The 288,358-nt window shown below is 46.0% G+C and overlaps 6 protein-coding genes and 1 long non-coding RNA gene across 15 annotated transcripts; 3 read left to right on the forward strand and 4 right to left on the reverse strand.

Moving 5' to 3' along the window:
• Positions 1-14,847: 14,847 nt before the first annotated feature.
• Positions 14,848-36,930, forward strand: LOC131510826 (zinc finger protein 77-like). Its single transcript, XM_058728408.1, has 4 exons — positions 14,848-16,254; positions 23,269-23,395; positions 31,901-32,081; positions 32,486-36,930. The coding sequence occupies exons 1-4, from the start codon at positions 16,252-16,254 to the stop codon at positions 33,495-33,497; spliced, it is 1,323 nt and encodes a 440-aa protein (XP_058584391.1). The 5' UTR covers positions 14,848-16,251; the 3' UTR covers positions 33,498-36,930.
• Positions 36,931-52,106: 15,176 nt separating this feature from the next.
• Positions 52,107-158,205, forward strand: LOC131510824 (zinc finger protein 555-like). Of its 8 annotated transcripts, none has more exons than XM_058728402.1 (4): positions 52,107-52,414; positions 93,157-93,283; positions 96,475-96,532; positions 96,951-99,265. In XM_058728402.1, the coding sequence occupies exons 1-4, from the start codon at positions 52,412-52,414 to the stop codon at positions 98,524-98,526; spliced, it is 1,764 nt and encodes a 587-aa protein (XP_058584385.1). In that variant the 5' UTR covers positions 52,107-52,411; the 3' UTR covers positions 98,527-99,265. The 8 variants fall into 8 exon arrangements, with proteins under 8 accessions (XP_058584385.1, XP_058584383.1, XP_058584389.1 ...); XM_058728400.1 differs by lacking the exon at positions 93,157-93,283 and adding an exon at positions 57,931-58,057 and having other exon boundaries at positions 52,114-52,414; XM_058728406.1 differs by lacking the exons at positions 93,157-93,283; positions 96,951-99,265 and adding exons at positions 57,931-58,057; positions 158,112-158,205 and having other exon boundaries at positions 52,151-52,414.
• LOC131508343 (programmed cell death protein 2-like) lies at positions 114,421-121,371 on the reverse strand. Its single transcript, XM_058723452.1, is given in 3 exon segments — positions 114,421-114,770; positions 114,773-115,171; positions 120,732-121,371. Coding segments are annotated over 3 exon segments (1,389 nt in total).
• Positions 148,641-180,284, reverse strand: LOC131510828 (uncharacterized). The gene is made up of 4 exons (XR_009261210.1): positions 180,157-180,284; positions 158,081-158,266; positions 154,940-155,071; positions 148,641-149,675 (listed from the first exon to the last, which is right to left on the reverse strand). It is a non-coding gene; the product is annotated as an uncharacterized LOC131510828 (long non-coding RNA).
• On the forward strand, positions 159,121-161,678 carry LOC131510827 (zinc finger protein 57-like). The gene is given in 2 exon segments (XM_058728410.1): positions 159,121-159,527; positions 159,923-161,678. A coding segment is annotated over 1 exon segment (645 nt). The 5' UTR covers positions 159,121-159,527; positions 159,923-160,437; the 3' UTR covers positions 161,083-161,678.
• Positions 180,285-189,356: 9,072 nt separating the features above from the next.
• On the reverse strand, positions 189,357-220,190 carry LOC131510832 (zinc finger protein 709-like). Its single transcript, XM_058728413.1, is given in 2 exon segments — positions 189,357-191,624; positions 219,511-220,190. A coding segment is annotated over 1 exon segment (996 nt). The 5' UTR covers positions 190,970-191,624; positions 219,511-220,190; the 3' UTR covers positions 189,357-189,973.
• A 33,656-nt stretch (positions 220,191-253,846) lies between these two features.
• On the reverse strand, positions 253,847-262,795 carry LOC131510831 (zinc finger protein 791-like). Of its 2 annotated transcripts, XM_058728412.1 has the most exons (4): positions 260,273-262,795; positions 257,030-257,087; positions 256,356-256,611; positions 253,847-256,211 (listed from the first exon to the last, which is right to left on the reverse strand). In XM_058728412.1, exons 1-4 carry the CDS (start codon positions 260,439-260,441, stop codon positions 254,913-254,915), a joined length of 1,782 nt encoding a protein of 593 aa, XP_058584395.1. In that variant the 5' UTR covers positions 260,442-262,795; the 3' UTR covers positions 253,847-254,912. The 2 variants fall into 2 exon arrangements, with proteins under 2 accessions (XP_058584395.1, XP_058584394.1); XM_058728411.1 differs by having other exon boundaries at positions 253,847-256,611.
• Positions 262,796-288,358: the final 25,563 nt, after the last annotated feature.

Consider the following 288,358-nt stretch of genomic DNA (forward strand, 5'->3'; position numbering starts at 1 on the left):
AGAATCTGAAGCAGGCTCCAGGCCCTGAGCTGTCAACACAGAGCCCGACATGGGGCTTGAACTCACAAACCGCGAGATCTTGACCTGAGCCGAAGTTGGATGCTTAACCGACTGAGCCACCCCGGCACTCCACATCTGTTGCACACTTTAAGATTATATGTTTGGGGCGCCTGGGTGGCTCAGTCGGTTAAGTGGCCGACTTTGGCTCAGGTCATGATCTCGCGGTCCGTGAGTTCGAGCCCCGCGTCGGGCTCTGTGCTGACAGTTCAGAGCCTGGAGCCTGTTTCAGATTCTGTGTCTCCCTCTCTCTGACCCTCCCCTGTTCATGCTCTGTCTCTCTCTGTCTCAAAAATAAATAAACGTTAAAAAAAAATTAAAAAAAGATTATATGTTTTATGTTTCACAACTGAGAAATTAGTTTACAATATCCCATTCTAGAAGATTACAATATCCCATTCTAGAAGAAGATTCTTGTGTTAGTTTTTTGAAATATATATTTTGGTTGATAATGCTAAGTACATAAACATTATGACATTTTCCTTCTGGTTTGTATTTGTTTAATTTCTCTACAGCCGTCATGATTTTCTCAGTAAAATGACTTACTCATGGGGTGCCTGGGTGGCTCAGTCAGTTGAACATCCGACTTTGACTCAGGTCATGATCCCACAGTTTTTGGGTTCGAGCCCTGCACCAGGCTCTGTGTTGACAGCTGAAAGCCTGGAACCTGCTTCAGAATCTGTGTCTCACTCTCTCTCTGCCCCTCGGCTCTGTCTCTCTCTCTCAAAAATAAATAAATATTAAAAAAAATTTTTTACAGTGACTTAACTCCTAATGGGTGAAAATCCAAATATTGCTTATGTAGTGGCCTCCTCCCAGAGTCATGGTCTTGCAGCTCAAGAGTGTGGGAGGGGACCCAAACACATTCATCTTCCCTTCTTGTCTGTCAACAACTAGAAAAAACAGCGTTGCTGCTGTTGTGAGTCTTAGTTGCGCTGGGAATCCGTTATTACACGGAGCTCCAGGCAGAACTGCCTTGAGGAAACTAACAGTTTCTGGCAATGCTGCTTCCCAGTGTGTGCTGTCCACATACCTTAGAGGGATAATGGAAAACTGACCCCAGAATGGAAACGTGTCCTTCCTCCCTTACTCCTTGCTGGGAATTGTGCTGAACAGGACACTTCTAACTGTGACGGATGTGTAATTGGTTCGTAATGCTTCACCCAGTGGTGTCTCCTTGTATTATTCCCAGGAGAGGCAGAATAGTCCACTCATGCTTTTGTTGATCTGCCCCGGCTGACACAGAGGTAGCAACTGATCTGGCGTGGTGGGAGTCTGGTTGTATTTCGGGTGGGGCTGGTTGGGCTTCACGTCTGAGATGATGTGTAAGGGGAGCGGTTCCACGGGGACTTGGGGAAGGAAATGGCAGAGGAAATGTACAGGAAGTTGGTAGTATAAATGGAAAATAAAGATATCTGTGTCTTCAGAGAGTAATACTTATGTGTAGTCATTCCAGCCAATGTCGGAATGGGCTTTCCTCTCTGTGTCCTCAGTCCCCCAGTATGACCTTGTCACCGGCCGACAACACACTGACCTAACAACACGGAAGGTGTGGATCACAACAACGTTGCGATTTCAGCACCGACGGTGGGAAATAGTCTGTGTGTGACATTTTCCGTGGGACTCTTGCTTGTTCATAGCATAACCGTGAAATCCCTGATTTCAAACATGGTCTGCAAATACCCAGGTGAGGTTTTCCTTGTGAAGTGGTGTTCCTTTTCTCTCTGGTGCCTTTCTGATTCTGACTCTGCAGTTTTGCAGGGACAACCCCAGAGTTCATGTTTAGAGGCTGTGAATGGGCACCTGTTCTGTGGCCATTAGGGGTTGGCCAGTGTCGTATGGCCACAGGAGGGGCACAGGAAGCCCCAGACAACAGTTTATTACACTCAGGGCTGAGAGGGATGGTCAGTGCATGTAATGAGGGGGTGACCCCGGGGAGCACCACGGGAGTGAGCACGAGCAGGAGGGTGGGCGGCCGTGAGCCCGAGGCCATGCGGGCAAGTGCTTACAGTGCCTGGATCAGCATGGAATGTGATGGTGTGCTTTGAGCCAGGTGTGTGGCACCTGAAGTAGGGTCAGTAATCAGCCCCTGACGCTGAGTATAGAGTCTGGGAAAGAAAGGCTGGATTTGAATCTTGATCCCGAGTTGGTTCCTTTCTTGTGGTTTTTGGAAAATCACCTGCACTTACAGGCCTCAGTTACCTCCTACGAGGAGATAAAAATAGCATGTACCTTGTAGAATTTGCTGAGCAGCAACTTGATTTATATGTGCTGACAGGGTTCCCTTAAGGAGGACGTTTAACACACTGCCGGATATGAGTAAGCAGCACGTCCGTGTTCACACAGTCGGCGAGAATGGCAGTCATAGCCTCAGACACGGAAGCCGGCCCGGCGCTCGGTACTGGGCTGTGACATTCACTGAGCAGAAACCATTTCACCGCCTGTCCTCGGACGAGGCACACCCTTGTCTGTGATGCGTCAAGGCACATGAAGACCACGATACGGTCATGTGTGTAAAGAGGCTAAAAAATAGAGTCCAGTCCGGGGCGCCTGGGTGGCGCAGTCGGTTAAGCGTCCGACTTCAGCCAGGTCACGATCTCGCGGTCCGTGAGTTCGAGCCCCGCATCGGGCTCTGGGCTGATGGCTCGGAGCCTGGAGCCTGTTTCCGATTCTGTGTCTCCCTCTCTCTCTGCCCCTCCCCCGTTCATGCTCTGTCTCTCTCTGTCCCAAAAATAAATAAAAAAAAAAAAAGTTGAAAAAAAAAAATAGAGTCCAGTCCATACAGCTCCCCATATATTCCCTGCTTCTTGCTGATGTGCCTGCTGCCTCTTTTCTTTTTTTAAATTTTTAAAAGATGTTTATTTTATTTTTGAGAGAGAGAGAGCATGAGCAGGGGAGGGGCAGAGAGGGAGGGAAACACAGAATCCGAAGCAGACTCCAGGCTCTGAGCTGTCAGCACAGATCCCGACACAGGGCTCGAACTCACGAACTGGGAGATCATGACCTAGGACGCTTAACCGACTGAGCCACCCAGGCGCCCCGTGCTGCCTCTTTATTCATAGTTTGAGCTGCACCGCATCCCGCCTGCTTTCTAGACAAGAAGTGTGAAGATCTCCAATCACAAACTTACCTGTACCTCCTGACGGCATCTAGTCCAGAATAAGGGAGCCCTTCCCACACGCCCCCATCATCTGTCACACGTCTGCATGCATCATGTCAGAACACGTCCTCACGCGGTACATGTCACAGTGTGTCCCTCACACCGACACCTCCGCCCACCTTCATGAGTTGTGGTCTTCCAATGTCCCGATGCAGTGTGATCCTCTCTGCCGACAGGTGTGGTCCTGGTGGTCTTTGAGTGGAGGGCATTGATGAAGTCATCGCCTTAGTCTTAGTAATGTGTTACAATCACGGTAATGACAAAGATCGTAAGTATATAAGAATTTAAAATATCGACCCAAAAGAAAAAATCCCTAAAATCCTGTGCAGATGGTACCATGACTAAGAATGCATGAAAATATTAACCAAGAATTGTCCTAAATGAGAAATAGCGAGGCTGACTTGACACTACATAAGTGCAAAGGGATATTTTGATAAAATCTCTCTTGTAAACAGAGTTAGATTTGTTAGTATACAAGTGATAGTTAAACACAACTTAGGAGTTCCTGGGAAACAAGTAGAATTATCTGTTTGAGTAAACAAATGTAGATGGGGGGGGGGGCACCTGGGAGGCTCTGTCGGTTGAGCATCCAACTTCGGCTCAGGTCATGATCTCATGGTCTGTGAGTTTGAGCCCCGCATCGGGCTCTGTGCTAATGGCTCAGAGCCTGGAGCCTGCTTCAGATTCTGTGTCTCCCTCTCTCTGCCCCTCCCCTACTCATGCTCTGTCTCTGTCTCTCAAAAAGTAAATAAACATTAGAAAAATTAAATGCACGTTGTTTTAATCTCACGTAAATAGAATAAGTCAGCATTTACCAATGACTTGGATTCAGCTCTGTGTAAATGGAGAACTCGTACATTTACCCTGAGATATGCGGAGGGTGCTAATTTCTCACACGGAAGGATAGAATATGCACTCAACAAAGCAGCAGAGGGTCAAAATTCCATGTGCCTTTTAGCTGTGCTGTTATATCTGTTGTCCTGGCATCGAGATCCCTGATCTCCTAAAATTATTGAGATGACGGATATTTGCTATACAAATGAAACCCCCCCCTTTTTTTCAAGTAACCTCTTCAGCCAATGTGGGGCTTAAACTCATTAACTGGAGATCAAGACTGATCACCGACCAAGCCAGCCTGGCACCCACAAATGCTATGTTATTATACAAATACGGTATGATCTAGAAAAGAGGGGAGTCAAAGCACCAAAGAAAATCAACAAACGTGACAACCTAAATTAGGGGCCTGGGGGACAAGGTGTGACTGGCTGGAAAACCCAAAGCTATGGATTTCTGACCCTAGAATCTGTACCATGATGGGGAAGATCATGAGTGGAACACAGGACTGCTAAGAAAATGGAAGAGTAAAGTTTGGTGTTTGGTTAGGGTTCATGGTTGAATGACAGGCTAGTACTCAGAAAGATGGGCCGTGAGCCCCTATGCATTGATCCATCTGTATGGTGACCCCAACTCTAGACTAGGGCATCTTCACTTGTGTGTACCTTTTTAAAGTTTATTTTGAGGGAAAGTGCGAGTGGGGGAGGGGCAGAGAAAGGGGGACAGAGGATCCCAAAGCAGGCTCTGCATTGAGAGCAGAGAACCCGATGTGGGGCTTGAACTCACAAACTGAGATCATGACCTGAACCAAAGTCGGATGCTTGACTGACTGAGCCACCCAGGTACCCCTTCGTTTGTACTTCCAGTACTCATGCAATTTGACCATTGGTGAATTGTCCCCTAGAATCATAAAGACAGGGATTCTGGGAAATACGCCTGCTGGCCTTACCCACGATTAAATAACACAATTCAGCAGAACCATAGTTATCTACATGTAGATTTCATTGACCTTTCATACTAGTATTGTAGTACAGTGAAGGGATGGAAGGAAGATGTATGTGGAGTTCATATAATGTGTCTCAGCAATACACATGTGTATATAATCTGGAATGTTTATGTATATTTCATAGAGATGTTGTGCATGTGGTTGGAAGGACTAGGAAACCAAAATAGTAAAGTAAGGATTTCAGATAACACTGCAAGTTGATACCGAAATTGATAAGATATACGCAGTGGAGGCATATACATACCCTGGGTCCAGTATTGTACCCCCCAAGTTTCATGTCAAATGGACTTCCGACTACAGCCTTCTCTAGACATAAAGTGTTTGCACATGTAATGAAGATAAAGCCATACTGGGTCAGGGTAGGTCGACCCAGTGATGGGTGTCCTTATAAAACTGGGAAATTGGGACACAGAGGCCTGCACTGAAGACAGGGCTTGACCATGTGAAACAGAAGCAGGGATTGGCATGATGTGTCTACCCACCAAGGAATGCAAAGGGTTGTGGGCAACCCCCAGAAGCTGGGAGGGAGGCCTGGGACAGATTGTCCTTCAGAGCCTCCAGAAGGAACCAGCCTTGCAAGACATCTTGATCTCAGGCTTCCATCAGCCTCAGTTGTGACACCACAGATGTCTGTCTCTGTGTTATGGCTCCACCAGATAATGAAGGCATTCTGCAGGAGGGAGGGAGTCTTGGATGTCCGAAGGACACCAGAGGCCACTGTGCTCCCAGCAGAGTGAGGGGGGAGAGGAATAGCAGACGTGAGAGGAGAGGATAGGGTGGGTCACATGCACTGGCTGACCAAGAAGACGGACTTTGGTGGTGGGTGGTGTGGACCCTCAAGATGAGCTGATCAGGCACCTGCACAGGACCCCTCTGTTACCATGACAACAGGCACTAGGAAGGTGATGTCGGCCAAGGTGGTGGGTCACACTGGGTTGGTAGCAGTGGCTATGATGTGGAGGTTGAAGCCCAGATAGTATTTGAAGTTAGAGCCATCAGAATTTCCTGGCTTGGTTGTGGGTTGAACACAAGAAAGAGTGGGAAATTAGGCTTCAGCAAAATTACACTCTTTTGTACATCAGAAGTCAACATCAAGAGATTGAAATGCCTCCCATGAAATGGAAGATCATGTTTGTAAATCAAATGTATGATGAGATTTTTATCGTCCAGAATACACAAAGAATGCTTATATCTGAATGACAAAAACTCGACCCAGTTAGAAAGCGAGCAAAACCTTGCGTAGACATTTCGTTTAGGATGACACACAAATGTCTAATACACACGTGCAAAAATCCTCAATGTCACTAACTGAAGGGAAACACAAGACAGAACACAAGACAATACCACTTCCCATTCACGAGAACGGCTAGGAGCCAGAATCCAGAAAACAAGCGGCAGTCGGGATGTGGAGAAAGTGGAAACGTGTGCTTGGCTGGTGGGAGTGTCAGGGCAGCTGACGTGGAAGAAAGTTTGGTGGTTCCTCAAGAAGTGAAACACAGAACGGCAGTGTGACCCAAGTGTTCCAGGCCTACGTAAACGGAATCACTCAGATGTGTGCACACGAATGCCAGGTGCAAAACTGTGCAGACCCCGCAAAAGAGGGACACGTCCCAAGTGTCCCCCGGTGTGTGGATGGATGAACCGGGTGCGGCATAGACACAGGGCGCAGGTGATTCAGCCCCAGAAAGGAATGAGGCACGGACACGTGCTGTAAAATGAGTGAATCTTGAAGGGGGAGTTACGATGGCAGAGCAGCCCGGAGACCCCGAGCGAGTCTCGTCCCTGAAATGCAGCTAGATCAGCACCAAAAGACTTTGGACACCTAGGAGGTCGACCAGAGGATTAACACAACAATCTGCAGAACTCGAGCCACAAAACTCGGCAAGTACGTGGTGCCCAGAGGTGAACTGGGGGAGAGGAAAGCTGCGGAAGGTAGGCAGCGGTTTTTGTGGAGAGAGGACAAAGAGAGAAAGAAAGGGGGAGAGTGGGGTGCATTGGCAGTGCAAGAAAAGTACTCCTCTGAAAGTAGCTGGAGTGAAGGAGAGAGAAAGAGTGAAGGAGAGAGAAAGGCAGGGGACTCAACAAGAAACCTGTTCCCCAAAACCACCGATGGGGAGAAAGGAGTGGGTTTCATTACCACCAGGCTTGTATAAACAGTGAAGTGGAGCCTGAAGTTCCTGAGTTCGGTGCCTGACGGTGCTCCGGTGAGGAAGCGGGGTGAATGCCCAGGAGCAGGCAGCGGGGTCTGAGGGGTCCGTGGGCGACACGGGGAGAAGCGGTTCCCCTGCCTGGAGTGCATTTGGTAGAGGCCATACGGCCTCCCCATGGGCAAAGGTCCCAGTGGACCCTGGAGGGCAGACTCGTTTGCTGGTATTGGGAGAAAGATGCCAGAGTGCGGTGAAACACGGGGCCTGGTTTGCCGTAGTCTGAACCTCTGCTGCCGCGCAATCGCACGAACGTTTTCTGGGGCCTTTGCTCAGTGAGACCCTCCCCCAGAGAGTTGGCACGGGTCCAAGCTGCAAGGGCCTCTGAAGCGTGGGGTTTTGAAACAACCCCATCCGAAGATAAAACTCGGGAGGGAGTTGCCGCCTGGCAGGCGGACAGCTTGGACGTGGACAGGTAGAGGTGCGGAGGGGACAGCGGCCTGAGACAAAGGAGGGGTGGTTGATCGCCGGTCCATGAGAGCAGGAAGTTCCTGCCCCAGAGAGGAGGCAGCTGGGTGAAGCCATTTCCGCCTCTCCCGCCCACGCACATGCGTGCCACACTGATCCACCCTAGTGAGCTAAGCAGCGCCACCAACTGGGGAATGGAGCCCTGACACCAAGCCCGGCGCAGCTGTGCCCTCCGTGCTCATCCCCTAGAAGACCAGCACAAGCCCCTCCACCTGCTTAGTGTACGACTATAGAAGGATTCACAGTTCAAGTTCTAGGGAAAACTAGATGTAACTTCATTCTGGTTTCATTCTGTGGGCTGGTTCCTTTATTTGTTCATTTTCTTTACTTCTGTTTTTGCTTAAATTGTTTTTTCCTTCTTTCTTTCTACCTCATTCTTGGATACAGAAAGAAAAATGTATTCTTATTTGTATATTTTGTACTTAAAAACTTTTTTTGTTCTATCTCATTTCATTTTGTTCTATTTTATTATATATATATTTTTTTAATTTTTAAATTTTTCTTACTTTTTTTTTTTTTTTACTTTTCCTTCCATTTTTTCCCCCCTCTATTCTACCAAGCTTCCTTCCACAAGCAGACCAAAACACACCTAGGATCTAGCTTTCTTTGATCTTTTGCTTTTAATTTTTTGATTTTAGTTTTTTATTTCATTAATTTTTCTTCCTCCAAAATCAGAAACAGGAAGAAATTCGCCCCAAAAGAAAAAACAGGAAGAAATGACAGCCTGGGGCTTAATCAACACAGACATAATCAAGATGTCTGAACGGGGTGCCCAGGTGGCTCATTTGGTTAAGCGTCTGGCTTCAGCTCAGGTCATGATCTCACAGTTTGTGAGTTCGAGCCCCATGTCGGGTTCTGTGCTGACAGCTCAGAGCCTGGAGCCTGCTTCAGATTCTGTGTCTCTCTCTCTGCCCCTCCTCCACTTGCACTCCATGTCTCGCTGTCTCTCAAAAATAAACATTAAAAAAAAAAAAGATGTCTGAACTAGAATTTAGAACCATGCTAATAAGAATACTAGCTGGGGTTGAAAAAAGTATAGACTCCCTTTCTGTGGAGATAAAAGAAATAAAATCTAGTCAGGACGAAATTAAAAGTGCTATTACTGAGATGCAATCTTGAATAGATGCCATGACGGTAAGGATGGGCAAAGCAGAGCAGGGTCAATGATTTAGAAGATAAAATTATGGAAAATAATGAAGAAGAAAAAAGAGGGAAACAAAGGGAAAAGATCATGATACAAGACGTAGAGAACTCAGTGACTTATTAAAAAGGAATGACGTCTGAATCATATGAGTCCCAGAAGATGAAGAGAGAGAAAAGGGGGCAGAAGGTTTATGTGAGCAATGTTTATGTAAGAAAATGTTCCTAATCTGGGGAAGGACACAGATATTAAAATCCAAGAAGCACAGAGAACTCATTTGGTTCAACAAAAACCGGCCATCACCAAGGCATATCATAGTCAAAATCACAAAATTACACAGACAAGAAAAGAATTATGAAAGCAGCAAGGGGGAAAAAAGTCCTTAACTTATAAGGGAAGACAGATCAGGTTCACAGTAGTCCTATCCACCGAAACTTGGCAGGCCAGAAAGGAGCGGCAAGATATATTCAACATACTGAATTGGAAAAATAAGCAGCCAAGAATTCTTTTTCCAGCAAGAAGGAGAGATTCAAAATAGAAGGAGAGATAAAGAGTTTTCCAGACAAAAACTAAAGGAGTTCATAACCACCAAACCAGACCTCCAAAAAACAAAACTCATCTATATGCTGCTTACAAGAGACTCATTTTAGACCTAAAGATACCTGCAGATAAAAAGTAAGTGGATGGAGAACCATCTATCATGCTAATGGTCATGAAAAGAAAGCTGGAGTAGCTATGCTTATATCAGACAAACTAGACTTTAAAATGAAGACTGTAACAAAAGATGAAGAAGGGTGTCATATCATAATTAAGGGGTCTACCCACCAAGATGATCTAACAATTGTAAATGTTTATGCCCCCAACGTGAATGAAGCACCCAAATATATAAATCAATTAATCACAAACATAAAGAAACTCATTGATTATAATACCATAATAGTAGGGGACTTCAACACCCCAGTTACAGCAATTGACAGAGTATCGAAGAAGAAAATCAACGGCTTTGAATGACACACTGGATCAGATGGACTTAACAGATATATTCACAACATTTCATCCTAAAGCAGCAGAATTCACATTCTTCTCGAGTGCACATGGAACATTCTCCAGAATAGATCCATACTGGGACACAAATCAGCCCTCAACAAGTACAAAAAGATTGAGATCATACCATGCATGTTTTCAGACCACAGTGCTATGAAACTTAAAATCAACCACGATAAAAAATTTGGAAAGACCATGAATACTTGGAGATAAAAAAAAAAATCATACTGAAGAATGAATGGGTTAATCAAGAAATTAAAGAGGAAACTAAAAAGTACATGGAAGCTAATGAAAATGAAAACACAACAGCCCAAAACCTCTGGGATGTAGCAAAGGCGGTCGTAAGAGGGAAGTATATAGTAACCCAGGCCTTCCTAAACAAGGAAGAAAGGTCTCAAATACACAACCTAACCTTACACCTAAAAGAGCTGGAAAAAGAACAGCAAATAGAGCCCCAAACCAGCAGACAAAGGGAAATAATAGAAAATTAGAGCAGAAGTCAATGATACATATAAAAACACAACCAAACAAAACAGAAAACAGTAGAACAGATCAATGAAACCAGGAGCTGGTTCTTTGAAAGACTTAACAAAATTGAGAAACCCCTAGTCAGATTGATTAAAAAGAAAAGAGAAAGGACCCAAATAAATAAAATCACGAATAAAAGAGGAGAGATCACAACCAACACAGCAGAAATACAAACAATAGTAAGAGAATATGATGAATGATTATATGCCAACAAATTGGGCAATCTGGAAGAAATGGACAGATTCCTAGAAACATATAACCTACCAAAACTGAAACAGGAAGAAATAGAAAATTTGAACAGACCCATAACCAGTAAAGAAATTAAATCAGTAATCAAAAACCCTTTGGGGCGCCTGGGTGGCTCAGTCGGTTAAATGTCCGACTTCGGCTCAGGTCATGATTTCACGGTTCGTGAGTTCGAGCCCCACATCGGGCTCTGTGCTGACCCTGGAGCCTGCTTCAAATTCTGTGTCTCCCTCTCTCCCTGCTCCTCCCCCGCTCATGCTCTGTCTGTCTGTCCTTCAAAAAAAAAAAAAAAAAAACATTAAAAAAATTTTTAAAAAACCCACAAAAAACCCTTCAACAAACAAGAGTGGAGGGCCAGATGGCTTTCCAGGGCAATTCTACCACTCTTAAGGAGAGTTAACACCTGTTCTTTTGAAGATGTTTCAAAAAAAAAAGAAAAAAAAAAAAAGAAAAGAAATGGAAGGAAAAGTTCCAAACTCATTCTACAAGGCCAGCATTACCTTGATTCCAGAACCAGACAAAGACTCCACTAAAAACGAGAACCACAGACCAATTTCTCTGATGAACATGGATGCAAAAATCCTCAACAAGATACTAGCCAACCGGATCCAACAATACATTAAGAAAATTATTCACCATGACCCTGTGGGATTTATACCTGGGTTGCAGGGCTGGTTCAATATCCACAAAACAATCAATGTGATACATCACATTAATAAAAGAAGGGATAAGAACCACATGATACTCTCAATAGATGCTGAAAAAGCATTTGACAAAATACAGCATGCTTTCTTGATAAAATCCCTCAAGAAAGTAGGGATAGAAGGATTATACCTCAAGATCATAAAGGCCGTATATGAAAGACCCACAGCTAATATCATCCTCAATGGGGAAAAACTGAGAGTTTTCCCCCTAAGGTCAGGAACATGACAAGGATGTCCACTCTCACCACTATTATTCAACATAGTGTTGGAAGTCCTAGCCTCAGCAATCAGACAACACAAAGAAATGGAAGGCATCCAAATCAGCAAGGAGGAAGTCAAACTTTCACTGTTTGCAGAAGACCTGATATTCTATGTGGAAAACCCAAAAGACTCCAGCAAAACACTGCTAGAAGTGATACATGAGCTCAGCAAAGTTTCAGGATATAAAATCAATGTGCAGAAATTGTTTGCATTTCTATACACTAATAATGAAGCCACAGAAAGAGAAATCGAGGAATTGATCCCATTCACAATTGCACCAAAACCCATGAAATACCTAGGAATAAACCTAACCAGAGAGGTGAAAAAGCTATACACTGAAAACTCTAGAAAGCTTGTGAAATAGGGGTAGCTGGGTGGCTTAGTAGGTTAAGGGTCGGAGTTTGGCTCAGGTCATGATCTCATGGTTTGTGAGTTCAGTTGCCACATCAGGCTCTCTGCTGTCAGCACAGAGCCTGCTTTGGATCCTCTGTTTCCCTCTTTCTCTGCCCCTCCCATGCTCATCCTCTCTCAAAAATAAGTGAACGTTAAAAATTAAAAGAAGAAAGTTTATGAAAGAAATTGGAAGAAGACACAAAACAACTGAAAAACATTCCATGCTGATGGATTGGAAAAATATTGTTAAAATGTCAGTAACTACCCAAAGCAATCTACATATTCAGTGCAATCCCTATCAAGATAGCACCAGCATTCTTCACAGAGCTAAATCCTAAAATTTGTACGGAAACTGGAAAGACCCCAAATAGCCAAAGCAATCCTGAAAAAGAAAACCAAGGCTGGAGGCATCACAATCCCGCTCTTCAATCTGTATCACAAAGCTGTAATCATCAAGACAGTATGGTACTGGCACAAAAACAGACACGCAGATCAATAGAACAGAATAGAGAACCCAGAAATGGACCCAGAAACATATGGCCAACTGATCTTTGACAAAGCAGGAAAGAATATCCAATGGAAAAAGACAGTCTCTTCAGCAAATGGTGTTGAGAAAACTGGATACCAGCATGTAGAATGAACCTGGGCCACTTTCTTACACCATTCACAAAAATAAACTCAAAATGGATCAAAGACCTAAACATAAGCCAGGAAGCCATCAAATCAAGGAGAAAGCAGGCGAAACCTCTTTGACCTTGGACACAGCAACTTCTTACTCAACACGTCTCTGGAGGCAAGGGAAACAAAAGCAAAATTGAACTACTGGGACCTCATCAAAATAAAAAGCTTCTGCACAGCAAAGGAAACCATCAGCAAAACTAAAAGGCAACTGACAGAATGGGAGAAGTTATTTGCAAATGACATATCAGATAAAGGGTTAGTATCCAAAATCTATAAAGAAATTATCAAACTCGACACCCAAAAAAGAAATAATCCAGGGAAGAAATGGGCAAAAGACATGAGTAGACACTTCCGAAGAAGACATTTAGATGGCCAACCAACACATGAAAAAATGCTCAACATCACTCATCAACAGGGAAATACAAATCAAAACCACAGTGAGATACCACCTCACTGGTATCAGAATGGTGAAAACTAACTTCTCAGGTGACAACAGATACTGGCAAGGATGTGGAGAGAGAGGATCTCTTTTTCACTGCTGGTGGGAATGCAAACTGGTGCGGCGACTCTGGAAAACATATGGAGGTTCCTCAAAAGATTAAAAATAGAACTACCCTATGACCCAGCGATTGCACCTACTACATATTTATCTAAAGGATACAGGAGTGCTGATTCAAAGGAGCACAGGCACCCCGATTTATTATAGCAGCACTATCAACAATAGCCAAAGTATGGAACGATCCCAAATGTCCATCGACTGATGAATGGATAAAGAAGATACACACACACACACACACACACACACACACACACACACACACACACACACAATGGAATATTACTTGGAGATCAAAAATACTGAAATCTTGCCATTTGCAACAATGTGGATGGAACTAGACTGTGTTAGGCTAAGCGAAATAAGTCAGAGAAAAACAAATACATGATTTCACTCATGTATGGAATTTAAGATACAAAACAGATTAACATAAAGGAAGGGAAGCAAAAATAAGATAAAAACAGAGGAGGCAAACCATAAGAGACTCGGAATTACAGAGGAGAAACAGGGTTGTTGGGTTGGGGGAAGGCTAAGGGGTGAGGGGCAGTAATGAGGACACTTGTTGGGATGAGCACTAGGTGTTATACGTAAGTGATTAATCACTAAATTCTATTCCTGTAATTATCATTACACTATATGTTAACTAATTTGGATTTAAATTTAAAAAAGAGAAAATAGCCTATGTGAAAGAGACCAGACTCACATGGACACATACTCATATATAAAATGCAGGGTAGGGGCGCCTGGGTGGCGCAGTCGGTTAAGCGTCCGGCTTCAGCCAGGTCACGATCTCGCGGTCAGTGAGTTCGAGCCCCGCGTCAGGCTCTGGGCTGATGGCTCAGAGCCTGGAGCCTGTTTCCGATTCTGTGTCTCCCTCTCTCTGTCCCTCCCCCGTTCATGCTCTGTCTCTCTCTGTCCCAAAAATAAATAAACGTTGAAAAAAAAAAAAATTAAAAAAAAAAAAAAAATAAATAAAATGCAGGGTAGGGGCGCCTGGGTGGCGCAGTCGGTTAAGCGTCCGACTTCAGCCAGGTCACGATCTCGCGGTCCGTGAGTTCGAGCCCCGCGTCAGGTTCTGGGCCGATGGCTCGGAGCCTGTTTCCGATTCTGTGTCTCCCTCTCTCTCTGCCCCTCCCCCGTTCATGCTCTGTCTCTCTCTGTCCCAAAAATAAATAGAAAACGTTGAAAAAAAAATTTTAAAAAATAAAAAAATAAAAAAAAATAATAAATAAAATTCAGGGTAGACAAATCCATAGAGACATAAACTATGTTGTGACCAGGAGACATGGTTTCATGGCTGTTTTGAACTTTATTTAAAAAAAAAATTTTTTTTTAACGTTTATTTATTTTTGAGACAGGGAGAGACAGAGCATGAACGGGGGAGGGTCAGAGAGAGAGGGAGACACAGAATCTGAAACAGGCTCCAGGCTCTGAGCTGTCAGCACAGAGCCCGACGCGGGGCTCGAACTCACAGAGTGCGAGATCGTGACCTGAGCCGAAGTCGGCGGCTTAACCGACTGAGCCACCCAGGCGCCCCGGCTGCTTTGAACTTTAAATCTGTTTGAAAAAATGGAGCTGTAATTCACATACCATAGCTCACACTTTTTTTAAGATTTATTTTTATTTAGTTTTATTTTATTTATTAAAATTTATTTAAGTGTTTTTCTTTGAGAGAGAGAGTGCTAGGAAGAGGCAGAGAGAGGGAGGGAGAATCCCAAGCAGGCACCATGCCACTGGCAGGGAGCCCAACTGGGAGTACCAGCGGGATTAGGGGTGCAAACCCATGAACCCACAAACGGTGAGATCATGACCTGAGCCCCAACCAAGAGTTAGATGCTTAATGGACTGAGCCACCCATGCTCCTGGGGCTCACACTTTTAAGAGTAAAACTCAGTGCTCTGTTTTTTGTATGGTCACAGAGCTGTGCCACATCAGTGTACTATGTGCAGAAGGGAAATAGAGCCTTTTACATTCCACGTTCACAGGAACTGACTACAAACTGCGGTGATTTTCCTTGCAGAATATAACGCACACCTGAGTACTATAACATGTCACACCTGTGGCTGTGTCCTGCTGGGGCCCAGGGGTCCCATGTCCCACGGAGGCTGAGAGCACGGGCATGTTTGGTTGACCTGGGGGCAGAGAAGTGGGAGCGGGGCCTTGCGGTGTCAAGAGTCAGGTCAAAACGCTGGGAGACCTTATCTTCTGTTCCGTGACATCACTGGTCATTGAACTGTTCTTAAACATGGGACAGGGGCACCGTCACCTCGCCCGCGTGTCCACCGCAGACACAACCGTCACCAGGCCCTTCTGCTCTGTCTCGTTCCGATCCGGCGCGGGACAAGGGAGGCTCCGCGGAGAAACCGGGTCAGATTCCCGGGACAAAGGAAGAGGCAGGCGGGTCAGCCGGCCGGGAGGGCGTTCGGCCGGAGCCGATCTTGGGGCGGGCGGATCAGACACGTGTGTACCGCCGGCCCGTCACTCAGGGCGTAGGAGGCGGGGCCTGGGGGATCTGCCCAATCTGGCGCCACAGGGGCGGTGCCGGGACCACCCTCCAATCAGAACGTGAAGGGCCTCAGGCTGCCCTATCACAGTGCGGCAGTGCGGTGTCTCGGAGAATTGTCCAATCGAGGTGGTGGGGAGTTATCTTCGGAACAGCGTCCAATCAGATCGCATTGCCTGAAGCAACGCCCAATCCGTGCTTGGGGGCGCATAGCGCGGTGCATTTATATTACCGGGTCCGGAAACACTCCAATCAGGCCCTGGTGGGTGGGGGATGGGGTGATGCCATCCCGCTCGGTGAGTGTGAGCTCTGAGTCGTGGCTGCTGGTGTGCGCTTGTCCCGCGCTCACCCAGTTTTCCGGTCCGCTAGCTCCTCGGTTGGAGGAGGGGCACGTGAGGGCCGCGGAGTCGCCGGGTCGCGGGATCAAGAGGAGGACGCCCGGAGAGCTGCGTGTGCGGCCGCGAGATGGTGAGTGGCCGGTCCCTGGCCCGGGACGCGGAGGGGCTGGTTCCAACCGGCCTGAACCGGTTTGTAGCGACCGCGGACCCCTATTTCCCTGTTCCCCGCGAGTTCTCTCCCGAGTTTCCCCTGTGGGCCTTCGGATGGGATCCCGGCGTTCTCTCCCATCCTCGCGTGTGGGTCTCATAGTCTCTACCCGAATCTCCGCCGTGGACCACGGTCCTAACCCTAGATCGGCCATGGGCCTCGGGGTGAGGTTCCTTTGTCCTGTCCCCTCTCCTCGTGGGGTCCCGGGGGTCCCGTCCAGAGATCTGTGGGCCGCGGGGTGGGGTTCCGGCGTCCTATCCCCTCTCCTCGTGTGGGTTCCGCAGGTCCTGACCCAAGTCTCTGTCTTTGGCCATGGGGTGGGGTCCCCGTGTCCCGTCACAATCACGGGTTTCCATGTGACCACCCGAGTCCTGGCTGGTGGAAGGAGGCGGGGACCACCACGTGCGGGGGCAGTAAAACCTGGGAATCGGAGTCCGGGAACTCACGATGGACCTGAGAGATAAATCCAAATTCGAGCTTGTCGAGGACACTTTGTTACAAAGGAGTTCCAACAGGGACGAGGTCCCGTCTCAGAGATCCTCGGATCCTCAGAGATTCAGCCTCTCCAGTGAAACAGAACCGGCGCTTGGCTGTTCTGCAAGAGGGGGATGGGCAAGAAGGCCCAGTGTCAGGATCCCACCCCTACGGTGGAGGAAGGCCTCATTGGCTCAGGTCCCCCGGGCCTCGTTCCTCAGCTCAGTGGATGTTCCGCGTGTGGGCCACCCACAGCCAGGGGCCTGTGGGGAGGACAGTGGCCTGGGTAAAGTTTGGGTAGGAAAGGGGCAGTGGTGGACAGTTGGTCAAACCAGGTTCAAAGGAAAAATCCAAACTGAGTAAGGAGAGACGTGTATTGACAAAAATGATTGCAAAGGTGGGGGAGGGGACTGTTGCACTAGGGGCAGGGGCCCTGCAGGGGGGAAGGACTGTTGCACTAGGGGCAGAGGCTGTGCAGGGGGCTAGGGAGGCTGTTGCACTAAGGTCAGGTCGGTGGTGGGGGCGGGCTGTTGCATTAGGGGCAAGGGCTGTGCAGGAGGGCGGGGGGCTACATTGACAGGGAGGACACTGTGAGCCTAAGACCAGTGAGTATCTCAAGAGTCGTGTAGAAGGGAGGAGAGGAGGAAAGAAACCAGGCATGAGCAGGTGTGGTGCTGACGTTGGGGTTCCCTGCGGCCAGCCTGTCCCCCTGTCCCCAGGAGGGGCTGTGTGTGGCTCAGGCTAAGATCAAGCCCACATTCCGGGGTCTGGAGGAAGGAGAGAAGCCAAAGCAAAGTGGGACCAGCCAGCATTTTGTGCCCCTTGGTCACGGGGACAAGCAGCTGAGCTGCTCACAGATGAGGCACAAAGTGTGGGTGTGGGGGTCTGCGCGTGGCCCTGTCGTGGGTGAACAGGGGGACGTCCTGTGAGTCTTCTGGTCTGGTGGGGGAGGGGCCCTCGTGCAGCCTGCTGTTTTCCAGACCCCAACAGGGTGGGGGAGGGAGTGCCTTTCCCTTCCACTGAGGTTTTCCAGGGAGCACAGGGCTCAAGTAGGCGTCTGCATGTCACCTGTCACCTGTGAGCAGGACCTGTCACCCTGTCCAGCTCAGCACGGGTCCTCTGCCAACCTCTTGTTGAGCAGGTGTAAAATGCCCGAGTTCTTTCTGCCTCTTTTCTTCCCCTTCAGGGGAGAGGGTGGTAAATGTGTCAGGTCGTTTCTGTTCCTGTCCCTGCTGACTCGGGTTACTCTGGCCTTTATCCAGAGAGCGTCCCCTGGGGAAAAGTGTCTGAGGACAGAACTGTCCTTCTCCATTAGGGTTAGGGGGGGATCTGCAGGGGGCTCCACACCTTCATGCCAGGTGGGTGGAGTCATGGATCAGAGGATTCATCCAAATGCTGGTGACAGTTCCATGCAGGTCCAGAGTTGCAAAACTGTGATCCTGACCCACTTCTGGTTAATTGATGGTGGTCTGAGATACACAGAAATTCCTTGAACTGGGTTGTGTTCAGTTGTGACTTATGATTTGCTATCATGAGGCTAAAGTTAACAAGCACCTGTTCTCTGAAATGGATCAACAGTTTCCATTTATTTAAAACCAGAGAGTGCCCTAGAACTTCCTTTCTTTCTTTCATCTCAAGCACACGTAGAAGCAGTGATTCTGCACGTTTTCCTTCACATGCTGGGAGGGGGTCTTGGTGTCATTCGGATGACCCAGGGTGCTCAAAGCTCAAAGCAGAGACCCAGGTCTCAAGTTCCTGCTTGTCTTGTGGCTTCATGTCTCTAAGGGTAAATGCATCGCCATTTTTACATGATGGGGAAAATTGCATATTGTAGATTGAGGGTAAGTTAAAATTTACTAAGTGATGGGGATGCAGCGAGTGAGTCAGCCATCAGTGCAGTGGGAGTTACCCGCTTTATGTTGTCCCGCTCGCGGGCGTGACTCGTATCTCCTGGAAGTCACACATTGGTTTATCTGATTCCCCCGGGGCTGAGCGTTTCTCACATGTGGAGTTCCCTCTTCTGTGGAAACGTTTCCAGCGTGTTGTCACCTGTAACTCACGTGTCTGCTTCCTAATGTTCTGTTTCCTTCACAAATGTGGACATTTGTCTGTTTCATTTCTACGTGTTGTGTTTTGTCCAGGTCAGGGTGTGTCATTTCTCTGTGCTGCCTGCGTGGATGGACCTGTCACATTTCCCTTTTTTTTAAGGTTATTTATTTATTTTGAGAATGAAAGAGCATGAGGGAAGGAGGGGCAGGGAGAGAGGGAATCCCAAGCGGGCCTAGCACAGAGCCCGACGCCGGGCCCGATCTCCTCAACCCTGAGATCATGATCTGAGCTGAAATCTTGAGTCGGACGTTTAACAGGCTGGGCCACCGAGGCACCCCCTGCACATTTTCAGTGGACTTGAACTTCCTCATCTCTTCCTGTGCAGACAGCCTTCTTTTGTTCTGTGAGAAAACTCCTCCTTCACTCAGGTCATAATCACACGTGCTGGACCTTTCTGTGTGTTCCACTTGTTCCCATGACGGTTAAATCCACAGGTCTTGGTTACTGTCCATGAAGTGGACGAGGGAAAGGATTCCTTTTTTTTTTTTTTTTTTAATGTTTGTTTAATTTTTTGAGAGAGAGACAGAGAGTGTGAGAGCAAGGGAGGGGCAGAGAGAGGGAGACGCAGAATCCGAAGCAGGCTCCAGGCTCCGAGCTGTCAGCACAGAGCCCGACGTGGGGCTCGAACCCACGAACTGCTAGATCATGACCTGAGCCCAAATCGGAGGCTTAGCTGACTGAGTCACCCAGGCTCCCTAGGATTCCTTTTACCCCTTAGATAACCAGCCTTCCCTGGTCCCATGTGTCCCCATCTCTGCTGATGCCACTTGCTAAAGTCAGGGGCGCCTGTCTGTGCATTTCTTTGTCGATCAGGGTGTTTATCCGTCTGTCTGTTGCTGCCACGTATTCTGGTTACTGGTAACTGGTAAATTGAAACTGTCAGTTACTTTACCCCCAAAACTGAGGTTGTTCCGGAACAGCAGGGAATTAGTTCTGAACGTGTAAGATACCACAGGACCACAGGCAGTTACTAGAACAGAGGAGAGGGACGCTCTCCTAGAGAGGCCAGGAGGGGCCGGGATGGAAACACGGGATGTGGAAGAACCTAGAGCTGGAAGCAAAGTGGCTCCCCACTGGCAGGGTGGGGGTGGGGAGGTGGCATCCCGTCTGAGGCAGGCTGGGCTTGCAGGGTGCTGGGCTTGCGGCTGGGGCCCCCGGTGAGGACGGGGCAGGACGCGAGGGCGCCCCCTGCCGGCCCCCCACTCCGTCCCTAAGGAGCTTTCCGTGTGCGAATTTCTACATTTCCTCTGTGTGACCTCAGTGTTTCCTGAGAAGCATCTGGGAGTGAGAGGCGGGTTTGCTGTATTTAGTGGATTGGTCCCTCAGCGCCAGGAAGGACGTCTCCCGCTTGGCGTGTCTCGTGTTGGAGGGAACGAGCAGAGCAGCGGAAACCAGTCGAGGCCACAGCTGAGTAACAGGGACGGTTCGGAGGGAGATGCCGTCAGACACTTGTCGTCTAGTCCGTGTTCATCAGCAGTGTCCGCCTTGCAGAGCGTGTATTTGTATGAATCACACGGGTCACCGGCAATAAAATATGGAAGAAAAGTAGCATAACTCTATGGTTTGTTCTAATCCGGGACCCCGGGTCTGAAGGCAGCCCACTGAAATGTTTATTGGCACTTATTCCAACCCCGGGGAGAAAGTTCTCCCTGTGGAGGCTGACCCAGAGTCCTGTTGGCCTCCCAGAAGTATTGTTCTTGGGGTGTCTGGGTGGCTCAGTTGGTTGATGATGGTACTCTTGATTTCAGGGCAGGTCATGTTCTCATGGTTCATGGGTTCAAGCCCCGGGTTGGGCTCTGTGCTGACAGTGCAAAGCCTGCTTGGGATTCTCTCTCTCCCTCTCTCTGCCCCTCCCCTGCTCCTGGTCGCTCTCTTTCTCTCTCTCAAAAAAAAAAAAAAAAAAAACCAAAAGCAAAACAGAAGTCAGTTATTTTTCCAGGAACAAGTAGGTGTATCTGGGTAGAGCAGAGAATTACAATTTGGGACAGGTAAGCCCCAGGAAAACCACAGGCAAGTCTGAAGAAAAAAGGGAGGAACAAAGGGAGGAGCGCTCTTTTCTAGAAGAGAAGGCGTTGGGAGGGGCTGTGCCAAGCTAGAAGTCCATTGGAGCAAACTGGGAGAATCCAGGTGTAGCGGCTTTTCATTGGCTGGACTGTGGTCGTCTCTCATTGGCTGACATGTGACTCTCTCACTGGCTGAGCCCTGGCTCGCTCTCATTGGCTGAGCCATGGTTGTCTCACATTGGCTGGGTTGTGACTGTCTGTCTCTCATTGGCTGGGCTGTTGCCACCGGAGGAAATAATCTTCCTTCCTCCTGCATGAGCAGTGATGCATTATGGGTGTGCGGGTGCGTCTCTCCGTGTTGTGTCTGCCCTTGGCCCTGAGCGGCGGGTTCGGGAGCTTCCCCTGTGGACTCCTGACTCCACTTCAGTCGTGTCGCCTTGACTCAGCCTGGAAGAGGTGCCCGGCTTCTGGGTGGTTTTCATCGCTGGCGATCGGGAGTCGTGCCGCGGAGAGCAGAGCGCGTGCGCACGCGTGTGTGTGATGGCGCTCGTCCTCCCTGGTCTGGGGCAGGTGGATACGAGGAGCGGACCTGCCGTGTTGGGTGGGAACTCCACGTTGCTCATGTTGGGGGTCCACCAGACTCTTCCAAGGCGGCCGCCCCCTCTTACATCCGCAGCAGGATGAATGAAGGAGAATGCGCCCTGCTCACGTCCTCGCCAGCGCTTCCTGGGGCGTCTTTATAGCCAGTGTGGTGGGTGCGAAGGGGCCTCTGCTGGTAGTTCGAGGCGCGTGTCCCTCGTGACGAATGTCTAGCATCTTTTCATCGACCCACTGGCCATTTGCATATGTTCTTGGGAGAAGTGTCTGGGTGCGCAAATGTTAGGTGTGGACTTTTCCCCGCCGCCCCTTTTCCGGGATGAGGAAGTTCCTTTCTGTTCCTAGTTGGCTGAGTATTTTTGTCAAGAGAGGGTGGTGGGTTCAAGGAGATACCTTTTCTGTGTGTAAGTGATCATGGGGTTTTTGTTTCTCTCCTGTTCATAAAGTTTATGACTGCTATTTTGCTTGCTGAACCAACCATTTTATTCCCAGATAAATCCCGCTTGGTCATGTTGTAGAATTCATTTTATATATGACTGGTTTTGGTATCACCATAAACTGGCCTCGTAGAGTAGGTTGGAAGTGTTTGTGCACAATTAAGTTTTGTGGATAGATTCCAGATGATGGTGACATTGAGCATCATTTCATGTGCTTTTTGGCCATTTGTGTATCTTCCTGGGGAAATGTGTACTCGCATTCTTTGTCCATTATTTAGTTGTATTATTTGTCTTTATACTGTCTTTTTTATTGTTGTTACATGAGTTTTTAAAAACCTGTTTAGATCACAAACCTCGTATCAGCTATGTGACTAGCAAACCCACATTGTAGCCCCAGACGAAGGGGTGTTGCCTTTGTCGTTACTGATGTAGCTGGGTTCTGTGTCCTTAGGTTTTGGGGACGTGTCTTTTGTTTTGCAACTTCTGATTATTTTTATCATAGTTGTTTGGTCTTTATTTCAATGATGCAGTGTCCTCTGATTTTGCTCAAAAGATATTATGTGGTTTTTTTTTTTTTTCCCTCTCTGTTAAAGTCACCTCTTGCTCTTTTAGGATCAATCTCTCAGGGAACTTTTCTTTCTGGTGCCCTTTTGCTTGCATTCTGGGTACTGGGTTATATATTTCAGAGGCCCTGCTGACCTCTGAGTTTCTTCAGGAACCAGAACTTGTCTTACACACCAGGTGTGCCAGGCGCCTGGGCCCTGGCCTGTGTCGGTGCCCAGAGCCCAACTGATCCGGGGAAAGGGTCATGTCTGCCTGTCGGAAGAGAGGGGACTCCGCCAGGCTTCTTGCCCTTGTTCCTTCCAGGGCGAGAGCTGCTCCCATCAAGCAGCCCTGGAATCTGAGTGTCCACAGCATCCTGACATTCTGGTCGCAGTTCTTGGAGCTGACGAGGCATAATCGTCTTAGAGCAAGCCAAGCGTGTGTCCTCCGATTTGTGTGCTGTCCGAGTGAATATCTCACTTTTCAGTCTGTACGGAACTGGTCTGCTCAGGTGTGTCTCAGTAGAAATAACCCAGTAAATTGGGTGTGTGCAAGTCTATGGCAGCTCTTGTCATCGCCCTCTGCTTCAAGTCCCAGCCCTTCCCGTCACTGTGCGCAGTGCAGTGGGTCTGCCTGGGTGTTGTCACTTCCTACTCACGTGTGACTCACGGTCCTAGGAATGGAGTGCAGCTCCCCGCCTGTCACCCTTTATCCTCCCGCACACGTAGGTGATGATGGAGCTTTGCTGCAACAGAGTGTGTGGTATGTTTCAGGACTCTGTGGTCTTTGTGGATGTGGCTGTGAACTTCACCCCGGAAGAGTGGGCTTTGCTGGATAGCAGTCAGAGGAACCTCTACAGAGATGTGATGCTGGAGACCTGCAAGAACCTGGCCTCCGTGGGTAAGCATGGCTCCATCCCTTCCCTCGTCTTGGCGCAACAAATGTTTCTTACAACTGTCCTATCCTACCGGGGCCGAGGAATGGGAGTACGTTGGAGGAGAGGTAGACATGGTCCAAGCCTTCATGGAACCTCCGTAGAGTCACAGAGCTTTTCCATGAGAAAAGTCTTATGTGTTAACTTGCTCTATTCATCTGGATTAAGGTCTGAGACTCCCTAATTTAATAAATGTGAATGCGGTCTCTGGTGAGTGCTGTTTTGTGGTTTTTACTCCTGTGGAGGTTACACGGTGGCGAATACACATTGGACACCTTAATATTGCTGCACTTAAATCCTCACTTAACGAGGAGGGAAGGCGGCAGAGTAGGGGATCCTGAGCTCACCGCGTTCCCCGGACGCTCTGAGGCAATAGGAACGTGTACTCCCACTAACTCTGCGATGCCTCGAAAACTGGCGGAACAGGTCTTTCGAAGCTAACATGAAGGCTACATGGAAAAGGGTAGGCAGGGGGGAGATGTGGTTGGAAACCAAAACCCCCGGTGTGCCTGTCCACAAGTGGGCGGGACATCCCAGTTACCGAGAAGCTGGGGAATCAGTCCCCACACCATGCACCCCCGGCCCGGGGGACTACAGTGGAAAGCCCAGGACCCATAACACCTGCCTTTGAAAATCAATGAGCCTTAAGTTTTGGGGGTGAAACCTCACAAGGGCTTCACTCTAGGCTCTATCGTTTGGCAGAAGGTCCAGCATAGGGGCAGCCTTTTGAAAATCACCTTAGTTGTATGTGATAGAGATTTATTGATTAATTTTAGGACACGCACTGGAGGCTCAGGGAACTTCCTCCAGGAACAGACGTGTAGGCAGGTGTCATTTCTCTTGCCCCCCTTCACCCTGGATGGTCAGGTGCTTGTGGGAGCCAGTTCTGACGCTCTGCGTCTATGCTGCCAACACCAGTTGCCACACGACAGCATCCCCCCAGAGGACCCCCACCGGCCCCAGGATACAAAATCAATGTACAGAAATCTGTCGCATTCCTATAGACTAATAATGAAGCAGCAGAAAGTTAAATTAATGAAGAATCCCCTCTTACAATTGCACCAAAACCAATACAATATCTAGGAATAAGCTCAACCAAAGAGGTGAAAGAGCCGTATTCCCAAGACGGTAAAACACCAATGAAGGAATTTCAAGACAACACAAGGAAATGGAAAGACTGTAGTGCCCCAAGCAATGTAGAGATTTAATGCAATCCCTGTCAAAATTCCAACAGCATTTTTCACACAGGTAGCACCGAAATGCTAAAATTTGTATGGAACTACAAAAGACTTCAAAAGCCAAAGCAATCTTGAGAAAGGAACACGAAACTGGGGGTATTCCAATTCCAAATTTTGAGTTCTATTACAAAATGGTAGTAATTAAAACAGGATGTACTGGTACAAAAATAGAAACAGAGATCAGTTGAGCGGAACAGAAAACCTAGAAATAAGCTCACAATTACATGGTCAATTAACCTTTTTTTTTTTTTTTTTTTAAGTTTATTTATCTTGAGAGAGCGTGAGAGTGAGTGCAGGGGAGGGGCAGAGAGAGAGGGAGAGGTAGATCCCAAGCAGGGTCTGCACCGTCAGCAAGGAGCCTGATGCAGGGGTTGAACTCACCAACTATGAGGTCATGACCTGAGCCAAAATCAAGAATCAGATGCTTAACTGACGAAGCCACTCTGGCACCTCGTCAATTAACCTTTGACAAAGGAGGAAAGAACATACAGTGGGAAAAGTATAGTCTCTTCGACAAATGGCACTGGGAAAACCGGACAGCCACATATAGAATGAAACCAGACCACATTCTTCACCACACAAAAATAAACTCAAAGTGGATTAACGACCTAAATTTGAAACCTGAAACCATAAAACTTCCTGAAGGGAGTGTAGGCAGTTCTCTCAGACATTGGCTAGGGCAACATTTTTCTAGATCTGCCTCCTGAGGCCAAGAAAATAAAAGCAAAAATAAACTATTGCAACTGCATCGAAATAGAAAGCTTCTGCACGGTGAAGGCAACAAGCAACAAAAGTAAAAGGCAGTCTCCGGAATGGGAGATCATACATCCTATAATGGGTTAGTATCCAAAATATATAAAGAACTGAAACAATGCAATACCCCACAAGAAGCAATCTAATATAAAATGGTCAGGATGGCTCAGGTTGTTGGGCGTCTGACTCTTGATTTTGGCTCAGGTCATGGTCTCACGGTTCGTGGGATCGATTCCCACCTTGGGCCCTGTGCTGATAGCAAGGAGCCTGTTTGGGATTCTTCTCTCTCTGCTCCTCCCCCATTCATGCTGTCTCATTCTCTGTCTCTCGAAATAAATACATATTTTTAAATACATATATACATATTTTTAAAAATAAGTTTTTTTTAAATTTTTTTTAACGTTTATTTATTTTTGAAACAGAGAGAGACAGAGCATGCATGGGGGAGGGGCAGAGAGAGAGGGAGACACAGAACCGGAAGCAGGCTCCAGGCTCCGAGCCATCAGCCCAGAGCCCGACGCGGGGCTCGAACTCACGGACCATGAGATCGTGACCTGAGCTGAAGTCGGACGCTTAACCGACTGAGCCACCCAGGCGCCCCATAAAAATAAGTTTTTTGATTTAAAAAAATTTTTTTAATAAAATTTTTAATATTTTAATTTTTTAAAACTTACTTAAATTTATTTTTAAAATTTTTATTTTTAAATAAAAATGTTTATTTTTGTGAGAGAGAGACAGCGTGAGCTGGGAGGGGCAGAGAGAAAGGGAGACAGAATCTGAAGCAGGCTCCAGGCTCCACGCTGTCAGTACAGAGCTCAACGTGGGGCTCTAACTCACCGTGAGCTCATGACCTGAGCTGAAGTCGGAAGCTTAACCAACTGAGCAACTCAGGTGCCCCTATTTTTTTTTTTATGTTTATTTATTTTTGAGAGAGAGAGAGAGACCGTGCATGAGTGGCAGATGGGCAAAGAGAGAGGGAATCTGCAAGAGTCTCCAGCCTCCAAGCTGTCAACACAGAGCCCAATACAGGGCTCGAACCCACAGACCATGAGATCATGACCTGAGCCAAAGTGGGAGCTCAACCAACTGAGCCACCCAGGTGCCCCAATAAATAAACAATTTTTAAAAATGGGTAGAAGACACGAAGACACAGTTCTTCAGAGAAGACATCCAGATGACCAACAGGCACGTGAAAGGGACTCGGCATCACTCCTCATCAGGGAAATGCAAATCAAAACTATAAAGACATATCCCCTAACACCTGTCAGCATGTCTGAAAGAGAAAACACGAAAACAAATGTTGGTGAGGATGTGGGGGGAAAGGAACGCTCGTGCAGTGTTGGTGGGAATGCAAACTGGTGCAGCCATTGTGGAAAACTGTGTGGAGATTCCTCAAAGAATTAAAAATAGAGCTGCCCTATGATCCAGGAATCGCGCTTCTGGATATTTCCCCCAAAACACACACACACACACACACACACACACACACAAACACTAATTCAGAGGCATACACGCACCCCTGTGTTTATTGCGGCATTGTCTACAATTGCCAGACTATGGAAGCAGCCCAAGTGTCCATCACTAGATGAATGGACAGAGAAGCAAATGGAGTATTACCCAGCCATAAAAAAAGAATGAAATCTTGCCATTTGCAACAACATGGATGGCGCTAGACAGATTACACTAAATGAAATAAGTCAGAGAAAGACAAATACCAAATGATCTCACTTCTATGTGGAGTCCATGAAACAAAAGCAAACGAGCAAAGGGAAAAAATGAGGGTGAGACAAACCACGAAACAGATTCTTAACTATAGAGAACAAACTGGTGGTTACAAGAGGGGAGGTGGGTGGGGGGCATGGGGTGTGTAGGGGATGGGGATTAAAGAGTACCCTTATGATGGAAAAAAAAAGAAATTGAAGATGATACAAAAAGTTGAAAGATACAGTATTCTCATGGATTGGAAGGATTAATATTGTTAAAGTCCGTACTACAAAAAGCACCCTACAAATTTAGTGTACCTACCAACCTACCAATAAATAGTATTTTTTCAAAGAACTAGAGCAAAATATCCTAACATTTGTATGGAACCTGAAAAGCCCCCAAATAGGCAGAACAGTTTTAGGAAAGTATAACAAAGCTGATGATATGATAATCCCAGATTTGAAAATATACTGCAAAACTGTAGTAATCAAAACAGTATGGTATGGCACAAAAACAGACATAGATGAAGGGAACAGGATAGAGATCCCAAAAAGAAAGCCATGCTTATATCGTCCAAATATCTACAACAAAGCAGGTCAGAATAATACGACGTGGAAAAGACTGTGTTCAGTAAATGGTGTTGGGGAAAACTGGACAGCGACCTCCAAAAGAATGAAACGGTGCGGAGAAAGGGGAACCCCCCTGCACTGTTGGTGGGAATGCAAAGTGGTGCGGCCACTCTGGAAAAAAGTATGGAGGTTGCTCAAAACAGTAAAGATGGAACTACCCTACAACCCAGCGACTGCACTACTAGGTATTTACGCAAAGGATTGAGAAATACAGATCTGAAGGGGTACACGCACCCTGATGTTTATAGCAGCATTTTTTTTTTTTTTTTTTTTTTTTTTAATTTTTTTTTCAACTTTTTTTTATTTATTTATTTTTGGGACAGAGAGACAGAGCATGAACGGGGGAGGGGCAGAGAGAGAGGGAGACACAGAATCGGAAACAGGCTCCAGGCTCCGAGCCATCAGCCCAGAGCCCGACGCGGGGCTCGAACTCACGGACCGCGAGATCGTGACCTGGCTGAAGTCGGACGCTTAACCGACTGCGCCACCCAGGCGCCCCTATAGCAGCATTATTTATCATAACCAAGCTATGGAAGCAGCCCAGATGTCCATCGACCGATGAATGGATAAATAAGATGTGGTTTATATACACATCACCAAAGATGATGAAATCTTGTCATTTGCAACTACATGGATGGAACTAGAGTGTATTAAGCTAAGCGAGATAAGTCAGACAGAGGAAAACAAATACCATATGATATGAGTCATATGTGGAATTTAAGAAACGAAACAGATGAACATAGGGGAAGGGGGAAACAGAGACTCTTTTTTTCAACATTTTTTTTTTTTTTTTTTTTTTTTTGGGACAGAGAGAGACAGAGCATGAACGGGGGAGGGGCAGAGAGAGAGGGAGACACAGAATCGGAAACAGGCTCCAGGCTCCGAGCCATCAGCCCAGAGCCTGACGCGGGGCTCGAACTCACGCACCGCGAGATCGTGACCTGGCTGAAGTCGGACGCTTAACCGACTGCGCCACCCAGGCGCCCCAGAGACTCTTAACGATAGAGAACAAGCCAAGGATTGATGGGGGGAGGTGGGTGGGGGGATGGGCTAGATGGGTGATGGGATAGCACCAGGTGTTGTATGTAAGTGATAAATGATGGCTTCCACTCCTGAAACCAATATAATGCATATTTACTAACAAATTTAAGTGAAAACTTGAAGGGGCGCCTGGGTGGCTCAGGCAGTTCAGCATCCGACTCTTGGTTTCAGTTTGTGATTTCACAGTTCGTGAGTTCAAGCCACGAGCTGGTATTCTCTGTCCCTCTCTTTCTGGCCCGCCCCCACTCATACTCGCTCACTCTCAAAATAAATAAACTAAAACAACAAAACGGGACCACTTTCTTACAGCTTACACAAAAGTAAACGATATGGATCAAATACCTAAACATAAGACTTGAAAGTATATACCTCTTGAAAGAAAACAGAGACAGTAAACTGTAAGGACATTAGCCTTACTGATATTTTTGTGGACTTGTCCCTCAGGGAAGGGTAAAAAAAAAAACAACCCAAAAAAACCCAAAAAAAACCCACACGAAACAGTTGGGACTATATCAAACTGAAAAGCTTTTGCAGTGAGGCATCTATCAACATGATGAAAAGGCAACCCTTTGTTTATGGGAAGGGGAGAAGATATTTGCAAATGATATTTCCAATAAAAGGTCTGTATCTGGGGTGCCTGGGTGGCGCAGTCGGTTAAGCGTCCGACTTCAGCCAGGTCACGATCTCGCGGTCCGTGTGTTCGAGCCCCGTGTCGGGCTCTGAGCTGATGGCTCGGAGCCTGGAGCCTGTTTCCGATTCTGTGTCTCCCTCTCTCTCTGCCCCTCCCCCGTTCATGCTCTGTCTCTCTCTGTCCCAAAAATTAAAAAAAAAAAAAAAAAAAAAGTTGGAAAAAAAAAAAAAAGGTCTGTATCTAAAACATAAATAATTCCTTGGGGCGCCTGGGTGGCGCAGTCGGTTAAGCGTCCGACTTCAGCCAGGTCACGATCTCGCGGTCCGTGAGTTCGAGCCCCGCGTCAGGCTCTGGGCTGATGGCTCGGAGCCTGGAGCCTGTTTCCAATTCTGTGTCTCCCTCTCTCTCTGCCCCTCCCCCGTTCATGCTCTGTCTCTCTCTGTCCCAAAAATAAATAAAAAACGTTGAAACATAAATAATTCCTACAACTCAACACCAAAAAAAAAATTGATTATTAAATGGGCAGAGGAACTCAACAACAGACATTTTCCTGAAGAAGGTGTTGAGATGGCCAATAGACATTCAAAAAGCTGTTCAGTATCACTAATCCTCAGGGAAATGCAAATCAAAACCACAATGCGATATCATCTCAGAGAAGATAGATTGGTTAGTATCAAAAAGACAGGAAATAGCAAGTATTGGTGAGGGTGTGGAGACCAGGAAACCCGTCGTTGTTGGTGTGAAGGTAAACTGGTGCAGCCATGTTGGAAAACCATATGGAGCTTCCACAAAAAACTAAACCACAAGTACCACATGGTCCGTAATTCCACTTCTGGGTAGTTGACCACAGGGGAAAAAAACCAACACGCAAAGATATGTGCGCCCCCACGTTCACTGTGGCACTAGTTATGGTATTTAAGATGTGGAAGCAACCCAGGAGTCCGTCGACAGATGAACTGATGGGGAAGAGGTGGTATCTACATACAAGGGGCATCACTCAGCCGTATAAAGTGGATGAAGTCTTGCCATTTATGACCACATGGATGGACTACAGGGTGTCATTCCAAGTAAATAAGACGGAAAGACAAACACCGTGTTGTAACTTCACACGTGGGATCTAAACAACAAAATGGAGGCACAGACAACAAAAAGTAGAAACAGGTGTAAAAACAGGAGATCAACATGGTGTTTGCGAGGTTGGAAGGGGCTGGAGGGACAGGTGAATGGATGAAGGGGATTGAGAAGTACAGAGTTGAGCTTATTAAATAAAGAAGTCTTGGGAGTGAAGAGTGCCACACAGGGAATACGGGCAGTAATATTGTAGTTTGTATAGAGTGGTGAGCATTTTGTAATGTATAGAACTGTCCTATCACTATGTTGTACCCCTGACACTAATATTATAGGTCAATATGGTTCCTTCTCCACCCCCCAAAAAAGCCCAGGGGCTCCTGGCTGGCTCAGTCAGAAGAGCATGTGATTCTTGATGTCAGGGTCATGAGTTTGAGCCCCACGTGGGGTGTACAGGTTAGTAAACAAAAAAACAACAAAAAAAAAGCCCGCACTTACCCATCATCAATGACCCTGAAGACGAAAGTCAGGCCCATCTTCCAGATTGCTTGTTGTCCTTCAAATCCTCCCTCCTGCTGAGCTCTTCTCAGGGGCAGGACAGCAACCACACACACACCATCTAATTTCCTAGCGGCAGCTGGGGCAGTGCAGGCAGCCTCCTCCGAGGGCCTATGTGCCTTCAGAACAGGCCAACCCTCGGTTGGACCAGGTTCTGGAGAAGGGATTGGCGTTTGGACACATCCATTAGAAACATGACTCGGGGGCGCCTGGGTGGCTCAGTCGGTTAAGCATCTGACTCTCGGTTTTGACCCAGGCCGTGATCTCATGGATTGTGGGATTGAATGCTGTGTCAGGCTCCAGGCTGACAGTGCAGAGCCTGCTCGGGATTCTCTCTGTCCCTCTCTCTCTGCCGCTCACCTGCTCGTGCTCTCCCTCTCTCTAAAAATAACTAAACTTAATAAAAAGAAAGAAACATGACGCAGTCTGTTTGAGAAGGGTGGTGTTTGTCACTTACCTGGCTTCCCTGTTGGACTTTTCATCCATCCTTATGCACATGGTGAGCCTTTCTGTAGTTTTGTTACAGAGGTAGTGTGTCGATGTGTGTATCTTGCCCAGTTCCTTCCTATTTTGCTTTTCTAAAAAATACTGATCTCTGCATTAGTCTCCATCTATATTGAAGTATTTCTGAGTGAACAAGTTGCCATTTGATAGTTTTCCTATCATTCCCAAAGTCCCAGATTACCAAGGTCCTCAGAATTTTTCCTTGGTCACCTGACCTTTCTTCCTGATGAACTTCATTTACATTTGAGATCAGTATATGAATGGAAGTCTACATTCGGTCTGTTTTCTTTCTTTTATCCACTAATTCTTTTCCAGCAAACTAAATTTTGCTACCAAATGTTGCAGATTATTGCATTCGAGTTAATACCAGTGGATCAAGTCCTCAGTGGGATGTTTTGGAGGATGAACCATCTCATGAAGAAAAAATAGTAAGATTTGCAAGAAATGATTCCTGGTCTGTTTTTGGAGAAAACCAGACATTTCGTAGCAGAGGAGACTACCTGCAAACCCAGGAAAGGCGTTTGAGGTGAGTGACACTTGCAGGGAGGAGGGGGGGACGTTTGCAGATTGTGAGACGAACTTGAAATTAAAGAACAGCTGAAAACCTAGCGCAACAATTGTGTAATTGATGGGGAAAATGCATTCTATGTATTGATCGTCTGAAACCCCATTCAGTTGGAAACCACGGTCAGGGGAAACTCTACGTAAGAAGCCCTGAATGTTACGACTCTATTTGAGTCCTCGGCCAGACCAGTAAGCTTGTACCACTTTGTAAGCATGGAGACAGTGCCACAAACGTACCCGTTCATTGACAGTGGCCACTGTGCAGTCCCAACACTGATTAGCAAACATCAATAATAGATCACTAGTGAATAAAGAGACCACTTCTCATCACTAGTCCCTAACCGTGTGCCTTCCCGTTTTGAACAGAAGTCCTTTCGTGGAGAGTGTCTGTGAACGTATCGAAGGAGATCAACGTGGAGGCACCCTGAACCCGATTACAAGTCTTACCGCGCGCCAGGGGTATCCCATCGGAGGCAAACCCTGTCAATGCGCTAAGTGTAGAGAAGCCCTCACAGGTGGTTTTTTCCTAGGGAATCTGCGAAGATTTCACCCAGGACTCAAACCTAGTCCCTGCGAGGAATGTGGGCTGGCCTGTAGCTGTGTCGCGAGCCTCAGCACTCAGGTGGACGCAGGCCTCGTAGAGAAACCCTATGAAGGTCAGGACGCCGGGAGAGCATCGGAGACGTACGCGAAGAGTCTCAGTAGTAAAATATCTCTAGAGTGCAAGAAATGTGGAAAAGCTTTCATTTGCACGTCTTCCTTTCAGGGTCACGTGCGAGGTTCCTGTGGACAGAGTGTCCATGCGTGTGGCATGTGTGGGAATGCCTTTGTGTTTCACTCCCGTCTTACGTGTCACGTGAGAACTCACGCCGGGGAGAGGCCCAGTGATTGCATAGACTATGGGAAGGTTTACAGCTGCCTCTCTTACGCTCAAGGTCACTCCAGTAATCAGCCTGGGGAAAGAGTTTTTCAGTGTGGGCTCTGTGGGAAAGCCTTCACTCGTCGGACCTACCTTCAAAGTCACGTGAGAACGCATACTGGGGGAAAACCCTATAAATGTCAGGAGTGTGGAAAAGCCTTCACTCGTCGGGCCTACCTTCAAAGTCATCTGAAAAAGCACAGTGGAGTGAAGTCTTTCAAGTGCCAGCAGTGTGGAAAAGCCTTCTATTCGTCCTCGTACCTTCAGATACATGCACGGATACATACTGGGGAGAGACCCTGCGTGTGTCAGCATTGTGGGAAAACGTTCAGATACCCCGCAAACCTGCGAGCTCACGTGAGGACACACACCGGGGAGAGGCCCTACGAATGTAAGGAGTGTGGAAAAACCTTCAGTCGTGTCTCCTCCTTTCGAAGGCACGGGAAAACCCACAGTTGAGTCAAACATCTGAGAGTACGGAGTGTCGTTCCTAATCCGTTCTATCGTTCTTCATTCCTTCGACACGGAACAACGCACGCTGGGGAGAGACGCTTGCGAGTAGTGTGGGAAAGCTTTCAGGCAGCTCCAGCATTTGCAAAGTCATTTGAGATACAGTTGCGTGAAACCCTAGGAGAGTAAAGAGTGTGGGAAAGCGTAGCGGGCTTACTCCTTCCTTGGAGGACGCACAGTGGGGAGAGACCCTTGGAAGGTCGGCACTGTGGGAAGACGTTCAGGCGTCACGGCTCCCGTCAAGAACACGCGAGGCTGCACAGTGGACGGTGAGCCGGTGAATCTAAGGACTCTGGCGGGGCCTTCCAGTGCCCCGTAGACCTGTGGGAGCGTGTGACGACTCACACCGGGCACTGTGGGAGAGCCCCCAGTCGTCCCTCCTCCCACCGAGGACACGTGTGAAGGAAAACACGGCGAAGTGTAGCCTGAGAACGTAGGAACCGTGGAAAAGCCTTCGGGCATCCCAGGAACCTGTGAGCACGCACACACTGGGGACGAGCCCTGAGCACAGCACCTGTGGCAAAGCCTGCATTCTCCCCTAATGGTCATATTTAAAACATGAGCAAACACCACGGAGAGAAATCTTCTCAATGGGAAAAGTGTCGGAAAAGCTTGGAAGGATCGTAGGTCACGTATTTTGTCCATGGCAGGTCGGGCCGCCCCGGCATCTTCTAATTGTTGTAAATATGGATTTGTCTTTGCAAATGCCTCTTCCTTACAGGGATCCCAAGTGCGTTAATTCCAGCGCATGCCCAAGAAGCATCCCACTGTGTCCTTCTCACCTGTAGGGCGTTATTTTGTTATCTCAGATCCGAAAACCGCATACAGTTATGGCAAACGTGTCTCCACGACGATGTCTTCTGGACCCGGGGCCGATCAGTGGTCTGTACGTGTAGCTCGTCCTCTGGTGCAGAGACTAGAATTCCCCGACTCCGCCCTGCCCCTCCTTGCGGTCTTTATTATTGAAAGTTGTGTCTCCACGTGTGCTGTTGCTGCCGTGTGCCCACCTGTGTTCCCCATGGACGTTAGTAAACGCGCAAGGATACTGGAGGAGGACAGTCTCCTCTGATCGTGTTCATGGTTTGACCTCCGCTCATCGCCCTTGAGCTCGGTTGTTCATCAGTCATGACCCACTGAGTTACGAAGAGAAACTTTGTTGGGGGTGCCTGGGTGGCTCAGTGGGTTAAGCGCCCCACTCTTGATTTCGGCTCTCAGGTCATGAGCTTGCGGTTCGTGGGATTGAGCCCCGTGTCAGGCTCTGCGCTGACAGCTCTCTCTCTCTCTCTCTCTCAAAGTAAATACATAAACTTAAAAAAAAAAAAAAAAGAAGAAGAGAAACCTTGTGGCTTGAAGTGGAAAGGTAGTGTCCGGCTGGTTCTGCTGGGTTTCGTTGTGAGCCTTGTGAGGCGGGAGGCCGTACGTCCCAGAGTCCTCCTCTGTGTGGCTCTGAGAGGAAGGCCCTGAGAAGAGGAGCTGTGTGGGGCTCGGAGAGCAGCAGTGAGGAACCGTGATTCTCCATCCTTCCGTGCCGCCAGGGGACAGACGCGTGGGGACCCAGGTGGGCCCGAGTCACGGCGTGTTGTCCTGGCTTCTGGTCTGCCGTCTGGAACAGCCCCCGTGTAAGAAAAGTTTGACATTAGTTCTTGTTAGCCTGTTCCAGAGACTTCCACGAGCTGTCCCGTGACAGACCGTCTTGGCTTCCCGGTCCCCACGGATCCTTACGTTGCCCTGTGACTCTTTGTGTCCGTGAGGCCGTCTCTTCAGGCTGTCGTGCTTACCGAGCTCTCTTATCCTGTGATCCCTTCATCTCCATGCTTTTCTTAAAAATGTTAATTTTACTTTTTTTTTTTGAGAGAGAGAGAGAGTGAGCGGTGGAGGGGCAGAGAGAGGGAAACAGAACCCCAAGGGGGCTCCTCACTGTCAGCACAGAGCCCGACTTCACGGCTCGATCTCACGAACCGTGAAGTCATGACCTGAATCGAAATTGAGAGTTGGACGCTTCACCAACTGAGCCACCCAGACGCCCCTCCATGCTTTTCCTCATATGTGATTTCTGTGGTGAGCATCTCAGGGTAGGTCTCTGTCCTGCCTCCCTCAGACCAAAGGCTGTAGCCACAGATGCAGGAGACCTCTGTCCCCGGTTGCATTGTAGAGAGGCTGTGCTGACCCTGCCTTTCTTCTTTCTGGATGTTTCCGTGATTGGAATTAGGACCTGTGAGTGTATTTGGCAGTTTGTGGGAGTTTTCCTCTATAGCTGGCTGCTGTCTTAAGAGAGAAACCCAGTATGCTTACTGACTTTTGTTACACGTGATTTCCCAGTGCTTAATTCTGTTGTTTTTAATACGTGGTTCAAAGCACTGTAGTTTTTGTGAAACAATCCCCCCCATTATTTCTTAGGAAGCATCTTACCTGGGTTTTCCCATCTTTTACATCTTTATAAGTGTTTTCTGATTCGTTACCCGAGATTTTATGTTCAAATATGATCTGCTGGGGAAGTGACTCATGTTTGCAGTGTGTCATTTTTTCCATACATATTCAGAAGCAATAGTACTAAATACTGTTTATCTTAAAAGTAAAACTGACCAGTTCCTTCGCCAGGAAAAATGTTGATCTGTTCTTAGCAGTTCAGTAGAGGAACGCTTCAGCAAGGGTATAGACGTGTCTGGAGAACAAAGGAGAGGAATGCTCTTTTACAGAGGAGAGGGGGGTTTCTAGAAGGGGCTGGTATAACAGCGCATTGTCGTGAAGCGGGAGTTCAAGTGGAGTGTATTTTCATGGACTGAGCTGTGACGGTCTGCCACTGGCGAGGCCATTCATGGCAGAGGAGAAAACCTTTCTTCCTCCTGGTGGGACAGTAAAGCAGTAGCTGAAGGCGTATCGAATCCGAGGGTGTCTTTCCTTCTGAGTGTGTAGTTGACAATCAGCGCTGGGTCATGAGACCTCCCCAAGATCGTTCTTCAAAGGCATTTCTGACCAAGAGACCGGCTTTACGTTGTTAGTGGTTTTGTCCCTCCGTGCTGGGGAGGATGTGTCTTGGTTCTGTGTCTCACGTTAGAGGGGGAAGGTGCACAGCAGTGGAAACCAGTTAGGCCCCCTCGAAGGAAAGCTGGAGAAACTCTCCAGCACTTCCCACCCCGTCTGTATTAAGCTGATAAGCATCGGAGGGGCGGCCGGCTGGCTCGGTCAGTAGAGCACACAGCTCTTGATCTCAGGGTTGTGAGTTCAAGCCCCACGTTGGGTGTAGCGATTACTTAAAAATAAAATCTTAAGAGACAGAGAGAGATGGTAAGTATGGGGAACCATCTAATTATTAGGTACATCATTTTCACAAAAGTTTGACAGGCAACAATATAGAAACCTCAGAATAAATATACAAAACTAAGTAGCTTAGCTTGGCAATTCTACATTATGTGTATAATATTCTTTTTTTTTTTTCAACGTTTTTTTTTTTTTTTTTTTTTTTAATTTATTTTTGGGACAGAGAGAGACAGAGCATGAACGGGGGAGGGGCAGAGAGAGAGGGAGACACAGAATCAGAAACAGGCTCCAGGCTCCGAGCCATCAGCCCAGAGCCCGACGCGGGGCTCGAACTCACGGACCGCGAGATCGTGACCTGGTTGAAGTCGGACGCTTAACCGACTGCGCCACCCAGGCGCCCCTATTCTTTTTTTTAATAATTATTTGTTTCTCTAATTTTTTTTTGAATCTTTATTTTTTATTTTTGAGAGAGAGACAGAGTGCCAGCGGGGGAGGGGCAGAGAGAGAGGAAGACACAGAATCCGAAGCAGCTCCAGGCTCTGAGCCGTCAGCACAGAACCCGACACGTGGCTCGAACCCATGGACTGTGAGATCATGACCTTAGCCAAAGACAGGCTCCCAACCGACTGAGCTACCCAGGAGCCTCAAAACGATTATTTGTTTTTGAGAGAGAGAGAAAGTGTGAGCAGGGGAGGGGCAGAGAGGGAGGGAGAGCGAGAATCCCAAGCAGGCTCTGTCCTGTCAGCACAGAGCCCAATGCTGGCATTGATCCCACAAACCATGAGATCATGCCCTGAGCCGAAACCAAGAGTCGGATGCTTAACTGGCTGAATGAGCCAGGCGCCCCAACAGGTGAATATTCTAAACCGGACCCTAGGTCTGAAAGTACTCAACTGAAGTGTTTATTGTCACTTACTCAGACTTCGGGGAGAAAGGTCTTATTTATAAAAGCAAACCCGGACTCCTGGATGCATCCTGGAAGCCTCTTGGAGAAGCAGCATAGAAGGTAGAACAGTGGAGGGGTGCCGGGCATGTGACTCTTGATCCCAGGGTTGTGAGTTTGGGCCCCATATTGAGCATAGGAATTGCTTACATTATTATTAAAAAGAAAACAGTAGTGGGTCCTGTAGGAGCACAAGAACCAACTCAGGGGACTGGGGCAGATGTAGTGCAAATAATGCAAAGCAGTAGCTTATGAAATCGTTTGCGACAATGGCAAAACTTGAAAGTTTATTATTTATTTAAGTTCTCTCTGTCTCCAACGTGGCTCTCAAACTAATGACTCCAAGATCAAGAGTCCCGTGGGGGTGCCTGGGTGGCTCAGTCAGTTAAGCATCCGACTTCGACTTGGGTCACGATCTCACGGTCCGTGGGTTCGAGCCCCGCGTCGGGCTCTGTGCCGACAGCTCGGAGCCTGGAGCCTGCCTCGGATTCTGTGTCTCCCTCTCTCGCTGCCCCTCCCCTGCTTGCGTTCTCTCTCTCTCAAAAGTAAATAAGCATTAAAATAAAATTCTTACAAAAAAGGAAAAAAAAAAAAAGGGTCCTGTGGCTGCTCCAACCCTGCCGGCCAGGCGCCCCAAAAGACATTTTAAAATGGTATTGTTAGCGGCGCCTGGGAGGCTCAGTCAGTTGAGTGTCCAACTCTTGATTTCGGCTCAGGTCATGGTCTCACGATTTCATGAGTTGAGGCCCCACATCAGGCTCTGCACACCGACTGCACGAAGCCTGCTTGGCATCGTCTCTGTCTCTGTCTCTGTCTCCCCCCCACCCCCCATCCCCTGCTCTCTCTGTCTGTCTGTCTCTCTCTCTCAAAATAAATAAACTTAAAAAAAAAAAAAGTGGTATTGTTATTCCAAAAGAACTGTTTGGAACCAAATGTGTTATCAAATGCAGCGTATAGAGCTGCATTTTTAGAAACTACTGCGTAAGAATCCCGTGTCAGTGAAGAGTTCAGATGAAAGAAAGACTTCTTTAAATTCTGAACGTCTTACCTCTTAGGAGAAAGCCAGTGAAAATGACTGTATCACAGGGCCGCGATGAGGGGGTTTCTGAAAGGCCACAACTCGAAGAAGAGATTCCCCTCTTTTGTAACAGTTTGGGAAAGGTGGACAAGGGCATGTTCTTTCCACGAAGGACAGAGAAGAAGCAACGATGAGAAAAAGGGACCCAGGCGAGGCTGAACGTCTCAGGAGGGCTGCGACCCAGATGTTGCCTGCTGCCTTTTGGGGAAAGCTGTACCAGCTATTGGTCTAAATGTGTGGTTTTACCCTTGGCTGAGGAGAGAGAGAAACAGTGTTGAGTGGGGGAGGGGCAGAGAGAGGGGGAGACACAGCATCCGAAGCAGGTTCCAGGCTCCGAGCTGTCAGCACAGAGCCCGACGTGGGGCTCGAACTCACAGACTGTGAGATCGTGACCTGAGCTGAAGTCAGACGCTTAACCGACAGCCACCCGGGAGCCTCCACTTTGATCCTTTTTAAAACACCAATCAATAAGCTATGAAAAATCTTTATTGTGTAGAGGGGTGGCATGTTCAATGCCATAGGGCGTCCAAAGGATGTGTCAGCATTAACCAGCCATGAGGGGTTTTGTCTGGATCCAAATGTGGTCCAGTTCCAAGATCGAGTGCCCCGAGTATTGATCCTGAGTTTGAGCAGACTGCAGATTTTTGAGACTTTATGTCCCTTTAAACCCCAGAGTTTAACAGGTAGATAATGTCTTCCATTGGAGGGAAGCAGAGAATGGAATTCTCTCCATAGTGTAACAAAGGAGAGAGGCAGAAAACTTTCTATCCTCCAGATCAGCTTTAGGGGCTTAGGAAGTCGGACGCTCTGTGGGTCCCTGGGGCACGACTGTCCGGTGTATTTCTGTGCCTCCAAGTGAGAGCAAAAACTCGCTACGCTTACCAACTGGAATACGAAAATCCACTGCATAGATAAGTCACAGTGAAAAGTTTGCTCTCAGTGGCAGTGGGCGTCTATAGCCAATGGGGGTTGGGAACGACGGTGTGGAGGGAAGATGTTATTTATTGCCGAGACGTCTTGGACAGATGTCCAAGGTCAGCCACTGGATTTTCTGCTAAGTAAGATGGGTGTTACAGGGAGTAGTGCAGGGGGTCATGAGACACTGAGGCTTTCAGTCTGCCATCGGCTTGATGCCCTAAAGGGCTTCCTTATTTATAGGGTATGGACTAATTCTGGGAAGAGGTGTTTTTTTGTTGTTTTATTGGTTTTTTGTTTTGTTTTGTTTTTTTGAGAGAGACTGCAAGTGGGCGAGGGGCAGAGAGAGGGAAACAGAGAGAGAGCGAGGCTTGAGCTCTCCTGATGTGGGACTCGAACTCACGAACAGTGAGATCGTGACCTGAGTCAAAGTCAGATTCTGCGCCAATGACCGAGCCACCCAGGCACCCTTTAAAAATTTTTTGTTTAATAAGACTTTCTTTTAAAATTTATTTACTTTTAAAACTTATTTTGAGGGGTGCCTTGGTGGCTCAGTCGGTTGAGTGTCCAACTTCGGCTCAGGTCATGATCTCGCTGTCTGTGAGTTGAAGCCCTGCGTCAGGCTCTGTGGGCACAGAGCCTGGAGCCCGTTTCAGATTCTGTGTCTCCCTCTCTCTCTGCCCCTTCCCCACTCATGCTCACGCACGCTCTCTTTCTCTCTGCGAAAATAAGTGAACTTAAAGAGTGAAAAATAGGGGCGCCTGGGTGGCGCAGTCGGTTAAGCGTCCGACTTCAGCCAGGTCACGATCTCGCGGTCCGTGAGTTCGAGCCCCGCGTCGGGCTCTGGGCTGACGGCTCGGAGCCTGGAGCCTGTTTCCAATTCTGTGTCTCCCTCTCTCTCTGCCCCTCCCCCGTTCATGCTCTGTCTCTCTCTGTCCCAAAAATAAATAAAAAAGTTGGAAAAAAAATATTAAAAAAAAAAAAAAAAAGAGTGAAAAATAGAATAAAATTTATTTTGAGAGAGAGAGAGAGCATGAGCAGGGAGGGGCAGGGAGAGAATCCCAAGCAGGCTCCCCGCTGTCAGCACGGAGCTGGGTGTGGGGCTCCCTCCCAAGAACTGAGATCATGACCTGAGCTGAAATCAAAAATCAAGAGTCAGACGCTTAAACGGCTGAACCCCGCCCCCCCCCCCCCCCCGGCGCCCCTGGGAAGAGGTTTTGAAGGATCTGGTTGAGTCTTGATGGGAGGTCACTGGATTCTGCCAATGTCAGTTGAGGATTTTGCCCAGAGATAGCATGGTAGCCGATCCAATGGGGACAAATGACCGGTGTTCTTAGACTTTGCTCTAGTGTCTCAGAGACAGAGCATAGAAGAGAGGACCTGGGCTCCCTTATTTCCTCTCATTGGCTATTTTGATTACTACTGCCCAATTCCAGAATTACTTGACCATTTTGAGGAAATGAAATTCTGGGATTTTACCTTTCTTGGAAGACTCGGCCTAAGACGTGAATAGGGGAGGCGAAAGGAAGGAGAAGAGGGTGTTTCTCAAAGCGCCTAGACAAGGAATAGGCTGACAGGCAGGAACCTGCTGAGATATTTTAGAGACGCCCCCCCCCCCCCCCCAGCGGAGCTGTTTTTTAGCCCTTCCAGGCAGGGGCTGCGTTACAGCAGGGGGCTGGGCACCAAGAATGTACTGGTGTCGACAAGGATAGAGATCCCTTCCCAATGTGGAGGTGGTTCTGATGGGGGAGGATGGGGCAAGCTGAGGGCAAGGTACAGGTTGCGGCGTGCACACACACACACACACACACACACACACACACACACACACACACCAGGTGAGATATGTGAGACATTCCTCGGACACTCCTGGCTACCCACGAACAAAGGAAAGGGGTTTAAGTGCTTGCCATGGCAATGTGGGAAACTAAGGCAAACGAAAAATTAAATTCCCTTACTGCCTACAGCTCATTAGCAAGTCCTTGAAACTGGCAGAGTGACCTCCTTCTAGGAGCTCAGCTGCCTCCATGAGGACACTTTGCTGGGAGCAAAAGGGAATCTGGGCTTAACATTATCCTGACCTCATGGACCCTGTCAGTCTACTCCCTTTATCTCACCTCCCCCAAGATACATGCTGGCAATCGTCCGCCAAGCCTGTGGACCCCTGATATACATCTGAAGGGTCTCATGACTGAGGTTTTATTAAACGGTAATAAATGGTGTTTTCCCTAGCAGCAGCCAGCCCCTCAAGGTCCTGGAAACCTTGCTTCCAAAATACCTTAGAGACTTACTCTATCCCTGACCCCCTGCCAACCTGAGGGCGTATAATGAGTCACCCGTCACAACCCCAGTGCGGCTCTTCCTGCCCATGGGTCCTGTTCCCGTGCTTTAATAAAATCATCTTTTGACCCCAGAGATGTGTTCAGGAATTCTTTCTTCGCTGTCGGCTCCGGACCACCCCACCATCACCCCAAAACTTCAGTTCCACAAGCTGATTGAGAGGGAGGACTGAGAACAGCCCCTGTGGGAACCCTGGAGCCCCGTCGCCGGGAATGAGGAGGGTGTGGGAAGGGCTGGCTGGAGGGACACAGGGGGTGGAGTGCTTACATTTGTAACAAATTTTTCCCCAACACCCTGGCTCTTTGCAATAATTGCAGAAAGCAGAGTTTTTTGTTTTCATCATTTTGTGTAGGGGCTTCCGTTTGCCGTAAGTGGAAATTGAGAATGTATTCGTATTCGTCTTTCTTCAAGTGAGGAGCGTGTCCGTGAAATTACCTGAGTCTGGAATGGTCACAGTTTCTCATTCCACGCTGGTTTCTTTTGCCTAAATGAGAAAGAATTCAGTTGTGCTCATGCATAAACAGAGTTATGAGCTACCCAGGTACATTCAGTAACGAAAGTTCAACCAGAATTTTCTTGAAAGGCAATTTGGAGTCCATTGTAATCATCATGAAAAGGTTCATCAGGTTGTGATGTGCAAGTCTGAGTTTTGTTCCCCTCCCCAGGCTTAAGGGAAGATGTTGTAATTGGGTCAGTAGTATTTCCAGCGAATGTTCTAGCATCCTGGCCAACATGTAGGTGTCTGATTCCCCAATACTCTTTAGGGTGTTCCCACTGGGCTAGCTTCATCCAGTGTTTGGCCTGGCCGTCTCCAGCAAGCATGTGATCCAACTGGTATAAATCTGAGAAACCAGGGTGGTGAGTTTGAATAACTGTTAAATTCTTCAGCAAACCACTGGGGATCCTCAGTCGCTTTGGGAAAGTCTAACTCTGGCTCCTAGTTCAGCCTCTGACCATCAGGCTTTATCTTAGGCTTTATTTGGACCCCCACAGGGGCGTGTTTTAACAGGTTCAGGAGAGCAAGGATTGGGGAGAGAATCAGAGGAAAAGGACCTTCACTGAAAGATTAGGAGGAGGGTGGGGGTACACAGGTGGCAGGGAGGGAGCAGAGGGAAGAGAGGAAGGGGGCACTGATGGCCTGGTCTGCACTGGAAGAGGCGCCCACGTGTCTGGAGACAAAGAAGATGGGGAAGGAGAAGGAGACTCGGAAGGTATTTTGACACCTTTCAGTGGTTTGTCTCTGATCATTTAGAAATAGTGTTTTGCAGAGAAGGGAATTTACATTCTGATAGTGTTTGGAAGCTTCCAAATACCCATTGAAGTAGACATCCCATCTTGATGGGGTTTTGGGGTGATGGTGGGGGTCCAGAGCCAATGGCCAAGAAAGAATTCTTGAACATCTTGGGTGCAAAAAGGTGCTATTAGTAAAGCACGGGGACAGGACCTGTGGGCAGAGGCACTGTGTCGTTAGTGTGGGGGGTGACCTGGGACTTGGGGGAGGTAGAGAAGGAAAGTTTCCAAAAGGACTTTCATATGCTAAAGAGGACTCCTAAGATAGCAGGGGCCTTGCTGTGGTCAAGCTAAGGTGGTTTTCTCTCTTGTAAGGCGTTAACATGAAGACAAGACAGTTGAGAGTTAATTGGAGGAATGTTTTACTCTGCCTGTCTCAAATATTTGCCAATGGGCCACAGGTTACAAAGAAATTTAATTAGAAAAAAATTTTTTTAATATTTATTTATTTTTGAGAGAGAGAGAGAGAGAGAGAGAGAGCGAGCAGGGGAGGGATAAAGAGAGAGGGATACACAGAATCTGAAGCAGACTCCAGGCTCTGAGCTGTCAGCACAACAGAGCCCCACGCAGGGCTTGAACCCACAAACCATGAGATCATGACCTGAGCCAAAGTCGGACACTTAACCGACTGAGCCACCCAGGCACCCCAAGAGGTTTAATTTTATTTAAATTTTTATCTGGCGTTTGTTCCCCACATCACCATGGAGTGGGAGGGTGATGTTAGGGCTTCAGGAAATTGAGTCTATGGGTTTCTGGTGGTTAGACGCTATTGATAAGATTGCCTTGTTCCTTGTAATTTACTAGGACATTTGTGAGCTGATGGAGACTCACGTCCTGCACGACTGTGCTCTCCATCAGTTGACCATTGGGTTCCCCCCCCCCCCCCTTTCTTTTGTTCTTGGGCAGCCAGGATTGCCTGAGGAATGTCACACAGATCCCACTCTGGGGCGTGGGGGAGGGAGTTTGCCGGGTCTCAGCTTGCTTTGCGCCCCCTCATCAATCTGGTTTTGGCAATTTTAGAGCCAAAGGTGTCCAATTCAACTTTGTTAAGAATCCATCTGGGGAGATCAGAAGTCTCTAATAATGGCCATTGATGTTCTAAGTTACTTCTAATGAAGTTAGTTAGAAACGTGTGTGAGGATGAAAAAATGCTCAACTTCACTCATCATCAGGAAAATACAAACCAAAACCACCATGAGATACCCCCTCACACCTGTCAGAATGGCCAACAGTAACAACTCAGGCAACAACAGATGTTGGCGAGGATGCGGAGAGAGAGGATCTCTTTTTCACTGCTGGTGGGAATGCAAGCTGGTGCGGCCACTCTGGAAAACAGTGTGGAGGTTCCCCAAATAATCAAAAATGGAACTACCCTACGACCAGCCATTGCACTACGAGGCATTTACCCAAGGGATACAGGTGTGCTGTTTCGAAGGGACACATGCACCCCCGTGTTTATAGCAGCACTATCGACAAAGTATGGAAAGAGCCCGAATGTCCATCAATGGATGAATGGATAAAGAAGATGTGGTACATATATACAATGGGGTATTACTTGGCAATCAAAAAGAATGAAATCTTGCCATTTGCAACTACGTGGGTGGAACTGGAGGGTATTATGCTAAGTGAAATTGGAGAAAGACAAAAATCATATGACCTCACTCATATGAGGACTTTAAGAGAAAGACAGATGAACATAAGGGAAGGGAAACAAAAATCATATAAAAACAGGGAGGGGGACAAAACAGAAGAGACTCATAAATATGGAGAACAAACTGAGGGTTGCTGGAGGGGTTGTGGGAGGGGGATGGGCTAAATGGGGAAGGGGCACTAAGGAGGACCCTTGCTGAGATGAGCACTGGGTATTATGCATAGAGGATGTATCACTAAATTCTCTTCCTGAAATCATTGTTGCACTACGTGTTAACTTGGATTTAAAGTTTAAAAAATAAGTTAAAAAAAAATGTGTGTGAGGAGAGACCATAATTTTTTAAATATAAAACCAGAGGGTGGGGTGCCTGGGTGGCTCAGTCAGTTAAGCATGTGACTTCAGCTCAGGTCATGATCTCACGGTTTGTGGGTTCAAGCCCCGCGTGGGGCTCTGTTGTGCTGACAGCTCAGAGCCTGGAGTCTGCCTCAGATTCTGTGTCTCCCTGTCTCTCTGCCCCTCCCCTGCTCACGCTTTGTCTCTATCTGTCTCTCAAAAATGAATAAATGTTAAAAAAATTTTTTTAAAAACCCAGAAGGTATGACACAATGGGTCTTGAGGGATGCTCTTCAAGTATTTTGATGACTGGGATCCTTAGCTTTTTCTTTAGAACAGAAAGAGAAATTCTTAAATACCACTATTTCAACAGGAACAGGTTGGTTCCAGAAGGTCTTGGTCAAAGACCTCTACCCAGGAACAGTCTGTGCCCACATGATGCAGAGAGGAAAGGCGAAAAGAACTGTAGATACAATTCAACTTCCTTATGGCTTGTAGCCCATTGACAAATACTTCAGGCTGGCGGAGTAGGACTTTCCTCCAGGAATGCCCAACTGTCTTAATCCCTTGCTAGAGATAAATAAATAAATAAATACCAAAACAAAAACACAAACACACAAAAACACACAAAAACAAAACCCCAACAACAACCTTAGTTTGACAATAGCTAGGCCTCCAGGATCCTGTAAGGCTTCTTTAACGTATTAAAATGGGTTTGGATGGGAATGCAAGCTGGTGCAGCCACTCTGGAAAACAGTCTGGAGGTTCCTCAAAAAACTAAAAATAGAACTACCCTACGACCCAACAATTGCACTACTCGGTATTTATCCAAGGGATACGGGTATGCTGTTTTGAAGGGGTACATGCACCCCAATGTTTATAGCAGCGCTATCGACGATAGCCAAAGTATGGAAAGAGTCCAAATGTCCATCGATGGGTGAATGGCTAAAGAAGATGTGGTATACACACACACACACACACACACACACACTGGAGTATTACTCAGCAATCAAAAAGTATGAAGTCTTGCCATTTGCAATTAGGTGGATAGAACTGGGGGGTGTTATGCTAAGTGAAATTAGTCAGAGAAAGACAAAAATCATATGACCTCACTCATATGAGGACCTTAAGATACAAAAGAGATGAACATAAGGGAAGGGAAACAAAAATAATGTAAAAGCAGGGAGGGGGACAAACCATACAGAGACTCTTAAATATGGAGCACAAACAGAGGGTTACTGGAGGGGTTGTGGGAGGGGGGATGGGCCAAACGGGGAAGGGGCACTAAGGAATCTACTCCTGAAATCATTGTTGCGCTGTACGCTAATTTGGATGTAAATTTTAAAAAAATAAATAATAAAATAAATAAAATAAAATGGGTTTGGAAACTTCCTCTGTCTTTCCCTCCCCGAACTGCAAAGGGTAATCAATTGCCCCTCGCAACTGCACTGCAGCTGTATCTGCCCACAGGTCCTGTCCCCACGCTTTACAAACCACTTTTTGTTGCACTAAAAACATCTCCAGAATTCTTTTTTTCTTTCTTTCTTTTTTTTTGAGAGACAGCGAGACAGAGTGTGAGGGGTGAAGGAACAGAGAGAGAGAGGGCGACACAGAATCCGAAGCTCTGGGCTCTTGACCTCTCTCTCACTCCTGAGCCCCACTTCCCATCACATCTTGCTGAGGACTTGGGACAGAAGGCCAGCACACTGCCAACGGGCTCAGTTTCTGACACCGAGTAAGGTTACCTTCAGCATCGCGAATTCCACCCGCAAAAAAGTGGGTTTATTGGCACTAGCAAGAATTGCAAATCAGGACGCGCCAGAATTGGCAAATCCAGGCGCAAGTTCAGAGAGGAAAGGGGAGGATGCTCTTTTACAGGTAAGGGGGAGGCGGGGGGGGGGGGGAGGGGGAGGACGGTGGGGGCGGAGTTGGGAGCGGCTGTTATAAAGAAAAAAATCCTTGGGGGCAAACCGGTGGTTAGACGATGGTGGCTTCTCATTGGCTGCGCTGTGTCCGTCTCTCATTGGCTGGACTGTTGCTGGGCAGAGGAAAGCTTTCTCACGCGGGCGGGGGCAGTAAAGTTGTTGTGCGCCCGCGCCTCTTTCGTGTGGCGTCTACAGCTGCCCGGGGATTGGATGGGGAGCGCCCCCTGCTGGCCTCCTGCCTTCATTGTGGAGGGTTCGCTTTTGTATTCATTTTCTTTCTGGTGTGATTTTTCCTTAATTCTTTTGCGGCTCCCACCTTTTGGTTCTAGAAACGCCTTAGTCATTCCTAATGATGCTTATGTAATGGCCTTGGACAAAGAACACCGGGAGCCGCCCTCTTGCAGGTTGAGATTGGGGAAGGGGGAGGGGCGCCTGGGTGGCTCCCTCCTTTAAGCATCTGACTTCAGCTCAGGTCATGATCTCATGATTTGTGAGTTCGAGCCCCGCGAGGGGCTCTGTGCTGACAGCTCAGAGCCTGGAGCCTGCTTCGGATTCTGTGTCTCCCTCTCTCTCTGCGCCCCGCCCCCCCCCCCCCATGCTGTCTCTCTCTGCCTCTCAATAATAAATAAATGTTAAAAAAATTTTTTTTTTTAACATTGGGGAATGGGGAGACAGACACGCACCTTCCCTGCTTGCCTGCGAACAACCAGAACAGTGTTGTTGGTGAGGTGAGTCTTAGAGGTGGTGGGAATGAGTTCTTACACGGAGCTCCAGGCATAACTGCCTTGAGGAAACTGCTAATTTCTGGAAATGCTGCTTCCCACTGTGTGTTTTCCAAATAGCTCTTAAATGTTTACATGAAAATTGATACCAGAATTGGAAACCTGTCCTTCCCCCCTTACTTATTCTTGCTAGGACTAGTGCTGACTATGCCGAACAGGACGTTTCTTCCCGTGATGGGTGGGTAATTGATTGGTAATGCTCCACCCAGTGGTGTCTCCTTGTGTGATGCCAGTGGAGGAAAAATGGGCCATGCCTTTCTCTTTTATTCAGATCACTCATGGTTCTGTTGATGTGCCCCCAAGTTGACACAGATGAGTTCCTTTTTTTTTTAATTTTTAAAAAATGTTTATTTATTTTTGAGAGAGACAGAGACAGAATGTGAGTGGGTTAGGGGCAGAGAGAGAGGGAGGCACAGAATCTGAAGCAGGCTCCAGGCTCCGAGCTGTCAGCACAGAGTCTGACGTGGGGCTCGAACTCACAAGCTGCGAGATCATGACCTGAGCCGAAGTCGGACGCTCAACCGACTGAGCCACCCAGGGGCCCCAAAGAGGTATTTTGATATAACTGTCTGCCAGTTGAAGGTGAGGAGAGTGTCATTTGTTAATATACAGGTCATATTTAAACACAGTTCAGAAGACTATTCTGGGAAACATGCATAGCATCTTCTATCTGGGTAAACTTATATCAGAGATACAGGTACAGGAGGTTGGTGGGAATAGGAAAGTGAAAGAGTAAAATAGTGATTTCACGTAACACTGGAAGGTGATACCTAAATTCATGACAAGGTATATGCCGTACAAACACACACATACTCTGGGTTCAGTATTGTACCCCCACATTTCCTGTCTACATGGAACCTCAAAATACAGCCTTATCTAGAAATAAGGTGTTTGCACATTTAAGGAAGATGAGGCCACACTGGATTAGGGTAGGTCTTGACCCAGTGATGGGTGTCCTTATAAAACGGGGAAATTGGGACACACAGGCCTGCGCTGAAGACAGGGCTTGACCATGTGAGACAGAAGCAGGGATTGGCATGATGTGTCTACCGGCCAAGGAATGCAAAGCGTTGTGGGCAACCCCCAGAAGCTGGGAGGGAGGCCTGGGGCAGATCGTCCTTCAGACCCTCCAGTAGGAACCAACCTTGCAGACAACTTGATCTTAGGCTTCCAGGTGCCTCATTTGTGACACCACAAACGTTTGTCTGGCACTGTGTTACGGCAGCCCCATATAATGAATGCATTCTGGAGGAGGGAGGGGACCTTGGATTCAAAGGATACCAGAAGCCAGTGTCGCTGCAGAGGAGTGAGGGGGCGGGGGGAGGAGGAACAACAGACATGAGAGGAGTGGATGGGGTGGTTTCCATGCCCTGGTTGACCAAGAAGTCTCGCTTTGATGGTGGGTGGTGTGGATGCCCAACATGAGCTGATCGGGCAGCCTCACAGGATCCCTCTGTTACCATGACAACGGGCACTAGGCTGGTGATGTCCGCCACGATGGTGGATCATGCTGGGCTGTAGCAGTGGCAATGACGTGGAGGTTGGAGTGCAGATAGAATTTGAGTTGGAGGGGCGCCTGGGTGGCGCCGTCGGTGGAGCGGCCGACTTCGGCTCAGGTCACGATCTCGCGGTCCGTGGGTTCGAGCCCCGCGTCAGGCTCTGGGCCGACGGCTCGGAGCCTGGAGCCCGTTTCCGCTTCTGTGTCTCCCTCTCTCTCTGCCCCTCCCCCGTTCATGCTCTGTCTCTCTCTGTCCCAAAAATAAATAAAAAACGTTGAAAAAAAAATTAAAAAAAAAAAAAAGAATTTGAGTTGGAGCCATGAGAATTTCCCAGTTTGCAGGTGGGCTGAGAAAGAGATTCAAGGAAATGTTCCAATGTGTCAATACTTAACAAATAGTTGGATCGCGTCAGTAGAACTCCATCAATACTATAACCAAGTTTTTCTTGGAACGTCACAGATCCCACTTCAGAATTTTATACATAAGAACAAGTGTTCGATCATGGACATGCTTTTCTATATAATGAGGCAGAGGGAATTACCCCAAATTGAGCAGTCATCAAGAATTTGTGTGTTGGAAGCATAATGGTGAAGGTACGGATGTATAGAAGTATATTTGCATAAGAATCAAAGATCATCACTTAAACCAGAAACTCCTTCATGGCCTATCGCGTTAAACAACTGTCTAGGGACATGTGTGATACCAGAGCATCTCAGTTCCAGGCCTTGGAAACATCTCTGCCGAGAATCCCCAGCCCTGAGGGGCCTGTCCTGGGGACCTGAGAGTGAAAGAAATCCAGGGAGAAATCCTCATGAACTTGTATTCGGTAAGATTTCTTAACTGTGACCTGATAATCACAGGGAACACAAGAAAAAGTAGGTAAACGAAGCTTCCGCAAGATGAAAATCTTTTGCACATCAAAGGTCCCTAACAAGAGATTATAAGGACACCCATAAAATGGGAGAACATCCTTGTAAATCGCATGTATGATAAGACTTTATCCATTAAGATGACGCACAAATGTCTAATAGACACATGAACCGATCCTCCCATCAGGACGATGCGAGTCAGAACCACGATGAGATGCCACTTCCCACTCACGAGGACGGCTAGGAGCCAGAATCCAGAAAAGAAGCGGCGGCCACGATGTGGAGAAAGCGGAACCCTGTGCTTGGCTGGTGGGAGTGTCAGGGCAGCTGACGTGGAAAAAAGATTGGTGGTTCCTCAAGAAGTGAAACACAGAACGGCAGTGTGACCCAAGTGTTCCAGTCCTACGTAAACGGAAACACTCAGATGTGTGCACACGGATGCCAGGTGCAAAACTGTGCAGACCCCGCAAAAGAGGGACACGTCCCAAGTGTCCCCCGGTGTGTGGATGGATGAACAGGGTGCGGCGTATCCACAGGACGGACGGTGATTCAGCCCCGGAGAGGAATGAAGGACAGACACAGCATGCACGTGAACGTATGGTGACAATGTTATACCACGTGGAAGACACCAGCCACACCAGGCCACATGGTGTGAGTCACTTACCTTAAATAGGCAGAGTGGGCAAATCCGTAGAGACACGAAGTATTTCAACAGTGCCCAGGAGGCATGATTTCCTGGCTATTGTGGCCTTTAAATTTGTTTCGGAAAATGGAGATATAATTCACATCCCATAGGGCTCACACTTGTCAGAGTAAAACTCAGTGTTCTTTTTTTTTTTTTTTTTTTGTATGTTCTCAGAGCTGTCCCACATCGATGCACCGCCTGAGGAAGGAAATGGAACCTTTACATTTCTCATTTACAGGGTCTGATTACAAACTGGATGGGCTGTGACTTTCCTTGCAGAATATAACGCAAACCTGAGGGTTGTAACGTGTCACACCTGTGGCTATGGGCCGCTGGGGCCGCGGGGTCCCACGTCCCTTGGTGGCTGAGGCCCCAGGGCACTTTTTATTGACCTGAGGCCGGAGAAGCAGAGGTCGGTTCAGAGGGCGGGGCCTCACGCTTTCAAAGGGCCAGGTCAACACCCAAGGAGGTCTATTTCCCCTTAGGTGAGCTCACAGTGAGCTGTTCTGTCTCCCTCTCTCTCTCTCTTTTTTTTTTTTTTTTTAATTTTTAATGTTCATTTATTTTTGGAAGACAGAGAGCACAAGCGGGGGAGGGACAGAGAAAGAGGGAGACACGGAATCTGAAGCAGGCTGCAGGCTCTGAGCCACCCAGGCACCCCGTCGGTGAGCTGTTCTTAAACACAGGGGACAAGTGCACCGTCACCCTGTAGGGGCCATGGACTGAAGGCTCATCGGGTCCTTCTGTTCTGTCGCGTCCCGATGCGACGCTGGACAAGGGAGGCTAGTCGGAAACTGAACCAGATTCCTGACACAGAAGAAGGAGGCAGGCGGCTCAGCCGGCCGGAGCGCATTCTGCGGACAGCCGACCCTGGCAGGCGGATCGGACACGTGTCTACCGCCAGCCTGTCACTCAGGGGGCAGGAGGCGGGACTGCGGGGGTGTGGGGGATCTGCCCAATTTGCGGCCACAATGGGCGGTGCCAGGATTACCCTCCAATCACAACGTGAAGGGCCGAAGGCTGTCCTATCACGGCGCGGAAGCGAAGCGGCTCGGTAATGTCCAATCAGGATCGGGGGAGTTATCTTCGGAACACCATCCAATCAGATCGCAGGGACTGAAGGATCGCCCAATCAGGACCCGGGACCTGTACACCACCCAATCAGGCCCGAGCGAGAGCCCGGTGGGTGTGGCTCTCCGCCGGGGCGGCTGGCGCAGTCGGATCCTGCGCTGCCACGGTTTCGGGTGTGCGCGGCGTAGGAGGACGTCCCGAGGGCGCGGAGCGGGGCCCCCGAGATGGTGAGTGCGCGGGCCGGAGGGGCGGATGGGACCAGCCGGACCTAGGTGGAAGCGGCCGCGGCGGAGTGTCCCCGTCCCTAGGGTTGGCACCTGGGTCCTGGACGGATGGAACTGGGAAGGAAGGCTGGGGGAGGGGGGAGGCCTGGGATTCGGGGAGCGTGTGCGACGACCTGACTAAGCAGGTGTTTGCTCCTCGGTGGGGGACAGGTAGAGACTGTCCGGGTGAGTTGTCTCGTAAAGGAAACTATTTGCAGCCATAAGGAGGCCGCAGGGAATAGCTTCCGAATCCGCGACTCCCCGGGGGGGGGGGGGTCTTTTATGGAGGGTGACGATGAATATTCAGAAAGGGGAGCTTTGTCGGGGGCAGTCTAGGCGGGCGTGAGGTTGCTCGGACCGAGCTGCAAGACGTGCCCAGAAAGCACGCGTGCAGTGTGACGGTCACGGAGCCAGAGCTGCTCCCGGGGGCTGAGACTTGGACGTTAGAATCCAGCGGAGGTAAGTGTGGGACGTGGGGCCGGGGCTGAGCGCGCGCTGAGGGAGCAGGTGCGCGCGCACGGGGTCCTGGGCTGCGATCTCGGGTAAGAAATGCAGGGTTTTCTCACTTTGGAAACCGCGCGGAGCGTTTCACGGGTTTGGCTGTTTCCTGGCCTGGTGCGGACTGTCAGTCTTTGCTTCCACGCTGTTCCTTCAAGTCTTAAATGGCTGAGATTGCTTTTTTGTTTTTCCATTTCTTTGTGATTCTGACCCGGACCAGGAAGCTCTGCAAGGGGTGTACTGGGCAGATAGAGCTGGTGAGGCGTAGATCACGGAATGGAGCGGGGGTCCTAAAAAGATTGCTTTTCTGGGCACCCCTTAACCCGCTGAGCTTACAGGGGGACCCACGGTGGACCTGTCACCCAACCAACCTGAGTTCTCTGCTTGGTGAGTCAGAAACTGCTCCACACTGAGCAGTCCCAGGAAGAAAACTTTATTAGCAGCAGATACAGAGATCAGTAGATCACAGGGAATAACTTCCAAAGCCCTGACCCCCCGGAGGGAGGGTGGATGGGCTCTTCTGGTTTAGGGCTGGATGGATATTTCCATGGGGAAGCCTCCTCGTCCTGTGTGGGGTGGAAGGAGGGGTGCTGGAGGTGGGCCTTAGGACAGCAGGCCTGTCCCCAGGAAGTAAGTCATGTACAGGAGGCTGTGCTCCTCCCCCAGTGGAGACTTCAGTGTGATAATGAGGTAAAGGTAATTGGTGGTCATTCCAGAGGTCCCTCCAGGTCCCTCTGCACAGACAGGAATCCCTGGGCTTCTCAAACTGGTTGGGGAGGTTGGGGCTCTGGAGGTCTGGTGAGGGCAGGTCAGTCTGCTCCAGGGGCGGGTTCCTGTCATTTGCCTGAGTTAAAAGGACAGCTGGAAAGGACAGCTTAGGGAAACGTGGGGCAAAGTTCTGTGAGTACAAGCTCATCAGCTTGAGGTCTAGCTGGTGACACACTTGGGAGATGACCTCAAATCTGCACCTGGCTGAGGACAGTTTATTACAATCAGTTCCAACAGGGACCAGCTCCCATCTCAGGGACCCTCCAGTGAAAGAGAACGAGGCTTGGCTGTTCTGCAGGAGGGGGATGGGCAGGAAGGCCCAGTGTCAGGATCCCACCCTTGTGGTGGAGGAAGGCCTCATTGGCTCAGGTCCCCAGGGCCTTGTTTCTCAGCTCAGTGGATGTTCAGAGGGTGGGCCACCTGCAGTTCAGGGATCTGTGGGGAGGAGAGCAGCGTGGGTATAAAGTTTGGGTAGGAAAGGGGTGGTTGTAGACAGTTGGTCAAACCAGGTTCAAAGGAAAAATACGAATTGAGTAAGGAGAGACATGTATTGACAACAATGATTGCAAAGGTGGGGGAGGGGATTGTTGCACTAGGGGCAGGGACCTTGCAGGGGACAGGGGCTGCTGCTGCCGGCAGTGTGGCCTTGTCTCCAGGGTAAATGCCTTGTAAGTCCTTCTGCGCTGGGGGACATTGCATATTGTAGCTCGTGAATAAGTTACACGTCAGCAGGAAATGAGGAGCGGAGTGTGAACCATATGTCGGTTCTGGGTCCCGTCACTTGTGACTTCATGGTGTCCAGCTCGAGTGTGTCACATGGGGTCCCCTGGACGTCACACGTTGGTTTATCTGATTCCCTCAGGGCTGAACATTTCTCATGTGTGGGATTCCCTCTTCTGTGGAAGCATTTCCAGCGTGTTGTGACCTGTAACTCACATGTCTTTTTCCTGATCTTCTGTTTCCTTCACGTCCTGGGGACATTCAGGCTGTTTCATTTCAGCGTGTTGTGTTTTCCCCACGTCAGGGTGTATCCTTTCTCTGGGTTGTCTGCATGGATGGACCCTTCACGTTGTTAGTAGACTTGAACTTCCCCGTCTCTTCCTGTGTAGATGACCATCTTTTGTTCCGTGAGAAAACTACATCACGCAGGTCATAATCACACATGCTGGAACTCTCTCTCCATGTGTTCCTCTTGTTTCCGCGACAGATAAATCCACAACACTCAGTTATTGTCTGTGAAGCTGATGATTCCTTTTCCTCCACAGATGTCTAGTCTTTCCTGGCCCTGTGTGTCCTAGTGTCTCCATCTCGGCCACTGGCCTTGGGCACCTGCCTGGTAGACATCCACTTGCTGAAACTAGGGGTGCATGATGTCTCCCCTTAACGATATATTATGGGAATCGATAGCAAATGGGAGATACTTGTTGTGGGAGATAAGGGCATCCCCACATGTGTCATCCAGTCCAAGATCAGGAATGTGATCCCATCTATTATTTCCACAAGTCCATAGTTAATCCCATGGAGTGGGGTATACTCTGGGTTTTAAGGAGCGATTTTCTTTACACATTCATGCAGAATTGGTCAAGGTGATAGTTGAGTCATGCATTTGGGGAGTCCTTCCCATTTTCCAGCTGTTGAAATAATCCTGTGTCCCTGGGGTCTTATTATTTTCCCGACAGAGTAACAAGCATGGAGATTCTCTATCATGAGCTGTTGTGGAAATTTCTCTAAATTTCACCTCAAGTTGTCTAGCATTGGTATTCAGAATTTTAAGAAAAACAGTTTTAATTTTTAATGACTTTAGGTCATGACAAAGGAAGATTCAAAACCTTAGTTTGGAGATCTATAGCCAGGTATTTGAGGAACCAGAAAAATCCAGGATCTAATCTGGTTTATAAGAAATAGTATCAAATTCCAATATCTCCAAAGAGGTGGTTTTGAATCATAATTATTTTCTCTCTGAATTCACTCCTATTTCCAAAGATAGCCAAATCAAGACTGATGGTTTGTAAAACAAGTTCAGTTTTAACAATCATCGCCTAGTTACTTACAAAAGCTCAGGAAGAACAGTGATTGGCCAAATAGGTTTTTCAGGAAGATTGCTTTGCTCAAAATTGTTATCAGGAATCTCTGGATTGAACTTTTTTATAGCCCCTTGAGGCCAGAAGACAAGCCAAATATTTGTCACCAGACTTGTCTGCAAGACCTGTGGATTTATGTGATTTCTTCTTCTCAAGGTCCCCAAACTATCCTGAGGTTTCTGGCATCTGCCAGGAGTTGACTTGACTCACCTGGTAAGGCTGCTGGGAACTCTGTCAGCAAGGCATCAGGCCAATATTTCCAGGGGGGTTGATGGGCTCCACAAAGTCCACCTTAATTCCTTCAAGCTGTCTGGTTATTTCTGGGTCTATGCAGGTCTGTCCCACATCCGACATTCCTGTCAAATCTTTGGTGAAATAACCAATGTGTCCAATGGTGTCCTGTTACAAGGAGAACAGATTCTCATTGTACTTAAGCAAAAAGGAGGGGAGGACTCAGCACTCAGATGTGTAGGAATGTGTTTGCTTGTAGGTCAAGATGGCAGCTGCATGCATGGGAACTAAGGAATTAAGGGGGGAATCTGACAGAAGCAAGGCTGCCGAGACTCAGCCAGCGTCAGGAAAGGGTCCCAGCTGAGTCCTTCACATGTGCGGATTCACCACGGCCGAGCTGCCGTTGCCATATTTGCCACTCGTTGGGAATAGACCTTGGGAACAGAGTGGAGAGGAGAGGAAAGGGGTCATTCGCCCATACAGGCCCGAGTGGTCTGACCTTGTTCACCCTCAGACCCATAGACCATACCAGGGACCCCTTGGATAGAGAACTTTGGCTGCCTGGTGAGGACTGTGGTTACACCTGCCAAAGGGCAAAAAGAAAGGAGAAGGAGTCAAGGATTCCCCCCTGAAGGGCAAGAGGGGAAATCCCTCATCCTGTTGGGCAAGGGGTGCCCCATAGATGCCCCCTGGGACTTGGGATCCTCACCAAGGAGGAACCTCTCAGGTGGAGGTTGTCAGGTGCCCAGAGAACACTAGAGTCAGTCCATCAAGGGAAACTCCCAAGAAATTCCTAGGAAATCCCAGGAGAGGCCGAGTACAGCAGAGGGTCCCTGTGAAGGGCAACAAATGTGGGGTGACCCAATCAGGGGGAGGCCCGCAGCTCAGGGGGTAAGAGAATTCCCCCCAAGGCAGAACAGAGGAGATAGAAGTTTACTGAATACCCTGCAAGGGAGCAGCGGGCAGGACGGCAAAGAAGAGACCATCTGCCGGGAGGTGGTGCTGGGGGCTACAGTTATGGGGTCACAAGGGAGCATGAGAACCTTTGGAATGCTCCCTGTGTGGGACCTGTGCCCGGTTGTAAGTACGCAGGGGTTAGTTAGGGCCTGTGGCTGTTTCGAGGCAGGTCACTCAGGAGCCCGTGTGCATTCAGCTGTGTGCTCACTGTGCCCTTTGCTGCGTATCTTTCCATCACTCAGGCCTGTTGCCTAAAAACGGTCCATACGCTGTGATTCTTCCTCCTGTGTTAACGTGAGCGGTGGCTGTGTCCCCATCAATCCCTCAGGGACTCTTCCTTCTGGTGCCCTTTTCCTTGAATTCTGGGCCCTGGGTTAAATGTTGGAGCGGCCCTGCTGACTTCCAAGTTTCTTAAGGCCCCGGACTCGTCTTACACACTAGGTGTGCCAGGCGCCCAGGCCCTGGCCTGTGTCGGTGCCCAGAGCCCACCTAATCTGGGGAAAGGGTCGTGTCTGCCTCTGTCGGAAGAGAGGGGACTCCAGCAGGCTTCTTGCCCTTGTTCCTTCCAGGGCGAGAGCTGCTCACATCAAGCAGCCCTGGAATCTGAGTGTCCACAGCATCCTGACATTCTGGTCGCAGTTCTTGGAGCTGACGAGGCATAATTGTCTTAGAGCAAGCCAAGCGTGTGTCCTCCGGTCTGTGTGTTGTCCGAGTGAATATTTCAGTTTTCAGTCTGCACAGTACTGGTCTGCTCAGATCTGTCTCAGTGTAAATATCCCAGTAAATTGGGTGTGTGTAAGTCCATGTCAGCTGTTGTCTTCACCCTCTGTTGTGACTCAGGGGTCCTAGGAATGGAGTGCAGCTCCCTGCCTGTCACCTTTCATCCTCCCACACACATGGGTGATGATGGAGCTTTGCTGCAATAGAGTGTGTGGTATGTTTCAGGCCTCTGTGGTCTTTGAGGATGTGGCTGTGAAGTTCACCCCAGAAGAGTGGGCTTTGCTGGATCGTGGTCAGAGGAAGCTCTACAGAGATGTGATGCTGGAGACCTGCAGAAACCTGTCCTCCGTGGGTAAGGATGGCTCCATACCTTCACTGGTCTTTTCAGGAGGAGGAAGAAAAGCTCAATATTTGCAAATCACATGAGACTGTCCATAGAATATCCTTAGGACTTTACCAAGTACTACTAGAACTAATACATGGATTTAGTAACGTTGCAGAACACAAATTAATATTCCAAAATCTGTTCCATTTCTATATTTACTACCAGAACAGCAGAGAAATTAAGAAAACAAACCCATATTCAGTTACTTCAAAAACTACAGGCTACTGTCTTAAAAGTAACCAAGGAAGTTGAAAGATTTGTACTCTGGCAGGTATAAAATATTTAATGAAAGACATTGAAGATGACACAATAAAGGGAATGCCACACCTTTGTCATGGATAGTATGGACCAATTGTTTTGCAAATGCCTATACCATGAAAAGCGCTCTACATATTCAGTGCAATCCCTATCAATATATTGATAGTAGTTTTCAAAGAACTATAGCAAGAAATTCTAAATTCTGTGTGGAACAGAAAAGATTCCAAATAACCAAAGCAGTTTTGAGAAGGCATACCAAAGCTGAATAAAACAGTCCCAGATTTCAAACTATACTCAACAAAACAGGATAGTACTGGCACAAATCCAGACACCAACATCAAGGCAACAGAATAGAGAGTCCAGAAATGAACCCGTGTTTATACGGTTAAAGAGTCTCTAAAGAAGGAGCAGAGAATATACAATGGGGAAAAGACTGTCTCTTCAATAAATGGTGTTGGGAAAATGAGGCAGCTACTTGTAAGGAGGTGAAACTGGGCCAGCTTCATACCCCTTACGTGAAAGGAAACTCAATATGGATTAAACACCTCGGTGTAGGACTTGAACCCATACACAGCTTAAGACAAAACAGAGGTGCTAAACTCATGGACATCAGCCTTAGCAGTATTTTTGTGGACTCATCCCTTCAGGTAAGGGAAACAAAAGGAAAAATAAAAAATTGAAAGGGGAACATAGCAAACATAACAGACATTTTCCCACAGAAAATAACAGAGGTGGCCACTTGGCACATGAAAAGCTGCTCAGTATCACTAATCCTCAGGGAAGTGCACATCAAAACCACAATGAGCTGTCCCCTCACAGCAGCCGGAATGGCTAGTGTCAAAAAGACAGGAAATACGAGTGTTGGTGAGGATGTGGAGAAAAGGAAACTCCTCGTCTGTGGGGTTTAAATGGGCGCAACCAGCTTGGCAAACAGTTTGGAATTTCCACAATAAAATGAAACCTAACATATAGCCCATAATTCCACTTCTGGGTAGTTCACCAAAGAAAAAAAGCCAGCACGATAAGACATGTGCACCCTCTGGTTCACCGGACTGTTACTCGCTGTACTCAACATAGGGAAGCAATGCAGGTGTCCTTCAACAGATGAATGGATAATGAAGATGTTGTATCTTCATACAAGGGACTATCCCTCAGTAATACAAAAGGGACGAATTCGTGACGTTTGTGACAACATGGATGGACCTAGAGAGTATTATACCAAGTAAATAAGTCCGACAGAGAGACCAACAAAACACGTTACTTACATGTGGAATATGTGGAATCTAAATGACAAAATGAACAGACAACAGAAAATAGGAACAGACTTAAAACCGTAGACAACAAATTGGTGTTTGTGAGATTGGAATGGGATTGAGAGACAGGTGAAATCATGGAGGGGATTGAGAAGGACAGATTTGCACTTAATTGAATAAGTCATGGGAAGGAAAAGTAGAGCACAGGGAATATGGTCAATAATTTTGTAGTTTTGTATAGTGACAGCAATTACACTTCTTATGGTGAGCATTTTGTAATGTATGGAATCGTTGAATCCCCATGTTGCACACCTGACACGAATATATAGGTCAGTATGCTTCTACCAAAAAATGAGTGAGTGAATGAATGAATGAATGAATGAATAATAAAAAGTCCCACAATTACCAGTCATCATGACTGTGAAGACGAAAGTTAGGCCCATCTTCCAGATTGCTTGTTGCCCTTCAGATCCTCCCTTCTGCTGAGCTCTTTTCAGGGTCAGGGCAGCAGCCACACACACACCATCTAATCTCCTAATGGCAGCTGGGGCAGTGCAGGCAGCCTCCGCTGAGGGCCCATGTGCCTTCAGAACAGGCCAACCGTCAGGTGGACCAGGTTCTGGAGAAGGGATTGGCATTTGGACACATCCATTAGAAACGTGACTCAGTCTTTGTTTGAGCAGGGTGATGTCTGCCAGTCACCTGTCCTCCCTGTTGGACTTTTCATCCACCGTAGCCCACGTGGCCAGTCTTTCTGTCTTCCTGTAGAGGCAGGGTGTGGATGTGTGTATTTTGCCCAGTTCCTTCCTAACTGCCTCTTCTAATAAGTCTTATCTCCACATTAGTCTGCATCTTGTTTGAAGTATTTCTGAATGAATGGGCTGTCAGTTCAGACACTTTCTCTATTATTGCCAAAGTCCCATGTCCCAAAGGTCCTCAGAAGTTTTTAGTCCCGTGACCGTTCTTCGTGATGAAGTTCATTTACATTTAGGGATTAGTATGAATAGAAGTAGACATATGGTCTGTTTTTTAACCCTATGCATCAGGTCATTTCCACGAAATTCAACTAGGCTCCCAATTCTTTTTTTTTTATTTTTAAAATGTTTTTATTTATTTTTGAGACAGAGAGACAGAGCATGAGCAGGGGAGAGGCAGAGAGAGAGGGAGACACAGAATCTGAAGCAGGCTCCAGGCTCCAAGCTGTCAGCACAGAGCCCGACATGGGGCTCAAACTCATAGACTGTGAGACCATGACCTGAGCTGGTCAGACGCCTAACCGACCGAGTCACCCAGGTGCCCTCTAGGCTCCCAATTCTTATAGTTTCTCCCAGTCAAGGTAAAATGAATGGATCAAAGACTTAGCAGAATTCTTTGGAGAATAAGCCTCTGAGTGAAGAGAAAATACTAATGTTTACAAAAAATGATTCCTGTTCTGTGTTTGTAGAGAAGCAGAAATTTCACAGCAATGGAGATCTGACCCGAAAGCAAGAAGGGCTTTTGAGGTGAGTGACACTTGCAAGGGAGTAAGGGAGGATGTTGGCGATTGTGAGACTGACCTGAAATTAGAGAGCAGCTGTAAACCTAGCACAACGATCGTGTCGTCAAAATTTTCACAAGAAGTTTTTATAAATTTATTCTAGGTATTGATCATGTGAAAAAACATTGCATTGGAATAAATGGTCAGAGAAAACTATATGTATGAATCCCAAAATGTTATGACTCTGTTTGAGCCAGAGATTATGGCATAAGCATGATGGGTTTTAGGCTTTTACCATTTTGTAACCATGCAGACAGTGCCACAAACATCACTATTCATTGACAGTGGCCATTATATAGTGCAATAATGATTAACAAACATCAATAGATCATTAATTAATAAAGAGATAGTTTCTAATCATCATTTCCTAACCATGTACCTTCCTATTTTGAACAGAAGTCCTTTGGTGGAGAGTGTCTGTGAACGTATTGAAGGAGATCAATGTGGAGAAACCCTGAACCCAATTACAAGTCTTACTGTGCATGAGGGGTGTCCTACTGGAGGCAAATCCTGTGAATGCACTAAGTGTAGAGAAGCCTTTGCAGATGGTTCCTTCCTAGAGAAGCCGCGAAGACCTCACCCACGACTCAAACCTAGTCCTGGTGAGGAGTGTGGGCAGGCTTGCAGCTCTGTTACGAGCCTCAACACTCATGTGGACACAGACCTTGTAGAGAAACCCTGTGAAGGTCAGGTCACCGGGAGAGCATCGGAGACATATGCGAAGAGTCTCCGTAGTAAAAAGTCTATAGAGTGCAAGAAATGTGGGAAAACTTTCACTTGCACAGCTTCCTTTAAACGTCATGTGCAAGGTCACTGTGGACAGAGGGTCCATGTGTGTGACACGTGTGGGAAAACCTTCGTGTATCACTGCTACCTTACACGTCATGTGAGAATTCACACTGGGGTGAGACCCTATGAATGTCAGGAGTGTGGGAGAGCCTTCGGGTATAAGTCAAGCCTGCAAAACCATGTCAGGACCCACGCTCGGGAGAAACCCTATAAATATCAGCCGGGTGGGAAAGCCTTCCCTGGTCAGCATTCCTTTCGAATACCTGAGAGAAAACACACAGGATATGCACCCTTTGAATGTAAGGAGTGTGGCAAAACTTTCAAGAAACGTCTACATTTTGAATGTCACATGACCACACACAATGTAGTGAAACCCTATGAATGTTTGGAGTGTGGCAGAGCCTTTAGGCATCACTCAGACCTGCGAGTTCATATGAGGACACACACTGGGGAAAGACCCTATGAATGTAAGGGATGTGGGAAATCCTTCCGGAAGTATCATCATATTAAACGTCACATGGTTATTCACAGTATAGTGAAACCCTATGAATGTAAGGAATGTGACAGGGGCTTTGGGGATCAAACACACCTGAGAATACATATGAGGACACACACTGGGGAAAGACCGTATGAATGTAAGCAGTGTGGGAAAGCCTTCAGATATCAGTGGAATCTGCGAGGACATGTGACAACACACACCAGGGAGAGACCCTATGAATGTCCGGAGTGTGGGAAAGCCTTCAGGTATAAGTCATGCCTACAAGAACATGTGACAACACACACGGGGGAGAAACCCTATGAATGTCAGGAGTGTGGGAAAGCCTTCAGGTATAAGTCGTGCCTGCGAGAACATATGAGGAGACACACTGGGGAGAGACCCAATAAATGTCAGCACTGTGGGAAAGCCTTCCTTCGTCACTACACCCTCGTACTACATATTATGAGAAGACACTCAGGGGATGGACACTTGGAATGTAAGGAGTGTGGGGAAACTTTCAGGAAGCATCGACCTTTTGAACGTCACATGACCACACACAATGTAGTGAAACCCTATGAATGCGAGGAGTGTGGCAAAACCTTCAGGTATCACAGAGACCTAAGGATACATGTGCGGACCCACACTGAGGAAAAACCCTTTAAATGTCAGCACTGTGGGAAAGCCTTCCCATCTCCTTCAAACCTGGGAGTACATATGAGGACACACTCTGGAGGGAGATCTTACGAATGTCAGCGGTGTGGGAATGCCTTTACCTCTCCTGCTAGCCTGCGAGCCCATATGAGGACACACGCTGCGGAGAGACCTTTTGAGTGTATCGAGTGTGGGAAAGCTTTCAATCAGCTGCAAATTTTTCAAAGTCATTTGAAAACACACAGCACCATTAAATCCTATGAATGTAAGAAGTGTGGGAAGGTGTACAAGTTCTCCTCGTCTCTTCGAGCGCATATGAAGAAACACCCTGGGGAGAGACCTTGACAGATCACTGCTTCCTTCAAGAACATGTGAGGCTGCACAGTGGACAGTAAGCCTCTGTATGCAAGGACTCTGCTAAGACCTTCCAGTGTCCCAAAGTCCTGGGCAGAACCTTATGAATGACTGCTGTGTGGGAAAGCCTTCAGTCGTCCCTCTTCCCTTCGAGGACCCATGTGAACTAAAGCACCATGGAAAAGCCTTTGGGTATCCCAGGAGTCTGTGAGCACAGACACACTGTGGCATAGCATCTATTCTCCCTTAAATTCTTACTGAAAATGCGAGCCAGTACAATGGAGATGATCCTGAATGGACACAATTTTGGGAAAAATTCAGGTATAGAACTTCATGTATTTTGTTCATGAAAATTCAGGCGGGAGAGAAATATTTTCATTGTTGTGAATATGGTTTTGAGTTTCCAGGTGCCTCTTCCTTGATTGGGATCCCAAGTGTATGAATTCCTAGTTTGTGCCACTGATGTTAACACTGATGGTTTTAAGTGGCCTTCTTTGTCCTCTACAGCTGTGTGACCTAGATGTTGTTACCTCAGACTTGAAGTAATCACACGGTTATGTACATGTCTCTTTCCCATTACAATGTCTTTTGGACCCATAGGTGATAAAAATGTGTCTGTTGCTGGTGTGTACATATAACTTTATATACTTTTACAAAGAAAATTTATTGAGTTATACATTCCAAAATGTTCTTGTTACATTATCATGATATGAGACTTGTATTTTCGAAAGTTCTTTTCTGTCCTCTGTTGTGAAACTGGAATATTCTCATTTTGTGTCTACTCTACTTTTCTGTCCTTATTATTGGGTGTTATATTTTCATATCAATTCTGTCTTTTTATTCAGTTTTTTGAAAAATTTAAGAAATGTTTATTTTTGAGAGCAAGAGAGTACACACATGGGGGAGGGGCAGAGAGAGAGAGGGAGATATACAAGCAGGCGCCAGGTTCTGAGCTGTAAATGCAGAGCCCAGTGTGGGGCCCGAACCCATGAACTGTGAGATTGTGACCTGAGCTGAAGTCATATGCTGAACCGACTGAGTCAACCAGGTGCCCATTGTTCTTCAATTTTTTTAAATTTTTTTTTAACATTTATTTATTTTTGAGACAGAGAGAGACAGAGCATGAATGGGGGAGGGGCAGAGAGAGAGAGAGACACAGACTCGGAAGCAGGCTCCATGCTCTGAGCCATCAGCCTAGAGCCCGATGCAGGGCTCGAACTCACAGACTGCGAGATCGTGACCTGAGCCGAAGTCAGACGCCCAACCGACTGAGCCACCCAGGCACCCCTCTTCTTCAATTTTTAAAGTTGATACTGGTTTTGTGTTTCTGGGAGTCATTATTAGTGTCTTCGGTTGGTTTTCTTCTAAATTATGACTTAGAAGAACATCCCTTTGAACCATAACTCAGGTTTGCTTTTTTTTTTTTTTTTTTTCCATGAGCAGTCATTGTGGTGGAAATACCACTGGGGTGCTTTCCTCTGGCCCCGAGGAGGTAAAGTGTGGAATGACCAGTACCCTTAATATCAGCCACATCAGCCAGCCAAAGTATGCCATCTGATAAATTCTGGACATAGGAGCCTCTTCATTTTTATCCTTATTAGAGATAAAAACACTTCATTGTTTCCATAACATTCTGCAGTTCTGAGGTGCCCCAAAGACATTCCAGCTATGGGACGAAATGTTTTTGGTGGTACCCTTGGTATTTGGTCATGCAATGGTGCATAACATCCTGTTGGGCTGGACGTCGAAGGGAAACGTATTGCTGCTTCGGTGCCTTTAAAAGGATTTGCAGGGTATGTGATTGACTAGGTCAATAGAGCACGGTATTCTTGGTCTTGGATTGTGGGTTTGAGCCCCATATTGTGTGTGGGGTGAGGTAAGCAAATAATAAAATGGAATCTTAATGGGCAACTGGGTGGCTCAGTCGTTTTAAGCGTCTGATTTCAGCTTAGGTCATGATCTCACAGCTCGTGAGTTTGTGCCCCGCATTGCGCTCTGTGCTGACAGCTCAGAGCCTGGAGCCTGCTTTGGGTTGTGTCTCCCTCTCTCTTTGTTTCTGTCCCACTAGCACTCTGTCTCTGTCTCTCAAAAATAAAACGTGAAAAAATGAAAAGAAAATAATAAAATGGAATCTTAATTGGAAAAAAAAAAAAAAGGATTTGCAAAAGTATGGCCAAGGTAATATGATCCTCTCTGGCTATAGGTTTGGTCCTGGTGTTCTTTGGAGGTCTTTCACAAAGTCATTATCCTAGAGTTATTAATGTACTACAGTCATGTTAACGACAGTCTTGCGTATGCAAGGATTTTAAAAATTGACCTGAAGGGAAACAACCATACAATCATAATGTACCTGGTATTATGACCAAAAATGCATGAGACTTTCAACTAAGAATTGTCTCATGAGAACTAGCCAGACAGATTTAACACCCCATAGGTGGAAACACATATTTTGATAAAATCTCTCAGCCAATGAAAAGTAAAGAGAATTACATTCATTAGTATACATGTGGTTTAAAAATGATTAACGAGTTTTCTTCTGGGCAACATGCATACAAACTTGTGTTTGACTAAACAAATGCACACCGTTTTTAATCACAATATAAAAAGTGAACACTTAATGAATTCTTGGCTTGAAGTAAGAGAAATCTCCCACATCCCGCCTGAGATATGAGGAAGGTGCTCATTTCTCACACGGAAGGATACAACAGTGCAGACACTCAACAGGGCAGTAGAGGGTCAGAGTCCCATGTGGTTTTTAGCTGTGCCATTATATCTGTTGTCCTGGAATCAAGATGTCTGGCCTTCCACAATCACTGAGAGAATGGGTGCTTGCTATACAAATGATATGTTACACATACTCAAGACTCATTAAGGAAGGGGGAGTCAAAGCACCAGAGAAATTCAAGAAGCATGACAGTTTAAATCAGTGGCTCGGGGGAAACAGTGGGACTGGGTGGAAAACTCAAAGCTGTGGCTTTCTGACCATGGCATCTGATCCATATTCGGGGCGGGGGAGGGTCGTAGAGACATGAGTGGAAGGCAAGACTGCTAAGAAAATAGGAGGGGAAAAGGTTAGTGTTTGGTTTGGTACCTGCTTTGATTGACAGGCTGCTAGTTAGAAATTTGGGCTGCAGGCTGTTGGCAAATAAACCCCTATGCATTTGTCCATCTGTATGGTGACCCCAACACTAGACTAGGGCATCTTCACCTCTACTTTCAATACTCAGGCCACCAGTGAGTTGTCACCTAGAACCACGAATATGGGGATTCTGGGAAAAGTGGCTGTTAGCCTTATCCACAATGAAATAATTCAGCAGAACCATAATTATCTACGTAATTTTATTGACCTTTCACAGTCGCATGGAAAAATATAGTACAGTGAAGGGACAAAAGGAAAAGGTATATGGAGATTATGTATTTCTTACAAATACATATAGTCTGAAACGGGTATATTTTAGAGAGATAGCTGTATATATGGTCAAAAGATCTAGGAAACCAAAGCAGTAAAATAATGATTTCAGGTAACACTGGAAGTCAATACCTAAATTCATGACAAGGTATATGCAGTACAAACATACACATACTCGGTTCAGTATTGTACCCCCCACATTTCATATCCACGTGGAACCTCAGAATACAGCCTTATCTAGAAATAAACTGTTTGCACATGTAAGGAAGATGAAGCCACACTGGATTAGGGTAGGTCTTCCCCCCAGTGATGGATGTCCTTATAAAACCTGGAAATTTGGACACAGAGGCCTGCACTGAAGACAGAGCTTGACCATGTGAGACAGAAGCAGGGATTGGCATGATGTGTCTACCGGCCAAGGAATGCATAGGGTTGTTGGCAACCATCAGAAGTGGGTCAGATTGTCCCTTAGAGCCTCCAGAAGGAACCAATCTTGCAGACAACTTGATCTCAAGCTTCCAGCCACCTCAGTTGTGACACCACAAATGTCTGTCCTCTCAGCCGCCCAGTGTGTGGCGCTGTTACAGCAGCCCCAGGAGAGGAATGCATTCTGAAGCAGGGAGGGGACCTTGGGTATCCGAGGGACAGCTGGAAGCCACTGTGCCCACAGCAGAGTGAGGGGGCAGGATAGGGTGGGTCGCATGCACTGGCTGACCAGGAATACTGACTTTGGTGGTGGATGGTGTGGACCTTCATGAAGAGCTGTTGGGCCACCCTCACAGGACCCCACCGTTACCATGACAACAGAGCAGGATGGTGACGTCGCAAAAGCTGGTGGGTCACACTGGGCTGGCAGCAGTGGCAATGATGTGGAGGTTCGTGCGCAAAGAGAATTTGAAGTTGGAGCCATCAGAGTTGCCTGGTTTAGAGGTGGGCTGAGAGAGAGTCCAAGGAGACTCCATTGTTTTGTTCAGGAACAACTGGTATGATGGTGATGCATCCACTGAGATGTGGGTCCTCACGTGGACAAGGTCTTGGTGGAGCAGGAGGCGATCACTCTGGGGCCGTCGAGATGGAGTTGAAATAGTGCAAATGAAAGGAGAGGACAGGTGTGTGGGGGCTCCGTGGGTTGGGTGTCCGACTTCAGCTCAGGTCACGATCTCGTGGTTTGTGGGTTCGAGCCCCCCCACGTCGGGCTCTGTGCTGACAGCTCGGAGCCTGGAGCCTGCTTTGGATGCTGTGTCTCCCTCTCTCTCTGCCCCTCCCCGACTCATGCTCTGTTTGTCTCTGTCTCTCATAAATGAATAAAGGTTAAATTTTTTTTTTGTAAATGGAGAGGATAATGTCTTCAAAATGTTAATGGATTAAAAAAATAAAACATTGAAAAAATGTTAAATCATTTTTCTGTAATTCAAAACAAATTTGCATAGGAAGTTATTGGGATCTTTGGTTTCATGTGGATAAACTGGGGACCACTGAAACAGCTGCAAGTCGTTGAATCAAGTCAGGAAAATTGCTGAGCCTACAAGGGCAACACAGTTTAATACGAATGAGTGAAGTGTAAAGTGCAGAAGTCCAAGCATTTTGGGGTGCCTGTGTCAGTCAGTTCCCATCAAGTCCAACTCTTGATTTTGATTCCAGTGGTGATCTCACGAGATCGAGCTCGGCATTGGGCTCTGCATTGACAGCATGGAGCCTGCTTGGGATTCTCTCCCTCCCTCTCATTTTGACCCACTCCTGTTGCTGCTGTCTCTCTGTCTCTCAAAATAAATAAACATTAAAAAGAAAGAAGTCCAAACATTGAAACAAAGGAGATTTGATTTAAAATGGTACAAGCCTTTTGATTCTGCTTACATGCAATATGAAACTGGAGAAATTGTGCACACAGGTGATGAAAGTAAGGAAGCAAAAGGAAATGAAGTGTTCAATGCTGAGTTGTTGGAGCCCACAGGGAGGCAGGGTGCGTTTTTGGTCAGAATACCAATTCAAGTAGGATGTGGGATGCGGTGGCCACCTTTCTTGTTCATGTTGTGATGTCATTAATGCTCGTTGTTTAAATTTTATGTTAGGTGCATGTTTTGTGCATTTTTGTTCATGTATAATTTCCAGTAGAATGCTCAAAATCAATGACCGCTACTCACCCCAGTGCCACATTAAAAAAAAAAAAAACTGTGTAAAACTATCTAAGTAGGCAGAGAAAAAGCATTTTATAGTATTCAATATTCATGCATGACAAATATTCTTAGTCATTTAGGAATACATAAGAACTTTCAAGTCATTCTGAAGGACATCTCCAAATACGGTTTATGAAGGAATACATATGTATGTGTTATGAGTCACTTGTTGAGTAGAATTGTATATACCTCACGAATTCCCAGCACTGCAGTCCCCTTGAACAGCATCGTAGATCTCCCAGCCAGTGCCAGGACAGGCGGGTGTAAGGATTACAGTAAAAAAGAAGGAACGTGTCTTGTTTCCTACCCAAAGGAATGTGTATATAGAACATCACCAACATATCAAGGTAACCAGAGAAAAAATAATTAGAAGGTATTCAGGATGACCTTACATTTCTGCTTCTATTCACTATGAAAAAGCAAGTTTGAAAAATGACAACCAGTACAAATGAGAAATGAAGTTACTATTCACAAATCAAAACAACTCTCATGAAGAGGAGAGAACCTTTTGTAAAAAGTGTACAAGTATTAGTCTTTGAGGTCAAGACACCAAAACAAATGCAAATGTGTAGCATGTTCTAAGGAATGAGAAGCAGTGTTGCCACCATATCAATACGGAAAGAGGAGCTGAGTCATGACAATTCCATCAGTACTATAACCAAGCTTTTCTTCGCACTTCACAAATGATACTTTTAAGTTTTATAAATAGGAACAAATGTTCAATAATAGCCATCCCTTTCTATACAATGCGCTGCAAGGACTTAGCCTAGAATGATCAATCATCAAGAACTTGTGTGTTGGAAAATAATGATGAAGGTATGGATATATAGAAGTACATTCACATGGGAATCAAAGGTCATCACTTAAATCAGAAACTCCATTACCTTAAACTCCATGGCCTTGCACATTAAACTGTCTAGGGACATGTGTGTCATCAGAGCATCTCAGTTCCACGCCTTGGAAACATCTCTGCTGAGAATCCCCAGCCCTGGGGGCCTCTCCTGGGTAACCCAAGAGTGATAGAAACACAGGAAGAAATCTTCATCAACTTGCATTCAGTAAGGTTTCTTAACTGTGACAGGATAACCACAGGGATCACAAGAAAGAGTAGGTAAATGAGGCTTCAGCAGGATGAAAGTCTTTTGTGCATCAAAGGTCATTATCGAGAGATTGAAAGGACACCCATAAAATGGGAGAACATCCTTGTAAGTGGCATGTATAAGATTTTATCCTGCAGAATACACAGAGAACCCCTATATCTGAATAACAAAAACTTGACCCAATTAGAGAATGAGGAAAACCTTCAATAGACATTTCTTAAGATGATGCACAAATGTCTAATAGACACATGAAATGATCCTCCCATCAGGACGATGCGAGTCAGAACCACGATGAGATGCCACTTCCCACTCACGAGGACGGCTAGGAGCCAGAATCCAGAAAAGAAGCGGCGGCCACGATGTGGAGAAAGCGGAACCCTGTGCTTGGTTGGTGGGAGTGTCAGGGCAGCTGACGTGGAAAACGTTTGGTGGTTCCTCAAGAAGTGAAACACAGAACTGCAGTGTGACCCAAGTGTCCAGTCCTACATAAACTGAAACGGACACTCAGATGTGTGCACACGGATGCCAGGTGCAAAACTGTGCAGACCCCGCAAAAGAAGGAAACGTCCCAAGTGTCCCCCAGTGTGTGGATGGATGAACAGGGTGCGGCGTATCCACAGGACGGATGGTGATTCACCCCCAGAAAGGAATGAAGGACAGACACGTCCTGCAATATGAGTGAATCTTGAAACAATTATGCTGCATGAAAGACACCAGACACACCAGGCCCCATAGTGTGAGTCTATTCATATAAAATATGCTGAATAGGCAAATCTGTAGAGACATAAAGTATTTCAGTGGCGGCTGGGAGCATGGTTTCATGGTTATTTTGGCCTTTAAATTTGTTTTGAAAAATGAACGCACACTTTTAATTAAAATGTTTTTTTGAAACTTTTACATTAAACATTTTTTAAAATGTTTTATTTACTTTTGAGGGAGAGTGCCCAAGTCGGGGAGGGACAGAGAGGCAGGTGAATAGAAGATCTGAAGCAGGTTCTGTGCTGACAGCAGCAAGCCAGATGGGGGTTTCAAACTCACAAACTGAGATCATGGTCTGAGCTGATGTGGGAAGCTCAACCAACCGAGCTGCCCCGGTGCTCTTGTGCTCACACTTTTAAAAGTAAAATTCAGGTGTTCTTTTATTTTGTATGTTCACAGAGCTGTCCCACATGAATACACCATCTGAGGAAGGAAATAGAGCCTGGTTGGTTCCACATTCACAGGGACTGACTACAAACTCCCATCTGCCGGGTCTTTCCTTGCAGAATATAACGCACACCTGGTGTCACACCTGTGGCTGTTCCTGCTGGGACCACAGGGTTCCACATCCCATGGAGGGGGGCACGTCAAAGGGTCAGGTCAAAACCCAGGGAGACCTTGCCTTCCAGGTGGTGACGTCACCATTCACTGAATTGTTCTTTTTTTAAAATTTTTTTTTTTTTTTAGCATTTATTTATTTTTGAGACAGAGCGAGACAGAGCATGAACAGGGGAGGGGCAGAGAGAGAGGGAGACACAGAATCGGAAGCAGGCTCCAGGCTCTGAGCCATCAGCCCAGAGCCCCATGCGGGGCTTGAACTCACGGACCGCGAGATCGTGACCTGAGCTGAAGTCGGACGCTTAACCGACTGAGCCACCCAGGCGCCCCCTGAATTGTTCTTAAACACAGGGGACAAAGGGCACCATCACCCTCCCCCCTGCACCTCGAACACAAGCATCAACCAGCCCTTCTGTTTAGTCACGTGCCCATCCCGCACTGGACAAGGGAGACTTTGCGGAGAAACTGAGTCAGACTCCCGGGACAGGAGGATGCAGGCGGGTGAGCAGGCCAGGAGCGCATTCTGCAACCTAGGGGCACAGGGATCAGACCGTGTGTATTGCCAGCCTGCCACTCAGGGAGCAGGAGGCAGGACTGGGGATGGGGATTGGGCATCTGCTCAATGTGGGGCCCCAGGGCCCCGGAATTACCGTCCAATCAGAACACAAAGGCCCGTTTGGAACACCATCCAATGAGGTTGCAGGACCTGAAGTATTGCCCAATCCGGGCAGGAGGGCCCGGGAACCATCCAATCAGGCCCGGGGGCGGGCGCAATCCCACCTCATGGACGTGAATCCGCGTTCCCCGCGGGCTCAGGCTCCCCTTTGCGGAGCTCGCACACGCCCGGGGCCGCAGTGCCGAGTGGAGGACGCCTGGAGACCCCGGAGCAGAGCCTCGAGATGATGAGTCCGGCCCAAGTGAGACCCGGAGGGGCTCGTTCCCACCAGCTGGAACCCCTGGAAGGGGCCGCGGGCCTGGGTCTCCCAGACCCTGTGGCTCCCATTCCGAGTCTCCACTTCTGGTCGTGCAGTGGTGTTCCAGCGTCTGTCTCGTCTCCTTGAGTGTCCCAGGTTCCTGACCCGAGTCTCCTCTCTAGGCCGTGGGGTGCGGTTCCCTAGTCCTGTCCCTTTCCTGGTGCATGTCCTGCGGATCCCCAACCGATTCTCTGCCATGGGCCGCGGGATGCCGTCCTAGCCCGTGTCCCCTCTCCTCCTTGATGTCTGACAGGATGTGTCCAGATGTTCTGCAGTGGACCACTGGGTGCAGTCCTGGCATCCTGGCCTCTCCCCTTGAGTAGACCCCCAGGGTCTTGTCCCAACTCTTTGCCTTGGGCCAGGGATGGTGTGGGTGTTCGGTGTCTCATCACATGCCCACATGTGTTCCCGGGATTTTCCATCCTGAGTCTCTGCTCTAGATTGTGGGTGGGTTTCTGGTGTCCTGTCCCTTCTCCACCTGTGGGTCCCAGGGTCCCATCTCAAGACTCTGCTGTGGGTGGGGGGCGGGTGTCCATAGTCCCGTCAAATCCCTATCTGACAGCTTCCCTGTGATCAGCTGAGTCCTACCTGGTGAAAGGAGTCAGGACCACCACCTCCAGGGGTAGTAAAGCTTGGAATGAGGATCAGGGGACTCACAGTGGTCCCGGGAGAGAAACTCAGATCGAACTAGGCTGAGGACACTTTAGTGCAAAGTGCTAACAAGAACCAAGTGCAGTCTCTGGGATCCTCCAGCATCTTCAGTGAAATGGGACCAGGTTTTGCTTTTCTGTGTGGCAGAGATGAGCAAGAAAGCCCATTGTCAGGATCGGGCCCCTGTGGTGAAGGAAGGCTTTGTTGGCTCAGAGTGTGGGCCACCCACAGTTCAGGGGCCTGTGGGGAGGACAGTGGCCTGGGTAAAGTTTGGGTAGGAAAGGGGTGTTGTTGGACAGAGTCAAATGAAGAATCTGAATTGAGTAAGGAGAGTCCTGTATTGACAGGAAGGATTGCATAGGCTGGGTGGGGGGGATAGGCACTGTTGCACTGGGGGCAGGGGCCCCCAGTAGTGGGAGTGGGACCAGAGTTGCTGTTGTGTTAGGGGCAGTGGCTGCATCAATGGGGAGAACATGGTGAGCATAAGACCTGCAAGTGTCTGAAGGGAGGAGAGGAGGAAGGAAAGGAGGCATGAGCAGGTGTGATGCTGACGTGATGGTTCCTTGAGGCCAGCCTGCTCCCCTGTCCCCAGGAGGGGCTGTGTGTGGCTCAGCCTGAGAGCAAGTCCACGTTCAGGGGTCTGGAGGAAGGAGAAAGCCAAAAAAAGTGGGACCAGCAAGCATTTTGTGCCCTTTGGTCAGGGGGACAAGCAGCTGAGCTAATCATGGGTGAGACACAAAGTATGGATTTGAGGGAGGGTCTGCATGTGACCCTGTCGTGCATGAAAAAGGGGGACTTCTCTGTGAGTCTTCTCCTGGTCTGATGGGGAAGAGGGGCCCTCTCTGCAGCTTGCTGTTTTCCAGACTCCAACAGGATGGGGAGAGCGTGCGTTTCCCCTTCCACTGAGGTTTTCCCAGGAGCAAAGAGCTCAGGTTGATGTCCGCAGGTCACCTGTCACCTGTGAGCAGTGCTGTACTTAGGTAGCTCAGCACTGATTGTTTTCTTTTATGCCAGCCTCACGTTTAGCATGTGTAAAGTTACTGAATTTTTTCTGCCCCTTTCTTCCCATTAGGTCAGTGGGTAGTAAGTGTGTTAGGTCATTCCTGTTCCTACTGACTTGTGTTTCTCTGACATATGCAGAGAATGTTCACTTAGGGAAAAGTGTCTCAGAACAGAAAATGTCTTTTTCTATTAGGGTGGGGTAAAATGCATGGATTCTCACACCTTCATGCCAGGTGGGTGTAGTCATGTATTAAAAGGATTCAACCAAAGGCTAGTGACTGTTCCATGCAGGGTACAGTTAAAAACCTGTGATCCTTCTGGTTAATTCCTGGTGGTCAGAGATACATGCAAATTCTGCAAACTGGGATGTAGTCAATTCTGACTTTCAAATTGTTATCACGTGGGTAAATTTAAGAGGTACCTGTTTTCTGAAAAGCATGGTTTCCTTTTTTTTTAAACCATAAAGTGCCTGATAGTTTCCCTTCTTTCTTTTATCTTGAGCACAGTGTAGAAGCTGTGATTCTGCAGATTTTTCTTCATATGCTGAGATGGGGTCTTTGTGTCATTGAAATGACACAAGGTGCTCAAAGCAGATCTCAAGTTCATCTTCTGCTTTTGTCGGCAGTCCTGCTCAGTGGTTTCATGTCTCCAAATGTAAGTGCATGTAATTTTTACACATTGGGGAAAATGGCATATTGCAGATTGAGATTAAGTTAAAATAAAGCAAGAAATGTGGATGCAGTATGCAAATCACTCATCAGTGCTGATTCCTTTCACTTGTGGCACTGGATGTTAAATGGCTTCATTTTTTCAAGCTCAGGTGTGTGACATGGGGTCTCCTTGAGAGCACACATTGATTTTTCTTATTCCCCTAGGGCTGAGCATTTCTCACGTGTGGGGTTCCCTCTTCTGTGGAAGCATTTCCAGCATATTGTCACCTGTAACTCAAATGTGTGCTTCTTGTGTCTTCGGTCTTCTTCACATTCTATGGATATTCATGCTGTTTCATTTCTATGTGTTGTAAGTATTTTCTCCAGGTCAGGGTGTATGATTTCTCTCTATTGTCCATGTGGAATGGCCCTTCACTCTGTTAGTAGACTTGACCTGTGTAGATTACCTTCTTTTAAAAAATATTTATTTATTTTAGAGGGAGAGAGAGAATGTGTGCATGCCTTTGTGCATGCCAACACCAGAGATGGACACAGAGGGGGCGAAGACAGAGGATCCAAAGAAGTCTCTGTGCTGACAGTAGAGAGTCTGATGCGGGGCTCAAACTCATGAACCCTGAGACAATTACCTGAGGCTATGTTGGACACTTAATTGACAGAGCTACCCACGCACCCCTAGATTACCTTTTTTTTGGTTGTTGTTCTGTGAGAAAACTCTTCCATCGCTCAGGTCATAATCACACATGTGATAAGTTCCTCTCTGTGTTCTATTTGATTCCATGACAGTTAAATCCACATTACTTTGTTAGTGTCCATGAAGTTGATGAGGGAAATGATTCATTTTTTTCTCTTAGTTAACCAGTCTTCTCTGGACCGTGTGTCCACGTGTCCCCATCTCTGCTGCTGCCCCATGGCACCTGTTGGGTGGACATCCACTTCCGAAAATCAGGGGAGCCTCTGCATGCATTCCCTTTTATCCATCAGGGTTTTTGACTGTCTGTGTGTTAATGCCAGTTGTTCCAGTTAGACCAAAATATAGCGAGGATCTATCTTTTTTTTTTTTTTTTTTTTTTGACCTCCAAAATGACAAGACAGAGGAATTCAACTCAAAAGAAAGAACAGGAAGAAGTCATGGCCAGGGATTTATTCAGTATAGGTACAAGTAAGATGTCTGAGCTAGAATTTAAAACAAAAATTATAAGGATATTAGCTGGGCTTTAAAAAAGCATGGAAGACACTAGAGAATCCCTTACGCCAGAGAAGAAAGAACTAAAAACAAGTCAGGCTGAAATTAAAGTTGCTGTATCTGAGATGCAAACTGAATGGAAGCCATGACAATGAGGATGGATGAAGCAGAGGAATGAATCAGTGATATAGAAGACAAAATTATGGAAAGTAATGAAGCTGAAAGGAAGAGGGTAAGAAAGGCATTGAATCAAAAATGAAGACTTAGGGAACTAAGCAAGTCTTTAAAGCATATTAATATTCGTATCATAGGAGTCCCAGAAGATAAAGTGACAGAAGTGCTTTCTCTCTCTGTCTCTCTGTCTCTCTCTCTCTGTCAAAAAAAAAGATGTGCTGTACACAACGGGATATTTCTCAGCCATCAAAAAGAATAAAATCTTGCCATTTGCAGTGACATGGATGGAACTAGATGTATTATGCTAAGCAAAATAGTCAGAGGAAGACAAATACCATCTGATTTCACTCATGTGGTTTTTAAGGAACAACACAGATGAATATGTGGCATGAGGGGGAAAGAGAGAGGGAAACAAACCATAAGAAATGCTGAACTCTAGAGAACAAACCGAAGGTTGATGGAGGGAGGTGGTGGGGAATGGGCTACATGGATGATGGTTCTTATGGAGGACACTTGTGAGGAGCACTGGATGTTGTATGTAAGTGAGGAATCACTGAATTCTACTCCTGAAACTAATATTGTACTGTATGTTAACTAATTAGAATTTAAATAAAAATATTTTTTTAATGAAAGTGTTTGTAAAGAGGCACACATAGTTTCTTGAAAATATTTGGAAGTCTATACAGGTACCCATTAAAATGCGTACCAAATTCAGTGTTTCAGAATTATGACTTCCTAATTTAAGTATCAATAAAACAGGTTTGGGGAGATTGGAAGTTCCCCATAAAGGCCACTGTAGTTTTAAATTACATTTGGCTCTGTTGGTTCATTTTGTTAGAAATGCACACTACGAGAGACCTTGGTTCCCAAACCTAAAACTGTCCAGGGTTCCAGTTGGGGGTTCCTGCACAGTGCTTTGATGACTGGAATCCATTTCTTGGTTGTTTTCTCTAGAAAAATAAAAGTTTCTAAACACTGGTTTCTACAGGAGTAGCCTCTTTGCAGAAGAAATCAGACTGAAGTCGAGTGCATTTCCAACAAGCACAGTTCCAAGGTGAATAGTCCGGTTCTGAAAGGTAGTCAGAATAAAAGCCAAATGGGTTCTTTCAGAAAGGACAAACCCATAAAACAGATCTGAAATAACCCTGGACAGCATAGTCACAGAGTGTGGCTGTGATCCGAGGGCAAAACTTACATTCCATTTCGGGTTGTGAGAAACCATGAGCTCAGTGGGCTCTGTGAGACCTGCACCTGTTTGCTCACGAGCTCGAAGTGGTTTGGGTCTTCCCTGGGTCCACTCGTGATCACCAAGTAACGTTAGCCTTAAAAAGAAAACTGTCTTTGTGACCATCCTAGTGAGTGTAAATGGGTCTCTGCTTGTAGTTTGATGAGCATTTCCTGATGACTGTCTAGCATCTTTTAATGAATCTATTGACCATGTGCATATCTTGTTTGTAGAAGTGTCTGCTGAAATGTTAGGTGTGGACTTTTCCTAGCTGCCCCTTACCTGGGTGAGGAAGTTCCCTTCTGTTCTTGATTGGCTAAGTATTTTTGCCAGAAAGGGTGGTGGGTTTAGTCAGATGTCTTTTCTGTATCTGTTGACGTGATCATGGGGTTCTGTTTCTCTTCTGTTCATAAGGTTGATAACTGCTGTTTTCTTGCTGAACCAACCAATTTATTGGCAGATAAATCCCACTTGGTCAAGTCGTAGAATCCATTTTACATATGACTAGACGTGGTATCAGATGAATTGGCTCATAGAGTAGGTTGGAAGTGTCTGTACACAGTTGAATTTTGCATATGGATCCCTGATGATTGGTGACATTGAGCATTGTGTCATGTGCTTTTGGCCATTTGTATATATTCCTGGGGAAAATACACTTACATTATTTGTCCATTATTTAGTTGTATTATTTGCCTTTATGTCTTTTTTATTGTTGTTATATGAGTTTTAAAAAACCTGTTTAGGGGCGCCTGGGTGGCACAGTCGGTTAAGCGTCCGACTTCAGCCAGGTCACGATCTCGCGGTCCGTGAGTTCGAGCCCCGCGTCAGGCTCTGTCTGGGCTGATGGCTCGGAGCCTGGAGCCTGTTTCCGATTCTGTGTCTCCCTCTCTCTCTGCCCCTCCCCCGTTCATGCTCTGTCTCTCTCTGTCCCAAAAATAAATAAAAAACGTTGAAAAAAAAAAAAAAACCTATTTAGATCACAAACCCCATATCAGCTGTGTGACTAGCAAACCCACGCTGCAGCCCCAGAGGAAGGGGTGTTTCCTTCATTGTGACTGATGTAGCTGGGGTTCTGCATCCTTAGATTTTTTTTTTTAATTTTTTTTTCAACGTTTTTTATTTATTTTTGGACAGAGAGAGACAGAGCATGAACGGGGGAGGGGCAGAGAGAGAGGGAGACACAGAATCGGAAACAGGCTCCAGGCTCCGAGCCATCAGCCCAGAGCCTGACGCGGGGCTCGAACTCACGGACCGCGAGATCATGACCTGGCTGAAGTCGGACGCTTAACCGACTGCGCCACCCAGGCGCCCCAACTGCATCCTTAGATTTTGAGAACATGTCTTTGTTAAGCAACTGCTGATAATTTTATCATAATTGTTTGCTCTTTATTTCAATGATGTGGTGTCCTGTCATATTGCTTCAAAGATATTCTGTGTGTGGGTTCTGATTCTTATTCAGTTCAGTTTTATGAGCTTGATGATATCAAATACCTGTATTTTTGAAAACAACAACAAAAGACTTCTTTTCATGAATCTTGTTTAAGACCAAACTCATATTGCAAGAGTATCACAAAAATCACTGTAAGTTACAAAATAAAACAAAGAAATGGTGGGGCGCCTGGGTGGCTCGGCCTGTTAAGCATCCGACTTCAGCTCAGGTTATGATCTTGTGGTTTGTGAGTTCGAGCCCTGCATCGGGCTCTGTGCCGACAGCTTGGATACTGGAGCCTGCTTTGGATTCTGTGTCTCCCTCTCTTTCTGCCCCTCCCCATTCTCACGCTCTGTCTCTCTCTCAAAAATAAATAAACATTAAAATTTTTGGGGCGCCTGGGTGGCGCAGTCGGTTAAGCGTCCGACTTCAGCCAGGTCACGATCTCGCGGTCTGTGAGTTCGAGCCCCGCGTCGGGCTCTGTGCTGACAGCTCGGAGCCTGGAGCCTGTTTCCGATTCTGTGTCTCCCTCTCTCTCTGCCCCTCCCCCGTTCATGCTCTGTCTCTCTCTGTCCCAAAAGTAAATTAAAAAAAAAGTTGAAAAAAAAAAAATTAAAAAAAAAAAAAAAATTTTTAAAAAGCCCCCTCAGAAATGGCCATGGCTAAAGATTTGATATGAGACGTCAATATAATGTAGCTGACAAGGAAATGTGGTTAATTCTGTGACACCTGGCATTTTAATAATTAGAATGTCAAGCGATGACATTATACCATGACATATTAATACTTTATGGATTATATGTAATTTCTAAAACAGTTATGGCATTTACCAGTGTGGGAAAGCTTTCAGCCAGCTGCAGAGTTTTCAAAGTCATTTGAAAACACACAGCGCAACCAAACCCTGTGAATGTAAGAAGTGTGAGAAGGTGTACAAGTTCTCATCTGTTCGAGTTCATATGAAGAAACACCCTGGGGAGAGAACTTGACAAATCACCGCTTCCTTCAAGAACACGTGAGGCTGGGGGCACAAGGGTGACTCAGTCAGTCTCACTCTGTCTCTCCCTCTCAAAAATAAACATTAAAAAAGATTTTTTAAAATCCCAAATGATAATAAAATAAAAACTTTAAAGAAAATAAGGATTTGCAATAGTACACGCAAGTTAATATTTACCACTTTGATCTTTTTTTAAAAGACCCATCAGTAAACTATGCAAAATCTTTACTGTTTAGAGGAGTGGCATGTAAATTGCCATGGGGAGTCAAAAGGGGACATATCAGCATTAAGCAGTCATGAGGGGTTTTCTTTGGATCCAAATGAGGTCTGGTTCCACGATCAAGTGCCCTAAGTATTGGTCCTGAGTCTGAGCAAACTGCAGATTTTTGAGGCTTTATGTCCCTTTAAAGCCAAAAGTTGCAACAGGTACATGATGTCTTCCACTGGGGGGAAGCAGACAATGAAACTACCTGCGTACCGTAACAAAGTAGAGATGTGGAAGACTCTCTCTCCTCCAGATCAGCTTTAGTGGTTTGTGAAACGACAGGAAGACCGTCAGTCCCTGGGGCACGACTGTCCAGTGTATTTCTGTGCCTCCAAGAGAGAGCAAAACCTCGCTACACTTACCAACTGGAATAGGAAAATCCTCTGCATAGATAAGTCCCAGTGAAGAATTTGTTCTCAGGGGCAGTGGGTGTCTGTAGCCAGTGGGGGTTGGAAACAACGGTGTGGAGGGAAGATGTCACTGACTTCTGATGGGTCCAGGACGGACATCCACCGTCAGCCACTGGATGTCCTCACAATTAAAACAGAGGTGTTTCAAGGAATACCGCAGGGCATCAACACCACCTGAGCCTTCTAATCTTCCATCATGGGCTTGATGCCCTGAACAGCCTCCATAGTTAGGGAGTATTTATCACATTGTGCCAAGAGGGCTTGGAAATTATAATGTTATCTTCATGGGAGATGCATTGTAGATTCTGCCAATATCAGTGGAGGATTTTGCCCATAAAGAGCATGGAAGCCGATCCAGTGGGAACAAATGACCTATGTTCCCACCCCCTGCTGTAGTGCCTCAAAGACAGAGCATAGAAGAGAGGACCCGGGGTCACATATTTCCTTGGTTGGAATTTTGATTACTACCTCCAAATTCTAGAATTATTTGCCCATGTTGAGGGAATCAAAATCTGGCAAGACACTTTTATAAGAAATATCAGCCCCATAAATGAATAGAGAAGTAGAATAGAGGAGGACAGGGTGAGTATCTCTCAAAGGGCCTAGACAAAAGGCTCAGAGGCAGGAACCTGTTGTGATATTTTAGAGTCCCCCCACTCCCCCACTATTGAAACACTTTTAGTCCTTCCAGTCAGGAGCTGTGTTACAGCCGGCGGTTGGGCACCAAGAGTGTAAGACAGAGACTCATTCCCAGTGTGGAGGTGGTTCCACAAGCTGAGTCAGAGGGAGGACTGGGAAGAACCCCTATGATTCCCTGGAGCCCTGTCACTGGGGATGAGGAGGACACTGGAAAGGCCGGTTGGAGGGATACAGATGGGCCAAGTGCTTATGTGTGTAAACAAGCTTTTCTCCAACATCCCGGCTCTTTGTAATGATAGCAGAAACTACGTGTTTTCAAAATTTTGTTTAGAGAGCTTTCATATGCTGTCAGTAAAAATTGAGAATTTTCTTGAAACGCACTTTGGAGTCCGTTGTCATCATCCTGGAAACGCTCATCAGGTTCTGATGTGCAAGTCTGAGTTTTGTTCCCCTCCCCAGGCTTAAGGGAAGATGTTGTAATTGGGTCAGTAGTATTTCCAGCGAATGTTCTAGCATCCTGGCCAACATGTAGGTGTCTGATTCCCCAATACTCTTTAGGGTGTTCCCACTGGGCTAGCTTCATCCAGTGTTTGGCCTGGCCGTCTCCAGCAAGCATGTGATCCAACTGGTATAAATCTGAGAAACCAGGGTGGTGAGTTTGAATAACTGTTAAATTCTTCAGCAAACCACTGGGGATCCTCAGTCGCTTTGGGAAAGTCTAACTCTGGCTCCTAGTTCAGCCTCTGACCATCAGGCTTTACCTTAGGCTTTATTTGGATCCCCACAGGGGAGTGTTTTAACAGGTTCAGGAGAGCAAGGACTGGGGAGAGAGTCAGAGGAAAAGGACCTTCACTGAAAGGATTAGGAGGAGGGTGGGGGTACACAGGTGGCAGGGAGGGAGCAGAGGGAAGAGAGGAAGGGGGCACTGATGGCCTGGTCTGCACTGGAAGAGGCACCCACGTGTCTGGAGACAAAGAAGATGGGGAAGGAGACGGAGACTCGGAAGCCATTTTGACACCTTTCAGTGGTTTGTCTCTGATTATTTAGAAATAGTGTTTTGCAGAGAAGGGAATTTACATTCTGATAGTGTTTGGAAGCTTCCAAATACCCATTAAAGTAGGCATCCCCTCTGTTTTTGACAATTATAGGGTCATGACTATCCAATTCAATTTTGGTAAGAGTCATCTAGGGGAGATAATTCCTGCTGAAGTGAGTTAGAACTTTAGTTAGAAATTCACGTGGGGAGAGACCACAGTTTTTAAGCACAAAACCTGAGGGGACCACTGAATGGGGGCTGAAGGACTCACAAATTTTGATGACTGGGGTCCAATTCCACAGCTTTTTCTTTAGAACGAAAAGAGCACATCCTAAGAAACCCTGCTTCTACAGGAAAAGACTGGTTCCAAAAAGACATGGTCCCAAGGCCCACACGGTTCCAGGTAGGAACAGTCTGAGTCCACACAGGAGTAGGTCTGAAGGCCAGCAGACTTCTCATGGGCACAGCTTTTGATGCCAAGTAGGTCAACCTTAATTGTCTGGCATTTTACAAGCAAAACCGGATTTATTGGGAATAGCAAGGATTGCAAATCAGGACACACAAGAAATGGCGAAACTGTGGGCAAGTTCAGAGGAGAAAGGAGAGGATGCTCTTTTACAGGGAACAGGAGAACTGGGGTGGGTTGTTGTAAAGAAAAGGCCCTTTGGGACAAAAGGGGTGGGGTGGGGGTTTTGAAGATGGTGCCTCCTCATCGGCTGGTCTGTGACTGACTCTCATTGGCCGAGCTGTGCCCGCCTCTCATCAGCTGGGCCGTGATCCCCTCTCAGCTGGTCTGTGTCTATCTCTCAATGGCTGGTGTGCCTCTGTCTCATTGGCTGGAGTGTTGCTGGTCGGAGGAAAGTTTCGTCCCCTGCCACTGCTGTTTTCATCTGCAGGGTCCACAACTGACCAGGGTTGGATGGGAAAGGGGTTTCTGCTGGCCTCATGCCTTCATTTGAGGAAGGGTTCCCTTTTGTATTTTCACAAGACTTCTAAACTTTGACTTTTTATTTCTGTTGTGGTTTTCTCTAATTCCTGTACAACTATCCTTCATCTCTAATTCCTTACAACTATCACCTTTTGTTTGTAAAAATGGCATTGTCACTCCTAATGTTGAAACCCTAATTGGTGCTTATGTAATGACCTTGGACAAAGAACACCAGGAGTCACGATCTTGCAGCTCAAGAGTGTGGGAAGGGGAGCCAGACACACGCGTATTTCTTGCTTGTCGGTAAACAACGAGAAGAAATAGTGTTCACAAAGCCAATGAGAATGACAAACACAGCCTCAGGCAGCGGAATCTGGCCTGGTGCTCAGTACTGGGCTGTGGCTTTCTCTCCTTGAGCAGAAACCATGTCACCTCGCCCTCAGACAAGGCACTTTCATTTCCGCCACCTGTCCTCCCATGAGGCACTTCCTTGTCTGTGATGAGTCAAGGCACTTGAAAACCTTGTTATGGTCGTGTGTGTAAACAGGGTAGAAAATAGAGTCTGGGGTGGGTGGGGGGCATCTGGGTGGCTCAGTTGGTTGAGCGTCCAGCTCTTGATTTCTGCTCACATCATAATCCCAAGGTCATGGGATCGAGGCCCATTTCAGATTCATCACGGAGTGTGCAGCCTGTTAAGATTCTGTCTATCTCTCCCTCTGCTCCTTTCCCCTCTTCACAGTTTCTCTCCCTCTAATATAAGAGCCAAAATTAAAAACATTTCAAAGAGCTTGCTATGTTGGAAGCATAATGATGACAGTGTTGAGTATCAAATTATACTCAGATTGGAATCAAAAGTCATCACTTAAGATAGAAAATGAGTTACCATAAACTTCATGTTTTTTCACATTAAACAACTGTCTAGGGACATGTGCGTTATCAGAGCATCTCAGTTCCAGGCCACGGAAACAGTTCTGTTGAGAATCCCCAGCCCTGAAGGGGCCTGTCCTGGATAATCTGAGAGTGAGAGAAACTCAGGGAGAAATCTTGATGAACTTGCATTCGGTAAGGTTTCTTAACTGACAGGATAATCACAGGGAACACAAGAAAAAGTAGGTAAATGAGGCTTCAGCAAGATCAAAGTCTTTGGTGTCATTATCGAGATTGAATGGACACCCATAAATGGGAGAACGTCCTTGTAAATCGCATGTATGATAAGATTTTATCCTGCAGAATACACAAAGAACTCCTATCTGAATAACAAAAACTCATCCCCGTCAGAAAGGGAGCAAAACCTTGATCAGCCATTTCTCTTAAGATGACGCACAAATGTCTAATAGACACATGAAACGATCCTCCCATCAGGACGATGCGAGTCAGAACCACGATGAGATGTCACTTCCCACTCACGAGGACGGCTAGGAGCCAGAATCCAGAAAAGAAGCGGCGGCCACGATGTGGAGAAAGCGGAACCCTGTGCTTGGCTGGTGGGAGTGTCAGGGCAGCTGACGTGGAAAAAAGATTGGTGGTTCCTCAAAAAGTGAAACACAGAACCGCAGTGTGACCCAAGTGTTCCAGTCCTACATAAGCTTAAACAGACACTCAGATGTGTGCACACGGATGCCAGGTGCAAAACTGTGCAGACCCCGCAAAAGAGGGACACGTCCCAAGTGTCCCCCGGTGTGTGGATGGATGAACAGGGTGCGGCGTATCCACAGGACGGACGGTGATTCAGCCCCGGAGAGGAATGAAGGACAGACACAGCATGCACGTGAACGTATGGTGACAATGTTATACCACGTGGAAGACACCAGCCACACCAGGCCACATGGTGTGAGTCACTTACCTTAAATAGGCAGAGTGGGCAAATCCGTAGAAACACGAAGTATTTCAACAGTGCCCAGGAGGCATGATTTCCTGGCTATTGTGGCCTTTAAATTTGTTTCGGAAAATGGAGATATAATTCACATCCCATAGGGCTCACACTTGTCAGAGTAAAACTCAGTGTTCTTTTTTCTTTCTTTTTTTGTATGTTCTCATAACTGTCCCACATCAATACACCGCCTGAAGAAGGAAACGGAGCGTTTACATTTCTCATTTACAGGGTCTGATTACAAACTGCATCTGCCGTGACTTTCCTTGCAGAATATAACGCACACCTGAGGGTTGTAACGTGTAAGGCCCACCTGTGGCTGTGGGCCGCTGGGACCACGGGGTCCCATGTCCCTTGCTGGCTGAGGCCCCAGGGCAGGTTTGATTGCCCTGAGGCCTGAGAAGTGGATGTTGATTCAGAGGGCGGGGCCTCACGCTTTCAAAGGGCCAGGTCAAAACCCAGGGAGACCTATCTCCCCCTAGGTGAGGTCACAGATCAGTGAGCTTTCTTCTGTCTCTTTTATTTTAATTTTTTAAATATTCTTTTATTTTTGAGAGACAGAGGCAGAGCACAAGCGGGGGAGGGGCAGTGAGAGAGAGACACACACAATCCCAGGCAGGCTGCAGGCTCTGAGCCACCCAGGCGCCGTGTCACTGAGCTGTTCTTAAAGACAGAGGACAGGAGGGGCTCCTGGGTGGCGCAGTCGGTTAAGCGTCCGACTTCAGCCAGGTCACGATCTCAGCCAGGTCACGATCTCAGCCAGGTCACGATCTCGCCGTCCGTGAGTTCGAGCCCCGCGTCAGGCTCTGGGCTGACGGCTCGGAGCCTGGAGCCTGCTTCCGGTTCTGTGTCTCCCTCTCTCTCTGCCCCTCCCCCGTTCATGCTCTGTCTCTCTCTGTCCCAAAAATAAATAAAAAACGTTGAAAAAAATTAAAAAAAAAAAAAGTTGAAAAAAAAGACAGCGGACAGGTGCACCATCATCGGATGTGGACCAGAAACACAAGCGTCACCAGGCTCTTTTGTTTGTCGCGTTCCATCCGCCGCTGGACTAGGGAGGCTCCGCAGAGGAAGTGAGTCGGATTCTCGGGACAGTATAGGAGGCAGGAGGGTCAGGCCACCTGGAGCGCATTCTGCTGAGTGAGACCTCCTCAAAGAGGGATCAGACACGTGTGTACCGCCAGCCTGTCACTCAGGGGCTAGGAGGCGGGGCCTGGGGGGGATCTGCCCAATTTGTGGTCACAGGGGCGGTGCCAGGACTACCCTCCAATCAGAACGGGAAGGGCCAAAGGCTGTCCTATCACGGTGAGGAAGCGAGGTGGCTTGGTAACGTCCAATTGGGTTCTGGGGGATTATCTTCGGAACCCATCCAATCAGGTCGCAGGGACTGAAGGATCGCCCAATCAGGGCCCGGGACCTGTACACCACCCAATCAGGCCCGAGCGAGAGCCCGGTGGGTGTGGCTTTCAGCCGGGGCGGCTGTTGCAGTGGGATCCAGCGCTGCCGAGGTTGCGGGTGTGCGCGCCGTGGGAGGACGCCCGGAGGGCGCGGAGCGGGGGCCCCGAGATGGTGAGTGCGCGGGCCGGCGGGGCGGAGGGGACCAGCCGGACCTAGGTGGGAGCGGCCGCGGCGGGGTGTCCCCGTCCCCCGGGGTCCGCACCTGGGTCCTGGGCGGTTGGAACTGAGAAGGGAGGCTGGGGGAGGGCAGGGGGGAGGCCTGGGATTCGGGGAGCGTGTGCGACGAGCTGACTAAGCAGGAGTTTGCTCCTCGGTGGAGGGCAGGTAGAGACTGTCCGGGTGAGTTGTCACATAAAGGAAACTATTTGTAGCCATAAGGAGGCCTCAGGAAATAGCTTCTGAATCCGCGACTCCCTAGCGGCGACGGGGCGGTGGGGGGGGAGCTTTGTCGGGGGCAGTCTAGGCGGGCGTGAGGTTGCTCGGACCGAGCTGCAAGACGTGCCCGGAAAGCACGCGTGCAGTGTGACGGTCACGGAGCCAGAGCTGCTCCCGGGGGCTGAGACTTGGACGTTAGAATCCAGCGGAGGTAAGTGTGGGACGTGGGGCCGGGGCTGAGCGCGCGCTGAGGGAGCAGGTGCGCGCGCACGGGGTCCTGGGCTGCGATCTCGGGTAAGAAATGCAGGGTTTTCTCACTTTGGAAACCGCGCGGAGCGTTTCACGGGTTTGGCTGTTTCCTGGCCTGGTGCGGACTGTCAGTCTTTGCTTCCACGCTGTTCCCTTCAAGTCGTAAATGGCTGAGATTGCTTTTTTTGTTTTTCCATTTCTTTGTGATTCTGACCCGGACCAGGAAGCTCTGCAAGGGGTGTACTGGGCAGATAGAGCCGGTGAGGCGTAGATCACGGAATGGAGCGGGGGTCCTAAAACGATTGCTTTTCTGGGCACCCCTTAACCCGCTGAGCTTACAGGGGGACCCACGGTGGACCTGTCACCCAACCAACCTGAGTCCTGTGCTCCGATGTGGGGAAACAAAGGAGGCTGTGGGCACAGTACAAGCAGACAGCCCACCCCCCCACTCCCAGCAGGTGGGGTATGTGTGACATTCCTCAGGCACCTTTAGCCGCCCAAGAATGAAGGAAAGAGAAAAACAAATGGTTAACTGATTGAGATCACAGTCTCCAGGATGTGAGTTGCCACCAGCTTACAAAAGTCTCAGGAAATTACAAGGAAAAAGAGAAATCTCCAGGAACCTACATCGACAGGGGGGACACTGAGCATAAGATCCTGGAGTGTCTCAAGAGTCGTATAAAAGGAAAGAAACCAGGCGTGAGCAGGTGTGGTGCTGACGTGGAGGTTCCCTGAGGCCAGCCTGTCCCCCTGTCCCCAGGAGGGGCTGTGTGTGGCTCAGGCTGAGAGCAAGCCCACGTTCAGGGGTCTGGAGGAAGGAGAGAAGCCAAAGCAAAGCGGGACCAGCCAGCATTTTGTGCCCCTTGGTCTTGGGGACAAGCAGCTGAGCTGATCACAGATGAGGCACGAAGTGTGGGTGTGGGGATCTGTGCCTGGCCCTGTCGTGGGTGAGCCAGGGGGACTTCCTGTGAGTCTTCTCCTGGTCTGACGGGGGAGGGGCCCTCGTGCAGCCTGCTGTTTTCCAGACCCCAACAGGGTGGGGGAGGGAGTGCCTTTCCCTTCCACTGAGGTTTTCCCAGGAGCACAGGGCTCAGGTAGGCGTCTGCATGTCACCTGTGAGCAGGACCTGTCACCCTGTCCAGCTCAGCACGGATGGCTCTGTCCTCCGCCAGCCTTGCGTTGAGCAGGTGTAAAATGCCCGAGTTCTTTCTGCCTCCTTTCTTCCCCTTCAGGGCAGAGGGTGGTAAGTGTGTCAGGTCGTTCCTGTCCCTGCTGACTCGGGTTACTGGGGGCTTTATCCAGAGAGCGTCCCCTGGGGAAAAGTGTCTCAGGACAGAACTGTCCTTCTCCATGAGGGTTGGGGGGGGGGGTTCTGCAGGGGGCTCCACACCTGCATGCAGGTGGGTGGAGTCATGGATCAGAAGATTCATCCAAATGCTGGTGACAGTTCCACGCAGGGTCCAGAGCTGGAAAACCGTCTTCCTGATCTGTCCCCTGGGAATTGCCGGTGTCAGAGACGCACACAAATTCTGTGAACTGAGACGGGTTCAATTCTAACGGTACCAGGTCCCTGTTCTCTGAAAGGGATAAATAGCTTCCATTCATGGGAAACCACGCAGGGGCCCTAGAGCCGCCCCTCCGACTGTGGCCTTGACCTCAGGGTGGAAGCCGTGATTCTGCACCTGGTTGTTCACACAGCAGCTTGGGGTCCCCGTGTCATTCGGATGACCCAAGTTGCTGGAAGCTGGGGCCTCCTCTGGGCTGGGGACCGGCCACCCCCAAAGCTGGGCCTGGTGGGAGGCGAGGGAAGGTGCGGTGGGGCCTCGCTCACCTGCAGGTGGCCTCCAGCCCCCGGGATCAGTGGGGACCAGTGGGGAAGGGGCTGGGGCCGCCCTGGGGTGTCTTCCGAGGACCGGTGTTGGCATCGTCCAAGGGGTTGTGGAGTTGAATGGGATCTGTGGAAACAGGAAGTGTGTGCAGGTCAGACTGAGGGAAGGCTCCTCGGGGTCAAGTGCCATTGGAAGGGTCATGAACACAGAGCGTGTAGGGGTCAGATCCTAAACTGGGAGGGTTTCCTCTCTGGTGAGAATTGTGGCCCCAGAGGAGGGGGTGCAGGGCGTGTGGAGCTCAGAGTCCAGTCCCCAGGGGTCTCTGGTCCCCTCCTTCCATCCCAGAGGACCGGTGTCAGCAGGGAGAGCTTGGCGCTCATGGGGGGACTGGGTGTCACCCTGTGCACTGGGGTGTCATGTGTGGTGTGGGCGCCGTGGGTGACCAGTCTGAGCGGCTCCTGCTCTGGTGCTCGGCCCGTTGTTCCTGGAGAGGCTCTCGCTGCCCTGGGAATCCAGTGTGGGTGACACTTAGGACTTTTGTCCCTTGGCCATACCTCTTTGTGCTGGCAGCTTTCCGTGTCGTCACCCCCGAGCAGGCGTCACTCGACCTGATCTCTGTTGCGGGGCGAGAGGGGAATGTCAGCAGTGCCACCGGTGATGTGTGGCTGCCCAGGGCTCGTCTGTGTCTCTCGGGCGGGTGCTTGCGGCTCAGTGTGTCTGGTGAAGCCCTCCGTCCCGGGATGGTGGGGCGTGGGTCTCCAGTTCATGTTTTCCTTTGTGGGCTTTGCTGCTGCTGGCAGTGTGGTCTTGTCGCCAGGGTAAGTGCCTCGTAAGTCCTTCTGCGCTGGGGGGACATTGGATGTTGTAGCTCGTAAGTTACACGTTAGCGGGAAACGGGGTGTGGAGTGTGAACCACATGTCGGTTTTGGGTCCTGTCACTTGCGACTTCATGGCGTCCAGCTCGAGTGTGTGACGTGGGGTCTCCTGGATGTCACACGTTAGTTTATCTGATTCCTCCAGGGCTGAGCATTTGTCACGTGTGGGTTTCCTCTTCTGTGGAAGCGTTTCCAGTGTGTTGTCTCCTGTATCTCACGTGTCTGCTTCCCGATGTTCTGTTTCCTTCACGTCCTGGGGACATTCAGTCTGTTTCATTTCAGCGTGTTGTGTTTTCTCCACGTCAGGGTGTATCCTTTCTCTGGGTTGTGTGCGTGGATGCACCCTTCACGTTGTTAGTAGACTTGTCCTTCCCCGTCTCTTCCTGTGTAGACGACCGTCTTTTGTTCTGTAGGAAAACTCCTCCATCGCTCAGGTCTGATCACACGTGCTGGAACTTTCTGTCCGTGTGTTCCTCTTGTTTCCAGTTAAATCCACCAGACTCGGTTATTGCCCGTGAATCTGATGATCCCTTTTACCCTTTAGAAAACCAGTCTTCCCTGGCCCCCTGTGCCCTGGTGTCCCTGTCTCTGCCACCGCCCTGCGGCACTTGCCGTGTGGACATCCACTTGCCTAAATCAGGGGCGACTGATGTCTCCCCTTAACTATATCCTCATTACGGGAATCGATGGCAAGTGGGAGATACTTGTCCTGGGAGATAAGAGCATCCCCAAGTGCATCCTCCAGTCCAAGATAAGGAATGTGATCCCACCCGGTATTTCCACAAGTCCGTAGTTAAGCCTATGGAGTGGGGTACGCTGTGGTTTAAGGAGCGATTTTGAGATCCCAGTCACACAGGATTGGTTCAGGGTGATAGTTGAGTCATGCAGTTGTTGGGGAGTCCTTCCCATTTTCCCGTTGATCACATAATCCTGTGTCCATGGGGTCCTGTCATTATCCCTCTAGAGACACAAGCATGGAGATTGTGTCTACATGAGCTGTATGGTGGTTCCTCTGAAGCTGACCTCAAGTTGTTCAGGATTGGTTTTCAGGACTTGAGGAAAAAGGGCAGATTGGTTTTTAATGACTTTAACTCAAGAGAATGGACGATGGGACCCCCAGTTTGGAGAACGGTAGCCAGAAATTTGAGGAAACCAGACGAATTCAGGACCTAGTCTGGTTTATAAGAAATAGTATCAAAGTCTAATACCTACAAAAATGTGTTCCTGAAACATAATTTTTTTCTCTCTGCATTCACTCTTATTTCCAGAGATAGCCAAATCAAGAACAATTCATTTGTAAAACAAGTCCAGTTTGAACAAAATGGCCTACTTACTTACAAAAGCTCAGCAAACGCAGTGATTGACCATATAAGTTTTCCAAAAACTTGCTTTGCTCAAAATTTTCATAAGGAATCTCTAGATTGAACTTCATTAGCCCCTTGAGGCCAGAAGGTAAGTGAAATATCTATCATCAGACTTGTCTGCAAGACCTATAAATTTTCGTGACTTCCTCCTCTTGAGGCCCCCAAACTATCCTGAGGTTTTCTGCGCCTGCCAGGAGTTGACTTGACTCACCTGGTAAGGCTGCTGGGAACTCTGTCAGCAAGACATCAGGCCAATATTTCCAGGGGGGTTGATTGGCTCCACAAAGTCCACCTTAATTCCTTCATGCTGTCTGCTTATTCTGAGTCTATGCAGGTCTCTGTCAAATCTAACATTCCAGTCAGAGCCTTAGTAAAACAACCATTGTGTCCAATGGTGTCCTATTACAAGGAGAATACGTTCTCATTGAACTTATGCAAAAGGAGGGGAGGACTCAGCACTCAGATGTGTAGGAATGTGTTTGCTTGTAGGTCAAGATGGCAGCTGCATACATGGGAACTAAGGAGTTAAGGGGGGAATCTGACAGAAGCAAGGCTGCCGAGACTCAGCCAGCGTCAGGAAAGGGTCCCAGCTGAGTCCTTCACATGTGCGGATTCACCACGGCCGAGCTGCCGTTGCCATATTTGCCACTCGTTGGGAATAGACCTTGGGAACAGAGTGGAGAGGAGAGGAAAGGGGTCATTTGCCCATACAGGCCCGAATGGTCTGACCTTGTTCACCCTCAGACCCATAGACCATACCAGGGACCCCTTGGATAGAGAACTTTGGCTGCCTGGTGAGGACTGTGGTTACACCTGCCAAAGGGCAAAAAGAAAGGAGAGGGAGTCATGGATCCCCCTGAAGGGCAAGAGGGGAAATCCCTCATCCTGTTGGGCAAGGGGTGCCCCATAGACGCCCCCTGGGACTTGGGATCCTCACCAAGGAGGAACCTCAGGTGGAGGTTGTCAGCTGCCCAGAAAACACTAGAGTCAGTCTACCAAGGGAAACTCCCAGGAAATTCCTAGGAAATCCCAGGAGAGGCCCAGTACAGCAGAGGGTCCCTGTGAAGGCCATCAAATGTGGGGTGACCCGATCAGAGGGAGGCCCGCAGCTCAGGGGGTGAGAGTTCCCCCAAGGCAGAACAGAGGAGATGGGAGTTTACTGAATACCCTGCAAGGGAGCAGCGGGCAGGACAGCAAAGGAGAGACCGTCTGCCGGGAGGCAGTGTTGAGGGGCTACAGTTATGGGGTCACGAGGGAGCATGGGAACCTTTGGAATGCTCCCTGTGTGGGACCTGTGCCCGGTTGTAAGTACGCAGGGGTTAGTTAGGGCCTGTGGCCATTTCGAGGCAGGTCACTCAGGAGCCCGTGTGCATTCAGCTGTGTGCTCGCTGTGCCCTTTGCTGTGTATCTTTCCATCACTCAGGCCTGTTGCCTAAAAACGGCCCATACACTGTGATTCTTCCTCCTGTGTTAACGTGAGCGGTGGCTGTGTCCCCATCAATCCCTCAGGGACTCTTCCTTCTGGTGCCCTTTTCCTTGAATTCTGGGCCCTGGGTTAAAAGTTTGAGCGGCCCTGCTGACTTCCACGTTTCTTGAGGCCCCGGACTCGTCTTACACATCAGGTGTGCCAGGTGCTCGGGCCCTGGCCTGTGTCGGTGCCCAGAGCCCACCTAATCCGGGGAAAGGGTCGTGTCTGCCTCTGTTGGAAGAGAGGGGACTCCACCAGTCTTCTTGCCCTTGTTCCTTCCAGGGCGAGAGCTGCTCCCATCAAGCAGCCCTGGAATCTGAGTGTCCACAGCATCCTGACATTCTGGTTCCAGTTCTTGGAGCTGACGAGGCACAATCGTCTTAGAGCAAGCCAAGCGTGTGTCCTCCAATTCCTGTGTTATCTGAGTGAATATTTCATGTTTCAATCTGTACAGTATTGATCTGTTCAGATCTCAGTGTAAATAACCTAGTAAATTGGGTGTGTGTAAGTCCATGTCACCTGTTGTCCTCACCCTCTGTTGTGACTCAGGGGTCCTAGGAATGGAGTCAGCTCCCTGCCTGTCACCCACACCCTTCATTCTCTAACCCACACCCTTCATTCTCCCACACACGTGGGTGATGATGGAGCTTTGCTGCAATAGAATGTGTGGTATGTTTCAGGCCTCTGTGGTCTTTGAGGATGTGGCTGTGAACTTCACCCCAGAAGAGTGGGCTTTGCTGGATCATGGTCAGAGGAACCTCTTTAAAGATGTGATTCTGGAGACCTGCAGGAACCTGTCCTCCGTGGGTAAGGATGGCTCCATACCTTCCCTGGTCTTTTCAGGAAGAGGAAGAAAAGGTCAATATTTGCAAATTATATGAAACTGTACATAGAATATCATTAAGGCTTCACTAATTAGTATTAGAAGTAAGAAATTTATAAAAGTTGCAGAACACAAATATTGTAGAATCTGTGCATTTCTCTGTTTACTACCAAGATAGCTGAGAAATTAAGAAATCAAACCCATGTTCAAGTAGTTCAAAAACAATAAAGTATTATGTTAAAAAGTAACCAAGGAAGTTGAAAGATCCATACTCTTGTAGGTATAAAACATTTAATAAATACACTGAACATGACACAGTAAAGGGAAAGCTATACCATTATCATGGATTGTATGGACTAATTTTTTTGAAAATGCCTATACTATGAAAAGCACTGTATATATTCAGTGCAATCCCTATCAATCATTTCATGAATAGCATTTTTGAGAGGAGTAGAGCAAGAAATTCTAAAATTTGTATGAAAACAGAAAAGATTCCAAATAAAGCTATTTTCAGAAGGCATACCAAAGCTGAAGATATAACAGTCCCAGATTTCAAACTACACTCAACAAAATAGTATAGTACTGGCACAAATCCAGACACTAACATCAAGGCAACAGAATAGAGAGTCCAGAAAGAAACCCAGGTTAAAAAAAATTTTTTTAACGTTTATTTATTTTTGAGACAGAGAGAGACAGAGCATGAATGGGGGAGGGTCAGAGAGACAGGGAGACACAGAATCCGAAACAGGCTCCAGGCTCTGAGCTGTCAGCACAGAGCCCGACGCGGGCTCGAACTCACAGACTGTGAGATCATGACCTGAGCCGAAGCTGTCCGCTCAACCGACTGAGCCACCCAGCCGCCCCAAGAAACCCAAGTTTATATGGTAAAATAATCTACAAGGAAGGATCTGAGACTGTACAATGGGGAAAAGACTGTCTCTTCAATAAGTGGTGTTGGGAGAATGAGACAGCTACCTGCAAGGAGGTGAAACTGGGCAGCTTTGTACCCCTTACCTGAAAGGAAACTCAGTATGGATTAAACACCTCGGTGTAGGACTTGAACCCATACACGTCTTAAGACTAAACGGAGGCACTGAACTCATGGACATCAGCCATAGCATTATATTTGTGGATTCATCCCTTCAGGTAAGGGAAACAAAAGGAAAAATAAAAAATTGAAAGAGGAATATAATACACATTTTCCCACAGAAAATATACAGATGGCCTCTTGGCACATGAAAAGCTGCTCAGTATCACTAATCCTGAAGGAAATGCAAATTAAAACCAGGTGAGCTAATGGCTAGTATGAAAGGAACAGGAAGTACAAGTGTTGGTGAGGATGTGGAGAAAGGGAAACGCCTCATTGGTGGGATTTCAATGGGTGCAGCCAGCTTGTCAAACAGTATGGAGTTTCCACAACAAAAGGAAACACAACAATACCGTATGGTCCATAATTTCACTTGTGGGTAGTTCACCAAAGGTAAAAAACAGGACAGTCAGATATGTGCACCCCCACGTTCACTGTGCTCAAGATACCTTAGCAACACAGGAGTCCTTCAACAGATGAATGGATAATGAAGATGTGGTATCTACATACAAGGGACTGTCCCTCAGTAATATAAAAGGGACGAATTCTTGATGTTTGTGACACCATGGATGGAGCTAGAGAGTATTACACCAAATAAATAAGTCAGACAGAGAGACAAACAAAACAGGTTACTTATATGTGGAATCTAAATGACAAAATGAACAAACAGCAGAAAATAGGAAGACTTAAAACTCTAGGGAACAAATTGGTGTTTGTGAGATTGGAAGGGCATTGAGAGGTGAAATCATGGAGGGGATAGAGAAGAACAGATTTGCACTTATTGAATAAATAAGTCATGGGAAGGAAAAGTAGAGGACAGGGAATATGGTCAATAATTTTGTAGTTTTGTATAGTGACAGCAATTACACTTTTTATGGTGAGCATTTTGTAATGTATGCACTTGTTGAATCCCCATGTTGCACACCTGACATGAATATATAGGTCAGTATGCTTCTACCAAAAATGAGTGAATGAATGAATGAATGAATGAATAATAAAAAGTCCCACAATTATCAGTCATCATGACTGTGAAGATGAAAATTAGGCCCATCTTCCAGATTGCTTGTTGTCCTTCAAACCCTCCCTCCTGCTGAGCTCTTCTCAGGGGCAGGGCAGCAAGCACACACACCATCTAATCTCCTAATGGCAGCTGAGCAGCTCAGGCAGGCTCCACCGAAGGCCTCTGTGCCCTCAGACTGGCCGACCCTCGGTTGGACCAGGTTCTGGAGAAGGGATTGGCGTTTGGATGCATCCATTAGAAATATGGCTCAGGCTTTGTATGAGCAGGGTGATGTTTGCCATTCACCTGTCCTCCCTGTTGGACTTTTTATCCATCGTAGCCCACGTGGCCAGTCTTTCTGTCTTCCTGTAGAGGTAGGGTGTGGATGTGTGTGTCTTGCCCAGTTCCTTCCTACTTGGCTCTTCTGAGAATTCTTATCTCCACATTAGTCTGCATCTAGTTTGAAGTATTTCTGGATGAACGTGCTGCCATTTCAGACACTTTATTATCGTCAAAGTCCCAAGTCACAAGGGTCCTCAGAAATTTGGTCCATGACCATTCTTCCTCATGAAGTTCATTTCCATTTCGGGATCAGTATATGAATAGAAGCAGACATATGGCCTGTTTTTTATTTTTTTTTTATTTTTTTATTTTTTATTTTTATTTATTTATTTTTTTTAATTTTTTTTCAACGTTTTTTATTTATTTTTGGGACAGAGAGAGAGAGCATGAACGGGGGAGGGGCAGAGAGAGAGGGAGACACAGAATCGGAAACAGGCTCCAGGCTCCGAGCCATCAGCCCAGAGCCTGACGCGGGGCTCGAACTCACGGACCGCGAGATCGTGACCTGGCTGAAGCCGGACGCTTAACCGACTGCGCCACCCAGGCGCCCCATATGGCCTGTTTTTTAACCTTACGCATCAGGTCATTTCCACGAAATTCAACTAGGCTCCCAATTCTTGTAGTTTCTCCCAGTCAAGGTAAAATGAGTGGATCAAAGACTCAGTGGAATTCTTTGCAGAATGAGCCTCTGAGTGAAGAGAAAATACTAATGTTTACAAAAAATGATTCCCGTTCTGTGTTTGTAGAGAAGCAGAAATTTCACAGCAGTGGAGATCTGACCCAAATGCAGGAAGGGCTTTTGAGGTGAGTGACACTTGTAAGGGAGGAATGGGGAATGTTGGCAATGGTGAGACTAGCCTGAAAGTAGAGAACAGGTGTAAACCTAGCACAACAATCGTGTAGTCAAAACTTTCACAAAACGAAGTTTTTATAAATGCATTCTAGGTATTGATCATCTGAAAAACCGTTGCGTTGTTAAAAATGGTCAGGGAAAACTATAGGTAAGAAACCCTGTATGTTATGACTCTATTTGAGTCCTCAGGAGAACAGTAAGCTTGAACCATTTTGCAATCATGCAGACAGTGCCACAACCATACTCAGTCATTGAAAATGTCCATTATGTAGTCCAATAATAATTAATAAGCATCAATAGATCATTAATTATTAAAGAGATCACTTCTAATCACTATTCCCTTACCATGTATCTTCCTATTTTGAACAGCAGTCCTTTGTTGGAGAGTGTCTGTGAACGTTTTGAAGGAGATCAATGTGGAGAAACCCTGAACTCGATTACAAGTCTTACTGTGCATGAGGGGTGTCCTACTGGAGGCAAATCCTGTGAATGTGCTAAGTGTAGGGAAACCTTCACAGATGGTTTTTTCCTAGGGAATCTGCAAAGATCTCACCCAGGACTCAAACCTAGTCCCTGTGAGGAATGTTGCCCAGCCTGCAGCTCCATCACGAGCCTCAGCACTCATGTGGATGCAGACCTTGTAGAGAAATCCTATGAAGGTCAGGACACCGGGAGAGCATCGGAGACATACGCAAAGAGTCTGAGTAGTAAAAAATCTCTAGAGTGCAAGAAATGTGGAAAAGCTTTCACTTGCATTTCTTCTTTTCAGGGTCATGTGCAAAATGACCGTGTACAGAGGGTCCATGCATGTGACATGTGTGGGAAAACCTTCTTATATCACTCCTTCCTTACACGTCATATGAGAACTCACACTGGGGCTAGAACCTCTCAATGTCAGGAGTGTGGGAGAGCCTTTGGGTATAAGTCAAGCCTGCAAAAACATGTGAGGACCCACGCTCAGGAGAAACCCTATAAATATCAGCCATGTGGGAAAGCCTTCCCTGGTCAGCACACCTTTCTTGTACCTGGGAGAAGACCTACAGGGGATGGATCCTGGGAATGTAAAGAATGTGGGACAACTTTCAAGATACGTCTACATTTTGAATGTCACATGACCACACACAATGTAGTGAAACCCTATGAATGTGGGGAGTGTGGCAAAGCTTTCAGGCATCACCCAAACCTGCGAGTACATATGAGGACACACACTGGGGAAAGACCCTATGAATGTAAGGAATGTGGGAAATCTTTCCAGAGGTATGGTCATATTAAACGTCACATGACCACTCACAGTACATTGAAAACCTATGAATGTAAGGAGTGTGGCAGATCCTTTCGGGATCAATCATACCTGCGAGTACATATGAGGACGCACACTGGGGAAAGGCCCTTTGAATGTCAGCAGTGTGGAAGAGCCTTCCGGAATCACACAGACCTGCGAGTGCATATGAGGAGACACACTGGAGAAAGACCGTATGGATGTCAGCAATGTGGGAAGACCTTCAGATATCATTGGAATCTGCGAAGTCATGTGAAGATACACACGGAGGAGAGACCCTATGAATGTCAGGAGTGTGGGAAAACGTTCAGGTATAAGTCATGCCTGCGAGAACATATGAGGACGCACACTGGGGAAAGACCGTATGAATGTCAGGTGTGTAGGAAAACCTTCAGATATCATTGGAATCTGCGAGAACATGTGACAATACACACAGGGGAGAGACCCTATGAATGTCAGGTGTGTGGGAAAACCTTCAGGTATAACTCATGCCTACGAGACCATGTGAGGACACACACTGGCGAGCAACGCTATAAATGTGTGCATTGTGGAAAAGCCTTCAGTCGTAAGTGCACCCTTGTACTACATACTGTGAGAAATCACGCAGGGGTGGAAACCTGGAATGTAAGGAGTGAGGGGAAGCTTTCAGGAAACATCGACCTCTGAACATTACAGGACCACACACAAGGTAGTGAAACCCTATTAATGTCTGGAATGTATCAGAGCCTTCATGTATCACACTGATCTATGGATACATACGCAGACACACACTGGGGAAAAACCCTGTAAATGTCAACACTGTGGGAAAGCCTTCACATCTCCTTGAAACTTGGGAGCACATATGAGGACACATGCTTGGGAGAGATCCTATGAGTGTCAGCAGTGTGGGAATACCTTCAGGTGTCTGTCACTGTGGAAGTACACATACGGACACATGTTGGGGAGAGACCTTTTGAGTATATAGAGTATGGGAAAGTTGTCAGCTGCAAAATGTTCAAGGTCAGTTGAAAACACACAGCGCAACTAAACCCTATGAATGCAAGAGGTGTGGGAAGGCATACAGGTTCTTCTCATCTCTTCGAGTGCATGTGAAGAAACACCCTGGGGACAGATCTTGACAAATCACCGATCCCTTCAAGAACACACCAGGCTGCACAGTGGACAGTAAGCCTTTGTATGTAAGGACTCTGGTAAGACCTTCGAGTGTCCCAGAGACCTGCATGTACATGTGATGACCCTGAGTGGGCAGAACCTTACGAATGACTGCTCTGTGGGAAAGCCTTCAGTTGTCTCTCTTCCCTTCGAGGACACACATAAACTTAAGCACCATGGAAAAGCCTTCAGGTATCCCAGGAATCTGTGAGCACAGACACACTGTGGCATAGCATTTATCCTCCTTTAAATTCTTTTTTTTTTAATTTATTTTTGAGACAGAGAGAGACAGATCATGAACAGGGGAGGGGCAGGGAGAGAGGGAGATGCAGAATCTGAAGCAGGCTTCAGGCTCTGAGCTGTCAGCACAGAGCCTGACGCGGAGCTCGAACTCACAGACTGTGAGATCATGACCTGAGCTGAAGTCGGATGCTTAACCCACTGAGCCACCCAGGCGCCCCTATCCTCCTTTAAATTCTTATTGAAAATGCGAGCCAGTACAATGGAGATGATCCTGAACGGACACAATTTTGGGAAAACTTCAGGTATAGAACTTCATGTATTTTGTTCATGAAAATTCAGGCGGGAGAGAAATATTTTCATTGTTGTGATTGTGCTTTTGAGTTTCCAGGTGCCTCTTCCTTGATTGGGACCCTAAGTGTATGAATTCCTAGTTCGTGTCACTGATATGAACACTGATGGTTTTAGGTGGCCTTCTTTGTCCTCTACATCTGTGTGACCTAGATGTTGTTACCTCAGACTTGAAGTAATCACATGGTTATGTACCACATGTCTCTTTCCCATTACAATGTCTTTTGGACTGGATGTGATAAAAAGGTGTCTGTTGCTGGTGTGTACATACAACTTTAAATACTTCTACAAAAAGTCTTGAATTATACATTCCAAAAAGTTCCTGTTAAATTATCATGACATGAGACCCCTCATTGTTGAAAGTTATTTTCTGTCCTCTGTTGTGATACCGGAATAATCTGGTTTTGTGTCTGCTCTTCTTTTCAGTCTTTATTAATGAAAGATACATTTTCACATCACTTCTCTTTTTCTTCAGCTTAAAAATATTTTTTTAAATGTTTATTTTTTTTTTTTTAAATTTTTTTTTTTTTCAACGTTTTTTTATTTATTTTTGGGACAGAGACAGAGCATGAACGGGGGAGGGGCAGAGAGAGAGGGAGACACAGAATCAGAAACAGGCTCCAGGCTCCGAGCCATCAGCCCAGAGCCTGACGCGGGGCTCGAACTCACGGACCGCGAGATCGTGACCTGGCTGAAGTCGGACGCTCAACCGACTGCGCCACCCAGGCGCCCCTTAAATGTTTATTTTAAAGAGAGAGAGTGAACAAGTGGGGGAGAGGCAGAAAGAGTGGGAGACCCAGAATCCAAAGCAGGCTCCAGGCTCTAAGCTGACAGCACAGAATCCAATGCAGGACTCAAATCTATGAACTGTGAGATCTTGATCTGACCCAAGTCAGACACTTAACCATCTGAGCCACCCAGGTACCCATTTTTCATGAAGTTTAAAATTATGATATTGGTTTAGCTTTACTGGGACTAATTATTGGTGTCTTTGGTTGATTTTGTTGCAAATTATGACTTTGAAGGACATCCCTTTGCACCATGACTCAGTTTTGCCTTTTTGTTTCCATGAGCAGTGACTGGAGTGGAAATACAAGTGGGGTTCTTTCCTCTTTCCCCCAGGAGGTAAAGTCTGTTGTGGGTTGGGGACGGGTGTCCATCCTCCTGTCAAATCCCTGTCTCCGGGTTTCCCTGTGATCAGCTGAATCCTACCTGGTGAAAGGAGGGAGGACCACCACATCCAGGGGTAGTAAATCTTGGAATGGAGATCAGGGGGCTCCCCGTGGTCCTGGTAGGTAAACTCAAATCGAACTAGGCTGAGGACACTTTAGTGCAAAGAACCAGGTGCAGTCTCAGAGATCCTCCAGCATCTTCAGTGAAATGGAACCAGGCTTTGCTTTTTTGTGTGACAGAGATGGAGCAAGAAAGCCCACTGTCCGGATCCAGCCCCTGTGGTGAAGGACAGATTTGTTGGCTCAGTTCCCCATGGCCTTGTTCCTTAACTCATGGATGCTCAGAGTGTGGGCCACCCATAGTTCAGGGGCCTGTGGAGAGGACAGTGGCCTGGATAAAGTTTGGGTAGGAAAGGGGTGTTGTTGGACAGTGTCAAATGAAGAATTCGAATTGAGTAAGGAGAGCCCTGTATTGAGCAGAATGATTGCATAGCCTGGGTGGGGGGATAGGCACTGTTGCACTGGGGGCAGGGGCTGTGTAGTGGGAGCAGAGTTGCTGTTGTATTAGGGGCAGTGACTACATCAGTGGGAGAACACGATGAGCATAAGACCTGCAGGTGTCTGAAGGCAGGAAAGGAGTAAACAAACCAGGCATGAGCAGGTGTGGTGCTGACATGGTGGTTCCCTGAGGCCAGCCTGTCCTCCTGTCCCCCAGGAGGGGCTGTGTGTGGCTCAGCCTGAGAGCAAGCCCATGTTAAGGGTCTGGAGGAAGGAGAAAAGCCAAACCAAAGTGGGACTAGCCAGCTTTTGTGCCCCTGTTCAGTGGGACAAACAGCTGAGCTAATCATGGATGAGCCACAATGTGTGGACTTGGGAGGTCTACACCTGGTCCTATCATGGGTGAACAGGGGGACTTTCTGTGAGCCTTCTCCTGGTCTGATGGGGGAGGGGCCCTCGTACATCCTGCTGTTTTCCAGACCCAAACAGGGTGGGGGAGGGAGTGCCTTTCCCTTCCACTGAGGTTTTCCAGGGAGAACAGGGCTCAGGTAGGTGTCTGCATGTCACCTGTCACCTGTGAGTAGCACAGTCCCTGTCTAAGCACTGATGGCTTTCTTTTATGCCAGCCTCATGTTTAGCAGGCGTAAAGTTACTGAATTCTTTCTGCCTCCTTTCTTCCCCTTCAGGGCAGAGGGTAGTAAATGTGTCAGGTCTTTCCTGTTCTTGCTGACTCAGGTTACTCTGAGACTTATCCAGAGAATGTTCACTGGGGAAAAGTGTCTCAGAACAAAAAATGCATGGATTTCCACACCTTCATGCCAGGTGGGTGTAGTCATGGATTAAAAGGATTGAACCAAATGCTAGTGACTGTTCCATGCAGAGTAGAGTTAAAAAACTGTGATCATAACCCACTTCCTGTTCATTGCTGGTGGTTGGAGATACGTGCAAATTCTGTGAAGTGGGATGTATTCAGTCTGTCTTCCAAATTGCTATCATGTGGATAAAATTAAAAAGTAAGTTCTGAAAAGCATGGTTTCCTTTTTTTTTTTTTAACCATAACATGCCTGAGAATTTACCTTCTTTCTTTTATCTTGAACACAGGGAGAAGCAGTGATGCTGCATGTTTTTCTTCATATGCTGGGATGAGGTCTTTATGTCCTTGAAATGACCCAGGGTGCTCAATTGCTCAATACAGGTCTCAAGTTTATCTTTTGCTTTTGTTGGCAGTCCTGCTTAGTGGTTTCGTGTCTCCAAAAGTAAATGCATGTAATTTTTACACATTGTGGTGATGGCATATTGTAGATTGAGGGAAAGTTAAAATTTATGAAGAAATGTGAATGCAGTGTGTGAATCACACATCAGTGCTGATTCCTTTCACTTGTGGCAATGGGTATTAACTGGCTTTATTTTCTCCAGCTGAAGTATGTGACATGGGGTCTCCTTGAAAGCACACATTTATTTTTCTAATTCCCCTGTGGCTCAGCATTTCTCATGTGTGGGGTTCCCTCTTCTGTGGAAGCATTTACAGTGTGTTGTCACCTGTAACTCACGTGTCTGCTTCCTGATGTCTTCTGTTTCCTTCACGTCCTGTGGACACTGATGCTGTTTCATTTCTATGTGTTGAAAATGTTTTCTCCAGGTCAGGGTGTATGATTTCTCTCTGTTGTCTGTGTGGATGGGCCTTTCACATTGTTAGTAGACTTGGAATTCCCCAACTATTCCTGTGTAGAGTACCTCCTTTTTAAAATATTTATTTATTTTAGAGGGAGAGAGAGAACATGTGCATGCCCTTGTATACACGCCAACACCAGAGATGGACGGGGGGTGGGGGGGACAGAGAATCCAAAGTAGGCTCTGTGCTGACAGTAGAAAGTGATGTGGGGCTCAAACTCACGAACCCTGAGATCATGACCTTAGCCTATGTTGGACACTTAATTGACAGAGCTACTCATGTACCTCTAGATTACCTTCTGTTGTTCTGTGAGAAAACTCCTCCATCACTCAGATCATAATTACACATGCTAGAAGTTCCTTTCTGTGTGTTCTGTTTGTTTCCATGACAGTTAAATCCACATGACTTGGTTAATGTCCATGAAGTTGATGAGAGAAATGAGTCCTTTCTTCCCTTAGGTAACCAGTTTACCCTGGACCATGTGTCAAAATGTCCCCATCTCTGCTGCTGCCCTGTGATGACTGCTGGGTGTACATCCACTTGTGAACCAGGGGTGCCTGTCTCTGTAGTCCCTTTTGTCCATCAGGGTTTTGTCTGTGTGTTAATGCCAGTTGTTCTAGTTAGACCAAGATACATCTAGGATTTAGCTTCCTTTTTTTTTTTTTTTTTTTTTTGACCTCCAAAATGACAAGACAGGAATTCAACTCAAAAGAAAGAACAGGAAGAAGTCATCACAAGGGATTTATTCAGCACAAATACAAGTAAGATGTCTGAACTAGAATTTAAAACAACAATTATAAGGATATTAACTGGGCATGATAAAAGTCTAGAAGACACTAGAGAATCCCTCATTGCAGAAATGAAAGAACTAAAAACAAGTCAGACTGAAATAAAAAAATGCTCTATTAGAGATGGAAACTAGTTGAGATCCATGACAGTAAGGATGGATGAAGCAGAGGGATGAATCAGTGATATAGAAGACAAAATTATGGTAAGTAATGAAGCTGAAAGGAAGAGAGTAAGATAGGTATTGAATCACAAATGGACACTTAGGGAACTAAGCAAGTCCTTAAAGCATAATAATATTCCTATCAGGGGAGTCCCAGAAGATGAAGTGACAGAAGAAGGGGCAGAACAGTTATTTGAGCAAATTACAGCTAAAAAGTTTGCCTAATCTGGTGAAGAAAAAACAGACCTCAAAATGAAAGAAACGCAGAGAACACCCATTAAATTCAACAAAAGGAAGCCATCACCAAGACATATCATAGTCAAATTCACAAAATACACAGACAAGGAAAAAATCCTGAAAGCAGCAAGGGGGGAAAAAGTCCTTAACGTACAAGGGGAAACAGATCAGGTTCAAAGCAGGTCTGTCCACAGAAACTTGGCAGCCCACCAGGGAGTGGCTTGATATATTAAACATCCTGAATGGGAAAAAATGCAGCCAAGGATACTTTATCCAGCAATGCTATCATTCAGAGTAGAAGGAGAGATAAAGATGTCTCCAGACAACCAAAAACTAAAGGATTTCGTGTCCACTAAACCAGCCCTGCAAGAAATATTAAAGGGGACTTTTTGGGGGAAAAAAGACTAAAAGCAACAAAGACTAGAAATAAACAGAAAACGTCACCAGAAACACCAACTTTGCAGGAAACACAATAGCACTAAGTTCATATCTTTTAATAATCACTCTGAATGTAAATGGACTAAATGTCCCAATCAAAAGACATAGCATATCAATGCATAAAAGAGAAGACCTATCTTTATGCTGCCTACAAGAGACTTGCAGACAGAAAGGCACATGCTTGCAAGTGAGGAAATGCAGAACCATGTATCTTGCTAATGCACATCAAAAGAAAACTGTAGCATATTTAAATACCTATGTATCCAAGGATTTATATACATGCTTATAGCAGGCAACATAGATTTTATTTTTATTTATTTTGACAGAGAGAGAGAGCAAGCAGGGGAGGGACAGAGGGAGAGAGAATCCTAAGCAGACTCCACACTGCCAGTGCAGTGCCAAACGTAGTACTCAAACTCATGAACTGCGAGATCATGACCTGAGCTGAAGTTGAATGCTTAACTGAGTGAGCTGCCCAGGAGGCCTAGAGAAACTGGATTTTCAACCAAAAAACTAGAACAACAGATGAATAAGTGCATTACATCATAATTAAGGGGCTTATCCATCAAGAAGATCCATCAGTTATAAATATTTATACCTGCAACTTGAAAGCAGCCAGAGACAGAAAACAATTAGTAGCAAATTAGTTGTTTGTAGTAAACTCATTAAGGGGCATCTGGGTGGCTCAGTCAGCTAAGTGTCTGACTTTGGCTCAGGTCATGATCTCACGATTTGTGAGTTTGAGCCCTGCATTGGGCTCCAAGCTGACAGCTCAGAGCCCGGAGCCTGCTTCGGATTGTGTCTCCCTCTCTCTCTGCTCCTCCCCTGCTTGCACTCTGTCTCTCTCTCTCTGTCTCTCAAAAATAAATAAGCATTAAAAAAATTTTTTTTAAAGGCACTCATTGATAATATAATAATGGTAGGGGATTTTACCCACAAGTAGCAATGGGCAGATTAGATAAGAGAAAATGAACAAGGAAACAGTGGCTTGACACACCGGACTGGATGGACTTAACAGAAATATTCAGAACATTTCATCCTAATGCAGCAGAATACACGTTCTTCTCAAGTACACATGGAACATTCCAGGGTAGATCACAAATAAGCCGTCAAGAAGTACAAAAAGATTGTCAACGCTATGAAACTTGAAGTCAACCAGAAAAACATTTTGGTAAGGCCACAAATACATGGAGATTAAAGAACATCCTACTACAGAATGAATGGGTTAACCAGGAAATTAAAGAAGAAATAAAAAATTACATGCAAGCAAATGAAAATGAAAACATGGTAGTCCAAAACACTTGGGATGCAGCAAAAGTGGGCCTAACAGGAAATTATAGTGCAATACAGGGCTATCTCAAGAATCAAGAAAAGCCTCAAATACACAACCTAACCTTATACCTAAATGTGCTAGAACAGGAACAGTAAATAAAGCCTAATGCTGATACAAGATGGGAAATAATAAAGATCAGAGGAGAAATAAATGATATAGAAGCAACAACAAAAAATTAAACACATCAATGAAACTAAGAGCTGGTTCTTTGAAAGAGTTAATGAAATTGATAAGCCCCTAGCCAGACTTATCAAAACAAAAAGGGAAAAGACCTAAATAAGTAAAATCACGAATAAAAGAGATTATAACTAACACTACAGAAATACAAACAATTATAACAATACTATGAAAAAGTATATGCTAACAAACTGGACAACCTGGAAGAAATGAACAAATTCCTAGAAACATATAAGCTACCAAAACTGAAACAGGAAGAAATAGGCCCATTACTAGTAATTGAACTAGTAATAAAAAATTTCCAAAGTGGGGCACCTGGTGGCTCAGTCAGTTAAGCATCTGACTCTTGGTTTTGGCTCGGGTCATGATCTCATGGTTTTGTGTGTTCAAGCCCCATGTGGGTCTCTGTGCTGCCAGTGTGGTACTTGGGATTCTCTGTTTCCCTCTCTCTCTCTGCCAGTCCCTCATTCATGCTGTCACATAGTGTCTCTCAAATAAATTTTAAAATGTCAAACAAAAGAAACAAATGTCCAGAGCCAGGTGGAGTCCCAGGGGAATTCTAGCAGATATTTAAAGAAAAGTTAATGCCTATTCTTTTCAAACTGTTCCAAAACATAGAAATGGAAGGAAAACTTCCAAACTCATCCTATGAGGCCAGCATTACCTTGATTCCAAAGCCAAAGACCCCACTAGAAAGGAGAATGACAGGCTAATATCCCTGATGAACATGGAAGCAAAATTCCTCAACAAGATGCTAGCAAATTGAATACAACAGTACATTAAGGAATTATTTAACATGACCAAGTGGGATTTATTCCTGGGCTGCTGGGATGGTTCAAAAGCTTCAAATCAACCTATCTGATACACTACATTAATAAAAGAAAGGATAAGAACCATATGATCCTATCAGTAGATGCATTTGACAAAATATAGCATTCATTCTTGATAAAAACCATCGACAAAGTAGGTATAGATGGAACATACTTCACATCATAAAAGCTATTTATAAAAGACCCACAGCTAATATCATCTCGTGGGAAAAACAGAGAGATTTACGTCTATGGTCAGGGTGAAGACAAGGATGTTCATTCTCGCCGTTACTCTTTAACCTAGTTCTGGAAGTCTTAGCCTCAACAATCAGACAACAAAAAGAGATAAAAGGCATCCAAATCAGCAAAGAATTGAAACTTTCACCATTTGTCCATGACATGATAATCTATGTAGAAACCTGAAAGAATGCCAAAAATATGAGAATATATGTATTCAGCAAAGTCACAGGATATAAAAAATGTACAGAAGTCTCTTGTATTTCTCTACACCACTAATGTAACAGCAGAAAAAGAAATCAAGGAATCTCTCCCATTTACAATTGCACCCAAACACTAAGATACCTAGGAATACTAACCAAAGAGGTAAAAGATCATACTCTGAAAACTACAGAAAAATTGTAAAAGAAATGGAAAAGGACAGAAAGAAATAGGAAAACATTCCATGCTCATGGGTTGGAAGAACAAACATTGTGAAAATGTTGACACTACGCAAAGCAATCTGCACATTAATGCAGTTCCTATCAAAATACCATCAGCATTTTTCATAGAGAAAGAGCAAATAATCCTAAAATCTGTATAGAACCACAAAAGACCCTGAATAGCCAAAACAATCCTGAAAAAGAAAAGCAATGGTGGAGGCATCGCAATTCCAGACTTCAAGCTATGTTACAAAGCTGTAGTCATCAAAACAGTATGGTACTGGCACAAAAATAGACACTTAGATCGATGGAAGAGAATAGAAAATCCAGAAATGGACCCGCCACTCTATGGCTAACTAATCTTTGATAAAGCAGGGAACACTATCCAACGTGAAAAGACAGTTTCTTCAACAAATGGTGTTGGGAAAGCCAGAGAGCAACATGCAAAAGAATGAAAATGGGTCACTTTCTAACACCATACACAAAAATAAATTCAAAATGGAGGAAAGACCTAAATGTGAGACAGGAAACCATCAAAATTCTGGGGGAGAACAGAGGTAGCAACCTCTTTGACCTCGGCCGTAGCAGCTTCATGTTGGTGGGGGCAAGGGAAACAAAAGGCAAACATGAACTTCTGGGACATCATCAAGATAAAAAGCTACCGCACAGCGAAGGAAACAAACAACAAAACTAAAAGACAGCTTAGGGAATGGGAGAAGAGATTTGCCAGCAACATATCTGATAAAGGGTTAGTATCCAAAATCTATAAGAACATAGCTAACTCAGCACACAAAAATCCCAAGTAACCCACTTAAGAAATGGACAGAAAACATGAACAGACATTTTTTCCAAAGAAGATGTATGGATAGCTATCAGACACCTAAAGAGATGCTCAACATCATTCATCATCAGGGAAATACAAATCAAAACCTCAGTGAAAGTGGCTCCTGGGTGGCTCAGTTGGTTAAGCATCCAAATTCAGCTCAGGTCACGATCTCACAGTTCATGAGTTCAAGTCCTGAGTCGAGCTACGGGCTGACAGCTTAGAGCTCAGAGCCTGGAACCTGCTTTGGATTGTGTATGTGTCTCTCTCTCTTCCCCTTCCGCTTGCACTCTGTCTCTCTCAGGAATAAATAAACATTTAAAAAAATTAAAAAACCACGATGAGATACCATTCACACATATCACAGTGGTTAAAATTAACAACACAAGGAACAACAAGTGTTGGGGAGAATGCCGAGAAAGGGGAGCCCTCCTGCACTGTTAGGAATGAAAATTGATGCAGCCATCCTGGAAAACAGTATGGAGGTTCCTCAAAAAGTTAAAAATAGAACTACCCTTCAATCCATAAAATGTATTTACCCGATGGATACAAAAGTACAGATTCATAGAAGCACATGCACCTCAATGTTTATAGCAGCATAATCAACAATAGCCGAACTATGGAGAGAGCCCTAGTGTGAACTGATGAATGGATTAAGAAGATGTAGTATAGGGGCGCCTGGGTGGCTCAGTCGGTTGGGCTTCCGACTTCGGCTCGGGTCATGATCTCGCGGTCCGTGAGTTCGAGCCCCGCGTTGGGCTCTGTGCTGACAGCTCAGAGCCTGGAGCCTGTTTCAGATTCTGTGTCTCCCTCTCTCTCTGACCCTCCCCCGTTCATGCTCTGTCTCTCTGTCTCAAAAATAAATAAACGTTAAAAAAAATTAAAAAAAAAAAAAAAGAAGATGTAGTATAGAGGCACCTGGAGGCTTAGTTGGTTAAGTGCCTGAGTCTTGGTTTGGGCTCAGGTCATGATCTTACAGTTCATGAGTTTGAGCACTGTATTGGGCTCTGTGCTGACAGTGCAGAGCCTGCTTGGGATTCTCTGTCTCCCTCTCTCTCTGCCCCTCCCCTGTTTGCTTTCTCTCTCTCTCTCTCTCTCTCTCTCTCTCTCTCTCTCTCAAAAAAAAAAAAAGATGTGGTAGATATATACAATGGAATATTACTCAGTTATCAAACAGAATGAAATCTTGCCATTTGCAGTGATGTGGATGGAGCTAGATGTATTATGCTAAGCAAAATAGTTATTGGAAGACAAATACCATGATTTCACTCATGCGGTTTTTAAGAACCAAAGCAGATGAATATATGGGAAGGTGGGGAAGACAGAGAGGGAAACAAACCATAAGAGACACTTAACTCTAGAGAACAAACCGAGGGTTGATGGAGGGAGGTGGGTGGGGAATGGGCTACGTGGGTGATGGTTCTTAAGGAGGACACTTGTGAGGAGCACTGGATGTTGTATGTAAGTGAGGAATCACTGAATTCTCCTGAAATTAATATTGTAGTGTATGTTAACCAACTAGAATTAAAAAAAAAATTAACGAAACAGTCTTTTGTAAAGAGGCACACTTAGATTCCTGAAACTATTTGGAAGTATGTAGAGGTACCCATTAAAATGTGTATCAAATACAGTGCTTTAGAATTATGACTTTCTAATGTAATTTTCAATAAAACAGGTTTGGGGAGATTGGATATTCCCCATAAAGGATGTTGTAGCTCTAAATTATCTTTGGCTATGTTGGTTCATTTTGCTAGAAATGCACATTAGGAGAGACCTTGGTTTCCAAACCTAAAACTGTCCAGGGTCGCGGTTGGGGGTCCCTGCACAGTGCTTTGATGACTGAAATCCATTTCTTGGTTGTTTTCTCTAGAAAAATAAAAATTTCTTAACACTGGTTTCTACAGGAGTAGCCTCTTTGCAGAAGAAATCAGACTGAAGTCGAGTGCATTTCCATCAGGCACAGTTCCAAGGTGAATAGTCCGGTTCTGAAAGGTAGTCAGAATAAAAGCCAAATGGGTTCTTTCAGAAAGGACAAACCCATAAAACAGATCTGAAATAACCCTGGACAGCATAGTCACAGAGTGTGGCTGTGATCCGAGGACAAAACTTACATTCCATTTCAGGTTGTGGGAAACCATGATCTCAGTGGGCTCTGTGAGACCTGCATCTGTTTGCTCACGAGCTCGGAGTGGTTTGGGTCTTCCCTGGGTCCACTCGTGATCACCAAGTAACCTTAGCCTTAAAAAGAAAACTGTCTTTATGACCATGCTAGTGAGTGTAAATGGGTCTCTGCTTGTAGTTTGATGAGCATTTCCCTGATGACTGTCTAGCATCTTTTAATGAATCTATTGACCATGTGCATATCTTGTTTGTAGAAGTGTCTGCTGAAATGTTAGGTGTGGACTTTTTCTAGCTGCCCCTTACCTGGGTGAGGAAGTTCCCTTCTGTTCTTGATTGGCTAAGTATTTTTGCCAGAAAGGGTGGTGGGTTTAGTCAGATGTCTTTTCTGTCTGTTGATGTGATCATGGGGTTTTTTTTTCTATTATTTGTGTTCATAAGGTTGATGACTGCTATTTTCTTGCTGAACCAACCATTTTATTCCCAGATAAATCCCACTTGGTCAAGTTGTAGAATCCTTTTTATATACGACTGGTTTTGGTACAGGGACCAACTAGCCTCATAGAGTAGGTCAGAAGTGTCTAAGCACACACACATAAGATTATTTTCTAAAGCTTTGCTGCCAGAAACTTTGTGTTTTTTAAATTTTAAGTCTGTTTATTTATTTTGAGAGAGAGAGAAAAAGCACGGTTGGGGGAGGGGCAGACAGAGAGGGAGAGAGAGAATCCCAAGCAGGCCTCCCACTGTCAGCGCATAACCTGATGTGGGGCTCGAACTCATGAAACCTGAAATCATGACTGAGCCAAAGTCAGACGCTTAACCGACTGATGACCCAGGTGCTCCTGTTCCCCAAACTTTCTACAACATTCTTTTACACTCAGATTTTGTCCTCAGATTGTCGTCATTTTAAGACAACCTCATTTTAAGACAAAATTACTTTCTATCTCAACAAAATGTATTCCCATCCCTTATGTCTTTCTTACCATCTCCTTCTTTACTATATGCAGACTTGTTTTCCTCATTTCCATCAGTCATAATTACATTGGTACAATTTTAACACTTAGAAACCTTGTTCTCCAGTAAAACTAATTGTAAACTGTCTATTACACCAGGATTCTTCAGATGACATACTTATGACTACATCTTACAGTTTTTAGCAATGTGCCTTTTTTGTCGAACAGTCTTATAGTGAGGTACAAAACTTGTTTTCCAGTTATCCTGATCATCTTTGGTTTCTCTGCAAGAAGAACCCAAAAGCTCTTAAAACTTATGCTTGATAATTAACATGTCAGTATTTTATCTTCTTTAGAAAAGACTGCAGTGCTTAAGTGACTCAGTTGGTTAAGCATCTGACTTCGGCTCAGGTCATAATCTCACAGTTTGTGGGTCCGAGCCCCATGTCAGGCTCTGTGCTGACAGCTCCAAGCCTAGAGCCTCTTTGGATTCTGTGTCTCCCTCTCTCTCTGCCCCTCCCACTTGCACTCTGTCTCTCTCTCAAAAATACACACTTAAAAAAAAAGACTTATATGCCCAGTGAATTCTACCTGATTTATCATTGAACTTAGGGAAACTTCAAAGTTTCAGGTTATGAAAGATTTTGAAATCTATCTTAACATTTACCCAGGAGACCTTCATGAGATAGACAAAACGGACTATGATTTTAAGCTATCTTTTCCTGACAAATTACAATAAAGATAATGTGAGCTCATTTGATGTTTAGTAAACCTTGGTAGAATATAAGTGTTATGTGTGATGTGGATAACTCTAACAGAATGTCTATTTAATTATATAACAACCTTACATTAGCTTTAATACCAAATAGATTGTAACTGTGTCCACACAAGTCAATCACATTGTTCCCCATTGTCAGTTTTTACCTTGGGTACCCATACATTATTCTAAAGGTGACAGATTAAGTCCATTAGAAGCCCCCTGCAGGGGCTGAAACTAGAAATACTTATATGAGATAAAGCAGACTTCAAAACAAAGACTGTGGTAAGAGACACAGAAGGTGAATGCATGACGATAAACAGATCAATCCAACAAGAGCATAACAATGGAATATAACTACACACCCTGCAAGGAACACCTCAATATATAAGCAAATATTAATAGAAATAAAGGCAGAAAATGACAGTAGTACAATAATTGTAGGAGAATTTAACACTCCACTAATGTGAATGTGTAGAACATCCGGACTGATAATCAGTAAGTAAAGGGTAGATTTCAGTGACACATTAAATAAACCTGGTGGACTTAACAGATACATGTGGACAATCCACCCCAAGCAGCAGAATACACATTCTTTTCAAGTGCACATGGAACATTCTCCAGGATAGATCATGTGTTAGGCCACAAAACAAGTCTCAGTAATTTTAACAAGACTGAAATCATACCAAGCATGTTTTCCATGCACAGCAGTATGAAGTTACAAGCCAAGTACAAGAAAAGAATAGGAAAAAGCTCAATCAGGTGGAGGATAACAGCATGCTACTAAAAACCAACAGGCCAACAGAGAAATTAACATGGAATCATCAAATACTCGGAGCCAGATAAAAATGAATGAATGGGGGCGCCTGGGTGGCGCAGTCGGTTAAGCGTCCGACTTCAGCCAGGTCACGATCTCGCGGTCCGTGAGTTCGAGCCCCGCGTCAGGCTCTGGGCTGATGGCTCGGAGCCTGGAGCCTGTTTCCGATTCTGTGTCTCCCTCTCTCTCTGCCCCTCCCCCGTTCATGCTCTGTCTCTCTCTGTCCCAAAAATAAAAAAAAAATAAAAAAAAAAAAGAATGAATGAATGCCGTGATGGAAAATTTTTTGCACGTGTAGCACACACAGTCCTAAGAGGGAAGTGCATACTGACACAAGCCTACCTCAGGAAACAAGAAAAATCTCAAACATTCTAACCTCACACCTAGAGTAACTAGAAAAAGAACAAGCAAAGCCCAAGTCACAGAGAACAGAGCAGAAAGAGATGAAATGGAGATTTAAAAATAGAAAACATCAAGACAACTAAGAGCTGGTTCCCCACCCCCTTTTTTGGTCTTAATTAGCCCATGAACCCATTTTATTGTAGAAAGAAACAAACATACAGATAAAACAATTATTTCACTTAGTCCCACTATTCGTAGTTAATTAGTTCACACCGAGTATGTGTCTTTCCAGATTTCTGTGGACAAACACACATATAAATACTTTTACAAAGATACAAACATACTATGAATATCTTGTTGTCAGCTGAAAGCTGTGTGTCTTTTCTAATACAAGTTGCTTTAAATTTTTTTAAAAATATTTATTTAGTTTTTGAGAGAGAGAGCATGAGCGCGGGAGGGAAGACAGAGTGAGACACAGAATCCGAAGCAGGCTTCAGGGTCTGTACTGTCAGCACAGATCCCAACGTGGGGCTAGAACCCACAAACCGTGAGATCATGACCTGAGCTGCAGTTAGACGCTCGATCAGCTGAGTCACCCCGGTGCCCTGTAAATCTGTATCTTATTTGATGTGCATATAGGTCTGTATCATTAAGACTCCACTGGGGCTCCTGGGTGACTCCATCTGTTAAACATTTGACTTTGGCTCAGGTTATGAATTCCCAGTTCATTAGATCAAGCCCTGCATCAGGCTCTGTGGTGATAGCTTGGAGCCTGGAGTCTTCTTTGGATTCTGTGTCTCCCTCTCTCTCTGCCCCCACCCCACATTCTCTCTCTCTCTCTCTCTCTCTCTCTCAAAAATTAAAAAAAAAAATTAAAAAATAAATGACTGCATTACTTTCTGCTGTAGGGACCCACCAAAATTTATTGAATTACTTGTCACTGGACCTTTTTGTTTCACTAATATTTACATATTGTAAACTCACCTAAAACAACATCTTTGTTTCTGGTATAGGTATTTCCTTAGGATACAGTCCTAGCACGGGAATGGTAAGGTCTAAGAGATTATGAGAATTTGTAAGGCTTTATGACCTTGTCTTCAGGTGTGTCTGTTATATCTTGCTTCCAAACCAGTTCCTCTGTGTAGCCAATCCCCTGTCTACAGCTTTCAACACAGGTGGAGACAGCCAGAACACCCCAATCAACACTCCTGCCAAGTCTGTTGGCCTTTAGGTGCTTGAGCCGCTGAGGCATGACCTGGAATTCAAATATTCTCTTGGCCCCACAGGGGCAAACTGGAATATCCTTTTCTTGAGGGACATTCTCACCAGAGATCCAGGTGGGTACAATCCCTCTGGCATATCTAAGAATCTGTTCTGGCTCTAGGGCTATTTTAGTTTTAAACTTCTGGAATTTTTATCTTCCTTGGGTTCATGTTTTGCCATGGAATCCAATTCTTCATCAGGTGCTTCACCCATGCTTCCTGTAATTTCTGCTTCCCTTCCCTTTTCAACATCTTCAAGTGTAACCTTATCTTCAGTTCTTATTACAATTTCAAATTCTGATTGTCTACAAGCCTGCTTATGTCCCCATCTCCAGTCTGGAGTATGATGCTCCTTACTTCGGTAACGTGCCTCGTGACATCTGGAGCATGTTTGGGGGCTTAAACTGCCACCAACCCTGCAGAGATGAACCCCAGACTTGAGCTGAAGGCACACAGACTCTCCTGTCTCTGGAGGAGGGTCCTCAGAAGGTGGCTGATATGAGTAAAAGTCATTTTTCCTGGGTAGCTGATTTCTAAGAACTTGCTTGGGAACTGCTCACGGCAGCATCCATGCTGGCACTGCTTCCATGAAGCTCTGCTCAGCTGGTCTGGCTGAGGTGACAGCCATGGAGAAAGAGTGGCGGACTGCCCAGGTGCTTGCACTCTTAAGAGCTGGTTCTTTGAAAAGATACAATTGATAAAATCTAACAAAACTAATCAACAAAACAAGAGAGAAGACTCAAGATCAGAAATGAAAGAAAATTACAGTCGACACCACAGAAATAAATGGATTAAAAGAGATTACTCTGAGAAATTCTATACCAACAGATTGCACAATGTATAAGAAATATACACACATTTAGAGGCTATAATCCTCAAGAGTAGATCAGGATGAAACAGAAAATGTAAACAGATCTATTACTAGAAACAAAATTGAACTACTAACCAAACCACTTCCTGGAAAAGTTCAGGACCACCCAGACAACCTCTCAGGGGCATTCTACCAACATATATAGAAGATGTAGGAGCCACACTACCCAAACTATCCCAGACTGTAGAAGAGGGAGGAATACTTCTAAACTCTTTCAAGAGGCCAGAATTCCCCTCATATTAGACACCATACAAAAAAATTATAATATATAATATAATATGTCTACATATTAGACTACTACATATACAGACTACTACATATTAGACATCTGTACAAAAAAATTATGGGTGAATTTCCCTGATGAAGATGGATAGAAAAATACCAAGCAAAATATCAGCAAACTGAATTCAAAATACATTCAAAAGAGCATTCTCCACAATATAGTGGGGCTTCAGGGATGCAAAGATTTTTTTAATATACGTATATCAATCAACATGAGATACCACATTAATGAAATAATTTACAAAAATCATATGATCATCTACATAGATGTAGAAAATCATTAGACAAAATTCAACCTCCATTCCACTGGTTTTTTTTAAGTTTATTAATCTATTTTGACAGACAGAGTGAGTGCGAGGTGGGGGAGGGCAGAGACAGAGGGAGAGAGAGACCCCAGGAAGGCTCCCTGCTATCAGCGTGTAGAACCCATCAACAGCGACATCATGATCTCGGCTGAGACCAAGAGTCAGAGATTCAACCGACTGAGCCACCAGAGCGTCCCGATCTCCATTCCCAATAAAAACTCTCAAAATGGGGTGTACACAAGGAATGTACCTCAAAGGCCATGTATAACAGACTCACAGCTAACATACTCAATGGTGAAGAGCCAGAAGCTTTTCCTCTAAGGTCAGGAACAAAGCAAGGATGTCCACTCTCACCACTTTCACTCAACATAGTCCTGGAAGTCCTAGCCATACTAGTCAGAGAAGATAAAGAAATAAGAAATATGCAAACTGTTAAGAAGGAAGAGAAAATTATCAGTATATGCAGATGATAAGAAACTATATGTAGAAAGCCCTTAAGACTTTACAAAATTATTAGAAATAATAAATGAGTTTAGATTCATTACAGAATACAAAATTAATACACCCAAATCTGTTGCATTTCTATTTCTAATAAAAAAATAGCAGATGAGGGGCGCCTGGGTGGCGCAGTCGGTTAAGCGTCCGACTTCAGCCAGGTCACGATCTCGCGGTCCGTGAGTTCGAGCCCCGCGTCGGGCTCTGGGCTGATGGCTGGGAGCCTGGAGCCTGTTTCCGATTCTGTGTCTCCCTCTCTCTCTGCCCCTCCCCCGTTCATGCTATGTCTCTCTCTGTCCCAAAAATAAATAAAAAACGTTGAAAAAAAAAATAGCAGATGAGAAATTAAGAAAACAAACTCATGTTCAATGTCTTCAAAAACAATAAAAGACAGTGAGTAAATGTACCCAATGAAGTTGAAAGACCTGTACTCTGAAAGCTATAAGACATTCAATGTACAAAATTGAAGATGATAAAATAAATTCAAAGATATACTATTGTCATGGATTGCAAGGATTAATATTGTTAAAAATGCCCATAGTATGAAAAGCACTCTACATATTCAATGCAATCCCTATCAACATACTAACAGTATTTTTCAAAGATCTAGAGCAAGAAATTCTAAATTTTGTATGGAAGCAGAAAAGATTCCAAATAACCAAAGCAGTTTTGAGAAAGCATACCAAAGCTGAAGATATAACAGTCCCAGATTTCAGACTCTGTTAAACAAAACAGCATAATACTGGCACAAAAGCAGATACAGAGCTCGAGGCAACAGAATAGAGAGTCCAGAAGTAAACCCATGTTTATATGGCCAGATTATCTACAAAGAAGGAGCTGAGAATATACAGTGGGGAAAAGACTGTCCCTTCAGTAAGTGGTGTTGGGAAAATGAGACAGCTACCCGCAAGATGAAACGGCCAGCTTCGTACCCCTTACCTGAAAGGAAACTCCGTATGGATTAAGTACCTACATGTAAGACTTGAAACATGTACACCTCTTAAGACAAAACAGAGGTGCTGAACTCATGGATGTCAGCCTTACCGATATTTTTGTGGAATTATCCCTTCAGTTAAGGGAAACAAAAGGAAAACTAAAAAATTGAAACAGGAGCATAACAGACATTTTCCCACAGAAAATATAACATGCCACTTAATGCATGAAGAGCTGCTCAATATCACTAATCATCAAGGAAATGCACATCAAAACCACAACGAACTATCTCTTCACAGAAGCCAGAATGGCTACTATCAGAAAGATAAGAAATAACAAGTGATGGTGAAGGTGTGGAGAAAAAAATCTCCTTATTGTTGTTGGGATTTAAATTGGTGCAGCCACCTTGGAAAACAGTGTGGAGTTTCCACAAAAAAGTAAACACGATTACCGTATGTCCATAATTCCACTTCTGGGTAGGTAAACTTACCAAATTGGGGTGCCTGGGTGGCTCAATCGGTTGAGCATCTGACTCTTGGTTTGGGCTCAGGTCATGATGTTATGGTTACTGGGTCTGAGTCTTGGATAGGTCTCTGCGCTAACAGTGCAGAGTCTACTTGGGATTCTCTGTCTTGCATTCTCTTTGCCCCTTCCCTGCTCGTGCTCTGTCTCAAAATAAATACACACGAAAAAAAATTTTTAAATACAAATAAATTTTTTAAAAGCTTGCTATGATTGGGGCGCCTGGGTGGCTCAGTCGGTTAAGCGTCCGACTTCAGCTCAGGTCATGACCTCACAGTTTGTCAGTGCGAGCCCCACGTCAGGCTCTGTGCGGACAGCTTAGAGCCTGGAGCCTGGTTCATATTCTGTGTCTGTCTCCCTCTCTGCCCCTCCCCCACTCACACTCTGTCTCTGTCTCTTGCTCGAGAATAAATAAACACTAAAAATTTTTTTTAAAAAGCTTGCTATGAGGGAAGCATAATGATGAAGGTATGGACATATAGAAGTATATTCAATAGGAGTCAAAGTCATCACTTAAGACAGAAGTTCTGTTACCATAAATTTCATGTTTTTTCACATTAAACAACTGTCCAGGGACATGTGTGTTATGTGGAGCATCTCAGTTCCAGGCCTTGGAAACATCTCTGCTGAAAATCCCCAGCCCTGAAGGGCCTGTCCTGGATAATCCGAGAGTGAAAGAAACTCAGGGAGAAATCTTCATGAACTTGCATTCGGTAAGGTTTCTTAACTTACAGGATAATCACAAGGAACACAAGAAAAGTAGGTAAATGAGGCTGCAGCAGGATGAAAGTCTTGTGCATCAAAGGTCATTATCAAGAGATTGAAAGGACACCCATAAAATGGGAGAACAACCTTGTAAATCACATACATGATAAGATTTTATCATTCAGAATACACAAAGAAGTCTTAAGTGAATAACAAAAACGTGGCCCAGTCAGTGAGCAAAACCTTGAAGAGACATTTCTCTTAAGACGACGCACAAATGTCTAATAGACACGTGAAACCATCCTCCCATCAGGACGATGCGAGTCAGAACCACGATGAGATGCCACTTCCCACTCACGAGGACGGCTAGGAGCCAGAATCCAGAAAAGAAGCGGCGGCCAGGATGTGGAGAAAGCGGAACCCTGTGCTTGGCTGGTGGGAGTGTCAGGGCAGCTGATGTGGAAAACGTTTGGTGGTTCCTCAAGAAGTGAAACACAGGGGGCGCCTGGGTGGCGCAGTCGGTTAAGCGTCCGACTTCAGCCAGGTCACGATCTCGCGGTCCGTGAGTTCGAGCCCCGCGTCAGGCTCTGGGCTGATGGCTCGGAGCCTGGAGCCTGTTTCCGATTCTGTGTCTCCCTCTCTCTCTGCCCCTCCCCCGTTCATGCTCTGTCTCTCTCTGTCCCAAAAATAAATAAAAAATGTTGAAAAAAAAAATTAAAAAAAAAAAAAGAAGTGAAACACAGAATGGCAGTGTGACCCAAGTGTTCCAGTTCTACGGAAACAGACACTCAGATGTGTGCACACGAATGCCAGGTGCAAAACTGTGGAGACCCCGCAAAAGAGGGAAACGTCCCAGGTGTCCCCCAGTGTGTGGATGGATGAACAGGGTGCGGCGTATCCACAGGACGGACGGTGATTCAGCCCCGGAGAGGAATGAAGGACAGACACAGCATGCACGTGAACGTATGGTGACAATGTTATACCACGTGGAAGACACCAGCCACACCAGGCCACATGGTGTGAGTCACTTACCTTAAATAGGCAGAGTGGGCAAATCTGTAGAGACATGAAATATTTCAACATTGCCCAGGAGGCTTGATTTCCTGGCTATTGTGGCCTTTAAATTTGTTTAGGAAAATGGAGATGTAATTCACATCCCATAGGGCTCACACATGTTTTTAAATGTTTATTTATTTTGAGAGAGGGAGCAGGGGTAGGGGCAGGGAGAGATGGGGACAGATCTGAAACGGACAATATACTTAAGCCCAATATTGGGCTCCAACTCACTAACCAGGAGCTCATGACCTGAGCTGAAGTCCGTCGCTCAAGCGAGTGAGTTGCCCAGGTGCTCCTGTGCTCACACTTTTAAGAGTAAAACTCAGTGTTCTTCCCTTCCCTCCCCTCCCCTGCCCTCCCCTGCCCTGCCCTGCCCTCCCCTCCCCTCCCCTTGCGTGTTCCCAGGCTGTCCCACATCAACACACCACCTGAAGAAGGAAGTGGAGCGTTTACATTCCACATCCACAGGGACTGATTACAAAGTGGATCTGCGTGACTTTCCTTGCAGAATATAACGCACACCTGAGTGTTGTAACGTGTCACACCTGTGGCTGTGCCCGGGCGACCTTGCCTTCCGCTTGGTGACGTCACCGGTCACTGAGCTGTTCTTAAATAGAGTGATCCAGTGTGGACCACGGACACAGGGTCACCGGGCCCTTCTGTTCTGTCGCATCCTAATCCAGCGCCGGACAAGGGAGCCTCCGCAGAGAAACGGAGTCAGATTCCCGGGACAGAAGAGGGATGCGGCGGGGGAGGGTGGGGCGGGGGTTCAGCTCGCCCGGAGCGAATTCCGCTGGGAGTGGACCTGGGCGCGGAACTGGGCGCAGGGGGTAGGACACGTGTGTACCGCCAGCCTGTCACTCAGGGGTCAGGAGGCGGGGCCTGGGGGAGCTGTCCAATCTGGGGCCCCAGGGGCCGTGTCAGGGTTACCCTCCAATCAGACCGTGAAGGGCCGCAAACTGTCCTATCACGGCGCGGGGGCCGCAATTATATCCCGGGAACCGTCCAATCAGGCCCGGGGGCGGGCGCGATCCCACCTCGTGGACGTGAATCCGCGTTCCCCGCGGGCTCGGGCTCCTCTGCGCGGGGCTGGCACCCGCCTGGGGCCGCAGTGCCGAGTGGAGGGCGCGTCGAGAGCCCGGAGCGGAGCCGCCAGAGGGTGAGTCCGGCCCAAGTGAGACCCGGAGGGGGCTCGTTCCCACCGGCAGGAACCCCTGGGAGGGGCCGCGGGCCCGGGTCTCCCAGACCCCGGGGGTCTGGACCCGATTTTCAGCCCTCGTCGGCGGGGTGGGGTTCCGGCGTTCTGTCCCCTCCCCGCCTGTTGGTTCTGGGGTCCCCTCCCGATTTTCTGCCGTGGGTCTCGGGTTGGGCTCCAGGTGTCCCGTCACCTCCCCGCGTGCGGGTTTTCCTGTGACCACCTGAGTCTCTTGCTGGTGGAAGGAGGAGGGGACCACCACGTGCGGGGGCAGTAAAACCTGGGAATCGGGGTCGGGGAACTCACGATGGACCTGAGAGATAAATTCAAATCTGCGCCTGGCTGAGGACGATTTATTACAATCAATTCCAACAGGACCAGCTCCCATCTCAGGGACCCGCCAGTGAAACAGAACGAGGCTTGGCTGTTCTGCGAGAGGGGGATGGGCAGGAAGGCCCAGTGTCAGGATCCCGCCCCTGCGGTGGAGGAAGGCCTCAGTGGCTCAGGTCCCCAGCGCCTTGTTCCTCAGCTCAGTGGATGCTCAGAGTGTGGGCCTCCCAGAATTCAAGGGAGGACAGTGGCCTGGGTAAAGTTTGGGTGGGAAAGGGGCGGTGGTGGACAGTTGGTCAAACCAATGTCAAATGAAGATTCCCAATTGAGTAAGGATAGTCCTGCATTGAGGAGAATGATTACAAAGAGGGGCGAGGGGACTGTTGCACTAGGGGCAGGGGCTTTGCAGGGGGATGGTGTGTGTGTGTGTGGGGGGCTGTTGCATTGGAGACAAGGGCTGTGCAGTGGGGCGGGGGGCTGTTGTATTAGGAGCAAGAGATACATCCACAGGGACGACACTGTGACCCTAAGACCTGCGAGTGTCTCAAGAGTCGTGTAGAAGGGAGGAGTGGAGGAAAGAAACCAGGCATGAGTAGGTGTGGTGCTGACGTGGAGGTTCCCTGAGGCCAGCCTGTCCCCCTGTTCCCAGGAGGGGCTGTGTGTGGCTCAGCCTGAGAGCAAGCCCACGTTCAGGGGTCTGGAGGAAGGAGAGAAGCCAAAGCAAAGTGGGACCAGCCAGCATTTTGTGCCCCTTGGTCACGGGGACAAGCAGCTGAGCTGATCGCAGATGAGGCACAAAGTGTGGATGTGGGGGGCCTGCGTGTGGCCCTGTCATGGGTGAGCCAGGGGGACTTCCTGTGAGTCATGTCTCTCTCTGTCTTTTAAAATTTATTTTATTTTGAGACAGAGAGTGGGAGCAGGGGGAGGGGCAGAGAGACAGGGACAGAGAATCCCAAGCAGGCTCTGAACCCTCAGCTCAGAGCCCGATGTGGGGCTCGAACCCACGAACCGTGACATCACCACCTTAACCAAAATCAAGACTCACATGATTTAACACTTAACCAACGGAGGCACCCAGGAGCACAGGGCTCAGGTAGGCGTCTGCAGGTCACCTGTCACCTGTGAGCAGCGCTGTCCCTGTCCAGCTCAGCACGGATGGCTCTGTCCTCCGCCAGCCTCGCGTTGAGCAGGTGTAAAGTGCCCGAGTTCTTTCTGCCTCCTTTCTTCCTCGGGTTACTGGGGGGCTTTATCCAGAGAGCGTCCCCTGGGGAAAAGTGTCTCAGGACAGAACTGTCCTTCTCCATGAGGGTTGGGGGCTCCACGCCTTCATGCTGTGGTGACTCCAGTGTTCACAAGCACTTAAGACCTTTGTGCCGTATTTGCAGGTGTATGATTTTTCTGTTGTAGTGTGTGAGTGTGCTGTCCCTGGGGACTGCTGTTGTTTTCCTCTCTTTGCAGCTCTACCCCTGTTCTCATCATCAAGCAGTGTATGGCTTGATTTTGCCCCTGTTGAACTTGCAATAAGGGAGTAATCCTAGAATAGTCTTTGATGTCACGGGAGCGTGCGGTTTCACAGCCCTGCTCCGTCTCACCTGGGCAGGTGTCTGAGGCTCAGGTGGTTCGGCCAGCGTAGTCCTTTCTAGTGCTTCTGTGCCTTGGGGCACCTCACGGTTGGTCAGTGCTACTGCCTTCGTTCTTATTTTTGTATCCAAGCGCACAATGCAACTAACATTTCTATACTTTAGGGAAAAATTGCGGGATGGTACGTTGTGGCTAACTTCAGTTTACCAGGAAATGCTGGTGGGTCGTAGGAGTTGTGCCCTCTGTCCCCCCACTTTGTGCCTTCCACGTGATTGCCAGCACCTAGAAATGCCTAGCGTGTTTCTTTCCATCTAACATGTGAGCCAGGGTCTCCCTGTTTTGACATATAGTCCTGACTTATAATTAAGGTAGTGCAGGCATTTTCTCCTGGAGGGTGGTTTATATTTTCACTCTCTTTATTCAGTGCTACTGAATGGGTTCTTTTTTTCTCTTTTTTTTTTTTACATATTTATTTTGAAAGCGAGCACCAGGGAGAGGGGGCAGAGAGAGAGAGAGAGAGAGAGAGAATCCCAAGCAGGCTCCCTACCGTCAGCACGAAGCCAGAAGTGGGGCTTGAACTCATGAACACGTGAGATCACAGTCTGAGCTGAAGTATGACAGTCAACTGACTGAGCCACCCAGGCACCCTCTGGGCTCCTCTTAATTTTAAGACAATCATGATTATCAGTGCCTTCCTTTAGAAGTTACTCTTCTTCCCTTTATATAAGGTAACCTTGTAATAGGAAGTCCTAGAACACTTGTGTTGACATTCTTCTGGCCTACTGCACTGTCCCAATTCTTTGGTTATTTAAATGCCTTAATGTGTTTTAGGGAAAGTCTCTTCCCCCTTTTTCTGTAGAAAACTCAGCTATTTATGGACATTTGCCTTCAATTTCAGGCTTTCAAAGTAGTTTATCTTTTGTAATGTTTATTTTTGATAGAGACAGAGCATGAGTGGGGGAGGGGCAGAGAGAGAGGGAGACACAGAATTCAAAGTAGGCTCGAAGCTCTGAACTGTCCACACAGAGCCCTACACAGGGCTTGAATTCAGAACCGTGATATCGTGACCTGAGCCAACGTTAGACGCTTAACCAACTGAATCACCGAGACACTCCTTAAACTAGTTTTCCATAAACTCAAGACTAAAAAGTCCAACCTGGTTTGGATTTAATGGAATTTCATTAAAAGTCTAGAGTTGCTGTTGTGGTGGTGGGTGGTTCTCTTTCCGAGATCATGTGCCATCCTTCCATTTCTGCCTTTCCACTTTGGTGTCATCCAGTAGCATTTTATGATTTTTCCTTTATGGTCATTTTGTGTTTTTATTAGACCCGGCATCTGCAAAGCCTCTGGTTTTCCTATGTCTTTCAACTTTACTCAGAACACCAGCTCTGACCCTTCTGGTCACTGCACTGGTAGGGATTTGCCCCACCTCAGGCAATGCTGGGCACCAGCTGGGTGTCCTACAATCTAACTCAATTCCAACACTTCCTACCTTGAGACAGTGTCAGAGCCCACCAGAGAGGGGCTCAGTCCCATAAGACTCCCCACTCCACATGCCTACTGTGGTTAGTAGAGCTCTAGGTTACCCACAGCTGCCCCTTGGCCTTGGACCAGAGGTTCCCATGATCCCCTCCTTGGATTTATTTGCCAGAGCATCTCACAGAACTCAGAGACCAAACACTTAACACTTTCCAGTTTATGAAAGAATATGATAAAGGATGCAGATGAACAGCCAGAGAGAGAGGTGCATAGGGGAGGACTGGGAAGGTCCTGAGCCCATCATCTTCCAGGTGTGGTTCAGATTACCCTGGTGGATGCTTTCTGAACCCCATACTGTTGGGATTCTAAAGGCTTCCTCACCTCAGCATACTCAATGATTAACTATGATTCCAGACCCTCTCCTGAGACTGGAGGATGGGGTGTAGGTGTGAGAATTCCAGGCTTGCAGTCATGGCTTGATCTTTTTTTTTTAAATAAATTTTATTTAATTTATTTTTTAATTATTATTATTTTTAATTTATATCCAAGTTAGCATATAGTACAACAATGGTTTTCGGAGTAGATTCCTTAATGCCCCTTACCCATTTAGCCCATCCCCCCTTCCACAACCCATCCAGTAACCATCTGTTTGTTCTCCATATTTAAGAGTCTCTTATGTTTTTGTCCCCCTCCCTGTTTTTATATTATTTTTGCTTCCCTTCCCTTGTGTTCACCTGTTGTCTCTTAGAGTCCGTATATGAGTGAAGTCATATGATACTTGTCTTTCTCTGATTTCGCTTAGCATAATACCCTCCAGTTCCATCCACATAGTTGCAAATGGCAAGATTTCATTCTTTTTGATTGCCGAGTAATACTCCATTGTATATATATATACCACATCTTCTTTATCCATTCATCCATCGATGGACATTTGGGCTCTTTCCATACTTTGGCTATTGTCGATAGCACTGCTATAAACATTGGGGTGCATGTGCCCCTTCGAAACAACACACCTGTATCCCTTGGATAAGTACCTAATAGTGCAATTGCTTGGTCATAGGGTAGTTCTATTTTTAATTTTTTGAGGAACCTCCATACTATTTTCCAGAGTGGCTGCACCAGTTTGCATTCCCACCAGCAATGCAAAAGAGATCCTCTCTCTCCGCATCCTCGCCAACATCTGTTGTTACCTGAGTTGTTAATGTTAGCCATTCTGACAGGTGTGAGGTGGTATCTCTTTGTGGTTTTGATTTGCATTTCCATGATGATGAGTGATTGAGCATTTTTTCATGTGTCGGTTGGCCATCTGGATGTCTTTGGAGAAATGTCTATTTATGTCTTTTGCCCATTTCTTCACTGGATTATTTGTTTTTTCGGTGTTGAGTTTGATAAGTTCTTTATAGATTTTGGATACTAACCCTTTATCTGATATGTCATTTGCAAATATCTTCCCCCATTCTGTCAGTTGCCTTTTAGTTTTACTGATTCCTTCGCTGTGCAAAAGCTTTTTATTTTGATGAGGTCCCAGTAGTTCATTTTTGCTTTTGTTTCCCTTGCCTCTGGAGACGTGTTGAGTAAGAAGGTTCTGCAGCCGAGGTCAAAGAGGTTTTTGCCTGCTTTCTCCTCGAGGATTTTGATGACTTCCTGTTTTCCATTTAGGTCTTTCATCCACTTTGAGTTTTCTTTTTGTGTAAGGTGTAAGAAAGTGGTCCAGGTTTATTTTTCTGCATATCTCAGAAAATTGCACCACTTGCTGAAAATATTGTCTTTATTCCATTGGATATTTTTTCCTGCTTTGTCAAAGATTAGCTGGCCATACGTTTGTGGGTCCATTTCTGGGTTCTCTATTCTGTTCCATTGATCTGAGTGTCTGTTTTTATGCCAGTACCATACTATCTTGATGATTACAGCTTTGTAATACAACTTGAAGTCCAGGATTGTGATGTCTCCTGCTTTGGTTTTCTTTTTCAAGATCGCTTTGGCTATTCGGGGTCTTTTCTGGTTCCACACAAATTTTAGGATTATTTGTTCTAGCTCTATATAGAATGCTGGTGTTATTTTGATAGGGATTGCATTGAATATGTAGATTGCTTTGGGTAGTATTGACAGTTTAATATTGTTTGTTCTTCCTATCCAGGAACATGGAAAATGGAATATTTTTCCTTTTTTTTTTTTTTTTGGTGTCTTCAATTTCTTTCATAAGCTTTCTATAGTTTTCAGTGTATAGATTTTTCACCTCTTTGGTTGGATTTATTCTTGGTATTTAATGGTTTTTGGTGCAATTGTAAATGGGATCGATTCCTTGATTTCTCTTTCTGTGGCTTCATTGTTGGTGTATAGGAATGCAACTTATTTCTGTGCATTGATTTTATATCCTGCAACGTTGCTGAATTCATGGATTAGTTCTAGCAGTTTCTGGTGGAATCTTTTGGGTTTTCCATATAGAGTGTCATGTCATCTGGGAAGTGTGAACGTTTGACTTCCTCCTGGCTGATTTGTCAAACATCTGTCAAATGTTTTCTCTGCATCTATTGAGAGGATCACATGGTTCTTGTCCTTTCTTTTATTGATGTGATGTGTCACATTGATTGTTTTGTGGATATTGAACCAGCCCTGTGTCCCAGGTATAAATCCTACTTGGTCGTGATGAATAATTGTTTTTAAATGTATTGTTAGATGCAGTTGGCTAATATCTTTTTGAGGATTTTTGCATCCATGTTCATCAGGGAAGTTGGTCTGTAGTTCTCCTTTTTAGTGGGGTCTTTGTCTGGTTTTGGAATCAAGGTAATGCTAGCTTCATAGAAAGAGTTTGGAAGTTTCCCTTCCATTTCTATTTTATGGAACAGTTTCAAGAGAATACGTGTTAACTCTTCCTTAAATGTTTAGTAGAATTCCCCTGGAAAGCCATCTGGCCCTGGACTCTTGTTTTTTTGGCAGATTTTTGATTACTAATTCAATTTCCTTACTGGTTATGGGTCTGTTCAAATTTTCTATTTCTTCCTGTTTCAGTTTTGGTAGTGTATATGTTTCTAGGAATTTGTCCATTTCTTCCAAATTGCCCATTTTATTGGCATATAATTGCTCATCATATTCTCTTATTGTTTTTATTTCTGCTGTGTTGGTTGTGATTTCTCCTCTTTCATTCTTGATTTTACTTATTTGGGTCCTTTCCTTTTTCTTCTTGATCAAACTGGCTAGTGGTTTATCAATTTTGTGAATTCTTTCAAAGAACCAGCTTCTGGTTTCATTGATCTCTTCTACTGTTTTTTTGGTTTCGATAGCATTAATTTCTGCTCTAATCTTTATTATTTCCTGCCTTCTGCTGGTTTTGGGTTTTATTTGCTGTTCTTTTTACAGCTCCTTAAGGCGTAAGGTTAGGTTGTGTATCTGAGATCTTTCTTCCTTCTTTAGGAAGGCCTGGATTGCTATAAAATTTCCTCTTATGACTGCCTTTGCTGCGTCCCAGAGGTTTTGGGTTGTGGTGCTATCATTTTCATGGACTTCCATATACTTTTTAATTTCCTCTTTAACTGCTCAGTTAGCTCATTCATTCTTTAGTAGGATGTTCTTCAGTCTCCAAATATTTGTTACCTTTCCAAATTTTTTCTTGTGGTTGATTTCGAGTTTCATGGCCTTGTGGTCTGAAAATATGCACAGTATGATCTCGATCTTTTTGTACTTACTTAGGGCTGATTTGTGTCCCAGTATATGGTCTATTCTGGAGAACATTCCATGTGCACTGGAGAAGAATGTATATTCTGCTGCTTTAGGATGAAATGTTCTGAATATATCTGTTAAGTCCATCTGGTCCAATATGTCATTCAAAGCCATTGTTTCCTTGTTGATTTTTTGATTAGATGATCTGTCCATTGCTGTGAGTGGGGTGTTGAAGTCTCCTACTATTATGGTATTACTATTGATGAGTTTCTTTATGCTTGTCATTAATTGATTTATATATTTGGGTGCTCTCACATTTGGCGCATAAATGCTTACAACTGTTAGGTCTTCTTGGTGGACAGACCCCTTGATTATGATATAATGCCCTTCTGCATCTCTTGATACAGTCTTTATTTTAAAGTCTAGATTGTCTGATATAAGTATGGCTACTCCGGCTTTCTTTTGTTGACCATTAGCATGATAGATGGTTCTCCATCCCCTTATTTTCAATCTGTAGGTGTCTTTAGGTCTAAAGTGGGTCTCTTGTAAACAGCATATAGATGAGTCTTGTTTTCTTATCCACTCTGTTACCCTATGTCTTTTGATTGGAGCATTGAGTCCATTGATGTTTATTTTTTTTTTTAATTTTTTTTTTCAACGTTTTTTTATTTATTTTTTGGGACAGAGAGAGACAGAGCATGAACGGGGGAGGGGCAGAGAGAGAGGGAGACACAGAATCGGAAACAGGCTCCAGGCTCCGAGCCATCAGCCCAGAGCCTGACGCGGGGCTCGAACTCACGGACCGCGAGATCGTGACCTGGCTGAAGTCGGACGCTTAACCGACTGCGCCACCCAGGCGCCCCAGTCCATTGATGTTTAGAGTGAGTACTGAAAGATATGAATTTATTGCCATTATGATGCTTGTAGAGTTGGAGTTTCTGGTGGTGGTCTCTGATCCTTTCTAATCTTTGTTGCTTTGGTATTTATATACCAAATATACTGGAGAGGTCCTGTTAATTCCCCAGAGTGTTGTGTCTGTTATGCCTGCTTGCCCAGACTTTGTGAGACAACTGTAGTTTTACCCCTAAGAACTGTGCCATAGACCTGGCGTGACTTATCCCAGTAGAAACCCTTCTGAATGAAAATAATCAGAGTGGCCACTGGATTTCAGATGAGGACGAATCCCAGGCCAGGAGTCACAAGCACCCAGATGGGAGTGTCCCTTCCAAGGAATCTGCCCCTGGTCCCAGCAGAAATCAGGATACCAGAGGGCAGAATGTCAGAAGGACTATAGATAGTCCCCCATCTGGGTTACCAAATTCGTAACTGAACCAACAGGGTTTTTCTCCTTGGTGACTCATACATAGAAAATACATCAGGTGAGTGGCCACACAAAGGAAACTTTATTGGCAGCCGATGCGGAGATCAGGAGATCATGGAGAATAACTTCCAAAGCCCTGACTCCCTGGAGGAAGGGTGGACGGCCTCCTCTGGTTTAGGGCTGGGATGGATATTTCCATGGGGAAGCCTCATCATCCTGTGTGGGGCGGGCAGGAGGGGTGCTACGGGTGAGCCTTAGGGCAGCAGGCCTGTCCCCACGTTGTAGGTCATGTAAACGAGGTTGTCCTCCTCCCCCAGGGGAGACTTTAGTGTGATAATGAGGTAAAGGTAATTGCCAGTCACTCCAGAGGTCACTCCAGGTCCATTTGCACAGGCGTGAGTCTGGGACAAGACTGTCCAGGCAGTCAGTGTCACCTGAGGGGTGGTTTTAGGTTTCATTTGCCTGAGATAAACCAGAAAGAAGAACTTAAGGAAAAATGTGGGACAAAGGGCAGTGAGTACAAGCGGGTGGATAGTAGAGGTCAGGGCTTGGGGTGTAGCTGGTGACAGTATTTGTTTGCAAAGGTAAAGTTTAGCTTAATAGAGAGTCTTTTCCTATCTGGAAGCACAAACATTAGGTAAACATGAATGTTCCTTGGCACCTGGGGGGCTCAGTTGGTTAAGTGTCCGACTCTTGATTTCTGCTCAGGTCTTACGGTTCATGAGTTTGAGCCCTGCATTGGTCTCTGTGCTGACAGTGTGGAGCCTGTTTGGGATTCTCGCTCTCCCTCTCTTACTGCCCCTCCCTGCTCTCTCTCCCTCTCAAAATAAAGAAATAAATTAAAAAAAACAGTAATGTTTTAAACAAGAGGCATAAAAACTAGAATCCTCCTCCTTAGTTCATCCCATCCGGTGTTATTCTTGCTGTGTTGGAATCCGGTTTTCCCGCTAGTTCCAGTAATGCTTACACAGTTCAGTTCCCTGATTCTATGGTTATCAGAATCCTGTCTTGTCAAAAGTCCTTTCCACAAATCCCCTTGAAAATGAAGCACTTTTGCAGAAGCATCAAAGCAAAACAATAGCTGTAAATGACCAAAGACTACATACAATATGGCCATGGTTAAAGATCTGACAAGAAGCTTTGAATGTGGCAGACATGGACATTTGGTTATTTCTGTGACACTCACAACTTCAGTAATTAGAATTACAGGTGCTTCCATACCAGGGCATATCAGATTTCTAGGAGTTTCATCTAATTTCCAGAACACTTATATACCCACACGAATACAGCCTAAAGAAGGCTTAATATTACTTCTTATTTGACAGAGCTTCCCATGTAGTTTAATGTATCCAGTAAGTCTACTTCAACATAAATCCTCTAGAATGTTCCAGGAACCCTTCTGGGGAAATCCCAACTTTTTTTCCATGTCAAGAAGATTTAGAATTTGATTTGGGGAAGTTTATCAGAAACATCAAAAGGAGTTTTAAAGCACTTGGTCAAGTAGAACCATAGGTCACTGTGAAACAACATGTTGGTTATTAACCAAAATGACAATAAAATAAAGACAAATACAGCAGATTATGTGGTTGTTGGCAAAACTTAACTTTTAATATTCTTAAGTAATCAAAGACCTGATAAACACAGGAAATTATGTTGGTGAAACAGAATCCTTGTTTTCTAGGCATGACCATTAGAAGATTAAAAAAACCTTTCATAATCTTTTATCAAGAACACTACAATAGTTCAAAAAAACTTAATTTTCTTTTATCTGTTAAAAAGATAAAGTTCCAGTTTTACCTAAGTGCACTATTGATATTAAAGCTTATTTTGAAAATCCTTATAAGAAATCCATTCGATCTTATCTGTTTTGATCACACATAAAATTCGTTTCCCAAGATTCCTTTTTCATAAGCCTACAGCTTCCTGTGTCTATTTTAGCCGGTCCCTTGTTCTCTCCCATTCAGAAATAATCAGCTTTACTTTAGAACAAAATTACTTTTGTTTCCCTCAAAAAAAAAAAAAAAAAAAAAGCATTTCCATTCCTCATACCTTTTCTCACCAAAAACATTCTAGTTTCTTACATAGAGAGTTGATGCTGTTATTATTTCTAGAATTAAATATATATTAATCATATTTCTTTAAAAAATTTTTTTTAACGTTTATTTATTTTTGAGACAGGGAGAGACAGAGCATGAACAGAGGAGGGTCAGAGAGAGGGAGACACAGAATCTGAAACAGGCCCCGGGCTCTGAGCTGTCAGCACAGAGCCCGACGCGGGGCTTGAACTCATGGACCGCGAGATCGTGACCTGAGCTGAAGTCGGCCACTTAACCAACTGAGCCACCCAGGCGCCCCAATTATACTTCTTAACTTTTAGAACCTCCAATTACTAGTGAAAACTAATCAGTGAGCAATTGTGAGCTGTTTATTACATCAGCATTGTTTAGATTGGCAAACTTATGAATATGTTTCATAATTTCTAGAAACATATGCTTCTTACTAGTATGATCTTTCAGTAAAGCATAAGATGTGTTTATCAACAGACTCAAAATTATCTTTTTGTAATAAGACAAAAGTTAGGTAAACTTGGACTTGTTTAGCAATTAAATGTTTTAGCATTTTATTTGCAAACATTTATTATTCAGTGAACTCCCATCACTTAATTTAACATAGCAAAATTTTTAGCTTTATTTTATCTATCTATCTATCTATCTATCTATCTATCATAGCAAAATTCTAAGAATGGGAGTTACCAAAAAGATTTGGAAAGTCATTTAAGCAGACATACTGTAAAACATAATTATTACTAAAAAGTTCACCTAAAACTTCTTACATCTATCTAAATAATTTCCTTCTGGCAATTATGTTTAGATTATCCAGGGACTCTTCATGAAACGATGAAAAAAAAATCAGCCATCATTCTAAGTTATTTTTGTTGGCAAATTTTGCAACAGAGTAAACATGAACTTATTTGATGAGTAAACGTAGGTAGGATAAAAGTTGTCTATTTAATGTTATTAACTAAAGACATGCTTATTTCAGTTAGCAAACTTCAATTAGCTTTTATTTATTAAAGATTAATCCTAGATCATATGAAACTGAGAAACATTTGGATTAGTTTTTATATTTCTGAAAGTTTTAGAATAGCCACCCCTTATCAGTTCTTGCCTTCAAACCAGACAAACAGAACTATTCCACAAATTAATTTTGGCAAAACCATCCAGAAGCAGAAAAATACCATACAATGCATACATAAGCATATATGAACAGATGCAGAGACCTTATAGTCCCTAAGATTTGTGGAGGTGTTTCATTTGTTCAATTTCCAATTACTTCCTCTCCCTCTTTGTTTGTGATGAGAAACCTCTCCCTAAAGTTTGCACTTCAAAGAATGGCTCTTAGATATTAGAAAAGATGGGTAGAACGTCTACATGACAGAGGCACAAAGATAGTGTCCAAGTTTCTCCAAGGACTTTGGTTTCTCAGGACAATATGAACCTTTGGAGATAAAGAGGGGGAGGTTTGGGAATTGGCCAAAATGACAGGCTGAAGGAGTTTGCCTTGTTTTTGGATAATTCTTGGGCCGTAATTAAAGATAAGGACATTCGCAGGGCACCCGGGTGACTCAGTTAAGCGTCAGCTTCGGCTCAGATCATGATCTCATGGTTCATGAGTTCCAACCCCGCATCGGGCTCTGTGCTGTCAGCTCAGAGCCTGGAGCCTGCTTCAGATTCATTCTCTCTCTCTCTCTCTCTCTCTCTCTGCCTTTCCCTCCCTTGTACTCTCTCAAAAATAAAACATTTTTAAAAAAATTTTTTTAAAGATAAGGACATTTGCTCTCAGTTCCTCAAAGAATTGCACTGCAACTTAAATGACCTCTTGGGTTGATCTGCCCATCCAACTACATTATCCTCAGTTTACTTCTTTCTCTCTGGGTACCTGGTTTTATTTTACCTTAGGAGAGAAAGCCTAAATTCCTATCAGGCTGAAAATATCAGCTTCCAATGTTGCCAACTTTTGACCACAGAGCTACTTTAAAAAAATTCTTTTGAGGATCGTGTCAGTTTTCAGCCCAAACAGTAAATAACTGCTGGCAGTATTGAGTAACTTATCCCCGCCCCCTCCAAAGGAGGATGCAAAGGATACTGCCTTGCCAAGATACAGAGTCACTCCCAAATTTAGCCATAAGGACGAAGTGACAAGCTGCGTGTCCCAGGCAGGCAGACAAAATGAGCCAAGCAAGGAAGCAACAGCTATACCTGGGAGAGAAAGGACCAATAACCAGTGGGTCTGAATTTGGAAAGGAGGAGGCATCATGGAATTTTATCGTCATATCCTACCAGCCCCTGAACATCAGCCTTCAGCTGGTCATTTGTGGGAGAGCCCAGGAGAAATTCTAGTCCTCTGTTCCCTCTGTGATGGTGGGGGGTGGGGGGTGGGGGGTGAGTAGCCACTGATTTTTCGAACTCCTCTCTGAATTTCGTATAATCTGCTGAAAAGATCCGCTGCTGTTCAGAGGACAAGAATTCTTTGGGTAGGGGCACAGGACAGATCCATAAAGAACGTTACAGAGGAAGACCAGAAGCTGGCAAGCCCTGCCTGTCCCGGGTGCTTCTGACTTCCAGCATTTGCCTGAGAAACCTGCATACCCCCAGGCCTGGAGAATGAAGGGAAGCTAAAACAGGCAGATGGGGCCGCATTGTGATAAGGGCAATTGGCACTGAATTTAATTTTTGTTCTAATTTCTGTTCTTCATCTTAAGGGACTTCCTAAGGCTAGTCGTTACATTTTTTTTTGTGCTAGGTCTCTCCACAGGTGCCAATAAATTGATTGTTTAGGATGACAACTCTTCTAAGTTTTTTTTTTTTTTTTCTCTCAAATATAGCCAATTCAAAGGATCCATCATCTGGTCATTGATGAGTGGTATCTGTCAATAGCGATTCAAACCATGAAGGCTTTTTGTGGCCCAAAGAGGCCTCACACAAGAGACTATGAAATATGCAGTGTTTACAAGATCCAGAAAGCTCATTCCCAGAGAGTGTAGGAAAGCAAAGGCCTTCATTCGTAGGCAGCAGTGATGGTGTAGTCCAGTTCCCAGGAGAACATGAAATGCCTCCAGCCACAAACCCCCTTCACTGGGCAGGTGCTCACTAACAAAGTAATGACGATTGAAATGACAAAGACCCCTCATGGACTGGGACCCTTGATGACAATTCCCCTGAGACTTGGCATGGCTAAATTGTGCTGCTTGGAACCCCAGCCTATTCAACGAGATGCGATGTTGCACCCCATTAAGTGTACCATCCAGATGGTGGAGCCCAGAAAGAATATTCTCAGTGGTCACAAAACCATATTCTCAGGATATAGAACAAGGCAAAAGTTTTTTTTACATGCACATTAACAGCTTTAGCTGAATCCTGGGTCTCTCAGAGCCAAAGTACTACCTCTCTCCCTGTGCCTATCAATTGTGTGGCTTTGGCTTTCAGATGTCCCTTAGCAGCAGACTTTCCCTCATGTGCACGTTAACCCATGGCAGAGTTTGTCCAGAAAGACGTGGTCTGGTGAGAGCAGAGCAGTCACCAGTCTGGGACACAGGCTTGGACAGCAGCCTCACGTGCAGAGTTCTGCCCTGTGGTTTCCCTTATAACAAACAACACAACAGAGAAAAACTAGGACCATTTCTGAGAAAAAAAGGACCACTAGAGTTGCTAATCCCAGGGAACCAGTTTCACAGATAAGTTCTCCTGCTAATCTAAGTTTAGAAAAGGAAAAAAAAAAAGGAAGGAGACTCACCACTGCTTCCACTGGACTGTGTAGGTAGACACCCAAGACTCCGATGTAAGAATTCTTAGTTTTTGCCAGCTCTTCTCAGAGGTCCCAGGATCTTTCTACTGCAACAGGTGTGGGGTGAGCAGCACCCAGATAGTGAGGTCTCCTGGCTGGCTTGCCAAAAGTGTTGGAGAGGAAAAATTTTCCTGTACCCTTCAAAGGTTCTTCTGGCTGGTGTAAGAATTACATTGACATGGGACACATTAATAGGAAGAAATCAAACTTAATTTTGTAACATATGGGAACCTAACATACAAGAGAAATTCAAAGACAGGTAAAATGAGGTATGTATGCCATCCTGAGCCTAGGAATGGGATAGGGGCCTGGGGCTTCAAAGGGGAGGAGAGCAAATTCACAGGCCAATAAGAAGAGATGTTTGGGGGCACCTGGGTGGCTCCATCAGTTAAGTGTCCAACTCTTGATTTCGGCTTGGGTCATGATCTCATGGTTTGTGAGTTTCAGCCCCATGTTGGGCTTTGCACTGACAGCACAGAGTCTCCTTGGGATTCTGTCTCTCCCTCTCTCTGCCCCTCTCCTGCTGTCTGTCTGTCTCAAAATAAGTAAACAAACTTAAAAAAGCAGATGTTTGGTAATCAGATGTTTGCCTTGTCATACAGATAGGTCACTCAGATAAGATTTATCTTTTTAATTGACTCTTATCTGGGAAAGGCCCCCAACTTGGATTTTTCTAGGTAGTTAAGGGAGGGACCAAAGTTTCTCTTCGGGCATTAGACTCACAGGGTCTCTATTGCCTGCAGCTCAGAATAGTCCTTGTGCAAAAGTGGCCTGTTTTAGATTTGATCTGAATCCCTTCAGGAGTGAAATATATTGAGTAAATCTAGGCCGGCCAAATAGAGGCCCTGAGCTTCTAGGATGTCATTTATCATCATCTCTATTACATTGGGGATGGGAGAATTAGTGGCAGGAACATATGCATCTAAACTTCCATTGTTAGAGTCCATTCATTGCCAGCCAGTTTTAACCTGGCACATTAGGCTACTGCGGGGGGAGGGGGGGTGTAATGACCTCAGGATTAAGTGTGTTTCTTTTTCTTAGGTTTGTTTATTTTTGAGAAAGAAGGTGGGGGGCGGGGAGGATCAGATAGAGAGAGGGAGAGAGAGAGGGAGACACAGAATCTGAAGCAGGCTCCAGGCTCTGAGCTGTCGGCACATGTCTTACACTGTGCTGCATTTACTGTTTGCAATGGCAGAGGCAGTTGCTAATGCCAGTTGGCATTCCCTATGGATGATTAGAAGCACGACCCAATCCATCCTGTCTGTGGTGCCAGCTCTGATTTTTTTAAGTTAGCATTTGTTAGGTGGAGCCCAGAGCCCTAGGGTTTCTAACGAACAGTCCTGGTTCAGCAAAAATCCAAGGGGAACTGAAGTAGAATTGATCACACACAGGTCTAGAAGAGGTGCATGGCACACTTGAGGGGCCAGCTGGAAGGTCACTGCAAGTGCCAGCAGAGTGTCTCCTATAGAGAGAATACAGTCAGGTCACGTTTCATGATGCATTCTGACCACCTCTGCCTTTTGTTGTGTTGTATGGTCCTTTCACACTTAATGTCATCATCGATGGGGTTGTCCTGTGTCCCCATTCACTCCTGGTGTGTCTCGTGCCTTTGTTCCTACACTCCTCTACTACTTTGTTTTGCATTAATATTTTCCAGTAAAGCATTTCAATTGGTTTAATTACATTTTCAGTATTTTTTCTTTTTTAAAACTTGGTTGCTTTATGATTGCCATATACACCTAATCAGATCAGCTTCAGATTTAGGATAGCTCAACTCCAGTGAGGTACAGAAATGTTACTCCTAGGTAGTTTCCTTCCCCCCTTTATGAGACATTACTTCTCTATATGTTACAAAGCCAACAATGCATGTTTTAATGTATACTTTATCATCTTGAATCATTTTCACCTCTTTTCCATTACAGTTTTGCTCCTACCACCTCCTTTGTGCTGTTATTGGGAAGTAGATTACAAATATGTAATACATCATATGTGTTATACACCCAACAATACATTATAAACATTCTACACCATTGCCTTTGAAGTCAGGAAAGTTAAGGAGAAAAATATGCATTTATGTCACTACATTTATCATTTTTCTTTATTATTTTAAAAAATTTAATGTTTATTTATTTTTGAGAGAGAGAGAGAGAGAGAGAGACAGCATGAGCAAAGGGGGTGGGGAGGGATGAGGGAGAGGGAGATACAGAATCCAAAGCAGGCTGCAGGTTGTGAGCTGTTAGCACAGAGCCCAATGCAGGGATTGAACCCGTGAACAGCGAGATCATGACATGAGCTGAAATTGGACACTTAACCAGCTGAGCCACTCAAGTGCCCCTGTTCTTTATTTTTTCATGTGGATTCAACTTTCCATCTTGGAACAATTGCTATCATTTTTTTGTTTTGTTTTATTTTTTTCTTTTTCAAGTTTTTATTTAAATTCCCATTAGTTAAGATACAGTGCAATATTAGTTTCAGGAGTAGAATTCAGTGACTCATCACTTACATACAACATCAGGTGTTCATCATGACAAGTGGCCTCCTTAAAAAGTGCCCTCCTTAATACCCATCACCCATTTAACCCATTCCCCTGTCCACCTCCCCTCCAGCAACCCTCAGTTTGTCTCTATAATTAAGAGTCTGTTTTCTGGTTTGCATCTCTTTTTTGTTTTTTCTGTTTATCTGTTTTGTTTCTTCAGTTCCACATATGAGTGAAATCATATGGCCTTTGTCTTTCTCTGACTTATGTCACTTAGCATAATACTTTCTAGCTCCATCCATGTTGTTGCAAATGGTAAGATTTTATTCTTTTTTATGGCTGAATAATATTCCACACACACACACCCCACATCTTTACCCAGTCATCAGTCGATGGACACTTGGGCTGTTTCTATATCTTGGCTATTACAGATGATGCTGCTATAAACATTGGGGTGCGGGAATCCCTTTGAATCAATATTTTTGTATCTTTTAGGTAAATAGTAGTGCAGTTGCTGGATCATAAGGTAATTCTATTTTTAACTTTTTGAGGAAACTCCATACTGTTTTCCAGAGTGGCTGTGCAGTTTGCAATCCCACCAATAGTGCAAGAGGGCCCCCTTTCTCCACATCCTTGCCAACACCTGTTGTTTCCTGTGTTGTTAATGAGGTGTGAGGTGATACCTCATTGAATTTTTATTTCCCTGATGCCGAGTACCATCAAGCATCTTTTCATGTGTGTTGGCAATTTGTATGTCTTCTTTGGAAAAATATGTATTCATGTCTTCTGCCCATTTTTGAAAGTGGACTATTGGTTTTCTGGGTTCCGAGTTTTATAAATTCTTTATATGCTTGGATATTAACCCTTTATCAGATATGTCATTTGCAAATATCTTCTTTCATTCCAAAGGTTGCCTTTTAGTTTTGTTGATTGTTTCCTTTGCTGAACAGAAGCTTTTTATCTTGGGGAAGTCCCAATAGTTTATTTTTGCTTTTGTTTCGTTTGCCTCAGGAGACCTATCTAGTAAGAAGTTGCTACAGCTGATGTCAAAGAGGTTACTGCCTGTGTTCTTCTCTAGGATTTTGATGGTTTCCTGTCTCACATTTAGGTCTTTCATCCATTTTGAATTTAATTCTGTGTACGGTGTAAGAAAGTGGTCCAGTTCCATTATTCTGCATGTTGCTGTCCAGTTTTCCCAACACCATTTGTTGAAGAGACTTTTTTTTCCTTTGGATATTCTTTCCTGCTTTGTCAAAGCTTAGTTGACCATACAGTTGTGTGGGCCTATTTCTGGGTTTTCTATTCTGTCACACTGATCTGTATGTCTGTTTTTGTGCCAGTACTATTCTGTCTTGATGACTACAGCTTTGTAATATGACTTAAAGTCTGGAATTGTGACGTGTCTAGTTTTACTTTCCTTTTTCACAATTGCTTTGGCTATTTGGGATCTTTTGTGGATCCACACAAATTTTAGGGTTGTTTGTTCTAACTCTGTGAAAAATGCTGGTGGTATTTTGATAGGGATTGCATTAAATGTGTAGATTAGTTTGGTTAGTACAGACATTTTTTAAAAATGTTTATTTATGTTTGAGAGACAGAGTGTGAGCAGGTGAGGGGCAGGGAGAGAGGGAGACACAGAATCCAAAGCAGGCTCCAGGCTCTGAGCTGTCAACACAGAGCCTGATGTAGGGCTCTAACTTACAGACTGCAATATCATGACCTGAGCCGAAGTTGGACGCTCAACCTACTGAGCCACTCAGGCGCCCCATTTTCTTTCGTCAGTGTTTTATAGTTTTCAGAGTACAGGTCTTTACCCTCTTTGTTAGGTTTATTCCTAGGTATCTTAGTGCGTTTGGTCTAATTATGAACGAGAATTATTCCTTAGTTTCTCTTCCTGCTGCTTCGTTATTCGTATAAAAATTCAGTACATTTATGTATGTTGATTTTGTATTCTGAGACTTTATCTAATTAATGTATCAGTTCTAGCAATTTTTTGTGGAGACTTTTGAATTTTCTATATAGAGTGTCGTGTCATCTGCAAATAGTGTAAGTTTGACAACTTACTTGCCAATTTGGATACCTTTTATTTTGTTTTGTTGTCTGTTTGCTGTGGCTAGGACTTCTAGCACTATATTAACTAACAGTGGTGAGAGTGGACATCCCTATCTTCTTCCTGATCATAGAAGAAAAGCTCTCAGTTTTTCCCCATTGAGGATGATGTTAGCAGTGGGTTTCTCACATGTGACCTTTATGATGTTATGTTCCCTCTATCCCTACTTTGTTGAGAGTTTTTATCATGAATGTATGTTCTACTTTGCCAGATGCTTTTTCTGCATCTATTGAGAGGATCATATCATTCTTATTCTTTCTTTTATTAATGTGGTGTATCATGTTGGTTGATTTGTGAATATTTAACCACCCTTGCAGCCTAGGAATAATTCCCACTTGATTGTGAATGATTCTTTTAATGTACTGTTGGATTCAATTTGGCAGTATTTTGTTGAGAATTTTTGCATCTGTGTGCATCAGGATACTGTCCTGTAGTTCTCCTTTTTAGTGGAATCTTTAGTTTTGGAATCAGGCTAATGCTGGCCTCATAGAATTAGTTTGGAAGTTTTCCTTCCATTTCTATTTTTTTGGAACAGTTTGACAAGAACAGGAGTTCACTCTTTCAATGTTTGGTAGAAATCCCCTGTGAAGCCATTTGGTCTTGGACTTTTGTTTGTTGGGAGATTTTTGATTACTGATTCAGTTTCTTTGCTGGTTATCAGTCTAAGTTTTCTATTTCCCCATTTTGGTTTTGGTAGTTAACATGCTTCTTACATGCTTTTACATGTTTTTATCCATTGCTTCCAGATTGTCTGACTTCGTGGCATATAATTTGTCATGATATTATCTTATAATTGTTTTTATTTCCGTGGTGTTTGTTGTTATTTCTCCTCTCTCATTCGTGATTCTATTCATTTGGATCCTTTCTCTTTTCTTTTTGATAAGTCTGGCTACGGGTTTATCAATTTTATTAGTGTTTTCAAACTACTAGTGTTCCTTGTTTCATTGATCTGTTCTATAGTTTTTTGTTTGAAGTTTCTGTATCATTTATTTCTGCTGTAATTATTATTTCCCTTCTGCTGGCTTTTGGCTTTGTTTGTTGTTCTTTTTCGAGCTCCTTTAGGTGTAAGGTTAGGTTATGTATTTGAGATTTTTATTGCTTCTTGAGGTAGGCCTGTATTGCAATATACTTTCCTCTTAGGACCACTTTTGCTGCATCCCAAAGGTTTTTGACCATAGTGTTTTCATTCCCATTTGTTTCCATGTACTTTTTAAATTTTCTTCTTTAATTTCCTGCTTAATCCTTTCATTCTTTAGTAGGATGTTCTACACCCTCCATGAATTTGTGGTCTAAATTTTTTCTTATGGTTGATTTCAGGTTTCAAGTGTTGTGGTCTGAAATTATGCAGATATACTCTCAATCTTCTTTACTTGCTGAGGCCTGATTTGTGACCTAGTATATGATCTATTCTGGGGAATGTCCCATGTGCACTGCTTTAGGATAAAATATTCTGAATATATCTGTTAAGTCTTTCCCATCCATTGTGCCTTTCAAAGCCTTTGTTTCCTTGTTGATTTTCTAATTAGGTGGTCTGTCCACTGATGTAAGTGGGGCGTTAAAATCTCCACTATTATTGTATTATTATCAACGAGTTCCTTTATGGTTGTTATTATTGATTTATATATTTGGGTGTTCACAAGTTGGGGGATAAATATTTACAATTGTTAAATCTTTTGAAGGATAGATCCCTTAATTATGATGTAATGCCTTTCTTCATCTCTTGTTACAGTCTTTGGTTTAAAATCTAATTTGTCTGGGGCACCTGGGTGGCTCAGTTAGTTAGGTGTCTGACTTCGGCTCAGGTCATGATCTCACGGTTCGTGGATTCAAGCCTTGCATTGGGCTCTGTGCTGACAGCTCGGAGCCTGGAGCCTGCTTCAGATTCTGTGTGTGTGTTTCTTTTTTTTTTCTTTTTAATTTTTTTTTCAACGTTTTTTATTTATTTTTGGGACAGAGAGAGACAGAGCATGAACGGGGGAGGGGCGGAGAGAGAGGGAGACACAGAATCGGAAACAGGCTCCAGGCTCCGAGCCATCAGCCCAAAGCCTGACGCGGGGCTCGAACTCACAGACCGCGAGATCGTGACCTGGCTGAAGTCGGACGCTTAACCGACTGCGCCACCCAGGCGCCCCCTGTGTGTGTGTTTCTATCTCTACCCCTCTTTAGCTTGTGTTCTGTCTCAAAAATAAATAAACAAACATAAAAAAATAAAATCTAGTTTGTCTGATGTAAGTGTGGCTACTCTGGCTTTCTTTTGATGTCTGCATGATAGATGGTTCTCCATTCCCTTACTTTCAATCTGCAGGTGTCTTTAGATCTCAAATGAGTATCTCGTAGGCAGCATATAGATGCTTGTTTTGTTTGTTTGTTTGTTTGTTTTGATACAGAGAGAGTGCAAGTGGAGGAGGGGCAGAGAGAGAAGGAGGCACAGAATTTGAAGCAGGCTCCAGGCTCTGAGCTGTTGGCATCGAGCCGGATGCAGGGCTCAGACTCATTGATCATGACCTGAAGTCAGACGCTTAACTGACTGAGCCACCCAGGTCCCCCTAGATGGGTCTTGTTTTCTTACCCATTCCGATATTCTATGTCTTTTGGTTAGAGCATTTAGTCTATTTACATTCAGAGAAATTTGTCATTGTTTCTGGGGATATTTCTGTTTCTTTCTAGTCTTTGTCACTTTTGGTCTTTCTTTCCCAAAGAATTCACTTTTAATATTTTTTGCAGGGCTGGTTTAGTGGTCAGTAATCCTTTAGTTTTTGTCTGGGAAATTCTTTATTTCTCCTTCTATTCTGAATAATAGCCTTGCTAGACAGAATATTCTTGGCTGCAGATTTTTCCCAATCAGCACATTGAATATATCATGCTACTCTCTTCTGGTCTGCCAAGTTTTGTGGAGAGACCTGCTGCTAACCTTATTTGTCTTCCCTTGTAAGTTAGTGACTACCTTTGTTTTGCTGAATTTAGAATTTTTCCTTATCTCTATATTTTGCAAATTTAACTATACCATGTCTTGATTTTGATGTGAGTTCTTTGTGCCTTCTGGATTTGGATGTCCGTTTTCCTCCCCAGCTTAGGGAAGTTTTCAGCTATTATTGCCTCAAATAAACTTTCTGCCCCTTTTCTTCTTCTTCTCCTGGGACTCCTATGATATGAATATTATTACGTTGGATCAAGTTACTGAGTTCCTGGAGTCTACTCTCAAGATCTATCATTCTTCTTTCTTTATTTTGTTCAGCTTCATTTTTTCTCCATAATTTTATCTTCTATATCACTTATTCATTCTTGTGCTTCTTCCATCCTTGTGTTCATTACACCTACATGGTTTCAAATCTCAGTTACAGCTGAAATCCTGACTAGGATCTCAAGTTCTTTGTTGCTTTAAATTCAGCATCAGGCATATTATTTATGTCTGCTTCAGTTAGATCCCTGGCCATGACCTCTTTTTATCCTTTCTTTTTTTTTTTTTTTTAGAAGTTTTATTTATTTATTTATTTATTTATTTTTGGGACAGAGAGAGACAGAGCATGAACGGGGGAGGGGCAGAGAGAGAGGGAGACACAGAATCGGAAACAGGCTCCAGGCTCCGAGCCATCAGCCCAGAGCCTGACGCAGGGCTCGAACTCACGGACCATGAGATCGTGACCTGGCTGAAGTCGGACGCTTAACCGACTGCGCCACCCAGGCGCCCCTATCCTTTCTTTTAGGACGAATTCCTCTATCTTAGAATTTTGTCTAGGTCTCTGTCTTCTTCTCTGTGTTAGGAAAGCCTGTGTCCTCCTCCTGGGCCAGCAGTACCTGCAGAGCACAAGGAGGTGGGACTTGGTGTAAGCAGGTTAGGTAGCCAGTGTTGATGCTGTCCTGTTTACTGAAGTTGGTTTATGCTAAGGGGTGGGGTAGGGAAATGGCACCAACCAGTTCTTTTGCCCCTGAATTTGCTGCTCTCAGGGATGCCCTCCGAGAAGAGTGAACAAAGGCGCCCTAGGTTTTTTTCAGGTCGCTGTTCTTACACTGTCTGTGTCTGGGTTGCTTGTCTCCCTGGAGTAGTGCAGTGTACTTTGGGCTCTGTCCAAAGCTGGCTGATGTTTATTTTCTTTAAAAAAATTTTTTAAATGTTTATTTTTGAGAGAGAGTGGGGGAGGGGCAGAGAGAGAGGAGGAGACAGAGAACCTCAAGTAGACTCTGCACTGTCAGCACAGAGCCCAGTGCGGGGCTTGAACTCACAAACCAGGAGATCATGACCTGAGCCAAAACCAAGAGTTGGATGTTTAACCGACTAAGCCACCCACGTGCCCCCACAAGCTTGCTGACTTTTAAAATTACAAATTTCAGGGACCTGGTGTGGCAGGGACCTGCACTGGTCCTATGGGAAGGGTCTCACCATGCTGGGATTGATGCAGGTTTGACTCAGAAAGGCAGCCATACCAGATCACAGGGGCATGGCATTTGGAGCAAGCAGGCTAAACAGCCAGTGTCCATTTAACCACCCCTCAACAGGTGTCTCTGTGCCTATGCTGAGGGGTGAGGGAAATGGCACCTGTGGGCTCTTCTGTCCCTTGAGAGGTGACTCTGCGAATGTCACCTCTCACAGATGCACTCCATAAAGAGGAAAGTCTCTCCCTCTGCCCCTTTGGTGATCCTGAGATCATACAGTCAGCCCCAGGATTGTTTGCCTGCCTTCTCTCTAGGAGTAGGGCAGTGGTCTCAGGTCTCTATCCCGGACAAGCATGCCAACCTCTGAAACTCCAGTCTTTGAGCCCTGCTGGTCCGCTCCTCTCATTTTCCCAGACAATGGTTTTGGAGAAGTGTTCTCCTTGTCCATATCCCTGTGTGATCAATCTTCTCTCACCTTTCTCTGCAACCGAGGCTCCCTTTCCTCCATGGCACCCACCATCTGTTTCTCCCCCAAACCACATCTCCACCCTTCCTAACTTCCTCAGTGTGGCCTCGCCTCTCCCTCTAGTTATGTGCAGTTTGTTCTGTCAGTCCCCAGATTGATTTCTTAGGTATCCAGAGTGATTTGATGCTATCTACCTGCATTAGAGGGATGAGGCAAGCCTGGAGTCCTCCTCCTATGTTGCTATATTAGCTCCATCCTTCGATTGCTACCAGTTTAAGGAATTTTCTTAGTATTTTCTTATAAGGTGCTTCTCTTAGGAAAAAAAGTTCTTAGATTTTTGTGATTTGGAAACGTGTTCATTTTGCCTTCACTGTTGGAAGTTAGCTTTCTGGATGCAGATTCTTTATTGGCAGCTGCTCATTCTCTCAGCACCCCACAAATGTTATTCCATTCCCTTTGACCTCTGCTGTCTCTGCTGAGGATCAGCACTTGTCTTATTGTGGTTCCCTTTTAGGTGACAGGTTTTTCTCTCGCTGCTTTCGTGATTCCTCCTCAGGCCTAACTTCCACAATTTTTACTACGATATATCTGTTTGTGGATCTATTTGCAGTTTTACTCTTTGGAATCAGTCCTTTGAGCGTCTAGATGCGTATTTGATTTTCAATAAATTTGGATCATTTTTAGCCATTATTTCTTAAATTTTTTTTTAATATTTATTTTTGAGAGAGAGAGAGTATGAGCAGGGGAGGGCAGAGAGAGAGGGAGACACAGAATCCAAAACAGGCTCCAGGCTCCGAGCTGTCAGCACAGAGCCCGACGTGGGGCTCAAACTCATGAATGGCGAGATCATGACCTGAGCCAAAGTCAGATGCTCAACCGACTGAGCCACCCAGGTGCCCCATTTTAGCCATTATTTCTTGAGTATTTGTTCTCTCCTGTCCTTGTATGGCCATCACATGTATGTTGGTACACTAGGCAGTACCCCACATTACTTCCACATTTTTATTCTCTCTGTTCTTTGGATTGTATAACCAATCAGTCTGTCTGCAAGTTCACTAATTAACCTGACCGTTTTAAACTACCATTAGCCCTTGTAGTGAATTACTTTCTAACCCAGGGAGTTGATGGTTCTCTGTGTCAGGTCTCCAACACCAACCTCAGATATGAGGACTCACTCTGAGGACTCAGGGAAATATTTATTCCACAGAAGGACTTATTTCAGAAAAGCTGTTATGCACAGTGCTGCAGTTTATTACTGGGAAAGGGTCTGTATTGAAATTAGTGAATGGAAAAGGAACATGGGGCAGAATCCAGGAGATATCAGGCTCAAGGTCCAACTCATCCCCTCTCAATGAAATTGTACAGATAGAGCTTAATGTGTGACAACATTTGTGAAATATTTGTAGTCGGTGAACCTTGGAGGCCTTGGATTTTATTTGAGGATTGGTCATGGGCATGCCCATGTTGCTGGTCTTAGCTTCTTAGCATCCAGTTCCTCTAGAAGTCTGATACAATGTGCCCCAAGGCCCCGAGTGTACAAAAGGAGGCATGCATCAGAAATCACACTGTTAAATACTTGGAGACTAAAGAACATCCTACTAAAGAATGTATGGGCTGACCAAAAAGTTAAAGAGGAAATTAAAAAGTACAGGAAGCCAATGAAAATGATAACACCATAATCCAAAACCTCTGGGACACGGCAAAGGCAGTCATAAGAGGGAAGTATATAGCAATCCAGGCCTTCCTAAAGAAGGAAGAAAGGTCTCAGATGCACAACCTAACCTTACACCTTAAAGAGCTGGAAAAAGAACAGCAAATAAAACCCCATACCAGCAGAAGGCCGGAAATGATTACAGCAGAAATCAGTGCAATCGAAACCAAAAAAAAACAAAAACAAAAAAACGGATTAATGAAACCAGAAGCTGGTTCTTTGAAAGAATTAACAAAATTGATAAACCACTAGCCAGTTTGATCAAAAAGAAAAAGGAGGGGCGCCTGGGTGGCGCAGTCGGTTAAGCGTCCGACTTCAGCCAGGTCACGATCTCGCGGTCCGTGAGTTCGAGCCCCGCGTCAGGCTCTGGGCTGATGGCTCGGAGCCTGGAGCCTGTTTCCGATTCTGTGTCTCCCTCTCTCTCTCTGCCCCTCCCCCGTTCATGCTCTGTCTCTCTCTGTCCCAAAAAAAAAAAAAAAAAAAAAAAAAAACGTTGAGAAAAAAAAAAAAAAAAAAAGAAAAAGGAAAGGACCCAAATAAATAAAATCAAGAATGAAAGAGGAGAGATCACAACCAACACAGCAGAAATAAAAATAATAGAATTTATGAGCAATTATACGCCAATAAAATGGCTAATCTGGAAGAAATGGACAAATTCCTAGAAACATATACACTACTAAAACTGAAACAGGAAGAAATAGAAAATTTGAATAGACTCATAACCAGTAAAGAAATTGAATTAGTAATCAAAAATCTGCCAAAAAAACAAGAGTCCGGGGCCAGATGGCTTTCACCAAACATTTAAGGAAGAGTTAACACCTATTCTCTTGAAGCTGTTCCAAAAAGTAGAAATGGAAGGAAAACTTCCAAACTCTTTCTATGAAGCCAGCATTACCTTGATTCCAAAAGCAGACAAAGACCCCACTAAAAAGGAGAACTATAGACCAATTTCCCTGATGAATATGAATGCAAAAATCCTCAAAATTAGCCAACCGGATCCAACAATACATTAAGAAAACTATTCACCATGACTGTTGCAGGGAGTATGGCCGGAGTCCCAAAAGAAGAGTCTGCAAGCAAAATGGTTAAGTGAAGGTCCTCATACTCGAGTCGGAATGAGGCCCGACTCCAGAATGAAGCCCCCTTTTACTAGGGAAATTGCTAAAGGCTACGTGCATAAAGTCAGCTCAGCAAGTGTATTAATCAACTTAATAGTTTTGTTTTTCAAGGTTGAATTTCTAGATAATTTTTCTTTATGAAGCCAGGAAGGGTCAGGTGTGAAGGAGCATCCGGCCCTGGACAATGTTAATGCCTCAAGGCATTCCTTAAGAGCAGCAGCCACGTTCAGCTGTGAAAACATGTCCTAAGGCCTTGCACCTGCTCCAGCCTTTCCCTTTTGAAGTCTTTTCCTTTGATGTTTTTCTCCTACATCTCCCACATCTTCCCCTTTTTCTTTCATTTGGCAAAGCTGAACTACAAAGACAGAGGCTTGTGAGGCATATTCTTGGCTTCGTCATTGGCCTCTTCTCCAGACTAGGTATATCCAAATAAGACAAAGATTAATATAAGAATACCAATCGCAGAAAAGCTTAAAGGTTTTGTATAATTCATTAGATTCAATTCTGAGATTCAATTAGTCATCTCAGCTAGAGAGGGAGCACCAGAAAGCATCTCAAGTTTATTTTTGAATGTATCATAAATGTCCTTTTGCAATTGGGCTATATCAGTGGAGGTATTACCTTAAGGTGTCGATGCACAAGGTCCCATGATATCTTGGACTGATTATATACATGGAGAGTGACACAAAAGGTGGTTATGTTCCAATCACATTGAAGCTTTACCTGTTGTTGTAAACTAATCAGTTGATCTCCTAGAAAAAGAACGGCTTGTTGCAAGTCAGATAATTGGCTCTCTAGTTGGCTATCAATCAACCGTTGGCTGTTCCATAGTCTTTCTGAATTTTGATGCCAGTGTTGTACAAAGTGGGTAGTTCGTACAGTCTGGTGCAGCGCAAAACCAGCTGTAGCTGCGGTTACGAGTAAAGCTACAAATCGTCAGGTGCGATGTAATACACGTTTCAATATTTCATCTATGGGAAACATTTCAGGGGAGTGTTGCCAAGACCTATCCCTAATTACAGGCATCCAAACCCGATTTCATGCCTTAAGGATATATAAGCTTTGTCTCTCCTGTTTAAAGGGATAGAATTAAGACAAGTATAAAAAGAGCAATCATGGCAAGTAAGAAGATTGTTTTCAGGGTCCCAATGAGGCATACCTAACATAAACAGAAAAGGAGGTCTGACACATGCTTGAGTTTTATGAGTCTCATTTAATCTAAAAAAGAGGGAGAATTTACTTGAGACATTAAGCAGCCTTTCCAAGAGGACGTGCCTAATGATCCAGTACCAATTTTCCAAAGCTCGGAATGAACTGGCCCATCAGGTAAACGTGGGCTGGGGGGGAGTCATCCCTCCTTCATGCCATACAGTGGGTTCAGATGTTATATCTGAAAGGATGTCATGATATCGACACCATCAGAGCTCTTTTTTGGAGTATTTGGTCTGAGCAGAGCCTACAGGGGCCCAATCAATGACGACGTTTCCTTTGGAAGTATTAAGAAGAACTCTACCAACTTCTCCTCTACAGAGCTCCCAATTAATCCGTTCCTCAGGATTTATGGTTTTTCTTGACATCGAGGCAATTTAGGAGGGTAATTGTATGTAGTTTTTTGACTTCTCATGCAGACCCCTTGTAGTAAATACAGTATGGGGACATTAGTCCCATTGGGTATTTCTGCTATCCATGCCTATAAATGAAACACAGTGGTCACCTGTTCCAAAGCATATAGGTGGCCCCTCTGCACCTACAGAATATTTAGGGATTACTTTTCCTTCTTCTTCTGGTTTAAATGGACCTCTATTATCATAAGGTCCAGGCAACCAGACTGAATCATTTACGTAAGCCTGGAAAGAGGGATCATCCTATGCAATTAATCTATTAAGAGGTGGATTTGGAATATAAGCCCACTATGTGTGATTCTCTTTAGCACTCCCAGTTAAAGGAACAACCGACATCATGGCAATAAACAGAGTAGAAGTCTTAAGTGTTCCCATTTTTTGGAGGATCTGTTAGGCTTCTTGAGTCATCTTCACTTGTCCCCATGTTGGAGGTTTGGCTCTCATTGTATTTTTGGTTCTTATTTCTACCTTCCTTATAATCTTGGGTTCCAGGCTTAATTCTTCCATATCTTCCTCCAGTGGTCAAAAACTGTCGAATCTTTTTCTCTTCGTCCAACTGTTCATATCGTGGTTTTGATCGCCAGGCTAGAAGCCAGGTATCTCTGTCTGTGGATACAAAAGCAAATCCTTGACCCCACAATTTAACATATCCAGGCACCATTGTTTAGTATCATTTTTCCAAAATATCAGTTATGAAAGAGGTCTGGTATTAAGATTGTGTGAGGTTTTCCAGCTTCGGTGAACTCTTGTTCACCTCTTAAATCCAAAAAATTAAGTGTAAGTAATGTTTTCATTAACTGATTCTTTGGATTCAAGGCCATATCCCCGTTTTTGTAACATGGTTTTTAATGTATGATCAGTGTGTTCAATAATGGCTTGACCCTGTGGATTATAAGGAATGCCCCATTTTTGGCAAAATACAAGGAAAGTGTGAGAAGTATAAGCCGGGCCATTGTCAGTTTTAAGATTCCGGGGGAGCCCCGTGGTGGCAAGCACTTCTGAAAGATGTTGTATAACGTGGGCTGGTTTTTTTCCCTGTCAAAGGTGTAGCCCGTATAAAACCAGAATATGTATCTACTGATACACGTACATATGCAAGGCTGCCAAATTGCAGAACATGAGTAACACCCATTTGCCATAAGTCATTAGGTTATTGACCTCCGGGATTAACCCCCTGGGAGTATGGAGGAATGACAATAGGCCCACAAGTAGGGCAGTGTGTGATGATTTCTCTAGCTTGTTTAAGGGGAATAGAAAAGCGTTTACTTAGGCCTTTAGCATTAAAATGAGTAAGATTGTGAAAATCTTGTGCTGTAATAACGGGCTGTCAATAAGGAATCCGCTGTAGCATTTCCTTCTGCCAAGGGGCTGGGGAGGCCAGAAGGAGATCATATGTGAGTAATGTATATAGGATGGGATTGGTGCTGAAGATAGTATTGGACCTGAAGGAATAAGTCAGACAATTCTGAGCCATCTGAGTAAATATTAATGATTTCCAAATTTTCAATCACTTGATTAGAATAGGCTGAATCCATTAAGATATTGATGGAGGAAGGAACGTCTTTAAGCAATAGAATATGGCAAAGTGTTCAGCCTTTTGTACTGAGGCATACAGGGATTTTACACATTTAGAAGTAGGATCATAATATGCAGAATAGCCAGACTTGTTGGCATCCATGAAATAATTAGGTCCATTTACAGATACTGATTGTACAACTCGAGGCATGATGAAGGAGGTGGTTTTGATAAATCCAATTAATTTGGATTTAGATAATGGTTGTCGATGGGACCTATATAATCTGCAACTCCAAGTTGCCATGAAATGCACTGTCGATATGCCATGGATATTTGTGTGCATGAGATAGAGGTACTATGATTGTCTCAGGGTCTTGGGCTGTTATTTCCCGAAGTCTCTCTCAACCCTTAAAAATTAACATTCCTATTTTGCCTAAATATGTAGATAATTTTTTAAGGGCTTTGTTGGCTAGAAATATCCATTCCATGATTCCATTAGCCTGCCAAAGTACTCCTGTAGGGGAATGGGGTGACGGTAAAATTAACAAAGAGACGGGTAGTGAGGGGTTAATTCGAGGAAGCTGACTGGAAGCAATTTTCTGCTCAATCCACTGTAATTCTTGGGATGCTTCCGGAATTTTCCAGGGCTATTTAAACTGGAATCCCCTTTAAGTAGATCAAAAAGATGAGTCAGTTGATAAGTAGGTATGCCCAGAGTAGGCCGTAGCCAGTTAATGTCTCCTGATAACTTCGGGAAGTCATTTAAAGTATGCAAAGTATCTCTACGAATTTGAACATTTTGAAGCATTATTGAATTTTGTACTAATTTTTGACCTAAATGGAATAAGGGATCTTCAAGCTGAATTTTGTCTTCTTCAATAATAAGGCCATATTCTGAGAGGGTTGTCTGAGCTGCTAAAAAGAGTGCATATAAATCATGTCATTCGGGTAAAGCTAATAGGATGCCATGCATGTAATAGATGGTCTTAGCATGAGGAAACTGAGATTGTAAATATCGGAGAGGTTCTGCCACAAAGAGCTGACAAAGAGTGGGACTGTTTAACATTCCTTGGGGTAAAACCTTCCATTGAAATCGGCTTATGGGCTCTTCATGATTAACCACAGGAACGGAGAATGCAAATCGCTCAGATTCTTTAGGGCTTAAGGGAATGGAGAAGAAACAATCCTTAAGATCAATAACTATAATTTTCCAATCTCAAGGGATAACAACAGGCCTCGGAAGGCCAGGCTGTAGAGCCCCATTTGCTGTATGATTTTATTTATGGCTCAGAGATCACTCAGCATTCTCCATTTCCCAGATTTTTTTTTTTTTTAAATAACAAAAGCTGGAGAATTCCAGGGACTAGTTGAGGGTTCAATATGTCCCGCTTCTAATTGTTCGGAAACTAAAGATTTTAAAGCTGCCAGTTTTTTCTTGAGAAAGCGGCCACTGCTCTATCCATATGGGCTCATCAATAAGCCATTTTAAAGGCAGCGCATATTTTTGTTCTCTGGCAGTGGCCGTTAGGGTAAATTTGGATATCCTAGCCCTACGGTTTTATGTTTGGGGAAAATATCAAGGGGTGTTTTAATGCCCATTGATTTTTACCTAATCTCCTCAATGGATCATATCCCATGACGCACATTATATTTTTACTTTGAGTAGATATGGACGGGATATTAATATATGCACCCCATTGTTGAAGTAAGTCTCTGCCCCACAGATTAATGGCAGTGTTAGCCACATAGGGTTTAAGAGTTGATCCTTGGGTCCTTCACATCTCATAATTTGTTGGCTTCTTTTTATTCCCCCTAAAGTCCTGTAAAACTTATGGGTACGTTGTCGACAGGCCAAGATGAAGGCCATAACTTTTCAGATATGATGGTTATGTCAGCTCCAGTGTCCACTAATCCTATAAAAGTGTATTATTAATTTTAAGATGTATTTCAGGGTGAGGATCTTTCAAAAAAGTTTGCCAATAAAGTTGTTTGCCAGTACTACCAAAACCTCCATTTAGAATAACAGGATTGCTTTGGCCCCCTATATAAGGAAGAATAAGCAAGTGAGCAATTTTATCCCCTGGTTGAATAGTATAAGGGTTATCGGTCGATATCATAACTTGAATTTCATTTTCATAATCACAGTCAATAACACCAGATATACATGAATACCTTTGAGTGTAAGACTACTCCGTGTAAAAATAAGGCCTACTGTGTCTTTTTCCAAAGGCCCATAAACCCCTGTTCTAACTTTAACAACACCTAAAGATGGCTATGAAACAACCGGGTGAATAGCAGGGAGATCGAAGACAGCACTCCCAGTTGTTGCATGACGGAGGTCTGTGACCCGTCGGTGTTGCGGTGTTGAGACCCATTGCTGACTGGATAAAGGCTCATTTTGTTTGTTGGGCCCTGAGCTAGGCCCCGTGAGAAGTTTCCCTGATTTTGATCAATATTAGAAGATTGAAGAGAATGCCCCATCTGTGTGATATTTGGAATGGCGCCGATTGGCCCGATGATGTCCTTTTTCACAATAAGGACATAAAGCAGTTGGAGGTATCGATATGGGTAGATTATTAGTACTGGTACTATTATCATAAATTTGTCCTTCATTTTTGACAGTCTTTCTTCCTATGGCTGATTTTCCCATAACCAGAGCATTCGGTATTAGATTTAAAAGGGCCCATCCCAGGGCGCCTGGGTGGCTCAGTCGGTTAAGCATCCGACTTCAACTCAGGTCACGATCTCACGGTCTGTGAGTTCGAGCCTCGCGTCGGGCTCTGGGCTGATGGCTCAGAGCCTGGAGCCTGCTTCCAATTCTGTGTCTCCCTCTCTCTCTGCCCCTCCCCCGTTCATGCTCTGTCTCAAAAATAAATAAACGTTAAAAAAAATTTTTTTTAAATAAAAAAAATAAAAGGGCCCATCCCTTTTAAAGTAGGTTCATATTGTAAAGTGGGGTGCCCAAATCAGCACATGCTTTCACATAGTCAGCTGTGGACCCAGCAGCTGCTCTTACCTGATGAAGAACTTGTTGGCATTCCAAATTAGCATTATCGTAGGCACAATGGGAAGCAACAAATCCCTTAGGCCCTCTTGAGGAATTGTTTTCCAAAACATCTCTTAATCTTGCTAAAAAGTCAACTTAAGGTTCAGTAAATGAGGGGGTAACCTCGCCTGGAGTAGCTATATGTGGCCAAGCCATCTTGCAACAATTTTGTACTTGTTGTGTCGCTTGATCACTCATACCACATTGATCTCTTAGTTGAGAATATTCTCCTTGTCCAAAAAGTTGTTCTTTGTCAATAGGAATATCATCATGAAGGTTTCTTTCCCCTTGAATCTTAGCCTGATCTTCCCACCGAGTCATAAATTATAAATATTCAGCATGGGATAAAACAGTTCTAGCCAACATTTCCCAATCTTTAGGGATCAAGCGTTCGGTCTCAGCAAATGCTGGAAGTAAGCCCTGCATAAGGGGAGTTAATGCTGTATTGGGCACAAGCCATTTGAAGATCCTTCAGGATTTTTACAGGGATCTGAGAATATCCAGCATTATAGCCTCCATTAAGATATTGTGCATTTGGCGGGAAAGCATTCAGAGTAACCGGAAATAGTTCTGATACCGGTTGTATCAATTCTAAATCTCCTTCCTCTTTAGCCTTTATCAACCCTCGCATCAGAGGTGTAATGATAGGGCCCTCATGCTCCCTGGGAGGAACTAATATGCAGGGCTGGTTATTAGAAAAATGATTGAAAGTAACTGGACAGGCAGTTTTTTGTTTAATATGAGTAGGAATTTTTGTATCCTCAGGTAAAGGAGGGGGGGTATACTTTATTATAAGGGGGGGGGCAGTAGCCTCCAAATTATCATTTGTGGGTGGTGGCGGAGGCCATCCTGGTAAAGTATTTTCCTCAGGTGCTACAGCCTTGATTCCTTCAGAAGGAGACTCATCCTTAAAACTATTGGATGTAAAATCCGACTCGTCTCCTTCTTCCGGATGAGTTTTCATTTAGGTGAACCTATATTTTGTTCTGTGTCAGATGTAAAGGCTGTAAAGCCATCTCAATTAAGGAGCATAAAGACCAGACTTTTAAGGAAATGGTATCTCCATTTTGATGAGTGCATCTAAGCATTTTCATAATCAATCTCCATTGTTTAAGGTTTAAAAGATTTTTTCCAGAAGGGGTAAATCAATAGCAGTGTTTTCTAACCAACTACCAGAGCTCATCAAAAGTTCCCCTTTTTACTTTCACTCCTGAACTTTGTAATAAAGTACAGAATAATTTAGAGTAAGCCTCTTAATCATGAGATTGGGAGTTTCCTGTAACTTCACTATCCCAAAGCTGAGATTTACCTGTCCTACCGCTCCACTTTGGTCCTTTGCGACTGTAAACCAAAAGTAGTCTCGAAAACTGTTTGCCGCACTGTATCCTGCCGACTACACCAGATGTTGCAGAGAGTATGGCCGGAGTCGCAAAAGAAGAGTCTGCAAGCAAAATGCAGTTAAGTGAAGGTCCTCATACTCGAGTCGGAATGAGGCCCGACTCCAGAATGAAGCCCCCTTTTACTAGGGAAACTGCTAAAGGCTACGTGCATAAAGTCAGCTCAGCAAGTGTATTAATCAACTTAATGGTTTTGTTTTTCAAGGTTGAATTTCTAGATAATTTTTCTTTATGAAGCCAGGAAGGGTCGGGAGTGAAGGAGGATCCGGCCCTGGACAATGCTAATGCCTCAAGGCATTCCTTAAGAGCAGCAGGCACGTTCAGCTGTGAAAACATGTCCTAAGGCCTTGCACCTGCTCCAGCCTTTCCCTTTTGAAGTCTTTTCCTTTGATGTTTTTCTCCTACATCTCCCACACATGACCAGCTGGGATTTAGACCTGGGATGCAGGGCTGGTTCAATATCCACAAAACAATCAATGATTAATCAATCACATCAATAAAAGAAAGGACAAGAACCACACAATCCTCTCAGTAGATGCAGAGAAAGCATTTAACAAAATACAGCATGTTTTCTTGATAAAAACCCTCAAAAAGTAGGGATAGAAGGATCATACCTCGATATCATAAAAGCCATAGATGAAAAACCCAACGCTAATACCATCCTCAATGGGGAAAAACTGAGAGCTTTCCCCCTAAGGTCAGGAACACGACAGGAATGTCCACTCTTGCCACTGTTATTCAACATAGTATTGGAAGTCTTAGCCTCTGCAATCAGACAACACAAAGAAATAAAAGGCATCCAAATCGGCCAGGAGGAGGTCAGACTTTTACTCTTTGCAGATGACATGATACTCTATATGGAAAACTGAAAAGATTCCACCAAAAAAACTGCTAGAACTGATCCATGAATTCAGCAACGTTGCAGGATATAAAATCAATGCACAGAAATCTGTTGCATTCCTATACACCAAGAGAAATCAAGGAATCGATCCCATTTACAATTGCACCAAAACCCATAAAATACCTAAGAATAAATCCAACCAAAGAGGTAAAAAATCTATACACTGAAAACTATAGAAAGCTTATGAAAGAAATTGAAGACACCAAAAAATGGAAAAATATTCAAGGCAATCCCTATCAAAATAACACCAGCATTCTTCACAGAGCTAGAACAAACAATCCTAAAATTTGTATGGAACCAGAAAAGCTCTCAAATAGCCAAAGCAATCTTGAAAAAAAAAAAAATCAAAGCAGGAGGCATCACAATCCCAGACTTCAAGCTGTATTACGAAGCTGTAATCATCAAGACAGTATGGTATGGGCACAAGAACAGACATGTAGATCAAGAATAGAGAAGACAAAGCAGGAAAGAATATCCAATGGAAGGTCTCTTCAGCAAGTGGTGCTGGGAAAACTGGGCAGCGACAGGCAGAAAAATGAACCTGGACCACTTTCTTACACCCTACACAAAAAGAAACTCAAAATGGATGAAAGACCTAAATGGAAGACAGGAAGCCATCAAAATCCTCGAGGAGAAAGCAGGGAAAAACCTCTTTGACCTTGGCTGCAGCACCTTATTCAACATGTCTCTGGAGGCAAGGGAAACAAAAGCAAAAATGAACTACTGGGACCTCATCAAAATAAAAAGCTTCTGCACAGCGAAGGAAACAATCAGCAAAACTAAAAGGCAACTGACAGAATGGGAGAAGATATTTGCAAATGACATATCAGATAAAGGGTATCAAAAATCTATAAAGAACTTATCAAACTCAATACCCCAAAAAAAATCCAGGGAAGAAATGGGCAAAAGATATGAGTAGACACTTTTCCAAAGAAGACATCCAGATGGCCAACCGACACATGAAAAAATGCTCAACATCACTCATCAACAGGGAAATATAAACCACAATGAGAACCTAACTCACACCTGTCAGAATGGCTAACATTAACAACTCAGGCAACACAGATGTTGGCAAGGATGCAGAGAAAGAGGATCTCTTTTGCACTGCTGGTGGGAAACAGCCACTCTGGAAAACAGTATGGGGGTTCCTCGAAAAATTAAAAATAGAACTACCCTATGAGCTAGCAGTTGCACTACTAGGTATTTATCCAAGGGATACAGGTGTGCTGTTTTGAAGGGGCACATGCACCCCAATGTTTATAGCAGCATTATCAACAACAGCCAAAGTATGGAAAGAGCCCAAATGTCCATCGACAGATGAATGGATAAAGAAGATGTGGTATATATATACAATGGAGTATTACTCGACAATCAAAAAAAAAAAAAAAATGAAATCTTGCCATTTGTAACTATGTGAATGGAACTAGTGGGTATTATGCTAACCATAATTAGTCAGAGAAAGACAAATGTCATAGGACTTCACTCATATGTGGAATTTAAGATACAAAGCAGGTGAACATAAGGGAAGGGAAGCAAAAATAATATAAAAACAGGGAGGGGGACAAAACATAAGAGACTCTTAAATATGGAGAACAGAGCATTAATGGAGGGGTTGAGGGTGGGGGGATGGGCTAAATGGGTAAAGGGCAGTAAGGAATCTACTCCTGAAATCACTGTTGCACTATATGCTAACTAACTTGGATGTAAATTAAAAAAAATAATCATATTGTTAGCATGAGCTCTGCCACGGCCCAAGGCCCCACCTATATGCACAGAGTTACCATTGTATTTCAAGGGCTTGCATGTTTCCTCCCGGGAGCTGGTCAAGGGCTAGTCCTAAAGAATGTGCTTTAGGACTCAGTTTAATGAGTTCTAAAGGATTATTGAAATAGGTTTGGATAATTGAACTCTGTTACCCTTTTACTGCATACTTTCCAACAGAAGTATTTATTTCATATGCATGGCATATCTGTCTGGGGCCTAATGATAGAAAGGAGTAAGACAAGAGTGGTCATAATAAATGTAGAGTTAAGGTTGATTCCTTAGTGGCTCAAGAAAGCCTGTTAGCAGTCAGGTCACGTATTGTGAGACCAGAAGTTCCGTTTTGAACCTTCTATGAATCAATTTAGTTCCCCAGTGCTTTCAGACTTACCCTTCTTCCTCCACACACTTGAATATGTCAGGACTCAGTGGTCTTTGAGGATGTGGCTGTGGACTTCACCTTGGAGGAGTGGTCTTTGCTGGATTCTGTGCAGAAGAACCTCTACAGAGATGTGATGCTGGTCTCAGTGGGTAAGGATGGCTTCAGGCCAACAAATATCTCTCATCTGTGCTTTTCCTAGGTTTGAAATGTGGAAAAGGAATACACTGGTAAATAAGACAGATGTGGTCACAGCCATCACAGACCTAGAATCTAATAATGTCTCCATGGTAGTGGAAATGTATTCATTAAACTGAGGGTTTATCAGTGTGGAGGTTCCTCAAAAAATTAAAAATAGACCTACCCTATGACCCAGCAATAGCACTGCTGGGAATTTACCCAAGGGATACAGGAGTACTGATGCATAGGGGCACTTGTACCCCAATGTTTATAGCAGCACTCTCAACAATAGCCAAATTATGGAAAGAGCCTAAATGTCCATCAACTGATGAATGGATAAAGAAATTGTGGTTTATATACACAATGGAGTACCACGTGGCAATGAGAAAGAATGAAATAGGGCCCTTTGTAGCAACATGGATGGAACTGGAGAGTGTGATGCTAAGTGAAATAAGCCATACAGAGAAAGACAGATACCATATATTTTCACTCTTATGTGGATCCTGAGAAACTTAACAGAAACCCATGGGGGAGGGGAAGAAAAAAAAAAAAAGAGGTTAGAGTGGGAGAGAGCCAAAGCATAAGAGACTCTTCAAAACTGAGAACAAACTGAGGGTTGATGGGGGGTGGGAGGGAGGGGAGGGTGGGTGATGGGTATTGAGGAGGGCACCTTTTGGGATGAGCACTGGGTGTTGTATGGAAACCAATTTGACAATAAACTTCATATATTGAAAAATAAATACACATATTTAGAAAAAAAAAAGAGCAATGAGTTTGGAATAAAAACTTGAGTCTTTTCCCAAAAAAACCCAAAAAACAACAACAACAAAAAAACAAAAAACTGAGGTTTTATTTTTGTCTTGTTTTAGAAGCCCTGAAGCTCTTTTGGTTTCAATAGTCTGGGTATTGGCTTCATGTGTTGTTTTGGTTCACAGAGAGGTTTCTTCTTGGAAACCTTGTGACAGTCATTACTAGTGTACTATGTTGACCCCTTTTGCCTACCATTGATGAAGTTTTGAAAGCACTAAAGTCATCAAAGTCTTTCTTTGCTCAGAAGTGCCTTCTTCCTCTAATATGTTCATTCACCTTTTTGTTTCTGATTACAAGACACTGTTTAAAGCCAGTGGGTTGGTTTCACAGGATGCACTTGAGAAAAAAATATCTAATGAACAGAAAATGGCGAAATTCACAAGAAATAACTCTTGTGCCTACGTTTTAGAAAAAATTGGGAAGACCATAGCATTGAAGATCAGCATGGAAACCATGCAAGACATCTGAGGTGAGTTGCGTTCACAAGATAAAAAAGTCACAATCCCAGGACAGAATTTTAGTAGGTCATGAAATTAAAAAAAAAAAAAAAAAAAAATCCAGCTCCAAATCTATTTATTTAGAATTTTAAGAAAGTTTTCAAAAACTTGACTGAGACATTGAATGTTTGAAGCATAATTCAGTTAGAAATGATTCTAGGAAGACCCCATACATAACAAATAGTAATGAACAGTGAACATGCTGAGGTCACTTCCAGGGCATTTAGTGAACTCTAAGACAATCCACAGAGGGTAGAAAAACTTCCTGTATACTAAAATGAAGTTAGTCATCTAGTTATAATACTTACTAGTTGCTAATAACAAATCACTAATAAACATAACATTGATAATGTACTTCTTTTAACAGAAATCCTGTGACATATTCTATGAAAGCAATGAAGGAAATCAACACAGAGACACGTGCAGCCACTGTCCCCATCTTAATTCCCGCAAGAATATTTCTACTGGAGTAAAACTCTATAAATGCACCAAGTGTGGAAATGGCTTCATACATCTTTCTTCCCTTAAGAGGCATGTCAGATCTCACTGTGGGCAAAAAACATATCCATGTTAGGAATGCAAGCAGGCTTTCATTTGTCCCACATGCCTGAGAACTCACACTGGAGAGAAACCCTATGGGTGTAAATTATGTGGTAAAACCTTTCCTTATTTCTGCTCCCTCACTCAACATATCAGGATTCACACCACAGAGGAAAACAACGAATGCAAGCAATGTGGGGAAACCTTCCATGAATTCTCCAGTCTCACTAGACACATGAGAACTCACACTGGGGAGAAGCCATATAAGTGCAAGGAATGTGGGAAAGCCTTCATTTATCCCTCAATCTTTCAAAAACACATGATAACACACACTGAAGCCGTATGAATGCAAATTATGTGGAAGAGACTTTTACCATTCTTACTCCCTCATTCAACATAGGAATATACACACTTCAGGGGAAAACCTATGAATGCAAGCGGTGCAGGCAAGCCTTCAGTCAGTTCTCAAGTTTTACTGGGCATGTGCAAGTGCACACAGTAGAAAAGCCATATAAATGTAAGGAATGTGGAAAAGTCTTTTTTTATCCTTCAGTCTTTCCAAGACACATGATAACACACACTGGAGAGAAGCCCTATGAATGTGAGTCATGTGGGAAAACTTTCTGGCATCCCTACTCCCTCTCTCAACATATAAAGAGTCACACAGGGGAGAAAACCTATAAATGCAAGCATTGCGGTACAGCCGTCCCAGAGATCACCAGTCTTACCAGACACACGAGAACTCATACTGGGGAGAAGCCATATAAGTGTAAGGAATGTGGGAAAGCCTTCAGTTATCCTTCAACCTTCCGAAGACACGTGATAACACACACTGGGAAGAAGCCCTGTAAGTGTAAACAATGTGAAAAACCCTTCAGTTATCCCCAGTCTTTTCAAAGACACTAAAAGACTCACACTAGAGAGAAGCCCTATGAGTGTAAGGAGTGTGGGAAAGCTTTCGGCCCTAAACCTTCCATATACATGTGAGAGTGCAAATTGGGGAGAAGCTGTTTAACTGTGGGCACTGTGAGAAATTGTTCAGTTCCCCCAAGTCCTTCCAGGGGCATGTGAGAACCCACACTGGAGAGAAACCTTACGAGTGCAAACAGTGCAGGAAAGCCTTCAGTTGGCCCTCAACCTTTTGAGAACATGTGAGAATTCACACTGAAGAGCAACTGTATAAATGTAAAAATTGTGGGCAAGCCTTCACTTCTTCCAGATCCTTCCAAGGCCACGTGCGGACCTACACCAGAGAGAAGCCTTATGAATGTACACAATGTGGGAAAGCCTTCAGCTGGTCCTCGTCCTTACAGAAGCACTTGAGGATGCACATGGGAGAGACACCCCACATGTAAACAGTGTGGGAAAGCCTTCAAGTGGCCCTCATCCTTTCGAAACTATGTGAGGATGCACACTGGGTAGTAGCTCCAGAAAGGCATGGAATATTTGAGAAATTTGTTAAGTCATACTTTTTAGAGGGGAGTTCCATAATTGTAAGTAATGTTGGAAAACCTTGCACTGATTTATATATAATACTCCAGAAAATTCATGCCAGGAAAGAAATATAGAAGCTATAAATATGGTATTGTGTTTGTCATTACCTCATTTAAAAAATGGACCCCTGGGGCGCCTGGGTGGCTCAGTCGGTTAAGCGTCCAACTTCAACTCAGGTCACGATCTCGCGGTCTGTGAGTTCGAGCCCCGCGTCGGGCTCTGGGCTGATGGCTCGGAGCCTGGAGCCTGCTTCCAATTCTGTGTTTCCCTCTCTCTCTGCCCCTCCCCTATTTATGCTCTGTCTCTCTCTCAAAAATAATAAACATTAAAAAAAAATAAAAAATAAACATTAAAAATGGACCCCTACGAGTGCCTGGGTGGTTCAGTCGATTGAGTGTCTAACTCTTAACTTCCGCTCAGGTCATGATCTCACAGTTCGTAGGTTCAAGCTTTGTGTTGGGCTCTGTGTATGGAGCCTGCTTGGGATTCTCTGTTTCCCTCCCCTGCTCTCTCTCTCTCAAAATAAATAAACTTAAAAAAATGGACCCCTAAATAGTGAATTTCCAGTTCTTTCACAAAAAAATGTTCATGTGAGAAATAACTCTCCAAGTCTTTCAGCTAGAGTGCATATGTTTGAATAGGGTTCCCCGATTTTCCCATTTATTTTTCTTTCTTTGTAATTTATTTGAACCATAGTAATTTCAAGTGCGCTTTTAATGTTACAGAAAGGTGCTTTTTTTTTTTTTTAAATGTTACAGAAAACTTAACTCTTCTGTATTGTAGGTAAGTGCCTGACAGTACATCCACTTCAAAGCTCCATCTGGAATAAACCTTGCCGATTGTATAAAACAATTGCCAATAGAACCAATAGATAGGGAACCACCCTCCACCCTTGACCCCAACATATGTAGAACACCCGGTGTGCATGTACTCTGTACTCACAACCTTGCTATGTGGCCCAGGTGTGCTATGTACTCTCCAGGACTTGTATTAAACCTAGTTCTTGTAAGTTCCATGATGGCCATTGGTGAGGTGCATCTTACAGTCATATGAAGAACCACAAGGAACAGTCCAGTCACAACACTAGCTCTGGATGGGACATGTCTGTGGGGGCTCACCGCAAGTAGTATGGCTCAGGGGAGTGCCCCCAGGCATTCCTAGCCAATAGCATGGCTACTGACAGGCTGAGATGAACAAAACCGTAGTTTTTCTGTATCGTTAGAACAACAGAACTTTAGCAATTTTCTTACTGTTCTAGTATGGCACATAGTGGATATCACTTCTGTATTTTTCTTACTAAAATAGTCTTGTTTGATGCAAAATTTGGTAAGTATGCAAAACTCTACAAAGAGCAATCTTTATCTCCTGCAATTTTCTCTTTTCCTTACTTCTCCGCGTGACCTGGACAGTAAGTTTTGAATTAAGAATAGAGACCTGTGACATAATGAAATGTATAGATGGAGTTGGAGATGGTTATACCGGATTTCATTACAGAAATGTGGGTAAGTCTGTGAATATTTCCCTAAATGTCTTCCCCACAGACTTCTCGGTTCAAATTCATTAACTGTCAAATATGCATGAGACATACAAAAAGCAGACTGGACACTGACTTCTAGACTATTGTAGTGATTCCTGCCCCTTTTAATCAAGAGTACCCTCAAAACAGACAGCGAGCACTTGACTTTCATTCTCAGGCTGTCAGCATTTCCATGTGATCCCCCAACATGGATACTAAGAAATGTTCTTTTTTACTTTTCACTCTGGGGATATATTAAAAAATCCCATTGCAATTATGGACTGTGAAATCAACTAATTACCAACTTAGGCAACACTTATTCTGTCAGGGTTACTAGGTTTGTACAAATTCAAGGACTTTTCTTTCTGGTATGATTTGATTTTATTTTAAGTTTTTATTTATTTTGAGAGCAAGTGTGTGCATGCAAGTCGGGGAGAGACAGAGAGAGAGAGAGAGGGAGGGAGACTCACAAGCAGGCCCTGTGCTGTCAGTGTGGAGCCTGATGCAGGGCTCAAACCCACAAATCTTGAGATCATGACCCAAGTCGAAACCAAGAATCGGATGCTTAACCGACTGAGCCACCCAGTCGCACCTTGATGCTATTTTCTGAGCAGCCCTCATATACCCAGCATTTTAGTCTCAAAATGTATACAGTCAGGTTTAAAGCTAACCAGGACATCCTAGGCCCTGGATGTAGAGGCATGACACAAACAAGTGTTAACACTCCTGGTCTTGTATTTTTGTGAGAAAAGAGAGATTGCCAACATGGCAAAGGTGTGGTTTATAAGGAAATAGGGACCTTTCAGGAAAGCAAACTGTGGCAAGTCAGATAACAGGAAATGCATGGGGTGTGATGTATATTTTCTCTATGGACAGTAACAGTTGCAGTGAGGAGCTCGTCATTAATTCATACAAACACACTGAATAAACTGTGAAGTGTTTCAGGAACTGTTGGAAGTACTTGTAAATATTGGGAAGAAATACTTACAGCTGTGAATTTGTGGAGTTTACATGAATGACGTCGCATGAAAATAAAGGTAGGGGCATGCTTCAAGCTTAAAATCTTGACAGTTAAAAGTTTTAGGCCACCTGATGTGCACTCACACTTTGGAAATGGGTATTACGGATCAGGGTCTTTCCAGTGTGGGTGTGAACTCAGAGTTGCAAACTGCGTTTGTAAAAGCTCTTGCCTTGGCGTACCACTCCCCTAGCCTCGCCTGCATTCTAGCCCATGATCTTGCTTGGCAGCCCTAATGCCAACACTATAAATGCTGAATTTACTGCTCGGGGTCTGAGTAAATTTGTAATGATTTTATTTTTTTTTTTTAATTTTTTTTTCAACATTTTTTATTTATTTTTGGGACAGAGAGAGACAGAGCATGAACGGGGGAGGGGCAGAGAGAGAGGGAGACACAGAATCGGAAACAGGCTCCAGGCTCCGAGCCATCAGCCCAGAGCCCGACGCGGGGCTCGAACTCACGGATCGCGAGATCGTGACCTGGCTGAAGTCGGACGCTTAACCGACTGCGCCACCCAGGCGCCCCATTTTTGTAATGATTTTAAAAAGGAGGGGGAGGTTGCAGGCTTTCTGTTTTGTGCTCTTGCTTCTGGATCGATGCGTGGATGGTAAAAACAGACATAAATGTTTGCAGCGATCATCTGATACACAGACTGTACTGCTAACTTGTGATTCCTACCAAAAGCTGTTCATTTGGGGAGGGCACAACACAGGGACAGTGACCTCTCTGTCCACCCCTGACATGAGGCTCTGATGTCACAACTCTCATCAGAGTTGTGCTCTGCTTTCTGGAAGCCTGACCCACCTCCCTTGCCCTTCCTCCTGGTATGCACACTGTACTAAGGTGGCGGTCTCCAGAAACATACTCCTCTCTTCCGGGCCACTTGCTGGATAAATCATCAGGACAAAATGAGTGGGAGGTTGTGCAAATTCATTTTTGAAAACTTAGCATCTCGTCCTGAACAACTTTTAAATGGGATGTGTCTGAGTAAGTTGTATCAAAATGTTTTCCATGGAAATGTTGTTATTCCTCTTCTCCATGCCTCTTCCACAGGAAAGGTCTGGATGAGAGGAGGGGCTGGTTTTAAAATGTCATGTTATAATGGCTAAGTGGGACACAAGTCTGGTGTCTAGTGAGGTGATGGGGAAGGCAGAGGCCAATGTCAACCTTGTTTCTCAGAATCCTTCCTGAAGGAAACCTCACGCCACCTTTCTAAAGTGCTGTGAGTGTCTGAGTGCAGACGGCTGGGCTGAACCATGTGAGTCTGGCTCTGTTATTCCCATATGGAGCACCTGGAGACACTGTCCAGGCGAATGAAGCAGGGGGTCAGGGCAGGCAAGCCATCTGGGAGTGAGGCAGTCCTAAAGTCAAGGACTGAACTAAATTATCTGGACAGGACAGAGAACTCTAGGGGCAGAAGGGGCCACATTAGAAGCCACACAGGGACCTCTGAGCCTGAACTGCCTGATGCACCAATGTGTGCTCAGGACACCCTGACAGCTGTGCCCTCTCTGCCTCCTTTGGGACTGTACTTCCTGTGTGTGTCACATGTGCTGACACTGCCTGAGCTGTGGGAGACATTCAGGTCAACTTCCAGTTACTGGGCAGAGTTGTGTTGTGTCTGAATTGATAGGCCAGCCAAAAAGGTGGACACAGAAGTTTAAGGAGGAATCCAGCTGGCTTTCTAAGAAAAGCCTTTCTTTTTTCCAAAGTCCACTATCCTTAAACATCATAACAGAGATCAGCACTGGCAGATGGTCTCATCCTGCCATATGGTTCCCACTGATAACTATTTTGCTGTAAACCAAGGGCCAAAGGCCTGGACTGTAGACAAGAGTTAACACAGCAGGCCCAACTGCTGTCCTTTGAAAGGTTGGCTACGTCTATACTGTTTTTATAAGCAATGTAGTTCAAGCAGAACTCCTGCCCTCCTTCTGGGAGTCTGGAATGTTGGCATGTGACAGGCAGGCAGTAGTTGTGTGAGCAGTTCCCCGATACAAACCTTGGCACTGTTTCTGTACTGAGCCTCCCTGGCTGGCAACAATTTACATGAGCTGTCACAAAAAATTCATGAAGTGCACCCTGTGTGCCTCCAGTGGGAGAACCCAAAAGCTTGGGCCTTGCTTCCCAAACTTGGGCCCATGGACCTATTCCTCTCACTAATCTGCCCCTGTATCCTTTCCCTATGAGAGATCTTGGCAGTGACCGTGACTAGATGCTGAGTCCTGTCAATCCTTTGGGAATGCTGTGGCCATGAAACAAAAGCCCAACCCAGTCTTTCCTATGGGGAATCATAATCCTTGGGCCTCAGCAGCATGTCTCTCTCTCTCCAGGGCCTGTCCCAAGGTCTCCTCGAGCTCCAGTGTTCCCATAAGGAACCGAAGTGTCCTCCTGCTGAGAAGCATCATTAGTGATGCACAACTGTACCCACTAGGGAGCAGGTCTCTATGGCATGAGGTGCGGAGGCTGGAACAGTGGCAGAATCCACGTCACAAGGACACACACTCCTCAGCCACAGCAATCCCCACGGCCACACAATTCAGCTCAACACAGGCACAGTCACATCCAACAGTGTCACGACTGCCAAGGATATCACAAAGGTGCATGCAGCCATGTGTCCTTCAATCACCCGCTATTCTGTTATGTACCCCAGCCTATTTGTAAAACACCAAGAAACAGAGGAGAGCATAAAGACAACGACAGCTATTCTCCACGTAGAACTTGCATACTCTTTGAAGCAGCTGGTTAATTTATCTTTTCTCATTATTTTAGTTAGATTTTACTTCCAGGTATTTCAAATTGCTATCATTTTATTCAAACACAGAGAAGCGGATGGGTGGTTGCAGTAACTGTAACTGCACGAGGACTTCCTTTGCCCTCATCAACCCCAACAGCATATGGTTTCTCTTCAGCAACGGCACCTTTTCTCTGACAGCAATGTTAATTACCATACTTTAAAATAGCTCAAATTGGGGCACCAGGGTGGCTTAGTCGGTTAAGCGTCTGACTTTGGCTCACGTTACAATCTCATGGTTTGTGAGTTCAAGCCCCACGTCAGGCTCTGTGCAGACAGGGGAGCCTGGAGCCCACTTCCGGTTCTGTGTCTCCCTCTCTCTCTCTCTGTCCCCCCTGTTCACACTCTTTCTCTCTCAAAAATAAACATTAAAAAAATAGCTCAAATGGGTCAAAGAAGGCATCACAAGAGAAATTTACAAGTACTTGAGAGAGGGGCGCCTGTGTGGCTCAGTGGGCTGAGCGTCGGACTTCGGCTCACTCAGGTCATGATCTCGTGGTTCTTGAGTTCAAGTCCTGCATCAGGCTCTGTGCTGACAGCTTAGAACCTGAAGCCTGCTTTGGATTCTGTCTCCCTCTCTATGCCCCTCCCCTACTCGCACTCTGTCTCTCCCTCTCTCTCAAAAATAAACATTAAAAAAGAGTTCTTGAGAGAAATGAAAAGGATAAACTTACCAAAACATACAGAGAGCAGTAAAAGCATTGCTACGGGAGAATGTATGTACATATGCTTACATTAAGACACAAGGGCGACCTCAAATCAACAACCTGACTTCACAACCTCAGAAATCGAGAAAGAGGGACGAAATCCAAACCTAGCAGAAGAAAGGAAATAATAAACATTAGAGCAGAGATAAATGAAGAAGAAAATAGAGAAAATCAATGAAACCAAAACTTGGTTGAGAAGATCAACAAAATTGGCAAACCTTTAGCTAGGTAGACTGAGAAAGAGGAGACTCAAATTACTAAGATCAGAAGTGACAGGACATTGCTACTGAATCTACAGAAATAAAAAGGACTGGGGCGCCTGGGTGGCTCAGTCGGTTGAGCATCCGACTTTGGCTCAGGTCATGATCTCGCGGTTTGTGGGTTCGAGCAGCGTGTCAGGCTCTGTGCTGACAGCTCAAAGCCTGGAGGCTGCTTCGGATTCTGTGTCTCCCTCTTTCTCTGCCCCTCCCCTGCTCATGCTCTCTGTGTCAAAAATAAAAAATAAAACACTTTTAAAAAAGCAATAAAAAGGACTACAAGAGAATACTATGAAGAAACGTACAGCAAAAACTTGGACAACCTAGATGGAATGGGGGAATTCCTAGAAATACAAAATGTACCGAGAATCAATCATGAGGAAACAAATTCCAAATAGAAATCTAATGAGGTTGAATCACGAGTCAAAACTCTCCCAAAGAAAAGTCCTGAACCTGAAGGCTTCACTGGTGTATTGTACCAAACATGTGAAGAATACTAATCCTTATCAAAATTTTCCAAAAAATTGAAGAGGAGGGAAGGAACACTTCTCAAGTTATTCTATGAGACCAGCATCACCCCCCAGGAAACAAAACTACAAACCAATATCCTTTATGAATTTGTATGCAAAACTCCCCAACAAAATGCTAGCAGATAGAACTCAGCAGCATACTGAAAGGATTGTACACTGTGATGAAGTGAGACTTATCACTGGAATGTAAGAATGGTTGGGCATACAAAAATTGATCCATGCAATATGCCACATTACTGAGAAAAATGAATGAAGAGAAAAAATCCAAAGGATTATCTTAAACTGATGCAGAAACAGCACGCAACAAAATTCAACACCCTTTTATGTTAACATTCCATCGACTAGGAGTAGAAAGGTACCACCTCCATTTAATAAAATCCGCATGAGAAAAACCCCCAGAGAACATCACATTCAGTGTTGAGAGACTGAAAACTTATGCCCTCAGATCAGGAATAAGAATGAATTTCACCACTCCTGTTTAATGGAGTACTGGAAGTCATACCCAGAGCAATTAGGCAAGGAAAAGAAATAAGCATCCAACTTGGAAAGGAATAAAAATGATCTCTGTACAGCTTAGGTGTAGAATACTCTAAAAATCACACACACACACACACACACACACACACACACACACACACCATTAGAAATAATAAATGAACTTAGAAAAATATCAGGATAAAAACACAAAAGTTTCTTTTCTAAATCAAATAAAAAATCTAAAAAGGAATTACAAAAACAATTCCATTTAAAACATCATCAAAAAGTATTAAGTGTTTAGGAATTAACCAACGAGGCAAAAGACTCATATAAGATAAAACTACAAATCATTGCTGAAAGAAATTAAAGATATAGGGGCGCCTGGGTGGCGCAGTCGGTTGAGCGGCCGACTTCAGCCAGGTCACGATCTCGCGTCTGTGAGTTCGAGCCCCGCGTCGGGCTCTGTGCTGACAGCTCGGAGCCTGGAGCCTGTTTCCAATTCTGTGTCTCCCTCTCTCTCTGCCCCTCCCCCGTTCATGCTCTGTGTCTCTCTATCCCAAAAATAAATTAAAAAAAAAACATTGAAAAAAAAAATTTAAAGATATGAATAATGGAGGGGCGCCTGGGTGGCGCAGTCGGTTAAGCGTCCGACTTCAGCCAGGTCACGATCTCGCGGTCCGTGAGTTCGAGCCCCGCGTCAGGCTCTGGGCTGATGGCTCGGAGCCTGGAGCCTGTTTCCGATTCTGTGTCTCCCTCTCTCTCTGCCCCTCCCCCTTCATGCTCTGTCTCTCTCTGTCCCAAAAATAAAAATAAAAAATGTTGAAAAAAAAATTAAAAAAAAAAAGATATGAATAATGGAAACATCATATATTCATGATTCAAAGACAATTTTTTAAGTATTTTTGTATTTTTAAACTTGTTTTATTTTTTTTTATTTTTTTACATTTACATCCAAATTAGTTAGCATATAGTGCAACAATGATTTCAGGGGTAGATTCCTTAATGCCCCTTACCCATTTAGCCCATGCTCTCTCCCACAACCCCTCCAATAACCCTCTGTTTGTTCTCCATATTTAAGAGTCTCTTCTGTTTTGTCCCCCTCCCTGTTTTTATATTATTTTTGTTTCCCTTCCCTTATGTTCATTTGTTTTGTCTCTTAAAGTCCTCATATGAGTGAAGTCATGTGATTTTTGTCTTTCTCTGACTAATTTCACTTAGCATAATACCCTCCAGTTCCATCCACATAGTTGCAAATGGCAAGATTTCATTCTTTTGATTGCCGAGGAATACTCCATGGTATATATATACCACATCTTCTTTATCCATTCAACCATCAATGGACATTTGGGCTCTTTCCATACTTTGGCTATTGATAGTGCTGCTATAAACATGGGGGGTGCATGTGTCCCTTCAAAACAGCACACCTGTATCCCTTAGATAAATGCTTAGTAGTACAATTGCTGGGTCATAGGGTAGTTCTATTTTTAGTTTTTTGAGGAACCTCCATACTGTTTTCCAGAGTGGCTGCACCAGGTTGCATTCCCAGAAAGACAATATTTTTTAAGGGCACCTAGATGGCTCAATTGGCTAAGCATCCCACTCTTGATTTCGGCTCAGGTTGTGATCTCATGGTTTGTGAGATGGAGTCCTGTGTCAGGCTCTGTGCTTGGAATTTCTCTCTCCCTCTCTCTCTGTCCCTCCCTATTCACACATCTGTGTGATCTCTCAAAATTAAACTTAAAAAAAAAAAGGTTTTTTTTAAGTTTATATATTTTGAGAGAGACAGAGATAGCGTGACTTGGAGGGGCAGAGAGAGGGAGACAGAATCCCAAGCAGGCTCCATGCCACCAGCACAGAGCCCAACATGGGACTCAAACTCACAAAACTGTGAGATCATGACCTGAGCCAAAACCAAGAGTCAGATGCTGATTAATTGAGCCATCCAGGCGCCCCCCACCACCAAAAAAAAGAGACAGTATTTTTAAAATGTCAGTACTACTCAAAGCAATCTACAGATTCAATGCAATTCCTATCAAAATCCCAATGGCTTTTTCTTTGCAGAAATAGAAACACCCATGCTAATATTCATAAAGAATCTCCAGCAACCTCAAATAGTCAAAACAGTCTTCAAAAGGTGTGGGGAATAAGCTTAGGAATCCCCTGGGCTTACACCAATGGGTTAACAAGGCATAAAGAAATACAAAGCCATAGGATACTCACAACCTGGGTTTGGGTAAACAAGAGTAGGGAGGTGCAAAGGCACCTCAGAATAAGGAGGGGGTGCAAAGGCACCTAGACTAGAGACGGGGTGCAGATCCCCCCACTCAGAATAGAGAGGGGTGCAAAGACCCCCCAATACAAAGGTATATGAGGTAAGCAAGATTAGGTATTCAGGGCAAAAGTGCCCCCCAATTTAGTATAGCAGAAAGCTGCTTTCATAGGAAGGAAGGACCAAATTAGGTAAGCAGGTAAATTGGGCTATAGACCTGCACTTCAGGTGAAGCAGCCCAGAGCAGAGATGATTAACAAAAGAAAGGTGCCTTGTTAACCCTGAGGTTATTTGTCCTACCTGTCTTATCCCCTAGGCTAGCTAAGATAAACAGGTGGTGCCTCAGGTCCACTGTAAACAACCTCCTGCCCACCTGCCCAGCACCAATTTTTTTTTGTATTAACCCAAACCCCTAACCCCGAATATGCTCAAGACCCCCTTTCCCTCATGTCCACAAGTTAATGTTCACAGATTCATTGTCTCTTTGTGCATATCCATAGCCACGTTTGTCAGTCTTCTGATCCTAATAAAAACTGGGCAAGGACCCTTATTCTGGGCTCTTGTCTTTTCCTGGATATTAGCCATCTCTCGCTTTTCATCCTGCATCCCACTCTTTTGCTGGCCAAAAGAGAGCTTTAGACTTAGAGTCTATGACAAAAAGGAACAAAATTTGTAAGTCTCCCTCTTCCTGGCTTACGAGTTAACTACAAAGCTACTATAATCAAAACAGTGTGGGAAGGGCATAAAGATAGACATATAGACCAAGCAGATAGAATAGAAAACCCAGAAGTAAATCCTTGCATACATGGTCAACTGATTTTGACAAGTATGCTAAGACCATTCAGTGAGGAAAGGACAGTGATTTCAATAAATGGTGCCAAGGAACTGGACATCTACATGCAAAAAAACAATGTGGAACCTTTACCTAACACCATACCCAAACATTAACTCAAGATGGATCAAGAACCTACATGTAAGCCCTAAAACAACAAAACTCTTAGAAGGAAATATAGGAAAAAACCTTCATGACATTGGATGTGGCAGTGACTTCTTAGCTGTAACATCGAAGTCACAAGTAACAAAAGAAAAAAATAGGCAAATTTGCCTCCATCACCCTCTTCCTCTCTTCCTGCTGAAAGTCCCTGTTCCTCTGAGTCTTGCCCCAATCCTTCCTCTCCTGCACCTGTTAAAACCTTCCCCTTTAAAACTAAATCTGATGATCCAAACAAACCCCAATTTCTTCCCTGGATGAAAAAGCTGAACTGTGAGCCAGAGTGAATGAGTTTCCCAAAGTGACTGAAGACCCCCATAGATTTGATGAAGAATTTAACATACTTACTCAAACTTCCCAAACTGATTACTCAGATTGATATCAATTAGTCCCTATACGTGTTGGTGAGGGGTCAGGCCACACACAGGATGAAGCCAGTCTGCCAGGAAATTCTTGAAAGGGATTTAGAGAAACAGACCCCTCACTTCTGGCAAGATGCTAGAACACACAATAAAAGTCTCCACCGGGCAAATGTGGTAGCTTTTCCTAAGCCTGCTGACTGGAACAGCGTTTAGGATTGCAAACAGCACCTGATGAATGAACCTGTTGATGACAATTACACTCAATTCCAAGTTGTCCTCAAAGAAAATGCTGCTCTTCCTTTAAGACAGGGAATCCGCCCAAGTAGCCTTTAACTAACTCCATGTTTGCTAATCGTCTGGTTAGCATACTCTTCTGGTTAACAGGACCCGGATAGAAAGGGAAGACATATCCACTCCAGACTGAGTTAATTTGGCAATGCTGACAGATCACCTTTTGGCTCCCCATTGCAGTGTATGGGAAACTAAGGCATAGTTTTTATGGTTTACTGCAGGTTTTACCTAAAGGATGATAATGTTGAATGGGTTGTGTGTGCTATTGCAACTTAATTTTGAAATCACTGAGGGAGCACCCTTACTTGTGGCTACTTCAGCCTAATAAGTGAGTTATATTCCCTTATCTGAGCTTGTACCTTAACTAAGGGTAAAACCACAGACTATACCAATTGTCAGTATGCCTTTGGGGTTGTTCATACTTTTGGAATATTGTACAAATTGTGTGGCTTCCTTACCTCCAATGGGGATAAAATTAAAATGACTCCTATGTCCAAAATGTATTAGATGCTATACCTTTGCTAGCTGCTTGGGCCCTACTTAGGTTCCCGGGCACTCCAGGCTAAACCCCATGGTGGCCCAAAGGAAATCACCTCACTGATATTTCCATGAAAAGCACTACTCTCCAGGAAACCAAAAGCCAAATATCTGTCTTGGTCCAAAGGGATGTTCTCCCAAATGATAATTTGGAAAAATTAACAAAGGATACCCAATAATTGGCCTCAGAGAGGGAAAAACAATACTGAAAATCTAATAATTATTGATTCAGTAAAAAGAGAGAACATTGGTTTCGACCAAATAACACTCTGGCCCTACTGGAGATTCAACAATTCCCACTACTCAGCACTGTATATGCATTAAACCCTGGCCTAATGACACAGTGGTAATGTTCATGAACTAATATTGGCAAGGAAACATTAATAAAACCACAGAAAGTGCCTACCTCCCTGGTCCCACCTGTCCAAGTACAACCCAGGGAAACACGTCTGCATAAATGGACTTCACACAGCTCCCTCTCTCCTGGACATGAATACAGTTTAGTCATGGTTTACCTGTTTTCTCACTGGACTGAAATTTTCACTTGCAGACAAGCCAGTGCTTGTCCTGTGGCTGCAGTGCTGTGAGAAAACATTATCCTTACCTGGGGAACACCTCTCAAACTTCATAGTGATTGGTGAACCCATTTTGCCAGTCAGGTGCTTCCGTGAACCAGTTCTGTTAAGCTGGTTTTACAAAACATTCCCTGCACATACCATCCACAATCCTCAGGCTTAGTTTAACACACTAATGGCACTATTGATGCTCAATTGACAAACTGGAGAGACATCCCCCCACCCCTACACCATGTCCGAAAGCACTGTGGTTAGTCCTTCTAAATCTCATATCCACCCTCCAGAACTCCTAGACTCCCACCCTGAGATATCACAGCACGTCCATTGCACTGGTCCCTGTTGACTTTGACCCTCAATGAGAAAGGGAGGTATGCTTCAGTATTGGAAAAGATTGGTCGCTTCTATTTGAAATAACCATGCTTTGGAAGAGCAGTCTTCATGGTACCCTTCCGGAGAGAGAGGAAGACCTGGATCCTCCCACCTTGCAACCCCAAGATTTCGTCTACTGACAAGACACCTCCTGGTTCTCTCCAGTCTCCCTGGAAAGGCCCCTCTCAGCATCTGCCCGCTAGCCCTTGTGTCACCACACTCCAGGGCACAGACTCTTGGATGCACGTGACATGTCTAGACACACAGCAAACCCTGACTGCCTTGCACACCACGTGGTGATGTGACAGTGAAGGTTTCCCGGAACACCAGCAGACCACATCTGTGCCACAGCCTTCCTGTGATGTTTGGCCCTGGTCTGGGGTCCTTTAGCTCACTGTTGTTTTTTTCTCTCTTCACCGAGAGATGCCCTGCCCTTGTCTGCATTTATAAAACACTTGAGGGAGGGGGAACCCTTTTCTTGGTCTTCTGGCCTTTCAGGAACAGGCTCATGAGCATCCCATGAGTTTTTGGAAGGGATAGAAAGTTCAGAAAATCAAGTCTTTCCTTCGCTTGACCTATTAACTGACTTAGGATTCGTACCCAAGTTCATGGTCTCTTCATTTGCAACCTTACAGGCTGTATTATTGAGAACACATTTGGTTCCAAGTAGTTTGAGATAAAAATACTATTTCAAAATACCTTTCAAGTTTTACTATTTTTTTTTCAAAAACTTCACCACTAAGTTTTGTGTTCTCCCCCGCACTGTCTCCTCCCACATGCCCTGGGTTCGTTCTCGCCCTGTGCTTCTGCAGGGCCCACTATCTGCCCTCAGGGTCTCCCAGGTGGGAACTTCCAGGAGGCATACAGGACTCTGGGTCTGCCTCCACAGGGAGAACTTTCCCCCTGAGGTTGGAATAAGTGCCAATAAACATTTCAGTGAGCTGCCTTCAGACTCGGGGTCCCGGATTAGATCCATCTTACAATTTGGATTTGTCATGTTACTTCTTTACTGTATAATATTTTAATTTTATTTATTTGTTTATTTATTTACTTATTGCCTCTCAAAACATTTTAAGAAAATGATATACCTGAGGGCACCTGGGTGATTCAGTTGGTTAAGTGTCCAACTTCAGCTCAGGTCATGATCTCGTGGTTCACGAGTTCGAGCCCCACAGTGGGCTCTGTGCTGACACTCAGAGCCTGGAGCCTGCTTCATATTCTGTGTCTCCCTCTCCCTCTGCCCCTCCCCTCCTCATGCACTCTCACTCTCTCTCTCAAAAATAAACATTAAAAAAATAAAAAAATAAATGATATACCCAATAATGTGATGTTGGCTCAATGCTTTGAGATAATCTCCAAAGCTTATCACCTCCAGAAGATAGAATATTTAATTGGCAAGTGCCTGAGAGTTTCTCCCTCCCAACCTTCCTTGTGTCTCAAATGTGGCCTTAACTGGTTCCCACTGCTCTGTACGTTCCCCCAAACATAAGACACAAGTAGGAAAAGTTCTTCTTGGCAAAAGACAAAAACACTAAAATACGGAAAAACTGACTCTTGATGAGCAATGCTTTTGAGGAAGGAGGTTGATTGAAAGGGGCAAGTGTGAAAATTAATAAATGGAAATGTGCTTTAGAATGGACTCAGGAGAAAAGCAAGGCAGCCCTTGTCCACTACCACTCGTGCTTAATTGCAGATCCCACAGAAAGAGAAAAGCTTTGCAAGTCAGTAGGACCTCAGCTAATACTTTACTCCCCCAGGAGCAGGAAGAAAGGCTTTCACCCTCTGCCAGCCCAGCCAGTGAGCAGCCACAACGCGTCCAACTGCTAGTTTCCTACAATGCACCCTTGGTTCACAGCAACCCTCCCAACCTTCACATTCCACTAGAAGACTGTTTGTCTCGTTTGTTCTCTGGACTTGTGTGGTTCTGCCATCGCTTGTTCCAGACTGTAATTATTTACTGTCTGTAAATAAGCCAGTTTACCAAATTTATTTACTTATTTATTTGCTGGTAAAATAACTAAGAGTTTCATTTTGAAGGTTAACAAGGTTGACATTGATTTCTTACTTGAACTAATGGCAGCACAAATATAGTGCAGTGGCATATTTAAAATGTTAAGAGCAGGTGCGCCTGGGTGGCTCAGTTGGTTGAGCCACCAACTTCGGCTCAGGTCATGATCTCACCATCCGTGGGTTGGAGCCCCAAGTCTGGCTCTGTGCTGACAGCTCAGAGCCTGGAGCTGCTGCAAATTCTGTGTCTCCCTCTCTCTGACCCCACCCCACCCCCACTCTCACTCTGTCTCTGTCTCTCAAAAATAAACATAAAAAAATAATTTTAAAGGCTAAAAGCAAAATTATCTGTCAAACTAAATGTCTATGCTCAGCGAAAACATCCCTCAAAATGAAGAGGAAGCTAGAGACTGGGTCAGATGAAAGCGGAAGGAATCCTTCCAGGTAGACAGGCTCCACAGGCCCGTGAAAGGCTGTCTTTGAGGCAGAAGAGACCTGATTCCAGCTCACGTTGAGGTTTCTGCAAGATGTCTTTCTTGCCACTTGAACCTAAGAAACGTTTAATTATTTCAGTGTCATGCTGACCCAACGTATTATAGGGCAAATATATGCCTAAAAGTGTGGACAGCCAGGTGCAGCCTCATGGCTTCCACTCTGCGGTCACGGCTACGGTGGGAGGGGCAGCTCTAGGGCACCTGGGTGGTTTTATGGAAGCGGAAACTGTTCACACCTTCACAAAGCAGTTAACTTTTAACTGTATCCTCATGATAACAAGTCTTAAATTAATGAGAATTGACCACATCTTCCTTCACTGAATTTTCAGAGTCCTAAGGATTTTATGAATTTTTAATCACTCCCGCACCCACTTCCCCTTAGGGTGCGGAACTGTGTGTATCGGCCCTTCCAGGACCTTCCTGAGACCCTGCTCTGGTGGCACTCCCACAATGAGCCCCAGAACAACATGGGACAGCACTTGGAGGTACTTCCTCAAGGACAGAAACTTACTCTTCGCCAGAGAACAGCAGACAAGGCCGTTTACCCAAACCTCAGGCCTGTGTGAAGGCAGTACTATCAGCCCATGCAGGACACAACTGTCGTTACAAGACAGATCCGTGGGGGGTCGTCCCAGACCCGAACACCAAAGCAGCGGTGGGCCCCTCCGCCCTCTGCCCCCCTACATTGCCAACAACTGGGGTTGGGGGTCCTGGGACCACCACTCCTGCACCCCACCTCGCGGACAAGGATGGAGAGTCAGGTGAGGACCGACGGTGACCCCAAAACCAGTATGGGACACCGGAACCCCACTCGGGAAGACGGCTATAACTCGGGGCCACACCCCTGGGATCTGGGAGACCTGGGCCCATGACTCAGCCTTTCTCAGTCCCACTCCAGGCTCTCAGAGCATCTTCCTGGTGGTTCTGGGACTGTGGCAGGTAAGAATGTGGACACCACACCTAGAGCAGAGGGAGGTATGTGGTTATGACCCAGCTGCACTGGAAGAGCCACCTTGGAAAGCACGGGATCCCGCCTACCCCCGAGCCTGATTGGATGGTTTCTGAGCACAATGATATAATTGCACCGCGTTATGCACCCCTGTGACCTGATTGGGCATTGCTTCAGGTCCTGACACCTGATTGGACACTGCTCTTAGAAACCCGCTCCCACCCCGTGATAGGACGGCCTGCAGCCCCTTCACGTTCTGGTTGGAAGGTGATCCTGGCACCACCCCTGTGTCCCCGAATTGGGCAGATCTGCTAGGTCCCACCTCCTGCTCCCTGATAGGCTGGCGGTACACACGTGTTTGACCCGCCTATCCAGAGGTCAGCTCCCAGCAGGATGGCTCCTGGCCAGGGGATGCACACGCATCCTCCCTCCTTCAGGTAACTAAGTTTCTCCAGGAACCTCCCTTCTCCAGGAAACCTGCCCAAGTGAGACAGAGCAGGGCTGTGAAACCGCACGCTCCCGTGACATCAAAGACTATTCTAGGATTACTCCCTTATTGCAAGTTCAACAGGGGCAAAATCAAGCCGTACACTGCTTGGTGATGAGAACAGGGGTAGAGCTGCAAAGAGAGGAAAACAACAGCAGTCCCCAGGGACAGCACACTCACACACTACAACAGAAAAATCATACACCTGCAAATACGGCACAAAGGTCTTAAGTGCTTGTGAACACTGGAGTCACCACAGCATGAAGGCGTGGAGCCCCCAACCCTCATGGAGAAGGACAGTTCTGTCCTGAGACACTTTTCCCCAGGGGACGCTCTCTGGATAAAGCCCCCCAGTAACCCGAGGAAGAAAGGAGGCAGAAAGAACTCGGGCACTTTACACCTGCTCAACGCGAGGCTGGCGGAGGACAGAGCCATCCGTGCTGAGCTGGACAGGGACAGCGCTGCTCACAGGTGACAGGTGACCTGCAGACGCCTACCTGAGCCCTGTGCTCCTGGGTGCCTCCGTTGGTTAAGTGTTAAATCATGTGAGTCTTGATTTTGGTTAAGGTGGTGATGTCATGGTTCGTGGGTTCGAGCCCCACATCAGGCTCTGAGCTGAGGGTTCAGAGCCTGCTTGGGATTCTCTGTCCCTGTCTCTCTGCCCCTCCACCTGCTCACACCTTCTGCCTCAAAATAAATAAAATAAATATAAAAACAGAGAGAGAGAGAGAGAGAGAGAGAGAGAGAGAGAGAGAGAGAGAGAGAAGACTCACAGGAAGCCCCCCTGGCTCACCCACGACAGGGCCATGCACAAAGCCCCCAAATCCACACTTTGTGCCTCATCCACGATCAGCTCAGCTGCTTGTCCCCATGACCAAGGGGCACAAAATGCTGGCTGGTCCCAGCAAAGTGCTGGGAAGCAAAGTGCTTTGGCTTCTCCCCTTCCTCCAGACCCCTGAATGTGGGCTTGCTCTCAGGCTGAGCCACACACAGCCCCTCCTGGGGACAGGGGGACAGGCTGGCCTCAGGGAACCTCCACGTCAGCACCACACCTGCTCATGCCTGGTTTCTTTCCTCCTCTCCTTTTACATGACTCTTGAGACACTCGCAGGTCTTAGGCTCACAGTGTCCTCCCTGTCGATGTAGCCCCTGCCCCAAATGCAACTGCCCCCCCGATCCCCTGCAGGCCCCTGCCCCCCTGCACAGCCATTGTCCCCAGTGCAAAAGCCACCCCCCCCTCCCCGTCCCCCTGCAAGGCCCCTGCCTCTAGTGCAACAGTCCCCTCCCCCTCAATACAGGACTCTCCTTACTCAGTTGGGAATCTTCATTTGACACTGGTTTAACCAACTGTCCACCACCGCCCGTTTCCTACCCAAACTTTACCCAGGCCACTGTCCTCCCCACAGGCCCCTGAACTGCGGGTGGCCCACACTCTGACCATCCACTCAGCTGAGGAACAAGGCCCTGGGGACATGAGCCGATGAGGCCTTCCTCCACCGCAGTGGCCGGATCCTGACACTGGGCTTTCCTGCCCATCCCCCTCTTAAAGAACAGCCACGCCCCGGTTCTGTTTCACTGGAGACACTGGAGGATCTCTGAGACTGGACATTGTCCCTGTTGGAGTTTTTTGTATTGAAGTGTCCTCAGACAAGCTGGGATTTGCATTTCTCTCTTAGGTCCATCATGAGTTCCCCAGATTTACCGCCCCACGGGTGGTGGTCCCGGCCTTCTTCCACCAGCCAGGGACTCAGCTGGTAACACGGAAACCAGCACGTGAGAAGGGGACAGGACACCAGAACCCCACTCCGCGGACGAGGGCTGAAACTCGGGTCCGGTCACCGCGGTCCGGGAGACGTGGGCCCGCGGCCACTTCCGGACGGTTCCGGCCAGTTGGAACGAGCGCCCCCCCACCCCGTCTCAATCCCGCCGGACTCACCCTCTGGCGGCTCCGCTCCGGGCTCTCCAGGCGTCCTCCACTCGGCACTGCGGCCCCAGGCGGGTGCCAGCCCCGCGCAGAGGAGCCCGAGCCCGCGGGGAACGCGGATTCACGTCCACGAGGTGGGATCGCGCCCGCCCCCGGGCCTGATTGGACGGTTCCCGGGATATAATTGCGGCCCCCGCGCCGTGATAGGACAGTTTGCGGCCCTTCACGGTCTGATTGGAGGGTAACCCTGACACGGCCCCTGGGGCCCCAGATTGGACAGCTCCCCCAGGCCCCGCCTCCTGCCCCCTGAGGGTCCGGCTCGCGATACACCTGTGCCGGATCTGTGAGCCCCAGGTGGGCTCCCAGCAGAATACACTCTTGGCCCGTTGACCCGTCTGCACCCTCCTTCTGTCCCGAGAATCTGACTCACTTTCTCCGCGGAGCCTCCCTTGTCCGGCGCCAGATCAGGAAGAGACAGAACAGAAGGGCCCGGCGACCCTTGAGTCCGCGGTGGACACAGGGTGGCGGTGCACGTATCCCCTGTATTTAAGAACAGCTCAATGACCGGTGATGTCACCAAACAGAAGATAAGGTCTTCCTGGGTTTTGACCTGACCCTTTGACACCGCGAGGCCCCACTCTCCATCCCCGCCCCACTTCTCTGGTCTCAGGTCAACCAAACGTGCCCTGTGTCCTCAGCCCCCACGAGACGTGGGATCCCGCGATCCCAGCAGGACACAGCCACAGGTGTGCATGGCTAGGGGAATGTAAACTAGGGCACCTGATGTGGATAAAATCTTGATTGTTTCTCAAGAAGTTAACCACGGAATTATAATGTGACCCATGTATTGAGTCCTACCCAAATCAAAACAGATTCCCGGATGTGTGCACAGAATGCCAGGTGCAAAACTATTCAGGACCCACAAGAGGGAAACGTCCCAAGTGTCCCCCAGTGCGTGGATGGATGAACAGGGTGCAGCGTATACACAGGACGGACGGTGATTCAGCCCCAGAAAGGAATGAGGCACGGACACATCATGCACGTGAACCAATAGTGAAAATGTTATATACCACGTGGAAGACACCAGCCACACCAGGCCACATGGTGTGAGTCCGCTTCCATTAAATAGAGTGGGCAAATCCATTGCGACATTAAGCATTTCAACAGTGCCCAGGAAGCATGATTTCCTGGCTATTGTGGCCTTTAAATTTGTTTTGAAAATTGAGATATAAGTCACATACCGTAGTGCTCACACTTTTAAGAGTAAAATTCAGGTGTTGTTTTTATTTGGTGTGTTGTCAGTGCACCATCTGAAGAAGGAAATGGAGCCTTTTACATTCCACTTTCACAGGGACTGATTACAAACAGGATCTGCTGTGACCTTCCTTGCAGAACACAATGCACACCTGAGTATTGCAACACATCACACCTGTGGCTGTGCCCAGCTGGGGGTCCTGATAACACACATCCCTAGACATTGTTTAACGCGATAGGCCATGAAGGAGTTTCTGGTTTAAGTGATGATCTTTGATTCTTATGCAAATACACATCTGTACATCCATACCTTCATCATTATGCTTCCGACATACAAGTTCTTTTTTTTTTTTAATTTTTTTTCATCATTTTTAAATTTATTTTTGGGACAGAGAGAGACAGAACATGAACGGGGGAGGGGCAGAGAGAGAGGGAGACACAGAATCGGAAACAGGCTCCAGGCTCCGAGCCATCAGCCCAGAGCCTGACGCGGGGCTCGAACTCACAGACCTCGAGATCGTGACCTGGCTGAAGTCAGACGCTTAACCGACTGCGCCACCCAGGCGCCCCTGGACATACAAGTTCTTGATGACTGTTCAGTTTGGGGTAAGTCCCTGTACCTCATTTTATAAAAATTCATGTCTCTGAACAATTGTTCCTATGTATAAAATTTTGAAGTGGGATTTGTGAAGTTCCAAGAAAAACTTGGTATAATGCTGATGGAATTCTATTAAAATGATTCAACTATTTGTTAAGTATTGACACGTGGGAAGATTTCCTTGAACCTCTTTCTCAGCCCACCTACAAGCCAGGAAATTCTGATGGCTCTAACTTCAAATACTATCTGGGCTTCAACCTCCACATCATAGCCATTCTACCAACCCAGTGTGATCCACCACCTTGGTTGAAATCACCATCCTACTGTCTGTTGTCATGGTAACAGAAGGATACTCTGCGGGTGCCTGATCAACTCATCTTGAGAAATCACCATCCTAAGGGACCTGAATGTGAGACAGGAAACCATCAAAACACTAGAGGAGAAAGCAGGAAAAGACCTCTCTGACCTCAGTCGCAGCAATTTCTTACTTGACACATCCCCAAAGGCAAGGGAATTAAAAGCAAAAATGAACTATTGGGACCTCGTGAAGATAAAAAGCTTCTGCACAGCAAAGGAAACAATCAACAAAACTAAAAGGCAACCAACGGAATGGGAAAAGATATTGCAAATGACATATCGGACAAAGGGCTAGTATCCAAAATCTATAAAGAGCTCACCAAACTCCACACCCGAAAAACAAATAATCCAGTGAAGAAATGGGCAGAAAATATGAATAGACACTTCTCTAAAGAAGACATCAAGATTGCCAACAGGCACATGAAATGATGCTCAACATCGCTCCTCATGAGGGAAATACAAATCAAAACCACACTCAGATATCACCTCACGCCAGTCAGAGTGGCCAAAATGAACAAATCAGGAGACTATAGATGCTGGAGAGGATGTGGAGAAACGGGAACCCTCTTGCACTGTTGGTGGGAATGCAGACTGGTGCAGCCGCTCTGGAAAACAGTGTGGAGGTTCCTCAAAAAATTAAAAATAGACCTACCCTATGACCCAGCAGTAGCACTACTAGGAATTTACCCAAGGGATACAGGAGTACTGATGCATAGGGGCACTTGTACCCCAATGTTTATAGCAGCACTCTCAACAATAGCCAAATTGTGGAAAAAGCCTAAATGTCCATCAACTGATGAATGGATAAAGAAATTATGGTTTATATACACAATGGAGTACCACGTGGCAATGAGAAAGAATGAAATAGGGCCCTTTGTAGCAACGTGGATGGAACTGGAGAGTGTGATGCTAAGTGAAATAAGCCATACAGAGAAAGATACCATATGGTTTCACTCTTATGTGGATCCTGAGAAACTTAACAGAAACCCATGGGGGAGAGGAAAGAAAAAAAAAAGAGGTTAGAGTGGGAGAGAGCCAAAGCATAAGAGACTCTTCAAAACTGAGAACAAACTGAGGGTTGATGGGGGGTGGGAGGGAGGGGGGGGTGGGAGGGAGGGGAGGGTGGGTGATGGGTATTGAGGAGGGCACCTTTTGGGATGAGCACTGGGTGTTGTATGGAAACCAATTTGACAATAAATTTCATATATTGAAAAATAAAATTAAATTAAAAAAAACAGAACAAACTGAGGGTTGATGGGGGGGTGGGAGGGAGGGGAGGGTAGGTGATGGGCATTGAAGAGGGCATCTTTTGGGATGAGCACTGAGTGTTGTATGGAAACCAATTTGACAATAAATTTCATATATTAAAAAAAAAAGATCCATCCTACTGTCTGTTGTCATGGTAACAGAAGGATCCTCTGCGGGTGCCTGATCAACTCACCCACCACCAAAGTCCGTCTTCTTGACTGACCAGCACATGCAACCCACCCCATCCTCTCCTCTCACATCTGCTGTTCCTCCTCTCCCCTCACTCTGCTGGGGGCACAGTGGCCTCTGGTGTCCTTCAGATATCCGAGGTCCCCTCCCTCCTTCAGAATGCATTCGTCTCCTGGGGCTGCCATAACACAGCATGAGACAGACATCTGTGGTGTCACAACTGAGGCTGATGGAAGCCTGAGATCAAGATGTCTTGCAAGGTTGGTTCCTTCTGGAGGCTCTGAAGGACAAACTGTCCCAGGCCTCCCTCCCAGCTTCTGGGGGTTGCCCACAACCCTTTGCATTCCTTGAGGGGGTAGATACATCATGCCAATCCCTGCTTCTGTCTCACATGGTCAAGCCCTGTCTTCAGTGCAGGCCTCTGTGTCCAAATCTCCCAGTTTTATAAGGACACCCATCATTGGGTCAAGACCTACCCTGATCCAGTGTGGCCTCATCTTCCTTACATGTGCAAACACCTTATTTTTCTTTCTTTTTTTTTTTTTTTTTAAATCTTTTCATGTTTTTATTCATTTTTGAAAGACAGAGCACAAGCAGGGGTGGGGCAGAGAGGGGGGGGTGGAACACAGAATCTGAAGCCGGCCCCAGGCTCTGAGCTGTCAGCACAGAGCCCGATGTGGGGCTTGAACCCACGAACCGTGAGCCAAAGTCGGACGCCAAACCAACTGAGCCACCCAGGTGCCCCTGAACTACTTATTTCTAGAGAAGGTTGTATTCTGAGGTTCCACGTGGACATGAAATTTGGGGTGTAAAATACTGAACCCAGAGTGTGTGTGTGTTTGTACTGCATATACCTTGTCGTGAATTTATCAACTTCCAGTGTTACCTGAAATTATTATTTTACTCTTTCACCTTCCTATTCCCACCAACATCCTAAATATATATCCCTGATATTTTAATTAAATAGAGCTTTGTATAGCAACAAAATGACACCCTGTTTACTTTTCACTGGTGAGACTTATATATAAAAATATTTTATCTATTTACATTTATGGGTTGTCAAATCAGCCTTGCAGTTTTTCATTTAAGACAATTCTTGTCCATATTCTCATACATGCTTAGTCATAGTACCAGCTACATATGACCTCATGGATTTTCTCCTTATGAATCAATTTTTAAAATTCTTATCTATTAAGACTTTTGTGATTAACATGATTGTAGTACATTAATAAGACTAAGATAATGACTTTGTCGGTGCCCTGAGCCAAAGACCACCAGGACCACACCTGTAGTCAGAGAGGATCATCCTGGATTAGCGCATCAAATGACCACAACTCATGAAGGAGGGTAGAGGTGTCAGTGTGAGGGGCACACTGTGACATGAGTCACGTGAGGACGTGTTCTGACATGTCACATTCAGACATGTGATGGATGATGTGTGTGGGATGTTCTCCTTTACTCTAGACCGGGTGCTGTCTAATCCAGATACCATCAGGAGGTACGTGTAAATTTATCATTGAAAAATTATCATAGTTCTTATCTGTTTTTATTTTTTGAAAATGTTTATCTATTGGTGCACCTGGGTGGTTCAGTTGGTTAAGCATCCCACTTTGGCTCAGGTTATGAACTCATGGGTCTTGAGTTTGAGCCCCACATGGGGCTGGCTCTCTGTTGTCAGCATGGAGCCTGCTTCCAATTCTCTGTCACCCTCTCTCTCTCTGCCACTCCCTTGCTTGCCCTCTCTCAAAAATAATTAATAAATTAAAAAATATTTCGAGAGAGAAAAAGAGAGAGCAGGGGAGGGGCAGAGAGAGAGGAAGAGAGAGAATCCCAAGCAGGCTCCACGCTATCAGCAGAGAGCCCACCGTGGGGCTCAATCTCATGAACCATGAAATCACGTCCTCAGCCAAAAGCAAGACCCGGATGCTGAACTGACTGAACCACCCAGGTGCCCACACAGTTCTTATCTAGAAAAAAGAATGCAGTGCAGCTCAAACTATGAATAAAGAGGCAGCCAGCACATCAGCAAGAAACAGGGAATATTTGGTGAGTTTTATGGACTGGACTCTATTTTCAAGCCTTTTACAGACATGACCATAACATGGTCTTCATGTGCCTCGACACATCACAGACAAGGAAGTGCCTCGTCCGAGGACAGGTGGGTGAATGGTTTCTGCTCAGCGAGAGAATGTCACAGCCCAGTACTGAGTGCCGGGCCGGCTTCCGTGTCTGAGGCTATGACTGCCATTGTCGCTGTGTGAACACTTGACCTGCTGCTTACTCATATCCGGCAGTGTGTTCCTTCCATAAAGGAACTCCACCAACATATATAAATCCAGTTTCCCCTGAGCAAAATCTGTAAGATAGATATTTTTTATCTCCTTGTCTGAGTTGCCTGAGGCCTACAAATGCAGGTGATTTTCCAGAGGACACAAGAGGAAAGGAAGCACTCAGGATGGTCACTGAAACTGAGCCTTCTTTCCCAGATTCTATACTGTCCAGTAATAAATAATGAGCCTCCCTCATGCCCCACACCGTCGGCCCAGAGCACACAGTGATGTTCCATGCCGATCCAGGCACTGCAGACACTTGCCCACATGGCCTTGTGCTCATGGCCGCCCACCCTCTTGCTCTGCTCGCTCGCCCCCGTGGTGCTCCCCAGTGTCACCCCCTCTTTACATGCACTGACTGTCCTAGGATGTGATCATAATACACGATTATCCTGGGCCTTTCTGTGCACCTGGGTTGGTCACACGAACTGGCTAGCCACTAAAGGCACACAGAACACGTGCAGAGTCACAGCCTACAGACATCAATGGGCATCCCAGCAAAACTTCTCAGTCAGAATCTGAAGGCACTACAAAGAATAGAACTCCAGCTTCAGAAGGAAAACTGCCACTGGGTATGCAGAAGGGCTAACAACTTATAAGCCAGTTTGACAATGTATGTCATGGGTCTGCTAAGAAAAAGAGCGTTCCATGGAATATGTCCAGCTTGAACTCTTTTCCACCGGTGATGAAACAGAAGCGTGGTTCTGATCCACAGCTTCCATGCTGTTCTAGTTCAGTGCAGCTATATCTGAGCCTTATTAGTGTGTGGTATCCATGTGACCAGTGGTCGTATCGATTGGTGAACTGAGGACAGCAGAGAGGAAGGCCCATTCTGACAGTGGTTGGAATGACTAGACATAAGCATTCCTCTCTGCAAACACTGTACAGATATCTTGATTTTCCATTTAAACTACCACATTCCTGAACATTCCCTTTACCATTTCCTTCCCCCAGCCCCAGTGGGACTGCTCACCTCACACATCATCTCAGACATGAAGCCCAACTCCACCCGAAATACAACCAGACTCCCACCACACCCAGGACCAGGGCATCATCCCTGGAGGCCATGTGACACAGAGATAGAAACTGATCTGTGTCCAATGGGGGCGGACCAACAGAAGCATGAGTGGTCTGCAGGAAAAGGGAAAGGCCTGGCCCATTTTTCCTCCACTGGAAATAAGGAAACACCTCTGAGTGAAGCATTACCAATCAATTACCCATCCTTCATGGGAAGAAACATCCTTTTCAGCACAATTTCTAGCAGGGAGGAAGTACAGGTTTCCATTCTGGTGTCGATTTTCAAGTAAACATCTAAGAGCTATTTTGGACAACAAACATTGGAAAGATGCCTTTCCAGATATTAGCAGTGTCCCCAAGGCAGTTATGCCCGGAGCTCCATATAAGGACTCATTCCCACCACCACTAGACTCACCTCATCAGCAACACTGTTTCTTCTAGTCGTTCACAGACAAGTAGGGAAGATGCGTGTGTCTGGCTCCTCCTCCCATATTTTTGAGCAGGACAGTCACAGCCCAGCTGATGACAGACCATCACAGCTCTGCCGTTGAGAGGTGGTCATAGACCAGCCAATGAGAAGGCACCATCTTCAAACCCCCAGTTTGTCCCAACGGACTTTTTCTTTACCACAACCCCTCCCAACTCTCCCCATTTCCTGTAAAAGAGCATCCTCTCCTTCCTTCTCTGAACTTGCCCATGGATCGGCCATTTCTTGCCTGTCCTGATTTGCAATCCTTGCTATTCCCAATAAACTCGTTTTTGCTTGTAAAATAATAGACACTTAAAATTAACCTCACTTTGGGGTCAGAAACCGCACCTGTTAGAAGTGTGCTTTCAGTCCTACTCCTGTGCGGACTCAGACTCTTCCTACCTGGACCTGCGCAGGCCTTTGGATCATGGCCTTTTGAAACCAGCCAGTTTGCAGGAAACTGTGGTTTTTAGGAGTTTTAGGAGATCCCAGTCATCGGATGCCTTGAGGAAAGAGACCACATTCGGATCCAGACAAACCTCCTCAGGACTGCGGATCGCCGACACGTCTCCTTTTGATTGGTGGCATTTTACACGTCACTCCTCTGAACAATGAAGACTTTTCATAGTTTACTGATAGGTCTTTTAAATAGGATGGAAGTGGTAAATATTCGCTTGGGTGTGCTATCGGAAATCTTTTTTGTTTTTTAAATAACAGTGTATCATTTTTTAAAACTATCTTGACAGCCACTATGGGGATCGAACCCACAACTCTAAGTGCAAGAGTTGCCCACTCCACTGACTGAGCCAGCCAGCCTGCAAGACCTTTTTTTTTTTTTTTTTCAACATTTTTTATTTATTTTTGGGACAGAGAGAGACAGAGCATGAACGGGGGAGGGGCAGAGAGAGAGGGAGACACAGAATCAGAAACAGGCTCCAGGCTCCGAGCCATCAGCCCAGAGCCTGACGCGGGGCTCGAACTCACGGACCGCGAGATCGTGACCTGGCTGAAGTCGGACGCCTAACCGACTGCGCCACCCAGGCGCCCCTGCAAGACCTTTTTTAAAAGGTACTACGGGAGCAATGCTTTCCCTTTCACATCCAGCCCAGTAGTATGAGTTACAAACTGCCACTCGGCCATATGCCTTAGCCACGGGCAAAACCAAAAACATTTAGCCCGATAGTTGATATGCACTTGGGGTACCTCAGGACTCTGGAATATTATGGAAACAATGAGGTGTTTTTATATCCAATGGGGATAAAACTGAAGAGGTTCCTATGTCCAAAAATTATCAGATGCTATATTTTGGCCAGCTGATCTGGCTGATATTAGGGGTACTAGGCACCCCAGGTATTATGTCCTGGGGGCCAGAGGAAAGTACCTCATAAGGATTTCCACCACAATCACTGCTCATGGAAACAAACGGGCAAACCTGAGTCATGGTCCAAAGGGATGTCCTTCAAAGTCACAACTTGACACAAAATTGACTGACACCAAAAATTAGTCCCAAAAAAGAAACAATATTGGAAGTTTACCAATTGTCCATTCAATAAAAAGAGAGAACTCGGGGCACCTGGGTGACTCAGGCAGTTAAACATCTGACTCTTGACTTCCACTCAGGTCATGATCTTGCAATTCGTGGGATCAAGCCCTGCATCGGGTTGCATGTGGACAGTGTGGAGCCTGCTTGGAATTCTCTCTGCCCCTCCCCCACTCTCTCAAAACAAATAAACAACAAAAAAAAGAGAACTGATGTGAAAATATATCCTTTAATAATAAGGATTGAATAGAAGAGTTGGTACTGACTCAGGAAATTCCAGTATCTGCAACAGAGAACAGAACTTTCAACAATAGAAGTCTACATGTTGTGATCATATACTAGAAACATTCTGCAAGGTGAAATTAAAGAAATCTTTTTCTATAATTATATAAAGTTGTACACACATTGCCACACACACACTCTCTCTCTTCTCACTCTTGGGTCTGAGATATATACTATTGGAAAGGAGACATGTTGTGCATAACAGTGTGATTACTTGAAATCTGAGACAACAACATCTATGTTGTACAGATGCAGAGGAGAAAGAAGGCCACTTAAAACCAGTAGCATTCATATCAGTGACATGAACTAGGAATTCATACATTTGGGATCCCCATTAAGGAAGAGGCACTTTGAAAGACAAAGTCATATTCATAACAATGAAAAGATTTCTGTCCTGCCGGAATTTTTGTGAACAAAATACATCAAGTTCTATACCTGATGTTTTTCCAAAATCTTGTTTGTTCAGGATCATCTCCAGTGTGTTGGCTCACATTCCCAATAAAATTTTAAGGGAGAATAAATGCTTTCCCACAGTGTGTCTGTGCTCACAGATTCCTGGGATACCTGAAGGCTTTTCCATGGTGCTGAAGTTCATAGGGTTTCACGTCACTGTGCTTGCCCGTGTGTGTGTCCTTGAAGGGAAGAGAGACAAACGAAGGCTTTCCCACAGAGCAGACATTTACGAAGTTTCCCCAGTGTGTGTTCTCACATGTACCTGCTGATGTGTGTGATCCCAGGAGGCCACGCTGCTTATTCAGTTTCACTGCACTGTGCGTGTTCGAGTGACGTTTGAAATGTTCACGCTTCTGGAAAGTTTGTCCACACTCCTTAAAATCATGGTGTCTCTCCCCAGTGTGTGTCCACGTGTGTGTTTCCAGGTGTGATGGACACTTGAGGGCCCTCCCACACTGCGGACATTCATAGGGTCACTTTCTAGTGTGTGTCCTAATGTGCACTCGCAGGTTCTCAGAGGAGGTGAAGGCTTTCTCGCAGTGCTGACATTTATAGGGCCTCTCCCCAGTGTGTGTCCGCACATGTATTTGTAGGTCTCTGTGATACCTGAAGGCTTTCCCACACTCCTCGCATTCATAGGGTTTCACTACATTGTGAGTGGTCATGTGACGTTGAAAAGGTCGATGCTTCCGGAAGGTTTCCCCACACTCCTTACATTCCAAGTGTCCATCCCCCGAGTGTCTTCTCGCAGTATGTAGTACAAGGGTATGGTGTCGAATGAAGGCTTTTCCACAGTGCTGACATTTATAGGGTCTCTCCCCAGTGTGTGTCCTCACATGAGCTTGCAGACTTGAGTTGTACCTGAAGGTTTTCCCACACTCCTGACATTCATAGGGTCTCTCCCCCGTGTGTGTCCGCATATGTTCTCGCAGATTTCCAAGATATCTGAAGGCTTTCCCACATTGCTGACATTCAAAGGGTCTTTCCCCCGTGTGTGTTCTCATATGGATTCGCAGATCTGTCTGATCCCGGAAGGCTCTGCCACACTGCTTACATTCACAGGGTTTCACCATACTGTGCATGGTCATGTGCCGATTAAAATGTCCACAATTCCAAAAAGATTTCCCACATTCCTTACATTTATAGGGTCTGTCCCCTGTGTGTGTTCTCACATGTCTTACAAGGGAACTGCGACCAGAGAAGGCTTTCCCACAGTGCTGACATTCATAGGACTTCTCCCCAGTGTGTGTTTTCTTATGTGTCCGCAAGCTTGACTTATACCTGAAGACTTTCCCACACACGTCACATGCATGGACTCTCTTTCCACAGTCACCTCGCACATGACCCTGAAAGGAAGACGTGCGAGTGAAAGCTTTTCCACATTTCTTGCACTCTAGAGATTTTTTACTACTGAGCCTCTTCGATGTCTTAGATACTCTCCCAGTGTCCTGACTTTCATCGGGTTCCTCTATAAGGTCTGTGTCCGTGTGAGTGCTGAGGCTCACGACGCAGCTGCAGGCTAGCCCACACTCCTCACCGGGACTAGGTTTGAGTCCTGGGTGAGATCCTCTTGGCTTCCCAAGGAAGGAACCATCTGCGAAGGCTTCTCTACGCTTAGCATGTTGACAGGATTTGCCTCTAGTAGGATAACCCTCATGCACAGTAAGACTTGTAATCGGGTTCAGGGTTTCTCCACATGGATCTCCTTCAATACGTTCACAGACACTCTCCACCAAAGGACTTCTGTTCAAAATAGGAAGGCACATGGTTAGGGAATAATGCTTATAAGCGATCTCTTTATTAATTAATGATATATTAATGTTTGTTAATCATTATTGGACTACCTAATGGCCATTGTCAATGAATGGGTATGTTTGTGGCACTGTCTCCATGCTTACAAAGTGGTACAAGCTTACTGCTCTGGCTAAGGACTCAAACAAAGTCATAACTTTCTGGGCTTCTTACATATAGTTTTCCCTGATCATTCTTCCCAACTGAATTGTTTTATAGATGATCAATATCTACAATGCATTTATAAAAACTTTGTCTTGTGGGGCGCCTGGGTGGCTCAGTCGGTTAAGCATCCGACTTCAGCTCGGGTCACGATCCCACAGTTTGTGGGTTTGAGCCTCGTGTCGGGCTGTGCTGACAGCTCAGAGCCTGGAGCCTGCTTTGGATTCCGTGTCTCCCTCTCTCTCTGTTCCTCCCCCACTCATGCTTTGTCTCTCTCTCTCTCTCAAAAATAAACATTAAAAAAAAATTAAAAAAAAACAAAAACCTCTGTCTTGTGAAAATTCCGACTGCACAATTGTTGTGCTAGGTTTACAGCTGTTCTTTAATTTCTAGTCTCATAACCGCCAACATCCCCGTTCCTCCCATGCAAGTGTCAGTCACCTTGAATGCTCTTCCTGGGTTTGCAGGTGATCTCCTCTGCTACAAAATGTCTGCTTTTCTCCAAAAACAGAACACGAATCTTTTCTTGTAAATATTCCTGTTTTGTCTTCTCCCGGTGGCTCATTCAGCAAAATGCTCCACTGAAGCCTTGATGCACTTGTGTTACCTTGACTTCGACAACCTGCAAGAATTAGTAGCGTAATTTAATTTCTTGGGAATGGTCGATGTTTCAAGATAAGAAACAGACCTTACATCGACTTCCAGTCACATACTGATCCCAAAATGTAAATGAAGTTTGTCAGGAAGAACGGACACATGACCACAGAAAAATTCTGGGGACCCTAGTGGTTTGGGACTTTGCCATTAAGAAGAGTGTATGAAATGGCAGCCTCTTTACTCAGCAATACTTCAAAATATATGGAGACCAATGTGGAGATAAGTATTATCAGATTATTATCAGATACTAACTAGGCAAGATACACACAGCCACCCCTACCTCTACAAGAGGAACACAAAAGGCTCACTTTGAGGGTGAGAATGGATGAAAAGTCTGGCAGGGAAGCCAAGTGAATGACAAACATCATCTTCTCACAGAAAGACTGAGTCACCTTTCTAATGGACATGTCCAAATGCTTTTCCCTTCTCTGGCACCTGGTGCACCCGAGGGTTGCTGGTCTGTCCTGAAGGCACAGAGGCCCTCGGTGAAGCCTTCTGCACTGTCCCAGTTGCCAACGGGAGGTCGGGTGGTGTGTGTGGCTACTGCCCTGCCCCTGGAGAACAGCTCAGCAGGGGGCAGTATTTGAAGGGCATCAAGCAATTTGGAAGATGGATTCATAGTCTTCAAGGTCATTGCTAATGGATACCTGTGTTTTGTTTTGTTTTTAGTGGAAGCATATTGATTTACACTATTGTCAGTTGTACAACATACAACTATATGTTGGACAATTATATACATTAAAAAGTGCTCACCATAATAAGTGCAATTACTGTCACTATACAAAACTACTATAAAATTATTGACCATATTCTCTGTGCTCTACTTTTCCTTCCTTCCTTATTTATTCAATAAGTGCAAATCTGTTCTTCTCAATCCCCTCCATGATTTCACCTGTCTCTCCATCCCCTTCCAATCTCACAAACACCATTTTATTCTCTATAGTTCTAAGTCTATCCTTATTTTTTGCTGTTTGTTCGTTCATTATGTTCTTTAGATTTCACATATAAAAGACAGTGTTTGTCTTTCTGTCTTATTTACTTGGAATAATACCCTCTAGATCCATCCAAGTTGTCACAAATTGCAAGACTTCATCCATTTCATATTGCTGAGTGATAGTCCCTTGTATGTAGATACCACATCTTCACTATCCATTCATCTGTTGATGGACACCTGCATTGTTTCCATATCTTGAGAATAGTGACTAATGCCACAAAGAATGTGGGGGTGCCTGTATCTTACTGTCCTGGTTTTTCCTTTGGTGAACTACCCAGAAATGCAATTATGGAACATATGGTACTTATGTTTAGCTTTTTGTGGAAGCTCCATACTGTTTTCCAACGTGGCTGCACCAGTTTAAATCCCACCAACAATGATGAGTTTCCTTTTCTCCACATCCTCACCAATACTTGTGATATCCTGTGTTTTTTGAAGGTAGCCATTCTGGCTGCTTTAAGGTGACAGCTCATTGTGGTTTTGATTTGCATTTCTCTGAGGATAAGTGCTATTGAGCAGCTTTTCGTGTGCTAAGTGGCCAACTCTATATCTCCTTTAGGAAAATGTCTGTTATGTTCCTCATCCCATTTTTTATTTTTCCTTTTGTTTCCCTTACCTGAAGGGAGAATTCCACAAAAATATTGCCAAGGCTGATGACGTCCATGAGTTTATCTCCTCTGTTTTGTCTTAAGAGGTATGTGGGTTCAAGTCTTACGCATAAGTATCTAATCCATATTGAGTTTACTTTTGTGTGAGATGATGTAAGAAGGTGGTCGAGCCTTACTTTTGCAGGTAGCTGTCTCATTTTTCTAACACCATTTATTGAAGAGACAGTCTTTTTCCCATTGTATATAATCAGATCCTTTTTTTATGGATGATTTGACCATATAAGCATGGGTTTATTTCTGGACTCTCTTCTGTTCTCTTGATCTATAGGTCTCTTTTTGTGCCAGTACGATACTGTTTTGTTTCGTATAGTTTTGTAGTATAGTTTGAAATCTGGGACTGTTGTATCTTCAGCTTTGGTATGCTTTCTTTCTCAGCATTGCTTTAGTTATTTGGAATCTTTACTGTTTCAATAAAAATTTTAGAATTTTTGCTCTAGTTCTTTGAAAAATATTATTAGTATGTCAATAGGGATTGCATTGAATATGTAGAGTGCTTTTCATAGTATGGGCATTTTTAACAATATTAACCCTTACAATCCATGACAATGGTATATCTTTCCACTTATTGTGTCCTTTTCAATTCATTCATTAAATGTCTTACACTTTCAGAGTACAGGCCTTTCAACTTCATTGAGTATATTTATTCACTATATTTTCTTGTTTTTGAAGGAACTGAACATGAGATTGCTTTCTTAATTCCTCTTTCTGCCATTTTGTTATTATAGAAAAACAACAGACTTAGGTATTATTACTTTTGTATCTTTCAATGATTCTAGTTCTAATAGTACTTGGTGAAGTTTCAAGGATTTTCTATAAATAGTTTCAAATCATCTGCAAATATTGACCATATTTTCATCTTCCTTAACAGTTTGCATATTTCTTAATCTTGTCTGACTTGTTTGGTTAGGACTTCCAGTACTATGTTAAATCAAAGTGGTGAGAGTGGACATCGTTTTTTGTTCCTGATCACAGAGGAAAAACTTTTGGCTCTTGACCACTGAGTATGGTAGCTATGGGTTTGTCATATGTGGCCTATATTCTGTTGAGGTATATTCCCTGTATACACACTTTTTGAGAGTTTTTATGAGGAATGGAGGTTCAATTTTGTCCAAAGATTTTCTACATCTATGGAGATGATCACATGATTTTTAATAATTTATCTCATTAGTGTGGTGTATCATATGTTGATGGATATGCTTATGTTAAATCCTTGCATCCATGGAATAAATCCCTCTTGATTGTGGTGAATGCTCCTTTGAATATATTTTGAATTCAGTTTGCTAACATTTTGTTTTATATTTGACATCTATGTTCAACAGGGATATTCCTGTGTAACTTTTTTTCTCTTTGTAGTGACTTTGTCTGGTTTTGGTATCAGGGTAATGCTGGCCTTATGGAATGAACTTGCAAGTATTCTTTCTGCCTCTATTTTTGAGAATAGTTTGAGTAGGATAGGTATAACTCTTCTTTATATGTTTGGTAGAATGTACCTGTGAGGCCATCTGGATGGTTCTGGATTTTTCCTACGAGTTGTTTCACTAGTAATTCAATTTTGTTTCTTGTAATGGATCGATTTACATTTTCTATTACGTCTTGATCTAGCCTTGGCAGATTACAGTTTCTAAAAACTTGTCTATTTCTTCTAGCTTGTGCAGTTTGTTGGCAAACAATTTCTCATGCTAATCTATTTTAGTCCATTGTATTTCTGTGGTGTTGATTGCAAGTTTTCTTTCTAGTTTCATTAGTTTCGTTTCTAATTTTGAGCCTTCTCTCTTGTTTTCTTGATTACTTTCACCAGATATTGTCAATTTTATCCTTTCAAAGAACCAGCTCTTCTTGCAATTGATCTATTTTTACTCCATTTCATGTATTTCTGCTCTGTTCGCTATGATTTGGGCTTTGCTTGTTCTTTTTCTAGTTACTCTAGGTGCAATGGTAGAATGTTTGAGATTTTTCTTGTTTCCTGATGTAGGCTTGTGTCACTATACACTTCCCTCTTCAAACTGCTTATGCTACACATGCCAAAAATCTTCCATCACTGCATTCATTCAGTGAATACCTGGAGGTATTTAACAACTTCACTTTAATTTCTTTGTTGTTTAGTAACATTCTGTTTAGGCTCCATGCGTTGGAGATTCCTTCTGTTTTCTTGTACTTGACTTGTACTTTCATACTGCTATGCATGGAAAACATGCTTGGTATGGTTTCAGTCTTCTTAAATTTACTGCAACTTGTAAAATTTTGGGCCTAACCTATGGCCTATCCTGCAGAATGTTCCATGCAGACTTGAAAAGAATGTGTATTCCACTGTTTGGGATGGACTGTCCTATATACATCTATTAAGTCCATCTGGTCTGATGTGTCATTGAAATCCATTCTTTCCTTACTGATTATTAGTCTAGACGTTCTATGCATTCACATTAGTGGAGTGTTAAATTCTCTTACAATTACTGTACTACTGTCATTTTCTGCCTTTGTATTTAGTAATGTTTGCTTTATATATTGAGGTGTCCCTGTCAGATGCATAGATATATGCAATTGTTATACGCCCCTGTTGGATCGATCTGTTTGTCATAGTGTCATGGCCTTTGTCTATTACAGTCTTTGTTTTGAAGTCTGCTTTATCTCATAGAAGTATTTCTACCTCTGCCTTTCCCCCCACTTCCATTTGCATGGAAAATCTATTTCCATCTGCTTGACTTTCAGTCTGTGTCCACTGGGTGACAGTGACTCCCTTGCAGGCAGAATATACATGGGTCTTTTCTTCTTATTCATTCAGTCACTGTAGATCTTTTGATTGGAGCCTTCAGTCCACCTACACTGAAAGTAACTATTGAGAGGCATGCACTTCTTGCTATTTTGTTCAATGTTTTCTAAGTGCTTTCATAGTTCTTCTCTGTTCCTTTCTACTCATGCTCTCCCCTCGTGTGATCTGACAACTTTCCCTAATGTTTTGCTTGTGTACCTTTCACTATTTTCTGTGCATGGATTATAGGGTTTTGGTTTATGGACACCATGAGGTTCATATGTAATATCTTATGCATACAGCAGTATGTATTACATTAATAATTGCTTATCTGAACACATTCTAAAACACATTTATACTCCCCCACATTTTATGGGTATGATGTCATACTTCATGTCTTTTTTTCCCCAAGGGTTCATACCAATGAATATGGGGCTTGAACTTATGACTCTGAGATGAAGAGTCACACACTCTACTGACTGAGCCAGCCAGGAACCACATATTTCACATCTTTTCTTGTGTATCCCTTGAGTAACCTCAAGATAAAACTTTTGAGTTTACTACTTTTGAGTTTTACCTTCATACTAATTCTGTAAGTGATTGATTTACTATCTTTACCACACATTTGCTTCTACCAGGAATTAAAAATATTTTTTGAAATGTTTATTTATTTTGAGAGAGAGACAGAGTGTAAGCAGAGGAGGGGCAGAGAGAGAGGGAGACACAGAACCCAAAGCAGGCTCCAGGCTCTGAGCGGTCAGCACAAAGCCTGACATGGGGCTCGGACCCAGGAACTGTGAGAATAGGACCTGAGCTGAAATTGGATGCTTAACTGACTAAGCTGCCCAGGTGCCCCTCTACCAGCAATTTTGTTTTTCCTTTCATACTTTTCATGCTTCTACTTATGGCCTTTTCTCTTCCACTTAAAAGAAGTCCTTTGAGATTTCTTGTAAAGCTGGGTTAATGGTGATGAACATCTTTAATTATTTTTCTCTGGGAAGCTCTGTCTCTTTCAATTCTGAATGATTAACTTTGCCTGGTAGAATATCCTTGGTCATAGTTATTTCCTTTTGGCCCTTCGAAAGTATTATGGCACTCCCCACTGACTTGCCATGTTTCTGCTAAAAAAATCAGCTGACAGCCTTACGAAATTTCCCTTAGAGTTTACAGTTTGCTTTTCTCTTTCTTCTTAGACCTTATCTCCTTAGTTTTAAGTTTTTTCCCGTTTTATTATAAGTCTTGGCATGAACCTCCTTTGGTTCATCCTGTTTCGGCTTGCTGTCCTTCCTGGATCTGGATATCTGTTCCCATCTCCTGATTAGGGAAATTCTCAGCTTTTGTTTCTTCTAGTAAGTTTCTGCCCCTTTCTCTCTCTTCCCCTCCTTAGACTTCTCTAATAAAATGTTATTACCCCTGACATGGTATAGTGTGGGGCAGTTAGTTAGACATGAGTGAGGAGGGATAAAACAGATCTGGCCACAACCTCAGAGCCACCCCTACGTGGGGCGTGGCGGGGGGTGGGGCTAACAGCCACACCTACAGAGCCACCTCTAAGGGCTAAGAAAACAGGAAAGGCCTAGCCACCGAGCTTGCTCAAAAGCCACAAAGGTGTGTATGAGGGAGGTGTGTGTGAGGGGTGTGTATGAGGGAGCCTCAGTGGCTCAGTCTGTTTAGCATCTGACTCTTGATTTTGGCTCAAGTCATGATACCAGGGCCATGGGATCAGGCCCTGCTTTGGACTCCATGCTTAGCGTGTAGCCTGAGAATTCATATTCTCTCTCTCTCTCTCTCTCTCTCTCTCTCTCTCTCTCTCTCTCTCTCTCTCCCTCTCCCTTTGCCCCATCCTCTGCTTGCATACTCTCTCTCTCTAAAAAAAAAAAAAAAATTCAAAAACAAAAAGCCACATTGGGACTTTCAAGAGCTGAGCCATGTGCAGAAAGAGTGCAACTTACTCTTAAGGTTGCAGCAAAAGCTCATAAAACTCATAAATAGCAAAAACTCATAAATAGACAATATATAAATCTGTACAATTCTAACAGAATGAATCATGAGCAGGCACAGGCACAGAAGCCCAAATATTCTACAACCACCATTTTGCCAGTCAAAATGTCAACCAAAGGCAAATTTACACGTACACGAAGCAGGCTTCAAAGGAGAGCATCCTGGGGCCACTGCCCCTCTTACTCGAGCAGTGGCCCCTTTTCTCTAATGGAAAGTGCAATGACTACGCATATCTACTCAAGCCACCCCAGCTCCCCATTCTGGTACAGGTCTCCGATTCTTTGGTGCATCCAGGACAAGAACCAAGCAGCCCAGTAGTGACAGAGGTCCCAGAATCTGTCCTCACTTATTTGTCAGTATTGTTCTTTTGCTGTTCATCCTGGTGGTTTCTCACTAGTGCATCTTCCAGATGACTGATCTGTGTTTAACATCCTCTTACCTCCTGCAGATTCCATCTGGCGTTTTTCAGGCCAGTTATGGAAACTCTGAGCTGTGACTGGTTTTTGTTTATAGTTTCTATCTTCTTGTTGAAGGTCTGTGTTTCTACACTCTTCTCTCAAGACTGGTGAGGATCTGCAGGACCATGACTTTGAACTCTGTCTCTGGTAGGTCTCTTATCTCCTCCATATCATGTAGCTCATTTTCAGTGGTTTTGTCCTGTTGTTTCCTTTACAACATATTTGTTTGTCTCCTCCCTGTGCTGGCATGTAGCAAGTCGGCAACATTTCTTGGTCTTAAAACTAGTGGCCTTGGAGTGCCTGGTGGCTTGCTCAGTTGGTTAAGCACCCGACTCTGGGTTTCAGCTCAGGTCATGATCTCACGGTTTGTGAGATCAAGTCCACATTGCTCTCTGTGCTGACGGTGCGGAGCCTTCTTGGGATTCTCTCTCCCCGTCCCCCACTCTCATGAGTAGTGTGTACACACATTCTCTCTCCCTCTCAAAATAAATAAACTTAAAAAACAGGGTAATAAACAACCAATTTAACACATAAAACTATGCTTTTGTGGAAAAGCTATATGACTCCAGATAGGTTTCATGAATGCTTGGACCAACTCTGTCCTTCTTCCAATGTATTCCCATTCCTCCGGCCCAGTAAGAATAGCCAATTGTAAGAAATATTTCTTCCCTAAATGACTAGTGAAGGTATGGAGCCATCCTTACCCACAGCAGACAGGTTCCTGCAGGTCTCCAGCATCACATCTCTGTAGAGCTTCCTCTGACCACGATTCAGCAAAGCCCACTCTTCCGGGGTAAAGTTCACAGCCACATCCTCAAAGACCACAAAGGCCTGAAACATACCACACATTCTATTGCAGCAAAGCTCCATCTACACCCACATGTGTGGGAGAATAAAGGGTGACGGGCAGGGAGCTGACTCCATTCCTAGGACCCCTGAGTCACAACAGAGGGTGAGGACAACAGCTGACATGGACTTACACACACCCAATTTACTGGGATATTTACACTGAGCAGACCAGTACTGTACAGACTGAAAAGTGAAATATTCACTCGGACAACACACAGACCAGAGGACACACGCTTGGCTTGCTCTAAGAAGATTATGCCTCGTCATCAGCTCCAAGAACTGGAACCAGAATGTCAGGATGGTGTGGACACTTAGATTCCAGTGCTGCTTGATGTGAGCAGTTCTCGCCCTGGAAGGAACAAGGGCAAGAAGCCTGCTGGAGTCCCCTCTCTTCCGACAGAGGCAGACACGACCCTTTCCCCGGATTAGGTGGGCTCTGGGCACCGACACAGGCCAGGGCCCGTGTGCCTGGCACACCTGATGTGTAAGACGAGTCCGGGGCCTTAAGAAACTTGGAAGTCAGCAGGGCCGCTCAAACTTTTAACCCAGGGCCCAGAATTCAAGGAAAAGGGCACCAGAAGGAAGAGTCCCTGAGGGATTGATGGGGACACAGCCACCGCTCACGTTAACACAGGAGGAAGAATCACAGTGTATGGACCGTTTTTAGGCAACAGGCCTGAGTGATGGAAAGATATGCAGCAAAGGGCACAGCGAGCACACAGCTGAATGCACACGGGCTCCTGAGTGACCTGCCTCGAGATGGCCACAGGCCCTAACTAACCCCTGCATACTTACAACCGGGCACAGGTCCCACACAGGGAGCATTCCAAAGGTTCTCATGCTCCCTCGTGACCCCATAACTGTAGCCCCCAGCACCACCTCCCGGCAGATGGTCTCTTCTTTGCCGTCCTGCCCGCTGCTCCCTTGCAGGGTATTCAGTAAACTTCTATCTCCTCTGTTCTGCCTTGGGGGGAATTCTCTCACCCCCTGAGCTGCGGGCCTCCCCCTGATCGGGTCACCCCATATTTGTTGCCCTTCACAGGGACCCTCTGCTGTACTGGGCCTCTCCTGGGATTTCCTAGGAATTTCTTGGGAGTTTCCCTTGGTGGCCTGACTCTAGTGTTCTCTGGGCACCTGACAACCTCCACCTGAGAGGTTCCTCCTTGGTGAGGATCCCAAGTCCCAGGGGGGCGTCTATGGGGCACCCCTTGCCCAACAGGATGAGGGATTTCCCCTCTTGCCCTTCAGGGGGATCCGTGACTCCCTCTCCTTTCTTTTTGCCCTTTGGCAGGTACAACCATACTCCTCACGAGGCAGCCAAAGCTCTCTATCCAAGGGGTCCCTGGTATGGTCTATGGGTCTGAGGGTGAACAAGGTCAGACCATTCGGGCCTGTATGGGCAAATGACCCCTTTCCTCTCCTCTCCACTCTGTTCCCAAGGTCTATTCCCAACGAGTGGCAAATATGGCAACGGCAGCTCGGCCGTGGTGAATCCGCACATGTGAAGGACTCAGCTGGGACCCTTTCCTGATGCTGGCTGAGTCTCGGCAGCCGTGCTTCTGTCAGATTCCCCCCTTAACTCCTTAGTTCCCATGTATGCAGCTGCCATCTTGACCTACAAGCAAACACATTCCTACACATCTGAGTGCTGAGTCCTCCCCTCCTTTTGCATAAGTTCAATGAGAACGTATTCTCCTTGTAATAGGACACCATTGGACACAATGGTTGTTTTACTAAGGCTCTGACTGGAATGTTAGATTTGACAGAGACCTGCATAGACTCAGAATAAGCAGACAGCATGAAGGAATTAAGGTGGACTTTGTGGAGCCAATCAACCCCCCTGGAAATATTGGCCTGATGCCTTGCTGACAGAGTTCCCAGCAGCCTTACCAGGTGAGTAAAGTCAACTCCTGGCAGGTGCCAGAAACCTCAGGATAGTTTGGGGACCTTGAGAAGAAGAAATCACATAAATCTACAGGTCTTGCAGACAAGTCTGATGACAAATATTTGGCTTGTCTTCTGGCCTCGAGGGGCTATTAAAAGTTCAGTCTAGAGGGGCGCCTGGGTGGCTCAGTCGGTTAAGCGTCCAACTTCGGCTCAGGTCATGATCTCACGGTCCGTGAGTTCAAGCCCCGTGTCAGTGTCTGTGCTGACAGCTCAGAGCCTGGAGCCTGCTTCAGATTCTAAGTCTCCCCCTCTCTCTCTGATCCTCCCTTGTTCATGCTCTGTCTCTCTTTGTCTCAAAAATAAACATTTAAATAAATAAATAAAGTTTTTTTAAAAAGTTCGATCTAGAGATTCCTTATGAAAATTTTGAGCAAAGCAAGCTTTTTAAAAAACATATGGCCAATCACTGTTCTTGCTGAGCGTTTGTAAATAACTAGTTTGTTAAAACTGGACCTGTTTTACAAACAAATCAGTCTTGATTTGGCTATCTCTAGAAATAAGAGTGAATGCAGAGAGAAAATAATTATGTTTTCAAAACAACATCTTTGTAGATACTGGGTTTTTGGTACTATTTCTTATAAACCAGACTAGGTTTTGAATTCTTCTGGTTTCCTCAAATATCTGGCTAGAGCTCTCCAAACTAAGGTTTTATATCTTCCTTTCTCATGACTTAAAATCATTAAAAGTTAAAACTACTGTTTTTATTAAAATTCTGAATACCAACGCTAGACAACTTGACGTGAACTTCAGAGAGATTGCCACAATAACTCATGTACAGAGAATCGTCATGCTTGTTACTCTGTTTGGATAAGAACAGAACCCCAGGGACACAGCATTATTTGAACAGGTGGAAAATGGGAAGGACTCCCCACCAACTGCATGACTCAACTGTCACCTTGACCAATTCTGCATGGCTGTGATAAGAAATTCACTCCTTAAACGCTTGAGCATATCCCACTCCATGTGATTAACTATGGACTTACAGAAATAAGGGATGCCCTCTTTTTCCTTATATTGGATTGCATGGTGCAGGTTGGGACGTCCTTATCTCCGGGGAGAGGTAGCTCCCATTTGCCAGCAATTCCTCATAATTAGGATATTGTTAAGGTTAGACATCAGGCATTGAAGGCTTATTAATGGTCCTCTCCTGTAACCATATTTCTCCTTGAAAACCTCTATGGATTTAAAATTACAAATAGAGGTTTTAGCCAGGCATACAACACCCATCTTTAACCAAGCCCAACACACAGTCACCCACAAACTGAGAAGGTGACCCTCCAATACCCAATGGCCTGATATCCTGCAGCAGCTCAAAAAGGAACCTATGCTTTCATTAAAACAGAGTGCCATGTATGTGCTCCAGATTACCCCAATAACGTAACAGGAGCGCTGACAGATACAAATCCTCATGCCGGTGCTTGAAAGGATCCCTCCCTCTCCTTTAATGACTGGCGAAACTCCTGGACTGGAGGAAGATCATGGTCAACTATCAAAGGTCTTTTCTTCAGGCTTATTTTCCTGCTGAATGTTGACACACCAGGGACATCTCTATGCCCTCATTCAGCAGGAAGAAGCTACTGAAGGTGACACCCCTGTCCTAACGCCAAAGATTTGTCATTTTCCACCTGTCAGGGGGATGTCAGGGCCACATTTAGACAACAGGCTTCACCAATGGAAACCTAAGTTAGGCAAAAGGGCCCACAGTGACCACACAGATGGATAAAAAACAGGCTCATTAAGTGACCCGCCTCTAAATAGCCACAGGCCCCAACTCTCCAATGGTCTACTTACAACCAGGCACAGTTACCATAAAAAGGGCGAATTTCCATGTGTCCCTACACTCCTTCACTCTGCCCTATGACCATAGCTCGTCACCACCACCTGGTGGCCTGCAGCTCCCCTGCAGTGCATTCAATAGACTTCTAACTCCTTTGTTGGGTAAGTTCTGCTGTGGGTGAATTCTTTCACAGCTTATGCTGCCCACCCTCCCTCCCCAACCAATCTGAACACCCTACACATAGTATCTTTGGAGCAATATGAGGACACCACATCACTGAAGGAAAAAGCAAACAATTATGAGAAAATAATCAGGAATTACTTAAAAGACATGTTTCCACAACCTAAGCACACAGAATTCCAGCTACATCAGCTACAATGAAGGCAACACCATTTCATCTGGGGCTGCAGCGTGGGTTTGCTAGTCACATCTGATACGAGGCTTGTAACCTACACAGGTTTTTCAAAACTTGTATAACAACAATAAAAAAGATTATATTATAGGTTACATTATAAAGACAAATAATACAACTAAATAATGGACCAAAAAATGTGAATGCACATTTCCCTAGGAAGATACAGAAGTGGCCAAAAAGCACATGAAATGAGCTCAACGTCACCACACATCAGGGATCCATATGCAAAATGCAACCATGCACAGACACTTACAATCTACCCGATGTGGCCAGTTTATCCTGACACCAAAATTAATCCTATATGAAATGGATTCTACAGGGGCGCCTGGGTGGCTCAGTTGGTTGAATGTCTGACTTCGGCTCAGGTCATGATCTCTCAAGTCTGTGAGTTCCAGCCCTGCGTCAGGCCCCGTGCTGACAGCTCCGAGCCTGGAGCCTGCTTCGGATTCTGTGTCTCCCTCTCTCTCTGCCTCCCCCGATCATGCTCTGTCTCTCTCACTCTCAAAAAATGAATGTTTAAAAAAAATTTAAAAATAGTAATAAAATGGATTCCACAATGTGACCAAGTGAGATTTATCTGGGAATAAAATGGTTGGTTCAGCAAGCAAAATAGCAGTCATAAACTTCATGAACAGAAGAGAAACAAAAACCCCATGATCACTTACACACAGAAGAGGTATCTCCTTGAACCCACCACCCTCTCTTGACAAAAATACTCAGCCAACTAGGAACAGAAAGCAACTTCCTCATCCCGAAAAGGGGCGGCGGGGAAAAGTCCACACCTAACATTTGCACACCCAGACACTTCTCCCAAGAACATATGCAAATGGCCAGTGGGTCGATGAAAAGATGCTAGACATTCGTCACGAGGGACACGCGCCTCGAACTACCAGCAGAGGCCCCTTCGCACCCACCACACTGGCTATAAAGACGCCCCAGGAAGCGCTGGCGAGGACGTGAGCAGGGCGCATTCTCCTTCATTCATCCTGCTGCGGATGTAAGAGGGGGCGGCCGCCTTGGAAGAGTCTGGTGGACCCCCAACATGAGCAACGTGGAGTTCCCACCCAACACGGCAGGTCTGCTCCTCGTATCCACCTGCCCCAGACCCGGGAGGACGAGCGCCATCACACACACGCGTGCGCACGCGCTCTGCTCTCCGCGGCACGACTCCCGATCGCCAGCGATGAAAACCACCCAGAAGCCGGGCACCTCTTCCAGGCTGAGTCAAGGCGACACGACTGAAGTGGAGTCAGGAGTCCACAGGGGAAGCTCCCCAACCTGCCGCTCGGGGCCAAGGGCAGACACAACACTGAGAGACGCACCCGCACACCCATAATGCATCACTGTTCATGCAGGAGGAAGGATTATTTCCTCCGGTGGCAACAGCTCAGCCAATGAGAGACAATCATAGGCCAGCCAATGAGAGCCAGTCACAGTCCAGCCACTGTGAGAGCCAGGGCTCAGCCAGTGAGAGCCACAGCCCAGCCAATGAGAGACAGTCACAACCCAGCCAATGAGGGATGGTCGCAGCCCAGCCAATGAGAGACAGTCATGCCCCGGCCAATGAAAGAGAGCCACAGTTCAGCCAATGAGAAGCCACTACACGTGGAACACCCAGTTTGCTCCAATGGCTTTCTGGTTTGGCACAGCCCCTCCCAATGTCCCCTCTCCGCTAGGAAAAAGCGTTCCTCCCTTTGTTCCTTTCTTCTCCAGACTTGCCTGTGGTATTGCTGGGGCTTACCTGTCCCAAATCCCAATTCTCTGCTATTCTCATTTTTTTCCTGGAAAAATAACTGCCGGTTTCATTTTTAAGTTAATGTTACTTGGTGATCACCAGGGGACCCAGAGGAGACCCCACCACTCCAGGCTGGCGAGCAAACAGGTGCAGGTACCCACGGAGCCCACTGCTCTCTCTGCTTTCTTGGGGACCCTGAAGTGGAGGTTGTTTTGTGCTGAGATCAGAGCCCCGCTCCCTGGGTCTGCGCTCTCCTGTGTGTGCACTCTCCAGGGTTTATTCAGAACCTGTGTTAGGGGCTTGTCCTTTCTCAGAGAACTCATTTTTGTTCCGACTACTTTCCAAAACCGGACTGTTCCTCTTGGAATCGTGCCTGTTGCAAATGCGTTGGCCCTTGGTCTGATTTCTTCTGGAACAAGGCTACTCCTATAGAGACTAGTGTTCATAAATTTTTATTCTGGTCTAGAGAAAACTACCAAGAAATGGATTCCAGTTATCAAAGCGCATGGAGGGGGCCCTCAAATGGAACCCTGGCCAATCTTATGTTTAAAAACCATGGTGCATCCTCGTGCATTTCTAACAAAATGAGCAACTGAACCAAATATAATTTAGAACTACAAGGGCCTTTATGGGGAACTTTCAATCTCCCCAAACATGTTTTATTGAATACCGTTAGAAAAAAAAATTAAAAATTAAGAAGGAAAGAAAGAAAAGAAAGAATGAGAGAAAAGAAAAGAAAAAAAAGAAATTAGGAAGTCATGAATCCAGCAAACTGAATTTGATACATATTTTATTCAGTACCTCAAGACTTGCAAATATTTTCAGGATCTAAGTGTACCTCTTTGCAAAAGACTATTTCAAATGAACCAAGGCAAACAACTGAAATAACGACAAATGGCTACCGAAGTGTCTTTTTCTCCCGCCCAGGCTTCCCTGTCTGCAGACATCTGGTGGCTACTCTACACCCGGGACCTGCCTCCAACCACTTTCCTCAACAAGCTCTGAACTTCCCCTTTTCTTCTGAACCTGCCCATGATCCCTCCTTACCTCAGCCTGTTAACCAGGCCTCTTTAAAGGGAAGGCTTCTCAAGACCTAAAAGCCCATGTTTCTCATGTTCCCTGGACTAAGGCAAAAGTTTCCAAAAGTGCCCAGGACCCCCATAAGCTCGCTGAAGAACATGACATGGCTATTCAACTTACCAACATGGTTTCCCAGATTTAGATCAACTAGTCCACATGCATGTTGCTGAGGCCCAGGCCACACATGGGATGAAACTAACCCAAGAGAGGGAGACAGAGAGAGAGAGGCCCAACTTCTGAAAAGATGCCAAACATCTGAAAATCCCCACCAAGCAATTACAGTAGCTTTTCCTAAGACTGTGAATTAAAACAAAATCCAGGTTTCCACACAAAAGCCTGATGAACCTGTACATAGCTATTACAATGGACTTCAGCCTATCTTCAATGTAACTTCTGGTCTTTCTTCACATGTGGAATCCATCAGGCAGCATTTAATGGGCTGGACTGGAATCTTTCTTTTTCGTTAAAAGGACCAGGATGGGCTGGGAAATCTCATCCCCTGCATATTTAATTATTTTGACAAACTAAGCCACTCACAGCCCACATGAAGGAAAGACAGCTAAAATTCTTAATTTGCACCACGAACAACTGAAGGCTTCTATAAGGAGCGCCTGGGTGGCTCGGTGGGTTGAGCATCCAACTTCGGCTCACGTCATGATCTCACAGTTCGTTGGTTTGAGCCCCATGGTGGGCTCTGTGCTGACAGCTCGGAGCCTGGAGCCTGCTTCGGATTCTGTGTCTCCCTCTCTCTCTGCCCCTCCCCCACTCACACTCTGTGTCTCTAAAAATAAACAAACATTTAAAAAAAAAACCCACCAAATACCTCCTAGTTTGCACTATTATTGCCAACATCCAGGACATGTGAGGGAAGGTTATCAGCAGCCTGAATGCTCCAGGTGGGAGCCCTCCTCCCGGCCCCTCCCAAGCCCTCCTCATGCCCGACGGCTGGGCTCTCAGGACCACAGGGGCTCTGCCCCAAATTCCCTCCTGATCAGCTTGGAGAAACCACTCTCCAGATGGGGAGGGACTCTCTCTGTGCCGCCTGACACGGGACCTACACTGTGAAGCAGGTCCCGCCGCTGAGAGCTCACGGGGCTCCAACAGTGGGGTCTCTAATGAACCTGCACAGGTTCCTGCCTCTGAACCCGCCCCCTTGTGTCTAGTCCCGAGTGACAGACACACCATTTTCACGTTAGTTCCTCCACCTCTAGTCATTCACTGCACGGATCCTCAGAAGGGGTCACGCTGGAATTTCATTCTCCCACAAAGGGAAAGTAATTCTAGAACTGGATGAAGGTACTCAAAACACCTAACCAGGGGGCGAAATGCCCTTTGGACATCTTTTATCTACGTCATCTCTGACGCACTAGAGTGGCATCTGGGGACACTGATCATTTGTCTCGGCTGGATCACCTGCCATCCTCTTTCTGAGCAAAATCCCCAACTAATATTGGCAGAACCCACAGTGTACCTCCTATGAAGATTCAAATAAATCCCTCAAAGTGCTGTTGTATTTAATAAATTTCCTGTAAATAAAGAAGCCCTTAAAAGCACCAAGCCCACAGAAGATTACGAGCCTGAGGCTATGATCCCATCATACCCTGCACCCATCCTCTTTTACCAGTGCCCAGACGACGGAGGACTGTCCAGGACACGGTGATCACTGGCACCTGCTGTTCCCAACTCCCACACGCTGACATCCCTTCCCACTGAGAGCAAATTTTCAAGGAAATGAAACTGCACAGGGCATTTTTCGTATCGCAGTTTGTGAGGATGAACGCAGTTAACTCCGCTTGCATTTGAAAGGAACAGAAACACACCAGGGCACTCACGCCCAGGGCGGCACAGGCTTTCTTGCTTTTCTTGAAGCTCAAAAGCTGGTCTGGATGATGGAAAATTGCTGCAGGCTCTGCTCTCTGATGATATGTAGATGGTTTCGGTCTCTGTTCCCCTTCTCAGACCTCTTCCCGGGAAGCCCGAATCCACCCGTTAACACCTTTTGGCCTTGAAAGGACAAAATGATCGATACGTAGGGCGTCTGATCCGGGAATGAGCATGACACGTGGACCCACGTGAAACCCCTCGTGACTGCTTAGCACGGACACAGCACCTTCTGACTCCCCCTGCAAACAGGAAGTGCCTCTCACGCACAGGTTCTATGGTTTACTCTTATTTACAAATGGAAAACGGTAAATATCGTGCTGGGGATGCGACTGCAAGTCCCTTGAGGTCACTGAGCAGCACTTTACCTTTGGGCTACTTCAGCTCAACACGCTGAATGATCGGCCCTTCCTCTGGCCCTGCACCTTCACCAAGGGTAAAACATGTTCACACATGTTCATAGGGACAGTCGCCATGCCTGTATGGGAGCTCATGACCTTGGACTACTATGGAGACAAGATGTCCTTACCCACATGGGGGTCAATTAAAAATGGCTCCTTTGTCCCAAATTCATTAGATGCCCTACTTGAACTGACCTCTCTGGCATTACGAAGGGTCCTGGCTCCAGATCTGACTCCTTGGAGACCAAAAGAAACCATTTGGCTGATGATTCTTCAACACAAAAAAGGAAACACAGCTCTAGGAAACCAAGGCAAACTCATGTCATAGTTCAAAGGGATGTTCTCCCAAATAATAACATAGAGAAACTGAACAGAGGTGTCCAAAAATGTTCCCCAGAAATGTAAAAGCATTAAGGGAAATCTAATAATTGTGACTTTAGTAAAAAGAGAACTCTGGTTGGACAAATACCCGTCCAGCAATATCCAGAGACAGTATAATATGCAGTACTCACCAGTGGACGGACATTAAAGCAGTGGCCTCCAACAACCTAATAGTGTTCGATAATGACTATGAGCGGAGAAATACTAATAAGGTCACAAAAGTGACAACCTCGCAGGTTCCACCGGTCCAAGGACAACCCCAGGGAAGCTGGCTCGCACAAACGGATGTCACACAGCTCCCTCTCTCGTAAACACGAATACAGTTTAGCCATGGTTTATATGTTATCTCACTGGACAGAAGCCCAGTGTTTCCCTATGGCTTCAGACTGTGAGAGAACGATATCCCTACCTGGGGAACACCTCTCAAACTTCACAGGGATCGGGGAACCCAGTTTCCCAGCCAGGTGCTTAAAAGTTCACCAGCCAGGCTGGGAACCTAGTTTACCACCCAGGTGATACCAGCCAGAAGCACTGTCCAGTGGTTCACACTCCACACCCCGTTTCCTGCTAACATGTAACTTACAAGCTACAACATGCAATGTCCCCCCAGCGCAGAAGGACTTACGAGACATTTACCCTGAGGACAGGACCACACTGATGGCAACAGCAGAGCCCACAGAAGGAAAACATGAACTGGAGACCCCCACGCCCCACCATCCCGGGACGGAGGGGTTCACTAGAAGGCCCCAGCCGCAAATACCCACCGGAGCGACACAGATGAGCCCTGGGCAGCCACACGGCAGCCACATCACCGGTGGCACTGCTGACATTCCCCTCTCGCACCGCAACAGAGATCCGGTCAAGTGACACCTGCTTGGGGGTGACGACACGGAAAGCTGCCAGCAGAAAGAGATATGGCCAAAGGACAAAAGTCCTAAGTGTCACCCACACTGGACTCCCGGGGCAGCGAGAGCCTCTCCAGGAACAACAGGCCAAGGAGCAGAGCAGGAGCCGCTCACATCGGTCACCCGCGGTGCCCACACCGCACAGGACACCCCATTGCAGAGGGTCACGCCCAATCCCCACACGGGAGCTAAGCTCTCCCTGCTGACACCAGTCCTCCAGGAAGGAAGGAGGGGACCCGGAGACCCCAGGGGACCCAACCCTGGATATCTGCACCCCCTACTCCAGGGCTCCAATTCTAACCAGGGAGGAAACCCTCCCAGTTTAGGATCTGACCCCTACACACTGTGTTCATGACCCTTCCAATGGCACTTGACCCGAGGAGCCTTCCCTCAGTCTGACCTGCACATCTTCCTGTTTCCACAGATCCCACTTAACCCCACAACCCCTTGGACGATGCCAACACCGGTCCTCAGGAGACATCCCAGGGCGGCCCCAGATCGCTCCCAACACAGGTGTACCGGCATCCCCTTCTTGGGGCCCTGCGTCCTCTCTGGGCGGCCACAGCCCCTTCCGCACTGGTCCCGGGGGCCACCTGCAGGCAAGCGAGACCCCACCGCACCTTCCCTCGCCTCCCACCAGGCCCAGCTTTGGGGGTGGCCGGTCCCCAGCCCAGAGGAGGCCCCAGCTTCCAGCAACCCGGGTCATCCAAATGACACGGGGACCCCAAGCTGCTGTGTGGACAACCAGGTGCAGAATCACGGCTTCCACCCTGAGGTCAAGGCCACAGTGGGAGGGGCGGCTCTAGGGCCCCTGTGTGGTTTCCCATGAATGGAAGCTGTTTATCCCTTTCAGAGAACAGGGACCTGGTACCGTTAGAATTGAACCCGTCTCAGTTCACAGAATTTGTGTGCGTCTCTGACACCGGCAATTCCCAGGGGACAGATCAGGAAGACAGTTTTCCAGCTCTGGACCCTGCGTGGAACCATCACCAGCATTTGGATGAATCCTCTGATCCATGACTCCACCCACCTGCATGAAGGTGTGGAGCCCCCTGCAGAACACCCCCCCCCCCGACCCTAATGGAGAAGGACAGTTCTGTCCTGAGACACTTTTCCCCAGGGGACGCTCTCTGGATAAAGCCCCCAGTAACCCGAGTCAGCAGGGACAGGAACGACCTGACACACTTACCACCCTCTGCCCTGAAGGGGAAGAAAGGAGGCAGAAAGAACTCGGGCATTTTACACCTGCTCAACGCAAGGCTGGCGGAGGACAGAGCCATCCGTGCTGAGCTGGACAGGGTGACAGGTCCTGCTCACAGGTGACAGGTGACATGCAGACGCCTACCTGAGCCCTGTGCTCCCAGGAAAACCTCAGTGGAAAGGCACTCCCTCCCCCACCCTGTTGGGGTTTGGAAAACAGCAGGCTGCACAAGGGCCCCTCCCCCGTCAGACCAGGAGAAGACTCACAGGAAGTCCCCCTGGTTCACCCATGACAGGGCCATGCGCAGACCCCCCCACACCCACACTTTGTGCCTCATCTGTGATCAGCTCAGCTGCTTGTCCCCGTGACCAAGGGGCACAAAATGCTGGCTGGTCCCGCTTTGCTTTGGCTTCTCTCCTTCCTTCTGAGCCCTGAACGTGGGCTTGCCCTCATCCTGAGCCACACAGCCCCTCCTGGGGACAGGGGGACAGGCTGGCCTCAGGGAACCTCCACGTCAGCACCACACCTGCTCACGCCTGGTTTCTTTCCTCTTCTTCTCCCTTGTACACAACTCGCAGACAACTTACACAACTTGAGACACTCACAAGTCTTATGCTCACAGTGTCCTCCCTGTCGATGTAGCCCCCTGCCTCCTGCACAGCCCTTGCCCCTAATGCAACAGCCCACTCCCCCCTGTAGCCCCTGCCTCTAATGTAACAGCTCCACCCCCCCCCCCCCATGGCTCCTGCATCTAGTGCAAACGTGCCCCGCCCCGGGCATGGCCCCAGCCTGAAGTGCAACGGTGCCCCTGCTCCCCACTTTGCAATCATTCTTCTCAATACAGGACTCTCCTTACTCACTTCGAATTTTTGACTGAATTGACACCGGTTTGACCAACTGTCCACCACTGCCCCTTTCCTACGCAAACTTTACCCAGGCCACTGTCCTCCCCACAGGCCCGACTGCAGGTGGCCCACACTCTGAGCATCCACTGAGCTGAGGAACAAGGCCCTGGGGACGTGAGCCAATGAGGCCTTCCTCCACCCCAGGGGCTGGATCCTGACATTGGGCCTTCCTGCCCATCCCCCTCTCACAGAACAGCCAAGCCGGTTCTGTTTCACTGGAGGGTCCCTGAGATGGGAGCAGGTCCCTGTTGGAACTGATTGTAATAAACTGTCCTCAGCCAGGTGCAGATTTGAGGTCATCTCCCAAGTGTGTCACCAGCTAGACCTCAAGCTGACGAGCTTGTACTCACAGAACTTTGCCCCACGTTTCCCTAAGCTGTCCTTTCCAGCTGTCCTTTTAACTCAGGCAAATGACAGGAACCCGCCCCTGGAGCAGACTGACCTGCCCTCACCAGACCTCCAGAGCCCCAACCTCCCCAACCAGTTTGAGAAGCCCCGCGATTCCTGTCTGTGCAGAGGGACCTGGAGGGACCTCTGGAATGACCACCAATTACCTTTACCTCATTATCACACTGAAGTCTCCACTGGGGGAGGAGCACAGCCTCCTGTACATGACTTACTTCCTGGGGACGGGCCTGCTGCCCTAAGGCCCACCTCCAGCACCCCTCCTTCCACCCCACACAGGACGAGGAGGCTTCCCCATGGAAATATCCATCCAGCCCTAAACCAGAAGAGCCCATCCACCCTCCCTCCGGGGGGTCAGGGCTTTGGAAGTTATTTCCTGTGATCTACTGATCTCTGTATCTGCTGCTAATAAAGTTTTCTTCCTGGGACTGCTCAGTGTGGAGCAGTTTCTGACTCACCAAGCAGAGAACTCAGGTTGGTTGGGTGACAGGTCCACCGTGGGTCCCCCTGTAAGCTCAGCGGGTTAAGGGGTGCCCAGAAAAGCAATCGTTTTAGGACCCCCGCTCCATTCCGTGATCTACGCCTCACCGGCTCTATCTGCCCAGTACACCCCTTGCAGAGCTTCCTGGTCCGGGTCAGAATCACAAAGAAATGGAAAAACAGAAAAGCAATCTCAGCCATTTACGACTTGAAGGAACAGCGTGGAAGCAAAGACTGACAGTCCGCACCAGGCCAGGAAACAGCCAAACCCGTGAAACGCTCCGCGCGGTTTCCAAAGTGAGAAAACCCTGCATTTCTTACCCGAGATCGCAGCCCAGGACCCCGTGCGCGCGCACCTGCTCCCTCAGCGCGCGCTCAGCCCCGGCCCCACGTCCCACACTTACCTCCGCTGGATTCTAACGTCCAAGTCTCAGCCCCCGGGAGCAGCTCTGGCTCCGTGACCGTCACACTGCACGCGTGCTTTCTGGGCACGTCTTGCAGCTCGGTCCGAGCAACCTCACGCCCGCCTAGACTGCCCCCGACAAAGCTCCCCTTTCTGAATATTCATCGTCACCCTCCATAAAAGACCCCCCCCCCCCCGGGGAGTCGCGGATTCGGAAGCTATTCCCTGCGGCCTCCTTATGGCTGCAAATAGTTTCCTTTACGAGACAACTCACCCGGACAGTCTCTACCTGCCCTCCACCGAGGAGCAAACTCCTGCTTAGTCAGCTCGTCGCACACGCTCCCCGAATCCCAGGCCTCCCCCCTGCCCTCCCCCCGCCTCCCTTCTCAGTTCCAACCGCCCAGGACCCAGGTGCGGACCCCGGGGGACGGGGACACCCCGCCGCGGCCGCTTCCACCTAGGTCCGGCTGGTCCCCTCCGCCCCGCCGGCCCGCGCACTCACCATCTTGGGTCCCTGCTCCGCGCCCTCGGAGCTTCCTCCGCCGACGCCCACACCCGCGCCTGGGGCAGCAGCGGATCCGAGGGCGCCAACGGCTCCGGCTGAGAGCCACACCCCCCGGACTCTCACTCGGGCCTGGTAGGGTAGTTTATACGTCCCGGGCCCTGATTGGACGTTGCTTCAATCCCTGCGACCTGATTGGATGCTGTCCCGAAGATACCACCCCGAACCAGATTGGACATTACAGACAGCGCTTCCGCACCTTGATAGGACAGTCTGGGGCCTTCACGTTCTGATTGGAAGATAATCCTGACACCACCTCTGCGGTCACAGATTGGGCTGAACGCCCAGGCCCCGCCTTCTCCACTTTGAGTGACAGGTTGGAGGCACACACGTGGTTCCTCCTCCGGCCGGGAGGTGGGCCCTCAGTCCAATGTGCTCTGGGCGGGGTCTCCTGCCTGCCTCCTCCTTTTCTGTCGCGCATTCCACTCCGTTTCTCTGTGGACACTCCCTTGTCCGGCGTGGGATCGGGACGTGACAGAACAGAAGGACCCAGTGATCCTTCAGTCCGTGGTCTACACGTGGTCACTACGTTTAAGAACAGCTCACTGACCGGTGACCTCATCGCACGGGAGCCAGGTCCACCCGTGTTTGGAGCTGACATTTGACACCCAGAGTCCCCCCCCCTCTGACCCAACCTCCACTTCTCAGTCCTCGGGTCAATTAAAAGTGCCCTGTGTCTTCAGCCACCATGCGACGTGGGATCCCGCGGTCCCAGCCGGGCACAGCCACAGGTGTGACACGTTACAACACTCAGGTGTGCGTTATATTCTGCAAGGAAAGTCACGGCAGATACAGTTTGTAATCAGTCCCTGTGGATGTGGAATGTAAACGCTCCACTTCCTTCTTCAGGTGGTGGGTTGATGTGGGACAGCCTGGGAACACGCAAGGGGAGGGGAGGGGAGGGCAGGGCAGGGGAGGGGAGGGGACGGGAGGGGAGGACACTGAGTTTTACTCTTAAGTGTGAGCACAGGGGGCGCCTGGGTGGCTCAGTCGGTTAAGCTTCGGCTCAGGTCATGATCTCACATTCCGTGAGTTCGAGCCCCGCGTCGGGCCCTGTGCTTACAGCTCAGAGCCTGGAGCCTGTTTCGGATTCTGTGTCTCCCTCTCTTTGACCCTCCCCCATTCATGCTCTGCCTCTCTCTGTCTCAAAAATAAATAAACGTTGAAAAAAAAAAATTTAAAAAGTGTGAGCACAGGAGCACCTGGGCAACTCAGTCGCTTGAGCGAAGGACTTCAGCTCAGGTCATGAGCTCCTGGTTAGTGAGTTGGAGCCCAATATTGGGCTTAAGTATATTGTCCGTTTCAGATCTGTCCCCATCTCTCCCTGCCCCTACCCCTGCTCCCTCTCTCAAAATAAATAAACATTTAAAAACATGTGTGAGCCCTATGGGATGTGAATTATATCTCCATTTTCCAAAACAAATTTAAAGGCCACAATAGCCAGGAAATCATGCCTCCTGGGCACTGTTGAAATATTTCATGCCTCTACGGATTTGCCTACTCTGCCTATTCAATGTTAGCGGACTCACGCTATGTGGCGTGGTGTGGCTGGTGTCTTCCACGTGGTAGAACATTCTCACGATTCGTTCACGTGCATGATGTGTCCGTGCCTCATTCCTTTCTGGGGCTGAATCACCGAACGTCCTGTGGATGCGCCGCACCCTGTTCATCCATCCACACACTGGGGGACAGTTGGGACGTTTCCCTCTTTTGCGGGGAACGCCCAGTTTTGCACCTGGCATTCGTGGGCACACATCTGAGTGTCCGTTTCCGTTTCCGTAGGACTGGAACACTTGGGTCACACTGCGGTTCTGTGTTTCACTTCTTCAGGAACCACCAAACGTTTTCCACGTCAGCTGTCCTAGTTTATACTCCCACCAGTGTAGCTACCAGTGTAGCGAGGTTTTGTTCTCTCTTGGAGGCACAGAAATACACTGGACAGTCGTGCCCCAGGGACCGATGATCTTCCTGTCGTTTCACAAACCACTAAAGCTGATCTGGAGGAGAGAGAGTCTTCTGCATCTCTACTTAGTTACAGTACGCAGGTAGTTTCATTGTCTGCTTCCCCCCAGTGGAAGACATCATGTACCTGTTGCAACTTTTGGCTTTAAAGGGACAGAAAGCCTCAAAAATCTGCAGTTTGCTCAAACTCAGGACCAACGCTTAGGGCACTTGATCGTGGAACCAGACCTCATTCGGATCCAAAGAAAACCCCTCAGGACTGCTTAATGCTGACACATCCCCTTTTGACTCCCCATGGCAATTTACATGCCACTCCTCTAAACAGTAAAGATTTTGCATAGTTTACTGATGGGTCTTTTCAAAAAGATCAAAGTGGTAAATATTAACTTGCATGTACTACTGCAAATCTTTTTTTTTTCTTTAAAGATTTTATTTTATTATCATTGGTTTTAACGTTATCTCTACACCCAGTGTGGAGTCAAAATCCAAAAGTCCAAGACCAAAAGTTGCATGCCCCACTGAATGAGCCTGCCAAATGCCCTGTAAATCCTCTCGAAAGTACTGAGGAAACAATACTTCTCCCTTTGACATCCAACCCAACAGGATAGTTACATATGCTTACTTGGCCATATACCTTAGTGAAGGGTAAAACCAAAACCATTTAGTCCCATAGTTTGAATGCCTTTGGGGTACCTAGGAACTGTGGAATATTATGGAAATAATGAGGTGTTTTTATCTTCAGTGGGGGGATAAAACAGAAAAGGCTCCTGTGTCCAAAATTTACAAGATACCATATTTTGACCAACTGATCTGTCTGATATTAAGGGTACTGGTCTTTCCAGACTTTACCTCCTGGGGGCCAGAGGAAAGCACCCCACTGTATTTCCACCACAATCACTGTTCATGGAAAAAAAACAAAACAAAACAAAACAAGCAAATCTGAGTCATGGTCCAAAGGGTTGTTCTTCCAGGTCATAATTGGGAACAAAACTGACCAAAGATACCAAGATTCAGTGCCCGAACACATTAACCAATATTGGAATTTTAACAAATATCCGTTAAATAAAGAGATAACTGAACTGGAAATGTATCTTTCAATAATAAAGACTGAAAGTACACACAGAATTGGCAAATTCCAGTATCCACAGCAGCGAACAGAAATGAACTTGCAATAAGACAAGTCTGGTGTCATGATCAGATAGTAGCCATATTCTGGGATGTATAATTCACGGAATTTTTCTCTAAAATTATATAAAGTTGCATGTACACCTCCCCTCAACAGACACTTTCTTATCACCCCAGGGTCCAAGAGACATTGTAATGGAAAACAGATATTTTTATATAACCATATGATTACTTCAAGTCTGAGATAACAACATCTACATCCTACAGATGTAGAGGACAAAGAAGGACACTTAAAACCATCAGTGTTCATATCAGTGACACGAACTAGGAATCCATACATGTGGGATCCCTATTAAGGAAGAGGCACCTGGAAACTCAAGGCCATATTCCCAACAATGAACAGATTTTTGCCCCACCTGAATTTTCATGAACAAAATACATGAAGTTCTATACCTGGAGTTTTCCCAAAATTGTGTGCATCCAGGATCATCTCCAATGTACTGGCTCACATTTTAATTAAGATTTTAAGAGAAAAAAAGACAAATAAGATTTTAAGGGAGAAAAAATGCTTTCCCACGGCATGTCTGTGCTCAAAGATTCCTGGGATACCTGAAGGCTTTTCCATGGTGCTTAAGTTCATAAGGTTTCGTGTCACTGTGCTTGCATGTGTGTCCTCGAAAGGAAGAGAGACAAGTGAAGACTTTCCCACAGTGTGGTCGTTCATAGTGTTTCTCCTGAGCGTGTGTTCGCACATGTTTTCTCAGGCTTGACTTATACCTGAAGGCGCTCCCACACTCTTAACATTGATAGGAGTCTCTCCCCAGTGTGAGTTCTCACATAGCGTGGGAGGTAGCAGCGATACATACAGGTTTTCCCACAAACGTCACACTCATGGACTTTCTGTCCACAGTGAACTGACACATGACCCTGAAAGGAAGATGTGCAAGTGAAAGCTTTTCCACATTTCTTGCACTCTGGAGATTTTTCACTACTGAGACTCTTCGCATATGTGTCAGATGCTCTCCCAGCATCCTGACCTTCATAGGATCTCTCTGCGAGGTCTACATCCACGTGAGTGCTGAGGCTCGAGACGGGGCTACAGCCCAGCCCACATTCCTCACAGGGACTACGTTTGAGCCCTGGGTGAGAGCTTCACGTCTTCTCTAGGAAGGAACCATCTGCGAAGGCTTCTCTACACTTAGTGCACGATGTGCCTGCAGTAGGACACCCCTCATGCACAGGAAGACTTGTAATCGGGTTCAGGGCTTCTCTACGTCGATCTCCTTCATTCAGAACGTTCACAGACACTCCCCACCAAAAGACTTCCGTTCAAAATAGGAAGGCACATTGTCAGGGAATAATGATTATAAGTGATCTCTTTATTAATAAATGATCTATTGATGCTTGTTAATTATTATTGGACTACATAATGTCCATTGTCAATGAATGGGTTTGTTTGTGGCACTGTCTGTATGGTTACAACGTGGAACAAGATTAATGCTTTGGCATTAATGACAGTCATAACTTTCTGGGTTTCTGACATATAGTTTTTCCTGACCATTACTTCCAACTGAATTGTTCTTCAGATGGTCAATACCTAGAATGCGTTTATAAAAACATTGTCCTGTGCAAATCTGACTATACGATTGTTGAGCTAGGTTATGGCTGTTCTTAAATTTCAAGGTAGTCTCCCAATCTCTCCGGATCCACACATTCCTCCTGTACAACTGTCACTCACCTCACACACCCTTCCTGGGTTTGGGTTTCATCTCCACTGCTATGAAACTTCTGGTTTTCTCCAAAGGCAGAACAGGAATCGTTTATTGTAAATATTACTGTTTCCTCTTCACTCAATTGGCTATTCTGCAAAGTGTTCCAGAGTCTTTGATCCACACACTTTACCCTTACTGGGAGAAAGTACAAGAATTGGGAGCCTAATTTAATTTCTTTGGAAATGACCTGGTGTGTAAGGTAAGAACATAGACCATATGCTGATTTCTATTCATACACTGATCCTGAAATGTAGATGAAGTTCATCAGAAAGAATGAACACGTGACCAAAGAAAAATTCGGGAGACCCTAGTGATTTGGGACTTTGGCAGTAATAGGAAAAGGGTACATAATGGCGGCCCATTCACTCACAAATACTTCCGAACAGATGGAGACTGGGGCGCCTGACCATTGGAAACTGTGGGTTAAGCATCCGACTTCAGCTCTAGTCATGACCTCATGGTTCACGAGCTCCAGCCCTGGGTGGGCTCTGCACTGACAGTGTGGGGCCTGCTTGGGATTCTCTCTCTGCTCCTTCCACACACTCTTTCTCTCAAAGTAAATAAATCATCTTAAAAAAAAAAAAATAGACATAAAGTGGAGATAAGTATCAGACAAGCAAAGTAGGAAGGAATTGGGCAAAACACACACATCCACACCTACCTCTACAAGAGGAACACAAAAGGCTCACCACGAGGGTGAGGATGGATGAAAAGTCCCAACAGGGAAGCCACGTGGATGACAGACATCATCTTCTCAAGCAAAGGCTGAGTCACCTTTCTAATGGCTGTGTCCAAATGCTTTTCCTTCTCCAGAACTTGGTCAACCAGAGGAACACTGGTCTGTTCTGAAGGCACAGAGGCCCTCGGTGGAGCCTGTCTGCGCTGCCCCAGCTGCCACTAGGAGATTAGATGGTGTGTGTGTGGCTGCTGTCCTGCCCCTGAGAAGAGCTCTCACCAGGGAGGATTTGAAGGACCACAAGCAATCTGGAAGATGGGCTCTTACTTTAGTCTTCAGGTTCGTTAATGATGGTAAGTGTGGGGCGTTTTCAGTGGAAATCTATTGGTCTGTAATATTGTACAGCATAGTGCTTGGGACAATTACAGTCATTACAAGATCCTCACCACGATAATTGGAATCACCATCTGTCACTGAACAAAACTACTACAATATTACTGCCCATATTCCCTGTGCAGGACTCTGCATTCCCATGACCTCTTTACTGAATAAACCCAACTCTGTACTTTTCAATCCCCTTTACCTATTTCACATGTTCCTCCAACCCCTTCCAATCTCACAAACACCAATTGAATCTCTATAGTTTTAAGTCTGTTTCTATTTCTTGTTGTTTGTTTGTTCGTTCATTGTGCTGTTTCGATTGCACACGTAAGTAAAATACAACATTTGCCTTTCTGACTTATTTACTTGGAATAATATCCTATAGGTCCAACCGTGTTGTCACAAATGGCTGAGTAGATACCACATCTTCACTATCCGTTCACCTGTTGATGGACTCCTGGGTTGCTTCCATATCTTAAGTATTGTGACTGGTGCCACAGGGAGTGTGACGGTGCGCATATCTTTTTCTGTTAGTTTTTTTTGTAAGTTTACCCACCCAGAAGTAGAATTATGGACATATGGTACTTGTGTTTAGTTTTTTGTGGAAACTCCATACTGTTTTCCAAGGTGGCTGCACCAATTTAAATCCCAACAACGAGATTTTTTTTCTCCACACCTTCAACATCACTTGCTATTTCTTATCTTTCTGATACTAGCCATTCTGGCTTCTGGGAGGGGACAGCTCATTGTGGTTTTGATGTGCATCTCCCTGATGATTAGTGACATTGAGCAGCTTTTCATGCGTTAAGTGCCCATCTCTATATCTTCTGTGGGAAAATGTCTGTTATGTCCCTGTTCCCATTTTTTACTTTCCCTTTTGTTTCCCTTACCTGATGGGATAATTCCACAAAAATATTGCTAAGACTGATGTCCATGAGTTCAGCGCCTCTGTTTTGTCCTAAGACATGTATGGGTTCAAGTCCTATCCTGAGGTGTTTAATCCATACTGAGCTTCCTTTCAGGTAAGAGGTACGAAGATTTTCCAATTTCATCTTGCGGGTAGCTGTCTCATTTTCCCAGCACCGCTTCCTGAAGAGACAGTCTTTTCCCCACGGTATATTCTCAGCTCCTTCTTTGTAGATAATCTGGCCATATAAACATGGGTTTACTTCTGGACTCTCTATTCTGTTGCCTTGAGCTCTGTATCTGCTTTTGTACTATATGGTTTTGTTTACTACAGTTTGAAATCTAGGACTGTTTTTTGCTTAGCTTTGGTATGCTTTCTCAAAATGGCTTTGTTTGTTGGGAATCTTTTCTGTTCTTACACAAATCTGAGAGTATTTTGCTCAAGTTCTTTCAAAAATACTATTAGTATATTGATAGAGATTGCACTCAATACGTAGAGGGCTTTTTATAGTATGGGCGTTTTCAAAAAAATTAGTCCATACAATCCGTGACAATGTCATCTTCAATGTCTTTCATTAAATGTTTTATACCTGCCAGAGTAAGCTGTTTCAACATCCTTGGTTACTTTTAACATAGTATTCTATTGTTTTTGAACTAATTGAACATGGGTTTGTCTCCTTAATTTCTCAGCTACGTGAGTAGTAAATATAGAAATGCACAGATTTTGCAATATTAATTTGTGTTCTGCAACTTTTCCAATTCATTTATTACTTCTAATACTAATTAGTGAAGCCTTAAGGATATTCTAGGTACAGTCTCATATGATTTGCAAATATTGACCTTTTCTCCCTCCTCCTGAAAAGACCAGGGAAGGTATGGAGGATCCTTACCCACTGCGGCCAGGTTCCTGCAGGTCTCCAGCATCATCACATCTCTGTAGAGCTTCCTCTGACCTCAATCCAGCAAAGCCCACTCTTCCAGGGTGAAGTTCACAGCCACATCCTCAAAGACCACAGAGGCCTGAAACATACCACACATTCTATTGCAGCAAAGCTCCATCATCACCCACGTGTGTGGGAGGATGAAGGGTGTGGGTTAGAGAATGAAGGGTGTGGGTGACAGGCAGGGAGCTGACTCCATTCCTAGGACCCCTGAGTCACAACAGAGGGTGAGGACAACAGCTGACATGGACTTACACACACCCAATTTACTGGGTTATTTACACTGAGACAGATCTGAGCAGACCAGTACTGTGCAGACTGAAAACTGAAATATTCACTCGGACAACACACAGACCGGAGGACACACGCTTGGCTTGCTCTGAGACGATTATGCCTCGTCAGCTCCAAGAACTGCGACCAGAATGTCAGGATGCTGTGGACACTCAGATTCCAGGGCTGCTTGATGGGAGCAGCTCTCACCCTGGAAGGAACAAGGGCAAGAAGCCTGCTGGAGTCCCCTCTCTTCTGACAGAGGCAGACACGACCCTTTCCCCGGATTAGGTGGGCTCTGGGCACGGACACAGGCCAGGGCCCGGGCGCCTGGCACACCTGGTGTGTAAGACGAGTCCGGGGCCTTAAGAAACTTGGAAGTCAGCAGGGCCGCTCAAACTTTTAACCCAGGGCCCAGAATTCAAGGAAAAGGGCACCAGAAGGAAGAGTCCCTGAGGGATTGATGGGGACACAGCCACCGCTCACGTTAACACAGGAGGAAGAATCACAGTGTATGGGCCGTTTTTAGGCAACAGGCCTGAGTGATGGAAAGATACACAGCAAAGGGCACAGCGAGCACACAGCTGAATGCACACGGGCTCCTGAGTGACCTGCCTCGAAATGGCCACAGGCCCTAACTAACCCCTGCGTACTTACAACCGGGCACAGGTCCCACACAGGGAGCATTCCAAAGGTTCCCATGCTCCCTCGTGACCCCATAACTGTAGCCCCTCAACACTGCCTCCCGGCAGACGGTCTCTCCTTTGCTGTCCTGCCCGCTGCTCCCTTGCAGGGTATTCAGTAAACTCCCATCTCCTCTGTTCTGCCTTGGGGGAACTCTCACCCCCTGAGCTGCGGGCCTCCCTCTGATCGGGTCACCCCACATTTGATGGCCTTCACAGGGACCCTCTGCTGTACTGGGCCTCTCCTGGGATTTCCTAGGAATTTCCTGGGAGTTTCCCTTGGTAGACTGACTCTAGTGTTTTCTGGGCAGCTGACAACCTCCACCTGAGGTTCCTCCTTGGTGAGGATCCCAAGTCCCAGGGGGCGTCTATGGGGCACCCCTTGCCCAACAGGATGAGGGATTTCCCCTCTTGCCCTTCAGGGGGATCCATGACTCCCTCTCCTTTCTTTTTGCCCTTTGGCAGGTGTAACCACAGTCCTCACCAGGCAGCCAAAGTTCTCTATCCAAGGGGTCCCTGGTATGGTCTATGGGTCTGAGGGTGAACAAGGTCAGACCATTCGGGCCTGTATGGGCAAATGACCCCTTTCCTCTCCTCTCCACTCTGTTCCCAAGGTCTATTCCCAACGAGTGGCAAATATGGCAACGGCAGCTCGGCCGTGGTGAATCCGCACATGTGAAGGACTCAGCTGGGACCCTTTCCTGACGCTGGCTGAGTCTCGGCAGCCTTGCTTCTGTCAGATTCCCCCCTTAACTCCTTAGTTCCCATGTATGCAGCTGCCATCTTGACCTACAAGCAAACACATTCCTACACATCTGAGTGCTGAGTCCTCCCCTCCTTTTGCATAAGTTCAATGAGAACGTATTCTCCTTGTAATAGGACACCATTGGACACAATGGTTGTTTTACTAAGGCTCTGACTGGAATGTTAGATTTGACAGAGACCTGCATAGACTCAGAATAAGCAGACAGCATGAAGGAATTAAGGTGGACTTTGTGGAGCCAATCAACCCCCTGGAAATATTGGCCTGATGTCTTGCTGACAGAGTTCCCAGCAGCCTTACCAGGTGAGTCAAGTCAACTCCTGACAGGCACAGAAAACCTCAGGATAGTTTGGGGGCCTCAAGAGGAGGAAGTCACGAAAATTTATAGGTCTTGCAGACAAGTCTGATGATAGATATTTCACTTACCTTCTGGCCTCAAGGGGCTAATGAAGTTCAATCTAGAGATTCCTTATGAAAATTTTGAGCAAAGCAAGTTTTTGGAAAACTTATATGGTCAATCACTGCGTTTGCTGAGCTTTTGTAAGTAAGTAGGCCATTTTGTTCAAACTGGACTTGTTTTACAAATGAATTGTTCTTGATTTGGCTATCTCTGGAAATAAGAGTGAATGCAGAGAGAAAAAAATTATGTTTCAGGAACACATTTTTGTAGGTATTAGACTTTGATACTATTTCTTATAAACCAGACTAGGTCCTGAATTCGTCTGGTTTCCTCAAATTTCTGGCTACCGTTCTCCAAACTGGGGGTCCCATCGTCCATTCTCTTGAGTTAAAGTCATTAAAAACCAATCTGCCCTTTTTCCTCAAGTCCTGAAAACCAATCCTGAACAACTTGAGGTCAGCTTCAGAGGAACCACCATACAGCTCATGTAGACACAATCTCCATGCTTGTGTCTCTAGAGGGATAATGACAGGACCCCATGGACACAGGATTATGTGATCAACCGGAAAATGGGAAGGACTCCCCAACAACTGCATGACTCAACTATCACCCTGAACCAATCCTGTGTGACTGGGATCTCAAAATCGCTCCTTAAACCACAGCGTACCCCACTCCATAGGCTTAACTACGGACTTGTGGAAATACCGGGTGGGATCACATTCCTTATCTTGGACTGGAGGATGCACTTGGGGATGCTCTTATCTCCCAGGACAAGTATCTCCCACTTGCCATCGATTCCCGTAATGAGGATATAGTTAAGGGGAGACATCAGTCGCCCCTGATTTAGGCAAGTGGATGTCCACACGGCAAGTGCCGCAGGGCGGTGGCAGAGACAGGGACACCAGGACACAGGGGGCCAGGGAAGACTGGTTTTCTAAAGGGTAAAAGGGATCATCAGATTCACGGGCAATAACCGAGTCTGGTGGATTTAACTGGAAACAAGAGGAACACACGGACAGAAAGTTCCAGCACGTGTGATCAGACCTGAGCGATGGAGGAGTTTTCCCATAGAACAAAAGACGGTCGTCTACACAGGAAGAGACGGGGAAGGACAAGTCTACTAACAACGTGAAGGGTGCATCCACGCACACAACCCAGAGAAAGGATACACCCTGACGTGGAGAAAACACAACACGCTGAAATGAAACAGACAAATGTCCCCAGGACGTGAAGGAAACAGAAGTTCAGGAAGAAGACATGTGAGATACAGGAGACAACACGCTGGAAATGCTTCCACGGAAGAGGAAACCCACACATGAGAAATGTTCAGCCCTGAGGGAATCAGATAAACCAACGTGTGACATCCAGGAGACCCCATGTCACACACTCGAGCTGGACGCCATGAAGTCGCAAGTGACAGGACCCAAAACCGACACGTGGTTCACACTCCGCACCCCGTTTCCTGCTAACGTGTAACTTATGAGCTACAATATGCAATGTCCCCCCAGCGCAGAAGGACTTACGAGGCTTTCACCCTGGAGACAAGACTTCACTGCCGGCAGCAGCAAAGCCCACAAAAGGAAAACATGAACTGGAGACCCACGCCCCACCATCCCGGGACGGAGGGCTTCACCGGACACACTGAGCCGCAAGCACCCGCCCGAGAGACACAGACGAGCCCTGGGCAGCCACATCACCGGCGGCACTGCTGACATTCCCCTCTCGCCCCGCAACAGAGATCAGGTCGAGTGACGCCTGCTGGGGGTGACGACACGGAAAGCTGCCAGCACAAAGAGGTATGGCCAAGGGACAAAAGTCCTAAGTGTCACCCACACTGGATTCCCAGGGCAGCGAGAGCCTCTCCAGGAACGACGGGCCGAGCACCAGAGCAGGAGCCGCTCAGACTGGTCACCCACGGCGCCCACACCACACATGACACCCCAGTGCACAGGGTGACACCCAGTCCCCCCATGAGCGCCAAGCTCTCCCTGCTGACACCGGTCCTCTGGGATGGAAGGAGGGGACCAGAGACCCCTGGGGACTGGACTCTGAGCTCCACACGCCCTGCACCCCCTCCTCTGGGGCCACAATTCTCACCAGAGAGGAAACCCTCCCAGTTTAGGATCTGACCCCTACACGCTCTGTGTTCATGACCCTTCCAATGGCACTTGACCCCGAGGAGCCTTCCCTCAGTCTGACCTGCACACACTTCTTGTTTCCACAGATCCCACTTAACCCCACAACCCCTTGGACGATGCCAACACCGGTCCTCGGAAGACACCCCAGGGCGGCCCCAGCCCCTTTCCCACTGGTCCCCACTGATCCCGGGGGCTGGAGGCCACCTGCAGGTGAGCGAGGCCCCACCGCACCTTCCCTCGCCTCCCACCAGGCCCAGCTTTGGGGGTGGCCGGTCCCCAGCCCAGAGGAGGCCTCAGCTTCCAGCAACCCGGGTCATCCGAATGACACGGGGACCCCAAGCTGCTGTGTGGACAACCAGGTGCAGAATCACAGCTTCCACCCTGAGGTCAAGGCCACAGTCGGAGGGGCGGCTCTAGGGCCCCTGCGTGGTTTCCCATGAATGGAAGCTATTTATCCCTTTCAGAGAACAGGGACCTGGTACCGTTAGAATTGAACCCGTCTCAGTTCACAGAATTTGTGTGCGTCTCTGACACCGGCAATTCCCAGGGGACAGATCAGGAAGACAGTTTTCCACCTCTGGACCCTGCGTGGAACCGTCACCAGCATTTGGATGAATCCTCTGATCCATGACTCCACCCACCTGCATGAAGGTGTGGAGCCCCCTGCAGACCACCCCCCCCCAACCCTCATGGAGAAGGACAGTTCTGTCCTGAGACACTTTTCCCCAAGGGACGCTCTCTGGATAAAGCCCCCAGTAACCCGAGTCAGCAGGGACAGGAACAACCTGACACACTTACCACCCTCTGCCCTGAAGGGGAAGAAAGGAGGCAGAAAGAACTCGGGCATTTTACACCTGCTCAACGCAAGGCTGGCGGAGGACAGAGCCATCAGTGCTGAGCTGGACAGGGTGACAGGTCCTGCTCACAGGTGACAGGTGACATGCAGACGCCTACCTGAGCCCTGTGCTCCCGGGAAAACCTCAGTGGAAGGGAAAGGCACTCCCTCCCCCACCCTGTTGGGGTCTGGAAAACAGCAGGCTGCACGAGGGCCCCTCCCCCACCAGACGAGAAGACTCACAGGAAGTCCCCCTGTTCACCCACGACAGGGCCACGCACAGATCCCCACACCCACACTTCGTGCCTCATCTGTGATCAGCTCAGCTGCTTGTCCCCGTGACCAAGGGGCACAAAATGCTGGCTGGTCCCGCTTTGCTTTGGCTTCTCTCCTTCCTTCTGAGCCCTGAACGTGGGCTTGCCCTCATCCTGAGCCACACAGCCCCTCCTGGGGACAGGGGGACAGGCTGGCCTCAGGGAACCTCCACGTCAGCACCACACCTGCTCATGCCTGGTTTCTTCCCTCTTCTTCTCCCTTGTACACAACTCGCAGACAACTTACACAACTTGAGACACTCACAAGTCTTATGCTCACAGTGTCCTCCCTGTCGATGTAGCCCCTGCCCCCCTGCAAGGCCCCTGCCCCTAGTGCAACAGTCCCCTCCCACCCCACCCCTTTGCAATCATTCTCCTCAATACAGGACTCTCCTTACTCAATTGGGAATCTTCATTTGACACTGGTTTGACCAACTGTCCACCACTGCCCCTTTCCTACCCAAACTTTACCCAGGCCACTGTCCTCCCTTGAAGTGTGGGAGGCCCACACTCTGAGCATCCACTGAGCTGAAGAACGAGGCCCTGGGGACCTGAGCCACTGACGCCTTCCTGCACCGCAGGGGTCGGATCCTGACACTGGGCTTTCCTGCCCATCCCCCTCTTGCAGAACAGCCACGCCCCGGCTCTGTTTCACTGGAGGGTCCCTGAGATGGGAGCAGGTCCCTGTTGGAATTGATTGTAATAAACTGTCCTCAGCCAGGCGCAGATTTGAGGTCATCCACCAGGTCTGTCACCAGCTAGACCTCAAGCCGACGTGCTTGTATTCACAGAACTTTGCCCCACATGTTTCCCTAAGCTGTCCTTTCCAGCTGTCCTTTTAACTCAGGCAAATGACAGGAACCCGCCCCTGGAGCAGACTGACCTGCCCTCACCAGACCTCCAGGGCCCCAACCTCCCCGACCAGTTTGAGGAGCCTCTGATTCCTGCCTGTGCAGAGGGACCTGGGGGACATCTGGAATGATCGGCAATTACCTTTACCTCATTATCACACTAAAGTCTCTACCCAAGAAGGAGAAAAGCGTCCTGTACATGACACACACCCCAGGGACAGGCCTGCTGCCCTAAGGCCCACCCCCAGCACTCCTCCTGCCTGCCCCACTCAGGGTGACGAGGCTTCCCCCTGGAAATACCCATCCCAGCCCTAAACCAGAAGAGCCCATCCACCCTCCCTCCGGGGGGTCAGGGCTTTGGAAGTTATTCCCTGTGATCTACTGATCTCTGTATCTGCTGCTAATAAAGTTTTCTTCCTGCGACTGTCCACGTGCTGCGGTTTCTGACTCACCAAGGAGCTGGTGTGGTTTTGGAGTGGGGGAGGGGTTCGGAGCATGACCGCCAAGAAAAAATTCTCGAGATGCAAAAAGATGGTTTACTACAGCACGGGGCCAGGACCCGTGGGCAGAAAGAGCTGCACTCGGTTTGAAGAGTGACTGATTCCGTGAGATTTTCTATCCTATGGAGGGGAGGGTGATATTGGGGTCCAGGAAACTGAGTCTGTCGGTTCCTGGAGACTCCTCTTTTTCCTTGCAATTTCCTAAGAGCTTTGTAAGCTGGTGGCAACTCAAGCCTTGCTTCACTGTGCTCTCCATCACTTAATTGCTGTGGGAAACAAAGGCAGAAGGAAATGCCAGATAAAATTCAATTTCCTTACAATCTGTAGACCATTGACAAATACTTGAGGTTGGCAGAATAAAAGCCAGGAACTCCCTTAGTTTTATTGCTTTGCTAGATGGAAAAACAACCTTAGCTTCGCAATGGCTAGCCTGACCGCCCCCCCCCCATGTCTTCTTTAGCATACGGATATCACCTTGGAAACTTCCCCAGGACTAGACCTCCCACAACCCCATAGTATATAAGCAGACTCTCCTCAAGTCCTGCAGCAGCTCTTCCTGCCCTCGGGTCCTGTCCTTGAGCTTGAATAGCTTCACCTTTTTGCACCAAAGATGTCTTCCAGAATTCTTGGCCTGTGTAGGCTCTGGACTCCGCCACCCCACCATCACCCCAAAACCTCATCATTAACCATTTGTTTCTCTCTTTCCTTCATTCTTGGGCGGCTAAAGGTGCCTGAGGAATGTCACACATACTCCACCTGCGGGAAGGAGGGGTGGGTTGTCAGCTTGTACTGTGCCCACTGCGTGCCTTCGTTTTCCACATCAGAGCACAGGACTCAGGTTGGTTGGGTGACAGGTCCACCGTGGGTCCCCCTGTAAGCTCAGCGGGTTAAGGGGTGCCCAGAAAAGCAATCGTTTTAGGACCCCCGCTCCATTCCGTGATCTACGCCTCACCGGCTCTATCTGCCCAGTACACCCCTTGCAGAGCTTCCTGGTCCGGGTCAGAATCACAAAGAAATGGAAAAACAAAAAAGCAATCTCAGCCATTTAAGACTTGAAGGAACAGCGTGGAAGCAAAGACTGACAGTCTGCACCAGGCCAGGAAACAGCCAAACCCGTGAAACGCTCCGCGCGGTTTCCAAAGTGAGAAAACCCTGCATTTCTTACCCGAGATCGCAGCCCAGGACCCCGTGCGCGCGCACCTGCTCCCTCAGCGCGCGCTCAGCCCCGGCCCCACGTCCCACACTTACCTCCGCTGGATTCTAACGTCCAAGTCTCAGCCCCCGGGAGCAGCTCTGGCTCCGTGACCGTCACACTGCACGCGTGCTTTCTGGGCACGTCTTGCAGCTCGGTCCGAGCAACCTCACGCCCGCCTAGACTGCCCCCGACAAAGCTCCCCCCCCACCGCCCCGTCGCCGCTAGGGAGTCGCGGATTCAGAAGCTATTTCCTGAGGCCTCCTTATGGCTACAAATAGTTTCCTTTATGTGACAACTCACCCGGACAGTCTCTACCTGCCCTCCACCGAGGAGCAAACTCCTGCTTAGTCAGCTCGTCGCACACGCTCCCCGAATCCCAGGCCTCCCCCCTGCCCTCCCCCAGCCTCCCTTCTCAGTTCCAACCGCCCAGGACCCAGGTGCGGACCCCGGGGGACGGGGACACCCCGCCGCGGCCGCTTCCACCTAGGTCCGGCTGGTCCCCTCCGCCCCGCCGGCCCGCGCACTCACCATCTCGGGGCCCCCGCTCCGCGCCCTCCGGGCGTCCTCCCACGGCGCGCACACCCGCAACCTCGGCAGCGCTGGATCCCACTGCAACAGCCGCCCCGGCTGAAAGCCACACCCACCGGGCTCTCGCTCGGGCCTGATTGGGTGGTGTACAGGTCCCGGGCCCTGATTGGGCGATCCTTCAGTCCCTGCGACCTGATTGGATGGGTTCCGAAGATAATCCCCCAGAACCCGATTGAACGTTACCAAGCCACCTCGCTTCCTCACCGTGGATAGGACAGCCTTCGGCCCTTCCCGTTCTGATTGGAGGGTAGTCCTGGGTGGCCGAAAATTGGGCAGATACCCCCAGGTCCCACCTTTTTCCCCCCTGAGTGACAGGCTGGCGGTACACACGCGTCCGATCCGCCTGCCAGGAGGTGGGCTCACAGCTGAAAGAGCTCGGGGCGAGCTGAGCAGCCTGCCTTCTCCTATTCTGTTCAGGGAATCCGACTCACTTTCTCTGCGGAGACTCCCTAGTCCAGGGTCGATTTGGGACGCGAAAGAACAGAATGTCCTGGTGACCCTGTGTTCGTGGTCGACACGGGGTGACGATGCACTTGTCCCCTGTGTTTAAGAACAGCTCACTGACGGGCTGCCTGGGTGGCTCAGAGCCTGCAGCCTGCTTCAGATTCCGTGTCTCCCTCTCTCTCTGGCCCTCCCCCCACTTGTGCTCTGCCTCTGTCTCTCAAAAATAAAAGAACATTTAAAAAATTAAAAAATAAGAGAGAAGAAAGGTCACTGGTCTGTGGCCTCACCTAAGGGATGATTGGTCTCCTTGAGTTTTAACCTGGCCCATTGAAAGCGTGAGGCCCCGACCTCTGAACCAACCTCCACTTCTCAGGCCTCAGGTCAATCAAAAGTGCCCCGAGGCCTCAGCCACCAAGGGATGTGGGACCCCGCGGCCCCAGCCAGGCACAGCCCCAGACGTGACACATTGCAATGATCAGGTGTGCATTACATTCTGCAAGGAAAGTCACGCAGATCCATTTTATAATCCGTCCCTGTGGATGTGGAATGTAAAAGCTCCACATCCTTCTTCAGGGGGTGGGTTGATGTGGGACAGCTCTGGGAACACACAAAATAAAAAGAACGCTGAGTTTTACTCTTACAAGTGTGAGCCCTATGGGATGTGAATTATATCTCCATTTTCCGAAACAAATTTAAAGGCCACAATAGCCAGGAAATCATGCCTCCTGGGCAATGTTGAAATACTTCGTGTCTCTGCGGATTTGCCCACTCTGCATATTTAATGTCAGTGGACTCACACCATGTGGCCTGGTGTGGCTGGTGTCTTCCACGTGGTATAACATTGTCACCATACGTTCACGTGCATGCTGTGTCTGTCCTTCATTCCTCTCCGGGGCTGAATCACCGTCCGTCCTGTGGATACGCCGCACCCTGTTCATCCATCCACACACTGGGGGACACTTGGGACGTTTCCTTCTTTTGCGGGGTCTGCACAGTTTTGCACCTGGCATTCGTGTGCACACATCTGAGTGTCCGTTTCAGTTTATGTAGGGCTGGAACACTTGGGTCACGCTGCAGTTCTGTGTTTCACTTTTTGAGGAACCACCAATCTTTTTTCCACATCAGCTGCCCTGACACTCCCACCAGCCAAGCACAGGGTTCCGCTTTCTCCACATCGTGGCCGCCGCTTCTTTTCTGGATTCTGGCTCCTAGCCGTCCTCGTGAGTGGGAAGTGGCATCTCATCGTGGTTCTGACTCGCATCGTCCTGATGGGAGGATCGGTTCAGGTGTCTATTAGACATTTGTGCGTCATCTTTTTTTTTTTTTTTTTAACGTTTATTTATTTTTGAGACAGAGAGACAGAGCATGAGTGGGGGAGGGGCAGAGAGAGAGGGAGACACAGAATCCAAAGCAGGCTCCAGGCTCTGAGCTGTCAGCACAGAGCCCGACGCGGGGCTCAAACTCACGGACCGTGAGATCATGACCTGAGCTGAAGTCGGACGCTTAACCGACTGAGCCACCCAGGCGCCCCTGTGCGTCATCTTAAGAGAAATGTCTCTCAAGGTGTTGCTTGCTTTCTGACTGGGCCACGTTTTTGTTACTCACTTAAGACTTCTTTGTGTATTCTGAATGATAAAATCTTACCATGGATGTGATTTACAAGGTTGTTCTCCCATTTTATGTCCTTTCAATCTCTTGATATTGACCTTTGATGCACAAAAGATTTTCATCTTGCTGAAGCCTTATTTAGCTACTTTTTCTTGTGTTCCCTGAGATTATCCTGTCAGTTAAGAAACCTTACCGAATGCGAGTTCATGAAGATTTCTCCCTGAGTTTCTTTCACTCTCGAATTATCCAGGACAGGCCCCTTCAGGGCTGGGGAGTCTCAGCAGAGCTGTTTCCAAGGCCTGGAACTGAGATGCTCTGATAACACACATGTCCCTGGACACTTGTCTAATGTGCGAGGCCATGAAGGTGTTTCTGTTTTTTTTTTTTATTTTTTTTTTTTAATTTTTTTTTTCAACGTTTTTTATTTATTTTTGGGACAGAGAGAGACAGAGCATGAACGGGGGAGGGGCAGAGAGAGAGGGAGACACAGAATCGGAAACAGGCTCCAGGCTCTGAGCCATCAGCCCAGAGCCTGACGCGGGGCTCGAACTCAGGGACCGCGAGATCGTGACCTGGCTGAAGTCGGACGCTTAACCGACTGCGCCACCCAGGCGCCCCGAAGGTGTTTCTGTTTTAAAAAAAATTTTTTTTAACGTTTATTTATTTTTGAGACAGGGAGAGACCGAGCATGAACTGGGGAGGGTCAGAGAGAGGGAGACACGGAATCTGAAACAGGCTCCAGGCTCCGAGCTGTCACCACAGAGCCCGACGCGGGGCTCGAACTCACGGCCCGCGAGATCACGACCTGAGCCGAAGTCGGACGCTTCACCGACTGCGCCACCCAGGCGCCCCAGGTGTTTCTGTTTTAAGTGATGATCTTTGATTCCTATGTGAAAATACTTCTATACATCCATACCTTCAGCATTATGCTTCCAACATACAAGTTCTTGATGATTGCTCGTTTTTGGGTCATTCCCTCTGCCTCATTATATAGAAAAGCATGTCCATGATCGAACACTTGTTCTTATGTATAAAATTCTGAGGTGGGATTTGTGACGTTCCAAGAAAAACTTGGTTATAGTATTGATGAAATTCTACTAAAACCATCCGACTACTTGCGAAGTACTGACATCGTGGGAACACTTCCTGGAATCTCTCTCAGCGAAATTCTCATGGCTCCAACTCTGTCTGCCTCCACGTCATTGCCACTGCCATGATCCACCCAGCGTGACCCACCACCTTGGACGACATCACCATCCTGCTGTCTGTTGGCATGGTAACGGGTCCAGTGAGGCTGCCCTATCAGTTCATCTTGAGGGTCCACACCACCCGCCACCAAAGTCTGTCTTCTTGGCTGAGTGGCATATGCGACCCGCCCCATCGTCTCCTCTCACATCTCCTGTGCCTCTTCCCCTCTCACTCTGCTGTAGACACAGTGGCTTCCAGCTGTCCCTTGGATATCCGAGGTCCCTTCCCTCCTTCGGAATGCATTCTTCTCCTGGGGCTGCTGTAACACAGTGCTACACACTGGGTGGCTCAGAGGACAGATATTTGTGGACAGACAATTGAGGTGGCTGGAAGCCTGAGATCAAGTTGTCTGCAAGGTTGGTTCCTTCTGAAAGTTCTGAAGGAGAATGTGTCCCAGGCCTCCCTCCCAGCTTCCAGGGGTTGCCAAAGAATCCTTGCATTCCTCAGTGGGTAGACACATCATGCCAATCCCTGCTTCTGTCTCACATGGTCAAGCCCTGTCTTCAGTGCAGGCCTCTGTGTCCCAATTTCCCGGTTTTATAAGGACACCCATCACTGGGTCAAGACCTACCCTAATCCAGTGTGGCTCATCTTCCTTAAATGTACAAATACCTTATTTCTAGATAAGGCTGTATTTTGAGGTTCCACGTAGACAGGAAATGTGGGGGGTACAATACTGAACCCAGAGTATGTGTGTGTTTGTACTGCATATACCTTGTCATGAATTTAGGTATCAACTTCCAGTGTTACGTGAAATCATTACTTTACTGTTTTGTTTTCCTAGTCCCTCCAACCACATATACAGCTATCCCTCTAAAATATACATATATGTTTCAGACTGTATGTATATCTAAGAAATATATAATCTCCATATACCTTTTCTTTTTGTACCTTCACTGTACTCCATTTTTCCATGCGACTGTGAAAGGTCAATAAAATTACATAGATAATTATGGTTCTGCTGAATTATTTCATTGTGGATAAGCTAACAGCCACTTTTCCCAGAATCCCCATATTCATGGTTCTAGGTGACAACTCACTGGTGGCCTGAGTATTGAAAGTAGAGGTGAAGATGCCCTAGTCTAGTGCTGGGGTCACCATACAGATGGACAAATGCATAGGGGCTTATTTGCCAACAGCCTGCAGCCCAAATTTCTAACTAGCAGCCTGTCAATCAAGCATGTACCAAACCAAACACTAACCTTTTCCCCTCCTATTTTTTTTAGCAGTCTTGCCTTCCATTCATGTCTCTATGACCCCCCAAATACAGATCAGATTCCATGGTCAGAAAGCCACAGCTTTGGGTTTTCCACCCAGCCCCACTGTGTCCCCCGAGCCACTGATTTAAAGTCATATTTCTTAAATTTCTCTGATGCTTTGACTCCCCTTTTCTTACCGTATTTGTGTAACATATCATTTGTATAGCAAGCACCCATTCTCTCAGTAATTGTGGAAGACCAGGCATCTTGATTCCAGGACAACAGATATAATGGTGCAGCTAAAAACCACATGGGACTCTGACCCTCTACTGCCCTGTTGAGTGTCTGCACTGTTCTATCCTTCCGTGTGAGAAATGAGCACCTTCTGCATGTCTCAGGCGGGATGTGGGAGATTTCTTTTACTTGGGAGTTGAAGCCAAGAATTCAGCAAGTGTTCATGTTTTATATTGTGATTAAAAACTGCGTGAATTTGTTTAGTCAAACACAAGTTTGTATGCATGTTGCCCGGAAGAAAACTTGTCAATCATTTTTAAAAACCACCTGTATACTAACGAATGTAATTCTCTTTAACTTTTCATTGGCTGAGAGATTTTATCAAAATATCCCTTTGCACTTATGTAGTGTCAAGTCAGCCTTGCTATTTCTCATTTAGGACAATTCTTGGTTAATATTTTCATGCATTCTTAGTCATGGTACCATCTGCACAGGATTTTAGGGATTTTTTCTTTTGGGTCGATATTTTAAATTCTTATATACTTACGATCTTTGTCATTACCGTGATTGTAACACATTACTAAGACTAAGGCGATGACTTCATCAATGCCCTCCACTCAAAGACCACCAGGACCACACCTGTCGGCAGAGAGGATCACACTGCATCGGGACATTGGAAGACCACAACTCATGAAGGTGGGCGGAGGTGTCGGTGTGAGGGACACACTGTGACATGTACCGCGTGAGGACGTGTTCTGACATGACGCATGCAGACGTGTGACAGATGATGGGGGCGTGTGGGAAGGGCTCCTTTATTCTGGACTAGATGCCATCAGGAGGTACAGGTAAGTTTGTGATTGGAGATCTTCACACTTCTTGTCTAGAAAGCAGGCGGGATGCGGTGCAGCTCAAACTATGAATAAAGAGGCAGCACGGGGTGCCTGGGTGGCTCAGTTGGTTAAGCATCCTACTTTGGCTCAGGTCATGATCTCCTGGTTCATGAGTTCGAGCCCTGTGTCGGGATCTGTGCTGACAGCTCAGAGCCTGGAGCCTGCTTCGGATTCTGTGTCTACTCGTCTCTCTGCCCCTCCCCTGCTCATGCTCTGTCTCTCTCTCTCTCTCAAAAATAAAATAAACATTAAAAAAAATTTTTTTGGGGGCGCCTGGGTGGCGCAGTCGGTTAAGCGTCCGACTTCAGCCAGGTCACGATCTCGCGGTCTGTGAGTTCGAGCCCCGCGTCAGGCTCTGGGCTGATGGCTCGGAGCCTGGAGCCTGTTTCCGATTCTGTGTCTCCCTCTCTCTCTGCCCCTTCCCCGTTCATGCTCTGTCTCTCTCTGTCCCAAAAATAAATAAAAAACGTTGAAAAAAAAATTTTAAAAAATAAAAAATAAAAAATAAAAAAAATTTTTTTTTAAAAAAGAGGCAGCAAGCACATCAGCAAGAAGCAGGGAATATGTGGGGAGTTGTGTGGAATGGACTCTATTTTTTAGCCTCTTTACACACATGACCGTATCGTGGTCTTCATGTGCCTTGACGCATCACAGACAAGGGTGTGCCTCGTCCAAGGACAGGCGGTGAAATGGTTTCTGTTCAGTGAATGTCACAGCCCAGTACCGAGCGCCGGGCCGGCTTCCGTGTCTGAGGCTATGACTGCCATTCTCGCCGACTGTGTGAACACGGACGTGCTGCTTACTCATATCCGGCAGTGTGTTAAACGTCCTCCTTAAGGGAACCCTGTCAGCACATATAAATCAAGTTGCTCAAATGCCATACTTTTTTTCCCCCTCCTTGTATGAGTTAACTGAGGCCTATAAATCTAGGTGAATTTTTAGAGGGCACCAAGCATAGGAACAACAACAACAAAACAAACAACTCAGGATTATGATTCAAATTTATCCTTTCTTTCCCAGACTCTATACTCGGTATCAGGTGCTAAAAGTTGAGCCCCCTCTTATGTGCCACACAGCTGGCTCAAAGCAAAGCAATGTTTGCTCAAAGCGCACAATTATATTCCATGTGGACCCAGGCACTGCAGACACTTGCCCACATGTCCTCACGCTCACTGCTTCCCAGCTGCCCATTTAGGCTCGTTCCCTTGGTGCTTCCCACGGTCACCCCATCTCTACGCACTGACTGTCCGTCTCAGACCTGAGGATAAGGTTGTCTGTTGTCCTGGGCCTTCCTGTGCCCCCTCCTGTCATTGCCAAGACTGGCCAACCTTTAATGGCCACAGAACAGGTGCACCTTCAAGGTCTCTAAACATGTACTCAGTGGTTGTCCTGCAAAACTGCAGACTCAGAATCAGAAGGGCATTGCAAAGAAAAGGAACATAAATTCACAAAGAAAACATCCTCTGAGTATTTGCAATTGTGAACTCTTTTTAGACAATGTTTAAAATCAGGGATTTCATGGTTTTTCTATGAACAAGCAAGAATCCCACATCAAATGTCACATACGGACTCTTTCCCGCCAGTGCAGAAATTGCAATGTTGTTGTGATCCACACTTCCCATGTTGTTAGGTCAGTGTGTTGCCGTCCCCATGACAAGGTCATTTTGGTGAACTGAGGACAGTAGACAGGAAAGCCCATTCTGACCCTGGTTGGAATGATAAGACATAAGCATTCCTCTCTGCAAAGACTGCACGGTGTACAGGTATCTCTATTTTCCATTTATGCTACCACATTCCTGTACATTTCCTTTACTGTTTCCTTCCCCACATCCCAGTGGGACTGCGGCTCCCCTTACACACCATCTCAGACATGAAACCCAACTTGAAATACAACCGGACTACGACCATGCCCGGGGCCAGAGAAGCATCCCTGGAGGCCATCTGACACAGCAATAGAAACTGATTTATGTCAGTTGGGGGCAGATCAACAGAAGTATCAGTGGTTTGAAGGAAAAGAGAAAGGCATGGCCCATTTTTCCTCCACTGGAATTAATACAAGGATACATCGATGGGTGAAACATTACCAACCAATTACCTACCCATCACAGGAAGAAACCTCCTATTGAACACAAATAGCACTATTCCTAGTAAGAACAAGTAAGGAAATAAGGACATGTTTCCATTCTGGTATCGATTTTCATGTAAACATCAAAGAGCTATTTGGAAAACACACATTGGGAACAGCATTTCCAGAAATTAATAGTGTCCTTAACGCAGTTATGCCTGGAGCTCTGTGTAAGAACTCATTCCCACCACAACTAAGACTCACCTCACCAACGACACTGTTCTAGTTGTTGACAGACAAGTAGGGAAGATGTGTGTCTGGCTCCCCATCCCACAATCTTAACCTGCAAGGCCAAGACTCCTGGTGTTCTTTGTCAAAGACCATTTCATAAGCAATATTTAGGTTTTCAAGATTAGGAGTGACAACGTCATTTTTATAAATAAAAAGTGGTAGTTGTAAAGGAGTTAAAGAAAATCACAGCAGAAAGTAAAACGTCAAAAGGTGTAAGTTTTGTGAGAACACAAAAAGGAAATAAAATAAAGGCAGGAGGCCAGCCGGAGATGCTCCTTGTTCAACCCCTGGCCACCTGCAGACTCAACAGGAAAAGACTTCACTGCCCTTACCCCATTGAGAAAACTTTCCCCTGCCCAGCAACAGTCTAGCCAATGAGAGGCTGTCACACCCCAATGAGACAGTCACAGCTCCGCCAATGAGAGATGGTGACAGCTCAGTCAATGAGAAGCCACCATCTTCAAACCACAGTTTGCCCAAATGGACTTTTTCTGTATAGTTCCTCCCCTCTCCCTACTCCTCCTTTGCCTATAAAAGAGCATCCTCTCCTTTGTTCTCAGGACTTGCTCTCAGATATGCCATTTCTTGCATGTCTTGATTTGCAGTTCTTGCAATTAGCTCCCAATAGACCCCTTTTGCTGGAAAAACAACCAACACTTAAGGTTAACCTACTTGGTACCAAACACTGTCCCATTAGAAGTGTGCCAGCCTTTGGTCTGACTTCTGTGTGGACTTAGACTGTTTCTACCTGGAAGTGTGTGGGCCTTTGGGCCAAGTCCTTTTGGAACCAGCCTGTTCCTGTCACAACAGTGGTTTTTAGGATTTGATCCTTTTGTTCTAAAGAAAAAGCCAAGAAAGGGGATCCCAGTCATCAAAATGCTTTGAGGGTGTCTCTCAGCCCCAATTCAGTGGTCCCCTCTGGTTTTATGTTTAAAAACTGCGGTCTTTCCTCGTGTGAATTTCTAACTAAATGGACTAACTTTAGCAGGGGTAACTTAGAACATCAATGGCCATTACGGAAGACTTCTGATCTCCCGACTCTAATCAAAATCGAATTGGACAGCCATGGCTCTCAAATTGTCAGAACCAGATTGGATGCCTATTTTAATGGGAATTTTGAAGCTTCCAAACACTATCAGGATCTAAAGTTCCTTCTCCACTATTTCTAAATTATCAGAGACAAAGCACTCAAGGGTGTCAAAATGGCTTCCAAGCCTCCTTCCCCTTCCCCATCTTCTTTGTTTCCAGACACGTGGGTGCCTCTTCCAGTGGAGACCAGGCCATCAATGTCCCCTTCCTCTCTTCCCTCTGCCCCATCCCGGCCTTCTATGTACCCCCACCTACTTTTAATCCTTTTACCGAAGGTCCTTTTCCTCTGATTCTCTCCCCAATCCTTCCTCCCCTGAACCTGTTAAGACATGCCCCTGTGAGAATCCAAATAAAGCTCAATTACTTACCTTCCCTGGACTAAGGCAGAATTGTGAGCCAGAATTAGGCCTTCCCAAAGTAACTGAGAATCCCCAGAGGCTTGCCAAAGAATTTAACAGTTATTCATACTCACCTACTTAGTTTCTCAACTTTATACCAATTAGCTCACATGCTTGCTGGAGACCGCCAGGCCCAGCGGGCCCAGTGGGAACATCCTTAAAGGTATTTGGAAAGCAGACACCTACATTCTGGCAAAGATGCTAGAACAGTCACTGGAAATATGACTGAGCAATTATACATCTTCCCTTAAGCCTCTAGGGTGGAGCAAAATTCAGACTTGCACACCACAACCTGATGAATGTTTTCATAATGATCACAATTGAGTCCAAATTGTCTCTCAAGACAATTCTCAGAGGGGCCAAGATGGCAGAGCCACATTGAACTTCTCTGCTTCTCTCATCCCTGAAATGCAGCTACATCAGCACCAAACCATTTTGCACACCTATAAAATTGATCTGAAGACTAACACAACAATCTGCAGAACTTGAGCCACAGAAATTTGGCCGGTACGTGGCATGGAGAGGTAAACTGAGGCAGGAAGAAGCCACGGAGGGTAGGGAACTATTTTTGCTTGCAGAGAGAAGACAGAGACAGGGGAGAGAGTACAGGGAAAGCATTTCCCCCAAAAGCAGCTGGAAAGAAAAAGAGTGGAAACACTCATAAGGGACTGAACAAGAAAGGGAGAAAGGAGAAAGGAGAGGATTTCAGTACCATTAGAAGTCTATAAACAGGGGAGCACAGAGTCGGAAAGTTTGCAGCTCAATACCTGGTGGTGCTCTGGTGGGAAGGGAGAATCCCCAGGAGCAAATAGCGAGGTACTGGGGGTCCTCGGACCATATGGGGAGAGGCAGGTCCCCTGCCAGGAGGATGTATGGTAGAGGCCATGCAGCTTCCTCACAGGCAAAGGTCTCAGCAGACCCCATATTTCACCCATGTTTGCTGGTATTGGAACAAGGACGTTAGGGGGCATGAGGGAGCAGTGAAACGTGGCGTCAGATGTATGTTGTCATTTACCATAGTCCCCGAACCACTGCTGCTACATGATAATGCTAAATTTTTCTGGGGCGGACTGGCACCAGCCACAGTCTCTCAGCATCTGCAGCAGCACAGTCATGTGAACATTCCTGGGGGTAGGCTGGCACCCGGCCATTGCTCAAGGATACACTCCCCAGAGGGTCAGAGCAGGTTCAAGCCTCAGGGCCCTCAGAAGTGAGGGATTTGGAAACACAGCCCCATCTGAGATAAAATTCGGGAGGGAGGTGCTGCTTGGCAGGCTGAAGGCTTGGTTGCAGACAGTGTAGAAGCGGTGAGTAGATGGAAGCCAGAGACAAAGGAGGGATGCTTGGTTGCTAGTCGGCGAGAGCAGAGTTCTGATCCTAGAGACTGGGAAGCTGGGTGACACCATTTTCACCTCTCCTGAGCATGCACATACACATACACATGTGACACACCAATCCACCCCCAGTAAGCTAAGCAGCACCACCTAGTGGAGTACAGAGCCATTACACCAAGCCCGGTCCAACTATACCAACCAAGCCCTAGAGGACCACCACAAGTCTCTCTGCCTGCTTAGTGTACAGACTATAAAATGCTTCATAGTTTGACTTCTAGGGGAAACCAATGTAATTTCATTCAGATTTCATTCTGATTGCTGGTCCATCTATTCATTTTTTTTCTTTTCTTACTCTTGAACAGAAAGAGAAAAAAATTATTTTTACTTTCCATTTTTATGAAGATTTTTCTATTTTTAATTTTTTTGTAAATTTTTAGTCTGTTTTACTTTCTTAATTTTATTTTACTGTATACATCCTTTTAAAATTTTTAAAGTTTTCTTTTTTTTCCTTTCCTTTTTTTCTATATTCTATCAAGCTTCTTTCAACAACCAGATCAAAACACACTTAGAATCTAGCTTCCTTTATTTGACTTTTTTGTGTTGTTTTTAATTTTTAATTTAATTTTTTATTTTATTAATTATTTTTCTTCCTCCAAAATGACAAAATCAAGGAATTCACTCCAAAAGAAAGAACAGGAAGAAATGACAGCCAAGGACTTAACACAGATATAAGTAAGATGTCTGAACTAGAATTTAGAGCCATGATAATAATACTAGCTTGGGGTGAAAAAAAAAGTAGAATACCTTTCTGCGGAGATAAAAGAAGTAAAATCTAGTCAGGACAAAATTAAAAATGCTATAACTGAGATGCAATCTCAATGGTTCCCACAGCAGCAAAGATAAATGAAGCAGAGCAGCAAATCAGCAATATAGAAGACAAACATGGAGAATAATGAAGCAAAAAACAAGAGGGAAACTGAGGCAAAAGAGCATGATATAAGAATTAGAGAACTCAGTGACTCATTAAAAAGGAATAACATCCAAATCATAGGGATCCCAGAAGAAGAGCAAGAAAAAGAGGTCGAAGTTTTGTGTGAGCAAATCATAGTGGAAAACTTTCCTAACCTGGGGGAAGACAGACATCAAAATCCAGGAAGCACAGAGAATTCCCATTAGAGTCAACAAAAACTGACCATCAACAAGGCATATCATAGTCAAATTCACAAAATATGCAGACAGGGAAAGAATTATGAAAGCAGCAAGGGAAAAAAGTCCTTAACCTGTAAGGAAAGACAGATCAGGTTCGCAACACACCTAGCCACAGAAACCTGGCAGGCCAGAAAGAAGTGGCAAGATATATTCAATGTGCTGAATCAGAAAAATATGCAGTCAAGAATTCTTTATCCAGCAAGGCTGTCATTCAAAATAGAGGAGACATAAAGAGTTTCCCAGAGAAACAAAAACTAAAAAAGCTCATGACCACTAAACTAGCCCTGCAGGAAGTTTTAAGAGGGACTCTCTGAGGAGAGAAAAGACAAAACAAAACAAAAACACCAAAAGCAACAAAGACTAGAGAGGACCAGAGAACACCATCAGAAACTCCAACTCTACAGGCAATACAATGGCAATACATACCTATCTTTCAGTACTCACTCTAAATGTGAATGGACTAAAAGTTCCAACCAAAAGACATAGGGAAACAGAATGGATAAGAAAACAAGATCCATCTATATGCTGTTTACAAGAGACCCATTTTAGACCTAAAGACACCTTCAGATTGAAAGTAAGGTGGCGGAGAACCATCTATCATGCTAATGGTTGCCAAAAGAAAGCTGGAGTAGCCACAATTGTATCAGACAATCTAGATTTTATTCATTTATTTATTAACATTTATTCACTTTTGAGAGACAGAGCACAAGTCGGGGAGGGGCAGAGAGAGAGAGAGAGAGCCAGAATCGGAAGCAGGCTCCAGACTCCGAGCTGCCAGCACAGAGCCTGACACAGGGCTTGAACCATGAAGTGTGAGATCATGACCTGAGCTGAAGTTGGACGCCCAACCTACTGAGCCATGCAGGCGCCCCAGACAATCTAGATTTTAAAATTAAAGTGTAACAAGAGATTAAGAAGGGCATTATATCATAATTAGGGGGTCCATCCACCAAGATCTAACAATTGTGAACATTTATGCCCCTAACGTGGGGCACCCAAATATATAAATCAATTTACCACAAACATAAAGAAACGCATTGACGATAATATCATAATAGTAGGGGACTTTAACACCCCATTTACAACAATGGACAGAGCATCTAAGCAGAAACTCAACAAGGAAACAATGGCTTTGAATGACACACTGGACCGGATGGACTTAACAGATATATTCAGAACTTTTCATCCTAAAGCAGCAGAATACACATTCTTCTCAAGTGCACATGGAACATTCTCCAGAACAGATCACATACTGGAACACAAATCAGCCCTCAAAAAGTACAAAAAGATTGAGATCATACCATGCATATTTTCAGACCATAGAGCTATGAAACTTGAAATCAACTACAAGAAAAAAATGGAAAGACAACAAATACTTGGAAACTAAAGAACATACTACTAAAGAATGAATAGGCTAACCATGAAGTTAAAGAGGAAATTAAAAAGTACATGGAAGTAAATGGAAATGATAATACCACAGCCCCAAACCTCTGGGATGCAGCAAAGGCGATCATAAAAGGGAAGTATATAGCAATTCAGGCATTCCTAAAGAAGGAATAAAGGTCTTAGATACACAACCTAACCTTACACCTTAAAGAGCTGGAAAAAGAACAGCAAATAAAATTCAAAACCAGCAGAAGATGGGACATAATAAATATTATAGTGGAAATCAATGCTATTAAAATAAAACAGGCAAGCAAACAAACAGTAGAACAGATCGATGCAACCAGGAGCTGGTTCTTTGAAAGAATTAACAAAATTGATAAACCCCTAGCCAGATTGATCATAAAGAAAAAGGAAAGACCCAAATAAATGAAATCACAAATGAAAGAGAGATCATAACCAACACTGCAGAAATACAAACAGTAATAAATGAATATTATGAGCAATTAGATGCCAATAAAATGGGCAATCTGGGAGAAATGGACAAATTCCTAGAAACATATAACTACCAAAACTGAAACAGGAAGAAATAGAAAATTTGAACAGACCCAAAACCAGTAAAGAAGTTGAATTAATAATCAAAAATCTCTAGGAGCACCTGGGTGGCTCAGTTGGTTAAGCATCTGACTTCAGCCTAGGTCATGATCTCACCATTCCCGAGTTCAAACCCTGTGTTGGGCTCTGTGCTGACAGCTAAGAACCTGGAACCTGTTTCAGATTCTGTGTCTCCCTCTCTTTCTCTGCCCCTCCCCCACTCATCTCTCTCTCTCTCTCTCTCTCTCTCTCTCTCTCTCTCTCTCTCAAAAATAAACAAACACTAAAAAAAAAAATTCTCCCAAAAAAAACAGAGTCCTGGGCCAGATGGCTTTTCAGGAGAACTCTACTAAACATTTAAAGAGTTAACACCTATTCTGTTGAAGCCATTCCAAAAAACAGAAAAGGAAGGAAAACTTCCAAACTCATTCTATGAGGCCAGCATTACCTTCATTCCAGAACCAGACAAAGACCCCCTAAAAAGGAGAGCTACAGACTAATTTCACTGATGAACACAGATGCAAAAATTCTCAACAAGATACTAGCCAAATGGATCCAACAATACATTAAAAGAATTATTCACCATGATCAAGTGGGATTTATACCTGGAATGCAGGGCTGGTTCAATATCCACAAGTCAATGTGGTACATCACATTAATAAAATAAAGGACAAGAACTACATGATCCTCTCAACAAATGCAGAGAAAGCATTGACAAAATACAGCATCTTTTCCTGATAAAAACCCTCAAGAAAGCAGGGATAGAAGGATCATACCTCAAGACCATAAAAGCGATATATGAGAGACCCACTGCTAATAACATCCTCAATGGGGAAAAACTGAGAGGTTTCCCCCTAATGTCAGGAACACGACAGGGATGTCCACTCTCGCCACTGTTATTCAATATAGCATTGGAAGTCCTAGCCTCAGCAATCAGACGACACAAAGGAACAAAAGCCATCCAAATCGGCCAGGAGGAAGACATACTTTCACTCTTTGCAGATGATGTGATTCTCTATATGGAAAACCCAAAAGATTCCACCAAAAAACTGCTAGAACTGATCCATGAATTCGGCAAAGGCACGGGATATAAAGTCAATGCACAGAAATCAGTTGCATTTCTATACACCAATGAAGTAACAGAAAGAGAAATCAAGGAATTGATCTCAATTTAAAATTGCACCAAAACACATAAAATACCTAGGAATAAACCTAATCACAGAGGTGAAAAATCTATACACTGAAAACTATAGAAAGCTTATGAAAGAAATTGAAGAAGACACAAAAAATGGAAAAATATTCCATGCTCATGGACAGAACAAATATTGTTAAAATGTTGATAGTACCCAAAGCAATCTACATATTCAATGCAATCCCTATCAAAATAACACCAGCATTCTTCACAGAGCTAGAACAAACAATCCTAAACTTTGCATGGAACCAGAAAAGACCCCTAATAGCCAAAGCAATCCTGAAAAAGAAAACTAAAGCTGGAGGCATCACAATCCCAGACTTCAGGATGTATTTATTACAAAGCTGTAATCATCAAGACAGTATGGTACTGGTAGAAGAACAGACACTCAGATCAATGGAACAGAGTAGAGAACCCAGAAATGGACCCACAAACATATGGCCAACTAATCTTTGACAAAGCAGGAAAGAATATCCAATGGAATAAAGACAGTCTCTTCAGCAAGTGGTGCTGGGAAAACTGGGCAGCGACATGCAGTAAAATGAACCTGGACCACTTTCTTACACCATCCACAAAAATAAACTCAACATGGATGAAAGACCTAAATGTAAGACAGGAAGCCATCAAAATCCTTGAGGAGAAAACGAGGCAAAAACCTCTTTGACTTCAACCACAGCAACTTCTTACTCAATATGTCTCCAGAAGCGAGGGAAACTAAACCAAAAATGAACTATTGGGACCTCATCAAGATAAAAACTTGGAAACAATCAGCAAAACTAAAAGATAACTGATGGAATGGGAGAAGACATTTTCAAATGACATATCAGATAAAGGGTTAGTATCCAAAATCTATAAAGAACTTATCAAACTCAACACCCAAAAAACAAATAATCCAGTGAAGAAATGGGCAAAAGACATGAATAGACACTTCTCAAACTTTTCAAAAGACATCCAGGTGGCTAACAGACATATGAAAAAATGCTCAACATCACGGAAATACAAATCAAATCAATACAAACACAAATCAAAACCACAATGAGATACCACCTTAAACCTGTCAGAATGGCTAACATTAACAACTCAGGCAACAACAGATGTTGTCAAGGATGTGGAGAAAGGGGAACTCTTTTGTACTGCTGTTGGGAATGCACACTGGTGCAGCCACTCTGGAAAACAGTATGGAGGTTCCTCAAAAAATTAAAAATAGAACTACCCTATGACCCAGCAATTTCACTACTAGGTATTTATCCAAAGGATACAGGTGTGCAGTTTCAAAGGGACATATTCACCCCAATGTTTATAGCAGAGCTATCAACAATAGCCAAAATATGGAAAGAGCCCAAATGTCCATCAACCGATGAATGGATAAAGAAGATGTGGTGTGTGCATATACACACACATATACATACATACATACATACATACATACATACATACATACATACAATGGAGATTACTCAGCAGTCAAAAGGAACGAAATCTTGTTTTGAGAAGAATGCTCGTGCAATTTTGATTGGGATTGCATTGAATGTGTAGATAGCTTTGGGTAGTATTGACATTTTGACAATATTTATTCTTCCAATCCATGAGCATGGAATGTTTTTCCATTTCTTTATGTCTTCTTCAATTACCTTCATAAGCTTTCTATAGTTTTCAGCATACAGATCTTGTACATCTTTGGTTAGATTTATTCCTAGGTATTCCATGCTTCTTGGTGCAATTGTGAATGGGATCAGTTTCTTTATTTTTCTGTTCCTTCATTATTAGTGTACAAGAATGCAACTGATTTCTGTACATTGATTTTGTATCCTGCAACTTTGCTGAATTCATGTATCAGTTCTAGCAGACTTATAATATCATGTCATCTGCAAAAAGTGAAAGCTTGACTTCATCTTTGCCAATTTTGATGCCTTTGATTTCCTTTTGTTGTCTGATTGCTGATGCTAGAACTACCAACACTATGTTAAACAACAGCAGTGACAGTGGACATCCCTGTCGTGCTCCTGATCTCAGGGGGAAAGCTCTCAGTTTTTCCCCATTGAGGATGATGTTAGCTGTGGGCTTTTCATAAATGGCTTTTATGATGTTTAAGTATGTTCCTTCTATCCCGACTTTCTCGAGGGTTTTTACTAAGAAAGGTTGCTGAATTTTGTCAAATGCCTTTTCTGCATCGATTGACAGGATCATATAGTTCTTATATTTTCTTTTATTAATGTGATGTATCACATTGATTGATTTGCGAATGTTGAACCATCCCTGCATCCCAGGAATGAATCCCACTTGATCATGGTGAATAATTCTTTTTATATGCTGTTGAATTCGATTTGCTAGTATCTTATTGAGAATTTTTACATCCATATTCATCAGGGATATTGGCCTATAGTTCTCTTTTTTTGAGAAAAAAAAAGTCTCTGTCTGGTTTAGGAATCAAAGTAATACTGGCTTCATAGAATGAGTCGAGATTCTTCTCAAAACTAGAACAAGCAATCCTAAAATTCATATGGAACCACAAAAGGCCCCGAATAGCCAAAGTAATTTTGAAGCAGAAGACCAAAGCAGGAGGCATCACAATCCCAGACTTTAGCCTCGACTACAAAGCTGTCATCATCAAGACAGCATGGTATTGGCACAAAAACAGACACATAGACCAATGGAATAGAATAGAAACCCCAGAACCAGACCCACAAACGTATGGCCAACTAATCTTTGACAAAGCAGGAAAGAACATCCAATGGAAAAAAGACAGTCTCTTTAACAAATGGTGCTGGGAGAACTGGACAGCAACATGCAGAAGATTGAAACTAGACCACTTTCTCACACCATTCACAAAAATAAACTCAAAATGGATAAAGGACCTGAACATGAGACAGGAAACCATCAAAACCCTAGAGGAGAGGGCGCCTGGGTGGCTCAGTCGTTGAGCGTCCGACTTCAGCTCAGGTCACGATCTCACGGTTCGTGAGTTCGAGCCCCGCGTCAGGCTCTGGGCTGATGGCTCAGAGCCTGGAGCCTGCTTCCGATTCTGTGTCTCCCTCTCTCTCTGCCCCTCCCCCATTCATGCTCTGTCTCTCTCTGTCTCAAAAATAAATAAACATTAAAAAAAATTTAAAAAAAAAAACCCTAGAGGAGAAAGCAGGAAAAGACCTCTCTGACCTCAGCCGCAGCAATTTCTTACTTGACACATCCCCAAAGGCAAGGGAATTAAAAGCAAAAATGAACTATTGGGACCTTATGAAGATAAAAAGTTTCTGCACAGCAAAGGAAACAACCAACAAAACTAAAAGGCAACCAATGGAATGGGAAAAGATATTTGCAAATGACATATCGGACAAAGGGCTAGTATCCAAAATCTATAAAGAGCTCACCAAACTCCACACCCGAAAAACAAATAATCCAGTGAAGAAATGGGCAGAAAACATGAATAGACACTTCTCTAAAGAAGACATCAAGATGGCCAACAGGCACATGAAATGATGCTCAACATCGCTCCTCATGAGGGAAATACAAATCAAAACCACACTCAGATATCACCTCACGCCAGTCAGAGTGGCCAAAATGAACAAATCAGGAGACTATAGATGCTGGAGAGGATGTGGAGAAACGGGAACCCTCTTGCACTGTTGGTGGGAATGCAAATTGGTGCAGCCACTCTGGAAAACAGTGTGGAGGTTCCTCAGAAAATTAAAAATAGACCTACCCTATGACCCAGCAATAGCACTGCTAGGAATTTACCCAAGGAATACAGGAGTACTGATGCATAGGGGCACTTGTACCCCAATGTTTATAGCAGCACTCTCAACAATAGCCAAATTATGGAAAGAGCCTAAATGTCCATCAACTGATGAATGGATAAAGAAATTGTGGTTTATATACACAATGGAGTACCACGTGGCAATGAGAAAGAATGAAATAGGGCCCTTTGTAGCAACATGGATGGAACTGGAGAGTGTGATGCTAAGTGAAATAAGCCATACGGAGAAAGACAGATACCATATGGTTTCACTCTTATGTGGATCTTGAGAAACTTAACAGAAACCCATGGGGGAGGGGAAGAAAAAAAAAAGAGGTTAGAGTGGAAGAGAGCCAAAGCATAAGAGACTCTTAAAAACTGAGAACAAGGGGCGCCTGGGTGGCTCAGTCGGTTAAGCGTCCGACTTCGGCTCAGGTCACGATCTCGCGGTCCGTGAGTTCGAGCCCCGCGTCGGGCTCTGTGCTGACCGCTCAGAGCCTGGAGCCTGTTTCAGATTCTGTGTCTCCCTCTCTCTCTCTGCCCCTCCCCCGTTCATGCTCTGTCTCTCTCTGTCTCAAAAATAAATAAACGTTAAAAAGAAAAATTTTAAAAAAAAACAAAAACTGAGAACAAACTGAGGGTTGATGGGGGGTGGGAGGGAGGGGAGGGTGGGTGATGGGTATTGAGGAGGGCACCTTTTGGGATGAGCACTGGGTGTTGTATGGAAACCAATTTGACAATAAACTTCATATATTGAAAAAAAATTAAAAAATAAAAATCTTAAAAAAAAAAGAATGAAATCTTGCCATTTGGAACAACATAGATGGAACTAGAGGGTGTTATGCTAAGCAAAATCAGTCAGACAGAGAAAGAGAAATATCGTATGACTTCACTCATATGTGGAATTTAAGATACTAAACAGATGGACAAAGGGGAAGGGAGGCAAAAATAATATAAAAGAGGGAGGGGAAAAACACAAAAGACTCTTAAATATAGAGAACAAACTGAGGGTTGCTGGAGAGGGTTGTGGTGGGGGGATGGGTTAAATGGGCAAGGGGCATTAAGGAGGACACCTGTTGGGATGAGCACTGGGTATTATACGTAGGGGATGAATCACTGGATTCTATTCCTGAAACCATTATTGCACTATATACTAACTAACTTGGATATAAATTTAAAAATAAAATGAGAAAATTCTCACTTTTTACTGACAGCATATGAAATCTCTCCACACAAAAATTTTAAAAAGTGTGGCTTCTGGTATTATTACAAAGAGCCAGGATTTTGGAAAAAATCTTCTTCAAATGTAAGCACTCCATCCACCCGCATCCCTCCACCTGGTCTTTCTGACATCCTCCTCATTCCCAGTGACAGGGCTCCAGGGAACCACAGGGGCTCTTCCCAGCTGTCCATCTTAATCAGCTTGTGGAACCACCTGCACATTGGGAATGAATCTCTGTCCTTGTTGACACCAGAAGTACACTCTTGGTGCCCAAACCCCTGCTGTAATGCAGCCCCTGCCTGGAAGGATTAATATAGTTCCAGTATTTGGGGGAGGGAGGGTGTCTAAAAAAAAATCTGAACAAGTTCCTGTCTGTGAGCCTATTCCTTTTGTCTAGGACATTTGCGAGAAACTCACCGTCTTTTTCTCCCTTCTTCCTCTATTCACGTATTAGGCAGAGATTTCTTACAACAGGATCATGACAGAATTTCTTTCCTCCAAAAGGGAGACATAATTCTTTTTTTTTTTCAACGTTTTTTTTTAAAATTTATTTATTTTTGGGACAGAGAGAGACAGAGCATGAACGGGGGAGGGGCAGAGAGAGAGTGAGACACAGAATCAGAAACAGGCTCCAGGCTCCGAGCCATCAGCCCAGAGCCTGACGCGAGGCTCGAACTCACGGACCGCGAGATCGTGACCTGGCTGAAGTCGGACGCTTAACCGACTGCGCCACCCAGGCGCCCCGAGAGACATAATTCTAAACTTTGACAGTAGTAATCAGATTAACCAACCAGGGAGATCAAATGACCCTTGAACACATTTTATCAGCACTAGAGTGGAATCTGGGGACACTAACCATTTCTTTCAACTGGATCACCTACCATCGTCTTTCTGGGAAGCATCCTCAACTGATATTGGCAGAATCGTAGTGTAGCTGCTATGAATATAAAATTGTATTTTTCAAACCCTCCTGGCAGAATGGAATGAGACAATATACTACAAATAAAGAGGCTCTTCAGGGCATCAGGCCCATCCTAAGAACAGAAGGCTCAGGTGCTCAGAATCCCCTATACTGTTTCCTGAAGTGCCTCCTTTACGTGGCAGAACCTAATGGATGATAACGGATGTCTGTCCAAGACGTCTCAGCAATGAATAACATCTTTATCCCTCCAAACTCTGTTGTTCTTAAGCCCTATTGGCTACTGGCATGCACTGCCACTGAGAGCAAATTCTTCAGACCACATTTGGATCCAAAGAAAACTCATGACAACTGAATGCTGACACGTCCCCTTTTGACTCCCCATGGCATTTTACATGCCACTCCTCTAAACAATAAAGATTTTTCATAGTTTACTGATGTGTTTTTTTAAAAAGGAGGAAAACAGTAAATATTAGGTTGGGTATGCTTTTGCAAATCCTTTTTTTTTTTTTAATTCCATTTTATTATTTTTTTACATTACCTCTACACCCAGTGTGGGGCAAAAACCCACAAGTCCAAGACTAAGAATTACATGCTCTACTGACCGAGTCAGCCAAGTGCCCTGCAAATCCTTTTAAAGGTACCAAGGTGGCAATACTTTTCCCTTTGAATGTCCAGCCCCATAGGATGTTACATACCGTTACATGACCAAATATCATAGTCAAGGGTAAAACCACAAGCATTTCGTCCCATAGTTGGAATGACTTTGGGGTACCTCAGAACTGTGGAACTTTATGGAAACAGCAAGGGTTTTTTTTGTTTTTGTTTTTGGTTTTTTGGGTTTTTTTCTTACCTCTATTAAGGATAAAACCGAAGGGGCTCCTATGTCCAGAATTTACCAGATACCATATTTTGGTCGACTGATCTGGCTGATATCAAGGGTACTGGTCTTTCCAGACACCCCCTGGGGGCCAGAGGAAAGCACCCCACTGGTATTTCCACCACAATCACTGCTTTCGGAAATAAGCAGGCAAACCTGAGTCATGGTCCAAAGGGATGTCCCTGCACACTGAAGAAAAAGTTCTCACTTAGAGTGGACATGCAAGGCTCTCTCTGCCAGCAAAACAGCACCAGGAGCAAACTGCATAGTCTTTATTTCCTGTTCGCCAGGAATAAACATCAAAGAATGTCAAAGCACGGGAGGAAAACACAAAGAGCCTCCGGACATAGACCACACACACATCCGGTGTTTACATGAAAGCACGTAGGGAAGATGTGCGGTTTTGAAGACTGCCAGACGACTACAGTGGGTCTGTTCCCTAACTGGCTCCTGGGAGATCATGGGACTCTGGATCTCACAGGGCTATTGGTGGACAGCCTTGAGCCCAGAACATCGCTGATGTTTCAGCATTTACCCCATTCACTTTCCCAGGCCTTGCAATCCACTCTCAAGAAATAACTGCACAAGGGATGTTCTTCTAGGTCATAATTTGGAACGAAATCAATCTAAGACAAGAACTAGTGCCAGAAAGATAAACCAATATCAGAACTTTAAAAATTGAAGAAAAAGGGGTGCCCAGGTGACTCAGTGGGTTAAGTGTCCAAGTCATGATCTTGATGTTTGTAAGTTCAAGCCCCGCGTTGGACTCTATGCTGACAGCTCGGAGGCTGAAGCCTACTTCAGGTTCCGTGTATCCCTCTCTCTCTCTCTGCCTCTCCCCCGCTTGTGCACGCGCTCTCTCTCTCTCTCTCTCACCCTACCTCAAAAATAAACATTTTTGAATTTTTTAAAAATTGAAGAAAATGAGAAAATTGATGTGAAAACATAACTTTTAATAATAAAGACTGAAAAGACGAGTAGACAGAATCAGGAAATTCCAGTATCCATAACAGAGGACAGAAAAGAACTTTCAACAATGAGGGGTCTAACATCATGAAAATTTATCAAGGACATTTTGGAATGTATAATTCAAGACATTCTTTTGTAAAAGTATATAAAGGTGTTAAGTACACACCAACAATAGACACATTTTTATCACCTCTAGGTCCAAAAGACATTATAATGGGAAAGAGACATGTTGTACAAAACCATGTGATTACTTCAAGTCTGAGGTAACATCTAGGTTGTACAGATAGAGAGGACAAAGAAGGCCACTTAAAACCATCAGTGTTCGTATCAGTGAGATGAACTAGGAAGTCATATACTTGGGATCCCAGTCAAGGAAGAGGCACCTGGAAAGTCAAAGCCATATTCACAACAATGAAAAGATTTCTCTCCTGCCTGAATTTTCATGAACAAAATACATGAAGTTCTATACCTGAAGTTTTCCCAAAATTGTGTGCATTCAGGATCATCTCCGTTGTACTGACTTGCATTTTCAATAAGATTTGAAAGGAGGGATGCCTGGGTGGCTCAGTCATTTGAGCATCTGACTTTGGCTCAATCATGACCTCATGGTGCATGAGTTCAAGCCCCACATCTGGCTCTATGCTGACAGCTCAGAGCCTGGAGCCTACCTCAGATTGTTTCCCTCTCTCTCAGCCCCTCCTCTGCTCATGCTCTGTCTCTGTCTCAAAAATAAACATAAAAAAATATTTGAAGGAAAAATAAATGCTTTCCTACAGTGTGGCTTTGCTCACAGATTCCCGGACAGGCTTTTCCATGGTGTTTAAGTGTGTAATGTTTCACATTACTGTGCTTGCACGTGTGTTCTTGAAGGGAAGAGGGACAACTGAAGGCTTTCCCACAGAGCGATCATTCATAAGGTTCTTCTGCCCAGGTCTACGAGACACTGGAAGGTCTTAACAGAGTCCTTACATACAGAGGCCTACTGTCCACTGTGCAGCCTCACGTGTTCTTGAAGGGAGCAGTGATCTGTCAAGGTCTCTCCCCAGGGTGCTTCTTCATATGCGCTCGAAGAGAGGAGGAGAACTTGTACACCTTCCCACACTTCTTACATTCATAGGATTTGATGGTGCTGTGTGTTTTCAAATGACTTTGAAAATTTTGCAGCTGACGGAAAGCTTTCCCACACTCCATACACTCAAAAAGTCTCTCCTCAGCATGTGTCCTCATGTGTGCTCCCAGGTTGGAAGGAGATGTGAAGGCTTTCCCACAGTGCTGACATTTACAGGGTTTTTCCCCAGTGTGTGTCCGTGCATGTATTCGTAGGTCTCTGTGATACCTGAAGGCTTTCCCACACTCCTGACATTCATAGGGTTTCACTACATTGTGTGTGGTCATGTGACGTTGAAAAGGTTGATGCTTCCTGAAAGTTTCCCCACACTCCTTACATTCCAAGTGTCCACCCACTGAGTGTCTTCTCGCAGTATGTAGTACAAGGGTGTGGTGTCGAATGAAGGCTTTTCCACAGTGCTGACATTTATAGGGTCTCTCCCCAGTGTGTTTCCTCACATGTTCTCGCAGGCATGAGTTATACCTGAAGGCTTTCCCACACTCCTGACATTCATAGGGTCTCTCCCCCGTGTGTATTGTCACATGCTCTCGCAGATTCCCAAGATATCTGAAGGCTTTCCCACATTGTTGACATTCATATGGTCTTTCCCCAGTGTGTGTCCTCATATGCACTCGCAGGTCTGTGTGATCCCGGAAGGCTCTGCCACATTGCTTACATTCATAGGGTTTCACAGTACTGTGAGTGGTCATGTGACGTTTAAAATGTTCATACTTTCGGAAAGATTTCCCACATTCCTTACATTCATAGGGTCTTTCCCCAGTGTGTGTCCTCATATGTACTCGCAGGTCTGGGTGATGCTTGAAGGTTTTGCCACACTCCCGACATTCATAGGGTTTCACTACATTGTGTGTGGTCATGTGACGTTCAAACTGTAGATGCTTCTTGAAAGTTTTTCCACACTCCTTACATTCCAAGTGTCTGTCCCCTGTGTGTCTTCTCCTAGGTACTAGAAAGGACTGCTGGCCAGGGAAGGATTTCCTACAGGGCTGATATTTATAGAGTTTCTCTGGAGTGTGAGTCCTCACATGTTTCTGTAGGCCTGACTTACACTGGAAGGCTCTCCCACACGCCTGACATTGATAGGTTCTCTCCCCAGTATGAGTTCTCACGTGATGTGTAAGATCAGAGTGACACATAAAGGCTTTCCCACACACGTCACATGCATGGACTCTCTGTACACAGTCATTTTGCACATGACCCTGAAAAGAAGAAACGCAAGTGAAAGCTTTTCCACATTTCTTGCACTCTAGAGATTTTTTACTACTCAGACTCTTTGCGTATGTCTCTGATGCTCTCCCGGTGTCCTGACCTTCATAGGGTTTCTCTACAAGGTCTGCACCCACCTGAGTGCTGAGGCTTGAGATGGAGCTACAGGCCGGCCCACATTCCTCACAGGGACTAGATTTGAGTCCTGGGTGAGATCTTCCCAGATTCCCTAGAAAAAAACCATCTGTGAGGGCTTCCCTACACTTAGCACATTCACAGGATTTGCCTCCAGTGGGACAGCCCTCATGCACAGTAAGACTTGTAATCGGGTTCAGGGTTTCTCCACATGGATCTCCTTCAATACGTTCACAGACACTCTCCACCAAAGGACTTCTGTTCAAAATAGGAAGGCACATTGTTAGGGAATAATGATTATAAGTGATCTCTTTATTACCTAATGATCTATTGATGTTTGTTAATCATTATTGGGTTACATGATGGATATTCTCAATGAATGAGTATGTTTTTAGCACTGTGTGCAAGGTTCCAAAGTGGAACAAGCTTCCTGTTCTCCCTGAGGACTCAAATAGAGTCAACATTCAGGGCTTCTTACATATGCTTTTCCCTGACCATTTTTTTCCAACTGAATTGTTTTTCAGATGATCAATAGGTAGAATGCATTCATAAAGGTTTGTCTTGTGAAAATTTCGACTACAGGATTGTTGCGCTAGGTTTGCAACTGTTCTCTAATTTCAGGTCAGTCTCACAATCGCCAACATCCCCCCCTTCCTCCCTTACAAGTGTCACTCACCTCAAAAGCCCTTCCTGCATTCGGGTCAAATCTCCACTGCTGTGAAATTTCTGCTTCTCTACAAACACAGAACAGGAATCATTTTTTGTATACATTAGTATTTTCACTCAGAGGCTCATTCTGCAAAGAATTCCACTGAGTCTTTGATCCACTCATTTTACCTTGACTGGGAGAAACTACAAGAATTGGGAGTCTAATTGAATTTCTCGGAAATGATCTGATATGTAAGGTAAGAAAACAGACCATGTATCTCTATTTATATACGGATCCCGAAATGTAAATGAACTTCATGAGGAAGAATGGTCGGGTGACCAAAAAATTCCGAGGACCCTTGTGACTCGGGACTTTGGCAATAATAGAGAAAGTGTCTGAAATGGCAGCCCGTTCATTCAAAAATACTTCAAACTAGATGGACACTAATGTGGAGGTAAGAATTATCAGAAGAGCCAAGTAGGAAGGAACTGGGCAAGATACACACATCCATACCCTACCTCTACAGGAAGACAGAAAGACTGGGCACATGGGTATGATGGATGAAAAGTCCAACAGGAAAGCCGGGTGAATGACAAATATCACCCTTCTCAAAAACAGAGTCATGTTTCTAGGGGATGTGTCCAAATGTCAATCCCTTGTCTGGAACCTGGTCCAACCAAGGGTTGATCAGTTCTGAAGGCACACAGGCCTTTGGTGAAGCCTTCCTACACTGCCCCAGCTGCCATTAGAGGTCAGGTGATGTGTGTGGCTGCTGGCCTGCCCCTGAGAAGAGCACAGCAGGACGGAGGACTTGAAGGACAACAAGCAATCTGGAAGATGGGCACTAACTTTAGTCTTCAGGGTCATTGATGACCGATAATTGGTGGCTTTTTATTATTTATTCATTTATTCATTCATTCATTTAATCATTCTTTTACTAGAAGCATACTGACCTATATATTAGTGTCAGGTGTACAATATGGTGATTTGACAATTACATACATTACAAAATACTCACCATAAAAAGTGTAATTGCTGTCATTATACACAACTATACAATTATTGACCATATTCCCTGTGCTCTACTTTTCCTTCTGGTAACTTATTTATTCAACAAGTGCAAATCTGTTCTTCTCAATCCCCTCCATGATTTCACCTGTCTCTCAATCCCATTCCAATCTCACAAACACCAATTTGTTCCCTAGAATTTTAAGACTGTCCCTATTTTCTGTTGTTTGTTCATTTTGTCATTTAGATTCCACATATAAGTAACGTGTTTTGTTTGTCTCTCTGTCGGACTTATTTACTTGGTATAATACTCTCTAGGTCCATCCACGTTGCCGCAAACATCACAAATTCGTCCCTTTTGTATTACTGAGGGATAGTCCCTTGTATGTAGATACCACATCTTCATTATCCATTCATCTGTTGAAGGACACCTGCATTGCTTCCCTATGTTGAGTACAGCGAGTAACAGTCCGGTGAACCAGAGGGTGCACATGTCTTATTGTGCTGGCTTTTTTTTCTTTGGTGAACTACCCAGAAGTGGAATTATGGGCTATATGTTAGGTTTCATTTTATTGTGGAAATTCCAAACTGTTTGCCAAGCTGGTTGCACCCATTTAAATCCCACCGACGAGGAGTTTCCTTTTCTCCACATCCTCACCAACACTAGTATTTCCTGTCTTTTTGACACTAGCCGTTCCGGCTGCTGTGAGGGGACAGCTCATGGTGGTTTTGATGTGCATTTCCCTAAGGATTAGTGATATTGAGCAGCCTTTCATGTGCCAAGTGGCCACCTCTATTATTTTCTGTGGGAAAATGTCTGTTATGTTTGCTATGTTCCCCTTTCAATTTTTTATTTTTCCTTTTGTTTCCCTTACCTGAAGGGATGATTCCACAAAAATAATGCTAAGGCTGATGTCCATGAGTTCAGTGCCTCCGTTTAGTCTTAAGACGTGTATGGGTTCAAGTCCTACACCGAGGTGTTTAATCCATACTGAGTTTCCTTTCAGGTAAGGGGTACAAAGCTGGCCCAGTTTCACCTCCTTGCAGGTAGCTGTCTCATTTTCCCAACACCACTTATTGAAGAGACAGTCTTAACCCCATTGTATATTTTCAGCTCCTTCTTTGTACATAATCTGGCCATATAAGCATGGGTTTATTTCTGGACTCTCTATTTTGTTGCCTTGATCTATGTGTCTATTTTTGTCCCGGTACTACACTGTTTTGCTTAGTACAGTTTGAAATCTGAGACTGTTGTATCTTCAGCTTTGGTATGTTTTCTTAAAATTGCTTTATTTGGAATCTTTTCTGTTTTCATAAAAATTTTAAAATTTCTTGCTCTAGTTCTTTCAAAAATATTATCTGTATATTGATGGGGATTGCATTGAATATGTAGAACACTTTTCATAGTATGGGCATTTTCAATAATATTAGTTCTTATAATCCAGGACAATGGTATACCTTTTATTATTGTGTCGTATTCAATTTCCTTTTTTTTAAGTATTTTTAAATGTTTATTTATTCTTTTTTGAGAGAGACAGAGCACGAGTGGGGGAGGGGCAGAGAGAGGGAAACACGGAATCCGAAACAGGCTCCAGGCTCTGAGCTGTCAGCACAGAGCCCAACGCAGGGCTCAAACTCACAGACCATGAGATCATGGCCTGAGCCAAAGTTGGATGCCCAACCAACTGAGCCACTGAAGTGCCCCTTCAATTTATTTTTTAAAAAATTTCTTAATATTTATTTTTGAAAGAGAGAGAGAAAGAGAGAGAATGAGTGGGGGAGGGGCAGAGTGAGAAGATGGCATAGAATCCGAAACAGGCTCCAGGCTGTGAGCTGTCAGCAGAGCCCAACGGAGGGCTCAAACCCACAAACCGTGAGATCACAACCTGAGCCAAAGTTGACACTTAACCAACTGAGCCACCCAGACGCTCCTTCAATTTCTTTCACTAAATGTTTATACCTCCTAAATATCTTTAAACTTCCTTAGTTACATTTAACATAGTATTTTATGGTTTTTGAGGTAATTTAACATGGGTTTGTTTTCTACATTTCTCTGCTATTTTGATAGTAGATACGGAAGCGCAACAGATTTTGGAATATTAATTTTGTGTTCTGCAAGTCTTCTAAATTCATGTATCAGTTCTAATAGTATTTGGTGAAGTGTTAAGGACATTCTATGTATTGTTTCATATCATTTGCAAATTTGACTTATTCTTCTTCCTCCTCCTGAAAAGACCAGTGAAGGTATGGAGCCATCCTTACCCACGGCAGACAGGTTCCTGCAGGTCTCCAGCATCACATCTCTGTAGAGCTTCCTCTGACCACGATTCAGCAAAGCCCACTCTTCCGGGGTAAAGTTCACAGCCACATCCTCAAAGACCACAGAGGCCTGAAACATACCACACACTCTATTGCAGCAAAGCTCCATCATCACCCGTGTGTGTGGGAGGATGAAGGGTGTGGGTTAGAGAATGAAGGGTGTGGGTGACAGGCAGGGAGCTGACTCCATTCCTAGGACCCCTGAGTCACAAGAGAGGGTGAGGACAACAGCTGACATAGACTTACACACACCCAATTTACTGGGTTATTTACACTGAGACAGATCTGAACAGATCAATACTGTACAGATTGAAACATGAAATATTCACTCAGATAACACAGGAATTGGAGGACACATGCTTGACTTGCTCTAAGACGATTATGCCTCATCATCGGCTCCAAGAACTGCAACCAGAATGTCAGGATGCTGTGGACACTCAGATTCCAGGGCTGCTTGATGGGAGCAGCTCTCGCCCTGGAAGGAACAAGGGCAAGAAGCCTGCTGGAGTCCCCTCTCTTCCGACAGAGGCAGACACGACCCTTTCCCCGGATTAGGTGGGCTCTGGGCACCGACACAGGCCAGGGCCCGGGCGCCTGGCACACCTGATGTGTAAGACGAGTCCGGGGCCTTAAGAAACGTGGAAGTCAGCAGGGCCACTCAAACTTTTAACCCAGGGCCCAGAATTCAAGGAAAAGGGCACCAGAAGGAAGAGTCCCTGAGGGATTGATGGGGACACAGCCACCGCTCACGTTAACACAGGAGGAAGAATCACAGTGTATGGACCGTTTTTAGACAACAGGCCTGAGTGATGGAAAGATACGCAGCAAAGGGCACAGCGAGCACACAGCTGAATGCACACGGGCTCCTGAGTGACCTGCCTCGAAATGGCCACAGGCCCTAACTAACCCCTGCATACTTACAACCGGGCACAGGTCCCACACAGGGAGCATTCCAAAGGTTCTCATGCTCCCTTGTGACCCCATAACTGTAGCCCCCAGCACCACCTCCCGGCAGATGGTCTCTTCTTTGCCGTCCTGCCCGCTGCTCCCTTGCAGGGTATTCAGTAAACTTCTATCTCCTCTGTTCTGTCTTGGGGGAATTCTCTCACCCCCTGAGCTGCGGGCCTCCCCCTGATCGGGTCGCCCCACATTTGATGGCCTTCACAGGGACCCTCTGCTGTACTGGGCCTCTCCTGGGATTTCCTAGGAATTTCTTGGGAGTTTCCCTTGGTAGACTGACTCTAGTGTTTTCTGGGCAGCTGACAACCTCCACCTGAGGTTCCTCCTTGGTGAGGATCCCAAGTCCCAGGGTGTGTCTATGGGGCACCCCTTGCCCAACAGGCTGAGGGATTTCCCCTCTTGCCTTCAGAGCGATCCCTCTCTCCTCTCCTTTGTCTTTTAACCCTTCAGGAGGTCTAACCCTAGGTCTAACTCAAACAAAGAGGCCAGGGTGGCTCCACACTCTGTCTGAAGGTGTGAGAGTGAACAGGTTGGACTGCCCATGCCTATGAAGGTGAAGGGCCCCTTTCCTCTGCTTTCTCACTCTGTCCCCCAAGGTCTGTTCCCAATATGTGGTGTAGTTGGCAACAGCAGCCCAAGCCGGGTGAATCTACACTTTACAGACTCAGCTGGGACCCTTTCCTAATGCTGGTGGAGTCTCAGCAGGCTTATTCTTTCAGACCCTTTCCTTAATTCCTTTGTTTCCATGTATCCAGCTGCCATCTTGATCTACAGGGAAACACATTCCTACAGGTCTCAGTGCTGAGTCCTCCCCTTTTTTTTTTTTTTGACCCACGTTGGCCACCGGGTGTGTGTCTCTCCCTAGAGCAGGGTACACCCCAGCACAGGTTTCTATTGTTATTTGTTGTGACACTCTCCTTGATCGCATGCCCCCAGTAAAGTCAGGAGCCCCACATAAGGACATAAGGCCCAGTCCTTCTTCAGGACAGTGCACACCCTGACTGAAATCTCGACCACAAGTCACAGCCTCATTCCCCTTGGTGGGACAACCCTTTGGGAATCAGCAGCAGATCTTTCCCAGTATGGGACAAAGTCCTCTATTCCTATACTCGCCTTTGGGCTGTATTTTTAAAAAGTGGATAAAACATGAACCCCAAGACCTGAGAAAAATCATCTCATCTTTCATGTCATGTGTCCTGGCCTCATACAAACTCCCAGATCAAGACATATGGCCCCACTACGCAACTTGAAGTCTTTTGCCAGAACTCCTCCAAATGCTCACAGGTCCCGTACCTGCAAGCCTTCATGTTCATGGCACTGTCCCCAAATCCCAACCTCTACAAAAACTGCAGAATGTGTCCTCCTCAGACACATGGCCCATCTGACCCTTTAGACATTCTAGATGACCTCTCTTGTATTCCACCCATTGGCTTTCCCCTGCCTCTACAGGAACAGGGGCTCTACTGGACTTAAATGGCCAACTTTAGATTTTTCCCATAGGTATCCCAGGTTAAAAAAAAAAAACAAAACAGTGGGCAACAAATTGACTCCTAGTGGACGCAGATGCAACATATTTGATTTTTTTTAAATTTTTAATGTTTGTTTATTTTTGAGAGAGAGAGAGAGAGAGAGAGAGAGAGAGAGAGAGAGAGAGAGATACAGAGCATGAGCAGGAGAGGGGCAAAGAAAGAGGGAGACACAGAATCCAAAGCAGGCTCCAGGCTCTGAGCTGTCAGCACAGAGCCCGACGGCAGGGCTCGAAGTCATGAACCATAAGATCATGACCTGAGCCAAAGTCAGACACTTAACCTACTGAGCCACCCAGCTCCCCTGGAATATATTTGATATTAAAGCTAATTTAAGGATGCTGATGTAACGAAAAGACATGATTTTAGAGTTATCCATACATATTTATTACATATAAAACTTTTATACTAAAGGTCAAATAAGCTCATGTTATCTCTGTTGCAGTTTGTAAATAAATGATGACTTAAAATCATGGTTAACTTTGTCTCAGAAAATTCTCATGGGTAATTTTTAAGATAGCTTTCAAAATCTTTCATAACCTGAAACTTTGAAATTTTGCTAAGTTCAGTGATAAATTCGGTTTAATTCACTGGGCATCTAAGTCTTTTCTCAATAAGATAAAATACTAATATGTTAATTAGCAAAAATAAGTTTCATCTGCTTTTGGCTTCTTACTGCAGAGAAACTAAAGATACCTCCATCTGTTGGAAAACATACATTGTACCTCATTTAAAGACTGTGCTATGAAAAAGGCATGTTCCTAAAAACTATGAAATGCGTCCATAAATTTGTCATCTAAAGAATCCTGGTGTATAGACAGTTCTCAATTGGTTTTCACTGGAGACTAAGGTTTCTAAGAGGTACAATTCTAAATGTAACTGAGACCGACCGGAATGGGGAAAGCAAGTCTGTATCTAAGAGAGTAGGAGATATGAGGGATGGGAATACATTTTGTTAAGGTGAAAGAAAGTAATTTTCTCCTAAAATGAGACTGGTTATTTAGAGAAAAAAAATCTCAGGACAAACTCTGAGTGCAAAAAAATGTTGCAGACAAGTTTGTGAAGGGACAGCTTTAGAAAGTAATTTTATGTGTGTGTGCTTAGGATGGACTAATATTGAAATAAATTGATTTTAAAAGGATACTGCTTCAATAGTAAACATGCACTTTTCTCGCTGGGACAAAGCTTTCTTGGATTGTTGGTCTGGTCTTGATCAAGACGATGTAAACAAAAGTCTTCTTCCTTTCCTTATCTGCCCCCAAAACCAAAGTTTCTATGTTTTGCTTTCACCAGGTCTTTGACTACTTAAAGTTAAAACTTCTCAAAATGTGTAAGATCTGTAATTCTATTTAGACATGTGCTTTAAAAATTTCTGAGAGTTCAAGGGGTGCCTGAGTGGCTCAGTCAGTTAAGCATCCAACTTCGGCTCAGGTCATGATCTTACGATTTGTGAGTTCGAGCCCCACATCGGGCTCTGTGTTGATGGCTTGGAGCGTGGAGCCTGTTTCAGATTCTGTGTGTGTGTCTCTCTCTCTGCCCTTCCCCCAGTAATGATCTGTCTCTGTATCAAAAGTAAATAAACATTTAAAATAAATAAAAATAAAAATTTCTGAGGATTTCAACACACTTTCCCAAGTTTAGAAATTGTAAATGAAGTCTTTTTTGACTAATTAGGTTTGCATATTTGGTATGTTAAGTTACTTGGAAAGCAGGGTCAAACAAATAGTAATAAACCTTAGATTGTATCATTTGAGTGTATACTACAGCTGTTTTGAAATTACATAAAATCCATAAAGTTTAAATATGTTCTCATATAACATCATCACTTGACATTCTAATTATTAAAATACTAGGTGTCAAAGAAATGAGCAGATTTCCTTGTCAGCTATATTACACTGAAGTCACATATCAGATCATGAGTCATGGCCATTTCTATGTTGTTTTGTTTTTTTGTCATTTATATTTATCATTCTGATGCTCTTGCCAAATGAGTTTTGTCTTCAAGGAGATTCATGAAAAGGATTTTTTTTTTTTTTTTTGTAAATACAGGTATCTGATATCTTTAAATCATAAAACTGAACTGGGTAAGAATTTCCAGAACTAATGGGAAAGTTGCATTCAAACAAATAGGAATTAATTAACATAGGACTAAATGAATTAAAGATGCTTATAGTTTTTGTAACTCTTATTTGAAATACTGCTGGTTCTATAGTGTTTGCTCTAACAAATTGAGGAAGTTTTCTCTTGAAATACCTAGGACTTACAGAAATGTGATGAAGTATTCCTTTGTGAACAAATGGAAACATTTCCCTTTTTTCCCTACCTAAATGCCACAGAATTCCGAAACTCTCAGTGAGTATTCTTTCTTTTCCTGTCAAGGATAAGCATTTGTGTAAGTTCAATGAGCCTCTCTTCTTCTTGTAACAGGACACCATCGGAAACGTTGGTTATCCTACCGAGGCTTCAACTGAAATGTCATATTTCAGAGAGACATGGTAAGACAACAGATACTACCGGGCAGCTTTAAAGAAATAAGGTTGACTTTATGCAGCCAATCAAGCCCCTTAGAAATGCTGGCCTGATCCCTTGCTGACAGAGTTCCCAGCAGCCTTACCAGGTGAGTAGACAAAGTCAATTCCTGGCAGGTGCAGGTAACCTCAGGATTTATTCAGGGCCTCAAGAAGAGGTATTCACCTGAATCTACAGGGATTGTAGACAAGTCTGACAGCAAGTATTTGACTTGGCTTCTGGCCTTGAGAGGTTATTAAAAATTCAATCTAGAGATTATTTATAAACATTTCACGCAAAGCAAGTCGTTATAAAAAACTCCTATGACCAATCACTATTCTTTTTATCATTATTATTATTTTATATTTTATTTATTTTTGAGAGCAAGAGAAACAGAACACAAGCAGGGGAGAGGCAGAGAGAGAGGAAGACACAGAATCCAAAACAGGATCCAGGCTCTGAGGTGTCAGCACAGAGCCCAACGCAGGGTTCAAACCCACAAACTGTGAGATCATGACCTGAGCCAAAGTCGAATGCTTAACCGACTGAGCCACCCAGGCGCCCCACCAACACATTCTTCCTGAGCTTCTGTGAATGATTAGGCCATGTGTGTTAGTCTTGATTTGACTATCTCTGGAAATAAGGGTGATTTCAGAGAGAATAAAAAATAATGTTTCAATAACACATCTTTGTAGATATTAGATTTTAATACTATTTCTTATAAACCAGACTAGGTCCTGAATTCTTCTGGTTTCATCAAATATTTAGCTAGAGTTCTCCAAACTAAGGTTTCCAACCTTCCATCCTCTTGACTTAAGTCATTAAAAACCACAACCACCCTTTTTCCTAAAGTCTTAAAAACTGATGCTGGACAACTTGAGGTGAGGTTCAGAGAAACTGGCAAAAGCTCATGTATAAAGAATCATGATGCTTGTTACTGTGAGGATGATAACAAGACCTCATGGACATACGATCATCTGAACAGCCAAAAAAATGGGAGGAACTCTCCAACATTTTCATAACTCAACTATCACCTTGACCAATTCTGTGTGGCTGGGAGGCCAAAAATCACTCCACAAAATCCCGAATTTCCCCTTCTCCATGGGATTGGCCATAGACTTCTGGAAATAATGGGTAGCCATTCTTTCCTTATGATATGACTGCATGATGCACTTAGGGATGCCCTTATCTACCAGGACAAGTCACCTCTCACTTGCCAGCAATTCCTCATCATTAGAATATCATTAAGGCTAGGGGCACCTGGGTGGCTCAGTCGGTTGAGCATCTGACCTCGGCTCAGGTCCTGATCTCACGGTTCGTGTGTGTTCAAGCCCCACATCAGGCTCTGTGCTGACAGCTCAGAGCCTGGAGCCTGCTTCGGATTCTGTGTCTCCCTCTCTCTCTCTGCCCCTCCCCTGCTCACATTCTCTCTCTCTCTCTCTCTCTCTCTCTCTCTCTCTCTCTCTCTCTCAAAAATAAACAGTAAAAAAATTTTCTTAAAAAGAATGTCATTAGGGCTGGACATCAGGCAAAGAAGCCTTCTTGATGGTTTTACCCCTTAGACATTCTGTCACAGGAGTTGCCTCTATCAATGTAAAATTATAAGTAGATGCTTTAACCAAGCACACAGACATCACCTTTAACCAACCCCAACACACGCTCACCCAGAAATTGAGGTGGTCCTGCAAAACCAAACAGCCCTTAAAATCCTGCTGCAGCTCAAGGAGTAACATATACTTTCATTAAAACAGTGTTGGGGCAGCTGAGTGGCTCAGTTGGTTAAGAGTCTGACTTCTGCTCAGGTCATATCTCCTGGTTCGGGAGTTTGGGCTCCACATCGGGATCTCTGCTGTCAGCGCAGAGCTCACTTCGGATCCCCTGTCTTCCACTCTCCTTGCCCTTCTACTGCCTCGTGCACTCTCTCTCTCAAAAAGAAATAAGCAGGGAAGGGACAGAGAGGGAGACACAGAATCCAAAGCAGGCTCCAGGCTCTGAGCTGTCAGCACCCATGAACTGTGAGATCATGATCTGAGCCAAAGTTGGATGCTTAACAGACTGAGCCACCCAGGCAACCCAACCCTCCCCCCAAAAAATCGTTTCAAAAGAGTGTTAAATATATGCTCCAGATTACAATAATGTAACAGGATTGCTAAAAGATATGGATACTCATGTTGGTGCTTGAAAGGATCCCTCCCTCTCCTTCAATAACTGGTTAAACTCCACTGTAGGAAGATTTTGGTCAACTATTAAAGGTCTTTTATTTCAGCTTCTCTTCCTGCTGAATGTTGACCCACCAGGGACATCTCTATGCCCTCATTCAGCAGGAAGAAGCTACTGAAGGTGACATCCCTGCCCTAATGCCAAAGAGTTGTATTGTCCACCTGTCAGGGGGATGTCAGGGCCACATTTAGATAACAGGCTTCACCAATGGAAAACTGAGCTACGCAAAAGGACCCACAGTGAACACACAGATGCATAAAAAGCAGGCTCATGAAGTGACCCACCTCAAAATGGCCACAGGCCCCAACTATCCAATGGCCTACTTATAACCAGGCACAGTTACCATAAAAAGGGGAATTTCCATATGTTCCCACACTCCCTCACTCTGCCCTATAAGTCTAGCCCCAAACCACTTCCTGGTGGCCCTCTGCTCCCTCATGGTGCATTCAATAAACCTCTATCTCCTTTGTGCTGTGATGGGTGAATTCTTACACAACCCACACTGCTGTGTCCCCCAAACATCAGAACCCCCATACGTAATATCTTTGGAGCAATACAAGAAGCCACTATATCAGTGAAATAAAGAAAACAATTATCATAAAATTATCAAAAGTTGTTTAAACAAAAGACATGTTCCCAAAATCTAAGGACACAGAACCCCAGCTACATCAGCTACAACAAAGGCAACACCCCTTCGTCTGGGGCTGCAACATGGGTTTGCTAGTCACACAGCTCATACGAGGTTTGTGATCTAAACAGGTTTTTAAAAACTCATATAACAACAATAAAAAAAAGACATTATAAAGACAAATAATACAACCAAATAATGGACAAAGAACGCGAGTACACATTTCCCCAGGAAGATACACAAATGGCCAAAAAGCATATGAAATGATGCTCGATGTCACCAATCATCTGGGATCCAACCACAAAATTTAATTGTGCACAGACACTTCCAACCTACTCTATGAGGCCAGTTTATCATGATACCAAAACCAGTCATATATAAAATGAATTCTACAACGTGACCAAGCGGGATTTATCTGGGAATAAAATGGTTGGTTCGGCAAGCAAAATAGCAGTCATAAACTTCATGAACAGAAGAGAAACAAAAACCCCATGATCACTTACACACAGAAGAGGTATCTCCTTGAACCCACCACCCTCTCTTGACAAAAATACTCAGCCAACTAGGAACAGAAAGCAACTTCCTCATCCCGGAAAAGGGGCGGCGGGGAAAAGTCCACACCTAACATTTGCGCACCCAGACACTTCTCCCAAGAACATATGCAAATGGCCAGTGGGTCGATGAAAAGATGCTAGACATTCGTCACGAGGGACACGCGCCTCGAACTACCAGCAGAGGCCCCTTCGCACCCACCACACTGGCTATAAAGACGCCCCAGGAAGCGCTGGCGAGGACGTGAGCAGGGCGCATTCTCCTTCATTCATCCTGCTGCGGATGTAAGAGGGGGCGGCCGCCTTGGAAGAGTCTGGTGGACCCCCAACATGAGCAACGTGGAGTTCCCACCCAACACGGCAGGTCCGCTCCTCGTATCCACCTGCCCCAGACCAGGGAGGACGAGCGCCATCACACACACGCGTGCGCACGCGCTCTGCTCTCCGCGGCACGACTCCCGATCGCCAGCGATGAAAACCACCCAGAAGCCGGGCACCTCTTCCAGGCTGAGTCAAGGCGACACGACTGAAGTGGAGTCAGGAGTCCACAGGGGAAGCTCCCGAACCCGCCGCTCAGGGCCAAGGGCAGACACAACACGGAGAGACGCACCCGCACACCCATAATGCATCACTGCTCATGCAGGAGGAAGGAAGACTATTTCCTCAGGTGGCAACAGCCCAGCCAATGAGAGACAATCATAGCCCAGCCAATGAGAGAGAGCCAGGGCTCAGCCAGTGAGAGCCACAACCCAGCCAATGAGAGACGGCCACAGCCCTGCCAATGCAGGATAGTAGCAGCCCAGCCAATGAGAGACAGTCATGGATCACCCAATGAGACATGGTTATAGCCCAGCCAATGAGAAGCCCCTGAACGTAGAACGCCCCCCCCCCAGTTTGCTCCAACGGACTTCTTGTTTGCACAGCCCCTCCCAATGCCCCCTCTCCTCTAGAAAACAGTAGCCCTCCCTAAAGTCCTCCCCTTTTTCCCTCCAGATTTGCCTGTGGTTTTGCTGTGGCATATGTGTCCCAAATTACAATTCTCTGCTAGTCCCAGATAAACCCATTTTTTCCTGGAAAAATAATCTGGTTTTAAGGTTAACAGTTACTTGATCACTGGTGGACCCACAAAAGACCCCAACCACTCCGGGCTGGCGAGCAAACAGGTGCAGGTCCCACAGAGCCCACTGCGCTGCTTTCTCGCGGACCCTGAAGTGGAGGGTAAGTTTTGTGCCAGGATCAGAGCCCTGCTCCCCGGGTCTGCACTGTCCTGTGTCTGTGCTCTCCGGGGTTTATTGGGGACCCGTCTTAGGGGCTTGTCCTTTCTGAGAGAACTCATTTGGCTTTTGCTCCGACTACTTTTCAGAACTGGACTGTACCTCTTAGAACCGTACCTGTTGGAAATGTGCTAGCCCTTGGTCTGATTTCTTCTGTAAAGAGGCTACCCCTGTAGAGACCAGTGTTTATACATTTTATTCTGGTCTAGAGAAAACCACCATGAAATGGATTCCAGACATCAAAGTGCAGGGAGGGGGGGCTCCCACCTGGGACCCTGACCAGTCTTACGTTTAAAAAGCCATGGTGCGTCCTCATGTGCATTTCTAAAAAATGAACAACTGAACCAAATGTAATTTAAAATTACAATGGCCTTTATGGGGAACTTTCGATCTCCCCAAACTTGTTTTATTGAAAATTAAATTAGGAAGTCATGACTTCAGAACGTTGAGTTTGATACACATTTTATTCGGTACCTCAAGACCTGCAAATATTTTCAGGATCTAAGTGTGCCTCTTTCCAAAAGACTATTTCAAATGAACGGAGGCAAACAACTGACATACGACAAATGGCTTCCAAAGTGTCTTTTTCTCCCACCCCGACTTCACTGCTGCAGACACCCAGCGGCTACTCTACACCCAGGACCTGCCTCCAACCACTTTCCTCAGCAAGCTCTGAACTTCCCTTTTCTTCTGAACCTGCCCTTGATCCCTCCTTACCTCAACCTGTTAACCAGGCCTCTTTAAAGGGAAGGCTTCTCAAGATCTAAAAGCCCACATTTCTCATGTTCCCTGGACTAAGGCAGAAGTTTCCAGAAATGCCTAGAACCCCCATAAGCTCGCTGAAGAACATAACACAGCTATTCAACTGGGACACACCAACAGGGTGTCCCAGATTGAGATCAATTAGTCCACATGCGTGTTGCTGAGGCCCAGGCCACACATGGGATGAAACTAACCCGCGAGACACAGATGCCCACTTCTGGAAAGATGCTTATGACACTCACTGGAAATCCCCACCGAGCAATTACAGTAGCTTTTCCTAAGATTGTGAATTAAGACAAAATCTAGACTTCCACACAAAAGCCTGATGAACCTGTACGTGGCTGTTGTAACAGACTCCAGCTTGTCTTCAACATAACTTCAGGTCTTTCTTCACATGTGAAATCTACCCAGGCAGCATTTAATGGGCTGAACTGGGATCTTGCTTTTTACTTAAAAGGCCCAAGATGGAATGGGACTCCACGTCCACTGCATTTTCGTTATTTTGGCAAGCAAGCGGACTCACACCCCACATGGAGGAAAGACCGCCAAAATTCTTAATTCTCACCTATGGCATCTGAAGCCTCCTAAAAACCAAACACCTACAGTTCGCACTACGATTGCAAACAGGCGGGACATGTGAGAGAAGGTTATCAGCAGCCTGAATGCTCCAGGTGCGGGAGCCCTCCTCCCAGCCCTTCCCAACCCCTCCTCATTGCCAACATCTGGGCCCTAAGGACCACAGGGGCTCTGCCCCAAGTTCCCTCTTGATCTCTGACATGTCTTCAACGCAAAAAATGGAAGCCAGCTCAAGGAAACCAACAGGCAAACTTCTGTTCTACTTCAAAGGGATGTTCTCCTAAATAATAATTTAGCAAAACTGACCAGAGGTGTCCCCAAAATGCGCCCCAGAAATGGAAACACTTTATTAGAAGTCTAACTGTTACTTCAAAAAAAGGGAGAACTCTGGTTTGGGCCAAAGAACAGTCTGGCCCTAGGAGCGATTCTACAATATTCACTACTCACCACTGAACACACAGTAGAGCAGCGGCCTCCAACAACAGGAGAGTGTTCGAGAAGTACTCGTGGAGAAAGACTGAAGCCACAAAAAAACGTGACAACCTCGCTGGTCCCACCTGTCCAGTTACATCCCAGGGAAACCCGTTTGCATGAACGGATTTCATGCAGGCCCCTCTCTATGAGTATGTGTTAGTCACGGTTCATAGGTTATCTCGCTGGCGGAAGCCTTCTCTTGTCCTGTGGCTGCAGTGCTGTGAGAAAAGGGCGTCCCTACCTGGGGAACACCTCGCAAACTTCACAGGGATCCGGGAGCCCAGTTTACCGGCCAGGTGCTGTTCCGTTCGGCCCGTTTTACACCTTCGCTCTGCGTAACACCTAGGATCCTCGGGCTCAGGTGGACTCACTGAAGGCAATGCTGCTACTCAACGGACACCCTGTGTGGAGACACCCCCGCCTCCCAAACACCGTGTCCAAAAGCACTGGGGTTGGTCCTTTTCCATCTCACACCCCCCCTCCAGAGCCCCCCCGACTCCCACCCTGAGAAATCACAGCACGTCCGAGGCACTGGCCCTCGCTCCTTTGACTCTCGGTGACAAAAAGGTGTATACGTTAGTATTGGAAAAAATTAATAGCTTCTTATCAAAATAACCATGCCGTAGGGGCGTCTGGGTGGCTCGGTCGGTTGAGCGTCCGACTTCGGCTCAGGTCACCATCTCACGGTCCGTGAGTTCGAGCCCCGCGTCGGGCTCTGGGCTGATGGCCCAGAGCCTGGAGCCTGCTTCTGATTCTGTGTCTCCCTCTCTCTCTGCCCCTCCCCCGTTCATGCTCTGTCTCTGTCTCAAAAATAAATAAATGTAAAAAAAAAAAAGTTAAAAACAAAACAAAACAAAACAAAACAAAACAAAATAACCATGCCGTGGGAGAGCAACGTTCACAGTGCCCTCCCGGGGGGAGGAAGACCCTGAGGCCTCCCACCTTCCAACTCCCGAGATTTCGTCTACTGACGAGACCCCTCCTGGTTCCCTCCGGCCTCCCCGGAAAGGCCCCCCGTCAGCATCTGCCCGCCAGCCCCTGTGTCACCGCACTCCAGGGCACAGACCCTGGAGGCACGTGGCACGTGTAGACACACAGCAAACCCTGACTGCCCTGCACACCACATGGTGACGCGACAGGAAAGGTTTCCCGAATGGCAGCAGACGACATCTGTGCCACAGCCTTCCCGAGACGTCCGGCCCTGACTTGGGGCCCTTTTTCTCACTGTTGCTTCTTCTCTGCTTCATGGAACTCTCTTCGTGGGGTTCTGGCCTTTCAGGAAAGGCCTCATCAGGATCCCGAGACAAATGAACCGGTCACTTGCCTTTTCTCACGTGTTAGAAGGCTCTAAATTCACAAAAGTCTTTCCTCATCCGAACTATTAGCTGATGCCGTCCTATTACCCAAATTCATGGTCTCTCCATTCACAACCTTACAGGCTGCATTTCTGGGTAACATGTGGTTCCAAACTGCACTTTTGAGAACACTTGTTAAAACATCTTTCAAGTTTTGCTACTTTTTCAGAAACTTCACCACTAAGCTTTGTGTCCCCCCCCCCCCCCCCCCCCCCCCCGCCGCACTGTCTCCTCCCAAATGCCCTGGGTTCGTTCTCTCCCTCTGGGTCCCTGGGATTCACCATCTGCCCTCACGGTGGCCCAGGCGGGGACTTCCAGGAGGCCAACAGGACTCTGGGTCAGCCTCCACAGGGAGAACTTTCTCCCCGGGGTTGGAATAAGTGCCAATAAACATTTCAGTGGGCTGCCTTCAGACCCGGGGTCCCGGATTAGAACAAACCATAGAGTTATGCTACTTTTCTTCCATATTTTATTGCCGGTGACCCGTGTGATTCATACAAATACACGCTCTGCAAGGCGGACACTGCTGATGAACACGGACTAGACGACAAGTGTCTGACGGCATCTCCCTCCGAACCGTCCCTGTTACTCAGCTGTGGCCTCGACTGGTTTCCGCTGCTCTGCTCGTTCCCTCCAACACGAGACACGCCAAGCGGGAGACGTCCTTCCTGGCGCTGAGGGACCGATCCACTAAATACAGCAAACCCGCCTCTCACTCCCAGATGCTTCTCAGGAAACACTGAGGTCACACAGAGGAAATGTAGAAATTCGCACACGGAAAGCTCCTTAGGGACGGAGTGGGGGGCCGGCAGGGGGCGCCCTCGCGTCCTGCCCCGTCCTCACCGGGGGCCCCAGCCGCAAGCCCAGCACCCTGCAAGCCCAGCCTGCCTCAGCTGGGATGTCACCTCCCCACCCCCACCCTGCCAGTGAGGAGCCACTGTGCTTCCAGCTCTAGGTTCTTCCACATCCCGTGTTTCCATCCCGGCCCCTCCTGGCCTCTCTAGGAGAGCGTCCCTCTCCTCTGTTCTAGTAACTGCCTGTGGTCCTGTGGTATCTTACACGTCCAGAACTAATTCTCTGCTGTTCCGGAACAACCTCGGTTTTGGGAGTAAAGTAACTGACAGTTTCAATTTACAAGTTACCAGTAACCAGAACACGTGGCAGCAACAGACAGACGGATAAACACCCTGATCGACAAAGAAATGCACAGACAGGCGCCCCTGACTTTAGCAAGTGGCATCAGCAGAGATGGGGACACTTGGACACATGGGGCCAGGGAAGGCTGGTTATCTAAGGGGTAAAAGGAATCATCAGATTCACGGACAATAACCGAGTGTTGTGGATTTAACTGCCACGGAAACAAGAGGAACACACGGACAGAAAAGTTCCAGCACGTGTGATTAGACCTGAGCGATGGAGGAGTTTTGTCACAGAACAAAAGAAGGTCGTCTGCACAGGAACAGACCGGGAAGTTCAAGTCTACTAACACCGTGAAGGGTGCATCCACGCAGACAACACAGAGAAATGACACACCCTGACCTGGAGAAAACACCGCAGGCAGAAATGAAACAGACAAATGTCCCCAGGACGTGAAGGAAACAGATCATCAGGAAGCAGACACGTGAGATACAGGAGACAACACGCTGGAAATGCTTCCACAGAAGAGGAAACCCACACGTGAGAAATGCTCAGCCCTGGAGGAATCAGAAAAACCAACGTGCGACGTCCAGGAGACCCCGTGTCACACCCACGAACTAGAAAACAGGAAGCCAGAAGGGACAGGACCCAGCACTGATGTGTGGTTCACACTCTGCACCCGCGTTTCCTACTAACAAACATATAAGTTACTCATGAGCTACAATATGCAATATGTGAGACAGATCAGGATCACAGCTTTGCAACCCTGGACCCTGCATGGAACCGTCACTAGCATTTGGATGAATCCTTTTTTTTTTTTTAATATTTATTTTTAGGACAGCACAAGCAGGGAAGGGGCAGAGAGAGGGGGAGAGAAAAGGGATTCTCCACTGACAGTCTGACAGAATTGAGCTGGATGTGAGGCCTGGCCTTGACCTCACAAACCCGGAGATCACGACCTGAGGGGAAGTCAGCTGCTCAACCAACTGAGCAACCCAGGTGCCTGGGATGAATCCTCTGATCCATGACTCCACCCACCTGGCATGAAGGTGTGGAGCACCCCCTGCAGACCCCCCCACCCAACCCTCATGGAGAACGACAGCTCTGTCCTGAGACACTTTTCCCCAGGGACGCTCTCTGGATAAAGCCCCCCAGTAACCCGAGGAAGAAAGGAGGCAGAAAGAACTCGGGCACTTTACACCTGCTCAACGCGAGGCTGGCGGAGGACAGAGCCATCAGTGCTGAGCTGGACAGGGACAGTGCTGCTCACAGGTGACAGGTGACCTGCAGACGCCTACCTGAGCCCTGTGCTCCTGGGTGGTTCAGTTGGCTAAGTGTTTAATCATGTGAGTCTTGATTTTGGTTAAGGTGGTGATGTCATGGTTCGTGGGTTCGAGCCCCACATCGGGCTCTGAGCTGAGGGTTCAGAGCCTGCTTGGGATTCTCTGTCCCTGTCTCTCTGCCCCTCCCCCTGCTCACACTCTCTGCCTCAAAATAAATATAAAAAGAGAGAGAGAGAGAGAGAGAGAGAGAAGACTCACAGGAAGTCCCCCTGGCTCACCCACGACAGGGCCATGCACAAAGCCCCCAAATCCACACTTTGTGCCTCATCCTGTGCCTCATCCACGATCAGCTCAGCTGCTTGTCCCCGTGACCAAGGGGCACAAAATGCTGGCTGGTCCCACTTTGCTTTGGCTTCTTTCCTTCCTCCAGACCCCTGAATGTGGGCTTGCTCTCAGGCTGAGCCACACACAGACCCTCCTGGGGGACAGGGGGGACAGGCTGGCCTCAGGGAACCCCAACGTCAGCACCATACCTGTTCATGCCTGGTTTCTTTCCTCCTCTCCTCTCTTCTACACGACTCTTGAGACACTCGCAGGTCTTAGGCTCACAGTGTCGATGTAGCCCCTGCCCCAAATGCAACTGCCCCCCGATCCCCTGCATGGCCCCTGCCCCTGATACTACAGTCCTCCTCCCGCCTGCACAGCCCCTGCCCCTAATGTAACTGCCCCCCCACTCCCCTTCACGGCCTCTGCACCCAATGTAATAGCCTCCCCTGCCCCCTGCACATCCCCTGCCCCTAGTGCAACAGCCTCCCCTGCCCCTCTGCCCCTAATGCAACTGCTCCCCCTTTCCCCTGCACAGCCCCTGCCCCTAATGCAACAGCCCTCCTACCCCCCTGCACAGCCCCCGCCCCTAGTGCAACAGCCCCCCCGTGCCCTGCATGGCCCCTGATCCTAATGCAACAGCCCCCCCTTCCCCCTGCACAGACCCTGCCCCTAATGTAACTGCCCCCCACTCTGTTCTCAGCCCCTGCACCTAATGCAATAGCCCGCCCCTGCCACCCTGGACAGCCCGTGTCCCTAGTGCAACAGCCCCCTGCCTCCCTGCACAGCCCCCACCACTAATGCTACAGTCCCCCTCACCCCTGCACAGTCCCTGCCCATAGTGCAACAGCCCTCCTACCCCCCTGCACGGCCCCTGCCCGTAATGCAACAGTCCCCTCCCCCTTCTTTGCAGTCATTCTTCTCAATACAGGACTCTCCTTACTCAACTCGGATTTTTCTTTTGACACTGGTTTGACCAACTGTCCACGACCGCCCCTTTCCTACCCAAACTTTGCCCAGGCCGCTGTGCTCCCCACAGGCCCCTGAACTGCAGGTGGCCCACACGCTGAGCATCCACTGAGCTGAGGAACAAGGCCCTGGGGACGTGAGCCAATGAGGCCTTCCTCCACCAGAGGGGCCAGATCCTGACACTGGGCCTTCCTGCCCATCCCCCTCTCGCAGAACAGCCAAGCTGGGTTCTGTTTCACTGGAGGGTCCCTGAGATGGGAGCAGGTCCCTGTTGGAACTGATTGTAATAAACTGTCCTCAGCCAGGTGCAGATTTGAGGTCATCTCTCAGGTCTGTCACCAGCTAGACCCCAAGCCCACGTGGTTGTACTCACAGACCTTTGCCCCACGTTTCCCTAAGCTGTCCTTTCCAGCTGTCCTCTTTAACTCAGGCAAATGACAGGAACCTGCCCCTGGAGCAGATCGCAGATCGACTGCCCTCACCAGACCTCCAGAGCCCCAACCTCCCCAACCAGTTTGAGAAGCCCCGCGATTCCTGTCTGTGCAGAGGGACCTGGAGGGACCTCTGGAATGACCACCAATTACCTTTACCTCATTATCACACTGAAGTCTCCACTGGGGGAGGAGCACAGCCTCCTGTACATGACTTACTTCCTGGGGACGGGCCTGCTGCCCTAAGGCCCACCTCCAGCACCCCTCCTTCCACCCCACACAGGACGAGGAGGCTTCCCCATGGAAATATCCATCCAGCCCTAAACCAGAAGAGCCCATCCACCCTCCCTCCGGGGGGTCAGGGCTTTGGAAGTTATTCCCTGTGATCTACTGATCTCTGTATCTGCTGCTAATAAAGTTTTCTTCCTGGGACTGCTCAGTGTGGAGCAGTTTCTGACTCACCAAGCAGAGAACTCAGGTTGGTTGGGTGACAGGTCCACCGTGGGTCCCCCTGTAAGCTCAGCGGGTTAAGGGGGTGCCCAGAAAAGCAATCGTTTTAGGACCCCCGCTCCATTCCGTGATCTACGCCTCACCAGCTCTATCTGCCCAGTACACCCCTTGCAGAGCTTCCTGGTCCGGGTCAGAATCACAAAGAAATGGAAAAACAGAAAACCAATCTCAGCCATTTAAGACTTGAAGAAACAGCGTGGAAGCAAAGACTGACAGTCCGCACCAGGCCAGGAAACAGCCAAACCCGTGAAACGCTCCGCGCGGTTTCCAAAGTGAGAAAACCCTGCATTTCTTACCCGAGATCGCAGCCCAGGACCCCGTGCGCGCGCACCTGCTCCCTCAGCGCGCGCTCAGCCCCGGCCCCACGTCCCACACTTACCTCCGCTGGATTCTAACGTCCAAGTCTCAGCCCCCGGGAGCAGCTCTGGCTCCGTGACCGTCACACTGCACGCGTGCTTTCCGGGCACGTCTTGCAGCTCGGTCCGAGCAACCTCACGCCCGCCTAGACTGCCCCCGACAAAGCTCCCCTTTCTGAATATTCATCGTCACCCTCCATAAAAGACCCCCCCGCCCCGGGGAGTCGCGGATTCAGAAGCTATTCCCTGCGGACTCTTTACGGCTGCAAACAGTTTTCTTTATGAGACAACTCGCCGGACAGTCTCTACCTGTCCTCCACCGAGGAGCAAACTCCTGCTTAGTCAGCTCGTCGCACACGCTCCCCGAATCCCAGGCCTCCCCCCTGCCCTCCCCCACCCTCCCTTCTCAGTTCCATCCGCCCAGGACCCAGGTGCGGACCCCGGGGGACGGGGACACCCCGCCGCGGCCGCTTCCACCTAGGTCCGGCTGGTCCCATCCGCCCCGCCGGCCCGCGCACTCACCATCTCGGGACCCCGCTCCGCGCCCCCGGGGCGTCCTCCCACGGCGCGCACCCCTACAACTGTGGCAGCGCAGGATCCGACTGCACCAGCCGCCCCGGCGGAGAGCCACACCCACCGGGCTCTCGCTCGGGCCTGATTGGGTGGTGTACAGGTCCCGGGCCCTGATTGGGCGATCCTTCAGTCCCTGCGACCTGATTGGATGATGTTCCGAAGCTGACTCTCCCCGAATCTGATTGGATATTGGTCCTGCAGCTGATTTCCTCCCCCCCCCCCCAGGCCCGCCCCCTGCCCCTGAGTGACAGGCTGGCGGTACACACGTGTCCGATCCCCCTGCCCGAGGTGGGCTCTCAGTAGAATGCGCTCCGGGCGGACTGAGCCGCCTGTCTCCTCCTCCTTCTGTCTGAGGATCTGACTCAGTTTCTCCGCGGAGCCTCCCTTACGCGGGGATCCGGATCCGGATGTGACAGAATAGAAGGACCCGGTGACCCTTCAGTCCGTGGCCCATACAGCATAACGGTGCACCTGTCCCCTGTGTTTTGGAACTGCTCACTGACCGGTGACGTCACCGTAAGGAAGCCAAGCTCCCCCGAGATTTTGACCTGACCCTTGGACACCGCAAGGCCCCGCCCTCCGGCCCCACCCCTACTTCTCTGGCCTCAAGTCAACCAAACAAGCCCTGGGTCCTCAGCCCCCGGGGCACGTGGCTTCATTACCTGTGTGCCCAGCTGGGCACAGCCACAGGTGTGACACGTTACAATACTCAGGTGTGCGTTATATTCTGCAAGGAAAGTCACGGCAGATCCATTTTATAATCCGTCCCTGTGGATGTGGAATGTAAAAGCTCCACATCCTTCTTCAGGGGGTGGGTTGATGTGGGACAGCTCTGGGAACACACAAAATAAAAAGAACGCTGAGTTTTACTCTTACAAGTGTGAGCCCTATGGGATGTGAATTATATCTCCATTTTCCGAAACAAATTTAAAGGCCACAATAGCCAGGAAATCATGCCTCCTGGGCACTGGTGAAATACTTCGTGTCTCTGCGGATTTGCCCACTCTGCATATTTAATGTCAGTGGACTCACACCATGTAGCCTGGTGTGGCTGGTGTCTTCCACGTGGTATAACATTTTCACGTTCGTTCACGTGCATGCTGTGTCTGTCCTTCATTCCTTTCTGGGGCTGAATCACCGTCTGTCCTGTGGATACGCCGCATCCCGTTCATCCATCCACGCACTGGGGGACACTTGGGACGTGTCCCTCTTTTGCAGGGTCTGCACAGTTTTGCTCCTGGCATTCGTGTGCACACATCTGAGTGTCCGTTTCCGTTTACGTAGGACTGGAACACTTGGGTCACGCTGCAGTTCTGTGTTTCACTTCTTGAGGAACCACCAAACGTTTTCCACATCAGCTGCCCTGACACTCCCACCAGCCAAGCACAGGGTTCCGCTTTCTCCACATCGTGGCCGCCGCTTCTTTTCTGGATTCTGGCTCCTAGCCGTCCTCGTGAGTGGGAAGTGGCATCTCATCGTGGTTCTGACTCGCATCGTCCTGATGGGAGGATCGGTTCATGTGTCTATTAGACATTTGTGCATCATCTTAAGAGAAATGGCTGTTCAAGGTTTTGCTCACTTCGAACCAGGTTTTTTCACGCTCTGTATTGCAGATATAAGGGCCGTCTGTGTATTCCAGTTAATAAAGTCTTATCGCATAAGTGATATAAAAATGTTCTCCCATTTTTGCGGGTGTCTTTTCACTCCCTTGATAGTGTCCTTTGATGCACAAAGATTTACTCTACCGTCAGTTGTGGGAGACAGACTTGAGCCAGCTTCCTATCGGGCGGCTTGGCTCTTAAACACAGGCGTCCTGGCTGCATCCCCCAAGACTCCGTGATCAGCATTGCTGCCAGTGGGGAAAAGGTCGTGGGTTCAGTTACGATGTCAGAGCAGCAAGGCCCTGAGAGGGATCTTGGCTTTGCACCAGAAATTCAAGGGCAAGCCATTTAAGGAAAGGGACAAAGATTTACTAAGGATAGAGGTAAGAAAGGAGATCCTTCACACAATGATGGCCTCTCCTCCCGGATGACCCAGAAGACAACCCTCCCTTGCCGCTAACCAAAGGTTTTATAAGTTTGTTTTATTTTATTTTATTTTATTTTAATTAGCTCACCGTACAGAAAAGAACTTACTCTTTAACTCTGGGTTCATCACTGAGGTGAGTTTTTCCTTTGTCTTAAGGTTGTGGAACTACCCACGGCGGGCAATTTTCAGCATGTCCAGCCTTTGTGGCTTTTACTGCTGGAGGGAGCGGGGTCTTGTGGTTTCTCATTAGTCAGACCATGTGACTCTTCTCATGACCTGATGACTTTTAGGTTAAGGGTCAGCCTAAGACCAAAAGGGCTTTACACTGGTCTGTCTCCTGAGTCTCCCTCCCTTCCCTCCAGCCTCAGTCACGGCAGGTCTTTCCACGGCTCCCCCAAGCCCCTCCCGGCAGTGCCTGCTGCCCTCTGGTCCTCCCTCAGATGCCACCCGGCCAAGGACTGGAGTGCAGACCCCTGTGGAAAGAGGGGATGGATGGGATACCGGGACCCCAGCCCACGGCCAGGGGCATAAACTGTGGTGGGGACCCCTACAGTACTGGGAGCCCCAGGCTGCGGCCACGTCCAGCCCGCTCAAGTGGGAACCAGCCCCTCCCAGTCTCCCTGGTCCTACCAGGGGAGGGTAACATGGTGGCGACACCTGGGGCCCCAAGGACAGGTGCACAGAGCCACGTCCACGAGGCTAGGAGACCTCCCCCTTGGATGATGCTGTAGCTCCCCGCACCCTGAACGATCTGCACTCCCCTCCCAGAACCCGTGACCCAACAGAGCTTCGGAAGTTGCCCCCACATCCGCCCACTGGGCAGCGCCCCAGCACTGGCACTGGGTTTGGTCAGGGCTCCTGGCTCTCCATGCCAGGCCAACTTGACTGGAGAGTGCTTCGTGGGTCCTGCGTGACAGGCACATGGCTGAGCCCGCGTGAACTCGGGTTCTGGCCCCAGCCTCCCCTGCCCGGCCGCCTTCCTGCAACCGGACCCTGCTGCCGAGGACACAGAGGCAGAAACCACTTGTATCCTCCTCCTGGACCAGAAGTCCTGACTCAGTGTCCCTGCGGAGCACCGCCTTGTCCAGAGCCGGGACAAGAGGGCACGGGCCTGGACGGGACAGGAGGGTCTGGAGACTTCAGGGGTCGGGGGGTCAGCCTGGGGACGAGGTCCTGGTGGCTCTGTGTCCTTCCTCTAACAACAAAGACACTCAACAGTGACCCAGCTGTTTCGACATGTGACCTTGGACACCCTGAGGCCCAGCCCTGCCCCCCCCGCAGCATCTGGGGTTTGACCAAGGGTTCCCCACACCTCATTTCTTGCCCCTTGGTTATATCAGGTTCTCTCCATTCAGGCCCCAAAGTTTGGGCCACCTCCGGGACTGAGCAAACACCGGAACTGAGAACCAGCTCCTGGTCTGTTTCCCCTGAGAACAAGTTGACCACAGGGCGCCCTACCCTGTCTCCACCCCGCTGGTCCTGCTGTCCCCCGGTCTGTCCTCATCAGTGCACTTTCCCCTTCTTACCTGGAAAAGAAAAGCCCCTTTCTGTCTGATTCGAGACCTTTGCAGACTTCTGGGCTCATTTTGTTCCTACCTAAGTCAAGTTCGTCCTTATGACAAATCCAAGTTTTTGTTTTCCGTTTTTTGGTTTTTTTGGACATACATACACTTTAAATCAGGAAACCCACAGCTTCCTGAGAGCTTGGTGCTCATGGGAAGTTGGAACTGTTTAAAAAGCAAAACTCAACTGAATTCATTTTAAAGATCTTTGTTGGCTTTATTCAATGATTCATGAATCGGGCAGCATGCCATCTCGCGGATACAAGGGAGCTCGGAGGAGCTGCGCAAAATGAAAGGCTCACAGGCAGGAGGAGTGGGGACAGGAAGTTCTGTTAGACAAAAAGTGGATGGGTGGTGGGAGGTCACCTTTCCTTCCGGGATGGCAGGGGTCTAGCAGCCCGGCGACCTCACTAGGGCTGACCAGGTCGTTCCTGATTGACTGGTTTAAGATTCCAGTTCTGGGAGAGGCCGAAACTGCAATTAAGTTAACTCTTGGTCTGGTGACAAGGAGCTTAGCAAGTGATTCCATTTTGGACTTGTGGTCTTATTTTTAACAGAACCCAGGCCCAGAAGCCGGAACTCTTCAAACAACCACATTTATGACATGTACTTAAAAAATTTACAGGGTGCCTAGGTGGCTCAGTCAGTTGAGCGTCCGACTTAGGCTCGGGTCATGATCTCATGGTTTCATGGGTTCGAGCCCCATGTCGGGCTCTGTGCCGACAGCTCAGAGCCTGGAGCCTGCTTCGGATTCTGTGTCTCCCTCTCTCTCTGACCCTCCCTTGCTGTCTCTCTCTCTCGAAAATAAACATTAAAAAAAAAAAATTTCAAGTGGACATTTCACACTGGAAAGAAATTTATTTGAGATCACTGTCTGAACGTGGTCCTAAAGGACTTTGAAACATAGGCGGCCATGCTAGCCGTGTGGGGTTGGCCGGTGACACAGGCAGTGAGGATGTGCAGAGAGAGCAGAGCCACAAGCAGGATGCAGCTGATTCTGTCTCCAAGGGAGGAGAGGGACCGGACATCTAGAGAAATGTCGGCCCTGGTTCCTGGCAGGCTGGGCCTTTTAAGAGTTTTTTAGGGCATGAGAAGGTTGTAGCTGTGTCCACAGTGGAGGGTGGGGGAAGGGGTGGATCCTGGGCAGGGTGGAGCAGGAGGTGACAGGTTTTCAAGGGGCTCTGTCCCGAGCTCATCCAGGATGTGGATTGTGGTCAGGCTAGACAAGAACTTGACTTGGGGCCTACTTCCTACTTGGGGCCTACTTCCTGAGAACGGAAGGCACCGTGACCTAGAAAAACCGGAGAGTTAGGGGCGCCTGGGCGGCTCAGTCAGTTAAGCGTCTGACTTTGGTCAAGTCATGATCTCCCAGTTTGTGGGTTTGAGCTCCAGGTCACGCTCTGTGCCGACAGCTCAGAGCCTGGAGCCTGTTTCGGATTCTGTGTCTCCCCTCTCTCTCTGCCTCTCCTCTCCTCACACTCACATTAAAAATAATGTTTATTTATTTTTAAGAGGCAGAGAGAGACAGAGCATGAGTGAGGGGCAGAGAGAGAGGGAGACACAGAATCCGAAACAGGCTCCAAGCTGTCAGCACAGAGCCCGATGCAGGGCTCAAACCCATGGACCGTGAGATCATGACCTGAGCCAAAGATGGACAGTTAACCAACTGAGCCAGCCAGGTGGCCCCCCCAAAAAATTTTTTAATTAAAAAAATAAAAGTATACTGGTATAAAATTGAAATTCAGCTTTTCTCTCTGTTAAAATGACAAAGTTTTCTTGGATTGTTGGTCCACTCTTGATAAGAAAGCACAAAGGTTGTTATTTTTTTTTTCTCTTCTCTTTATCTGCCCAGAAAACCAAAGCTTCTAAGTTTTGTCTTTATCAGGTCTTTGATTACTTAACAAAGTTAAAAACTTCTCAATGTTAAAGCAGCTAAGTTTTGCCAACAATTATATGGCTTCCTGCAGAATCCTATTGCCACCTTGGTTAAACATAAATATTAAATTTATTATGATATGGAATCCTATTTCAGGCTTGTGCTTTAAAATTTTCTGAGGTTTCTGGGGCGGCTGAGTGGCTCTGTAGGTTAAGCATCTGACTTCAGCTCAGGTCATGATCTCGTGGTTCGTGGGTTCCAGGCCTGCCTGGGGCTCTGTGCTGACAGCTCAGAGCCTGGAGCCTGCCTCAGATTCTGTGTCTCCCTCTCTGTCTGCCCCTCCCTCCCTCACACTCTGTGTCTCTTTCCTTCAAAAATAAAAGAACATTTAAAAAATTAAAAAATAAAATTTCCTGAGGTTTCTAACAAACTTTCCAAGATTTAAATGGGAAAGTTAATTAGTCCTGTCTATTTTGTATGCTAATTGGAAAGCCCTGTCAAGCCAGTGATGATAAGCCTTACGTCGTACTGAATGGGCAGACGCTGTAACTATTCTAGAAAATATATGAAATTCCTCAAGTTTTACTATGTCCTGGTGGAAACTCATTACTTGAATTATTGAAATATCGTGTGTCATGGAAATAACCAGATTTTCCTTGACATTGGCATTATAATGAACTCTCCTATCAGATCTTTGACCATGGCCATTTCTGAGTTGGTGGCTTGTTTTGCCCCGTTTTCTTTTCTTTGGTAAATCATGTTAGTTCTTGTTCTGAAGTCCTCACAAAACCTGTTTCATCGTCAAGGATATTCATAAAAAGGACTTTTGACAAACATAGGTTTTGCTACCTTTAAAATCATAAAACCAAGCTGAATAAGAATTTCCAGAATTAACAGAAAAAGCTGCATTCAAACAGAACAAAAACTAATGACATAGGACTCAATGAAATGAGGGAAACGATAAAATATCCCTTTTTGAACATACTGAATCATTTCGCTTTTCTCCCTCCCGGAACCATCCAGAATTCAGAAACTCAGCGAGTATTTTTGCTTTCATGGCAATTATAATTACTTGCATAAGTTCAGTAAGAATCTGTTCTCAGTTTGTGAGTTTGTGAGTTTGAGCCCCACATCTGGCTCTCTGTGGTCAGCACAGAGACTGCTTTGGATCCTCTGTCTCTCTCTCTCTGGCCCTCCTCTGCTGTGCTCGCTCTCTCTCTCTCTCTCTCTCTCTCTGTCTCTCTCTCAAAAATAGATATCAACAGTAGCCAAACTATGGAAACAGCCCAAACATCCATTGACTGATAAATGGACAAAGAAGACGTGGTGCGCGCACACACACACACACACACACACACACACACACACTGGAATACTACTCAGCAATGAAGAAGAATGAAATCTTGCCATTTGCAACAACGTGGATGGAACTGAACGGCATTATGCTAAGCAAAATAAATCAGAGAAAGACAGAGATCATATGATTTCACTCATATGTGGAATTTGAGAAACACAACAGCTGAACAGAGGGGAAGGGAAGGAAAAATAAGATAAAAACAGGGAGAGAGGAAAACCATAAGAGACTCTTAAGTACAGAGAACAAACTGAGGTTGCTGGAGGGAGGAGTGTGGGGGATGGGCTAAATGGGTAAGGGGCATTAAGGAGGGCTCATTTGGGATGAGCACTGGGTGTCATATGTAAGAGCTGAATCACTGGGTCCTACTCCTGAAGCCAAGTCTACACTGCAGGTTAACTAACTTGAATTTAAATTAAAAAAAAATAGATAAACATTTTAAAAAATAAGACAAAAAAATAAAGGATCTATATGAACAATCACTATTCTTGCTGAGCTTTTGTAAGTAATTAGGTCAAGTTTGTTAAAACTGGACTTGTTTCATAAACGAATTCGTTTTGATTTGGCTATCCCTGGGAATAAGGGTGAATTTTGACATAAAAATTATGTTTCAACAACACATCCTTCTGGATGTTCGATTCTAGTTTTCAATTGTCTTTAAACATTTGCCTAAGCTACACAACTTGAGGCGAACTTCAGAGAGACTGCCATACTTGTTCATATGTACGCAACCTTCCTGCTTGTTACTCTGTGGGGACAATAAAAGGACCCAAAGGCATATGATTATTTAACCAACTGGACAATGGGATGAACTCCCCAACAACTATATAGCTCAGCTCTCACCTCGATCAATTCTATGCGGCTGGGATGTCAAAACCGCTCCTTAAGAGTCAGAGCATAAACCACTCCATGGGGGTTAACTATGGACTTATGGAGTTAACGGATGGCCCCACTCTCCTTATGACTGGATTGGACAACACACTTGGGGACGCCCTTATCTCCTGGGACAACTCATCTCCCACTTGCCAATGATTCCTTGTAATTAGGATGTTGTTAAGACCAGACATCGGGCAAAGGGGGCTTCTTAATTGTTTTAGCCCTATTTGTTCTGGGAGCTGCCTCTGTGATGTAACATTACAAGTAGAAGCTTTAGCCAAGCATACAGTGGCCACCTTTAACCAGGCCCAACCTGCAGCCACCCACAAATTCAAAAAGTGGCCCTCCAAAACCTAATCCTGGCTGCAAGTCAAAGAAAAAAGCTATCATGCTAACGTTGAGACTGAATGTTGTGTATTTATCCCAGATGACTCTGCTAAAGTATCCAAAGTTTTAGCAGATGTACACATGGTACCTAAATGCCAACTTTTTTTTACAATGTGCACAACGTGATGCTGAGCCTGGTGGGTTTCTCCATTACAAGGTACAGATTAGCGTTATTTGTATCAATACATAGCCAGTATAATACATCACCCCAATACCAGCACATATAGGGATATTTCTATCCCTAAAAAGAATGTTTCTTTCTGGCCCGTGGTAAGTGTTACTTGGGACTCTGCAGGTCCTAAGAGGCCTTTGTCTTATCATCATCAAACTATCAGAATTTTAACTGAATATGCCAAGCCACAGATGGGCTCATAACAACGATGGACAAGCTCCCCGTTCCACTGGTATGACCACCTGACACCAATGTTTCTTTCATCAGGAGGTCTGGAAGAGGTCATATGGCTCATGGGGGCCCTTGATAAATACACAATTAAGGCCTTAAATGACCCTCAAAATAGCATAACCCTATTAAACACTAACGTCACCCGAATGCGTAAAGCAATTCTATAAAATAGAAAGACAGTAGATGTCTTAACAGAACACAAGGAGGAACATGGGGCATTTTTCAGCAGAATGTTGCATTTGCACTCCAGATTAAAACAAAAATGTAACAGGATAGTGATATAAATAATTAAATTGGTGCTCTTAAGGACCCTACATAGTCTTTTAACCATTGGTTACATTCCTGGGTAGGGTGGATTATAGTCCCCCACTAAAGGATCTTCTTATCACACTTCCTATTTTTATCATAATGTCAATCCTAATATGTTGTCTCTTTCTCTGTGTTTTCTCCTATTGTCGAGATTCACGATCGCAGTTCCTGACTCCTTGATCCTTATTACTGTGTCTACTCTGGACTCTACAGCAATGGCTTTCTGTAATAGTTACTTGTTGGGACACATAGTGACCAATTTGAGTCCATAGGTAGGAACACCTCCCCCCACCCACTCCCTCCCCTCCCACCCTCTTTTCCCTCCCCTCCTCCCTCCTTCCTCTTCCTCCCGCCACCTGTCAGTTTGAAGAAGTTAAAGAAGATGAGCACTTCACCTTTCAATAACCTTAAAGATTTAAGGACCGAAGATTGGTCAGGGAGGAAATGATGAAGGACAGAATCAGAAAAATGTTCACCAGAAGGCTGACCTATAGTCTGCATTGTTCTGATAAGGATCAAATACGCCCTGGTTGCTACTTTTGCAGAGGGACTCATGACTTTCTGTACATCTCACCCCAGTTAATATTGAACTAAATGAAAAACACCAGAGAAATCTTATGAAAAGAGCCGTAAGTATTAAACTGATGTGATGTGGGGTCTGAGAGCAAAAAGTCAGGAAAGAATTCTTGAGACATTTTCACCGCAAAAAGGTGTTTTTACTGAAGCACAGGGGACAGGACCCGTGGTCGAAAAGAGCTGCGCTGGGATTGTGAGAAGCGACTGGTTACATACTTTTTGGTTAGTTGGGGTTAGGAAT

The sequence above is a fragment of the Neofelis nebulosa genome, chromosome 4, assembly GCF_028018385.1.
Source record: "Neofelis nebulosa isolate mNeoNeb1 chromosome 4, mNeoNeb1.pri, whole genome shotgun sequence".
In the NCBI taxonomy this organism is placed as follows: domain Eukaryota; kingdom Metazoa; phylum Chordata; class Mammalia; order Carnivora; family Felidae; genus Neofelis; species Neofelis nebulosa.

Bases quoted from the DNA above. Each gene is read 5' to 3' on its own strand.
- LOC131510824 (XM_058728398.1), top strand. The intron at 58,058-61,045 runs GTAAGGATGGCT...CTGTGTTTGTAG, and splicing joins CAGAAACCTGTCCTCCGTGG to AGAAGCAGAAATTTCACAGC. The intron at 61,104-61,534 runs GTGAGTGACACT...TATTTTGAACAG, and splicing joins AAGCAAGAAGGGCTTTTGAG to AAGTCCTTTGGTGGAGAGTG.
- LOC131510826 (XM_058728408.1), top strand. The intron at 23,396-31,900 runs GTAAGCATGGCT...CAAATGTTGCAG, and splicing joins CAAGAACCTGGCCTCCGTGG to ATTATTGCATTCGAGTTAAT. The intron at 32,082-32,485 runs GTGAGTGACACT...CGTTTTGAACAG, and splicing joins ACCCAGGAAAGGCGTTTGAG to AAGTCCTTTCGTGGAGAGTG.
- LOC131510831 (XM_058728411.1), bottom strand. From the start codon at position 260,441: ATGATGGAGCTTTGCTGCAATAGAGTGTGTGGTATGTTTCAGGCCTCT. The intron at 257,088-260,272 runs GTAAGGATGGCT...CTGTGTTTGTAG, and splicing joins CAGGAACCTGTCTGCCGTGG to AGAAGCAGAAATTTCACAGC. The intron at 256,612-257,029 runs GTGAGTGACACT...TATTTTGAACAG, and splicing joins ATGCAGGAAGGGCTTTTGAG to AAGTCCTTTGGTGGAGAGTG.